Source organism: Moschus berezovskii, chromosome 20 (genome assembly GCF_049115385.1).
Source record: "Moschus berezovskii isolate FMDL1 chromosome 20, NW_MosBer_1.0, whole genome shotgun sequence".
Taxonomy (NCBI): domain Eukaryota; kingdom Metazoa; phylum Chordata; class Mammalia; order Artiodactyla; family Moschidae; genus Moschus; species Moschus berezovskii.
In genome coordinates, this window is record NC_142479.1 from 4,858,692 (window position 1) to 5,093,605 (window position 234,914).

At 45.2% G+C, this 234,914-nt stretch overlaps 3 protein-coding genes and 2 pseudogenes across 13 annotated transcripts; 2 read left to right on the top strand and 3 right to left on the bottom strand.

Moving 5' to 3' along the window:
- Window positions 1-95,147: 95,147 nt before the first annotated feature.
- Window positions 95,148-115,690, bottom strand: LOC148774603 (liprin-alpha-1-like). Of its 2 annotated transcripts, XM_088828579.1 has the most exons (7): window positions 115,411-115,690; window positions 106,139-106,303; window positions 104,776-104,997; window positions 99,788-99,850; window positions 98,061-98,284; window positions 96,185-96,236; window positions 95,148-95,933 (listed from the first exon to the last, which is right to left on the bottom strand). In XM_088828579.1, exons 2-7 carry the CDS (start codon window positions 106,247-106,249, stop codon window positions 95,700-95,702), a joined length of 906 nt encoding a protein of 301 aa, XP_088684705.1. In that variant the 5' UTR covers window positions 106,250-106,303; window positions 115,411-115,690; the 3' UTR covers window positions 95,148-95,699. The 2 variants fall into 2 exon arrangements, with proteins under 2 accessions (XP_088684705.1, XP_088684706.1); XM_088828580.1 differs by lacking the exon at window positions 106,139-106,303.
- Window positions 115,691-115,779: 89 nt separating this feature from the next.
- Window positions 115,780-211,310, top strand: LOC129553126 (ninein-like protein). Of its 10 annotated transcripts, XR_016035426.1 has the most exons (10): window positions 115,780-115,912; window positions 125,790-126,302; window positions 127,876-128,079; window positions 175,772-176,005; window positions 196,675-196,708; window positions 198,700-198,769; window positions 201,746-201,898; window positions 205,345-205,470; window positions 207,246-208,497; window positions 210,641-211,310. XR_016035426.1 is itself a non-coding variant. In XM_088828588.1 (9 exons), the coding sequence occupies exons 4-8, from the start codon at window positions 175,975-175,977 to the stop codon at window positions 205,441-205,443; spliced, it is 387 nt and encodes a 128-aa protein (XP_088684714.1). In that variant the 5' UTR covers window positions 115,780-115,912; window positions 125,790-126,302; window positions 127,876-128,079; window positions 175,772-175,974; the 3' UTR covers window positions 205,444-205,470; window positions 207,246-211,310. The 10 variants fall into 10 exon arrangements, 9 of the variants coding, with proteins under 9 accessions (XP_088684714.1, XP_088684715.1, XP_088684707.1 ...); XM_088828588.1 differs by having other exon boundaries at window positions 207,246-211,310; XM_088828589.1 differs by lacking the exons at window positions 207,246-208,497; window positions 210,641-211,310 and adding an exon at window positions 206,064-207,222.
- On the bottom strand, window positions 124,179-124,950 carry LOC148774604 (acidic leucine-rich nuclear phosphoprotein 32 family member D-like; annotated as a pseudogene).
- Window positions 194,904-195,953, bottom strand: LOC148774605 (frizzled-3 pseudogene; annotated as a pseudogene).
- Window positions 211,311-211,501: 191 nt separating the features above from the next.
- On the top strand, window positions 211,502-215,911 carry LOC148774606 (ankyrin repeat domain-containing protein 26-like). Its single transcript, XM_088828591.1, has 3 exons — window positions 211,502-213,027; window positions 215,446-215,560; window positions 215,723-215,911. Exons 1-3 carry the CDS (start codon window positions 212,795-212,797, stop codon window positions 215,909-215,911), a joined length of 537 nt encoding a protein of 178 aa, XP_088684717.1. The 5' UTR covers window positions 211,502-212,794.
- The last annotated feature ends 19,003 nt before the right edge of the window (window positions 215,912-234,914 follow it).

The following is a 234,914-nucleotide window of genomic DNA, read 5'->3' on the forward strand; positions in this document are numbered from 1 at the left end:
CGCTAGTGTTGCCTCAGGGAAGTCAGGTCTCCTTTCATGTTGAAAGTAGTACTTCAGAATGCGTTTCGTGGGGTTGGGCATGAGGTCCGCATTTAGACTTGAGTCAGTAAATTCAGTGTTCCTCTCCAGTGGCCACAGGGATCTTGGAGTTGCTATGGAGGTTTCACTGGGAAGTCAGGCCTAGACTTTTTTGAAGATGGAATTCTGCTTTCCACCTGAGTTGTAAAACGGATGTCAGGCCTGCTGACTGCTCAAGCAGGAAATTTCAGCTTTTTCGAGAGGATCAGTGGGGGATTCATGCCTATGATCATGTTGGGAGGTGATACTCTGTATTCCACTGGAGCTGGATTAAGCGCAACATGACTCATCTATCAGATCAGGTCAGTTCAGTCGCTCAGTCGTGTCTGAATCTCCGTGACCCCATGAATCATAGCACCCCATGCTTCCCTGTCCACCACCAACATGCGGACTTCACTCAAACTCATGTCCACAGAGACGGTGATGCCATCCAGCCATCTCATTCTCTGTCTTCCCCTTCTCTTCCCGCCCCCAACCTTTCCCAGCATCAGAGTCTTTTCCAGGGAGTCAACTCGTCGCATGAGGTGGCCAAAGTATTGCAGTTTCAGCTTTAGCATCAGTCGTTCCAATGAACACCTAGGATTGATCTCCTTTAAAATGGACTGGTTGGATCTCCTTGCAGTCCAAGTGACTCTCAAGAGTCTTCTCCAGCACCACAGTTCAAAAGCATCTATTATTCTGCGATCAGCTTTCTTCACAGTCCAACTCTCACATCCATACATGGCCACGGGAAAAACCATAGCCTTGACTAGATGGACCCTTCATGGAAATGTAATGTCTCTGCTTTTTAATATACTATCATGGTTGGTCATAACTTTCCTTCCAAGGAGTAAGAGTCTTTTAATTTCATGGCTGCCATCAGCATCCACAGTGATTTTGAAGCCCAAAAAAATAAAGTCTGACACTGTTTCCACTGTTTTTCCATCTATTTCCCATGAAGTGATGGGACCAGATGCCATGATCTTTGATTTCTGAATGTTGAGCTTCAAGCCAACCTTTTCACTCTCCTCTTTCAATTTCATCAAGAAGCTTTTGAGTTCCTCTTCACTTTCTGCCATAAAGGTGGTGTCATCTGGATATCTGAGGTTATTGATATTTCTCCTGGCAATCTTGATTCCAGCTTGTTCTTCTTCCAGCCCAGCGTTCCTCATGATGTACTCTGCATAGAAGTTAAATAAGCAAGGTGACAATATACAGCCTTGACGTACTCCTTTTCCTATTTGGAACCAGTCTGTTGTTCCATGTCCAGTTCTAACTGTTGCTTCCTGACCTGCGTACAGGTTTCTCAAGAGGCAGGTCAGGTGGTCTGGGATTCCCATCTCTTTCAGAATGTTCCACAGTTTATTGGGATCCACACAGTCAAAGGCTTTGGCATAGTCAATGAAGCAGAAATAGATGCCCTTCTGGAACTCTCTTGCTTTCTCCATGATCCAGCGGATGTTGTCAATTTGATTTCTGGTGCCTCTGCCTTTTCTAAAACCTGCTTGAACATCTGGGAGTTCACGGTTCACATATTGCTGAAGCCTGGCTTGGAGAATTTTGAGCATGACTTTACTAGCGTGTGAGATGAGTGCAACTGTGTGGTAGTTTGAGCATTCTTTGGCATTCCCTTTCTTTGGGATTGGAATGAAGACTGACATTTTCCAGTCCTGTGGCCACTGCTGAGTTTTCCCAATTTGCTGGCATATTGAGTGCAGCACTTTCACAGCATCATCTTTCAAGATTTGAAATAGCTCAACTGGAATTCCATCACCTCCACCAGCTTTGTTCGTAGTGATGCTTTCTAAGGCCCACTTGACTTCACATTCCAAGATGTCTGGCTCTAGGTCAGTGATCACGTTATCGTGACTATCTTGGTCGTGAAGATCTTTTTTGTACAGTTCTTCTGTGTATTCTTGCCACCTCTTCTTAATATCTTCTGCTTCTGTTAGGTCCATACCATTTCTGTCCTTAATTGAGCCCCGAGCCCATCTTTGCATGAAATGTTCCCTTGGAATCTCTAATTTTCTTGAAGAGATCTCTTGTTTTTCCTATTCTGTTGTTTTCCTCTATTTCTTTGCATTGATCACTGAAGAAGTCTTTCTTATCTCTCCTTGCTATTCTTTGGAACTCTGCATTCAGATGCTTATATCTTTCCTTTTCTCCTTTGCTTTTCGCTTCTTTTCTTTTCACAGCTATTTGTAAGGCTTCCTCAGACAGCCATTTTGCTTTTTTGCATTTCTTTTCCATGGGGATGGTCTTGGTCCCTGTCTCCTGTACAATGTCAGGAACCTCCGTCCAGAGTTCATCAGGCAATCTATCTATCAGATCTAGTCCCTTAAATCTATTTCTCACTTCCACTGTATAATCACAAGGGATTTGAGGTGGCGCAGACGTGAGAGTCACTGGCCCTGGCACAACCTACCATGCAAAGAGGCGGGGCCGTGAGGAGCTACCCCTCTCCTGAGGCCAGGCCGGCGGCCGAGAGGATCTACCCTACCTCCAATAGGCGGTGGCTGCACGGGTGCAGGAGGGCCAAGAGGAGCTACTCCAAGTTCAAGGTCAAGTGGGGCGGCCTTGAGGAGATACCCCTCATCCAAGGTAAGGTGCAGTGGCTGCGCTTTCTTGTAGCAGCTGTGAAGAGATATCCCATGCCCAAGGTAAGAGAAACCCAAATACGACGGTAGGTATTGCGAGGGAGCGTCAGAGGGCAGACACATTAAAATCATATTCACAGGAAACTAGTCGATCTGATCACATGGACCACAGCCGAATGTGGTCCACTGGAGAAGGGAATTGCAAACCACTTCAGTATACTATCCTTGAGAACCCCATGAACAGTATCAAAGGGCAAAATGATAGGATACGGAATGAGGGATTCCCCAGGTCGGTAGGTGCCCAGTATGCTACTGGAGATCAGTGGAGAAATAACTGTAGAAGGAATGAAGGGATGGAGCAAAAGTAGATGTGACTGGTGATAGAAGCAAAGTCCTGTGCTGTAAAGAGCAATATTGCATAGGAACCTGGAATGTTAGGTCCATGAATCAAGGAAATTGGAAATGGTCAAACAGGAGATGGCAAGAGTGAACATAGACATTCTAGGAATCAGTGAACTAAAATGGACTGGAATGGGTGAATTTAACTCAGATGACCATTATATATACTACTGTGGGCAGGAATCCCTTAGAAGAAATGGAGTAGCCATCATGGTCAACAAAAGAGTCCGAAATGCAGTACTTGGATGCAATCTTGAAAACGACAGAATGATTTCTGTTCATTTCCAAGGCAAACCATTCCACATTACAGTAATCCAGGCCTATGCCCCTACCTCAAACGGTGAAGAATCTGAAGTGGGATGGTTCTATGAAGACCTACAAGAACTTTTAGAACTAACACCCAAAAAAGATGTCCTTTTCATTATAGGGGACTGGAATGCAAAAGTAGGAAGTCAAGAAACACCTGGAGTAACAGGCAAATTTGGCCTTGGAGAACGGAATGAAGAAGGGCAAAGGCTAATAGAGTTTTGTCAAGAGAATGCATTGGTCATGGCAAACACCCTCTTCCAACAACACAAAAGAAAACTGTACACGTGGACATCACAAAATGGTCAACACCGAAATCAGATTGATTATATTCTTTGCAGCCAAAGATGGAGAAGCTGTATACAGTTAGCAAAAAGAAGACCAGGATCTGACTGTGGCTCAGATCATGAACTCCTTATTGCCAAATTCAGACTTAAATTGAAGAAAGTAGGGAAAACCACTAGACCATTCAGATATGACTCATCTATAGTTAAGTGTGATTTCTGATTCCTTGGACCTTGTTGCAGAATCCACGTGGTTGCCCGCGAGTGTCAATATAAGTGACAGGACTCGTCTAGTGTTGCTAGGGGAAGTCGGGATTCCTCTTCAGTTGAATGTAGAATGGTCCATTATGATCAGGTGAGGTGTGATCATGGGGCTCCTCTTAAATTGTGGTGGGAAATTCAGAGTTCTTCTCTCATTGGGACAGGCATCTCTGGGCGACCATTGAGTTGCATCAAGGAATTAAAGCCGCATATCGAATTTTTATAAGGAACTCGGGACTTGGGTCTAGTCGCTGCTGGAAAAAAAGGGCCTCTTCTGGCTTTGAAGGAGGAATCTCGATGTTTTTCTCGAGTTGCTGCGTCCTCTCGAGTAACGTCGGTAATATCAATGAGCCTCCCGTGTTGTCTCTGGGAAGACAGAAAGCCTTTCCATTTGCAAGGGGAACCTCGGGATTCCTTTGGAGTCGCTGCAGAGAAACAGGTCTGCATCTAGATTCGAGTCCGTCAACTCATGATTCCTCTCCAGTGGAAACAGGGTTCTCGTGGTTGCTCTCAAAATTCACCTGGGGAGTCAGGCCTCGTCTCGGGTTCTGACATAAAACTCCGCATTATTCTCTAGTTGTAAAATGTTTGTTAGGCCACAGTCGAGTTGAATTTCTACCTGGAGATTGTATCGAGAATGCTCGGGAAGTCAGGTCTCCACTCACCTTGTGAGTTCATACCCGAGGATAGATTGGAATAGGGGCAGTGGAATCAGACAATATCATAAGTGGTGGGGTTCATCAGTACCTTTTTGAATTGTGTTTTGAAACCGCGGGGATCCTCCCGAGTTTCAGGGTGATACCGGCCTCCTCATAATGTGTGACCGGAAAGTCCGGATTCTGTTGCAGACAAAGCAGGGGAATCGACTCTCATCTGGGAAAGAGGACTGGAAAACGGGGCACTTTGACAGTTGTGGCAGGCAACTGGGTGTTCCTCTCGAGTGGGGCCGGGAAATATGGTGTAGTTTTGAGTCTCATAAAGGATGGTAAGTAGCATTTCAAGTTTCCAGAGGGAATGTGGGATTTCTCCTGAGAATCTGCAGTGGAAATGTTCCTCATTTCGCCTTGAGGTGAGAATCTTGTTTTTCTCGAATTGCAGCAGGAAGCTTGTGGACCCTCTCTAGTAGCGATTGGGACATGCGGAACTTGCTCCTGTTGTCCCAGGGAAGTCAGGTCTCCTCTCGTGTTGAAAGGGGAACGTCGGGATTCCTCTCGAGGCACGGCAGAGGAATAGGGCCTCATCTAGAATTGAGTCCTTATATTGAGTGCTCCTCTCCTGTGGGGACAGCTATATTGGGGAACTTTTTGAGTCGCATAAAGCATGCCAAGTACCCGTTCGAGTTTCAAGTGGGAATGTGGGATTTCTCTTGAGCCTCTGCAGTGGAAAATTTCTCATCTCGCATCGAGGGGAGAATCTTGAGTTTTTTCTCTCGTTTCGGTGGGAAGTTTGGGGTTTTTCTTGAGTTGCGACTTGGACCTCAGGAACTCGCTTGTGTTGCCCCAGGGATGTCAGGTCTCCTTTCCTGTCAGAAGGGGAACTTTGGGATTCCTCTCGAGGGGCAGCAGAGGAATAGGGACACATCTAGCCTTGAGTTGGTCAACTGTGTGTTCCTCTCCAGTGGCGAAAGGGATCTCGGGGTTACTATGTAGGTTCTACTGGGGAATCAGCCTCGTCTTGTTTTGGGGTATGGAATTCTGCTTTCTCATCGAGTTGTAAAAGAGGAGTCAGTCCTCAGTTCCTGCTCTGGCAGTTCAATAGGACATTTTCTATAGTCTCAGCATGGGTGTCAGATCTCCCTTCATGTTGTGAAGGGATCCTCGGTGTTCCATTGGAGCTGTGAAAGGACATCAGGAAATACTTCGTTTCGAGGAGGAACGCAGAGTCCTTTATCCTTTCATCAGGATCCTCTGGAGAGCACTCGAGTTTCAATAGGAGACAGAGGCCTCCTCTTGTGGTGGGAGAAGAAGGAAGGATTCCTCATGAGTTGAAGCAGGGATTGAACGCACAAATCGTGAGGAGGTGGGGAATATGGAACTCTTCTAGAGGTGTGCACAGAAACATGGACCTTCTCTCAGTTGAAGACGGGTATTCTGGGAGCCCCTTAAGTTGTAAATATGGATTCATGCCTCCTATCGAATCTTGAGAGAGAATACGGGATAGCTCTCCAGATGCTGCAGGAAAAAAATGGCCTCAAGTTTCGTTGCCTTGGGCATCTCGTGGCTTTTGTCGAGTTGATGAGAGAAGTGTGGCTCCATTCGAGTAAGGACTGGGAATTCAGGGAGACTCTTGTGTTGCATCAGGGAAGTAAGTTACGACGGGAAGGTCGAGATTGCTCGAGTCACTGCAGAAGAATTGGGCATCAATTTGCATTGAAAGAGTTAACGACAAAGTGTTTCTCGAGTTGAGGCAGAAATCTTTCAGATTCCTCGAGTTGCAACAGGTGCCTCATGGAGCCTCTCAAGTGGTCTCGGGGAAGTCCGGAATCCTTTTGAGGTGTGATTTGACTTTGGGATGCCTCTTAAGTGAGTGCAAAGGCCTAGGGTCTCATATGGAGTGGAAGCGCTAACTTCAGGGTGCCTCTCCACTTCTGACATGGATCTCAGTGTTACTATGAAGTTTCACCAGGGGAGTCATGCCAGATCACTTGTTGAGGCATGGAACTCTGATATCTTTTCGAGTTGTTAAAGGGGTGCGAGATTCCTGTCAAGTAGAATTTCTGTCCTGGAGTTCTTTCTCAATGATGCACCTGGGAAGTCAGGCCTCCCTTCGTGGTGTTAGTTGATCCCGGGGTTTCTATTTGAATCGGTACATTGGAATCAGGTCTTAAGTCGAGCGGAAGGGGAAATGGTGTCATTTTGAATTGTGGCACGACCCACCGGGGTCCTCTCGAGTCTAAAGGGGAGAACGTCCTCCCCTTCAGATTCGACTGGAACATCGGGATTCCATCCCAGACAAATCAAGGGAATCGATCCTTATCTCGAGATGACGAGTGGAAAACGGGGATCTTCTTGAGCTATGGCAGGAACCTCGCTTCTCCTCTCCAGTTTGGCCGAGTATCTCGGGGAACTTCTGGAGTTGCGTATAGGGTGCTGAGTATTCTTTCGAGTTTGAAGAGGGAATATGGGATTTCTTTTGAGCCGCTGCAGCAGAAAGGGGCATCCTGTAGCGTGGAGGGGAGAATTTCATAGTTTTTCACGAGTTCGGCTTGAAGTTTGGAGGTCTTCTCGAGTTACAACGTGGACCTCTGTGACTCGCTAGTGTTGCCTCACAGAATTCAGGTCTCATTTCGTGTTGAAAGTAGACCTTGGGATTCCTCTCCAGGCGCTGCATGGCATGAGGGCCACATTTAGACTTGAGATTGATAAACTCAGGTTTCATCTCCAGTGGCCACAGGGATCTTGGGGTTGCTATGGAGGTTCCACTGGGAAGTCAGGCCTAGTTTTGTTGAAGATTGAATTCTGCTTTCCCCCCTAGTTGTAAAATGGATGTCAGGCCTGCTGACTGCTCAAGCGGGAAATTTCAGCTTTTTCAAGAGCCTCAGTGGGGAATTCATGCCTACGATCATGTTGGGAGGTAATACTCTGTATTTCATTGGAGCTGGGTTAAGCCCAACACGACTCATCTATAGTTGAGTGTGAACTCGGAGTCCTTGGACATTGCTGCAGAATCCACTGGGCTGCCCACGAGTGTTAATAGAAGTGACAGGACTCTTCTAGTGTTGCTAGAGGAAGTTAGAATTGCTCTTCAGTTGAAAGTGGAATGGCCCATTATGATCAGGTGAAGTGTGATCACGGGGCTCCTCTTAAATTGTGTCAGGAAATTCGGAGTTCTTCTCTCATCCGGACGGGTATCTCTGGACAACCCTTGAGTTGCATCACAGAATTCAAGCCGCATATCGAATTTTAAGAAGGAACTCGGGACTTCTGTCTAGGCGATGCAGGTAAAAAAGGGCCTCTTCTGGCTTTGAAGGAGGAATCTTGATGTCTTTCTCGAGTTGCTGCGTCCTCTCTAGTAATGACGGGAATATCAGGGAGCCTCCCGTTTTGTCTCTGGGAAGAGAGAAAGCCTTTCCTTTTGCAAGGGGAACCTCGGGATTCCTTTCGAGTCGCTGCAGAGAAACAGGTCTGCATCAAGATTCGAGTCCGTCAACTCATGATTCCTCTCCAGTGGAAACAGGATTCTCGTGGTTGCTCTCAAAATTCACCTGGGGAGTCAGACTTTGCCTAGTGTTCAGACATGGAACTCCGCATTATTATCTTTTTGTAAAAGGGGTGTTAGGCCACAGTCGAGTTGAATTTCTACCTGGAGGTTGTATCGATAATGCTCGGGAAGTCAGGTCTCCACTTGCCTTGTGTGTTGATATTCGAGGATAGATTGGAATTGGTGCAGTGGAATCAGACAACATCACGAGTGGTTGGAGACATCGGTACGTTTTTGTATTCTGTTTTGAAACCCCGGGGCTCCTCCCGAGTTTCAAGGTGATAACAGCCTCCTCATAATGTGCGATGGGAAAGTCCGGATTCCATTGCAGACAAAGCAGGGGAATCGACGTTCATCTGGAAAAGAAGACTGGAAAACGGGTCACTTTGTCAGTTGTGGCAGGAAACTGGGTGTTCCTCTTGAGTGGGGCTGGGTATGGTGATGTAGTTTTGAGTCGCATAAAGAATGGTGAGTAACCTTTCGAGTTCCCAGAGGGAATGTGGTATTTCTCTTGAGAATCTGAAGCAGAAATGTTTCTCGTCTCACCTTGAGGGGAGAATCTTGTGGTTTTTCTCGAATTGCAGCAGGAAGCTTAGGGTCCCTCTCGACTAGCCACAGGGACCTAGGAACTCGCTCCTGTTGTCCCAGGGAAGTCAGGTGTCCTCTCGTGTTGGAAAGGTATTGTCAGGATTCCTTTCGAGGTGCGGCAGAGGAATAGGGCCACATCTAGAACTGAGTCCTTATATTGGGTGCTCCTCTCCAGTGGGGACGGCTATATTGGGGGACTTTTTGAGTCTCATAAAGGGTGTGAAGTACCCGTTCGAGTTTCAGGAGGGAGTGTGGGATTTCTCTTGAGACTCTGCAGCAGAAAAGTTCCTTATCTCGCGTTGAGGGGAGAATCTTTTGTTTTTTCTCACGTTTTGGCGGGAAGCTTGGGGTTTTTCTCGAGTTGGGACTTGGACCTCAGGAACTCGCTCCTGTTGCTCCAGGGATATCATGTCTCCTTTCCTGTTGGAAGGGGTACTTTGGGATTCCTCTCGAGGCACGGCAGAGGAATAGGGCAACATCTAGCCTTTAGTTGGTCAACCGTGTGTTCCTCTCAAGCGGCAACTGGGATCTCGTGGTTACTATGAAGGTTCTACTGGGGAATCAGCCACGTCTCGATTTGAGGTATGGAATTCTGCTTTCTCTTCGAGTTGTAAAAGAGGAATCAGTCCTCGGTTCCTGCTCTGGCTGTTCAATAGGGCATTTTCTATAGTCTCAGCATGGGTATCAGGTCTCCCATCATGTTGTGAAGGTATATTCGGTGTTCCATTGGAGCTGTGCAAGGACATCAGGACCTACCTCGGTTGGAGGAGGAACTCAGAGACCTTTATCCTTGCAGCAAGATCCTCGGGAGAGCACTCGAGTTTCAATAGGAGACAGAGGCCTCCTCTTGTGGTGGGAGAAGTAGGAAGGATTCCTCATGAGTTGAAGCAGGGATTGAACGCACATATCTTGAGGAGGTGGGGAATACGGAGCTCTTCTAGAAGTGTGCACAGAAACTAGGGCTTCTCTCTACTGATTACGGATATTCTGGTAGCCCCTTGAGTTGTAGATATGGAGTCAAGCCTTCTATCCAATCTTGAGAGAGAACTTCGGATTGCTGTCCAGGCGCTGCAGGAAGAAAATGACCTCATGTTTCGTTGCCTTGGGCATCTCGTGGCTTTTGGTGAGTTGCGGAGGGAAGTTTGGCTTTCCTTTCGAATTACAATGGGGAACTCAGGGAGACACTCGTGTTGCAACAGGGACGTAAGTCACAAGGGAAAGCTCGAGATTGCTCAAATCACTGCAGAGGAGTTGGGCTTCAATTGGCATTGAAAGGGGTAATCAAAAAGGGTTTCTTGAGTTTGGGGCAGGAAACTTTCGGATTCGTCGAGTTACTACAGGTGCCTCACGGAGCCTCTCAAGTTGTCTCTGGGAAGTCCGGAATCCTTTTGAGGTGTGAGTAGGCTTTGGTATGCCTCTCGAGTGAGTGCAAAGGCCTAGAGCCTCATCTGGATTTGATGCACTAACCTCAGGGTGCCTCTACAGTTCTGACATGGATCTCAGTGTTCCTATGAAGTTTCAACAGGGGAGTCATGCCAGGTCTCTTGTTGAGGCATGGAACTCAGCTATCTTTTCGAGGTGTTAAAGTGGTGCGAGATTCCTGTCGAGTTGACTTTCTGTCCTGGGGCTTTTTCTCAATGATGCACCTGGGAAGTCAGGCCTCCCTTCGTGGTATTAGTTGATCCCTGGGTTTCTATTTGAATCGTTAGAGTGGAATTAGGTCTTAAGTCGAGTGGAAGGGGAAATCGGTGTCATTTTGAATTGTGGCACGACCCACCGGGTTCCTCTCGAGTTTAAAGAGGAGAAGGTCCTCCCCTTCAGATTCGACGGCAACATGGGGATTCCATCCCAGACGAATCAACGGAATCGATCCTCATCTTGAGATGACGAGTGGAAAACGGGGCTCTTCCTGAGCTGTGGCAGGAAACTCGCAGCTCCTCTCGAGTTTGGCCGGGTATCTCCGGGAACTTCTGGAGTTGCGTATAGGGTGCTGAGTATTCTTTCTAGTTTGAAGAGGGAATGTGGGATTTCTTTTGAGCCGCTGCAGTGGAAAGGGTTGTCCTGTAGCTTTGTGGGGAGAATTTCATGGTTTTTCTAAAGTTGCAGCTTGAGGTTTAGACTTCTCTAGTTACGATGTGGATTTCTAGGACTCACTACTCTTGCCTCAGGGAAGTAAGGTCTCCTTTCCTGTTGAAAGTAGATTCTCAGGATTCCTTTCGAGGCGTTGCAGGGCATGAGGGCCGCATTTAGACTTGAGTCGGTTAATTTAGTGTTCCTCTCCTGTGGCCACAGGAATCCTCTGTTTGCTATGGAGGTTCCACTGGGAATTCAGGCCTAATCTTTGTTGAAGACGGAACCCTGCTTTTCCCCCGAGTTGTAAAAGGGATGTCAGGACTGCTGTCTCCTCAAACGGGATACTTCGGCTTTTTCAAGAAGCTCAGCGGGGGATTTTTGCCTATGATCATGTTGGGAGGTGATACTCCATATTCCACTGGAGCTGGGTTAAGTGCAACATGACTCATCTCTAGTTGAGTGTGAACTCGGAGTCCTTGGACCTTGCTGCAGAATCCACGTGGTTCCCCGCTAGTGTCAATAGAAGTTTCAGGACTTGTCTCATGTTGCTAGGGAAGTTGGAATTCCTCTTCAGTTGAAAGTGGAGTGGCCCATTATGATCAGGTGAGGTGTGATCAGGGGGATCCTCTTAAATTGTGGTGGGAAATTCGGAGTTCTTCTCTCATCGGTACGGGTATTCCTGGTTGACCCTTGAGTTGCATCAAGGAATTCAAGCTCCATATCGAAATTTGAGAAGAAACTCGGAACTTCTGTCTAGGTGATGCAGGAAAAAAAGGGCCTCTTCTTGCTTTCAAGGAGGAATCTCGATGTTTTTCTCGAGTTGCTGTGTCCTCTTGAGTAACGACAGGAATATTAGGGAACCTCCCGTGTTGTCTCTGGGAAGATATAAAGCCTTTCCTTTTGCAAGGGAAACCTCACGATTCCTTTGGAGTCACTGCAGAGAAACAGGTCTGCCTCTAGTTTCGAGTCTGTCAACTCTTAGTTCCTCTGCAGTGGAAACAGGGTTCTCGTGGTTGATCTCAAAATTCACCTGGGGAGTTAGGCCTCGTCTCGTGTTCAGACATGGAACTCCGCATTATTCTCTAGTTGTAAAAGAGCTCTGAGGCCACAGTCTAGTTGAATTTGTACCTGGAGATTGTGTCGAGAATGCTCGGGCAGTCAGGTCTCCACTCGCCTTGTGAGTTGATACTCGAGGATAGATTGGAATCAGTGCAGTGGAATCAGAAAATATCACGAGCGGTTGGGGACATCGGTACCTTTTGAATTGTGCTTTGAAACCCCGGGGATCCTCCCGAGTTTCAAGGTGATACTGGCCTCCTCATAATGTCCGAATTCCATTGCAGACAAAGCAAGGGAATCGACTCTCATCTGGAAAAGAGGATTGGAAAACGGGGCACTTTGTCAGTTGTGGCAGGAAACTAGGTGTTCCTCTCGAGTGGGGCCGGGTATGTCAGTGTAGTATTGAGTAGCATAAAGGATGGTAAGTAACCTTTCGAGTTTCCAGAGGGAAGGTGGGATTTCTCTTGAGAATCTGAAGCGGAAATATTCCTCATCTCCCCTTGAGGGGGGAATCTTGTGGTTTTTCTCAAATTGCAGCAGGAAGCTTGGGGTCCCGCTCGAGTAGCGATTGGGACCTCAGGAACTCGCTCGTGTTGTCCCAGGAACATCAGGTCTCCTCTCGTGTTGGAAGGGGAATGTCGGGATTCTACTCAAGGTGTGGCAGAATAATAGGGGCTTATCTAGAGTTGAGTCCTTATATTGGGTGCTCCTCTCCAGTGGGGACGACTATACCGCGTAACATTTTGAGTCGCATAAATGGAGTCAAATACCCATTTTAGTTCAAGCAGGAATGTGGGATTTCTCTTGGACTCTGCAGCAAAAAATTTCCTCATCTTACATCGAGGGGAGAATCTTGAGTTTTTTCTCTCGTTTCGGTGGGAAGTTTGGGGTTTTTCTTGAGTTGCGACTTGGACCTCAGGAATTCGCTCGTGTTGTCCAAGGGATGTCAGGTCTCCTTTCCTGTCAGAAGGGGAACTTTGGGATTCCTCTCGAGGGGCAGCAGAGGAATAGGGCCACATCTAGCCTTGAGTCGGTCAACTGTGTGTTCCTCTCCAGTGGCAACAGGGATCTAGGAGTTACTATGTAGGTTCTACTGGGGAATCAGCCTCGTCTTGTTTTGGGGTATGGAATTCTACTTTCTCATCGAATATTAGAAGAGTAGAGTGTCCTCGGTTCCTGCTCTGGCGGCTGAATAGGGCATTTTCTATACTCTCAGCATGGGTGTCAGGTCTCCCATGATGTCGTGAAGTGATACTTGGTCTTCCATTGGAGCTGTGCAAGGACATCAGGACCTACCTCGGTTGGAGGAGGAACTCAGAGTCCTTTATCCTTGCAGCAGGATCCACGGGAGAGCACTCAAATTTCAAAGGGATACAGAGGCCTCGTCCTGTTGTGCGAGAAGCAGGAAGGATTCCTCATGAGTTGAAGCAGAGATTGAACGCACATATTGTGAGAAGGTGGGGAATACAGAGCTCTTCTAGAGATTTGCACCTAAACTCGGGGCTTCTCTCGATTGAATACGGCTATTCTGAGAGCCCCTCGAGTTGTAAATATGGATTCAAGCCTCTTATCGTATCTTTAGATTGACCTCCGGATTGCTCTCCAGACGCTGCAGGAAAAAAAAATGTCCTCATGTTTCATTGCCTTGGGCATCTCTTGGCTTTTGGCGAGTTATAGAGGGAAGTTTGGCTTTCCTTTCGAGTAACAAGGGGACCTCAGGGAGACTCTCATGTTGTATCAGGGAAGTAAGTTACGAGGGAAAGCTCGAGATTTCTCAAGTGACTGCAGAGGAGTCGGGCTTCAATTGGCATTGAAAGGGGTAACCATAAAGTGTTTTTCGAGTTGGGGCAGGAACTTTTCGGATGCTTCGAGTTGCCTCAGGTGGCTCACGAAGCCTCTCAAGTGGTCTCTGGGAAGTCCGGAATGCTTTTGATGTATTGTAGCCTTTGGGATGCCTCTCGAGTGAGTACAAAGGTCTATGGTCTCATCTGGAGTTGAAGCGCCAAACTCAGGGTGCCTCTCCAGTTCTGACATGGATCTCAGTGTTCCTATGAAGTTTCAAAAAGGGAGTCATGCCAGGTCTCTTGTTGAGGCATGGAACTCCGCTATCTTTTTGAGTTGTTAAAGGGGTGCGTGATTCCTGTCCAGTTGAATTTCTGTCCTGGGGCATTTTCTCAATGATGCACCTGGGAAGTCAGGCCTCCCTTCGTGGTGTTAGTTGACCCGGGGGTTCTATTTGAATCGGGACAGTGGAATCAGGTCTTAAGTCGAGTGGAAGGGGAAAACGGTGTCATTTTGAATTGTGGCATGACCCACCAGGGTCCTCTCAAGTTTAAAGGGGATTCGAAGTGAACATCGGGATTCCATCAGAGACGAATCAAGGAATTGATCCTCATCTTGAGATGATGAGTGGAAAACGGGTCTCTTCTTGAGCTGTGGCAGGAACCTCACTGCTCCTCTCGAGTTTGGCCGGTATCTCTGGAAACTTCTTGAGTTGCGAAGAGGCTGCCTAGTGTACTTTCGAGTTTGAAAACGGAATTTGGAATTTCTTTTGAACCGCTGCAGTGGAAAGGGTCGCCTTGTAGCGTGTAAAGGAGAATTTTATGGTTTTTCTCGAGTTGCGGCTTGAAGCATGGAGGTCTTCTCGAATTACGACGTGGACATCTGGGACTCACTAGTGTTGCCTCAGGGAAGTCAGGTCTCCTTTCGTGTTGAAAGTAGAATCTCGGGATTCCTTTTGAGGCGCTGCAGGGCATGAGGGCCGCATTTAGACTTGAGTCAGTAAACTCAGTGTTCCTCTCCAGTGGCCACAGGATCTTGGGGTTGCTATAGAGGTTCCACTGGGAAGTCAGGCCTAGTCTTTGTTGAAGGTGGAACTCTGCTTTTCCCCCGAGTTCTAAAAAGGATGTCAGATCTGCTGTCTGCTCAAGCGGGAATTTTCGGCTTTTTCGAGATTCTCAGCGGGGGATTCATGCCTACGATCATGTTGGGAGGTGATACTCCGCATTCCAATGGAGCTGGCTTAAGCGTATCACGACTCATCTCTAGTTGAGTGTGAACTCGGAGTCCTTAGACCTGGCTGCAGAATCCACGGGGTTGCCCGTGAGTGTCAATAGAAGAGACAGGACTCGTCTAGTGTTGCTAGGTGAAATGGGGATTCCTCTTAAGTTGAAAGTGGAATGGTCCATTATGATCAGGTGAGGCTCCTATTAAATTGTGGCGAGAAATTCGGAATTCTTCTTTCATTGGGACAGGTATCTCTGGGCGACCCTTGAGTTGCACCAAGGAATTCAAGCTGCATATCGAATTTTGAGAAGGAACTCGGAACTTGGGTCTAGGCAGTGCAGGAGAAAAAGGACCTTTTCTTGCTTTGAAGGAGGAATCTTCAATGTTTTTCTCGAGTTCCTGCATCCTCTCAAGTAACAACGGGAATATCAGGGAGCCTCCCGTGTTGTCTCTGGGAAGAAAGAAAGCCTTTCCATTTGCAAGGGGAACCTCGGGATTCCTTTGGAGTCGCTGCAGAGAAACAGGTCTGCATCTAGATTCGAGACCGTCAACTCATGATTCCTCTCAACCAGGATTCTCGTGGTTGCTCTCAAAATTCTCCTTAGGAGTCAGGCCTCGACTCGTGTTCAGACAAGGAACTCTGCATTATTCTCTAGTTGTAAAAGGGGTGTTAGGCCACAGTAGAGTTGAATTTCTACCTGGAGATTGTATCGAGAATGCTCGGGAAGTCAGGTCTCCACTAGCCTTGTGAATTGATACTCGAGGATAGATTTGAATCGGTGCAGTATAATTAGACAATATCACGAGTGGTTGGGGACATCGGTACCTTTTAGAATTGTGTTTTGAAACTCCAGGGATCCTCCTGAGTTTCAAGGTGAGTACAGCCTCCTCATAATTTGCGACGGGAAATTCCGGATGCCATTGCAGACAAAGCAGGGGAATCGACTCTCATCTGGAAAAGAGGACTGGAAAACGGGTCACTTTGACAGTTGTGGCAGGAAACTGGGTGTTCCTCTCGAGTGGGGCCGGGTGTGGTGGTGTAGTTTTGAGTCGCATAAAGAATGGTAAGTAACCTTTCAAGTTTCCAGGAGGAATGTGGGATTTCTCTTGAGAATCTACAGCGGAAATATTTCTCATATCGCCTTTAGGGGAGAATCTTGTGGTTTTTCTCGAATTGCAGCAGGAAGCTTGGGTTCCCTCTCAGGTAGTCATTCGGACCTCAGGAACTCGCTCGTGTTATCCCAGGGAAGTCAGGTCTCCTCTCGTGTTGGAAGGGGAACTTCGGGATTCCTCTTGAGGCACGGCAATGGAATAGGACCTCATCTAGCGTTGAGTCCTTATATTGTGTGCTCCTCTCCAGTGGGGATGGCTATATTGGGGAACTTTTTGAGTCACATAAAGAGTGTCAAGTACCCGTTCAAGTTTCAAGCAGGAATGTGGGATTTCACTTGATATGCTGCAGCAGAAATGTTCCTCATCTTGCATTGATGGGGGAATCTTGTGGTTTTTCTCGATTTGCGGCGGGAAGGTTGGGGTTCCTCTCAAGATGTGACGTGGACCTGAGGACTCCCTCATCTTGCCCCAGGGATGTCAGGTCTCCTTTCCTGTCGGAAGGGGAACTTTGGGATTCCTCTTGAGGCACGGCAAGAAATAGGCCACGTCTAGCTTTGAGTCAGTCAACTATGTGTTCCTCTCCAGTGGCGACAGGGATCTCTGGGTTATTATGTAGGTTCTACTAGGAAGTCAGCCTCACGATTTGAGGTTAGGAATTCTGCTTTCTCATCAAGTTGTAAAAGAGGAGTCAGTCCTTGCTTAGTGATCTGGTGGTTTAATAGGGCATTTTCTATAGTCTCAGCATGGGTGTCAGGTCTCCCATCATGTTGTGAAGGGATACTCGGTGTTCCATTGGAGCTGTGCAAGAACATCAGGACCTACCTCGGTTCGAGGAGGAACTCAGAGTCCTATATCCTTGCAGCAGGATCCACAGGAGAGCACTTGAGTTTCAATAGGAGACAGAGGCCTCCTCTTGTGGTGGAACAAGCAGGTAGAATTCCTCATGAGATGGAGCAGGGATTGAATGCACACATCATGAGGAGATGGGGAGTACGGAGCTCTCCTAGAGGTGTGCCTTCTCTCGATTGAAGACGGGTGTTCCGGTAGCCCCTTGAGTTGTAAATATGGATTCAAGCCTCCTATCGAATCTTGAGAGACAACTCGGATTGCTCTCTAAGTGTTGCAGGAAAAAAATGGCCTCATGTATCGTTGCTTTGGGCATCTCGTTGCTTTTGGCGAGTTGCGGAGTGAATTTTGGCTTTCCTTTCGAGTTACGATGGGGAATTCAGGGAGACTCTTGTGTTGCATCAGGGAAGTAAATTACGAGGGAAACTCAATATTGCTTGAGTCACTGCAGAGGAGTCGGGCTTCAATTTGCATTAAAAGGGGTAACCATAAAGTGTTTCTCGAGTTGGGGCAGGAATTTTTCGGAATCCTCGAGTTGGAACAGGTGCTTCACAGAGCATCTCACGTGGTCTCTGGGAAGTCTGGAATCCTTTTGAGGTGTGAGTAGCCTTTGGAATGCCTATCGAGTTAGTGCAAAGGCCTAGGGGTTCATCTGGATTTGAAGCTCTAACCTCAGGGTGCCTCTCCAGTTCTGACATCAATCTCAGTGTTCCTATGAAGTTTCAACAGGGGAGACATGCCAGGTCTCTTGTTGAGGCATGGAACTCTGCTCTCTTTTCGAGTTGTTAAAGGGGTGCGTGATTCCTGTCGAGTTGAATTTCTGTCCTTTCGCTTTTTCTCAATGATGGACCTAGGAAGTCAGGCCTCCCTTCGTGGTGTTAGTTGATCCCGGGGGTTCTATTTGAATCGGGACAGTGGAATCAGGTCTTAAGTCGAGCGGAAGGGGAAATGGTGTCATTTTGAATTTTGGCACAACCCACTGGGGTCCTCTCGAGTTTAAAGAGGAGAACGTCCTCCCCTTCAGATTCGACAGGAACATCGGGATTCCATCCCAGACGAATCAAGGGAATCGATCCTCATCTTGAGATGACGAGTGGAAAGCGGGACTCTTCTTGACCTGTGGCAGGAACCTCGCTGCTCCTCTCGGGTTTGGCCGGGTATCTCAGGGAAGTTCTTAAGTTGTGTAGAGGGTGCCGAGTATTCTTTCGAATTTGTAGATGGAATGTAGGATTTCTTTTAAGCTGCTTCAGTGGAAAGGGGCGTCCTATAGCATGTAAGGCAGAATTTCATGGTTTTTCTCAAGTTACGGCTAGAAGCTTGGAGGTCTTCTCCAGTTACGACGTGGACCCCTGGGACTCCCTAGTTTTGCCTCAGGGAAGTCAGGTCTCCTTTCGTGTTGAAAGTAGAATCTCTGCATTCCTTTTGAGGCACTGCAGGGCATAAGGGCGGCATTTAGACTTGAGTCAGTAAACTCAGTGTTCCTCTCCAGTGGCCACAGGGATCTTGGGGTTGCTATGGAGGTTCCACTGGGAAGTCAGGCCTAGTCTTTGTTGAAGGTGGAACTCTGCTTTTCCCCGAGTTCTAAAAGGGATGTCAGATCTGCTGTCTGCTCAAGCGGGAATTTACGTTTTTTCGAGAGCCAAAGCGGGGGATTCATGTCTACTATCATGTTGGGAGGTGATACTCCGTATTTCACTGGAGCTGGGTTAAGCAAAGCATGACTCATCTCTAGTTGAGTGTGAACTCGGAGTCCTTAGACCTTGCTGCAGAATCCACGGGGTTGCCCTTGAGTGTCAATAGAAGTGACAGGACTCGTCTAGTGTTGCTAGGGGAAGTTGGGATTCCTCGTCATTTGAAAGTGGAATGGCCCTTTATCTTCAGCTGAGTTGTGATCACGGGGTTCCTCTTAAATTGTGGCGGGAAATTCGGAGTTCTTCTCTCATCAGGACGGGTATCTCTGTGATGCCCTTGAGTTGCATCAAGGAATTCAAGCCACATATCGAATTTTTATAAGGAACTCGGGACTTCTCTCTAGGCGTTGCAGGAAAAAAGGGCCTCTTCTTGCTTTGAAGGAGGAATCTCGATGTTTTTCTCGAGTTTCTGTGTCCTGTCGAGTAACGACAGGAATATCAGGGAGCCTCCCATGTTGTCTCTGGGAAGACAGAAAGCTTTTCCATTTGCAAGGGGACCTCGGGATTCCTTTGGAGTCGCTGCAGAGAAACAAGTGTGCATCTAGATTCAAGTCCGTCAACTCATGATTGCTCTCCAATGGAAACAGGGTTCTAGTGGTTGCTCTCAAAATTCACCTGGGGAGTCAGGCCTCGTCCCGTGTTCAGACATGAAACTCCCTTATTCTCTAGTTGCAAAAGGGGTGTTAGGCCACAGTCAAGTTGGATTTGTACCTGAAGATTGTATCGAGAATGCTCGGGAAGTCAAGTCTCCACTCGCTTTGTGAGTTGATACTTGACGTTAGATTGGAATCGGTGCAATGGAATCAGACAATATCACGAGTGGTTGGGGACATCGGTATCTTTTTGAATTGTGTTTTGAAACCGCGGGGATCCTCTCGAGTTTCAAGGTCATACTGGCCTCCTCATAATGTGCAACGGGAAATTCCGGATTCCACTGAGACAAAGCAGGGGAATAGACTGTCACCTGGAAAGGAGGACTGGAAAACGGGGCACTTTGTTAGTTGTGGCAGGAAACTGGGTGTTCCTCTCGAGTGGGGCAGGGTATGATGGTGTAGTTTTGAGTCGCATAAAGGATGGTAAGTAACCTTTCGAGTTTCCAGAGGGAATGTGGGATTTCTCTTGAGAATCTGCAGCGGAAATGTTCCTCATCTCGCCTTCAGGGGAGAATCTTATGGTTTTTCTCGAATTGCAGCAGGAAGCTTGGGGTCCCTCTCGAGTAGCGATTTGGACCTCAGGAACTCGCTCGTCTTGTCCCAGGAAAATCAGATCTCCTCTCGTGTTGGAAGGGGAATGTCTGGATTCCTCTCGAGGCATGACAGAGGAATAGGGCCTCATCTAGAGTTGAGTCCTTATATTGGGTGCTCCTCTCCTGTGGGGACGGCTATATCGGGGAAAATTTTGAGTCACATAAGCGGTGTCAAGTACCCGTTTGAGTTTCAGGCGGGAATGTGGGATTTCTCTTTGACACTGCAGCGGAAAAGTTCCTCATCTCGCATCTAGGGGAGAATCTTGGGGTTTTTCTCGCGTTGCAGCGGGAAGCTTGGGGTTTCCCTCGAGTTGCGACTTGGACCTCAGGAACTCGCTCGTGTTGCCCCAGGGATGTCAGGTCTCCTTTCCTGTCGGAAGGGGAACTTTGAGATTCCTCTCAAGGGGCGGCAGAGGAATACTGCCACATCTAACCTTGAGTCGGTTAACTGTGTGTTCCTCTCCAGTGGCGACAGGGATAGCGGGGTTACTATGTAGGTTCTACTGGGGAGTCAGCCTCGTCTCGATTTGACCTACAGAATTCTGTTTTCTCATCGAGGTGTAAAACATGAGTCAGTCTTCGGTTCCTGCTCTGGTGGTTCAATAGGGCATTTTCTATAGTCTCAGCATGGGTGTCAGTTCACCCATCATGTTGTGAAGGGATACTCGGTGTTTCATTAGAGCTGTGCAAGGACATCAGGACCTACCTAGGATGGAGGAACAACTCAGAGCCCTTTATCCTTGCAGCAGGATCCAAGGGAGAGCACATGAGTTTCAATAAGAGACAGAGGCCTCCTCTTGTGGTGGGAAAATAAGGAAGGATTCCTCATGAGATGAAGCAGGGATTGGACGCACATATCGTGAGGAGGTGGGAAAAACGGTGCTCTTCTAGAGGTGTGAACAGAAACTCGGGGCTTCTCTCTATTGAATACGGGTATTTTGGGAGCCCTTTGAGTTGTAAATATGGATTCAAGCCTCCTATGGATTCTTAAGAGAGAATTCGGGACTGCACTCCAGATGCTGCAGGAAAAAATGGCCTAATGTTTCGTTGCCTTGGGCATATCGTGGCTTTTGGGGAGCCTGGGAGAGAAGTTTGGCTTTCCTTTCGAGTGACGATGGGGAAGTCAGGGAGACTTGTGTTGCATCAGGGAAGTAAGTTACGAGGGAAAGCTCGAGATTGCTCAAGTCACTGCAGAGGAGTAGGGCTTCAATTCGCATTGAAATGGGGTAACCACAAAGTGTTTCTCGAGTTGGGGCAGGAAACTTTCGGATTTCTGGAGTTGCAACAGGTGCCTCACGGAGCCTCTCAAGTTGTCTCTGGGAATTCCGGAATACTTTTGAGGTGTGAGTAGATTTTGGGATGCCTCTCGAGGGAGAGCAAAGGCCTAGGGTCTCATGTGGAGTTGAAGCAATAACCTCAGGGTGCCTCTCAATTTCTGACATGGAGCTCACTGTTCCTATGAAGTTTCAACAGGGGAGTCATGCCAGCTCCCCGAAAACTCGGTTTCTCTGAGGAACTGTCTTCTCCTTAGAGAAGTCTGAGTATTCCATAGTAGGAAAACTGACTTCAGGTCTGCCTCAAGAGTTTTCAGTTCCAAGATTGCCCTTGATTCTAGAGCTCAGTCAGCCAGGGCGTTCTGTCCACAGTGTGGTGTAAGCACTCTGGGGAGGGGGGCGTTGTGGGATGTGCCCCCCTCAGCTCTGAGCCCCAAGGTGGGTGAGGTGCTGAGGAGGTGTCCCCTGCCACCCGTGCACCCTCCATCACTGAGGGCGTGCCCTCCTGTGTCACTCAGAGCCTCCCAAGTTCTGGTGAAAAGCCGCCTGGATCAGAAAAGCTGGGGGTTTGTGGTTTGCAAATTCCCACTCAGATCTGCATTTTCCTTTTTAACTTAATACAGTGTGAAGATTGGCATGTTGGAAGACAGTGGTCCAAGGACATGTGTTTGAGTTTTTGTCATCTCATCAGTAGATTTAAGAAGTTTTCCTTAGACATCGTCTTGACAGTTATAGCAATTTACAAAAGGGGATAGAATCCAAAGGCCCGCCTAGTGGTGAGCAGAGGCCTTGGGTCTGGGTACAGCCGGGTGGCTGGGGGCCCTGAGGCCTGCCTGGTGCCACACCCTCACAGCGGTTCCCCTGTCCCTAGTCCACATTCAGAGTGGCTGCAGGCCAGTGACCCTGCACAGGACCTGGCAGAGCTGCTGCTCAGATTGTTCTCGTCACGTCAGCTGAGGCCGAGGTGCCCACCGCTGTCGGCTGAGTGTGGGGGGCCACGGGGGAAAGTCAGGGGATGAACGGCAAAACCAGCAAATGCAGGTGGTGCCGCCTCACTTTTGACGCCATAGACAGACTGCTTTGTAGGCCGTGTTTGAGCACAGACGAGCTCAGAAAGATTGTCTTTCCCCATCCCCGCAGGAAATATGGAATGGTTATATATTAATATTCTTATTTTTATAGCAAGTTGTCAGGTAAAAGTGATTTTTCCTTATGCAACAAGTTGACTTGATGTAAATGGTAAATTCTGTCCATCAACTTATCAACAGTGAAAAACTTTCAAGATGTATAAGTAGAAGTGAAACTGGAGAGTTTAGTTCCTGTAAGAATCTTATATTTTAATTTGAAAATCATTTTATTTGCATAATCGAGTATTTAAACTGCTGTATAACATCCTCCATGACACACTAGGGGAGAGGAGCAGTAACCGTGAATTCTAGGTTAATACGGCACATTGACATGAATCCAGAAACTCACACAAAGCTGGGGAAGAACTTCATCAAGTGATGCGTTTGTACATATACAACCTCAAAAAAAAAAAAGAAAGAAAAAAAAGATAAACTCAACACTTCATCTGGTCTGGGGACTTGTGTTTAGAAACTCCAGCTTGTTCGTGAATCACCGTTTTGACTGTACAGAGTTCCCGATTCCCAGTGGAAAAGACTTGAGGCACTGACGTGCATCTCTGCCCTGAAAGCAGGGAAAAGGTAAAGGTTGTCAACTTCAGGTATCTCCTCACAGGGAGAGAGTCGCCACCCAGGCCCCATCAGAATGTTAGAGTAAATAAGTGCAATCAAACGTGAATGATCAGGGGCCACTTTGTAAGACTCAGTGCTAAGTTACTCTAAGTTTGAGAATATTCAAAAGAGGGAAAGTTGAACCTTTTTGCTGAGATGTTAATTGAGCAACTGTTTCTGGAATTTGCTAATCGTGACACAGAACGCCAGCCCAAATGTGTTGTCGAGACACACTCCTCTGCTGACAAAGGCAGGTGACGGGTTTTATTCTATTTTAGGTTGATCGAAGAGAAGAACACGGAGCAGTCGGCCGAGGAGACTGAGAGCAGTGTGGGCAGCGGGAGCTTAGGCAACCTCCGTCATTTTATTTATTTTTTATTTATTTATTTATTTTTTCAGCTTGTCAAATTTATATTTTATTAAAGGGATGTCTATGTGCCCTGTCAATGGGTTTATGTCTTCTTTCAGTGTATTTATTTATTATTTTTTTTCTTTTGGAGGCTGATTACTTTACAATATTATATTGGTTGGTTTTGCCATACATGCTCCCTCAACCTGTATCCCGCCTCCTTGCTTGCCAGCTCCTGCTCGCACAGCAGTGGGCGCTCCAAGCCCTAAAGGAGGTGGCACAGCCCGCCGCAGGAAGTAGACAAGCTGGGCATCACGACTGTGGTATGTGTCTGCCTCCTCCCTGCCACGTCCCTCTCCCAGCACACTGGTTTTCTTTTGTTTGTTTGTTTTTTCTCTTTTTACCCAGAAGAAAATCAGGTACATTTGCTACGCTCAGAGGTCTAAGATTTTTTAAAACTGCCTAGTCTTTAATCATTCCATAATGGCACAGTGACAAATTCAGTTCAGTTCAGTTCTGGACCACTGGCTTAGCACGTCATCGTGAACTCAGCCAGAGCCTGCCTCTGTAACATTGGGCCTGGCCTGTGCTGGGCACAGCAGCTGCAGGGAAGTTTCTGTTCTCAGGGAGCAAACAGCTTCATGAAAGTAACCATAGGCAGCTCTCATGGCGTGTGAAAACCGTGCCGCACATTTTCCACTGGGGATGCCTGGCTGCAGGGTGCAGAGTATGCGGTGGGAAAAAAAACCAAGAATCTCAACTGGTCTGCTTGCTGATGGGCCTGGCCGCGTGCTCAGGCCAGCTCTACGTGTGAAACCAGGTTAAAAGCTGGGGGCCCCAGGGAAGAAGTCGGGCTTCCTCACTCTTCCGAGTCTAGAAACAGGATGACTACCTAGGGCTTTTGGTGACAAAGTGTGTGGCTGTAAAGCACATGTCTCAGCATGCTTTCATGTTTAGCTTAGGTTGCGTGAGTGCATTGCTGTTTACCCCATGAAATCACGTGTACAACACTCTGCTTTGTAACTGCACTTGGATTATCACTGTTTCCGTTACCACCCATTTCATGTTAGCTATATTGTTAGTCAGCATATAATTAAATTCACTGTGAATCATTTTAGTGGCATGTGAAGTGGTAACTAGTCCATGGTCTTTTGACACGCTGTTTTTATAATTTGCATCATTGGCTAAGTAGTTGAAGTTTAAAATTCTTTGACGATTTCTCTGTGGTTTCATGCTTGATTTCTTTCCGAGTATTTGTAAAAGAACAGTTCTGTATATGTTTTCCTTGCTGTTGGAGTTCTCTGACGGTGGGTCTGCTTTCGTCATTGGTTTTGATTTCCTGTCTCATCCTGCTGTCTGCTTAGTCGTTGTCAATCAGACAAAGGTCAATCAGTCGTTGTCAATCAGCTGTAGTTTGCCCATCTGTCTCCCCTCCCCCGTCCTCCCACTTGCTCTGGTCATAGCAGTGCTGTGGTCCACAGCGTGCGTCCCCTTAATCGGGTTTGTGCTTTGTCTTCATGTCTCATTAAATGGTGTGTTTCCCCCATAGCAGTAAGTTTGAATTAGCGTATCACTAAGCAGTTACAGGAGAAGGCAATGGCACCCCCACTCCAGTACTCTCGCCTGGAAAATCCCGTGGACGGAGGAGCCTGGTAGGCTTCAGTCCATGGGGTCGCGAAGAGTCGGACACGACTGAGCGACTTCACTTTCCGTTTTCACTTCCATGCATTGGAGAAGGAAATGGCAACCCACTCCAGTATTCTTGCCTGGAGAATCCCAGGGACGGGGGAGCCTGGTGGGCTGCCATCTGTGGGGTCGCACAGAGGGGACACGACTGAAGCGATTTAGCAGCAGCAGCAGCATGCAGTTATAAGCATAATGTAGATGTGTCCTAAACTACATAACGTGTGTAATTCATATATGAGATGATCCTTACATAAAGAAATGACCCTCTTAAGTGTAGATGTAATGGACTTTTGACACAATATCCTTTCTGTGTTGGTGCTTGTATTTAAGACTCTCAATGTCATCAGCTTTTGCACAGTTAATGTCTCTCTTAGACTTTAAAAAAATTATCTTCTATGGTTAATGAAATGTAAAGACTGCACCTGCTATTATGCTAGTTTTCATTCTTACATATTTTCACAGGGAACCTGCTTTAATGAATTTATTTTGAGAAGTTTTAAATCAAATTATTTGTAAGGATTTTACATTAATATCCAATAAGTGGTCAGATTTGTTCAATGTTGAAATAGGTATTATGGTAACTTCCTCATCAGTTAAATTACTAATTTAATGTTTAACAGGTTTTTTTGTTTTTTTTTTTTTTTGAGAGAAACTAATTTATAGAGAAATTTGGCTGAGAATAGACAACTGTTAAGGCCCTTTATTGTACAGAATGCTGTGCTTTATTAAATCACGATGTTGTAATGGAATTGTATCTTCTGAGTAATAATGATAGTGTTTCTCTAGTAAATCTTCAATAGCTTATTTAATTTCTGTGGTCAAAAATATGTTCTGTTTCCAGTTACGTGTTCTCTAAATCTTCATCTCGCTTATATGTTTGCAGTCTTTTTGCTTTACTGTCTTTGCCTATACTGATTCTTGAATTTTTAGCTTCAGAGTCACAATAGATCTGGTTTCTTTTCATTTCTTTGCATGCATCTATCAACCTAGTGATTTAAGGAAGCATCGTTGAAAGGTAAACTACTTAGTACTTTAGCATGCCTTTGTTTCTCTGTGAAGTATTAAACAGTCCTTATCGTTTAACATGAATGAACACTATGCGGTTATGTACTGGTGAATAATTGACGTTTTAATGGAAGTAACGAAGCTCACCTACCACTTAAAATATGATGATGGTTCTGTTGGAAATAGGTCATTTGCTGGGACAATTGTAACAGTTTGCCTTTCTCGCACTTGTTTGCCTTCTAATCATCTCATGCTTATTTATAATAGACATAATATCATTGGTTATTTTTAAATTTTTCTTTACTTATTTTTTTGGCCATGCTGCACAGCTTATGGGATCTTAGTTCCGCAACCAGGGATCAGACCAGTGTCCCGGCAGTGAAAGTGCCAAGTCCTAAACTCTGACCACCATGGAATTTACACTCAGTGTTTTCTTAAAAGTCACGACTGTTATATTTTCTTAAAAGACATAGATGTTAGATTTGTGGGAAGCCAATTTACTGACGGTGGGCAGCAGTGTGCAGGAGACTCTGTGCACCGGGCACCGTGTCAAGTGCTTTCCAAGTCTGTCATCTCATCCCACAGACACCCAGGTGAGGTCTAGGCTGCTGTTATCCCCATTCAGCAGACATGGACACTGAGGCTGAGAGAGCCTGGGCACCGTGCCCAGGCTCACATACACAGCAGAGTGGTGCGGACTGGTCTGATCAGAGCCTGGACGCGTACCCGTGGTGCCGTGCAGCTCTCTTTCCTCCTGAGGCTCTCGTGTCCATCACGGCGTCCCTGATGGAGGGAGCATCAGGAGGGAGCTCGGTGCCGCTCCCCTCGGGTCACTTGGATGAGCCCCTGTTGTTGGGACCCAGTGCCCCAAGGGTTGGCCTTCCTTGTCCCTCTCCTGCTCTCAGCCCTCTAACCGAGCACTCCTGGGGCCTTCCTGCAGGACTCGGGCAGCCGCGCTCTGGTTCAGGCAGCTCAGTGCCCGGGAGCCCTCCTGCTGGGCACAGCAGGGCAGCGCCGTCACCCTGGGGTTGGTGGCCGGGGTGTGCCGCTCTGTCAAACCTCAACATGGATCAGCCGTAGGCACCCATATGTCCCCTCCCTTTTGAACCTAACTCAAATCTCCCTCCCTATTCCACTGCTCTAGGTTGATACAAGATCATCTGTTAGTGAGACCTAGGGGTGCTTTATGGCAACCACAGTGAGCAAATTACACTCGAACTGTGTGTAAGCACTTCAAGGTGTAGCCCCCAGTCTGTGTGTTCCCGAGAAATACAAGGCAGACCCGTGGTGTTCGCATGGAGGGGTTAGGTACCTTTTCTGTGTTTCTCTGGTCGTGATGGGTTCCAGTAACCTGCATCATCACTACAAATGCTCTTGGGTGGTGGCACAAGCGGTGTCCTTTCCTCCCTCAAACAGAAAGGTCTGGACGGCTTTGCTGAGAGGTTTCTTACTCTTGAAACTGGTGCTTCTGAGCAGCGTCTGGCGATGAGCACAGTCCTTTCATCAGGGCAGTTCATGCCATGCAGAGTTCACGGTGCTGGCATTGCTCTGCCCTCCTACCCGGCAGGGCCATCTGGTTGTTAGATTCCAGGGAGGGCAGAGCCCGGCTGCAGGGAGGCTCTGGTCTGGGGTCTCTGCACTCAGTCGGGTGCTCCCGCTGCCCCACAGTCCTGCCTCTCTTGAACAAGACAGTCCTTTAAGACGGCATTAAGCTATAACAAGGGTTTATTTTGTACTTGGCGGAAAGCATAGCTAATAGATTTTCAAATAAGTTTCTGGTTATAATGTAAAGCCTGTGAGATTGCCTTTTACGACAGTCTTTTGTTACCCAATTTTACACTTACCTCATTCCCTCAGCCGCCAGCTATCCGGGAAGAGGTAGGAGGCATCAAAGGCAAAACCTCAACCCCTGCCTCGCCGCGGGCCCTTCGGCTGGACCGGCTGCACACGGGGTCGCTGCGCACAGCCAGCCACGAGGCCATCAGGGACGCCTGCAAGTAAGGGGCCTGCGCGCCTCGGCATCAGTTTCAGGAGCCCTGCGCCTCTTGTCTTGAAAGAGTTGCAAGGATGATTTTACATGAATCCCACTGGGTTTGGTGCCTCTGTTTAGTGGTGGACTTCAGGTGCTGGGGGAGGAGAACTCAGTGACCTCAGTGATTTTAGGAAACGTCTGTCTCGATGGATTGACTCCTGTAGGAGCTTTCCTCCTGCTCTTGCTAGAGGTCTGCCCGGTCCGGGGTGTGTTCCTGCCGGTGGCGGCCCCTTGCCTCTCAGGTTCACTCTTGAGGGTCCCTCCCTTTTCCTCAAGCGTCTCCTCTCAGGAGACTCTGTCCACTCCCGTGACTGACACTGTCCTCATTCAGACCACCACCTGCTGATCTCCTGTCCTGAGCCAGGCAGCACTCGATGGAGGGCACGTGTGGTCACCTGACCAGCAGTCCTGCACGGTGACCATCGCTCTCCTGCCACTGCCAGGGGCAGTCACCGTGCGGGAGGCAGGGCTACTGCCCAGAGCCGGGGAGCTCGCCTTCTCTGGGAGTGTCGTCACCTGCCGAGCAGCGACCCTGAGGGAAGGTTGGAGCGCCCTCTGCACCAGCTGGCCTGGGGTCAAGCCCTCCTTGGGGGAGAGCTAGAGGCAGGGAATCGCAGCTTCCCGGGGTGGTTGTCTGTGGCCAGGAGCCTACTGTGCTCGTGTGGAGTGTGCTTGGTGAAGGAGACTCCACGGTCTGCTGTGAGGTTGAGGCGTGGGTGTTGCTGGGTGCCCGGTTCTATCAGTAGGTCCTGTGGACGGGTGTGTGTTTGCACAAGGGTGCCAGATAATGGTCGTTTTCTCTCCCCAAAGCTCGACAGGCTCCCAGGACAGCCCCGGGAGCAACCCCAGCAGCAGCAGCCAGGACTTGCCGCACAAAGCAGCAAAAAACAAAAGCATCAGGTACTCCATCAGCCGCATATTTCAAAAGAAGTAAAAGGGCCGGCCTGGACACCCCGGCAAGGAGGCATTAGGACCAGGTGGGTGCTTCACCGTTCAGAGTTAGGGGGCCTGCGGGCATGTCCCTTCTGTGTCTCCCCCGTCATCCCCACGAGGCACCTGTCACTGACGCTGGGAGTCCTCCTGGGAGCAGGAACAGAGGAGGCGTCTGTCTTCTCGGTGGGTCTGAGATGATCTGATGAGTTAATGAGTGGTTGGGTGGATGGATGGATGAATTCGTCAGTGGATGGGTGGATGGATTAATGAGTGGATGAACAGATGGCTGGCTGGATGGGTGGATGAAGGGAGCATGGAATGAATAAAGCAGATGTTTATACCCCAATGCTAGAAACATATTCTCCGAAATTGCTTGAGTAGGAGCTGGGCAATGGTTGTTTCCTCCAGAACAGTGACAGGTGTTTGGAAACGGCTAAGTGCTCATCAGTGGGGGGTGAGGTACAATCTGTGGACAGCCCACAAGGAACAGCCCCCTCCTTCCTGCCAACGTCCCCACCCCCAGGAGCCCGTCAGGGGCTCTGCACACGGCCCCCGTCCCACCCCACAGCCGCGCAGGTCCCCCTGGGGGCTCCTCAGCACACAGTGTCATCACCAGGCCCCCACCTCTCTCGGAGCCATCTCCTGGAGGACAGGTGTGTTCCTGCCTCTCCAGCCAGATATATGCTGAGTGTCTTGTTTGTGCTGGGTGTGGGATGTACAGGGGTAAGTAATTCAGATGTGGTCTGGAGCACAGTTTAGGGACAAGAGGGGAAAAGGAGCAGGTTATTACATCTCTCCCTGTTATTCAGAAATACAGCGCTGCGAGGGATGCTGCATTGACTGTGTACCAGATACTGCGCATGCCCCTCACCAAGCAGGGACTGCCACCTCCCGATTTACAGAGGAGACATGGCCCCGCGGTTAGGGAGTGGTGAGGCAGGTTCACACCCACGCAGCGGGACCGGGCACTTTGCCGAACCCCAGCCACCTCTCTGGTGGATGCAGCAGGAATGAGATGGTTCTGTGGCATCACTGATTCAATGGAGGAGAGTTTAAGGAAACTCCAGGAAATAGTGAAAAGGACAGGAAAGCCTGGAGTGCTGCCATCCATGGAGTGGAAAAGAGTCGGGCACAACTGAGCGACTGAAGTAAAACCTGAGTGTGTGCTAAACTGCTTCAGTCGTGTCCGACACTCTGCAAGCCCAGGAACTGTAGCCCAGTAGCTCCTCTGTCCAGGGGATTCTCCATGCAAGAATACTGGAGTGGGTTGTCATGCCCTCCTCCAGAGCATCTTCTTGACCCAGCGATTGAACCCACGTCTCTCGTTATCTCTTGCATTGGCAGGCAGGATCTTTACCACGAGCGCCACCTGGAAAGCCCCAGTGAATGCTGACAACTAGGAAATGCAGAAAATAAGGGCTGCTCCTAAGTTAAACCAAAAGAGCAGCAAGCACAGGTTGTAAAGTGGGAAACACAGGTTGAGCGACAGCAGTGCTGATGGAAACAAGCTATGATGCGCTCACCCACATAAAGAAAATACCCATGCCATTCGGAAGAGGAGCCCGTCAGCCCTCGAGGTACAGTAGAACCGGAATGGAAACCGAGGCCGTGGTCAGCAGTGCCCACCCACACGGCCCAAGTGAAGTAGTGTCACTCACCGGGCTTCCTGTGTCCCCAGAGCTGCCGGCGGTAACATCTCTGAGTGCTAGACTGGGCAGCGTCCCCGAGTGAGCTAAGACATCACTGCTCTCCTTCCAGTGCTGCTGCGGGGCCCTCTGTGGGCAGCCACGCTCATCCTCTGCCCTGCCACCCTCTGGGGCCCTGCTGTCCCCCGGGATCTTTTCAGCCCTTGATCTTGGGTGTTCCCAGCCCTCTGCCACGCAGGACTGGGACGCAACTCAGGACTTGGGCTTGAGACATCAAGGAGACCGTGAATCTGGAAGGACACCGCCCTGGGGCCCGTGAGAGAGCAGGAAAGCAAAGCCCCCACGGGGAGGAAGCAGAGCTGGGGAACGTGCCTTCAGCCACCACTGCCTTCTGTAAAAGTGCCTCTTCTTTGCCTCTCCTTGACCTGAAAGAAACCCCAGCTGCTGCTGCTCCGCAGGTGATTCTTAAAAATGCACCTCCTGCAAGAGCTGTTGTCCTGCTGCACTGGGGCTGCCTGAGTGTGCTAAGGAGTGTCAGAAAACTGGGGATGCCACACCTCATACTGCAGGTGGAGGGCCTGATACTGGGAAGGATCTAATGCCTGGGGAGGGTCTGAGGGTGAGGGGGGCCAGATGCTGGACTAGGGTCTCATGCTGGGGGAGGGCATGATGCTGGACTAGGATCTGATGCTCAGGGAGGGCATGATGCTGGACTGAGGGCTCATGCTGGACTAGGGCCTGATGCTGGGGAATGGCCTGATGCTGGACTAGGGTCTGATGCTGGGAGAGGACCTGATACTGGATTAGGGTCTGACCCTGGGGGAGGGTCTGATGCTTGGGAAAGGTCTGATCCCGGGGGAGGGCTAAATGGTGGGGGGAGAGCCTGATAGTGGACTAGGGACTGATGCGGGGGGAACCTCTAATGCTGGCCTAGGGTCTGATGCTGAAGTAGGGCCTGATGCTGGGGGAGGTTCTGATGCTGGGTCGTGTCTGAAGCAGGACTAGGCCCTGATGTTGAGGGAGGGTCTGATGCTGGAGTGGGCCTGATGCTAGGGGCAAATGTCTGATGCTGGGGGGACCCTCTGATGCTGGATTAGGGTCTGATGCGTGGGGATGGCCTGATGCTGGGGGAAGGCCTGATGCTGGACTAGGGCCTGACGCTGGGGGCGGGCCTGATGGTAGGGGGCAGGTCTGATGATGGGGTGCAGCCTGCTCCCAGATGTTCACAGAGTTGAGTATAAACCTCTGTGAGAAATCTTTTTCTCATACATTCCTAGCCGCCCTTCTATTTTCTCTTTTTCTGAAGCATAGTTGCTGTGCACTATCGGTTTGATTTCTGCCGTACATCAGCATGAGTTAGCCATAGGTGTACGTGTGTCCCCTCCCTCTTGAATCTCCCCCCACCTCCCCTTGCTGCATTCTTGTTTCTATGGATATATGAATAGTAAAGACTGTTGACTAAGATAACATAAAAAGCTCCCACACACAAGCGTGCGCACACACACTCCCTAGTGCATCATTCGGGTCCGCGTCAGGGTTGCCCTCGGCCAATCCCCTGGGACCCACAGTGCGCCTTGACACCTGCACTTTGTTCCCACCCTTGGCCCGCTGTCCACGCCTCAGCAGCAGCAGCAGGGCCCTGTCCCCGCAGATGCTGAAGTGATGAAACCCCTTGGCTCCGGAGCCAAGGGCACAAACACCCCGTCGGTCGTCCTTTGTGGACACCTATGTCTTCGCCTTCTGGCCTTTCCATTGTATCCATCGGCTTCTCCTAACAGAATGTCCGTGTGATGACATGGGCTCCCTTTACCAGCTCTGGTCTGTTCTCAGGGAGAGGACAGCTTACCCTCGGCACTCTTGATTTGCAGTGGGAAATTTTGCTTCAATACTTCATTGAAAGAAAGCAATAAATAATACTGCAATAAAAAAAGTTCAGAAGTAGACTGTGCGTATTTTGTCACATATTCAGGAAGTTCACAAAAGATTAATAGGAAAACAACGGTAAGAATGAATTGTACAAGTAAATTAAAGGCGGAACCTACATGTAAAGAGACATGCTGTCTCTGTCTACCGAGATCCAGCTGCATAATAAATATCGCACCATGATCTGAACGCATCTCTTGCTGGCTTTTTTAATGTGCCACTGAAAAAAGTAAAAGTTACATTTGTACTTATACAATCCAGAATGGCTATGTCATTGCAATCTAAAAATGTACGCCTAGGTCCATTCTTTAAACATGTTTAGAAACAGATGTAAAAAGACGATTTACATACAAATAAGGCCTTTGTCAGAGCTGCACTATGCTGTCTGTCTGGGAAGTGGCACCTTCGTTGTCCAGCTGGATGGCTCCGCAGTGGGCGCAGGGCACCGCAATTGGTCCCCGATGAGTCTCACCGGAGAGGAGGGATCCGAGTCCAGAGACTAGGTTACCGGAGAGATTTTCATAGCCGTCTTCTAGTCATCCTCTCAGCCCAAATTTCATCAGAAGCTCACATTTAACACCCAGTACTTTTAAATCGCTTCACGCTGCAGACAAAAAGCATTTCTTGCCAGAAAAAGTACGGTTTAGGTCAGTCGTTAAAATCCAACAACCATTGGTTGGAATTAAGTTTGCTGATTTCAGAGTGATTGTTCGAGAGCTCGGTTACATTCTGGAAGGGTAATGCACACTGTGTCGTGATTTTACAATTTCAGGAAAAGCCCTTCTCTCATGGTTTAACATGTAAAAGTTAAACAAGAATAATTACAATAAATGCATCATTTACAAAAGCCCTATATTTGTTCATAGGATTGACACAGACAAGCACTACAGTACATTCATTTGAAAGACTAAAATCAGGTATCATAACACGAATTGCTCTGAAAGGATATTTATAGCCGAATATACAATAAAAAGTAAGTAATTATATAAATGAAGTCATAAGTTTACATAAACATAAGAAACATGAAATTCTAAATATTTTCTCTATGGTATCCATGAGCTTTTCACTAATTAAAAACCCTGTCATAAAATATCTTTGGGTCCATATAACAAGTGTCAACAGATTAAAGATTGCATCGAGTTGAAAATGTAGTCTCTGTTGTATCCTGGACGCTGTCTAATCACCTGTAGAAGTAGTGTGGGTAAACTGGAAACACACAGACGAGTCAGTCCTGGGACGGCGGCTGGTGCCCGAGCCCCTGCCCCTCCACACACACCCCCCCCCCACCCCATTCTGGGCTTCAGGGGCTTTGAGAATTCAGAGAAACACGGAGGACCAAGCAGATGAAGGAGAGAACTCTGTGGCGGACTTTATTCTGACATATAGCTAAAAGCTGCTGGTAACAATCCCCAAAACCCAATCCAGCTTTCTAGCTGAGAGGGGAACAGGACAGAGCAGACAGCCTCCTGCCCTCAGAGCGGCTGGAGCAGGGCTGGGCCCCAGGGCCGGACACACCAGAGGACCGCCCAGAGCAGCACCTGCAAGGGAGGGTGGCCCCTCAGCGGTGGCCGAGCCCCAGATGCTGGTGCACCTCCGTGAGAAACGCTGGCCTCTGCACAGAGAGGCCCAGGGCAGGGCAGCCTCGAGAACCCTGACGCCCTGGGCCCTGCTCCCTCCAAGACTGTGCACGCAGGGCATGGCCGGCAGCACTGCCTCTGTGGGAGGGACACCCGTGCACACGGACGCGTGGGAGGCTTGGGCCGTGCTCTGACCAGTCCGGCGCCAGCCGGGCGCCAAGGTCACATTCTCTGCTGCTGAGGGCTCTCCCAGGCCGACCTCCAGAGACCCGCTGACCCTCCACTCCCAGGGTGTGGCCTCCGTGCCCCCGCGGGACCAGGCTTGCCAGTACTCACCCCGAAGCTCAGCAGGAGCAAGTCCTGACTGCAGCGGAATCCAGCCTCTGCATTCCCGCCATGCTGCCTGATCCCACGAGCGCGGGAGGAAGCGTGCAAACACAGTGCGGCTAACCGTGCAACGTCACAGGAGGCACGAGGACACACACACTCACACCCGCAGCAGAGCCCACTCCTACTGAGGGTCTGGGGAACCTTCTAGAAGGAGGATGAGCCAGGGACAGCGAGCCTGGTGGCTGCCATCTGTGAGTCCTACCCACCCGGGGGCGGGCAGTCACACTAGAGCAGCAACGGCACAGTCGATGACAAAAACACCGACATGGGGACAGCTACTCCACGTGAGCAGCTGCCACTGTTTCTCCCTGGTCTCTCATCCCCTCCTTTCCTTAATTAACAACTGCCTGAATCTGCCCAATGGAACTCAGGGAAGCTCATGGAGGCTGAATGAAGGCCGTTAATCAAAGAAACGGGGGACACAGAATGCCTTGTGCTCAGGAGCCCCAGGGGGCCCTGCATGGTATCGCCTGTTGGCCCAGCTGCGGTTTGCTCATCCTGTCTTCCTATTCTGGGCCACCCTTCCCTTTTCCATCCCCTGCTACATTTCACTGTCAGGGCACCGACCATGACACCCTTTCTCCGGGTTCAACCACAGCAGGGTCGAAGGGTTGCAGCCTTTCAGCTTCCCCTCTGCTGGCACCTTCACCACGCAGGACAGGGGCTGTGTGCACCCTGCTTGTTTACTGCAGCTGGAGACCACAGGCGGTGTGTTTGCTCGTGTGCTCACCCCTTTCGCTTTGGGGCAGGTTTGGGGGGTACTGGAGGAGCCCACCACAAGGTGCCCTGGAGGTGGGGCATCAAGGCCCGGACAGAAGGATCGGTTCTTCCGAAATTGCTGGGGATGGGGGATGGGGCAATTTCAGGGCCTCCTCCTCCTGACACTTGAGAGTCTGTTCTTTGTTTTACTTTGCGTGTTTGTCGGAGGCTTCCCCTTTCTCTGTGAGCACTTTCTGAGCCCCCTTCCGCTGTCCCTAGACTCTAGGAGAAAGCCTGGCGAAGGCGGGGACAAACTTGGGGCTGAAATCAAACAGATCATTTACTCTCTGTATATCTTTGGTCGAATTATTAACTCGTCCACACTTCGGTTTCCTTTCTAGGAACAGGCCAGAAACTCCTAGCTCCTGGGACACCCCAGAGGATGAAAGAAGGCGACCAGTTGACCACCCATTCCCAATCCTGGCACCAGCACACAGAGAAAGCAATGCCTTCTCTCTGTTCTCCCAAATGTCAGGCCCCAGAGTTTCCTCCCTTACGATACCCGGCCCCCCACCCTACCCCCGCCCAGGAGAGGTATTCAGCTCAACTCAGTGTGAGGAGATATGGGGGCAGGCGAGGGAAATTGACAGTGATTTTCCACTAGCTGTTCAGCACTGTGCTGGATATTTTAGGCATTGCTAGATCTTTCAGGCGTTATTTCGTTATTAGGCAGAAAGCACACAAAAATCGGTAATGACTCAGGCCTGCCTTGAACATTCCTGCCTTCTGTGTGGCAGATTTCAGAGACTCAGGCCCTGGATTTCTCGTCCTCTGAGCCCGGCCACTGGGTGAGACCTGGTCCCCACTTTCCCTTTGCTGGCTGGCCCTGCAGGCCAGCACACAGACCCCTTTTTCAAAGTTTCACAGACAGACTGACAAAGGAAGTAACACAAGTTTCAGAATCTCACAGGGCTCTGTGACTGCAGTCTGGATTCTGCCCCCTTTTAAGAGCTGGTTCTGAGACACCCCTTGACCTCTTGCCTGTTGCAGCCATGCCTGGGGCTGGGGGTCTGCATTCTCCTGTTTCTTTTCCATCCTGCCCCCAACTCACCCCTGGCCGCAGAGTGTTCAGGCCACAGAGAGAGGGACCTTAGGACCTCCTGAGGCATTTGTGAGGAAATCCCCTTGGGGAATTTTCTCAAAATGGGATTTGGAAATTCTGCACCTTAGTCACTCTGGACAGAGGCAGCTCTCGGCAGTGACAAGAGAGGGGGGACAGGGATTTAGACCTGGGCTCTGGGCTCCAGTTCAGCTCCAGTCCTCTTTGTGAGATGGTGGCAGACCTCTGCCCTTTGAGGCCCTCCATTTCCTCATCTAGGAAGTGGAGGTTTGACAGTATTGTTCCTGGGGCTGTTCTCGGTTGAAAGGTACAAAACTAGAGGATTTGTGGTACTCCGGAGGAGAGTTGGGGGTACGTGTGCTATTGCCCCTAAAATCGATTCACATCACTTCTCCTGCAGCTAAGGCTGAGGGGTTATCTTATCATCTCTCCTTCCTTCCCGTCCAAGGGAAGGGACTCACCAAGGCCCGGGACTCACCTTACTCCCTAGCTCATGAAGTCCTTGTGTGGGGGCAGTACTGGTCGGTCCTTTCACCTCACTCCCTCCTTCACTCCTTCCCTTTCTCCACCCCCCGCATCCCCACCCACCTCCCCACCCCCCCCCCACCACCTTTCCATTCATTTCTACGTCTGTGACATGTAAAATTCTTCGGGGCTTCCCTAGTGGCTCAGTGGTTAAGAATCCACCTGCCAATGTAGGAAACACGGGTTCGATCCCTGGTCCAGGAAGATCCCACATGCTGTGTGACTACTAAGCCTTTGCGCCACAACTACTGAGCCTGTGCCCTACAGCTCAGGAGCCACAACTACTGAGCCCATGTGCCACAACTATTGAAGCCCGCACGCCCTAGAGCCTGTGCTCCACAACAAGGGAAGCCACTGAAATGAGAAGCCTGTGCACTGCACCTTGAGGGCATCTCCCGCCTGTGCAACTAGAGAAAAAAAGCCCTCACGGCAATGAAAATCCAGCACAGCCAAATATAAATAAAATAATAAAAAATAGATTTCTTTGTTTATTAATGTAGAAAACAACTTATTGTACTGGGGGCGATGCTGAGTAGTTCACAGAGTGGACAGAGCATTGGAGAACCTGACTTGGAAAAAGGGCAAGTGAGAAACCAGGGCATCTGGGCGGCAGTGCTACTGGACAGTCTCATCAGGGTACCACTGTTGAAACAAATATACCCCAGCCATGTTTCCTATCCACGTCTCAATCTATTAAAAATTAATAGTCTTAGGGGAGGGAGGGTAAACAGCCAAGCTGGTGTCATTTGCCTGCTTCTTCTCTGGGAGAGGATAGAACTCTGGGATTTGCAGTACCACTGAGACTGTACAGCCTGGAGGAGAAATAAGTCCACAAAAGGATATCAAGGTGATATTTGGAAGGGAGAATGGATACTGTGTAAGGAAGTTAAAAAACAAACACAGAAACATATTAAACCAATACTCCGCCCAACCATCCACCCATTAATCTCTCCATCTGTCCGTTTATCTATCTATACTTTCGGCCAACCCCGAAACACGCTTAAAAAAAAAAAAAAAGCCAAAACCTTTTATTTTGTATTGGGGTATGGTGCTGGAGAAGACTCTTGAGAGTCCCTTGGACTGCAAGGAGATCCAACTAGTCCATCTGAAAGGAGATCAGTTCTTGGTGTTCATTGGAAGGACTGAAGCTAAAGCTGAAACTCCAATACTTTGGCCACCTCTTGCGACGAGTTGACTCACTGGAAAAGACTCTGATGTGGGGAGTGATTAGGGGCAGGAGGAGACGGGGACGACAGAGAGTGAGATGGCTGGATGGCATCACCGACTCGATGGACATGAGTTTGAGTGAACTCTGGGAGTTGGTGGACAGGGAGGCCTGGCATGCTGTGATACATGGGTTCGCAAAGAGTCGGACACGACTGAGCGACTGAACTGAACTGAACTGAACTGATAGCTGATTAACAATGTTGTAACAGTTTCTGGTGAATGGTGAAGGGACTAGGCATACATATACATGTATCCCTTCTCCCTCAAACTCCCCTCCCATCCAGGCTGCCGCAAAACAGTGAGCAGAGTTCCCTGTGCTAGAGCAGTAGGTCCTTGTTGGTTATCTATTTTAAATATAGCAGAAGAAACACACTGAAAAAGCCTTTTTTTTTTTTTTTTGGTCTGTGTGGCATGTAGGATCCTAGTTCCCTGACCAGGGATGGAACCTGTGCCCTCTTCATTGGAAGAGTGGAGTCTTAAACACCGGATCACCAGGGAAGTGCCTGAAGAAACACATTTTTTATTCAGCACCCCTGGCTCAGACGGTAAAGCGTCTGCCTGGAATGCAGGAGACCCATGTTCGATCCCTGGGTTGGGAAGATCCCCTGGAAAAGGAAATGGCAACCCGCTCCAGTACTCTTGCCTGGAAAATTCCACGGACTGAGGAGCCTGGTAGGCTACAGTCCATGGGGTCGCAAAGAGTAAGACACGACTGAGAGACTTCACTTTCCCTTTCGTGTTCCAGAGGCCATACCAGGCACTTGATAGAGTGCAAACGTATCCCTCAGAAATATCCCAAGAGTCTTCTTGGATTTACATACAAACGATGTATTTATGGAGCTGAAACAAAGATGAGGACCCAGAGAAAGGAATTCATGTCTAGCCACGCACTGGAGGGCCTCTAACAACATTTCTAGGGATAGAGTGACTCGCTTTGCATGCGGGCAGACAAGGGATGGTTTTTGTGGACGTGTAATGCAGGAGATTGCTCACCACAAGTGCACAACAGGATGTGGCCAGGATTTAACCTCTGAATGCTAGGCTCTGCCTCTAGTCTCTTTACCTCTCTAGCAGTAAGAAAGTCATAGTTCCTTTTTAACAGCTCTCAAACGGGGACTGTGAATATAAGAATCCCTGCCCGGTATAACTCAGAGAAGTTCTGTGAAGTGGGGTGAGTTGGTGGGTGTGAGGTACTTTCCAAGTACAAAGACAGAGAACTATTTTTGCCGTGCTTATTTCTGTCTCCAGAATGGCTAATGAGAACACTCCTGGCTCACGTGTCCCTCTCACTTCTTTCCAGTCCTCACTACCCTCCACCTAGCGGTCACCACGGAGAGGGTCTGTTGAGATTTTTGGTTCTTTAGGCTGGTGGATGAATGTCCAGGATAATCTTCTGCTACTCACCTTGGATCTGTGAATGGTCAGGGCTCTGTGGGCCCCATGCTGGTGGGAAACAGTCCCTGGGTGAGTGTGTGTGTGTGTGTGTGTGTGTGTGTGAGCAGATCCCGGTTTCTTGTAGAAGTGAATACAGTGACTCAGAAAGCCCTGAAATACGTGGGTGGCTCAGCTTTCAGTTCACAGTAGAAAGGAGCTGGTTCTCCAAGTTTTTGCTAAGTCAGCACAAGAGATCAGAGCGGAGATCAGAGGGTGAAACAGATATTGTCTGGAAATTGCCCCATGCTTACAGGACCCAGGCCATGACCCTGGGTGAAGCTTGTCAATTCCCAGTGCCTGTTTTGTCATCTGTAAAATGAGTGGCTTGCCTGTTGTTGGTGTTGCTTAATCTTTTAATCTTTGTCACTTGTCCTAGGATGAATGTCTGTCCACGCACAGGCCCCCAGCTCATCTCTTGCAGCTAACAGTCATTCCTCTTATGGAAAGCACTCTCTGAGCTGCCTTTCATTGCTGGTGGTCTACACACACTGCCACCTCTCTGGAGGGTTGCTTGGCAAAATTCATTCAAATTTTCAAAGCGCATATTGTATTTAATAAGCACTAGCAATTCTACTTCTAGGAATTGATCTTACATTCATACGCACACGTGCACAAACTAATATCTACAAAATAGTCATGGTCTGTAACAATGAACGCTGCAGACAGCCTCATTGTCCATCAGGAAGGGGCTGACTGGGGCTTCCCCCATGACTCAGTGGTAAAGAATCTGCCTATTGACATGCAGGAGCTGCAGGAGATGCTTGTTCGATTCCTGGGTCAACAAGAACCCCTGGAAGAGGGCATGACAATCCACTCCGGTATTCTTGCCTGGAGAATTCCATGGACAGAAGAGCCTGGTGGGCTACAGTCCAAAGGGTTGCAAAGAGTTGAAAACAACTGAAGGGCCTGAGCATGCAAGGGGCTGATTAATCTGGTGCTTCCATATAATGGAATTTTAGGCAGCTACTAAAAAGAATGATGTCGTTCTTTATGTGCGGTTATGAAATGATCTCCAAGATACAAGAGGCAAGAAACAGAGTAGCTTTTGAAGTGTGCTTCATGTGTGTGACAAAAGAAAACTCATCCATGCTTGTATATGTACAGATTCTCTTCTGGAGGCTCGTGGGAAACTAGTAATAATTACCTTCCCTTCCTATCAGAAAGGGCAATGCAAAGGAGGCCTGGGGGCATGGGTAAGAGGGGCAGTGCTTTTTTTCTTTTAAGCTTTCAGACACTTAAAACATGAGTTTAGGGACTTCCCTGGCAGTCCAGTGGTAAAGACTCCAAGCTCTTAATGCAAGGGGTACGGGGTTCAATCCATGGTAGGGGAACTAAGACCCTACATACTGCATGGCAGAGCCCAAAAGAAAAAGGGGAGTTTATTTAGGACAAAAGTACACTTTGAAACATTGACATGAGTCTTTCTTTTTTAATTTGTTTTTTTTTTTTTTTTTTTTTTACTTTTTGGCCACACTGCACAGCATGTGGGCTCTTAACTCCCTGACCAGGGGTTGAACCCAAGCTCCTGTCAATGGAAACACGGAGTATTAACCACTGGAACACCAGGGAAGCCCCAACATGTATCATTTTAAACAGTATAACCATTCAAAATTATTATAGTATTTATTTTCAGTTTCTGGTAAAAAAAAAAAAAAAATTACCTTTTTTACATGACTCTTTCACCAAACCTGCTTGATTTTTTTTTCTAAAATTTTATTTTATATTGGGGTACCACTTTGCTGACAAACGTCTGTATAGTCAAAGCGATGGTTTCTCCAGTAGTTATTTGTGGATTTGAGAGTTCTACCATAAAGAAGGCTGAATGCCTAAGAATTGATGCTTTTGAACTGTGGTGTTGGAGAAGACTCTTGAGAGTCCCTTGGATTGCAAGGAAATCAAACTAGTCCATCCTAACGAAAAGCAGCCCTGAATATTCACCGGAAGGACTGACGCTGAAGCTGAAGCTCCAATACTTTGGCCACCTGATGCGAAGAACTGACTCATTGGAAAAGACCCTGATGCTGGGAAAGATTGAAGGCAGGAGGAGAAGGGGACGACAGAGGATAAGATGGTTGGATGGCATCAATGGACATGAGTTTGAGCAAGCTCCAGGAGAGAGTGAAGGACAGGGAAGCCACTGTGCTGCAGTCGCAAAGAGAAGGACATGACTTAGCGACTGAACGACAACAGTTGATTAACGATGTTGTGTTTCATGTGTTCAAGAAAGTGATTCAGTTAAACATATACATGTATCTGTTCTTTTCAAAATCTTTTCCCATTTAGGTTATTACAGAATATAGAGCAGAGTTCCCTGTCCTTGTTGATTATCTATTTTAAATGTAATAGTGTGTATATGTCAATCCTAAACTCCCAACTTATTCCTCCCCACCAGAGGGATGCTATTTTTGTATCTTCAGAATTTAGTATCATGTGGAGGGTCCCATGGATGGAGGAGCCTGGTAGGCTGCAGTCCATGGGGTCGCTAAGGGTCGGACACGACTGAGCGACTTCACTTTCGCTTTTCACTTTCACACATTGGAGAAGGAAATGGCAACCCACTCCAGTGTTCTTGCCTGGAGAATCCCAGGGACGGGGGAGCCTAGTGGGCTTCCGTCTATTGGATCACACAGAGTCGGACACGACTGAAGTGACTTAGCAGCAGCAGCAGCATTTTCTGTCAGTTTATAAACAGTCATCTGGCAGGAAGTGCCCAGGAGTCCCTTGGCATTTCAGGCTCGGTCTTAGAGTCTCTTTGATCTCTAAGTCCAATGAGGGACCCAGGTCTCACGGGGGTGGGACAACTCACCCAGAGGCTCATCCTTGCTGCAGTCTTTCACCCAATCCCTCGTCCCACCAGTTGCGTTGGCTTTTGGAATCGTGCTTTGGCCCCCAAAACACAGTCTTCTGTGCCTTCCCCTAGAAGAAGAATTATGTCTGAACCCTGGGAAAGGAGGGACGGATTACTATCTCCTCCGATAGAGGGTGTTGTGTAGTGGAAACTGCACCGGCTTTGCAATTGCACAAGCTTAGTTTCCAATTCCAGCTTCTGCTGCCGAAGCTGTGAAAGTTCAAGAAACTGCCGTGATCTTGCTAGATGGTCTGCTCATCTGTAAAACGGGCTGACTGCTACTGAGTCCTGGGACTGGAAAGACGAGAGGAGGTCATTGTGTACAGTGCCTGGCACACAGCAGCTGCTCCGCGAATAGCTGCAGCTGTGCCCATGGTCACTGAAGTCAGGGTGGCCTCTTCTCACGAGGGAGGGAAGAAACAGTGGTGGGTGGAACTGAGGGGCCCCTGAGCTTGGCCCCTTGCTGGGTAGAGGTGAAAGGGCATGGTGCCTGCCTGCCAGGAATGCTCAGTGATTAAGTAGTCTGAGAGAACCTCAAGTCTGCAGGCGCCTCTCTGTAGCTCTGACGTCTGGAGATGGTGTGGTCGGCCCCAAGGTGACTGTTTGCAGGACGAGACTTGCCCTGGTGTTCATGGTGGTGACTCTGGTCAAGGAAGAGCCTGACTCAGGAAGAAGCAGGAGTGCTGGAAGCTGCTCTGGGAGGCTGGCATGACCCCGGCATCAGGGGTTCTTATTTCCTGGCTCCACACGTGACTCTGCAGCACACTGGCCTTTCCTGCCACTTGGAAATTGTTTTAAAAATGGGGTTTTCCTCCCAGCGACAGAAACATCCACGCCTTCAAGACGGGGGCAGTGGTGGAGGGCACAGAGTTTCGAGTAAGGCCCGCCTGGTTTGGAGTTCCTGCCTGGATGTTGATTCACTCATTGGCTGTGTTCTTTAACTTTTCAGAGCCTCAGTTTCCTTGTCTGTGAAATGGGGATAATAATGCTGCCTACTTTTCACTGTGAGGATTCACAGAAATGTGTGAGGCAGTACAAAAATGTTGTCTCAGGAGAGCTGGTTAAAGCTGAGCTGATTGGTCTAAAATGAGGGCAAAAATCTTTTTAGGGAGGGAATTACTTTTGGGTTTGGGGAAAAGGTGCATAATGGGCATGTCTGATTAAAAAGGGGAGACTCCCTGCCTTACCCCACCCTTCCTCTGTTGTCTAGAGAGGGCTCATTTTTCTGCAAAAGAAAGAAACAGGTTTGAGAGTTTTTCATGGTCAGTGTGAGAGCTGGTGTGGAGTCGTGAGGGAGAAGAAGGGAGATGCCCAAGGGTCCCAGGTCTCGGGAAGAAAGTCAGGCCAGGAAGAGATTAATTTTTTTCTGTCAGGAAATGGCCAGTGGATTTTAAAAATAAATTTTTCTATCTAGCTAGCTATTTGTTTATTTTTGGCTGTGTTGGGTCTTTCTTGCTGTACCCGGGCTTTCTCTAGCTGAGGTGAGCAGGGGCCACTCTTCATTGAGGTGCGGGGCTTCAGTAGTTGGAGCTTAGTTGCCCCATGGTGTTTAGTTGCCCGTGGCACGTGATGTCTTCTGGAACCAGGGATCAAACACGTGTTCCCTACATTGACAGGCAGATTCTTAGACAGGTGGACTACCAGAGAAGTCTCTGGCCAGTGGATTTTTAAAGCAGGGATTTTTACAGCTAATATCTCATTTTATTATTTATTTATTTTTAAATTTATTTATTTGGCTGTGCTGAGTCTTAGTTACAGCACGCAGGCTCTTCAATCTTTATTGCAGCATATGGGATCTGTAGTTGCTGCAACGAAACTCTTAGTTGCAGCATATGAACTCTTAGTTGTGGCATGTGGAATCTAGTCCCCTGACCAGGGATTGAACCAGGATCAGACACCCTGTATTGGGAGCACAGAGTCCTAGCCACTGGACTACCAGGGAAGACACTAATACCTACTTTTAAGTTCTCACCCAAATTATTCTGTGCTACATTCAGAACCTATCTTATGCCCAAATTTCCAGTAAACATCTGTTAACACCCAATAACACCCTAACATCTATTAGGGGTTACTTTGGGGAGATGAGGGCCCTGCGTGTGAAGGAAGAGAGAATTCAGTGGAAGCTGCGAACTGGAGAGGAGAGGTGGCAGGACCCAGCCCCAGCCTTCGGTTCTCACGAGGGCATGTGGATGGGCTGAGCTTCCTGACAGCTTGAAGATGCTGAGATGCTGGAGAGAACCAGTTTTGGGGATATTTTGGTGAGGCTCCAGATGACCCCAGAGCAGGACCTGCCAGGTGGGTGGCTTAAAAAGGAGGGAGGACACGCTGAGACTCAGGTTGAGGAGAACGGGGTGGGGCAGAGGCTGCAAGTGAGGGACCAGGGGCTCTGGCCACCACGCCCAGTGAGCGGACCGCGAGTCCCCGGAGCTCAGAGCAAGGTGAGGTGACACGTCCTCAGGCAGAAATCGGAACCCGCAGGGTGAGAGTCACACCCCTCACCCACAGCTAGTGCCTCCAGGCCACTTCAGTGCCCCTTGCATCCCCAGGCCCTCTTGGAGAGGGTTTCCCATCGTCCATCCTTGAGGATGGGATCCAGTGTGGGATCAGTTCCCAAGAACAAAGAGAACATCCGTCTTTGGGGGTGTAGCTAAGTGGTGACATGTCCGTTTTTGACACTGCCGCATGATGCACGGTAAAGGATCACCCCGCTGTCGCAGACGAGCGACACTCTCCAGCCACAAAACCACCCTCTTGGGTTGCAGACACACAGGCTGCTCTCCGGCCTCAGTGCTGCAGATACTCAGAGCATCTGTCTCTACAAAGCCCTGCTGGTGCGGCTGAGAGCACAAGGGACCCTCCTTTTTCTGTCATGTAGCTGTCCTGTGACTTGTAGCTTCAGTCTCTTAAAAAAAAAAGAAAACAACAAAACTTTTTATTTATGTGACTGGGCCAAGTCTTATTTGGGGCACATGGAATCTTCGATCTTTGCTGTGGCGTGTGGGGTCTAGTTCCCTGACTTGGGATTAAATCCGGGCCCCCTGCATTGGGAGTGTGGAGTCTCAGCCATTGGACTACCAGGGAAGTCGCCTTCAGTCCTCTTTATGAGGCTTAATTTCCCTCCCAGGGACCAGGTAGGAAAGGCTCAGAGAGTAGGATGTGGAATGGCTTTGTTAAAAAATTAGAAAGAAAGAAAGAAAAGAAATGGAAAGTATGGAGGTTGAGTCACAGGGCAGTGGGGCTAGACCCAGGCCACCAGGACATCAGGTGGGTAGATTTTCTCTTTACTGTTCTGTTGAACTTGTCCTTTCCCCCTTTCTGTTAAATAGGGAATAATTTTGAACAATTCTTCCCCTATGGCTTTGGCAAGATTCTCTGAGATAGCATAAAGGATTGAATAGGATTTAGCACAGATGGACATGAGTTTGTGTGAACTCTGGGAGTTGGTGATGGACAGGGAGGCCTGGCGTGCTGTGATTCATGGGGTCGCAGAGTTGGACACGACTGAGCGACTGAACTGAACTGAACTGAACTGAAGCACTCAGTACAGACCAGCCGATATGGTCTTGCTTATTCTCGCCTCCCCTTTGTACTTTTGGTCTCTCTCTCTCTCTCTTTTCGTTCTCTCTTGCCTCCATTTTTCCACCAGTGATAAGGTGAGTGGAAGCATCATTCAGAATCCCAATAGTAGAACAGACATGTGGACACAGCGGGACGGGAAGGATGAGACGAATTGAGAGATTCGGATTGGCATATGCACACTCCCATGTGTACAATAGATAGCGAGTGGGAAGCTGCTGTATTGCACAGGGAGCTCACCTCAGTGCTGATGAGCTGGAGGGGTGAGACAGGGATGCTGGGAGGCAGGTTTACGAGGAAAGGGATATGTGTGTCCAGCTGATGCACTTTGCTGTATAGCAGAAAATGACTCAACATTGTAAAGCATCTATACTCCAATAAAAGAATTTAAAATGAGAAGAGAAAAAAAATGCCTAAAGCACACCTAGAATAAACATCAAATGCTTATCATAAAAAAAGAAAAAAGAATCTCTATTGTGAGGAAAGGGGAACTTTCCTGTTAGGAGTGAGGATCTGGCTCCTGGTAATTAGGGATCGTCAAGATCCCAGGTTTTGGGCCCAGGCCAAAGCAGTGTGAACTTGCTACTTCCCTCAGCTCCTTGAAAGCCAGTTCCACCACTTACTAGCTGTTTGATGCTGGGCAAAGGGGTGAACTTAATCAAGCCTGTTTCCTTATTGGTAACATGGGGCTGATCCTGTGCAGGACACGCTGGGGCTGGGGTAGTTGATTGGCATGTTCCATGTCATGGGCCCAGCTGAATGTGTAAGGCAGGTGCTCCAGATAAGTAGCTGCTTAAGCTAAGATGATGAAACTCTACTGCTCAGGCCAACAACCTGGGAGTCGTCGTCCTTGACTTTTCATTCTCTCACACTTCTTTGAGCCTGGCGTGCTGCAGTCCATGAGGTTTGGAAGAGTTGGATGTGACTTGGCTACTGAGCAACAACAACTTCCCTGGGAGGTGATTCCAGGAATTTCCAGGAGGCACACAAAGAAATGGAGCATAAAAAGTAAGAATGCCCCTGCAGGTTTCTTTACTGAGCAGATTGCTATTGTAAATGGGCTTCCCTGGTAGCTCAACGGTAAAGAATCTGCCTGCCAAGGCAAGAGACTGTAGGTTCGATCCCTGAGTTGGGAAGATCCCCTGGAGAAGGAAATGGCAACCCAATCCAGTGTTCTTGCCTGGAGAATCCCATGGACAGAGGAGCCTGGCGGGCTACCATCCACGGGGTCACACAGAGTTGGGCATGACTGAGCAACTAAACAACAGCAAACCATCATAATGGGGCACTTTGGACTCAAAGTCCTCTCTGAGGACTCTGGCACATGGTGTGGAGGGAGAAGCTGAATGATTTGCCCACCAGCGTGGGTCTATCATTGATCAAGGGCTCTTCAGGATGACTTCCCCGGCATTCCCATCTTGCTGGGGGTGGGCCCTGGGGCAGGGAGGCAGCGGCTTGCTGTAGAGGGCCAGCCAGTGGTCATGGGGCCTGGATTAAAAGGATGAGCTGGACCAGAAAGATTTCTCTGCGGTGGCCTTGGAGATGGAGAAACAGTGGGGGCACAGGACCTTCCTCAGCTAGTAGGCGTGGACATTGAGGTGGGCGTGTAGATGCTACGACTATGGCCCATAGAGACAGGCATTGATCGGTCCCTCTGGGAGCCTTGGCATCAGACAGACATAGATTTGAATTTTGGCTTGGTCACTGACTAGCTGGGTGTGTTGGAGCAAGTTGCTTGAATTCTGAATTCTCCATGGTTTTCTCGTATGCCCTATGGCTAAAATCCCTGCCTTGCAGGGTAGATGTTAGGATTAAGAGACATAAAGGATGCTGGGCGTCAGAAGAATTGATGCTTTTGAACTGTGGTGTTGGAGAAGACTCTTGAGAGTCTCTTGGGCTGCAAGGAAATCAAAGCAGTCAATCGTAAAGGAAATCAGTCCTGAATATTCATTGGAGGAACTGATGCTGAAGCTGAAACTCCAATACTTTGGCCACCTGATGCAAAGAACTGACTCATTGGAAAAGACCTTGATGCTGGGAAAGATTGAAGGTGGGAGGAGAAGGCGACGACAGAGGATGAGATGGTTAGATGACCTCACCAACTCGATGGACATGAGTTTGAGTAAACTTCGGGAGTTGCTGATGGACAGGGAGGCCTGGTGTGTTGCAGTCCATGAGGTCGCAAAGAGTCGGACATGACTGAGCAACTGAACTGAACTGTAAGGTACCTGACACAGAACAAGATGGTCACTGAGTGTGATTTTCCTTTTCATTTCCAACTGCCCCAGCCCTTGCTTCTTGGAGCTGCGCTGTGACAGGGTTGTGGGTCACAAGTGGGTTTGAGAATGGAGGCTTCTTAGGAAGAGCTGAGGAGGACTCCAGCTAGAAAAGGGGAAGTGGAGGCATGCTCATGACTCAGAATTTCTATTTCAGGCTCCCAGGCAGGATTGGGAGGACAGTTCCCCAGCCATTGTGAGATATAAGCAGACAAGAACGAGCGAGGCCAGGGCTGGCTAGGCAGTGGGGGGTTTTCTGAGCTTGGGCCCTTCCCTTCCCTCTCCTCTCCCCTGGGGGGTGAGGGTGGGATGGTGGTCCTGGCAGGGACTCTGCTTTGTAGTAAGGCAAGAAAGGAGGTGGGGGAAGCACCCCGTCAGTTATGCAGCCAGGAGCCTCAGGCTGCTCTGTGAGCCCAGGAGGGAGACAGCTAGCTATCCAACTGTGGTCCACCCTCAGGATGAAGGGGCAAGGGCATCTGTGGGCAGACAAAAGTCTCAGGGAAGCCAGGGTGGGAGCACCTCCAGTGGACTCCTCCCTTGTAGGTCTCCATGCTGGAGACACAGGGTAACAAGAATGAGGGGAAATGATGCAAGTAAAACGCAAACACAGAAAACATTCAGATCATTAAAATGGATCCAAGTAATGCAGAAGCACCTAGAGCTGTGGCTGGAATCTAAGTTATAGACTCAGGTTTATAGGAAAGAGAACTTTACCACTATAACCTGGTCTGAAATGTATTTTTATCCTGCCCTGTTGCTGGCCTGGTGAGAAGCTTTGATGTCACATTTCTGGAGGGTGTTCCAGGCATTGGGGCCCCCATTTGGTGACCTGTCACCACCAGTTACTGCTGAGCCTTCCTCCCTGGGGTTAGTGTGGACTGGGGGGTGTGGTGGTGTTCCGATAGTCTGGGATTCGCTTGAGGACACAGAGACCTTCCCCAGGACTTGGGCCTTCTGTCTGAATGTTCTTCACAGCCCTTCTTCTTTGGGGTCTCCCCTGTGTCGGCCTAAAGAAAATGACACAGTGTGTGAGCTGTGGCTTCATGTTTCCTTCAGGGACTGGCTGAGGACTGCAGCCCGGGAGCCAGCCTCTCAGTCGCTCTGCAGAGTTGCTCTAAGGAAGTGTGTGGGGGGAGCCAGGGTGTGTGCGACTATCGGCTGAGGGTTATGAGCAGTCAAGCAAACACCTTGGTGAAAGGGCACCACTAGTCACGGAGCACAGCTGTCTCAGGTGAAAGGTGTCAGTGACGTTCAGTGCATGGGAAGAGGTGAGAATCCGGGTCATTCAAGTTCTTCCTGAGATAAGCAACTGAGGGGTCTGCTTCTCTGAGGCCCAGAGTGTCTCATCTTGTTGTGGTCTTCTCTTTTTTCCTTTATAAATTATGAAAGTATGATAACACGTTTACAGGAGGCTTGGAAAACACAGAGCAAGGTTACATATAATTCCACTATACATTACAGTTTCTGTATTTATTTTTAAGTTTAAATTATGAAACTTTTTTTTTTTTTAGAGAATACTTTATTAGTGTCTGTAATCAAACCCATGTAGATAAGACCTTACATATTTAATACAGCGCGTTACCCCTGTACAAATGGAAAAAATTATGTTTAACGTTTCTAGACCAATATGGCTGTTAATTTCTGTACAATGCCAACCCAACACGGTACAACTGGGATACTTTTTCCAAAGTTGACAGCACAGCTAAAGTTTCCAAAAATTCAAATTATATATATATATATATATATATATATATATATATATATATTTATATAAAAAGACCAATAGCAGTATGTTATGCATCAATAGCAGCAACAGCTTTTCCAAGTTCTGCAGTCATCTGAACAAAATTATAGAGACATCCAGCACACTCCATTAAAAAAAAAAAAAAGGTAAAAAAACAAAACCTCAGAAAACAGCAAAGTTCTGTTACTGTTGTGGTACCTGGCACCATTTTTTTAATTACGTTTCTCAATCATCATCTGGAAAGAAAACATTCTAGAATAACGTCATTAAAAACAGATCTGATAAAACACGGTCACTACTACATATCATAAAGCAGGTACAAGATATTTTACATTCACAGAGGTATGATACAGTACTGTCCTACATCTATAATACTAGAGGATATAATTAAAAAGGCCCTCTGTTGGAAAAGTAGAATCAAGTCTCCTAAATTATGAAACTTTGATAACGCATTTACAGCAGTCTTGGAAAATACAGAACAAGGTTACATATACTTCCACTATATATCACAATTATTTTTTAAGTAGATAAATTAAGATTTCTTTTTAAGTTGGAGTTTCAATGTCAAACTCTCAAAAATTAATAGGATGAAAAGATAGAAAAGTAGAAGGATATGGTAGACCTGAGAAGCACTATGAACCAATTCACATAGTTAAGATTTATACAATTTTCACACAATATCAGAATACAAATTCTAGTCAAGTCCCCGTAGTCTATAAGCCAGGAGACACTGGAACATATACAGGGACATAAAACAAGGTGCAAAAATTTCATGGTCTGCAGGTACAGAAACCATGGAGTCTGTCCTCTTATCACTGAAGAATTATGTTAGAAATCAATATCAAAAGATATTTGAAAATAACCCACATGTTTTCAAGTACAGTGTGATGTTTACCAAGAGAGATCTTTGACTTAGCCTTTGAAAGCCTCAATAAAGTTGAAAGACTGAAGAAACACAGAGGCTGATTGCAGAGAAGAAAGTGCTTAAATGAGAAATTAATGTCAAAATGGAAAATTAATATCAACGATACTTAAAAAAACCCATGTATTTTGAAATTAAATGTCCACTTTTAAATGACGGGTGTGTCTAAGAAGACATGACAGGGAAAATTAGAAAATGTCTGTACATCCTGTTGTGGGCTTCATTTCCCCTCAGAGCGTGCCGTCGGGCAGCTTCTGCAGCAGGTTCTTTACCTAACCTTCGTAAAGCCGGTTCGTAAAGCCGTAACCTTCTTTACCTAACCTTCGTAAAGCCGGGTGCTGAGCAATGCTCTTGTTTATCTGTCTTGACACCTGCTTCCCAGCAGTGGTGCTGGGATGCGAGGTTGCACCTGCCTCCCTGCAGCCCAAACCAAGACTCCCTCTCTTTCTTTTCTTGGCCATGCCGAAGTGCAGGATCTTAGTTCCCTGATCAGGTCAAACCCGGGGCCCTAGCAATGAAAGTCCAGAATCCTAACCACCGGGTCAACAGGGAATTCCACCCCCACTTTTTTTTTTTTTCCTTCTAAATGAGTGTTTCATTATCTTTCTTTCTTTTTTTTTTTTTTTTAATTGAGGTGCAGTTGATTTACAATATTGTGTTAATTTCTGCTGAACAGCAAAGTGACTCTGTTATACACATGCATACATTTTAAAAATACCTTTTTCCTTTAAGGTTTATTCCAGGAGATTGGATACAGTTCCCTGTGCTATCCAGTAGGACCTTGTTGTTTATCCATTCTATTCTTTTTGGCTGTGCCACAGGGCATGTGGGATCTTAGTTCCCTGACTGGGGACAGAACACTCGCTCCCTGCAGTGGAAATCTTAACCACTGGACCACCAGGGAAGTCCCTGTTCATCTATTCTAAAGGTAATAGTTTGCACCTACTAACCCTGGACTCTCAGCAGAACTCTCTTTTTTTTTGTCCTGGAAGAAATCCTCCCTCTTTAATAATTCTGGTGAAGACATGAAGGAAATGCACTTTGAATCTTCTTTTATTCTTCGTGCAGAGGGCGTCGGCTTTTAGAACACAAGCCAGAGACCTCCAGCTTTGCTCTCTGCCCTGCATCAACTCTCCCCTGCAAGGGCTGCAGGAGCCCTCAGGGAAGGGAAGAGGGGACAGAAATAGGAAAATATCCCTAAATATCCTGACAGGGAGTAAAATGTGGCAGTCTGTTTTCCAACAGTGCTCCCTTCCCCTGTTCACTCCTAGAGCAATGTGTCCTGCATTTGCATGTGTGTGGATTTGGTAGCCTGGGTTAGTCCTTAAGAGGGTCATGCCCCTCTACAGCCAGGAGCATTTCCCCATCTCCTCCCCATTCCCTGTTTCCCATTTAAAAATGCCATGTAGATTACAGTTTAGAATATGCTACGGAAGCCTTAGAGTAGAGCCAGACAGTTTGGTGACGTCAGCTCCCTCTGCAATACCAGCTGCCCTTCGCCTGGTAGGTACGCAGTTCCCAAGAGCATAGTACAGAACTGCTATCTCTGCTTTACCGTTCCCCCAGCTCCCTATTAAAAAAATTATTGAGGGGCTTCCCTGGTGGCTCAGTGGTGGGGAATCTGCCTGCCAATACCGGAGACACAGCTTCGGTCCCTGGTTCGGGAAGATCGCACATGCTGCAGAGCCGCTAAGCCTGTGCACCCTAACTCCTGAGCCTGTGCTCCAGGGCCTGGGAACCACAACCACTGAAGTCCATGCGTTCTGTAGCCTGTGCTCCAAAACAAGAGAGGCCACTGAAATGAGAAGCCCATGCTCTGCAACGAGAGAGTGGCCCCTGCTCATCACAGCTAGAGAAAAGTCCAAGCAGTGACAAAGAACCGGCACAGCCAAAAAACGAAATAAAAAACTTAAAAGGAATTATTGAGGTGTGACTTGCATAGAGCTAAGTGTGTGCCTCTTACAGCTTGATGAATTTTGGCACATGGATATGTGTGTGTGGTCATCACCCAGACCCAGATAAAGAACATTGTCAGCTCCTCAGAAGTTTCTCTCTTGTTCGCTCTCTTTTTTCGCCATGCCAAAAGGCTTGTGGAATCTTAATTCCTTGAACAGGGATCGAACGCTGGCCACTGGGAGTGGAAGTGCAGAGTCCTAACCACTGGACCACCAGGGACTTCCCTCCCTCACATTTCTTGTTTTTTTGCAGTGAATCCCCTAAAAGTAACCACTATTTGATATCTATGACTGTTTTTTTTTTTTTTTAAGACTTTTTGGAAGTGGATCATTTTTAAAAAGTCTTTGTTGAATTTGTTACAACATTGTCTCTGTTTTGGTTTTCTAGCCTCAAGACATGTGGGATCTTAGGTCCCCCTACCAGGGATCAGACCTGCACCCCCTGCCTTGGAAGGTGAAGTCTTAACCACTGAATCATCAGGGAAGTTCTTCTATGATTGTTTTGACTGTTCTTGATTTCACATAAATGGGAAAAAGTATTTACCCTCATGAGTCTGACTGTTTTGCTCCAAACCATGTCTGTGAAATCCATTCTTACTGCATCTATCAGTGGTTTGCTGGGTGGTGTGTCCCATTGCATGGATGCACCACAATGACTAAGGCTGCACACAAGCTTCTCTGAATTCAAGTTTCCCCCCAACCTCTGGTCTGAAGGGAGAATTGTATGACAAACTGCTCTCCACTTGTTCACCCAGTTCAGTTCAGTCGCTCAATCTTGTCCGACTCTTTGTGACCCCGTGAACTGCAGCACACCAGGCCTCCCTGTCCATCACCAACTCCTGGAGTTCACTCAAACTCATGCCCATCGAGTCGGTGATGCCATCCAGCCATCTCATCCTCTGTCATCCCCTTCTCCTCCTGCCCCCAATCCCTCCCAACATCAGGGTCTTTTCCAATGAGTCAACTCTTTGCATGAGGTGGCCAAAGTATTGGAGTTTCAGTTTCAGCATCAATCCTTCCAATGAACACCCAGGATTGGTCTTTAGGATGGACTGGTTGGATCTCCTTGCAGTCCAAGCGACTCTCAAGAATCTTCTCCAACACCACAGTTCAAAAGCATCAATTCTTCGGCGATCAGCTTTCTTCACAGCCCAACTCTCACATCCATACATGACCACTGGAAAAACCATAGCCTTGACTAGACAGACCTTGGTTGGCAAAGTAACGTCTCTGCTTTTTAATATGCTGTCTAGGTTTTTCATAACTTTCCTTCCAAGGAGTAAGCATCTTTTAGTTTCATGGCTGCAATCAGCATCTGCAGTGATTTTGGAGCCCAAAATAATAAAGTCTGACACTGTTTCCACTGTTTTCTCATCTATTTCGCATGAAATGATGGGACCAGATGCCATGATCTTAGTTTTCTGAATGTTGAGCTTCAAGTCAACTTTTTCACTCTCCTCTTTCACTTTCATCAAGAGGCTTTTTAGTGCCTCTTCACTTTCTGCCATAAAGGTGGTGTCATCTGCATATCTGAGGTTATTGATATTTCTCCCGGCAATCTTGATTCCAGCTTGTGCTTCCTCCAGCCCAGCGTTTCTCATGATATACTCTGCATAGAAGTTAAATAAGCAGGGTGACAATATACAGCCTTGACGTACTCCTTTTCCTATTTGGAACCAGTCTGTTGTTCCATGTCCAGTTCTAACTGTTGCTTCCTGACCTGCATACAGGTTTCTCAAGAGGCAGGTCAGGTGGTCTGGTATTCCCATCTCTTTCAGAATGTTCCACAGTTTTTTTGGATCCACACAGTCAAAGGCTTTGGCATAGTCAATACAACAGAAATAGATGTTCACCCTGAGGTCCCGCCTTCTACTCTTCTGCAACTCTTGGAGTAGAAGGGGCAGCGTTTCCAGGTTCTCCAGCTGTCTCTTACTTTATGCCTTCCTCCTTCCAAGGAGGCACTGGCCCTGCCTTCTTTCTTGAGCTGGGAGAGCAACTGGTTTGCCAAGGAGGACATTCAGTACGACAGGACCTGCTGCTGGACCTGTGTGGGACTCCCGATTGGGGAGGGCAGTTGGAGAAGGAGAAAACGGGCCAAAGGAATAGAGGGAAATCTCGGGTGTGGAGTCTGGACTTCCGCAAGGCTGTGGCATTCAGGTTGCACCAAGTTTAATCAGGTATCCCAGGGGCAGAGCACCTCGAACTGGAGTCTTGGTTTCATACAAGGATGCCCAAGGTCAGAGGTCATCTTGGTTCCTAGCCTAGTGCAAAGCAGGGCAAGCTGGATTGACTCAGATAGGACTTGGGAAAGGCTGGCTGGACTGAGCTGGGGAAGCTGGCTGTGGCTGCTGGGAGGACAGACCTCCACCTGGGAGGTCCCTGTCCCCAGGAGGCCTTAGCCAAAGGCTAGGATGGCTTTCTGGGGGCATCAGATGGCTTCTGAGCAGATGAATATTTCTGGACCCCACTGAGGAGTAGGGCACATCACACCGACACCCCACAGGCAACACTGTAGAGGGAGAAGTTTGTCTGCAGAGGTCAGGATGAGAGCTGGACTGTGGCAGATACGGTCCAGAAGGCCCCTTGAAGACTTTCTGTTTCCAGGAACCCTCATTTAAGTGTCCACTTCAACCCTGACCTCTCCAGGGAATTCCCCATAATCCATAATACTCTCACTTCCTCTTTTCCAAAACTTTCCATCTCTCAGGATGGTGGGAATGGACAGCACCAGCCTGTGTGATAGTTTCCTAAAGGTACTAGCATGTAAAAGCAGTGTTTCTGGCTCCTAAATTGAGGGGCCAATTAGGAGGATGACAGGCACATGACCCTGGTGAAGGACAAGGCTCCTCATCATGACTGCAAGTTCTTTGCCGTCATCTCCTCTTCTCCCAGGCAATCCCACTGCATCTCAGATTATACCATTACAGTGTAATCTGGCTCACTACTTGCCCGAGCAATGTCTCAGCGCTGCCAATTCCCAGACAACCTTTTCCCTTTCTAAGTTAACCCTCCAGTATTAGTTTTGGAGAAAGTGGCTTTTCCCACACCTGTTTGTGTGTCACCTCCAAGTGCAGCCACATCTCCATCCTGTCGGTAATATGAGGGACCACTTCCACTCTGCAGTTTGTCTGGTCTGATTTTTGGAGGTACTAATTTTTGGCTTAAGTGGCAGAAATCTAGCTTAAATGAACTTGCTCAAAAAGGGAACATAATGGTTCATGGAACTGGAAAGTGCAAGCAGCTCCCGGCTTCAGATCCAGCTTGATCCAGAGACTCAAACAATGTCATCAGGAGTTTCTTGCCCTCCACTTTTCACTTCTGCTTTTCCTGCAGATACAGAATCGTCGGGATACTCAGAAATTATCCAGAAATGCCTGGACACAGCTCTCTCTCTTTGAGAGAGCCAAGACTCAACTTCAGTCATTAGCTGTGGACATGTTGTGACAGATTAAAGCAAGGGACACAGCACACAAACTCAAATGCCCATCGAGTCCAGGCAGTAATCTAAAAGAGTGAAATAGGCCAGCTGGAGAATGCACGCCTCATGCAAAGAGGGGCAATCACTATGTGGGATGTTGACCCATGGCTACCAGATCTGTTCATTTTTTTGAGTAGACATAGTGTTAACCTTTATTTCAGCATTATACTGTCTTGGATCAAACAAAATAATATTTTCAAAGTACATAAATCAGCAGGAAAAAGTGTATAACCAGTTTTCTCTGTAATAATATATTTTGAATATAAAGGTCAAAAATCATCCTAATACTGATTTTATCCAAGAGATAGATCTATTTTCTGTATCAGCCTGACAATTAGGGACAAAAGAGGAAAAAATAAAAACAGTAAAAGAAAATTTAAAATGGAAGCATTTAAAAATTATTTAAAACATTTTTATTTATTTATTTGGAGGCTAATTACTTTACACTATTGTATTGATTTTCCCATACATTAACATGACTCTGCCCCGGGTGTACATATGTTCCCCACCTTGAACCCCCTTCCCACCTCCCTCCTCATCCCGTCCCTCTCGTTCATCCCAGTACACCAGCCCCGAGCATCTTGTATCATGCATCGAACTTGGACTGGCGATTCGTTTCACATATGATAATATACATGTTTCAATGCCATCCTCCCAAACCATCCCACCCTCACCCTCTCCCACAGAGTCCAAAAGACTGTTCTATACATCTGTGTCTCTTTTGCTATCTCGTATATAGAGTTATCGTCATCATCTTTCTAAATTCCATTCAGTTCAGTTCAGTTCACTTCAGTCGCTCAGTCGTGTCCGACTCTCCGCGACCCCATGAATCACAGCACGCCAGGCCTCCCTGTCCATCACCAACTCCCGGAGTTCACTCAAACTCATGTCCACAGAGTCGGTGACGCCATCCAGCCATCTCATTCTCCGTCGTCCCCTTCTCCTCCCGCCCCCAACCTTTCCATATATATGCGTTAATATACTGTATTGGTGTTTTTCTTTCTGGCTTACTTCATTCTGTATAATAGGCTCCAGTTTCATCCACCTCATTAGAACTGATTCAAATGTATTCTTTTTAATTGCTGAGTAATACTCCATTGTGTAAATGTACCACAGCTTTCTTATCCATTCGTCTGTAGATGGACATCTAGGTTGCTTCCATGTCCTGGCTATTATAAACAGTGCTGCGATGAACATTGGAGTACATGTGTCTCTTTCAATTCTGGTTTCCTTGGTGTGTATACCCAGGAGTGCGATTGCTGGGTCGTATGGCAGTTCTATTTCCAGTTTTTTAAGGAATCTCCACACTGTTCTCCATAGTGGTTGTACTAGTTTGCATTCCCACCAACAGTGTAAGAGGGTTCCCTTTTCTCCACACCCTCTCCAGCATTTATTGCTTGTAGACGTTTGGATAGCAGCCATTCTGACTGGACTGAAATGGTACCTCATTGTGGTTTTGATTTGCATTTCTCCGATTATGAGTGATGTTGAGCATCTTTTCATGTGTTTGTTAGCCATCTGTATGTCTTCTTTGGAGAAATGTCTGCTTAGTTCTTTGGCCCATTTTTTGATTGGGTCATTTATTTTTCTGGAATTGAGCTGCAGGAGTTGCTTGTATATTTTTGAGATTAATCCTTTGTCAGTTGCTTCATTTGCTATTATTTTCTCCCATTCTGAAGGCTGTCTTTTCACCTTGCTTATAGTTTCCTTTGCTGTGCAGAAGCTTTTAATTTTAATTAGGTCCCATTTGTTTATTTTTGCTTTTATTTCCAATATTCTGGGAGGTGGGTCATGGAGGATCCTGCTGTGATTTATGTCAGAGAGTGTTTTGCCTATGTTTTCCTCTAGGAGTTTTATAGTTTCTGGTGTTACATTTAGATCTTTAATCCATTTTGAGTTTATTTTTGTGTATGGTGTCGAGGAGTGTTCTAGTTTCATTCTTTTACAAGTGGTTGACCAGTTTTCCCAGCAGCACTTGTTAAAGAGATTGTCTTTTCTCCATTTTATATTCTTGCCTCCCTTGTCAAAGGTAAGGTGTCCCTAGGTGCATGGATTTACCTCTGGGCTTTCTATTTTGTTCCATTGATCTATATTTCTGTCTTTATGCCAGTACCATACAGTCTTGATGACTGTGGCTTTGTAGTAGAGCCTGAGGTCCGGCAGGTTGATTCCCCCAGTTCCATTCTTCTTTCTCAAGATTGATTTAGCTATTCTAGGTTTTTTGTATTTCCATACAAATTGTGAAATTATTTGTTCTATCTCTGTGAAAAACACTTTTGATATCTTGATAGGAATTGTATTGAACTTATAAATTACTTTAGGTAATATGTTCTTTTTCACAATATTTATTCTTCCAATCCATGAACACGGTATATTTCTCTATCAGTGTCCTCTCTGATTTCTTTCACCAGTGTTTTATAGTTTTCTATATATAGGTCTTTTGTTTCTTTAGGTAGATATATTCCTACGTATTTTATTCTTTTCGTTGCAACAGTGAATGGAATTGTTTCCTTAATTTCTCTTTCTGCTGCTGCTGCTGCTAAGTCGCTTCAGTCATGTCCGACTCTGTGTGACCCCATAGACGAAAGCCCACCAGGGACCCCCATCCCTGGGATTCTCCAGGCAAGAACACTGGAGTGGGTTGCCATTTCCTTCTCCAATGTGTGAAAATGAAAATTGAAAGCGAAGTCTGTCAGTCGTGTCCGACCCTCAGTGACACCACGGACTGCAGCCTACCAGGCTCTTCCATCCATGGGATTTTCTAGGCAAAAGAGCTGGAGTGGCTTGCCACTGCCTTCTCCAGATTTCTCTTTCTAGTTTCTCATTATTAGTGTTTAGGAATGCAAGGCATTTCTGTGTGTTGATTTTATATCCTGCAACTTTACTATAGTCATTGATTAGCTCTAGGAATTTTCTGGTAGAGTCTTTAGTGTTTTCTGTGTAGAGTATCATGTCATCTGCAAACAGTGAGAGTTTTACTTCTTCTTTTCCAATTTTGATTCCTTTTATGTTTTTTTCTGCTCTGATTGATGTAGCCAAAACTTCCAGAACTATGTTAAATAGTAGTGGTGAGAGTGGGCACCCTTGTCTTGTTCCTGACTTTAGGGGAAACGCTTTCAGCTTTTCACCATTGAGGATAATGTTTGCTGTGGGTTTGTCATATATAGCTTTTATTATGTTGAGATATGTCCCTTCTATTCCCACTTTCTGGAGGGTTTTTATCATAAGTGGATGTTGAGTTTTGTTGAAGGCTTTCTCTGCATCTATTGAGATAATCATATGATTTTTATTTTTCATTTTGCTAATGCGGTGTATTACATTGATTGATTTGCGGATATGGAAGAATCCTTGCATTCCTGGGATAAAGCCCACTTGGTCATGATGTATGATCTTCTTAATGTGTTGTTGGATTCTGATTGCTAGAATTTTGTTAAGGATTTTTGCATCTATGTTCATCAGTGATATTGGCCTGTAGTTCTCTTTTTTCCTGGCATCTTTGTCAGGTTTTGGTATTAGGGTGATGGTGGCCTCATAGAATGAGTTTGGAAGTTTACCTTCCTCTGATATTTTCTGGAAGACTTTGAGTAGAATAGGTGTTACCTCTTCTCTAAATTTTTGGTCAAATTCAGCTGTGAAGCCGTTGGACCTGGGCTTTTGTTTGCTGGAAGATTTCTCATTACAGTTTCAATTTCCGTGCTTGTGATGGGTCTGTAAAGATTTTCTATTTCTTGCTGGTTCAGTTTGGGAAAGTTGTACTTTTCTAAGAATTTGTCCATTTCTTCCAAGTTGTCCGTTTTATTTGCATATAATTGCTGACAGTAGTCTCTTATGATCTGATAGTAGTCTCTTGTATTTCTGTGTTGTCAGTTGTGATCTCTCCCTTTTCATTTCTAATTTCATTGATTTGGCTTTTCTCCCTTTGTTTCTTGATGAGTCTTGCTAGTAGCTTGTCAATTTTATTTACCTTCTCAAAGGACAAGCTTTTGGCTTTGTTGATTTTTGCTACGGTCTCTTTTGTTTCTTTTGCATTTATTTCTGCCCTAATTTTTAAGATTTCTTTCCTTCTACTAACCCTGGGGTTCTTCATTTCTTCCTTTTCTAGTTGCTTTAGGTGTAGAGTTAGGTTATTTAGTTGGCTTTTCTCTTGTTTCTTGAGATATGCCTGTATGTCTATGAACCTTCCCATTAGCACTGCTTTTACAGTGTCCCACAGGTTTTGGGTTGCTGTATTTTCAGTTTCATTCGTTTCTATGCATATTTTGATTTCTTTTTTGATTTCTTCTATGATTTGTTCGTTATTCAGCAGCGTGCTGTTCAGCCTCCATATGTTGGAATTTTTAATAGTTTTTCTCCTGTAACTGAGATCTAGTATTACTGCATTGAGGTCAGAAAAGATGCTTGGAATGATTTCAATTTTTTTGAATTTATCAAGGCAAGATTTATGGCCCAGGATGTGATCTATCCTGGAGAAGGTTCCGTGTGCACTTGAGAAGAAGGTGAAATTCATTGTTTTGGGGTGAAATGTCCTACAGATAACTATTAGGTCTAACTGGTCTATTGTATCATTTAACGTTTGTGTTTCCTTGTTAATTTTCTGTTTAGTTGATCTATCCATAGGTGTGAGTGGGGTATTAAAGTCTCCCACTATTATTGTGCTCTTGCTAATTTCCCCTTTCATACTTGTTAGCATCTGTCTTACATATTGCAGTGCTCCTATGTTGGGTGCATATATAATTATAATTGTTATATCTTCTTCTTGGATTGATCCTTTGATCATTATATAGTATCCTTCTTTGTCTCTTTTCACAGCCTTTGTCTTAAAGTCTATATTACCTGAAATGAGTATTACTACTCCTGCTTTCTTTTGGTCTTTATTTGTGAAATCAATCTTGAGAAAGAAGAATGGAACTGGGGGAATCAACCTGCCGGACCTCAGGCTCTACTACAAAGCCACAGTCATCAAGACTGTATGGTACTGGCATAAAGACAGAAATATAGATCAATGGAACAAAATAGAAAGCCCAGAGGTAAATCCATGCACCTAGGGACACCTTATCTTTGACAAGGGAGGCAAGAATATAAAATGGAGAAAAGACAATCTCTTTAACAAGTGCTGCTGGGAAAACTGGTCAACCACTTGTAAAAGAATGAAACTAGAACACTCCTCGACACCATACACAAAAATAAACTCAAAATGGATTAAAGATCTAAATGTAACACCAGAAACTATAAAACTCCTAGAGGAAAACATAGGCAAAACACTCTCTGACATAAATCACAGCAGGATCCTCCATGACCCACCTCCCAGAATATTGGAAATAAAAGCAAAAATAAACAAATGGGACCTAATTAAAATTAAAAGCTTCTGCACAGCAAAGGAAACTATAAGCAAGGTGAAAAGACAGCCTTCAGAATGGGAGAAAATAATAGCAAATGAAGCAACTGACAAAGGATTAATCTCAAAAATATACAAGCAACTCCTGCAGCTCAATTCCAGAAAAATAAATGACCCAATCAAAAAATGGGCCAAAGAACTAAGCAGACATTTCTCCAAAGAAGACATACAGATGGCTAACAAACACATGAAAAGATGCTCAACATCACTCATAATCGGAGAAATGCAAATCAAAACCACAATGAGGTACCATTTCAGTCCAGTCAGAATGGCTGCTATCCAAACGTCTACAAGCAATAAATGCTGGAGAGGGTGTGGAGAAAAGGGAACCCTCTTACACTGTTGGTGGGAATGCAAACTAGTACAACCACTATGGAGAACAGTGTGGAGATTCCTTAAAAAACTGGAAATAGAACTGCCATACGACCCAGCAATCGCACTCCTGGGTATACACACCAAGGAAACCAGAATTGAAAGAGACACATGTACTCCAATGTTCATCGCAGCACTGTTTATAATAGCCAGGACATGGAAGCAACCTAGATGTCCATCTACAGACGAATGGATAAGAAAGCTGTGGTACATTTACACAATGGAGTATTACTCAGCAATTAAAAAGAATACATTTGAATCAGTTCTAATGAGGTGGATGAAACTGGAGCCTATTATACAGAATGAAGTAAGCCAGAAAGAAAAACACCAATACAGTATATTAACGCATATATATGGAAAGGTTGGGGGCGGGAGGAGAAGGGGACGACGGAGAATGAGATGGCTGGATGGCGTCACCGACTCTGTGGACATGAGTTTGAGTGAACTCCGGGAGTTGGTGATGGACAGGGAGGCCTGGCGTGCTGTGATTCATGGGGTCGCGGAGAGTCGGACACGACTGAGCGACTGAAGTGAACTGAACTGAACTGAATGGAATTTAGAAAGATGATGACGATAACTCTATATACGAGATAGCAAAAGAGACACAGATGTATAGAACAGTCTTTTGGACTCTGTGGGAGAGGGTGAGGGTGGGATGGTTTGGGAGGATGGCATTGAAACATGTATATTATCATATGTGAAACGAATCGCCAGTCCAAGTTCGATGCATGATACAAGATGCTCGGGGCTGGTGTACTGGGATGAACGAGAGGGACGGGATGAGGAGGGAGGTGGGAAGGGGGTTCAAGGTGGGGAACATATGTACACCCGGGGCAGAGTCATGTTAATGTATGGGAAAATCAATACAATAGTGTAAAGTAATTAGCCTCCAAATAAATAAATAAAAATGTTTTAAATAATTTTTAAATGCTTCCATTTTAAATTTTCTTTTACTGTTTTTATTTTTTCCTCTTTTGTCCCTAATTGTCAGGCTGATACAGAAAATAGATCTATCTCTTGGATAAAATCAGTATTAGGATGATTTTTGACCTTTATATTCAAAATATATTATTACAGAGAAAACTGGTTATACACTTTTTCCTGCTGATTTATGTACTTTGAAAATATTATTTTGTTTGATCCAAGACAGTATAATGCTGAAATAAAGGTTAACACTATGTCTACTCAAAAAAATGAACAGATCTGGTAGCCATGGGTCAACATCCCACATAGTGATTGCCCCTCTTTGCATGAGGCGTGCATTCTCCAGCTGGCCTATTTCACTCTTTTAGATTACTGCCTGGACTCGATGGGCATTTGAGTTTGTGTGCTGTGTCCCTTGCTTTAATCTGTCACAACATGTCCACAGCTAATGACTGAAGTTGAGTCTTGGCTCTCTCAAAGAGAGAGAGCTGTGTCCAGGCATTTCTGGATAATTTCTGAGTATCCCGACGATTCTGTATCTGCAGGAAAAGCAGAAGTGAAAAGTGGAGGGCAAGAAACTCCTGATGACATTGTTTGAGTCTCTGGATCAAGCTGGATCTGAAGCCGGGAGCTGCTTGCACTTTCCAGTTCCATGAACCATTATGTTCCCTTTTTGAGCAAGTTCATTTAAGCTAGATTTCTGCCACTTAAGCCAAAAATTAGTACCTCCAAAAATCAGACCAGACAAACTGCAGAGTGGAAGTGGTCCCTCATATTACCGACAGGATGGAGATGTGGCTGCACTTGGAGGTGACACACAAACAGGTGTGGGAAAAGCCACTTTCTCCAAAACTAATACTGGAGGGTTAACTTAGAAAGGGAAAAGGTTGTCTGGGAATTGGCAGCGCTGAGACATTGCTCGGGCAAGTAGTGAGCCAGATTACACTGTAATGGTATAATCTGAGATGCAGTGGGATTGCCTGGGAGAAGAGGAGATGACGGCAAAGAACTTGCAGTCATGATGAGGAGCCTTGTCCTTCACCAGGGTCATGTGCCTGTCATCCTCCTAATTGGCCCCTCAATTTAGGAGCCAGAAACACTGCTTTTACATGCTAGTACCTTTAGGAAACTATCACACAGGCTGGTGCTGTCCATTCCCACCATCCTGAGAGATGGAAAGTTTTGGAAAAGAGGAAGTGAGAGTATTATGGATTATGGGGAATTCCCTGGAGAGGTCAGGGTTGAAGTGGACACTTAAATGAGGGTTCCTGGAAACAGAAAGTCTTCAAGGGGCCTTCTGGACCGTATCTGCCACAGTCCAGCTCTCATCCTGACCTCTGCAGACAAACTTCTCCCTCTACAGTGTTGCCTGTGGGGTGTCGGTGTGATGTGCCCTACTCCTCAGTGGGGTCCAGAAATATTCATCTGCTCAGAAGCCATCTGATGCCCCCAGAAAGCCATCCTAGCCTTTGGCTAAGGCCTCCTGGGGACAGGGACCTCCCAGGTGGAGGTCTGTCCTCCCAGCAGCCACAGCCAGCTTCCCCAGCTCAGTCCAGCCAGCCTTTCCCAAGTCCTATCTGAGTCAATCCAGCTTGCCCTGCTTTGCACTAGGCTAGGAACCAAGATGACCTCTGACCTTGGGCATCCTTGTATGAAACCAAGACTCCAGTTCGAGGTGCTCTGCCCCTGGGATACCTGATTAAACTTGGTGCAACCTGAATGCCACAGCCTTGCGGAAGTCCAGACTCCACACCCGAGATTTCCCTCTATTCCTTTGGCCCGTTTTCTCCTTCTCCAACTGCCCTCCCCAATCGGGAGTCCCACACAGGTCCAGCAGCAGGTCCTGTCGTACTGAATGTCCTCCTTGGCAAACCAGTTGCTCTCCCAGCTCAAGAAAGAAGGCAGGGCCAGTGCCTCCTTGGAAGGAGGAAGGCATAAAGTAAGAGACAGCTGGAGAACCTGGAAACGCTGCCCCTTCTACTCCAAGAGTTGCAGAAGAGTAGAAGGCGGGACCTCAGGGTGAACATCTATTTCTGTTGTATTGACTATGCCAAAGCCTTTGACTGTGTGGATCCAAAAAAACTGTGGAACATTCTGAAAGAGATGGGAATACCAGACCACCTGACCTGCCTCTTGAGAAACCTGTATGCAGGTCAGGAAGCAACAGTTAGAACTGGACATGGAACAACAGACTGGTTCCAAATAGGAAAAGGAGTACGTCAAGGCTGTATATTGTCACCCTGCTTATTTAACTTCTATGCAGAGTATATCATGAGAAACGCTGGGCTGGAGGAAGCACAAGCTGGAATCAAGATTGCCGGGAGAAATATCAATAACCTCAGATATGCAGATGACACCACCTTTATGGCAGAAAGTGAAGAGGCACTAAAAAGCCTCTTGATGAAAGTGAAAGAGGAGAGTGAAAAAGTTGACTTGAAGCTCAACATTCAGAAAACTAAGATCATGGCATCTGGTCCCATCATTTCATGCGAAATAGATGAGAAAACAGTGGAAACAGTGTCAGACTTTATTATTTTGGGCTCCAAAATCACTGCAGATGCTGATTGCAGCCATGAAACTAAAAGATGCTTACTCCTTGGAAGGAAAGTTATGAAAAACCTAGACAGCATATTAAAAAGCAGAGACGTTACTTTGCCAACCAAGGTCTGTCTAGTCAAGGCTATGGTTTTTCCAGTGGTCATGTATGGATGTGAGAGTTGGGCTGTGAAGAAAGCTGATCGCCGAAGAATTGATGCTTTTGAACTGTGGTGTTGGAGAAGATTCTTGAGAGTCGCTTGGACTGCAAGGAGATCCAACCAGTCCATCCTAAAGACCAATCCTGGGTGTTCATTGGAAGGATTGATGCTGAAACTGAAACTCCAATACTTTGGCCACCTCATGCAAAGAGTTGACTCATTGGAAAAGACCCTGATGTTGGGAGGGATTGGGGGCAGGAGGAGAAGGGGATGACAGAGGATGAGATGGCTGGATGGCATCACCGACTCGATGGGCATGAGTTTGAGTGAACTCCAGGAGTTGGTGATGGACAGGGAGGCCTGGTGTGCTGCAGTTCACGGGGTCACAAAGAGTCGGACAAGATTGAGCGACTGAACTGAACTGGGTGAACAAGTGGAGAGCAGTTTGTCATACAATTCTCCCTTCAGACCAGAGGTTGGGGGGAAACTTGAATTCAGAGAAGCTTGTGTGCAGCCTTAGTCATTGTGGTGCATCCATGCAATGGGACACACCACCCAGCAAACCACTGATAGATGCAGTAAGAATGGATTTCACAGACATGGTTTGGAGCAAAACAGTCAGACTCATGAGGGTAAATACTTTTTCCCATTTATGTGAAATCAAGAACAGTCAAAACAATCATAGAAGAACTTCCCTGATGATTCAGTGGTTAAGACTTCACCTTCCAAGGCAGGGGGTGCAGGTCTGATCCCTGGTAGGGGGACCTAAGATCCCACATGTCTTGAGGCTAGAAAACCAAAACAGAGACAATGTTGTAACAAATTCAACAAAGACTTTTTAAAAATGATCCACTTCCAAAAAGTCTTAAAAAAAAAAAAAAACAGTCATAGATATCAAATAGTGGTTACTTTTAGGGGATTCACTGCAAAAAAACAAGAAATGTGAGGGAGGGAAGTCCCTGGTGGTCCAGTGGTTAGGACTCTGCACTTCCACTCCCAGTGGCCAGCGTTCGATCCCTGTTCAAGGAATTAAGATTCCACAAGCCTTTTGGCATGGCGAAAAAAGAGAGCGAACAAGAGAGAAACTTCTGAGGAGCTGACAATGTTCTTTATCTGGGTCTGGGTGATGACCACACACACATATCCATGTGCCAAAATTCATCAAGCTGTAAGAGGCACACACTTAGCTCTATGCAAGTCACACCTCAATAATTCCTTTTAAGTTTTTTATTTCGTTTTTTGGCTGTGCCGGTTCTTTGTCACTGCTTGGACTTTTCTCTAGCTGTGATGAGCAGGGGCCACTCTCTCGTTGCAGAGCATGGGCTTCTCATTTCAGTGGCCTCTCTTGTTTTGGAGCACAGGCTACAGAACGCATGGACTTCAGTGGTTGTGGTTCCCAGGCCCTGGAGCACAGGCTCAGGAGTTAGGGTGCACAGGCTTAGCGGCTCTGCAGCATGTGCGATCTTCCCGAACCAGGGACCGAAGCTGTGTCTCCGGTATTGGCAGGCAGATTCCCCACCACTGAGCCACCAGGGAAGCCCCTCAATAATTTTTTTAATAGGGAGCTGGGGGAACGGTAAAGCAGAGATAGCAGTTCTGTACTATGCTCTTGGGAACTGCGTACCTACCAGGCGAAGGGCAGCTGGTATTGCAGAGGGAGCTGACGTCACCAAACTGTCTGGCTCTACTCTAAGGCTTCCGTAGCATATTCTAAACTGTAATCTACATGGCATTTTTAAATGGGAAACAGGGAATGGGGAGGAGATGGGGAAATGCTCCTGGCTGTAGAGGGGCATGACCCTCTTAAGGACTAACCCAGGCTACCAAATCCACACACATGCAAATGCAGGACACATTGCTCTAGGAGTGAACAGGGGAAGGGAGCACTGTTGGAAAACAGACTGCCACATTTTACTCCCTGTCAGGATATTTAGGGATATTTTCCTATTTCTGTCCCCTCTTCCCTTCCCTGAGGGCTCCTGCAGCCCTTGCAGGGGAGAGTTGATGCAGGGCAGAGAGCAAAGCTGGAGGTCTCTGGCTTGTGTTCTAAAAGCCGACGCCCTCTGCACGAAGAATAAAAGAAGATTCAAAGTGCATTTCCTTCATGTCTTCACCAGAATTATTAAAGAGGGAGGATTTCTTCCAGGACAAAAAAAAAGAGAGTTCTGCTGAGAGTCCAGGGTTAGTAGGTGCAAACTATTACCTTTAGAATAGATGAACAGGGACTTCCCTGGTGGTCCAGTGGTTAAGATTTCCACTGCAGGGAGCGAGTGTTCTGTCCCCAGTCAGGGAACTAAGATCCCACATGCCCTGTGGCACAGCCAAAAAGAATAGAATGGATAAACAACAAGGTCCTACTGGATAGCACAGGGAACTGTATCCAATCTCCTGGAATAAACCTTAAAGGAAAAAGGTATTTTTAAAATGTATGCATGTGTATAACAGAGTCACTTTGCTGTTCAGCAGAAATTAACACAATATTGTAAATCAACTGCACCTCAATTAAAAAAAAAAAAAAAGAAAGAAAGATAATGAAACACTCATTTAGAAGGAAAAAAAAAAAAAAAGTGGGGGTGGAATTCCCTGTTGACCCGGTGGTTAGGATTCTGGACTTTCATTGCTAGGGCCCCGGGTTTGACCTGATCAGGGAACTAAGATCCTGCACTTCGGCATGGCCAAGAAAAGAAAGAGAGGGAGTCTTGGTTTGGGCTGCAGGGAGGCAGGTGCAACCTCGCATCCCAGCACCACTGCTGGGAAGCAGGTGTCAAGACAGATAAACAAGAGCATTGCTCAGCACCCGGCTTTACGAAGGTTAGGTAAAGAAGGTTACGGCTTTACGAACCGGCTTTACGAAGGTTAGGTAAAGAACCTGCTGCAGAAGCTGCCCGACGGCACGCTCTGAGGGGAAATGAAGCCCACAACAGGATGTACAGACATTTTCTAATTTTCCCTGTCATGTCTTCTTAGACACACCCGTCATTTAAAAGTGGACATTTAATTTCAAAATACATGGGTTTTTTTAAGTATCGTTGATATTAATTTTCCATTTTGACATTAATTTCTCATTTAAGCACTTTCTTCTCTGCAATCAGCCTCTGTGTTTCTTCAGTCTTTCAACTTTATTGAGGCTTTCAAAGGCTAAGTCAAAGATCTCTCTTGGTAAACATCACACTGTACTTGAAAACATGTGGGTTATTTTCAAATATCTTTTGATATTGATTTCTAACATAATTCTTCAGTGATAAGAGGACAGACTCCATGGTTTCTGTACCTGCAGACCATGAAATTTTTGCACCTTGTTTTATGTCCCTGTATATGTTCCAGTGTCTCCTGGCTTATAGACTACGGGGACTTGACTAGAATTTGTATTCTGATATTGTGTGAAAATTGTATAAATCTTAACTATGTGAATTGGTTCATAGTGCTTCTCAGGTCTACCATATCCTTCTACTTTTCTATCTTTTCATCCTATTAATTTTTGAGAGTTTGACATTGAAACTCCAACTTAAAAAGAAATCTTAATTTATCTACTTAAAAAATAATTGTGATATATAGTGGAAGTATATGTAACCTTGTTCTGTATTTTCCAAGACTGCTGTAAATGCGTTATCAAAGTTTCATAATTTAGGAGACTTGATTCTACTTTTCCAACAGAGGGCCTTTTTAATTATATCCTCTAGTATTATAGATGTAGGACAGTACTGTATCATACCTCTGTGAATGTAAAATATCTTGTACCTGCTTTATGATATGTAGTAGTGACCGTGTTTTATCAGATCTGTTTTTAATGACGTTATTCTAGAATGTTTTCTTTCCAGATGATGATTGAGAAACGTAATTAAAAAAATGGTGCCAGGTACCACAACAGTAACAGAACTTTGCTGTTTTCTGAGGTTTTGTTTTTTTACCTTTTTTTTTTTTTTAATGGAGTGTGCTGGATGTCTCTATAATTTTGTTCAGATGACTGCAGAACTTGGAAAAGCTGTTGCTGCTATTGATGCATAACATACTGCTATTGGTCTTTTTATATAAATATATATATATATATATATATATATATATATATATATATAATTTGAATTTTTGGAAACTTTAGCTGTGCTGTCAACTTTGGAAAAAGTATCCCAGTTGTACCGTGTTGGGTTGGCATTGTACAGAAATTAACAGCCATATTGGTCTAGAAACGTTAAACATAATTTTTTCCATTTGTACAGGGGTAACGCGCTGTATTAAATATGTAAGGTCTTATCTACATGGGTTTGATTACAGACACTAATAAAGTATTCTCTAAAAAAAAAAAAAGTTTCATAATTTAAACTTAAAAATAAATACAGAAACTGTAATGTATAGTGGAATTATATGTAACCTTGCTCTGTGTTTTCCAAGCCTCCTGTAAACGTGTTATCATACTTTCATAATTTATAAAGGAAAAAAGAGAAGACCACAACAAGATGAGACACTCTGGGCCTCAGAGAAGCAGACCCCTCAGTTGCTTATCTCAGGAAGAACTTGAATGACCCGGATTCTCACCTCTTCCCATGCACTGAACGTCACTGACACCTTTCACCTGAGACAGCTGTGCTCCGTGACTAGTGGTGCCCTTTCACCAAGGTGTTTGCTTGACTGCTCATAACCCTCAGCCGATAGTCGCACACACCCTGGCTCCCCCCACACACTTCCTTAGAGCAACTCTGCAGAGCGACTGAGAGGCTGGCTCCCGGGCTGCAGTCCTCAGCCAGTCCCTGAAGGAAACATGAAGCCACAGCTCACACACTGTGTCATTTTCTTTAGGCCGACACAGGGGAGACCCCAAAGAAGAAGGGCTGTGAAGAACATTCAGACAGAAGGCCCAAGTCCTGGGGAAGGTCTCTGTGTCCTCAAGCGAATCCCAGACTATCGGAACACCACCACACCCCCCAGTCCACACTAACCCCAGGGAGGAAGGCTCAGCAGTAACTGGTGGTGACAGGTCACCAAATGGGGGCCCCAATGCCTGGAACACCCTCCAGAAATGTGACATCAAAGCTTCTCACCAGGCCAGCAACAGGGCAGGATAAAAATACATTTCAGACCAGGTTATAGTGGTAAAGTTCTCTTTCCTATAAACCTGAGTCTATAACTTAGATTCCAGCCACAGCTCTAGGTGCTTCTGCATTACTTGGATCCATTTTAATGATCTGAATGTTTTCTGTGTTTGCGTTTTACTTGCATCATTTCCCCTCATTCTTGTTACCCTGTGTCTCCAGCATGGAGACCTACAAGGGAGGAGTCCACTGGAGGTGCTCCCACCCTGGCTTCCCTGAGACTTTTGTCTGCCCACAGATGCCCTTGCCCCTTCATCCTGAGGGTGGACCACAGTTGGATAGCTAGCTGTCTCCCTCCTGGGCTCACAGAGCAGCCTGAGGCTCCTGGCTGCATAACTGACGGGGTGCTTCCCCCACCTCCTTTCTTGCCTTACTACAAAGCAGAGTCCCTGCCAGGACCACCATCCCACCCTCACCCCCCAGGGGAGAGGAGAGGGAAGGGAAGGGCCCAAGCTCAGAAAACCCCCCACTGCCTAGCCAGCCCTGGCCTCGCTCGTTCTTGTCTGCTTATATCTCACAATGGCTGGGGAACTGTCCTCCCAATCCTGCCTGGGAGCCTGAAATAGAAATTCTGAGTCATGAGCATGCCTCCACTTCCCCTTTTCTAGCTGGAGTCCTCCTCAGCTCTTCCTAAGAAGCCTCCATTCTCAAACCCACTTGTGACCCACAACCCTGTCACAGCGCAGCTCCAAGAAGCAAGGGCTGGGGCAGTTGGAAATGAAAAGGAAAATCACACTCAGTGACCATCTTGTTCTGTGTCAGGTACCTTACAGTTCAGTTCAGTTGCTCAGTCATGTCCGACTCTTTGCGACCTCATGGACTGCAACACACCAGGCCTCCCTGTCCATCAGCAACTCCCGAAGTTTACTCAAACTCATGTCCATCGAGTTGGTGAGGTCATCTAACCATCTCATCCTCTGTCGTCGCCTTCTCCTCCCACCTTCAATCTTTCCCAGCATCAAGGTCTTTTCCAATGAGTCAGTTCTTTGCATCAGGTGGCCAAAGTATTGGAGTTTCAGCTTCAGCATCAGTTCCTCCAATGAATATTCAGGACTGATTTCCTTTACGATTGACTGCTTTGATTTCCTTGCAGCCCAAGAGACTCTCAAGAGTCTTCTCCAACACCACAGTTCAAAAGCATCAATTCTTCTGACGCCCAGCATCCTTTATGTCTCTTAATCCTAACATCTACCCTGCAAGGCAGGGATTTTAGCCATAGGGCATACGAGAAAACCATGGAGAATTCAGAATTCAAGCAACTTGCTCCAACACACCCAGCTAGTCAGTGACCAAGCCAAAATTCAAATCTATGTCTGTCTGATGCCAAGGCTCCCAGAGGGACCGATCAATGCCTGTCTCTATGGGCCATAGTCGTAGCATCTACACGCCCACCTCAATGTCCACGCCTACTAGCTGAGGAAGGTCCTGTGCCCCCACTGTTTCTCCATCTCCAAGGCCACCGCAGAGAAATCTTTCTGGTCCAGCTCATCCTTTTAATCCAGGCCCCATGACCACTGGCTGGCCCTCTACAGCAAGCCGCTGCCTCCCTGCCCCAGGGCCCACCCCCAGCAAGATGGGAATGCCGGGGAAGTCATCCTGAAGAGCCCTTGATCAATGATAGACCCACGCTGGTGGGCAAATCATTCAGCTTCTCCCTCCACACCATGTGCCAGAGTCCTCAGAGAGGACTTTGAGTCCAAAGTGCCCCATTATGATGGTTTGCTGTTGTTTAGTTGCTCAGTCATGCCCAACTCTGTGTGACCCCGTGGATGGTAGCCCGCCAGGCTCCTCTGTCCATGGGATTCTCCAGGCAAGAACACTGGATTGGGTTGCCATTTCCTTCTCCAGGGGATCTTCCCAACTCAGGGATCGAACCTACAGTCTCTTGCCTTGGCAGGCAGATTCTTTACCGTTGAGCTACCAGGGAAGCCCATTTACAATAGCAATCTGCTCAGTAAAGAAACCTGCAGGGGCATTCTTACTTTTTATGCTCCATTTCTTTGTGTGCCTCCTGGAAATTCCTGGAATCACCTCCCAGGGAAGTTGTTGTTGCTCAGTAGCCAAGTCACATCCAACTCTTCCAAACCTCATGGACTGCAGCACGCCAGGCTCAAAGAAGTGTGAGAGAATGAAAAGTCAAGGACGACGACTCCCAGGTTGTTGGCCTGAGCAGTAGAGTTTCATCATCTTAGCTTAAGCAGCTACTTATCTGGAGCACCTGCCTTACACATTCAGCTGGGCCCATGACATGGAACATGCCAATCAACTACCCCAGCCCCAGCGTGTCCTGCACAGGATCAGCCCCATGTTACCAATAAGGAAACAGGCTTGATTAAGTTCACCCCTTTGCCCAGCATCAAACAGCTAGTAAGTGGTGGAACTGGCTTTCAAGGAGCTGAGGGAAGTAGCAAGTTCACACTGCTTTGGCCTGGGCCCAAAACCTGGGATCTTGACGATCCCTAATTACCAGGAGCCAGATCCTCACTCCTAACAGGAAAGTTCCCCTTTCCTCACAATAGAGATTCTTTTTTCTTTTTTTATGATAAGCATTTGATGTTTATTCTAGGTGTGCTTTAGGCATTTTTTTTCTCTTCTCATTTTAAATTCTTTTATTGGAGTATAGATGCTTTACAATGTTGAGTCATTTTCTGCTATACAGCAAAGTGCATCAGCTGGACACACATATCCCTTTCCTCGTAAACCTGCCTCCCAGCATCCCTGTCTCACCCCTCCAGCTCATCAGCACTGAGGTGAGCTCCCTGTGCAATACAGCAGCTTCCCACTCGCTATCTATTGTACACATGGGAGTGTGCATATGCCAATCCGAATCTCTCAATTCGTCTCATCCTTCCCGTCCCGCTGTGTCCACATGTCTGTTCTACTATTGGGATTCTGAATGATGCTTCCACTCACCTTATCACTGGTGGAAAAATGGAGGCAAGAGAGAACGAAAAGAGAGAGAGAGAGAGACCAAAAGTACAAAGGGGAGGCGAGAATAAGCAAGACCATATCGGCTGGTCTGTACTGAGTGCTTCAGTTCAGTTCAGTTCAGTTCAGTCGCTCAGTCGTGTCCAACTCTGCGACCCCATGAATCACAGCACGCCAGGCCTCCCTGTCCATCACCAACTCCCAGAGTTCACACAAACTCATGTCCATCTGTGCTAAATCCTATTCAATCCTTTATGCTATCTCAGAGAATCTTGCCAAAGCCATAGGGGAAGAATTGTTCAAAATTATTCCCTATTTAACAGAAAGGGGGAAAGGACAAGTTCAACAGAACAGTAAAGAGAAAATCTACCCACCTGATGTCCTGGTGGCCTGGGTCTAGCCCCACTGCCCTGTGACTCAACCTCCATACTTTCCATTTCTTTTCTTTCTTTCTTTCTAATTTTTTAACAAAGCCATTCCACATCCTACTCTCTGAGCCTTTCCTACCTGGTCCCTGGGAGGGAAATTAAGCCTCATAAAGAGGACTGAAGGCGACTTCCCTGGTAGTCCAATGGCTGAGACTCCACACTCCCAATGCAGGGGGCCCGGATTTAATCCCAAGTCAGGGAACTAGACCCCACACGCCACAGCAAAGATCGAAGATTCCATGTGCCCCAAATAAGACTTGGCCCAGTCACATAAATAAAAAGTTTTGTTGTTTTCTTTTTTTTTTAAGAGACTGAAGCTACAAGTCACAGGACAGCTACATGACAGAAAAAGGAGGGTCCCTTGTGCTCTCAGCCGCACCAGCAGGGCTTTGTAGAGACAGATGCTCTGAGTATCTGCAGCACTGAGGCCGGAGAGCAGCCTGTGTGTCTGCAACCCAAGAGGGTGGTTTTGTGGCTGGAGAGTGTCGCTCGTCTGCGACAGCGGGGTGATCCTTTACCGTGCATCATGCGGCAGTGTCAAAAACGGACATGTCACCACTTAGCTACACCCCCAAAGACGGATGTTCTCTTTGTTCTTGGGAACTGATCCCACACTGGATCCCATCCTCAAGGATGGACGATGGGAAACCCTCTCCAAGAGGGCCTGGGGATGCAAGGGGCACTGAAGTGGCCTGGAGGCACTAGCTGTGGGTGAGGGGTGTGACTCTCACCCTGCGGGTTCCGATTTCTGCCTGAGGACGTGTCACCTCACCTTGCTCTGAGCTCCGGGGACTCGCGGTCCGCTCACTGGGCGTGGTGGCCAGAGCCCCTGGTCCCTCACTTGCAGCCTCTGCCCCACCCCGTTCTCCTCAACCTGAGTCTCAGCGTGTCCTCCCTCCTTTTTAAGCCACCCACCTGGCAGGTCCTGCTCTGGGGTCATCTGGAGCCTCACCAAAATATCCCCAAAACTGGTTCTCTCCAGCATCTCAGCATCTTCAAGCTGTCAGGAAGCTCAGCCCATCCACATGCCCTCGTGAGAACCGAAGGCTGGGGCTGGGTCCTGCCACCTCTCCTCTCCAGTTCGCAGCTTCCACTGAATTCTCTCTTCCTTCACACGCAGGGCCCTCATCTCCCCAAAGTAACCCCTAATAGATGTTAGGGTGTTATTGGGTGTTAACAGATGTTTACTGGAAATTTGGGCATAAGATAGGTTCTGAATGTAGCACAGAATAATTTGGGTGAGAACTTAAAAGTAGGTATTAGTGTCTTCCCTGGTAGTCCAGTGGCTAGGACTCTGTGCTCCCAATACAGGGTGTCTGATCCTGGTTCAATCCCTGGTCAGGGGACTAGATTCCACATGCCACAACTAAGAGTTCATATGCTGCAACTAAGAGTTTCGTTGCAGCAACTACAGATCCCATATGCTGCAATAAAGATTGAAGAGCCTGCGTGCTGTAACTAAGACTCAGCACAGCCAAATAAATAAATTTAAAAATAAATAAATAATAAAATGAGATATTAGCTGTAAAAATCCCTGCTTTAAAAATCCACTGGCCAGAGACTTCTCTGGTAGTCCACCTGTCTAAGAATCTGCCTGTCAATGTAGGGAACACGTGTTTGATCCCTGGTTCCAGAAGACATCACGTGCCACGGGCAACTAAACACCATGGGGCAACTAAGCTCCAACTACTGAAGCCCCGCACCTCAATGAAGAGTGGCCCCTGCTCACCTCAGCTAGAGAAAGCCCGGGTACAGCAAGAAAGACCCAACACAGCCAAAAATAAACAAATAGCTAGCTAGATAGAAAAATTTATTTTTAAAATCCACTGGCCATTTCCTGACAGAAAAAAATTAATCTCTTCCTGGCCTGACTTTCTTCCCGAGACCTGGGACCCTTGGGCATCTCCCTTCTTCTCCCTCACGACTCCACACCAGCTCTCACACTGACCATGAAAAACTCTCAAACCTGTTTCTTTCTTTTGCAGAAAAATGAGCCCTCTCTAGACAACAGAGGAAGGGTGGGGTAAGGCAGGGAGTCTCCCCTTTTTAATCAGACATGCCCATTATGCACCTTTTCCCCAAACCCAAAAGTAATTCCCTCCCTAAAAAGATTTTTGCCCTCATTTTAGACCAATCAGCTCAGCTTTAACCAGCTCTCCTGAGACAACATTTTTGTACTGCCTCACACATTTCTGTGAATCCTCACAGTGAAAAGTAGGCAGCATTATTATCCCCATTTCACAGACAAGGAAACTGAGGCTCTGAAAAGTTAAAGAACACAGCCAATGAGTGAATCAACATCCAGGCAGGAACTCCAAACCAGGCGGGCCTTACTCGAAACTCTGTGCCCTCCACCACTGCCCCCGTCTTGAAGGCGTGGATGTTTCTGTCGCTGGGAGGAAAACCCCATTTTTAAAACAATTTCCAAGTGGCAGGAAAGGCCAGTGTGCTGCAGAGTCACGTGTGGAGCCAGGAAATAAGAACCCCTGATGCCGGGGTCATGCCAGCCTCCCAGAGCAGCTTCCAGCACTCCTGCTTCTTCCTGAGTCAGGCTCTTCCTTGACCAGAGTCACCACCATGAACACCAGGGCAAGTCTCGTCCTGCAAACAGTCACCTTGGGGCCGACCACACCATCTCCAGACGTCAGAGCTACAGAGAGGCGCCTGCAGACTTGAGGTTCTCTCAGACTACTTAATCACTGAGCATTCCTGGCAGGCAGGCACCATGCCCTTTCACCTCTACCCAGCAAGGGGCCAAGCTCAGGGGCCCCTCAGTTCCACCCACCACTGTTTCTTCCCTCCCTCGTGAGAAGAGGCCACCCTGACTTCAGTGACCATGGGCACAGCTGCAGCTATTCGCGGAGCAGCTGCTGTGTGCCAGGCACTGTACACAATGACCTCCTCTCGTCTTTCCAGTCCCAGGACTCAGTAGCAGTCAGCCCGTTTTACAGATGAGCAGACCATCTAGCAAGATCACGGCAGTTTCTTGAACTTTCACAGCTTCGGCAGCAGAAGCTGGAATTGGAAACTAAGCTTGTGCAATTGCAAAGCCGGTGCAGTTTCCACTACACAACACCCTCTATCGGAGGAGATAGTAATCCGTCCCTCCTTTCCCAGGGTTCAGACATAATTCTTCTTCTAGGGGAAGGCACAGAAGACTGTGTTTTGGGGGCCAAAGCACGATTCCAAAAGCCAACGCAACTGGTGGGACGAGGGATTGGGTGAAAGACTGCAGCAAGGATGAGCCTCTGGGTGAGTTGTCCCACCCCCGTGAGACCTGGGTCCCTCATTGGACTTAGAGATCAAAGAGACTCTAAGACCGAGCCTGAAATGCCAAGGGACTCCTGGGCACTTCCTGCCAGATGACTGTTTATAAACTGACAGAAAATGCTGCTGCTGCTGCTAAGTCACTTCAGTCGTGTCCGACTCTGTGTGATCCAATAGACGGAAGCCCACTAGGCTCCCCCGTCCCTGGGATTCTCCAGGCAAGAACACTGGAGTGGGTTGCCATTTCCTTCTCCAATGTGTGAAAGTGAAAAGCGAAAGTGAAGTCGCTCAGTCGTGTCCGACCCTTAGCGACCCCATGGACTGCAGCCTACCAGGCTCCTCCATCCATGGGACCCTCCACATGATACTAAATTCTGAAGATACAAAAATAGCATCCCTCTGGTGGGGAGGAATAAGTTGGGAGTTTAGGATTGACATATACACACTATTACATTTAAAATAGATAATCAACAAGGACAGGGAACTCTGCTCTATATTCTGTAATAACCTAAATGGGAAAAGATTTTGAAAAGAACAGATACATGTATATGTTTAACTGAATCACTTTCTTGAACACATGAAACACAACATCGTTAATCAACTGTTGTCGTTCAGTCGCTAAGTCATGTCCTTCTCTTTGCGACTGCAGCACAGTGGCTTCCCTGTCCTTCACTCTCTCCTGGAGCTTGCTCAAACTCATGTCCATTGATGCCATCCAACCATCTTATCCTCTGTCGTCCCCTTCTCCTCCTGCCTTCAATCTTTCCCAGCATCAGGGTCTTTTCCAATGAGTCAGTTCTTCGCATCAGGTGGCCAAAGTATTGGAGCTTCAGCTTCAGCGTCAGTCCTTCCGGTGAATATTCAGGGCTGCTTTTCGTTAGGATGGACTAGTTTGATTTCCTTGCAATCCAAGGGACTCTCAAGAGTCTTCTCCAACACCACAGTTCAAAAGCATCAATTCTTAGGCATTCAGCCTTCTTTATGGTAGAACTCTCAAATCCACAAATAACTACTGGAGAAACCATCGCTTTGACTATACAGACGTTTGTCAGCAAAGTGGTACCCCAATATAAAATAAAATTTTAGAAAAAAAAATCAAGCAGGTTTGGTGAAAGAGTCATGTAAAAAAGGTAATTTTTTTTTTTTTTTACCAGAAACTGAAAATAAATACTATAATAATTTTGAATGGTTATACTGTTTAAAATGATACATGTTGGGGCTTCCCTGGTGTTCCAGTGGTTAATACTCCGTGTTTCCATTGACAGGAGCTTGGGTTCAACCCCTGGTCAGGGAGTTAAGAGCCCACATGCTGTGCAGTGTGGCCAAAAAGTAAAAAAAAAAAAAAAAAAAAAAACAAATTAAAAAAGAAAGACTCATGTCAATGTTTCAAAGTGTACTTTTGTCCTAAATAAACTCCCCTTTTTCTTTTGGGCTCTGCCATGCAGTATGTAGGGTCTTAGTTCCCCTACCATGGATTGAACCCCGTACCCCTTGCATTAAGAGCTTGGAGTCTTTACCACTGGACTGCCAGGGAAGTCCCTAAACTCATGTTTTAAGTGTCTGAAAGCTTAAAAGAAAAAAAGCACTGCCCCTCTTACCCATGCCCCCAGGCCTCCTTTGCATTGCCCTTTCTGATAGGAAGGGAAGGTAATTATTACTAGTTTCCCACGAGCCTCCAGAAGAGAATCTGTACATATACAAGCATGGATGAGTTTTCTTTTGTCACACACATGAAGCACACTTCAAAAGCTACTCTGTTTCTTGCCTCTTGTATCTTGGAGATCATTTCATAACCGCACATAAAGAACGACATCATTCTTTTTAGTAGCTGCCTAAAATTCCATTATATGGAAGCACCAGATTAATCAGCCCCTTGCATGCTCAGGCCCTTCAGTTGTTTTCAACTCTTTGCAACCCTTTGGACTGTAGCCCACCAGGCTCTTCTGTCCATGGAATTCTCCAGGCAAGAATACCGGAGTGGATTGTCATGCCCTCTTCCAGGGGTTCTTGTTGACCCAGGAATCGAACAAGCATCTCCTGCAGCTCCTGCATGTCAATAGGCAGATTCTTTACCACTGAGTCATGGGGGAAGCCCCAGTCAGCCCCTTCCTGATGGACAATGAGGCTGTCTGCAGCGTTCATTGTTACAGACCATGACTATTTTGTAGATATTAGTTTGTGCACGTGTGCGTATGAATGTAAGATCAATTCCTAGAAGTAGAATTGCTAGTGCTTATTAAATACAATATGCGCTTTGAAAATTTGAATGAATTTTGCCAAGCAACCCTCCAGAGAGGTGGCAGTGTGTGTAGACCACCAGCAATGAAAGGCAGCTCAGAGAGTGCTTTCCATAAGAGGAATGACTGTTAGCTGCAAGAGATGAGCTGGGGGCCTGTGCGTGGACAGACATTCATCCTAGGACAAGTGACAAAGATTAAAAGATTAAGCAACACCAACAACAGGCAAGCCACTCATTTTACAGATGACAAAACAGGCACTGGGAATTGACAAGCTTCACCCAGGGTCATGGCCTGGGTCCTGTAAGCATGGGGCAATTTCCAGACAATATCTGTTTCACCCTCTGATCTCCGCTCTGATCTCTTGTGCTGACTTAGCAAAAACTTGGAGAACCAGCTCCTTTCTACTGTGAACTGAAAGCTGAGCCACCCACGTATTTCAGGGCTTTCTGAGTCACTGTATTCACTTCTACAAGAAACCGGGATCTGCTCACACACACACACACACACACACACACACTCACCCAGGGACTGTTTCCCACCAGCATGGGGCCCACAGAGCCCTGACCATTCACAGATCCAAGGTGAGTAGCAGAAGATTATCCTGGACATTCATCCACCAGCCTAAAGAACCAAAAATCTCAACAGACCCTCTCCGTGGTGACCGCTAGGTGGAGGGTAGTGAGGACTGGAAAGAAGTGAGAGGGACACGTGAGCCAGGAGTGTTCTCATTAGCCATTCTGGAGACAGAAATAAGCACGGCAAAAATAGTTCTCTGTCTTTGTACTTGGAAAGTACCTCACACCCACCAACTCACCCCACTTCACAGAACTTCTCTGAGTTATACCGGGCAGGGATTCTTATATTCACAGTCCCCGTTTGAGAGCTGTTAAAAAGGAACTATGACTTTCTTACTGCTAGAGAGGTAAAGAGACTAGAGGCAGAGCCTAGCATTCAGAGGTTAAATCCTGGCCACATCCTGTTGTGCACTTGTGGTGAGCAATCTCCTGCATTACACGTCCACAAAAACCATCCCTTGTCTGCCCGCATGCAAAGCGAGTCACTCTATCCCTAGAAATGTTGTTAGAGGCCCTCCAGTGCGTGGCTAGACATGAATTCCTTTCTCTGGGTCCTCATCTTTGTTTCAGCTCCATAAATACATCGTTTGTATGTAAATCCAAGAAGACTCTTGGGATATTTCTGAGGGATACGTTTGCACTCTATCAAGTGCCTGGTATGGCCTCTGGAACACGAAAGGGAAAGTGAAGTCTCTCAGTCGTGTCTTACTCTTTGCGACCCCATGGACTGTAGCCTACCAGGCTCCTCAGTCCGTGGAATTTTCCAGGCAAGAGTACTGGAGCGGGTTGCCATTTCCTTTTCCAGGGGATCTTCCCAACCCAGGGATCGAACATGGGTCTCCTGCATTCCAGGCAGACGCTTTACCGTCTGAGCCAGGGGTGCTGAATAAAAAATGTGTTTCTTCAGGCACTTCCCTGGTGATCCGGTGTTTAAGACTCCACTCTTCCAATGAAGAGGGCACAGGTTCCATCCCTGGTCAGGGAACTAGGATCCTACATGCCACACAGACCAAAAAAAAAAAAAAAAGGCTTTTTCAGTGTGTTTCTTCTGCTATATTTAAAATAGATAACCAACAAGGACCTACTGCTCTAGCACAGGGAACTCTGCTCACTGTTTTGCGGCAGCCTGGATGGGAGGGGAGTTTGAGGGAGAAGGGATACATGTATATGTATGCCTAGTCCCTTCACCATTCACCAGAAACTGTTACAACATTGTTAATCAGCTATCAGTTCAGTTCAGTTCAGTTCAGTCGCTCAGTCGTGTCCGACTCTTTGCGAACCCATGTATCACAGCATGCCAGGCCTCCCTGTCCACCAACTCCCAGAGTTCACTCAAACTCATGTCCATCGAGTCGGTGATGCCATCCAGCCATCTCACTCTCTGTCGTCCCCGTCTCCTCCTGCCCCTAATCACTCCCCACATCAGAGTCTTTTCCAGTGAGTCAACTCGTCGCAAGAGGTGGCCAAAGTATTGGAGTTTCAGCTTTAGCTTCAGTCCTTCCAATGAACACCAAGAACTGATCTCCTTTCAGATGGACTAGTTGGATCTCCTTGCAGTCCAAGGGACTCTCAAGAGTCTTCTCCAGCACCATACCCCAATACAAAATAAAAGGTTTTGGCTTTTTTTTTTTTTTTTAAGCGTGTTTCGGGGTTGGCCGAAAGTATAGATAGATAAACGGACAGATGGAGAGATTAATGGGTGGATGGTTGGGCGGAGTATTGGTTTAATATGTTTCTGTGTTTGTTTTTTAACTTCCTTACACAGTATCCATTCTCCCTTCCAAATATCACCTTGATATCCTTTTGTGGACTTATTTCTCCTCCAGGCTGTACAGTCTCAGTGGTACTGCAAATCCCAGAGTTCTATCCTCTCCCAGAGAAGAAGCAGGCAAATGACACCAGCTTGGCTGTTTACCCTCCCTCCCCTAAGACTATTAATTTTTAATAGATTGAGACGTGGATAGGAAACATGGCTGGGGTATATTTGTTTCAACAGTGGTACCCTGATGAGACTGTCCAGTAGCACTGCCGCCCAGATGCCCTGGTTTCTCACTTGCCCTTTTTCCAAGTCAGGTTCTCCAATGCTCTGTCCACTCTGTGAACTACTCAGCATCGCCCCCAGTACAATAAGTTGTTTTCTACATTAATAAACAAAGAAATCTATTTTTTATTATTTTATTTATATTTGGCTGTGCTGGATTTTCATTGCCGTGAGGGCTTTTTTTCTCTAGTTGCACAGGCGGGAGATGCCCTCAAGGTGCAGTGCACAGGCTTCTCATTTCAGTGGCTTCCCTTGTTGTGGAGCACAGGCTCTAGGGCGTGCGGGCTTCAATAGTTGTGGCACATGGGCTCAGTAGTTGTGGCTCCTGAGCTGTAGGGCACAGGCTCAGTAGTTGTGGCGCAAAGGCTTAGTAGTCACACAGCATGTGGGATCTTCCTGGACCAGGGATCGAACCCGTGTTTCCTACATTGGCAGGTGGATTCTTAACCACTGAGCCACTAGGGAAGCCCCGAAGAATTTTACATGTCACAGACGTAGAAATGAATGGAAAGGTGGTGGGGGGGGGGGTGGGGAGGTGGGTGGGGATGCGGGGGGTGGAGAAAGGGAAGGAGTGAAGGAGGGAGTGAGGTGAAAGGACCGACCAGTACTGCCCCCACACAAGGACTTCATGAGCTAGGGAGTAAGGTGAGTCCCGGGCCTTGGTGAGTCCCTTCCCTTGGACGGGAAGGAAGGAGAGATGATAAGATAACCCCTCAGCCTTAGCTGCAGGAGAAGTGATGTGAATCGATTTTAGGGGCAATAGCACACGTACCCCCAACTCTCCTCCGGAGTACCACAAATCCTCTAGTTTTGTACCTTTCAACCGAGAACAGCCCCAGGAACAATACTGTCAAACCTCCACTTCCTAGATGAGGAAATGGAGGGCCTCAAAGGGCAGAGGTCTGCCACCATCTCACAAAGAGGACTGGAGCTGAACTGGAGCCCAGAGCCCAGGTCTAAATCCCTGTCCCCCCTCTCTTGTCACTGCCGAGAGCTGCCTCTGTCCAGAGTGACTAAGGTGCAGAATTTCCAAATCCCATTTTGAGAAAATTCCCCAAGGGGATTTCCTCACAAATGCCTCAGGAGGTCCTAAGGTCCCTCTCTCTGTGGCCTGAACACTCTGCGGCCAGGGGTGAGTTGGGGGCAGGATGGAAAAGAAACAGGAGAATGCAGACCCCCAGCCCCAGGCATGGCTGCAACAGGCAAGAGGTCAAGGGGTGTCTCAGAACCAGCTCTTAAAAGGGGGCAGAATCCAGACTGCAGTCACAGAGCCCTGTGAGATTCTGAAACTTGTGTTACTTCCTTTGTCAGTCTGTCTGTGAAACTTTGAAAAAGGGGTCTGTGTGCTGGCCTGCAGGGCCAGCCAGCAAAGGGAAAGTGGGGACCAGGTCTCACCCAGTGGCCGGGCTCAGAGGACGAGAAATCCAGGGCCTGAGTCTCTGAAATCTGCCACACAGAAGGCAGGAATGTTCAAGGCAGGCCTGAGTCATTACCGATTTTTGTGTGCTTTCTGCCTAATAACGAAATAACGCCTGAAAGATCTAGCAATGCCTAAAATATCCAGCACAGTGCTGAACAGCTAGTGGAAAATCACTGTCAATTTCCCTCGCCTGCCCCCATATCTCCTCACACTGAGTTGAGCTGAATACCTCTCCTGGGCGGGGGTAGGGTGGGGGGCCGGGTATCGTAAGGGAGGAAACTCTGGGGCCTGACATTTGGGAGAACAGAGAGAAGGCATTGCTTTCTCTGTGTGCTGGTGCCAGGATTGGGAATGGGTGGTCAACTGGTCGCCTTCTTTCATCCTCTGGGGTGTCCCAGGAGCTAGGAGTTTCTGGCCTGTTCCTAGAAAGGAAACCGAAGTGTGGACGAGTTAATAATTCGACCAAAGATATACAGAGAGTAAATGATCTGTTTGATTTCAGCCCCAAGTTTGTCCCCGCCTTCGCCAGGCTTTCTCCTAGAGTCTAGGGACAGCGGAAGGGGGCTCAGAAAGTGCTCACAGAGAAAGGGGAAGCCTCCGACAAACACGCAAAGTAAAACAAAGAACAGACTCTCAAGTGTCAGGAGGAGGAGGCCCTGAAATTGCCCCATCCCCCATCCCCAGCAATTTCGGAAGAACCGATCCTTCTGTCCGGGCCTTGATGCCCCACCTCCAGGGCGCCTTGTGGTGGGCTCCTCCAGTACCCCCCAAACCTGCCCCAAAGCGAAAGGGGTGAGCACACGAGCAAACACACCGCCTGTGGTCTCCAGCTGCAGTAAACAAGCAGGGTGCACACAGCCCCTGTCCTGTGTGGTGAAGGTGCCAGCAGAGGGGAAGCTGAAAGGCTGCAACCCTTCGACCCTGCTGTGGTTGAACCCGGAGAAAGGGTGTCATGGTCGGTGCCCTGACAGTGAAATGTAGCAGGGGATGGAAAAGGGAAGGGTGGCCCAGAATAGGAAGACAGGATGAGCAAACCGCAGCTGGGCCAACAGGCGATACCATGCAGGGCCCCCTGGGGCTCCTGAGCACAAGGCATTCTGTGTCCCCCGTTTCTTTGATTAACGGCCTTCATTCAGCCTCCATGAGCTTCCCTGAGTTCCATTGGGCAGATTCAGGCAGTTGTTAATTAAGGAAAGGAGGGGATGAGAGACCAGGGAGAAACAGTGGCAGCTGCTCACGTGGAGTAGCTGTCCCCATGTCGGTGTTTTTGTCATCGACTGTGCCGTTGCTGCTCTAGTGTGACTGCCCGCCCCCGGGTGGGTAGGACTCACAGATGGCAGCCACCAGGCTCGCTGTCCCTGGCTCATCCTCCTTCTAGAAGGTTCCCCAGACCCTCAGTAGGAGTGGGCTCTGCTGCGGGTGTGAGTGTGTGTGTCCTCGTGCCTCCTGTGACGTTGCACGGTTAGCCGCACTGTGTTTGCACGCTTCCTCCCGCGCTCGTGGGATCAGGCAGCATGGCGGGAATGCAGAGGCTGGATTCCGCTGCAGTCAGGACTTGCTCCTGCTGAGCTTCGGGGTGAGTACTGGCAAGCCTGGTCCCGCGGGGGCACGGAGGCCACACCCTGGGAGTGGAGGGTCAGCGGGTCTCTGGAGGTCGGCCTGGGAGAGCCCTCAGCAGCAGAGAATGTGACCTTGGCGCCCGGCTGGCGCCGGACTGGTCAGAGCACGGCCCAAGCCTCCCACGCGTCCGTGTGCACGGGTGTCCCTCCCACAGAGGCAGTGCTGCCGGCCATGCCCTGCGTGCACAGTCTTGGAGGGAGCAGGGCCCAGGGCGTCAGGGTTCTCGAGGCTGCCCTGCCCTGGGCCTCTCTGTGCAGAGGCCAGCGTTTCTCACGGAGGTGCACCAGCATCTGGGGCTCGGCCACCGCTGAGGGGCCACCCTCCCTTGCAGGTGCTGCTCTGGGCGGTCCTCTGGTGTGTCCGGCCCTGGGGCCCAGCCCTGCTCCAGCCGCTCTGAGGGCAGGAGGCTGTCTGCTCTGTCCTGTTCCCCTCTCAGCTAGAAAGCTGGATTGGGTTTTGGGGATTGTTACCAGCAGCTTTTAGCTATATGTCAGAATAAAGTCCGCCACAGAGTTCTCTCCTTCATCTGCTTGGTCCTCCGTGTTTCTCTGAATTCTCAAAGCCCCTGAAGCCCAGAATGGGGTGGGGGGGGTGTGTGTGTGGAGGGGCAGGGGCTCGGGCACCAGCCGCCGTCCCAGGACTGACTCGTCTGTGTGTTTCCAGTTTACCCACACTACTTCTACAGGTGATTAGACAGCGTCCAGGATACAACAGAGACTACATTTTCAACTCGATGCAATCTTTAATCTGTTGACACTTGTTATATGGACCCAAAGATATTTTATGACAGGGTTTTTAATTAGTGAAAAGCTCATGGATACCATAGAGAAAATATTTAGAATTTCATGTTTCTTATGTTTATGTAAACTTATGACTTCATTTATATAATTACTTACTTTTTATTGTATATTCGGCTATAAATATCCTTTCAGAGCAATTCGTGTTATGATACCTGATTTTAGTCTTTCAAATGAATGTACTGTAGTGCTTGTCTGTGTCAATCCTATGAACAAATATAGGGCTTTTGTAAATGATGCATTTATTGTAATTATTCTTGTTTAACTTTTACATGTTAAACCATGAGAGAAGGGCTTTTCCTGAAATTGTAAAATCACGACACAGTGTGCATTACCCTTCCAGAATGTAACCGAGCTCTCGAACAATCACTCTGAAATCAGCAAACTTAATTCCAACCAATGGTTGTTGGATTTTAACGACTGACCTAAACCGTACTTTTTCTGGCAAGAAATGCTTTTTGTCTGCAGCGTGAAGCGATTTAAAAGTACTGGGTGTTAAATGTGAGCTTCTGATGAAATTTGGGCTGAGAGGATGACTAGAAGACGGCTATGAAAATCTCTCCGGTAACCTAGTCTCTGGACTCGGATCCCTCCTCTCCGGTGAGACTCATCGGGGACCAATTGCGGTGCCCTGCGCCCACTGCGGAGCCATCCAGCTGGACAACGAAGGTGCCACTTCCCAGACAGACAGCATAGTGCAGCTCTGACAAAGGCCTTATTTGTATGTAAATCGTCTTTTTACATCTGTTTCTAAACATGTTTAAAGAATGGACCTAGGCGTACATTTTTAGATTGCAATGACATAGCCATTCTGGATTGTATAAGTACAAATGTAACTTTTACTTTTTTCAGTGGCACATTAAAAAAGCCAGCAAGAGATGCGTTCAGATCATGGTGCGATATTTATTATGCAGCTGGATCTCGGTAGACAGAGACAGCATGTCTCTTTACATGTAGGTTCCGCCTTTAATTTACTTGTACAATTCATTCTTACCGTTGTTTTCCTATTAATCTTTTGTGAACTTCCTGAATATGTGACAAAATACGCACAGTCTACTTCTGAACTTTTTTTATTGCAGTATTATTTATTGCTTTCTTTCAATGAAGTATTGAAGCAAAATTTCCCACTGCAAATCAAGAGTGCCGAGGGTAAGCTGTCCTCTCCCTGAGAACAGACCAGAGCTGGTAAAGGGAGCCCATGTCATCACACGGACATTCTGTTAGGAGAAGCCGATGGATACAATGGAAAGGCCAGAAGGCGAAGACATAGGTGTCCACAAAGGACGACCGACGGGGTGTTTGTGCCCTTGGCTCCGGAGCCAAGGGGTTTCATCACTTCAGCATCTGCGGGGACAGGGCCCTGCTGCTGCTGCTGAGGCGTGGACAGCGGGCCAAGGGTGGGAACAAAGTGCAGGTGTCAAGGCGCACTGTGGGTCCCAGGGGATTGGCCGAGGGCAACCCTGACGCGGACCCGAATGATGCACTAGGGAGTGTGTGTGCGCACGCTTGTGTGTGGGAGCTTTTTATGTTATCTTAGTCAACAGTCTTTACTATTCATATATCCATAGAAACAAGAATGCAGCAAGGGGAGGTGGGGGGAGATTCAAGAGGGAGGGGACACACGTACACCTATGGCTAACTCATGCTGATGTACGGCAGAAATCAAACCGATAGTGCACAGCAACTATGCTTCAGAAAAAGAGAAAATAGAAGGGCGGCTAGGAATGTATGAGAAAAAGATTTCTCACAGAGGTTTATACTCAACTCTGTGAACATCTGGGAGCAGGCTGCACCCCATCATCAGACCTGCCCCCTACCATCAGGCCCGCCCCCAGCGTCAGGCCCTAGTCCAGCATCAGGCCTTCCCCCAGCATCAGGCCCTCCCCACGCATCAGACCCTAATCCAGCATCAGAGGGTCCCCCCAGCATCAGACATTTGCCCCTAGCATCAGGCCCACTCCAGCATCAGACCCTCCCTCAACATCAGGGCCTAGTCCTGCTTCAGACACGACCCAGCATCAGAACCTCCCCCAGCATCAGGCCCTACTTCAGCATCAGACCCTAGGCCAGCATTAGAGGTTCCCCCCGCATCAGTCCCTAGTCCACTATCAGGCTCTCCCCCCACCATTTAGCCCTCCCCCGGGATCAGACCTTTCCCAAGCATCAGACCCTCCCCCAGGGTCAGACCCTAATCCAGTATCAGGTCCTCTCCCAGCATCAGACCCTAGTCCAGCATCAGGCCATTCCCCAGCATCAGGCCCTAGTCCAGCATGAGCCCTCAGTCCAGCATCATGCCCTCCCTGAGCATCAGATCCTAGTCCAGCATCATGCCCTCCCCCAGCATGAGACCCTAGTCCAGCATCTGGCCCCCCTCACCCTCAGACCCTCCCCAGGCATTAGATCCTTCCCAGTATCAGGCCCTCCACCTGCAGTATGAGGTGTGGCATCCCCAGTTTTCTGACACTCCTTAGCACACTCAGGCAGCCCCAGTGCAGCAGGACAACAGCTCTTGCAGGAGGTGCATTTTTAAGAATCACCTGCGGAGCAGCAGCAGCTGGGGTTTCTTTCAGGTCAAGGAGAGGCAAAGAAGAGGCACTTTTACAGAAGGCAGTGGTGGCTGAAGGCACGTTCCCCAGCTCTGCTTCCTCCCCGTGGGGGCTTTGCTTTCCTGCTCTCTCACGGGCCCCAGGGCGGTGTCCTTCCAGATTCACGGTCTCCTTGATGTCTCAAGCCCAAGTCCTGAGTTGCGTCCCAGTCCTGCGTGGCAGAGGGCTGGGAACACCCAAGATCAAGGGCTGAAAAGATCCCGGGGGACAGCAGGGCCCCAGAGGGTGGCAGGGCAGAGGATGAGCGTGGCTGCCCACAGAGGGCCCCGCAGCAGCACTGGAAGGAGAGCAGTGATGTCTTAGCTCACTCGGGGACGCTGCCCAGTCTAGCACTCAGAGATGTTACCGCCGGCAGCTCTGGGGACACAGGAAGCCCGGTGAGTGACACTACTTCACTTGGGCCGTGTGGGTGGGCACTGCTGACCACGGCCTCGGTTTCCATTCCGGTTCTACTGTACCTCGAGGGCTGACGGGCTCCTCTTCCGAATGGCATGGGTATTTTCTTTATGTGGGTGAGCGCATCATAGCTTGTTTCCATCAGCACTGCTGTCGCTCAACCTGTGTTTCCCACTTTACAACCTGTGCTTGCTGCTCTTTTGGTTTAACTTAGGAGCAGCCCTTATTTTCTGCATTTCCTAGTTGTCAGCATTCACTGGGGCTTTCCAGGTGGCGCTCGTGGTAAAGATCCTGCCTGCCAATGCAAGAGATAACGAGAGACGTGGGTTCAATCGCTGGGTCAAGAAGATGCTCTGGAGGAGGGCATGACAACCCACTCCAGTATTCTTGCATGGAGAATCCCCTGGACAGAGGAGCTACTGGGCTACAGTTCCTGGGCTTGCAGAGTGTCGGACACGACTGAAGCAGTTTAGCACACACTCAGGTTTTACTTCAGTCGCTCAGTTGTGCCCGACTCTTTTCCACTCCATGGATGGCAGCACTCCAGGCTTTCCTGTCCTTTTCACTATTTCCTGGAGTTTCCTTAAACTCTCCTCCATTGAATCAGTGATGCCACAGAACCATCTCATTCCTGCTGCATCCACCAGAGAGGTGGCTGGGGTTCGGCAAAGTGCCCGGTCCCGCTGCGTGGGTGTGAACCTGCCTCACCACTCCCTAACCGCGGGGCCATGTCTCCTCTGTAAATCGGGAGGTGGCAGTCCCTGCTTGGTGAGGGGCATGCGCAGTATCTGGTACACAGTCAATGCAGCATCCCTCGCAGCGCTGTATTTCTGAATAACAGGGAGAGATGTAATAACCTGCTCCTTTTCCCCTCTTGTCCCTAAACTGTGCTCCAGACCACATCTGAATTACTTACCCCTGTACATCCCACACCCAGCACAAACAAGACACTCAGCATATATCTGGCTGGAGAGGCAGGAACACACCTGTCCTCCAGGAGATGGCTCCGAGAGAGGTGGGGGCCTGGTGATGACACTGTGTGCTGAGGAGCCCCCAGGGGGACCTGCGCGGCTGTGGGGTGGGACGGGGGCCGTGTGCAGAGCCCCTGACGGGCTCCTGGGGGTGGGGACGTTGGCAGGAAGGAGGGGGCTGTTCCTTGTGGGCTGTCCACAGATTGTACCTCACCCCCCACTGATGAGCACTTAGCCGTTTCCAAACACCTGTCACTGTTCTGGAGGAAACAACCATTGCCCAGCTCCTACTCAAGCAATTTCGGAGAATATGTTTCTAGCATTGGGGTATAAACATCTGCTTTATTCATTCCATGCTCCCTTCATCCACCCATCCAGCCAGCCATCTGTTCATCCACTCATTAATCCATCCACCCATCCACTGACGAATTCATCCATCCATCCACCCAACCACTCATTAACTCATCAGATCATCTCAGACCCACCGAGAAGACAGACGCCTCCTCTGTTCCTGCTCCCAGGAGGACTCCCAGCGTCAGTGACAGGTGCCTCGTGGGGATGACGGGGGAGACACAGAAGGGACATGCCCGCAGGCCCCCTAACTCTGAACGGTGAAGCACCCACCTGGTCCTAATGCCTCCTTGCCGGGGTGTCCAGGCCGGCCCTTTTACTTCTTTTGAAATATGCGGCTGATGGAGTACCTGATGCTTTTGTTTTTTGCTGCTTTGTGCGGCAAGTCCTGGCTGCTGCTGCTGGGGTTGCTCCCGGGGCTGTCCTGGGAGCCTGTCGAGCTTTGGGGAGAGAAAACGACCATTATCTGGCACCCTTGTGCAAACACACACCCGTCCACAGGACCTACTGATAGAACCGGGCACCCAGCAACACCCACGCCTCAACCTCACAGCAGACCGTGGAGTCTCCTTCACCAAGCACACTCCACACGAGCACAGTAGGCTCCTGGCCACAGACAACCACCCCGGGAAGCTGCGATTCCCTGCCTCTAGCTCTCCCCCAAGGAGGGCTTGACCCCAGGCCAGCTGGTGCAGAGGGCGCTCCAACCTTCCCTCAGGGTCGCTGCTCGGCAGGTGACGACACTCCCAGAGAAGGCGAGCTCCCCGGCTCTGGGCAGTAGCCCTGCCTCCCGCACGGTGACTGCCCCTGGCAGTGGCAGGAGAGCGATGGTCACCGTGCAGGACTGCTGGTCAGGTGACCACACGTGCCCTCCATCGAGTGCTGCCTGGCTCAGGACAGGAGATCAGCAGGTGGTGGTCTGAATGAGGACAGTGTCAGTCACGGGAGTGGACAGAGTCTCCTGAGAGGAGACGCTTGAGGAAAAGGGAGGGACCCTCAAGAGTGAACCTGAGAGGCAAGGGGCCGCCACCGGCAGGAACACACCCCGGACCGGGCAGACCTCTAGCAAGAGCAGGAGGAAAGCTCCTACAGGAGTCAATCCATCGAGACAGACGTTTCCTAAAATCACTGAGGTCACTGAGTTCTCCTCCCCCAGCACCTGAAGTCCACCACTAAACAGAGGCACCAAACCCAGTGGGATTCATGTAAAATCATCCTTGCAACTCTTTCAAGACAAGAGGCGCAGGGCTCCTGAAACTGATGCCGAGGCGCGCAGGCCCCTTACTTGCAGGCGTCCCTGATGGCCTCGTGGCTGGCTGTGCGCAGCGACCCCGTGTGCAGCCGGTCCAGCCGAAGGGCCCGCGGCGAGGCAGGGGTTGAGGTTTTGCCTTTGATGCCTCCTACCTCTTCCCGGATAGCTGGCGGCTGAGGGAATGAGGTAAGTGTAAAATTGGGTAACAAAAGACTGTCGTAAAAGGCAATCTCACAGGCTTTACATTATAACCAGAAACTTATTTGAAAATCTATTAGCTATGCTTTCCGCCAAGTACAAAATAAACCCTTGTTATAGCTTAATGCCGTCTTAAAGGACTGTCTTGTTCAAGAGAGGCAGGACTGTGGGGCAGCGGGAGCACCCGACTGAGTGCAGAGACCCCAGACCAGAGCCTCCCTGCAGCCGGGCTCTGCCCTCCCTGGAATCTAACAACCAGATGGCCCTGCCGGGTAGGAGGGCAGAGCAATGCCAGCACCGTGAACTCTGCATGGCATGAACTGCCCTGATGAAAGGACTGTGCTCATCGCCAGACGCTGCTCAGAAGCACCAGTTTCAAGAGTAAGAAACCTCTCAGCAAAGCCGTCCAGACCTTTCTGTTTGAGGGAGGAAAGGACACCGCTTGTGCCACCACCCAAGAGCATTTGTAGTGATGATGCAGGTTACTGGAACCCATCACGACCAGAGAAACACAGAAAAGGTACCTAACCCCTCCATGCGAACACCACGGGTCTGCCTTGTATTTCTCGGGAACACACAGACTGGGGGCTACACCTTGAAGTGCTTACACACAGTTCGAGTGTAATTTGCTCACTGTGGTTGCCATAAAGCACCCCTAGGTCTCACTAACAGATGATCTTGTATCAACCTAGAGCAGTGGAATAGGGAGGGAGATTTGAGTTAGGTTCAAAAGGGAGGGGACATATGGGTGCCTACGGCTGATCCATGTTGAGGTTTGACAGAGCGGCACACCCCGGCCACCAACCCCAGGGTGACGGCGCTGCCCTGCTGTGCCCAGCAGGAGGGCTCCCGGGCACTGAGCTGCCTGAACCAGAGCGCGGCTGCCCGAGTCCTGCAGGAAGGCCCCAGGAGTGCTCGGTTAGAGGGCTGAGAGCAGGAGAGGGACAAGGAAGGCCAACCCTTGGGGCACTGGGTCCCAACAACAGGGGCTCATCCAAGTGACCCGAGGGGAGTGGCACCGAGCTCCCTCCTGATGCTCCCTCCATCAGGGATGCCGTGATGGACACGAGAGCCTCAGGAGGAAAGAGAGCTGCACGGCACCACGGGTACGCGTCCAGGCTCTGATCAGACCAGTCCGCACCACTCTGCTGTGTATGTGAGCCTGGGCACGGTGCCCAGGCTCTCTCAGCCTCAGTGTCCATGTCTGCTGAATGGGGATAACAGCAGCCTAGACCTCACCTGGGTGTCTGTGGGATGAGATGACAGACTTGGAAAGCACTTGACACGGTGCCCGGTGCACAGAGTCTCCTGCACACTGCTGCCCACCGTCAGTAAATTGGCTTCCCACAAATCTAACATCTATGTCTTTTAAGAAAATATAACAGTCGTGACTTTTAAGAAAACACTGAGTGTAAATTCCATGGTGGTCAGAGTTTAGGACTTGGCACTTTCACTGCCGGGACACTGGTCTGATCCCTGGTTGCGGAACTAAGATCCCATAAGCTGTGCAGCATGGCCAAAAAAATAAGTAAAGAAAAATTTAAAAATAACCAATGATATTATGTCTATTATAAATAAGCATGAGATGATTAGAAGGCAAACAAGTGCGAGAAAGGCAAACTGTTACAATTGTCCCAGCAAATGACCTATTTCCAACAGAACCATCATCATATTTTAAGTGGTAGGTGAGCTTCGTTACTTCCATTAAAACGTCAATTATTCACCAGTACATAACCGCATAGTGTTCATTCATGTTAAACGATAAGGACTGTTTAATACTTCACAGAGAAACAAAGGCATGCTAAAGTACTAAGTAGTTTACCTTTCAACGATGCTTCCTTAAATCACTAGGTTGATAGATGCATGCAAAGAAATGAAAAGAAACCAGATCTATTGTGACTCTGAAGCTAAAAATTCAAGAATCAGTATAGGCAAAGACAGTAAAGCAAAAAGACTGCAAACATATAAGCGAGATGAAGATTTAGAGAACACGTAACTGGAAACAGAACATATTTTTGACCACAGAAATTAAATAAGCTATTGAAGATTTACTAGAGAAACACTATCATTATTACTCAGAAGATACAATTCCATTACAACATCGTGATTTAATAAAGCACAGCATTCTGTACAATAAAGGGCCTTAACAGTTGTCTATTCTCAGCCAAATTTCTCTATAAATTAGTTTCTCTCAAAAAAAAAAAAAAACAAAAAAACCTGTTAAACATTAAATTAGTAATTTAACTGATGAGGAAGTTACCATAATACCTATTTCAACATTGAACAAATCTGACCACTTATTGGATATTAATGTAAAATCCTTACAAATAATTTGATTTAAAACTTCTCAAAATAAATTCATTAAAGCAGGTTCCCTGTGAAAATATGTAAGAATGAAAACTAGCATAATAGCAGGTGCAGTCTTTACATTTCATTAACCATAGAAGATAATTTTTTTAAAGTCTAAGAGAGACATTAACTGTGCAAAAGCTGATGACATTGAGAGTCTTAAATACAAGCACCAACACAGAAAGGATATTGTGTCAAAAGTCCATTACATCTACACTTAAGAGGGTCATTTCTTTATGTAAGGATCATCTCATATATGAATTACACACGTTATGTAGTTTAGGACACATCTACATTATGCTTATAACTGCATGCTGCTGCTGCTGCTAAATCGCTTCAGTCGTGTCCCCTCTGTGCGACCCCACAGATGGCAGCCCACCAGGCTCCCCCGTCCCTGGGATTCTCCAGGCAAGAATACTGGAGTGGGTTGCCATTTCCTTCTCCAATGCATGGAAGTGAAAACGGAAAGTGAAGTCGCTCAGTCGTGTCCGACTCTTCGCGACCCCATGGACTGAAGCCTACCAGGCTCCTCCGTCCACGGGATTTTCCAGGCGAGAGTACTGGAGTGGGGGTGCCATTGCCTTCTCCTGTAACTGCTTAGTGATACGCTAATTCAAACTTACTGCTATGGGGGAAACACACCATTTAATGAGACATGAAGACAAAGCACAAACCCGATTAAGGGGACGCACGCTGTGGACCACAGCACTGCTATGACCAGAGCAAGTGGGAGGACGGGGGAGGGGAGACAGATGGGCAAACTACAGCTGATTGACAACGACTGATTGACCTTTGTCTGATTGACAACGACTAAGCAGACAGCAGGATGAGACAGGAAATCAAAACCAATGACGAAAGCAGACCCACCGTCAGAGAACTCCAACAGCAAGGAAAACATATACAGAACTGTTCTTTTACAAATACTCGGAAAGAAATCAAGCATGAAACCACAGAGAAATCGTCAAAGAATTTTAAACTTCAACTACTTAGCCAATGATGCAAATTATAAAAACAGCGTGTCAAAAGACCATGGACTATTTACCACTTCACATGCCACTAAAATGATTCACAGTGAATTTAATTATATGCTGACTAACAATATAGCTAACATGAAATGGGTGGTAACGGAAACAGTGATAATCCAAGTGCAGTTACAAAGCAGAGTGTTGTACACGTGATTTCATGGGGTAAACAGCAATGCACTCACGCAACCTAAGCTAAACATGAAAGCAAGCTGAGACATGTGCTTTAGAGCCACACACTTTGTCACCAAAAGCCCTAGGTAGTCATCCTGTTTCTAGACTCAGAAGAGTGAGGAAGCCCGACTTCTTCCCTGGGGCCCCCAGCTTTTAACCTGGTTTCACACGTAGAGCTGGCCTGAGCACGCGGCCAGGCCCATCAGCAAGCAGACCAGTTGAGATTCTTGGTTTTTTTTCCCACCGCATACTCTGCACCCTGCAGCCAGGCATCCCCAGTGGAAAATGTGCGGCACGGTTTTCACACGCCATGAGAGCTGCCTATGGTTACTTTCATGAAGCTGTTTGCTCCCTGAGAACAGAAACTTCCCTGCAGCTGCTGTGCCCAGCACAGGCCAGGTCCAATGTTACAGAGGCAGGCTCTGGCTGAGTTCACGATGACGTGCTAAGCCAGTGGTCCAGAACTGAACTGAACTGAATTTGTCACTGTGCCATTATGGAATGATTAAAGACTAGGCAGTTTTAAAAAATCTTAGACCTCTGAGCGTAGCAAATGTACCTGATTTTCTTCTGGGTAAAAAGAGAAAAAACAAACAAACAAAAGAAAACCAGTGTGCTGGGAGAGGGACGTGGCAGGGAGGAGGCAGACACATACCACAGTCGTGATGCCCAGCTTGTCTACTTCCTGCGGCGGGCTGTGCCACCTCCTTTAGGGCTTGGAGCGCCCACTGCTGTGCGAGCAGGAGCTGGCAAGCAAGGAGGCGGGATACAGGTTGAGGGAGCATGTATGGCAAAACCAACCAATATAATATTGTAAAGTAATCAGCCTCCAAAAGAAAAAAAATAATAAATAAATACACTGAAAGAAGACATAAACCCATTGACAGGGCACATAGACATCCCTTTAATAAAATATAAATTTGACAAGCTGAAAAAATAAATAAATAAATAAATAAATAATAAAATGACGGAGGTTGCCTAAGCTCCCGCTGCCCACACTGCTCTCAGTCTCCTCGGCCGACTGCTCCGTGTTCTTCTCTTCGATCAACCTAAAATAGAATAAAACCCGTCACCTGCCTTTGTCAGCAGAGGAGTGTGTCTCGACAACACATTTGGGCTGGCGTTCTGTGTCACGATTAGCAAATTCCAGAAACAGTTGCTCAATTAACATCTCAGCAAAAAGGTTCAACTTTCCCTCTTTTGAATATTCTCAAACTTAGAGTAACTTAGCACTGAGTCTTACAAAGTGGCCCCTGATCATTCACGTTTGATTGCACTTATTTACTCTAACATTCTGATGGGGCCTGGGTGGCGACTCTCTCCCTGTGAGGAGATACCTGAAGTTGACAACCTTTACCTTTTCCCTGCTTTCAGAGCAGAGATGCACGTCAGTGCCTCAAGTCTTTTCCACTGGGAATCGGGAACTCTGTACAGTCAAAATGGTGATTCACGAACAAGCTGGAGTTTCTAAACACAAGTCCCCAGACCAGATGAAGTGTTGAGTTTATCTTTTTTTTCTTTTTTTTTTTTTTTTTTTGAGGTTGTATATGTACAAACGCATCACTTGATGAAGTTCTTCCCCAGCTTTGTGTGAGTTTCTGGATTCATGTCAATGTGCTGTATTAACCTAGAATTCACGGTTACTGCTCTTCTCCCCTAGTGTGTCATGGAGGATGTTATACAGCAGTTTAAATACTCGATTATGCAAATAAAATGATTTTCAAATTAAAATATAAGATTCTTACAGGAACTAAACTCTCCAGTTTCACTTCTACTTATACATCTTGAAAGTTTTTCACTGTTGATAAGTTGATGGACAGAATTTACCATTTACATCAAGTCAACTTGTTGCATAAGGAAAAATCACTTTTACCTGACAACTTGCTATAAAAATAAGAATATTAATATATAACCATTCCATATTTCCTGCGGGGATGGGGAAAGACAATCTTTCTGAGCTCGTCTGTGCTCAAACACGGCCTACAAAGCAGTCTGTCTATGGCGTCAAAAGTGAGGCGGCACCACCTGCATTTGCTGGTTGTGCCGTTCATCCCCTGCCTTTCCCCCGGGCCCCCCACACTCGGCTGACAGGGATGGGCACCTCGGCCTCAGCTGACGTGACGAGAACAATCTGAGCAGCAGCTCTGCCAGGTCCTGTGCAGGATCACCGGCCTGCAGGCACTCTGAACGTGGACTAGGGACAGGGGAACCGCTGTGAGGGTGTGGCACCAGGCAGGCCTCGGGGCCCCCAGCCACCCAGCTGTACCCAGACCCAAGGCCCCCTGCTCACCACAAGGCGGGCCTTTGGATTCTATCCCCTTTTGTAAATTGCTATAACTGCCAAGACGGTGTCTAAAGAAAACATCTTAAATATACTGATGAGATGAGAAAAACTCAAACACATGTCCTTGGACCACTGTCTTCCAACATGCCAATCTTCACACTGTATTAAGTTAAAAAGGAAAATGCAGATCTGAGTGGGAATTTGCCAACCACAAAACCCCAGCTTTTCTGATCCAGGCGGCTTTTCACCAGAACGTGGGAGGCTCTGAGCGACACAGGAGGACACGCCCTCAGTGCTGGAGGGTGCACGGGCCACAGGGGACACCGCCTCAGCACCTCACCCACCTTGGGGCTCAGAGCTGAGGGGGGGACACCCCACAATGCCCCCCCCTCCAGAGTGCTGACACCACACTGTGGACAGAACGCCCTGGCTGACTGTGCTCTAGAATCAAGGGCAATCTTGGAACTGAAAATTCTTGAGGCAGACCTGAAGTCAGTTTTCTTACTATGGAACACTCAGACTTCTCTAAGGAGAAGACAGTTCCTCAGAGAAACTGAGTTTCTGGGGAGCTGGCATCAGGCGCACCCACCGGATCTCTTCGGTGATGGCGTCCAGCTGCCCCTGAAGCATCACAGTCGGAGTCTCAGCATCGTTCTGCCCGCTGGGCGACAGCTGAGTGGCCGAGCTGAAGAGGGTGACCCCGTCGCCCTCGCCGTCAGACACGCCCTCGTCACTCTCGAATGCCTGTGCCACGTTGGCCAGCATGCTGGCTTGCTGCACGCGAGCCCAGCCCTGTTCCTTCAGGGTCTGCACCTGGGCACGAGAGGACCACGTCTCGTCAGCGACATTCAGGGAAGCTCAAGTCTATCAGGAACTGAACACAATTTTACATGGAAGCCCTGACTGAGGATAAATGGGTCATGCTTAGGAGACACTGCCATCTCTTAAGCGAGCAGTACTGAAGAAACGGGCAGGAGGAGAACTCAGTTCCCATATGGCCTGGTGACACTCAGGTCTTAGCGTGGACAGAAGGCAATACTATGAGGTTATTTACAAGGGAGGGCTGATGGAGTTAGAGATAAAAACCAAATATCAAAAAAATACATCCATGCCCCCATCAGCCAGGCTGAAGGAAAATAAGAAAAAGCAATCCTTCAGCTCCGCAGCCGCTGGGTCCACCTCAGCTGTCATCACTTGTACTGGTTCACTGAGGAGAGCCACCCTCGCAGGTTACCAGCCCTCCATTTTCCAGGCTGGTCTGAACACCCACAGACAGGAGCGATCAGGGGCAGCCAAGGGACAGGAGGGCCAGCCCCACCGCGGCTCTCCTCTCGGGGCCAGGCCCTCTGCTGTTCTGGGCGGCAGCCCCTCGCACTGCAAGGGCGGCTCTGTTATCAGAGATGCACGGGAGCGTGCCTGCAGGGCCCCGTGCTGCCTTCCCGCTCTCACACCTCACACCCTTCTCTCCGCAAATGTCCCCCCTGCCCAACTGTCACCCAGGTCCTGCCTTCTTTTCCCAGACATGACCTCAAAGCAACTGAGGGGCAGCCTCGAGATGCTGGCTTGCTGGATCCCTGTCCCCCGGGGCCAGTGCCCTCGCCCCCTGTCTTCGTCACGACCCCTCCCCAGGGCAGGGCCACCCCCTTCGCTGGCTCCAGGACCACCTGCCATCATTCCTGCTCCTCTCCAGCGAACCAGCTGCCTATGGGTTCACCCCCATCAGCCCAGTCAGCACATCCTCTCCCTTCCCGCGCCTTCAAATCGCACAATGGGAACCAGCAGATTCCTCCTCCAGGGCTCCCTGCAGCGCCTGCTGCGGGTCTCTGAAAGTTCCCTGGGAGCGGCCTCTACTGTCCCCCTCCCTGCCTGGTCTCCAGCTCTCTGCAAGCAAGCAGTGTGCCCCGCCCCGCAGGGCAGCTTTCCGGGGGCTCTCAACCCCTGGACTGCCAGCAAAGCCCCAGAAATAAACTTCTAAGAAAGAAATGAAGGGGTGAGGGTGGACCGAGAAGAAAGAGCACGGCGGCTGCTAACACTGGGGCCATCGGGGGATCCGGCTCACTGATGCTTTCTGTAAGGGTTGTGGGCACACATCTACGTCTGTTCCTTTACACACTGCCTGTGGATGCTGTCATGCTTATTGACTAGCATGAAATGCTGCTACTCAGTTATTCGTAACGAGTAAAGACATTCACTCTGGGGCCCTCTTGGGAACAGTTTTCCAACTCCTGTCCTGGAGCTTTTCCCCACACACAGACCAAGCCGGGACAGGCCACGCCAGATGTGCCTCTTTGTAAAGGGGTCATGGGGCTGGCTCACCTTATCCTCCAGATCAGCCATTCTCTTATTGTGTTCTTCCTTCACGTCACCTCCCTGCCTTGCCTACAATAGGAAAAACAAAAACTCATGAACTTCAAGAGCAAAGTACGGTCCTTCTTTTAAAAGCACCAGGGAGCCGTGACATGAGCAGCCTGTGCCCTGGTTCTCGAGGCGGTCCCCTCCCACGGCCACCTCTGGTGGGCTCTTGAGCATCCCCAGAGCAGACGGGCAGGTGCAGAGGGAGGCAGGGACTTCACTTGTCAAAGGTCACTCCCAACACTTCTCTTTGACTGAGCACCTGGGGGACCTTAGTGTCACCAGCCATTACCTGTTGGAGGAGCTCGGGGAGCAAGCAAATTTACACTCAGAAACAAGCAGACTTTAAAGGGGATCAGCTTACACACACGTTGGTAGAGGAAATTCCCAGTACATAAACAGAAGCTTGAGTCTGGTTTAAGGGGGTAAAATGAATTCAAGTTATAAAGCAAAAGGTGAGAAAATTCATTTTGGGAAAAAAGCCAGTGGAGATAGACATTCACATATTTGTCTTTACATGAAACATTACTTAAATTCTTTGTAATGATTGCTGTTGTTCAGTCATGTCTGACTCTTTGTGACACCATGGACTGTAGCATGCCAGGCTTCCCTGTCCTTCACTATCTCCCAGAAGTTGCTCAAACTCACGTCCATCGGGTCAGTGATGCCATCCAACTGTCTCGTCCTCTGTCGCACCTTCTCCTTCTGCCTTCGATCTTTCCTAGCATCAGGATCTTTTCCAATCTGTCAGTTCTTCGCATCAGGTGGCCAAAGTATTGAACCTTCAGCCTCAGCATCAGTCCTTCCAATGCATATTCAGGACTGATTTCCTTTAGGATTGATTGATCTCCATGCAGTCCAGGGGACTCTCAAGATTCTTCTCCAACACCTCAGTTCAGAAGCGTCGATTCTTTGGTGCTCAGCCTTCTTTACAGTCCAACTCTCACATCCATACATGACTACTGGAAAAACTATAGCTGTAACTAGGTGTTCCTTTGGTGGCAAAGTAATGTCTCTGCTTTTTAATATGCTGTCAAGCTTGGCCATAGCTTTTCTCCCAATGATAATTCATATCCAGTTCAGTTCACTTGCTCAGTCGTGTCTGACTGTGCGATCCCATGAATCACAGCATGCCAGGCTTCCCTGTCCATCACCAACTCCCAGAACTTGCTCAAACTCATGTCCATTGAGTTGGTGATGCCGTCCAACCATCTCATCCTCTGTCACCCACTCTCTTCCTGCCTTCAATCTTTCCCAGCATCAGGGTTTTTTCCAATATGAACATTCATATTAAAAAACTGGAAATAATTACCTCAAGCAATTTTTAAATGTAATAACAAAGTTGGCAAGTCTGTGTTTTATAAAATGAGCATCAACCTCCTGGTTTAAAAAGCTGTTTTAGGACCTACTGTATAAAAAAAAAAAAAAAAAATGGAGAGAAGACAAAAGAATGATCTATTTGAGACTGGCCCTGTGTTAGAAATTGCTGAGGCTAATTGCTGGGTCATGGGTATTTATTATACTATATTATAGAAGTGGTATATGATTATACCACTTTTGTGCATGTTTGAAATTTTCCACCTTAAAAAATTAAAAAACAGGTTTTTTTCTGTTAAAGTCTTCTCCAGCAACACAGTTCGAAAGCATCAATTCTTCAGTGCTCAGCCTTCTTTATGGTCCAATTCTCACACCCATATGTAACTACTGGAAAAACGATAGCTTTGACTATATGGACCTTTGTCGGCAAAGTGATGTCTCTGCTTCTCAATATGCTGTCTAGGTTTGTCATAGCTTTCGAAGGAGCAAGTATTTTTAAATCTCATGGCTGTAGTCACCGTCTGCCGTGATTTTTGAGCCCAAGGGAACAAAACCTCTCACAGCTTCCACAGTATGGCATCGGCATTCAAATATTTTTAAAGCAAAGCAAAAGTTTACTTTGAACTGGCTTAGTCATAAACAGCATCCCGAGCTCAACAGCCTCTGAGCAGCTGTTCTGAAAGTAAGGAAGTGCACCCCTGATCGGGAGACATTGAGCTCTCTGCCTAAGCGGGGAGGGCGCCTCACGGTGTGTCTCACCATTGCAGTCAGAACCACTGCCCCCTGGGAGCCCACGTCTGAGGCTCTGCAGTCCAGGCCCAAGAACACAGGCATGGTGGGGACAGTGCTGACACGTGAGGCTTTAAAACCCTCAGAAAACAATAGCATATGGTACGTAGCATTTTCTGATCTGCCTTTGGCAGCCACTATTTTGTATATCGTAATGCATTCCACCTCATACATTTCAATGACTTTCTAGTGTTTTATTTTTGTGGTGGGGCCAATGATACATGTTGGCACACACCAGCCCAACTCACTTTGTTTGAGAGAAGCCAGATTTGGTTTTCCTGGTTAAGTCCTGATTATCTGAGACCACACGGGAACAGGAGCGAGTAATGCTCACCAAACCATAGGAAGGACAAATCCTAATCAGACCGGAGCTCTAACCCTGCCTTTTGTCACAATGAACCAGTTCTCAACAGGCAGCCCGCTGACCTGAAGTTCCCTGCTGCTCTCTGCTCTTTCAGTAAAAACGCTAAAAAGCCAACAGATTCACGTTCAAATAAAACAAGGGAGTCAGGAGAGGAATTCCACAAAATGGTTAAACCAAGTCCCAAATAATTCAAACCTGGAAGTTGCAGTCACCCCCAATTTTTAAAAAATGTATTTCCTTCCAGTACGCTGATTTACCATGATGTACATCCACACTTTTGAACGCAATGTTTTAGGGCCATAAGAACTTTACACGGGGACTTGATTTCCAACGTGGGAGTCACATGAAAAGGTCTTTACCTTCCCTCCTCAGTAATTCAATACTATAAAAGTCAGACACAGTACAGTAAAGGCCATTACCTGTCGATGCATAGAATCCTCATTTGCGATTTCATTTTCAAGTTTATCATTGAAATCACGCACATAGGCAGCTTCACACTGTGTGGCGAGGGAGCGTTTCTCTAGGGTAATGATTCTCTTTTCCATGTCCTCCTTCTGGGCCATGGTCTACACCGGGCATTGCAAGGAGAAAAGGTAAGTCGTTATCATGGAACACTCCGATACACTTAAAAGTAACAAAGCTGGACTAAATCCTAAGTTTCAAATCAAACATAAAGTCAGCGTCCTCAAAATTAAACTCCTAGACGTGGCAGTTTTCTCGAACATGAGCAAAAACACGCCTACCTCAAAGGTCACATTTGCCATGATGGGCAGCCATCTGTCTGAATGTTCTGCCCAACTAATCAGTTTACCAAGCTTCTTTGCTATAAAATAAACTCAAACAGCAAACAAAAAGTATACTAATCTACCCTGTTATTGCAAGAATTCCAGGAGGGAAGGTATCTGGCATGAAGTCAGGACCTCTGTCTGCTACACCATACAGGCGGACTTGACCCAGAACAGGGAGGGACCTTCAACAGACCCAAGAGGGAGCTCTGAGGCTTGTTTCCTCAGGTAAAGTTGGAAAAATCTCATGCAATTTCCTCAAAATTAAAGTAAGAATATTAACGAGTGGGAACAGAAGTCAAAGTGTAACACAACTGGAAGCAGCCTTCTCAAGCAGAGTTAAACCACATGTATGAAATGCTCAAACCAGGACCAGAACTTGCTGCTGGTGCGACTCCTGTCTGCCAGCTCAAAATCCATTTTGGGTCCCTCCACGGTCACTAAGTAACCAATGTGGGCCAAGTCCTAATATTAAAAGTGAAAGGTCTTAAAAACACTTTTTCCAGAATTCTCAACGTATTAAACTCTGCCACCTAATCTCCTCCTGTTGCCAAAGAGTAGTGTGAAAAGGTTATACAAACATGTGCAAATATTTCTGTTTTGAGTTCTCACACAGAATTCCTCACACCAAGCTACTAAACAAGTACACCTGCTGGAACACATGCTTTAGCGGCTCTGTCTGAGACGGTGTCACCGGGGAGTGGTGGGGCAGGGTGGGCTCTGTCTGTCTGCGTACAGAGGAGAGGTGAGGCTCACAGGAGGATGCCTGAACCCCCAGCACACTTCTGTTTTCACAATGACCGTTAGGTAGTTTCTCATAAATCATGACACCCGCAGACACGACTGCCAGAAACATCAGGAGTCTACGCGGTTACACAGCTCGGGCCTGAGGACCTGAGAGTGAGCAAACGCCACTCGACTGGTCTGACTGCCGGGATCACCGTCACACATCCCTGTCAAGGAGCGGAACCTCAGCAAACCAGAGAAGACGGCCAGGCAAGCTGCCTCGGCAGAGCCCACACAGCATGCTCCCATCTCTCCGAGAGAACGGCCTCCACAGACGTCACCAGTCTCGTCTGAGCGAATCAGAAGGAAATCTCAGCATCGTCAGGAATACATTCGACAGGCAGGTGTGGGGGATGAACTGGGCGACTGGGACTGGCATATATACACTGCTGATACTACTCATCAAGTCAACAGCGAGTAAGGACCTAGTGTACAGCACAGGGAAGGCTCCTCAGTGCTCTGTGGTGAAGGAAATGGGTAGGAAATCTAAACAACAGGGATATATGTAGATATATATATATACACATATACATGACTGATTCAGTTTTCTGCACAGCAGAAATTGACCCAGCAGTGTAAAGCAACTACATGCCAAGAAATGAATGAATGGATAAATGAATGTTTTAAAAGGAACACACTGGGCCCCCTAGAACTTGTAGAAATGAGGAGTCCACACCCAGGGTGCAGCACAGCGCAAGGGCTACTACCCTCATGTTGGTCCACTGCCAACGGACCACCTGGATCAGGCCTCTTCTACCCCAGAGACCTCGACAGAAAGGCGGGGATGCAGCCTGTTGTGGTCTCACCAGAGCTTTGCTCTTACTCGTGCAGCCATCCTGAGGCTGAGATCACCGGGAGAACAAGGGACCCACAACCACCTCAGGGCAAGAGACACTGACGTGATCACTCACTTCACGGACATTCCGCTCCAGTTTCCTGTTCACCTCCTCAGACTTGAGGAGTTTCTTCCTGGCAGTGTCCAGGTCCTCCTCCAGCTCTCTCACGTGGGCAGAGAGGGCTGCCAGGCGCTCTTTCATCTGGCTCTGCTCCTGCGACTGCTTGTCTATGACTTCCTGGAGCTCACTCATCTTAGCCAGGTTTTGCTTGTGGCTTAGAGAGACGTCGGACGATCTCTGAGGGGGAAAGGAAGCCTTAGAGAGCCTTGTTTTGGGAGGGAGGGGAGACAGGACTTCCGGGAAATCGGCAAGGTCAAAACTGCCTTCTGCACTTCTGGGAACTCACAGGACCCTCACGTCCGCTCAGACCTACATGGTGCATTGGTAATGTTGTCCATCCCGATTAGAACCGTGTGATTAGAGTCAGACTTTGTCTTCTCCTGGACAAAGGGGTGCTTAAGAGATCCTGCAGCTCTGAGCCACAAGTCTAGTTTGCTAGTCATTAAAATACCCCAGGTGGGCGGGTCCTCAATCAGAAAGAAAAATAGCATGTGATGCCCACCACTACAGCCTTCATACTTTTTTAAAATGAAAGGATATGAATGACAAACCTTTAACTGAAATTACACGATGACTGATCAAACTTACCTCTTTATGTGTAGCACCTAATTCTTCTTCTAACAAACGACACCTTTCGAGTGCTATACCTAACCGCTCTCTTAACTCAAATACAAGGGGTCGAGTCACTGTGTGTTGATGTGTGTATACACGTTAGTGCACTCCTCATTCTATACTCACCCTAATACATGGCTACTGTAACAGAGTATCTTTAATGGCTCTCACTGATCTTAATATCAATAAAATCTGCTTGTTAACAGCTTTAAATTCTAAGTTTGAGAGAACAAAATGTTATCCTAAATTAATTATATTGCCCAGTTTTTAACTGCAAATTGATACACAGAATATAATAAACCTTGAGACATTTATGCCAACTAATACTTTTTAACTGGGGGCTTTCCAGGTGGCTCAGTGGTAAAGAATCCGCCTGCCAATGCAAGAGGGCAGGTTCAATCCCTGGGTTGGGAAGATCCCCTGGAGTAGAAGATGGCCACCCACTCCAGTATTCTTGCTTGGGAAGCCCATGAAGAGAGGAGCATCGTGGGCTATAGTCCACAGGGTCGCAAAGATATGGACATGACTGAGCATGTATGCAGGCAACGCTACGCTTTTTAACCATATAAAACTCTGACTTCTTACAGAAAAAAATGTATTTACAAGAATTCAAGAAGCTCAAAAGTCAACTAGTTACATAAATGCATGCATCATCCACCTAACAAGGCAGTAAATGTACAAATCCAGGAGGTTGGGTGGCTGGTACCTTCTCATCCAGGGACTTGTGGTGGTCAAAAAGAAATTTCAGCGCCCTGAGCACCTCCAACTCGCTGGTCATGCTGGCTGGGGGCTGCTCCTGCTGCTTGCCCGCCGTCATCCGGAGGGATGGCACGTTCCGGGAAACCAGGTACTCCAGGTGCTCCAGCAGCAGCTGCAGGATGGGGCCAAAGGAGCACCTTCAACCTCATACTTGCATTCAGGGCCGGTAACTCCTCAGCCTCACTCTAAAACTGAAACCATGCTAAGGCATGTCAGAATCCCGCCAGTTCAGTCTAAAGTTAGAGTGGACTTCCCAGGTGGCCCAGTAGTTAAGACTCCACACTTCTGCAGGGGTCATGGGTTTTAATCCCTGGTCGGGGAACTAAGATCCCACACAAAGTGTAGCATGGACAAAAATGTAAGTGAAGAGAACTCCCCCTCAAATGTAATAAAATTACATTAGCTCTCATCATAAATTTGAAGGTATGAGAACCCCGAACTGATCCACCCCAGTCTGCTCAGTGGGACGATGTGAAAAATGACTTGAAAATCAGACAGAGTTTAAAGTCAGCAGCACAGAGCCCAGAAGTAACTGCCGCGGGGCAAATGTCAACACGTCAGACTCCCTCTACTGACCCTGGTGTTGTTCCTTTCGGCTCTGAGCTCAGCGAGCTCTTCTTCTCTTTCCAGGAGCTGCTTCCTATATACATTTACCTCCTTGGTAGAAGTCGGAAACTTCTAGAAAACAATTAAATGAGTCACTAAATGCAAACACAAGTTAAAAAGAGAGCGAGACAATGAAGACTGACCCTGTCAAGTCTCTCCAGGCTCCATACAAAGGATCTCCCTGCCCCCCCACAGAAGAGGGGGTCTGCTGACCCCAAGACCACACAGACTACCACAACTCAGCCCGGCCGTCAGCCTCCACCACGACCTGGCCAGCACGAGGCCAGGGAGAACCCAGAATCCAAGCCTGCCTTCTCAAGACCCAAGGACATCAGAGAAACATTCCTAAACATAAACCTAACAACAAAGTGGATGAAGAGATTCTTAAACGACACACAGACAAGTGACCTGGAACCACTGGGGAGAGTGAAGAAGAAAGGTAAGGTCTACAAGGCCACCAGGCTTTGCAGTGTTCCTCTGGGAAAAAGGCTGATGGCATCACAAGGCCATCTGTTAGCTTGACTCCAGTGAAGTCACACAGTCATTCAATAAACTGGTTAAAACGTTAAATTCATGTTATATGTATTTTACCACAATTTGCGTGCACACGGAGAAGTCCAAGTGGTGAACTTGCTCAAATTGAACCACACAGCATCATTCATTCTTCTGTTTTTCTTGGCACAGATACGAAAATCCTGGGCTACGTATCCCCTATTACATACTGAGTATTCAGGATCCAGAACAGTGCCCTACACTTGTCAGAGGCATGTAGTAGACATGTGAAGCTATGAGGGTGTATGTTATACACATAAGCAGTAGGTTCAGTTCAGTTCAGTTCATACACTCAGTCGTGTCCGACTCTCTGTGACCCCATGAATCACAGCACGCCAGGCCTCCCTGTCCATCACCAACTCCCGGAGTTCACTCAAACTCATGTCCACAGAGTCAGTGATGCCATCCAGCCATCTCATTCTCTGTCGTCCCCTTCTCCTCCCGCCCCCAACCTTTCCCAGCATCAGAGTCTTTTCCAGTGAGTCAACTCATCGCATAAGGTGGCCAAAGTATTGGAGTTTCAGCTTTAGCATAAGTCCTTCCAATGAACACCCAGGATTGATCTCCTTTAGAATGGACTGGTTGGATCTCCTTGCAGTTCAAGGGACTCTCAAGAGTCTTCTCCAGCACCACAGTTCAAAAGCATCAATTCTTCGGCGATCAGCTTTCTTCACAGTCCAACTCTCACATCCATACATGACCACGGGAAAAACCATAGCCTTGACTAGACGGACCTTGGTTGGCAAAGTAATGTCTCTGCTTCTTAATCTACTATCTAGGTTGGTCATAAATTTCCTTCCAAGGAGTAAGCGTCTTTTAATTTCAAGCAGTAGGTACACATCATTAAAATCCTGGACACACTGGTCTGTGCTTTGTAAGGCAGGGGACGTTAAGGGGCCTAGCCTTTCTGCTTCAAGGACTGGCTCTCTAGCTCAGTCCACGTGGCCCAGAGACTCCTCCAGCCAGTATTTCCATTCTTGTGGGGCCCCCGCCAATCCTCCACGCAGCACCGCAGCACCGGCACAACCTCTTACAAGATCAAACTGCTGGGGTCGATCCTGCACACTAAGGTCAAACGCCCTGCCTGGCAGGGCCCACAACCAGGCTAACAAAAGGAAACACAACCCCAACGCTTCACCGGGTGAGGGCCAATCTGACTGGCCCAGCCCCTGGCTGCTCTCACCTCAGGGCACTCTGCTTCCAGGACTCGGTCCGAGGCCAAGTTCTTACTTGTCTTTGCCTTTCCTTTGGGGTTGAAGCACTGGAATAACGCCCACAGGATGGCCCTTCTGCGACCCATCCTCACAGATGGGGGCAGCCCCCAACTCGGGGCAACTGCTGTTTCACAGTAGGATACCTCAGCTCCTGAGCTATCACCACTGATTCCACACTATGACCACCGCTCTCACACACACCGCTCTCACACACACCGCTCTCACAAACACCGCTCTCACACACACCGCTCTCACAAACACTGCTCTCACACTATGACCAACAGCACCACTGTCTCAAGGAGAAATGGCACGAAATCTCTGCCCCCAGCAGGTCTCCCAGGAGCCCGGAACCAGAACCCACTCAGTCACAAGGGGCTCCATGGTAACAGGGGGGCTGGGCTCGGGCCCACCATCAATGGTGCAGAGCGGGGGAGGGGCTGCCAAAAAGACGGCAGGTGAGTGTGGGGTGCGGGAGAAGGAAGGCCGTGCCAACAGCTCAGGCCCACCGCCAAACATGACCCTGCAAGGTACTGGTCACAGTTGGACCGAACAGTTTAAACTGCTTCAGAAACCACCACCACTAGGAATGAGCATGTCTTCTAAGTGGCTTTCTGCCCCCTCCACCCCCCAAACAAGCCTTCTGTGAGGCTAGTGAAAGGGTACCCCTGAACTCAAGGGCATCCCCAGAACCCACCCACCTGACTGACTCCCTCACTCGAGCTCAGCAAGGGCTTGACCAAACTCGCTCCAGGCACTTAAAATGAACCCACAGTGGGTACAGGGGTTCATTCAACCTGCTGCGAACTCGCCCTCTTCACTTCGATCCTGGGCTACCAGACGAATCTGCCCCGTGGGGGCTGCACGGTGCAGGTCTGGGGTGTCCCTGACTCGAGCCGCGGCAGCCAGCGTCTCCCAGACCCCGCCAGGTGCTGCCCCTCCCTCCGCCCCAGAGTCTCCCACCCTCTCTCCTGGCCCCACTCCCACCCTCGCAGCACTCCACTCGCCAGGGCACAGGCCACACTGCTCCTGGCTCAGCCCAGACCTCTGCTGTCACTTGAGGACCTCAGCCCCCTATATCCACCCATCTCAGCAATTACACACTCTGGGAGAGACAGAGGACAGTTTGGGGTCCCGCCCGCAGTTCACCCTGAACACGTTTTCTTTTTTTGCCTTCATCTACTGGAGTTCTCTGAGATGTCTTTTTGATACCTCAACTGCTGCTTTCAAAAAGACTGTAAAATCACTGTGCTCAACTTTAAGAATAAAATCTTCACTTTCAACCTTAAAATGAAACTGGAGGGAAGACTAAATGCAGTCAGTTTTTCAAACTGAGAAAGAAAACGCACATGTGACCACGTCACAGAATACAGGTCACGTAACCCCTCCCTCCTCAGCCTTCTCCACCCCCAGCAGCCCGTCATCACAAGGCCTGTCCTGGGCCGGCAGGGGCAGGGGAAGAGATCAGACCAGCTCCTCTGTCTTCAGGCCACGTGGGCCGCTTGCTCCACCTTCTTCACAAGGTCACGTGGCACTGAAACAGCCCGGGAAAGCTGGGGATTCTGATCAGAAACACAACCGTGGGTACTAGGCAAGGACCCCTGGTTCTTGTTTACCCCGGTAGCAAATAAAGATGATCAATACAATTACTGTGACTGTTACATGTGGCTTCAGATAAGAGAAGACACCCAGGGCCTCCCCATTTCCAGTTACAGACGCAAGCAGCTTGTAGGGCAGCCCACCGAGTCCTAGAAAAGCTAAACACAGTTTAAAGGAGGTCCTTGAAAGTGAGAGTGAAGTCGCTCAGTCGTGTCCGACTCTTTGTGACCCTTTAGACTGTAGCCTACCAGGCTCCTCTGTCCATGGGATTTTCCAGGCAACAGTACTGGAGTGGATTGCCATTTCCTTCTCCAGGGGATCTTCCCAACCCAGGGCTCAAACCCGGGTCTCCCGCATTGCAGACAGAAGCTTTATGGTCTGAGCCAGAGGTCCTTAGGCGACCACAATCCAAGATTTCAAACAGAAGGGAAGCCCAGTGAGGGAGCTGGAGACTGAGAGGGCCGCTCCTTTCCTCAGGGCATCTGAACAAAGCTGACTCTGCGAAGAAAAGGCAGGGAAAAAGTCAAGCAGAGGGGACTGGCTAACACAGCTCTGGACGGTTCCTTGGGCTGGGAAGACAAAAATTCGGGCGGAGGCCTCACAAGTCAGTCCGGATGACAGAGACCAAGCTCCCCAAGAAAAGGGAGGCACAGAAAATGTACCAAACACAGCCTAAGCCAGCTGAGTGCTGAGTATCAGTCACCTCGTGATGCTCAGGAGACAGAAGGTGGGCTTCAGGACCTGCCGAGAAGGGGGGGCCCTGGGAGGCACCCCAGGCTTCCAGACGGAGACGCTGGAGGGCTCCTCCCTGGGGTCAGGGGGGACGGTGGGGGAAGGCTGCTGAGACTGAGCGTACAAGGACCCCCCAGCCTCAAGTCACTCAAACCCTGAGTGAACAGAGAGTTCTGTGTCCACTAGAGGTCTGCATCAGAGGAAACTCTGGAGAAGACAGCATCACCAGAACCTCTAGGGTTTTCCATACAGAATGTCCAACATGCAACCAAAAAAGCAAAACAGGGCGTAACAACAAATACGAGCAAGGGAAAAAGAACCAAAACAGATCCAGAGGTATCAGTGTATATCAGCATATCAGAGGTGTGCTAGAGGGATCAGTTGCAAACGTCACCAGTTCAAAAATACACTTGAAAAAAGGAAAAATTTCTGAGAATCAAAAGCAATTCTAGAACTTTACAATAACAGTGAACTGAAGTTAAGAACTCAGTCTCTGGGCTTAACATCAAATTGGACGTATCTGAATAGAGGATCTGTGAACTGAAGGATGGATCGATTAAAAAACATATATATGTGGGGAAAAAAGCATAGAATTTATCGAAGGAGCCCGTCGTTAAACTACGTTGTTAAAAACTATAAATGGGGATCCTCATGGTCCAGAAAAGACAGAAAGGGGAATAAGACACGCCTACAGGGGTTGAAACTTAAGAGTCTCTTAATGAAAGCGAAAGAGGAGAGTGCAAAAGCTGGCATAAAACTCAACATTCAAAAAATGAAGATCATGGCATACGGCCCCATCACTTCATGGCAAATAAATGGGGAAACAATGGAAACAGTGACAGACTTTATTTTCTTGGGCTCCAAAATTACTGCAGATGGTGAAATTAAAAGATGCTTGCTCCTTGGAAGGAAAGCTATGACAAACCTAGACAGCATATTAAAAAGCAGAGACATTACTTTGCCAACAAAGGTTCATTTAGCCAAAGCTATGCAGGAGCTCATTTAGTACTAGTTCATTTAGTCAAAGCCAGCAGCCATGTATGGATGTGAGAGTTGGCCCATGAAGAAGGCTGAATGTCAAAGAAACAATGCTTCTGAACGATGGTGTTGGAGAAGACTCTTGAGAGCCCCATGGACTGCAAGGAGATCCTACCTGTCAATCCTAATGCAAATCAGTCCTGAATATTCATTGGAAAGACTGGTGCTGAAGCTCCAATACTTTGACTTCCTGATGCAAAGAACTGACTCATTGGAAAAGAACCTGATGCTGGGGAAGACTGAAGGCAGGAGGAGAAGGGGATGATAGAAGATGAGATGGTTGGATGGTATCACCAACTCGATGGGCATGAGCTTGAGCAGGCTCCGGGAGTTGGTGATGGACAAAGAAGCCTGGCATGCTGCAGTCCATGGGGTCGAAACGGGTCAGACACTGTGCGACTGAACTGAATGACAGGGACAGTGGCAAGAGTTGGTTCAAGAATCAGACCATTGACTCAAAAATGAAAACCACACATTGGTTTCAGCAGCTCTGCGGGTGCCTAAGGCAAGAAGAAAATGTTCAAGCGCTCAGAGGAAAAAAGGTGTGGCTTTGAATGGCACAGCAACACTGAGAGCTGACTTTTCAAGAACAAGGAAGTCAGAAGATAATGGACTGGCATCTGTAAAATGCTGAAAAACAACCACCCACCCACCTGGAATTCTATACCCCACAGAAACACTCTTCCAAAGTGAAAGCAAAATAAAGACTTTTAGGGCAACTGGAAATGAGACAACTCATCACCCACAGACATGAACTAAAAAAATATTAAGTCAGTGCTTTGGGAAAAAGAAAAGTCGTCTCTGACAGAAATATAAAAAACAAGTAAAGACCAACAATGAGGTAACTGTGAGGGTAAATATTAACTCTACACAACAATAATGTTAACGCCAAAAATATATCTAACAATTTAAAGTATAACAGTGACAAGGAGGAAACAGTCATGTCAGGGAGGCAGTGAAAGTACTAAGTTAGACTTGAATGTAAAACACACGCTCTATCTGTGAATGGACACCCAACAACCTGAAAGAGGAGTACAGAACTAGAAAGAGACTTCACACTTCTACAAGAAGCAAGAGAAAAGAACACAGCATAGGTGAGACAGACAGAAAACAAACAGTAACACGGTATCTACGCACTGAAATATCAACATTATAAATAGAGCAAATACTCTCATTAAAAGATAAAAAGTGTCAAACTGATGACAATGAAGACTATACACTATTCACAGAGGTTCCTGTTAAGATGGAAGATCTTTTAGACAGGTGAAAGTAAAAGATACCCAGGCAAACAAGGACAGAAAACTGATGTGGCAATATCACTGTCAAATAGTGTCTAAAGTAAGAAGCATCACCAGCCTTAAAAAGGAGCTTCTCATACTGATACAAGTTCAGTCCAGCAAGAAGACGAGGATTCTACATTTGAATGTACCGAATAACATAACCTCAATATATCAATACATAAAACTGACAGAAATAGAAAAGGAGTAACAGCCAAGTTCATAATCACAGTGGGAGACGTTAAAGACACATCTCTCAGGGAACTGGGCTCCCTGGTACGTAGTCACCTGCAGCCATGAAGTACCTGAATTGCAGCTGGTCTACGATGAGATGTGCTGCAAGCGTGAAACACACACTGGATTTTAAAGACTTACGAACGAAAGAACGTGAAATATTTCAGTAGGTTTAATCATGTTGATTACACACTGAATTGATAATATTTTGGGTGTGTTAAAATAAAATACATTGCAAGTAATTTCACCTACTTCTGCTTTACAAAACGTGGCTACCGGAATCTGAACTACATGAGTCACAAACCTGATCTAACTGATACACACGGAACATTGCATTCTCACTGATACATATTATTTTCAAGAGCCCAAGGAACATATAACAAAATGAATATATATCGGGCCATTAGGAAAGCTCAAACTATTTCAAAGGACTGAACTAATGCGGGGTACACTTAGGGACTGCAGTGGGCTGGCGGTCTAAGTGCCTCAAACTGCACCCCGCACGCAGTGACGAGCCCAGGAGGCAGGCACTCTGGGAGGGCTCAGGGAAGGAGGGAACGGGCGCCCTGTGCTGTGAGGACAGGGAGAAGCTGCAGGCAGTCTAGGAACCAGGAGACAGGCCTCACCAGATGTGGCACCTGCTGGTGATCTTGGGACTTCCCAGCCTCCAGTACTATAAGAAACAACTTTCTGTTGTTTTTCAGCTAGTCTATGGTATTTATAACAGTAGTCCCAAAAGACTAAGACGGAGCTCTTCATGGAATTAAGCTAGAAATCAAAAACGGGTCACTAGAAAAACATCCCCAAACATTAAGTTAAATGACATACTGCTTGAAGAATTTCATGAATAATCATCTTAAAAAACACAATGAAAATTAGAAAATACTTTTCCATAAAAAATCTGGCTTACTCAAACTTGTGGGACGCAGCAAACTGTGTTTAGAGGGTAACTTAAGGCTAAACATCAATTAAGCCTCTATCCCTGCTGCTGCTGCTGCGAAGTCGCTTCAGTCGTGTCCGACTCTGTGCGACCCCATAGACGGCAGCCCGCCAGGCTCCCCCGTCCTCGGGATTCTCCAGGCAAGAACATTGGAGTGGGTTGCCATTTCCTTCTCCAATGCATGAAAGTGAAAAGGGAAAGTGAAGTCGCTCAGTCGTGTCCGACTCTTAGCAACCCCATGGACTGCGGCCCGCCAGGCTCCTCCATCCTTGGGATTTTCCAGGCAAGAGTACTGGAGTGGGGTGCCGTTCGTTGCCTTCTCCGTTGTATAAAATAGTTGCCTATAATTAAAGATGCCACAGAGATGTGTCCCAAGGGTTTGGACAAACCACAGATTATATAGCTGTTTTTGGTCAGTCGCCTAACATGGGTTGGCAAAGATTCAGATAGAAGATTATATTAAAACACACCATCTTAACCAAGTGTACAGCTGAATAACGTTTCGTACAGGCATACTATGCTACGAGATCAAAGAATTTCCTTAAGTCCTATGTGCTACCATAGAACAAAATGATGCCTGTGAAGTCTAGGTTGAAAAGGGAGGAAAAGGAAGGTAGGTAAAATGATGGAGGCAAACATAACAGCTTTGGCTTGGAATGAATGAATCCAGACTCAGCCCTTAAAAGGCTGCCTGGCTTTGGCTAAGTCTTTTAAACCTTTCTGGACCGTTCTCTTCCGCGTCTGAATGACGAGAGGTCAGGTTTAGATGATTTCTAAGGAATCTTTAAGTTCTGAAATAGCTTATGTAGAAAAAAATAAGATAAAATCACTTATGAAGAAAAAGAGAGAAGAAATATTTCCCAACGAACAGAAGATGTGGAATGCCACCAACAACCTCAAGCCCCACCTGCTCACTAAAGTGGGTGCTGGTAAAGAGGCTATCTACTCTGCTGCTTCAGCCTGGATCTGCAGTATGAAAGCTGACTACCTCCATCTGTACCCAGTACAGCACCCACCTCTTAGCACTCACCTCTTAGCCATCTCCAACCCCCGGGTCTCCAGGGGGCACACTGGTTCTCCAAACAGGTTTTGGTGGTCTCGCAATAATAGCATTCCAGGCTTGAGTGATGAGAGTCGCTGCACTGTCTCCGCAGGGAAGGGAGGGAGAGCTTTGCAAAGGCAACTGAGGGCATTTAAGAAAAGCTTCCAGAGCTTGGAATGACTCTGCCAGAGCAGGACAGGGCCAGGCATCAGCCTCCGCGCGAGGTAAAGAACAACGAAACCTGCAGACGGCTATCCGGGAGCTGGGCTCAAAATGCGAGCGCGCAGCCGAGCGTGCGCAGCGTGCCTGCCCCGCACATGCGCGCGCATGCTCCCCGCCTCCGCGCGGCCGCGCGCCCCGGCGGTCGCTATAGGTCGCCGGCGCTCCAAGGCCCGCGCCGGCGCTCCTCGCTGATGCCGCTTACCTGAGGGACCCGCGGCCGCCGCCGGCCAGCGCCGCAGCCTCCCGGGAGCCCGCCCCGAGGTGTGAGGTGAGCCCCGGGTCGTGCAGGCCCCTTCCCGTCCGGCGCAGCGGGAAAAGGAGTGGGGAGTGGGGACTGAGGAGGTGCCACCGCGGCTGCCCGCTCCTCGGTCTGACCCTGTGCCCAGGAGGCACCAGCAGCCGCGGCCCCTCCTCCTCAGGGAGCGTTATTCGCGTCGCCACCGAAACAAAAGCCGTGGGCGCCGCGCTGTGGAGGGGTGTGTCGGGGCTTTCTCGGGGTGGGCGGCGGGCCGGCGCGGCGCGGGGGAGCCCGAGTTTGGGGCTGGGCGGCTCGGCGGGCCGATGCCCGCGGACGGGGTTGACCCTCTGGGTCCCGAGCCCACGCCGAGCAGCCTGTTGGAGGGCGGCCCGCGCTCCCAACGCGCCGCGCTCCCTGCGCCAGCCCTGGGGCTCGAGCGGTCGGCGCCGCGGGGGCGTGGGGGGAGGCCGCGGTCGCTGGCGGGAGGACAGTGCGCCGAGGGCTGGGCGCGGGCCCGCGGGGGGCGTCGGGGCTTCCGGGGGCCCGGGCGGCGTCGCACCATCTGGACTGCCTCCTGTTTCTAGTCCTGAAAGTTGTCCCCTCTCCTCCCTCCCGTCAGTTTTGCAAAGTCTGCATATTCCTCCTCGAGCCTTCCCCCTCTGCCCCCTTGGACGCTCCGTGTGTTTGCCCTGGGGTAGGGCGGAGAGATTCATCCATAGCCTCTGAGACTTAGCAGCAGCAGCAGCAGCAGCAAACATGTCAAGGCATTGTAGCATCTTCCTAGAGGCCTTTATCAGAGTTAGGTGCCTTCCTCAATAAGAGAAAAAGGGGTGTTTTTTCTTTCTTTCTTAAAAGAACAAAAGCATATGCCACTAATTTAGGCAGAGGAGTCAACTTGAAGTTGCAGCATATCTAGCAAGGAGGACAAAAGTTCTGGGTTTTGGCCCAGAATAAATGAAATTTTGAATTTTGGTTCCCTTCTGAATGTATGCAGACAGAACAGCAGAGCAGCTCAGCAGCTATAGAAATAAATGACTGCTCTATAAGGTTGGTCAAACAAGATCTTATTTTATAGAAGTAGTTTGGAGAGACCTGTAATGTTTGTTTACGGGAACTGGGTTACTTGGCAAAGCCAATATCGCAGGAGCAAGGAAACAGAGACTTGACAAGGGGGATGTTACCTCCCTCTTGAGCCTTCTTTTAGCCTTTAGTGGTGTGCTGACAGTCCAAGGGATAGAGAAATCCGTAGTTCTGTTATTAAGAACCATTTACTCCTCAAGAAAATGCTTTCCATCCGTACTTTTTTTTTTCCCCATCCGTACTTTTAAGCAAATCAATGCCATCTTTTCCCTCCAGAAGAAGAAGGAAAAGAACAAAAAAGTGTTTGTTTGAAGTATCAAACCCCAACATAGAGGTAATAAGATAGGAAAGTGAGGTAAAAGCTTAAGTGGGCTGGCTTGCAAGGATAGAGCTGAAAATAAAAGATAATTGAGATGCAGTTCTTCTTACAGTGTTACTTTTTCTTTAGTGAAATAACAGGTTCTTCCTCTCCCCTCCTCCCCCCAAATGCTTTGAAACTGTCAGGAAAGTAAGGTAATTAGTAAAGCCTACCATCCTACCTTCTCTTTCCTCCTCCTCCGTTATTTATTTATTTATTTTCTCATCCACTAATATTCCCTGCCTCTACGTCTCTCCCGAATCTACCAGTGCCCTATTAATAGAAGAAGAAAGGACTGTAGGTTCTTTCATCCCTTTTTCATCTTAGGTACTGTATTCCTCTGAGCTTTGTTTTGTGCTTTGAACATTGAGGTGGATTTTTGTAGAGAGATCGCCAGCCATGATTGAGATATTTGAAGTAGGGAGCCTTGCGGGGAAGATAAACAGTAAAGTGCACGTTCTTTCTTTGTATAGCACAATGCTGTGAGAGCGTCATCATTGTGCAGAGAGAGGGGCTTTTAAATGTCTTGTAAGTCCTCTGTTGCCCACTCCACAGGCAAAGAACCTCTCTCTCCAACTTAAGTTTCGTATGTGTTAGTAAAACTAGGAGATTTCATACTGAAAACGTACTCTGAGCATGTTAGTTTGTTGATGTTAGACTGCTGTTGACTTTATTTTCTTCAGGAGACTTGTGATAGGAAGCAGTTCTTAACTGCATCTTTCCCTTCTTTCACAGGGAAGAGCAGTGTTGGCCTGAAGTGTGTTTTAACCCCTAAATCTCGAGAATTAGAGACGTTTAAAGCTGCAGTTGGCCACAAAAAGAGCAGTAGTGCGAATGAAAAGCAAGACTTTGAAATATGTATGAGAGGAATTGTTCAGTATAGATTTGTGAGAAGAAGGGTCACAGCGTCTTGAGGAAAGAAGTGAAGGTTTTTAATAGTGGCATTTCCAGAAGGTTAGGAACGAATGTTTGAAGAGTAACAAGTCCTCTTTGACTGGAAAGCACTTTTAACTGACTGTTGCATCAGAAATGATGAATCTATCTTTGAGTTACAATCTTTGAGTTATGCTGAGAACTCGCAACAGTTTTGGTGGATCCAAGGAATGCACTGTGAATGAAGTTTAAGAAAAAACAACTAGGCTAGTAGGCCTAAAAAAATCTTGGTCCCCAAAGTTTATCTCATTAAACTAATTTTATAGTCAAAACATGCAACCATGCTAAAGCGGGGGGAAAATCAGGAGCTTGATATTAGAGCATTTTCTGAACACATTTTAATGAAAAAGGGAAACCAGGCTGGAATTTCAACCTGATTTTTTTTTTTTTTTTTTTTAAAGTCCAGATTCTGGCCATCTTTCAACTTTCCAGTTTTGCTTTTAGTTTTAAAAATCTTCTGCTTCTGCTTTCTCTAGTCTTAAAAGTAATGTGTAATTTGTAAGATGGACTGGATTTTGATGCCTACTGTTCATTTTAATCTTGAACTTGAATGTTTTCCCTGTATTTTTTTAAGCCCCATCACTCAGCACACTGGAAGATTAGATTATCTTTTGTAATCAGTAGATGACTAGATGGACTTTAAAAATTAGATAAAGTAGCAGAGTGATACCTTGAGATTAGTAAGAATATAGGCCCTAAGAATTAAATATGGAGCTATATAAACTTTAGCAACCAGAAAACAGTATCCTGAGAGTGAATTTATTTAAAAGAATTAAGATATGGAAAACAAAAGGCCAAAACCCACATGAGTTTTAGGAAAAGGAATCGAACACTTTGAGCAGTGATATGCTTTCAGTGTGTACTTTGCTGTTTGTGTTCCTTGAGAGAAGAAGCTTCAGAGGTAGTGATTGCTAATCCTTATAATGCAGTCTTGGAAAACTCTCAAAGAAGACAAAAGAATATCCTCCTGTTCCCATTGTAGCCAGTGTGTTTGAGGCAACCTTTAATTTCTGAATTGGAAACGCAAAATGTTATGTACGTTTATAGTGTGTCAAGATAAGTAAATCTAAGCTGAGAAAGATGAAAGGAATCACTTTCTGTACAGGAAGTGTGAACTGGAATAGAATTGCTAACATCTTTTGTTGCAGGGCCTTGCTGACAAGCCCCCAGGGCCCACTTTTGTCATTGTCTCTTCTGGGATTCAGCCTGCTTTCTTTCCTCTTCAAAGTTGCGATCTCCTACTTAAAGCTGATCGCCGAAGAATCGATGCTTTTGAACTGTGGTGTTGGAGAAAACTCTTGAGAGTCCCTTATACTGCAAGGAGATCCAACCAGTCCATTCTAAAGGAGATCAATCCTGGATGTTCATTGGAGGGACTGATGTTAAAGCTGAAACTCCAATACTTTGGCCACCTCATGCGACGAGTTGACTCACTGGAAAAGACTCTGATGCTGGGAAAGGTTGGGGGCGGGAGGAGAAGGGGACGACAGAGAATGAGATGGCTGGATGGCATCACTGACTCTGTGGACATGAGTTTGAGTGTACTCCGGGAGTTGGTGATGGACAGGGAGGCCTGGCGTGCTGTGATTCATGGGGTCGCGGAGAGTCGGACACGACTGAGCGACTGAACTGACTGACTGACTGACTGACTGACTTTTCCCAGCTGAGTTCTTTGGGTCTGGCTTTGTAGCCAGCCTCTGAAGATAGTCTTCCAAGATTGCATCCCCTTTATTGCTGTTCTTCAGGACAAGTACTCACCTTATTTTAGGGGCTTTTACTTTTTATCTCCACAAGAGAACTGGTAAATTGGGGAATATCAGATTGCTGATGTTACACATTGATAAAAATTATTAAAGTGTAGGGTTAAGTGTATCTAGTCCTTTTTGTTTTCTGATGAAATAATCATCAGGTCACTTAATCTGAAGTTAGTTTTCCCACATATCTTATATTGCTCTGTAAAGAAGTGAATGTCTCTTTTCTCAGGGTTAGGGCATGGAAAACTCTTTCCAGACCCCTCATTTTCTACTGGTCCTTGGTGCCTGAGACTGTTCCCTCCAGTTAATCCAGCAATTCCCTTTCTTCAGCTGAGATTCTGCAGATTTCTGTAGTCAAAGATATAATATCAAAAAGAATGCAAAAAATCTTTTAACCTTTATGTAATCAGTTGCTGTATTCTGTCAGTGTTTCTTGGTTTCCTCAATCTTCTGTGTCCTGCTGTCTGAAACATACAGCTTCTTCAAGGATGGTTCTCTTAGGAAAAAGGATTGTTGCTCTCCATACTCACGTGATCCTGCTTAGAACCATTTATTTCATTACATTATTGAAAAACAATTTAGAATATATATCAACTTTTTTTTTTTTAAACTGTGCATAATATTTGGTTCAGCTGAGAGGTGATCTGATTTTTTTTCAGTATTGAAAATCAATTTTTGACCCATTCTGAGTTTATCATCTTTTTTTTTTTTTTGCTTTTCTTGCTGCCTGTAGTAGGGCATTTTTGTGTCCCTTGGCATGTTACTTAATCAACAGTCAGTAAACATTGATTCAAGTAGTAGTATTGTCAGCACACATTTACAGATTTAGCAGACTTCATTTTCCCGTACACAAATAACATGTGACAGATTTTAAAATAACATTTCAGCATTTATAATACTTTACTCCTTTTTTGTTTTGTTTTTGTGTTTTGACCACGCTGTGCAGCCTGTGGCACCTTAATTCTCTGACCAGGGATCAAACTCGAGCCCCCTGAAGTAGAAGTGTGGAGTCCTGGAAAGTCCCTATAATATTGTATTTTTAAACAATTCAGGTAGTTTTATTCTGTTTCATGTATGTATATTTTTGACAAAAGTGGGAGACTATATGCTGTTTTGTAAACCATTTAAAATTTTATTTTTCACTTACTGTATTGTTACTGTCTTTTCAAGTCAGCATATACAGATCCTGCTCATCATTTTTAGTGAGTGTGTTATGTGTTGGTTGTGCTGTAGTTTAACCAATTCCTTATTGGTATACTTTCAGATTGTCTCTGGGTTTTTATTTTAAAAACAGTGTGGTACTAACATTTCAGCTATACATCATGTGTACTTGTGTTTACTTGCTTAGAATAAATTGTAGAATAGGTCTGCTGAATCAAAGTATATACATTTTAAGAGCTTTTGATGTCCATAGCTGTTTTTTTGAAATACCAACTAGTTTACTTTTCCTCCAGTAGTATTTGAAAATGGAGAATTTCCTGGCGGTCTAGTGGTTAGACACTTCACTGCCTTGGTCTGGGTTCAGTCCTTGTTTGGGTAACTAAGACTCTGCAAGCCGTGAAGGACAGCCAAAAAAAAAAAAAAAGAAAAATGTATCTCCAAGTGTGGGAATGTTGAAGATATTCTTTTTTCTGCACCCTCTCCTGTGCTGTGTTCTGTTATTCTTTTTGCTCATCTGATTGGCAAAGATGTTATATATCATGTTTGTATGTTTTTATTAGTAAAGTTGAATATCTTTTCATATGTTTGTTGGCCATTTGTATTTCTTTTGTAAATATATGTCCTTTTTCCATTTTTCTGTTAAAGTAGTATTCTTTATCTGTTTTTTAAAAAAATTCATTTTATATATTACTTTTGCTCAGCACATAATTCGGAGAAGGCAATGGCAAGCCGCTCCAGTACTCTTGCCTAGAAAATCCCATGGATGGAGGAGCCTGGTAGGCTGCAGTCCGTGGGGTCGCTAAGGGTCGGACACGACTGAGCGACTTCACTTTCACTTTTCACTTTCACACATTGGAGAAGGAAATGGCAACCCACTCCAGTGTTCTTGCCTGGAGAATCCCAGGGACAGGGGAGCCTGGTGCGCTTCCGTCTCTGGGGTCGCACAGAGTCGGACACGACTGAAGTGACAGCAGCAGCAGCAGTGTTCCCTTTAGTTTTTTATTTTTAAGTTGCAAGCAGATGAACATGCTGCATAAGCAGCAAACTACAAACATGGAACTTATATGGATGTTTTGATACTGTAGCGAAATAAAGCTTTCAGGGCTTATTTGACATATTTAATGATATGCATAATTGTTACTGTGCTGCATGATAAGCTTCCATATACATGACTGTGTCTAATATCACTTTTCCATAGCCAGACATCACATTTCTGGGCCCAACTTGAAGGAGGAAACAATACAATGGCAGGCCAAGAAGCTTTAACAAATATTTCTGACTTAGAGATTTCAGTATTAGAAAGATTAGACGTTTGGGGCAGAGATCGCTTGTAACTTTGGTGTTCCTAATTCCTAAGGTTGTAGACTTTCCTTTTCCCTTCTACTCAAGACCATATGCTCGAGGGAAAAATTGGGAAGATTCAGCCATGGCTTTACTTTCTCCAAATAGTTTTTTTCTGCCCAGTAGTTAAAGCTTGGGATGCAGAGGTCCCTGTCATTGGTAGTGCACAAAGGACAGTTTCTTTCTCTGCTTTAGCCAAGCTAGTTCAAGTTTTCAAGGTCTAAGCTGTCACGGGCCCTAATATCTATTTGAATTGTCCTGTTAACCTGGGTCTCTGAGAATTTCTGAACCTGACTTTCCCGTGTTTTCCCAACTGAGGTTGTGTACTTCAAACAGAAATATTTGCCATCTGTGAAACGCGAATAAAGTAAAAGCAGACTTAACATCATTACAAACCAAATGGAAGTATGATAGTTTTAGAATATGCTTTTTTCCTACCAGTCCTGTCTTCCACTCTACCTACCCTTTCAGCCTCCAGTTCAGTTCAGTTCAGTCGCTCAGTCGTGTCGGACTCTCCGCGACCCCATGAGATGCATATTTTTGTCACTAGAAAAAAAGTGAAAGTGAAAGTTGGATCCAACTCTCTGCGACCCCTTGGACTGTAGCCTGCCGGGCTCCTCTGTCCATGGAGTTCTCCAGGCAAGAATACTAGTGTGGGTTGCCATTTCCTCCTCCAGGGAATCTTCCCAACCCAGGGATCAAACGCATGTCTCCAGCATTGCAGGCGGATTCTTTACCGTCTGAGCCACCAGGGAAGCCCCCAGCAAAGGCAGTGTCAAATCAGACTCTGAAACTTGGTAGAAACTCTTAACTGGAAATCATTAATATCCCACGTTGTAACTTTCTAGGGTTGACTCTTCTCTGCAGCCTGACTGTGTGTAATGAAGCATTTGTTGGTCAAACGTTTTCTGTGTACTGAATTTTTGTACTATCTAAAAGGATGAAGCATTGTTGGGAAAATGTCCTGATACTACTCTTAGAATCTTGTTTGCCAGTTCAGTATTGTTTGATAGAAGTAAGTCTTTGTATCCGCTGTAATTCAGTAATGAAACTACCTAAAGTTTGATGTTGCTTTACCTTTTATAGAGTGCATTATTTTATAATTCACTTATGTACCATCTTTGATAGGGAGGTGCAATGTTTAGAAAGGAAAATTCTGAGCTCAGAGAAGTTAAGTGATTCACATAGTTGGGAAGAGGCTTAAATCCATATCTATTGATTTCTTTATATTTTACACCTTTCACAGATACCATCTGCTGAATTTATTTATTTTTAAATGTTAAGATTTTATTTACAAAACTTCTTTGTTGTATAGAAAGTAAAAATGCTGTTACAATCTTGGTGTGACTGGTAGCCACAGACAGTTGACTCACCAATCACAGCTATCCACACTACAGCAAATCTTACACAAAAACCTAACAACTCTTACAGTTTTGTTGGGGTGAAGTCCCCAAGCTTGGTGGTGGATTTCCAAGAGGGACTAAATGGAGGAAGGTGGAATGTCACAGGAACTATTCTTTGGCTCTTTGGGTGGGTGGGTGTCCTGGGGTGTGTATCACAGCTATCTTTTTTTTTTTTTAAAAGAAAAAAAAAAACCCAGCTACCAGATCCATGTCAGCAGTCCAGCCAATACTGAACAGTTCTTTTTTTGCAGGTTATTGGGGTCTTATTAATCATCTTCTCCTTCGTCATCTGTTTCTCTCTTCCTCTTTTCACCTTTCCCGCTTTCTTCCTCTTCTTCATCCTCATCTTTGTCTTCATCCTCATCTTCATCATCTTCATCAACTGCTCCATCATGTCCAAATTCTTCTTCCTCCGCACTGACTTCATCTTCATCCTCCTCCCCTTCTACATCTTCATCGTCATCCTCTTCATTATCAAACTCTTCTTCCTCACCATCTTCATCCTCCTCCTTATCCTCATCTTCATCATCCTCTTCTTCATCCACACCATCCACCTCGGCATCTGAATCTGGGGCTTCACGATCCTCTCGGTTATAGCCATCCAGATAGGTCAGCTGGGGCAGGAGCTTGAAGACACTCTCTCGGTAGTCGTTCAGGTAAGTAACCTCACCGTTAAACAGATCCAGGCTCTTCAGACATTCTAACTTTTTCAAAGGTTCCAGGGTGCTGATATCTTTCAGTTTATTTCCACTTAAGTTGAGATGTGTAAGATTTGGAAGTTTTTCTGCTAACATATCCAGGCCTCCACAGATTCTATTGTCACCGAGCTCAAGCTTTTTCAATTTAGGTAGTTTGGGAAGATTTGAAACTGAAATCAAGCCTACGTTTATTAAACTGAGGAACTCTTAAGTTCACAGATTCAGCTGTTAAGCCCTCAGTTTTCCTATCATTTGATTTGCAATTGTCCAGGACAAGTTCTCGAACAGCTTCCGGGGTCCGGTTCCTCAGCTCCAGGTAGATCCTTCTCTTCATGCCCATGTTTCTCTCTCTTCCCCCCTCTTCAAACTTAACTTTCCGCGGAGAGGGGAGAGGCGTCTCAGCCTGCGCAGCGAGGGCCGTCGGGAGGGGTCTGCTTGAGGCAGAGGCCGACGGCACGGTCCTGGGTGCCGGCAGGCGAGCGGAGGCCCTGGAGCCAAGTTACTCGCGGGAGCAGAGAGAAACCATGGAGGGAAAAGCTGAATCATTTAATGATTAAAACATTTATAATAAAATGTAAATAACTTGTTATTAAGTGTGGCAGATATTTAAATAAAATTTAGGACAACAGCATGCAAGTTTTTCCCAATGGATCAATTTTGTCTTGTGACAAATGAAAAACTACCATTATAGATGGGAAATTAAACTGTATGGTATATAAACAACTGAGGGAGGAAACAGTGCCTTTATTTATGGATTCTCTGGTATATCTAGAGCAAGAATGCTAAGGTAGAAAAACTATAAGATTTGTTTATGAAATACCCATGTGTTTTATCTGTAAGGCAGTATTGTGTCTCTCGGTCAAAGTCTGTGATTGTTGTTGTTGTTAGCCACACGCCCGGCATTTGGAATTTTAGTTCTCCACCAGGGAGTGCACTGGTGCCCCAGTAGTGGATGTGTGCAGCTTTAATCACTGGACCACCGGAAGGTCCCAAAGGCAGTATTTTAAAATTTCTCTTCCTAGAACTGATTGTTAATGTGTAGAAACGCAACTGATATTTGTATACTGATTGTGTATCCTGCAACTGTACTGAGCTAGTCAAAGTTTTAATATCAAGCCTGTAATATTTCAAGAGGAAATTGCTAATTTCTCCCATTTTTTAAAAACAATTATTTTTCAGATATTTCAGCCAAAGGCAGAAAGAGCTCTTCTCCTAAGATGGGAATGTGGTTGATCCACTTGACACGTTGGCCAGATGGTGCCCGATGTAATAAAATGAAAAGAAGAGGCAAGATGATGTCATTTTCCCATATTGTGAAACCAAAAACAAAGGCCTTTTGTGAGACCAAGCTAACAAACCTCTGACGGTGCAAAGAGTAACTCTGTGTGAATAACTTAACAGCAAGATAGAAGAAGTACTTTCAAGCTGAGACCTACAGGTGTACAAAGATCTAAAATACATATTGAGTAGGCCTGATCATCTAAATCTCATTCAGTCGAGAAAGCATGACTATGAGTTGGATCGTCTTCTATCTGTGGCCCTTGACTATGTTTGTGGGCCGTATAGATGGGCACAGTTTGTTTCTTTGAGCCTGTTACCTTGAGGATGTGCCAAGATTTGCCTTGTAACACTGCCCTCATGCCCAATCTTCTGAATCATTATGACCAACAGACGGCAGCTTTAGCAATGGAGGTAAGACTTCATCTGTTATTTAGCATGTCGTAGAAAATTGTTCGTGTATTGCCCTTTTAATCAGTCTAATGAATGTGTTTGATAAACAACAGGAAAAACTAATATGTTATTTTGAACTGCATCTTGTACATTAAAAAGTTATGTATTTAGGTTCAGACTCTGATCGATTGAAGATTTCAGGTTTGGGGAATGTTACTCATCTTAGTTTTCAGGTATTATTGTTTTATGAAGAAATTTAAAAGTTTGGAACTGGGGAAGTAATAGCCTTTCAGAAGTTTAAATTGTCCAGGTTATGGTTACATCTTTTCTGCTATTTGATAATAAGACTTTAAAGAGCAGACTATACTAATAATAATACTCATGATTCACTTAGTAAATATTGAAGGTAACGTGATTTTGAAAATGGGTTCTTTGGTTCAGCCTTCAGGCTGGTGAGTTTACAGTATTTACATTGTCTTAAATAATTAAGATGGTATCCTGGTCTTACTATCTTCACATTGATTTAAGAACAGCAACTCCCAAGCAGTGATAAAGGTTTTGTTGTATGAATTATCTGTTCTTGACCTCTCAGGACTTCATGAAAATCTGTTGCCTTACTTGAAGTTTTCTAATGGTCATTCTTTAGGCACTTTTTAATTCTTTTACTTTAGAAGCTATGACCAGTTAATGGATATAGTTAATAATAGGTTTAAATAATTTCGTATGTGTTTCAATAATGGTTTTAGAATTGTGGACAAAGATATGTTGACCAGATAGGAATTAGGGGGCAGTAAACTGTGACAGTAAGAGGTAAAAGCTTTGGAGTTGTATAAACTGCAGCAGCAGCTACCACTTTCTATCTGTATTACTTTGGGCAAGTTACTTGAGTTTTCTTACCATTATCACTTGGCTTGTAAACTAGAGTTAACACTTTGGAAGATACAAAATGAAGTGTTTCTAAAGTACTTGGCACAGTACTTTTGGAGTAAGTTCTCTGAAAGTGATAGCTTTTCCCATTTTCCCATATTCTAATATTAATGTAGCTACATAGTACATAGAATTTAAAGTTTTATTTTTTTAAATTTTAGTCTTTAATCCTTTGTTACAGTGCTTTCAGCAAATTGAATACTACGTGTTTTAGAATCTTCATTTTATAGTAAAATTCAAAGGTTTAGTACTTCCAAGTAAACGAACATAAATCTGGGAAAGATTATTATTCATAGATTTTGAAATGTAGAGGGCAACTTGTATAGTCCAAATACTTGAAAATATTGTAGAGGTTGAATGAAATATTTCTGCTCTTCCACTGACTACACACAGTCTAACTGGTAAGGAGAGATTTGGTATAGACTGTGAGATTGAGTATATGAAAATGGGTATTGGTTTCATATAGGAATTTGGTTCGGGCATGGTAGTCCCTGCCGGGTATTAAAACTACCCAGTTCTCTCACCAAGAAAATGAAGGAGGAATATCTTTGGTTCTGGTGTCATTTTAAGTCAGTATAACTCCTTTGGACAGCAAATAGGGTTGTAAGAAATAAGTCATAAAGATTTATGTACTGATTTGGGTTTAACTTTTGCCTCTTTCATGTAGTAGCTTTCAGACTTTGAAATTAAGTCACCTAACATCTCTGTGATCTGGAGAAGGAAACGGCAACCCACTTCCAGTACTCTTGCCTGGAAAATCCCATGGACGGAGGAGCCCGGTAGGCTACAGTGTATGGGGTTGCAAAGAGTGGGACACGACTGAGTCACTTGACTTCACTTCAGCATCTTTGTGAAAATCTTTTGTGAAAAGGTACTGATAACAAAAATACTTTGAACGGCTATTAGGATTAAATGAGAGATTTAAGTAGTTAGCACAGTGCATGACGCAGAATTTCGTTTGTAAGTGACACTAGAGCGAAAGTCCGAGAAAGACAATGTGTTTGTTTCAGATGAGTTTGCATCTCTCACTGTAGGCTCCGGGGGCTTTCATGATGGTGGCATGGTGAGCTGTCTGTCCTCTCTTCAAACATGCCCATATAGGCTAGACATTTTGCTGGCAGTGAGACTGCATCTTTTTGAATTTCACTCATTCTAGGGAGAGCACCTAGATGAGAAAGAGAAAGCTTTGGTGATGTGAAGTGATGTCGGGGATAGTTGGCTTGGTTGTCATATCAGGATAGTGATGCCACTGACAGTCTCCTGACAGTCTGAGAGTGTAAAGTTTCTATAATAGCGAAAGATATGGAATTTCAGCAATCAACACAGCACACTTGCAAATAGAAGTAAGGATTCTTAGATCCTTACAAGGACCTGTCTGCTGATGACACCCTCCTTTCTCTGACCCAGCACCTTTGGATCAACTTGCCAGCTTTTAGTGGGAGCAAATAATTGGAGCAGGTAACCCCAGCACATTCTTGAGTGTTCTTTGTGGGACTGGATGAGTTGAAAGACATTTCCTAGGTAATAGCATCGTTCGGCAGACCCAGGCTTCAAGCCTACCTCAGGTTCATTCCTGTACTGATGTTTGGTGAAATCAAAATGAGTGCTTCGAATGAAATAATATATGGTATTGAGCTAAGGGTGCCAGGAGAGAAATTGCAGAATGTGGGTTATTTCAACGTTGCTTATTATTGTTCACAGTCAACAAGTTGGGTGTTCTTTCATTGTGTATTGAGAATTCCTCCTCAATACTTCGATTGAAATTGGAACATGTTCAAATAAATGGGGTGAATGTCCACTTATTAAATTGGAGAAAAGATCCTTGTTAGAATGTTAGTATGTATGTTTTTCTTACTTTACAAAAAGTGCGTTTCTTCATAAACACATACATTAAATGTTTCTTCAGTTCTTAACTTGATGTCTGTCTTTTCCCCGAGTATTTTGGCTTTTGATAGAAACAAGATTGCTCATTCCTGAGTTTCCCACAGCATTTTGAACTGTCTAAATTGCCAAGTACAGGATGCAGTACAGTTGTCTCCAATGAACAACTGACATTGTGCAGGAGACAGGAATCAAGACCATCCCCAAGAAAAGAAATGCAAAAAAGTAAAATGGCTGTCTGAGGAGGCCTTACAAATAGCTGTGAAAAGACGGGAAACGAAAAGCAAAGGAGAAAAGGAAAGATATACCCATTTGAATACAGAGTTCCAACCAATAGCAAGGAGAGATAAGAAAGCCTTCCTCAGCGATCAGTGCAAAGAAATAGAGGAAAACAATAGAATGGAAAGACTAGAGATCTCTTTGGAGAAGGGAATGGCGGCCCACTGCAGTACGCTTGCCTGGAGAATCCCATGGGAAGAGCCTGGTAGGTTGCAGTCCATGGGGTCGCTTGGAGTCGGACACGACTGAACGGCTTCACTTTCACTTTTCACTTTCTTGCATCGGAGAAGGAAATGGCAACTCACTCCAGTGTTCTTGCCTGGAGAATCCCAGGGATGGGGGAGCCTGGTGGGCTGCCGTCTATGGGGTCGCACAGAGTCGGACACGACTGAAGTGACTTAGCAGCAGCAGCAGAGATCTCTTCAAGAAAATTAGAGATACCAAGGGAACATTTCTTGCAAAGATGGGCTCAATAAAGGACAGAAATGGTAGGGACCTAACAGAAGCAGAGGATGTTATGAAGAGGTGGCAAGAATACACAGAAGAACTGTACAAAAAAGATCTTCACGACCCAGATAATCACGATGGTATGATCACTCACCTAGAGCCAGACATCCTGGAATGTGAAGTCAAGTGGGCCTTGGGAAGCATCACTACGAACAAAGCTAGTGGAGGTGATGGAATTCCAGTTGAGCTATTTCAAATCCTGAAAGAAGACACTGTGAAAGTGCTGCACTCAGTAGGCCAGCAAATATGGAAAACTCAGCAGTGGCCACAGGACCTGAAAAGGTCAGTTTTCATTCCAATCCCAAAGAAAGGCAATGCCAAAGAATGCTCAGACTACCGCACAATTGCACTCATCTCACACGCTAGTAACGTAATGCTTAAAATTCTCCAAGCCAGGCTTCAGCAATGCTTGAACTGTGAGCTTCCAGATGTTCAAGCTGGTTTTAGACAAGGCAGAGGAACCAGAGATCAAATAGCCAACATCTGCTGGATCATGGAAAAAGCAAGAGAGTTCCAGAAAAACTTCTATTTCTGCTTTATTGACTATGCCAAAGCCTTTGACTGTGGGGACCACAGTAAACTGTGGAAAATTCTGAAATAGACAGGAATACCAGACCTCCGACCTGCCTCTTGAGAAACCTATATGCAGGTCAGGAAGCAACAGTTAGAACTGGACATGGAACAACAGACTGCTTCCAAATAGGAAAAGGAGTACGTCAAGGCTGTATATTGTCACCCTGCTTATTTAACTTCTATGCAGAGGACATCATGAGAAACGCTGGGCTGGAGGAAGCACAAGCTGGAATCAAGACTGCCGGGAGAAATATCAATAACCTCAGATATGCAGATGATACCACCCTTATGGCAGAAAATGAAGAGGAACTCTAGAGCCTCTTGATGAAAGTGAAAGAGGAGAGTGAAAAAGTTGGCTTGAAGCTGAGCATTCAGAAACCTAAGATCATGGCATCCCGTCCCATCACGTCATGGCAAAAAGATGGAGAAACAGTGGAAACAGTGGCTGACTTTATTTTTCTCGGCTTCAAAATCACTGCAGATGGTGACTGCAGCCTTGAAAGTAAACGACGTTTAGTCCTTGGAAGGAAAGTTATGACCAACCTCGACAGCATATTAAAAAGCAAGAGACATTACTTTGCCAACAAAGGTCCGTCTAGTCAAGGTTGTGGCTTTTCCAGGGGTCATGTATGGATGTGAGAGTTGGACTGTGAAGAAAGCTGAGCGCAGAAGAATTGATGCTTTTGACCTGTGGTGTTGGAGAAGGCTCTTGAGAGTCCCTTGGACTGCAAGGAGATGGAACCAGTCCGTCCTAAAGGAGATCAGTCGTGGGTGTTCACTGGACGGACTGATGTTGTAGCTGGAACTCCAGTACTTTGGCCAGCTGATGCGAAGAGATGACTCATTGGAAAAGACCCTGAGGCTGGGAAAGACTGAGGGCAGGAGGAGAAGGGGAAGACAGAGGATGAGACATGGATTTGGGTGGACTCCGGGAGTTGGTGATGGACAGGGAGTCCTGACCTGCTGCGGTTCATGGGGTCGCACAGAATTGCACATGACTGACGTGACTTAGCAGCAGCAGCAAAATGGTGATATGCTGTCATTCTTCATTTCTCAGCTAGAATACTTTAAACAGAAACTTGCTCATTTTGATTATTGGACTGTTGAATTACTGTTATGTTCAGTCTATATAAAAAAAGACAGTAAATATGCAACTGTTCTCCTTTGTTACTTTTTAGTTTAATAAATTGATTCACAAGAATCTTTCAAAAGTGACTAATGAGATCTTTCTTCTTTCAAATATCATTGTTCTCCTTTCAAGTATCATTGTGAACTCATGGATTTTTTACCATATTTTATGCGTTTGAGTCCACTGCAGTTGTTATTTTGTTGTGGCTGAGTCTGTTCTGTTTTTGGTAGTGAGCACCTCTTCAGGATAGCTCCTAAGTGTTTGTGATACTACCCTAGTGGTTTCTGATAGCTTCCTTGCTTTCTGGTATGATCCAACCTTATTTCATAAAATTCTGCCTCAGAACTTGAATTATCACTTTCTTTAGGGAGTGCTGGTTCCTTTTGGTTGGAGAGAATTTTCACGGATTTTTGCAGACTGCTATCTGGGTGCTATGCTTATTGATACTACGTTAGTAATTTATAGGTCTCGTCAAAGATGGAGCTGGGAAATAACTTTTTTTAAAAAAAGACAGTGCAGCATGAGTTTATACTGATAACTTGTAATTAAATAATATTGGAGAGTTTTTATTTAATATTTTGGAATTTTTGTTTCTTCTCGTGCTGAAAGCTTATGATATAGAGACAGTACTTAATTTCAGAATCATATCAGTATCGTTACTGAGAGCCCTGTAAGGTTTCTTTGTATTTCTTATGTCCTTAGGATGTATTTCACCAAGGATGTGCAGTCAGATTACTGTGTTTTAGAGTTAAGTACTCCTCTGTTTGGTTTAACTCAATACACAGTTTAGGTGTGTGTTTCATTTTGATTTTGAGGAACGACTTAAACTTTTTTTTGTTTACATTTAGTTTATAATCGTGTTTAAAAACTTGATATATACGACAAGGTACATTCAGAGGAGTCTAGTTTCTGGGCTGTGTTTGTGCTCAGTCACTCATCGTGTCTGGCTCTTTGAGACCCAATGGACTATAGCTTGTTAGGCTCCTCTGTCCATGGGGATTCTCCAGACAAGAATACTGGAGTGGGTAGTCATGCCCTCCTTCAAGGGAGCTTCCCAACCTAGGGATTGAACTCAAGTCTCCCAAATTTCAGGCAAATTATTTACCATCCGAGCCACCAGGGAAGCCCACGAATACTGGAGTGGATAGCCTATCCTTTCTCCAAGGGATCTTCCCGACCCAGGAACTGAACCGGAGTCTGCAGGTGGATTCTTTACCAGCTGAATCCTAACCTTCTTCTTTCCTTCCCTTGGGGGTAGTTGTTTTTTTTTTTTAAAGCTTTTTGTTTATCCTTCCATCAAAAATTATAGTAATTATAGAAAATGTCTGTATAATATCTCTATATAGCTATATATTGTTTCACGCTCTTTTGATATAGTGTCATACTGTTTGTTTTCTCTACCTTGTTTTTTTACTTAACAATATACCCTGGCTATTTCATAGCAGCACTTATAGATAATGTTCCTCAGCATTTTTTTTAATTGTGGCAAAATATACATGTTGCACTAGTGGTAAAGAAACCGCCTGCCAATGCAAGAGGTGTGGGTTCAATCCTAGGGTGGGGGAGATCCCCTGGAGGAGGACATGGCTTCCCAATCAAGTATTCTTGCCTGGAGAATCCAATGGACAGAGGAGTGTGACAGGCTACAATCCATAGTGTTGCAAAGAGTTGGAGATGACCGAAGTGACTTAGCATGCATGTACGCAAAATATATATAACATAAAATTTACCACTGGAATCTTTTCTTGTTTGTTTTTTGGCATACTGTGCAGCTTGTGGTATCTTAATTCCTCAACCAGAGATTGAACCCAGTTCCCGGCACTGGAAGTTCGGAGTCCTAACCATGAGACCACCAAGGAATTCCCCCATTCCAATCATTTTTAAGTGTGCAGTACAGTGGCGTTAAGTACAGTCACCTTGGTATGTCATTACCACTATCCTTCTTGAGCACTTTTTCAGCCTCTGCAACTGAAACACTATACCTGCTAAACAATAATTCCCTGTTCTCCCCTCCCCTCAACCTTTGGCGGCCACCGTTCTACTTTTTTTCTTTCTCTCTGAATTTGATGACTCCAGTACTTCATTTAAGTGAAATCATAAAATATTTGTCCATTTGTGATTGGCTTATTTCACTTAGCACACTGTCTTAGTTTAATCATTCATTCATCAGACTCTTGAGTTCCTTGCACCTTTTGGCTATTATGAATATAGCTGCTCTGAGTACAGATATATAAATATTTGTTCCAGTCTTTGATTTAAGGTTTTTTTTGGGTATTCCCAGAAGTGAAATTTTAGGCTAGCATGATAATCCTGTTTAATTTTTTGAGGAACCGCTGAACTGTTTTGTATAGCAGCTGCTCCATTTTACATTTTCGCTAGCGATGCACAAGGGTTCCAGTATCTCTCCATCCTCACCGACACTAGTTATTTTCTGGGTTTTTGTTTTGGAGTGATAGCCGCTGTATTGAGTACCAACTTGTCCTCATTTTTTAGTTCAGGTCCTGCTGAAGGACATTTGCTTTTGAAAGCAGAACTTGCTGTTGAGGTCCTTATTCATGTTTGTAGGGCCAGAAGCTACCATGGTACCTCACGCATAATAGCTGCTGAATAAATGTCTGAGTGAGTTAATGAACTTCATAAACTGAATTCCGGAAGGGGCGGTAGTCAGTCGTGGTTGTGTTACAGAGGTGTACTCAGCACATGATCTCCTGGAATTGTCAGTAGTTGTGGGTTTGTTGGGGTTAGTAATGGTAGTCCTGACAGGAGTACCAAAGATACCACTTTCCTGTGAACACCAGTGTTTGCCTTTGCCCTTTTTTTTTTGGAGCGGGAAAAGGTCAAAGCGACTTGAAGCTTTCAACATTATGTATTTACACTTGTAAGTAGTATAGTAAAGTAGACCTCTCATTCTCTTTCTGCCTAAATAATCTCATCTCCGTCTTTGCCTGTCAAATTCTAATGGTTGTACTTGATGTATCCCTCCAGGCTTCTCTGTCCATGGGATTTCCCAGGCAAGAATACTGGAGTGGGTTTGCCATTTCCTCCTCGAGGGAACCTCCCCGACCCAGGGATTGAACCAGCGTCTCCTACTTGGCAGGTGGATTCTTTACTGCTGAGCCACCAGGGAAACCAAATTTGATACATTAATTAATAGGAAAAAAATAGGAATAGATAATAATGTATGTGGTATCATCCTGTTTTTGTTGAAGAAAAGAAGTGTATTCATGTTCATGTAGAGTAAGTGATCTGGAAAGATTTTTGTCAAGACCAGCAGTGATTGTTCTTGAATTAACACGATTTATTTGTGTTTTCTGTGTTTTTCATTTAATGTTTGTGTTTTCTGATTTTTTTTTTGTAAGAAACAAAATAGTAAAATTAGTACGGAAACTTTATTTTTAAAAATCCCAGCTGTCCTTTTTTGTCTAGCTCCCAGTTTCAGTGTCTCAGTATTTATTAAATATGTTTTTATCCGAATGACTGAAACTTAAGGAAGAACTTGGTAAATGCCATAAATAGGCATATAATGCTCAGAGGATTCAAAAGAGAAAGGATCATGTGTGGAAAGGATCAGTTGCAGATTATGTTTGAATTGACCTTGAAAGGCAGGGATTTGTTTTGTTTTTGTTTTTGTTTTTTTTTAAGAGGCTACTATAATTTAATACCCCTTTGTACCAGTGATTAACATTTTGTGGATAGGCATTTGAGGAAACGAAATTTCTTTGATTGTATTTATTCTTTAAATTCATGGCTTACATTTTTAGGATACATGCATTATCAGTCAGACTGACTTATTATTTTCTATTTAGGTTAGTATTAATAAGGTGGTTTTCCCTAAGCAAACAACAGCCTGGTGAAGTGGATTGAAGAGCCTATATTGTGACAGGGAAATGAGCCAGGAACTAGGAAACTTCTAAATTGAAAAAGGTGAAAAATACACACGTAGTGGAGAATTAATTGCATTTAGTTATTTCTGACTTTAGGAAAAAAAATAAACTTTTTAACAGTTTGATTTTCTTGCATTTTAGATCACTACACCCGGGGCAGATACATGTCAATGTATGGCAAAACCAATACAATAATGTAAAGTAATTAGCTTCCAATTGAAATAAATAAAAGAAAAAAAAGAATGCCTTAAAATGCTTATTTTAAATTAAAGTATTAATTCTGATGAGTTTGGTTTGTAAAGTTTTATCTTTTGAGACAGACTATAATTCATAACCACTCATGATACTTGAAATGCTAAAAGTTTACTTCCTGAAGAAAAGTCAAATTTTATGGGCTGCTTTAGGAGCTCCCCTTTGACCTAAGATAAATATACTCCTGTGATAAAGTCATATATCTGCAAACTAGCTCACTGAACTAATATTGGGAAATATTTAATATGCTGTCATAAGACATTAACAAAATAAATTTGTAAAAGAAAAGCAAATCTATGGACTAAAGGTATTTTACAAACGTAGAATTATATATATATATATATATATATATATATAAAATAAAGTAATTCTTAAAGTTTTAGACTTTTTCTCTTTAGAATTTTATTCTTAGAAAAAAGTTTTTAAAGATCTTCTTTTACATCACTTAAAATTATTCTATTTAAAAATAATTTCTTACTCTAATTTGGATCTAAAATGGAATGAATACCATTTTTGAATTTTCAAGGCCTTTCCACATTTGGGTTCACATTTAGTGAATTTAGTCATAATATTCCCAAACCCAGTAGGATACAGTTTCCATGGTTATCAGACCCTTTGTAGAGTGACAGAGATTGGCATTCTGATTCTCATGAATCAAATTTTGGCCTTTGACTCTGTTCCCCTTTCACACTCCTTGCTAAGCTTGGGCTGTTGCTGTGCTTGAAGGCTTGTCAGTAGGAATGGAAATTTCAAAGAAGAAAGAGAATAGATGCACAAAGGCTTGGTTGATTTGAATTTGAACAAAGAATAGAAGGTTCCCTGTCTTGCACCTTTGTTGAAGAAGCCAGAAGTTTAATTTTAGAAAGTTATTTTTCAGTTTGTAAACGTCGTATACCCTGGTCTTAATTTAGTGAATAAAAGGACTGCAGCGTAAGGGAGTACTCAGTAAGAATCTTTTAAAAATTTTATCAGCTGAAGATTCTTTTTTCCTCCTTTATACAGCTTTGATAGTCTGTGTTCCTGATATATATTCTCAAATTGGCAGTATGCTGGCTAACTCATTTAATTTTTACTTTGCTGAAGTTAAAAATTGTTAGAGTTATAATCAGGGCAGTTTGCTTCTCTGAAAAAGATGAGTGCTTTTTGTTTTTGCATAACTCTGTTGAGGTATGATTTGTATACAGTTAACTGTACCCATTTAACAGTGTTCAGCTTGAGTTTTGACAGAAGTATATATCTGTGAAACCATCATCACTATCAAGATATCATACATGTCCATCACCTCAAAAGCTTCCTGGGGATCATCCCTGTGGCTCAGACAGAATCGAACCCAGGTTCCATCCCTGAATCGGGACGTTCCTCTGGAGAAGGGAATGGCAATCCACTCCAGTATTGTTGCGTGGAGAATCCCGTGGACAGAGCCTGGTGGGCACAGTCCGTGGGGTCGCAAAGAGTCTGACACGACTGAGCGACTAACAGTATTACACTACAGAAGCTTCCCTGTGCCCATTGTAGTCCACCCCTCTGAGTTGCCTCCCTGCTGTAAACAACCACTGATCTGCTTTCTGTCACTGTGGGTTAGTGTTCATTTTCTAGAGTTTTATATGAATGTGCATGTAGTATCTACTTTATTATGTCTGGTTTCTTTCACCCAGAGTCGTGATGTAGAGATTATTGCATGTTTTCTTTTGCTTTTTAAAAAACACCATTCCAGTTGAGAGTTGACTTTTTCACTTGGTAGTTGAGCACAGGGAATCGAGCAGGGTTCCTCGTGCCCATCCAATAGGCCTTCTGCAGCTTTCTTAATTTGTAACTCTTTCCTAATCTCTTTTTAAGCTGTCATTTACTAGGTGTTGTATCCTATTTTGTATATCCTTATTTGTATATATTGTTGTTGTTCGGTCGCTAAGTTGTGTCCGACTCTTTGCAACCCCACGGACTGAAGCATGCCAGGCTTCCCTGTCCTTGGCCATCTCCTGGAATTTGCTCAAACTCATCTCCATTGAGTCTGTGATGCCATCCAATCGTCTCATCCTCTGTCATCTTCTCCTCCTCCCCTCAGTCTTTCCCAGTATCAGGGTCTTTTCCAGTGAGTCGGCTCTTCACATCAGGTGGCCAGAGTGTTGGAGCTTCAGCTTCAGCATCAGTCCTTGCAGTGAATATTCAGGGTTGATTCCCTTTAGGATGGACTGTACTGGTTTGATCTCCTTAATGTATCTATATATATTAACACCATTTTATAGAGGAAAAGCTGAAATTTAGAGAGGTTACAGAGGACAAACTGGTTAATAAGCTCAAGGGCTCTGGATAAGAATGCCACGGTTTAACTCTTGGGACTGTCTTTGTAGCTATGTGATCTTGGGCGAGGTACTTAACTTTCTATGTCTTCTTTTCTTAACATTTATTATAAAATGGTGTGACTGATTATAGTACCTCCCTTATGGGATTTTTGAGAACATTAAGTTAGGTGTGTGAAGCACTTACAACACTGCCCAGCCTGTAGTAAGTGTCCATAAATGCTAGCTGAGACACAGCACAAGATACTTCTAGCTAGTGAGTGACAGAAGCATAAACTTAAAGCCTTATACTCAGTGCTGGCAGCACAAAATAGTGATTCAAGTCAATTTTAGAATTCATGATGGTGCTGACAAATGGAGGTTTTACTACCATGGTGACATGTCAGTATCAGCTTAGTTGGTGTTGTATGGTTGGGGACTGAGCGGGTCTGAGGCTGCCTTAGGGCATGCACATGCTTGCATGCATGATGTCTACACACGTATCAGATGTGAATATAATGCAGTTTTCAGCTTTGAAGTTGTTTTTTTTTTTTTTTTTTGGTGGCACTGGCTCTTCGTTGCTGTGTACAGTCTTTCTCTAGTTGTGGATTAAGAGCTTCTCCGATGCAGTGGCTTCTCTTGTTTCAGGGCACAGGCTCTAAAGTGCATAGGCTTCAGTAGTTGTGGAGCATGGGCTTAATAGTTGCAACTTGCAGTCTCCAGAGCTCGGGCTTATTAGTTGTGGCCCACTGGCTCAGTAGCCCTGTGTCATGTGGGATCTTCCCAGACCAGGGATTGAACTGGTGTCCCTTGCATTTCAAGGTGGATTCTTAACCACTGGACCACCAGGGAATCCCTAAACTTTAAAATAGTTGTAGACTCACAGGGCGAAGGCAATGGCAACCTACTCCAGTACTCTTGCCTGGAAAATCCCATGGACGGAGGAGCCTGGTAGGCTGCAGGCCATGGGGTGGCCAAGAGTCAGACACGGCTGGGTGACTTCACTTTCCCTTTTCACTTTCATGCATTGGAGAAGGAAATGGCAACCCACTCCAGTGTTCTTGCCTGGAGAATCCCAGCGACGGGGGAGTCTGGTGGGCTGCCATCTTTGGGGGTCGCACACGGTCGGACACGACTGAAGCAACTTAGCAGCAGCTCAGGAAGTTAAAGTAGTGTAGCAGCTCAGGAAGTTAAAGTAGTGTAGAGATTCTATATACTGCAGCTGGTTTCACCAGGGGCCTGGAGGGGGCAGTGTCTTGCTATCTTTTGTAACTGTTAGTATCAAAACTGGGACGTTGGACTTCCCTAGTGGTGAAGTGGTTAAGAATCCTCTTGGCAGTACAGGGGACACCAGTTTGATCCCCGATCCAGGATGATCCCACGTGCCTCGGGACAGCTAAGCCCATGTACCACAACTACTGAAGCCTCTATGCCCAAGAGCCTGTCTTCTGCAACAAGAGAAGCCACTGCAATGAGAAGCCTGCACAATGCAACTAGAGAGTAGCTCCCACTCACTGCAGCTAGAGAAAGCCTGCACTCAGCAGTGAAGACCCAGCACAGCCAAATAAATAAATAAAAAATTTAAAGGCACAGGTGATCTAAAAAAGAAAAAGGAAAGTTATTATTGGTATACTCTTTAGCCCTTCATCATATTTCACCAGTTTTTACATGTACTCATTTTTGTGTCTGTATATGCACATGTACATGTATTTTTATTGTCTGTGCATTTTTATCACATGTATATGTTCATGTAGCCATCACTTTGGTTAAGATACTGTGGAAATTCCCTGGCAGTCCAGTGGTTAGGATACTGTGCTTCCACTGCAGGGGGCAGGAGTTCGGATCCCTCATCGGGGAAGTGAGATCCCACAAGACCCGCAGCGTGGCAAAAAGAAAACAAAACACCAAAACCATACAGAACTGTTTTTATCACCACATCTTTCTTGTGCTTCCTTTCTCCCTACCACCCTTTCCTATTCCCAGGCAACGACTAATTTGTTCTCTGTCCCTATGCTTTTTGTCATTTCAAGAATGTTATATAAGTAGAATCATACAATATATAATCTTTTGAGATTGACTGTTTTCATTTAGCATAATACCCTAGAGATCCATCCAGGTTGTTTCATGTACCAGTCGTGACTGTTTTTAATTGCTGAGTACTATTCCGGTATAGAGATATTCTGCGGTTTGTTTAATCATCCACTGAAGGATACTGAGTTGTTTCCAGCTTTTTGCTATTACAAATAAAGCTGTTGTGAACAATCATTTATAGGTTTTTGTGCAGAGAGAAATTTTCCTTTTGGGTAAATAAATGCCCAGGAGTGTGGTTGCTGGGTTATATGATAAGCATGTGTTTGAGTTTTTAAGAAACTACTCAATTATTTTCCATAGAGGTTCTACCGTTTTGCATTCTACCAGCAGTGTATGAGAGACATACGGTCTCAGCATTCTTACCACCATTTGGTATTTGCACTTTTTTATTCAGCTTTTCTCAGATGATGTGGTATTGTATGTGATTTCAATTTGCATTTCCCTTATGGCTAATAATATTGGACATCTTTTCATGTGCCATTGATATATCTTCTTTGATCAAATGTCTGTTCATGTCTATTGTTCATTTTCAGTTGAATTGTTTTTGACTTGTGAGCTTTGAGAGTTCTTATATATTCTAGATACAAATCCTTTGTTGGAAATGTAGTTTGTAAATAGCTTATTCTCGTTTATAGCTTGCTTTTTCATCCTTTAAACAAAGTCTAGGAGAATAGAAGTCTTAAATTTTAACAAAGTCCAGTTTACCAAGTTTTTTTTTCTTTTCAGAGAGTGCATGTTTGGTGTCGTTTTTGTTTGGAACTCTTCAGTTGGTCTGCAAATTCTCTGAAGTTTTATACCTTTACATCTCACATCTAAATCTATGATCAATTTTGAGTTAATTTGTATAAAGTAAGTTTCATTTTTTTGCCACTAGCTTCAGCGCTATTTGTTGGAGAGGCTGTCTGTCCTTACACTATTGAACTGCTTTTGCTTCTTCCTCAAAAATCCGTTCTCTGTCCTTGTATAGATTTTTATTTGGGTTCTCTATTCTGTCCTGTTGATCTTTGCATCTGTTTCACCACCAATACCACAGTGTCTTGATTTTTGTTAGCTATACAGTAAATCTTAAAATTGGATAGTAAGATTTTTCCCACTTTTTTTTTTTCAAAATTGTTTCATTTATTCTACTTTTTTTTTTCATATAAAATCTCGAATAAGCTTGTCTTTAACTACTAAAAGTATTACTGGATTGTGAACAAAAATGTTACTAAATCTAGAGGTCAGACGTTGAATCGCCAATCCATAAACAGTGTTGTTGTGGATTAACTTGAGTCCCCCTGAAAAGTGAAAGTGTTAGCCGCTTGGTCGTGTCTGACTCTCTGTGACCCCATGGACTGTAGCCCGTCAGGCTCCTCTCTCCATGGAATTCTCTCCAGGGAAGAATACTGGAGTGGGTTACCATTCCCTTGTCCACGGGATCTTCCCGATCCAGGGATTGCACCTGGGTCTCCCGCATTGCAGGCAGATCCTTTGCTGTCTGAGCCATCAGGGGAGTCCCTTGAGTGCCCCTAATAAGCCCTCACCTCCAGTACCTCAGAATGTGACCTTATCTGAAAATAGGGTCATTCTAAGTGTTATTAGTTAAGACAGATGTATACTGAAGTAGTGAGGGACTCCTGTTCCAATATGACAGGTGTCCTTAGAAAAGGCCATTTTAGACAGAGGTGCGCATAGAGAGAGGTCGATGCGTGTAGAAGCTTGGAGAGAATGCTGTATGAAGCTTAGGCGTGTGCTGCCATGAGCCAAGGAGCAGCTAGAAGCTGAGAAAGATACCTGGAACATATCTTTCCCTATCACCTTTAGAGGGAGTATGGCTCTGCCAGCACCTTGGTCTCAGACTTTTAGCTTCCAGAAATGTGACACAATCAATTTCTGTTGTTTAAGCCACTCAGTTTGAGGGGCTTTGTTACAGCAGCCCTAGCAGACTAATAAAACATGTATCTGTTCATTTATTTATATCTTCCTTTCAGCACACAAGCCGTATGTGTTTTGTTAAGTATATACCCAGGTGTTTCTTTTTTAAAAAATAAATGGGATTATAAACGTATTGTTTTAATTTTGTTTCTGCATGTTCAATAGATATAAAAGCACAGTTGTATACAGACATTCATTTTTTAGGTGTGTTTTTCTTGTATTCTGCAACCTTGTTGAACTTACTCATTCAAGGACTAATAAATTTTATTTGTTTTTTTGTTGTTGCGGCTAATTTAAGCATGTTTTTTTTTTGAGATTCCTTGGGATGTTCTACGTAGGCAGTAATGACACATGCAAATCGGGACAGTTTTCTTTTTCCAGTCTCTACACTTTTTGTTTTCTTTCCTTGTTTTGTGCTGATGGGACTTCTAGGACTCTGCGGAATATGAGTGGTGGGACACGGCATTCTTCCCTTGTTTCCAGTGTTGAAGATAGAAATCCAGTCTTTCACCACAACGTATGATGTTTACTGTAGGGTTTTTGTATATATACTTTGTCAAGTTGAAGAAGTTACTTTCTATATCTTCTTCTGCTGCTGCTGCTAAGTCACTTCAGTCGTGTCCGACTCTGTGTGACCTCCTAGACGGAAGCCCACCAGGCTCCCCCGTCCCTGGGATTCTCCAGGCAAGAACACTGGAGTGGGTTGCCATTTCCTTCTCCAGTGTGTGAAAGTGAAAAGTAAAAGTGAAGTCACTCAGTCGTTTCTGACCCTTAGCGACCCCATGGACTGCAGCCTACCAGGCTCCTCCATCCATGGGATTTTCTAGGCAATAGTACTGGAGTGGCTTGCCATTGCCTTCTCCGTTCTATATCTAGTCTGCTGAAAACTTTTAAAATCATGAATGCATTTTCGGCATCATTTGGTATGATCGTGTGATTTTTCTCTTTGTTATGTTAGCCTGTTGATTTGGTGGATTACATTGATGTTGGAATATTGAACCAGCTTTGGATTTCTGGAACAAATCCTACTAAGTTGTGGTGTTGTATAATGCTTTTAATATATTTTTGGACTTGATTTCCTACTATTTTATGAAGGATTTTTGCATTTTTAAAGGGGGTGGTATTAGTCTACAGTTTTCATCTTTTGTATTATCTTTGTTGGGCTTCCTTGGTGACTCAGAATAATATTGAAGAATTCTTCTGTGTATTCTTGCCACCTCTTCTTCATATCTTCTGCTTCTGTTAGGTCCGTACCATTTCTGTGCTTTATTGAGCCCATCTTTGGATGAAATGTTCCCTTGGTATCTCCAGTTTTCTTGAAGAGATCTCTAGTCTTTCCCATTCTAACGTGTTCCTCTATTTCTTTGCACTGATCACTGAGGAAGGCTTTCTTATCTCTCCTTGCTGTTCTTTGGAATAGCAAAGATTGTTTGGCTCCATAGCAAGATTGTTTGGCCACCTGATGGGAAGAACTGACTCATTGGGAAAGACCCTAATACTGGGAAAGATTGAAGGTGGGAGGAGAAGGGGACTACAGAGGATGAGATGGTTGGATGGCATCACCAACTCAGTGGACATGAGTTTAAGTAAACTCTGGGAGTTGGTGATGGACAGGGATACCTGGCTTGCTGCAATCTACGGGGTCTCAAAGAGTTGGAGACAACTGAGCAACTGAACTGAACTGAATATTAAGTAATCCGAAGTTCACAGAATTTGTTCGCATTAGTTCTCTGCTGTTTTCTGGAAGAGATTGTGTAGAATTGGTATTCTTTTAAAATTGTTAGATTTTTACCAATGAAAGCATCAGGCCTGAATATCTTTTTTCAGGAGATTTTAAACTACACATTCAATTTATCGAATAGTTATAGGACTAGTTCAGATTATCAGTTTCATCTTCGGTGAGTTTTGGTAGTCTGACTTATGAAGAATTGGTCTACTTCATCTAACTTGTCTGGTTTATATGCATAGAGTTGTTTGTAATATTACTTATATATTTTTATCATTTTTATTGGAAGGTGAAAGTTAGTTTTGGCTGTGCTGGGTTGTCATTGCTGCATGCAGTCTTTCCCTAGTTGCAGAGTGTTGGGGCTACTCTTTGTTTTAGGCTTTTCATTGTGCTGGCTTCTCTTGTTGGAGAGCCTGGGCTTTAGAGTGTGGGCTTCAGTAGTTGTGGCACACGGGCATGTCACTCTGAAACATGAGGGATCTTCCTGGACCAGGGATCGAACCTGTGTCCCCTGCATTGGCAGGCGGATTTTTAACCACTGGACACTAGGGAAGTCCTTCCTTATTCTGTTTTTAATGTCGGTACAGTCTCTAGTGATACCCTCTTTTTCATTCTTGATATTGGTTAAGTTGTGTTTCTGTGTCTTTTTAAGTCATTTGTCCTATCAGTTGTACTGAAGTTTTCAAAGAATCATCTCTTGGGTTGAGTAATATTTTTAAAAAAATTGATTTTCTGATTTCAGTGTCGTTGACTTCTCTTCTTTATTATTTCCTTTCCTTTGCTTGCTTTTGCTTTATTTTGCTCTTTTTGGTTATTATGAGTAACACTACTCTGTTATGAACATTCATACGTACATTTTTGCTTCAGTTCAGGTCAGTCGCTCAGTCGTGTCCGACTCTTTGCAGCCCCATGGATTGTAGCTTGCCAGGCCTCCCTGTCCATCACCAACTCCCAGAGCTTGCTCAAACTCCTGTGCATTTAGTCGGTGATGCCATCCAACCATCTCATCCTCTGTCGTCCCCTTCTCCTCCTGCCTTCAGTCTTTCCCAGCATCAGGGTCTTTCCCAATGAGTCAGTTCTTCCCATCAGGTGGCCAAAGTATTGGAGTTTCAGCTTCAGCATCAGTCCTTCCAATGAGTATTCAGGATGGATTTCCTTTGTGATAAGAGTGGTTTGATCTCCTTTCTGTCCAAGGGACTCTCAAGAGTCTTCTCCAACACCACGGTTCAAAAGCATCAATTCTTCGGCACTGGGCTTTCTTTATAGTTCAACTCTCGCATCCATACATGACTACCAGAAAACCCATAGCTTTGACTAGATGGACCTTTGTTGGCAAGTGATGTCTCTGCTTTTTAATGTGCCATCTGGGATGGTCATAACTTTCCTTCCAAGGAGCAAGTGTCTTTTAATTTCATGGCTGCAGTCACCATCTGCAGTGATTTGGGAGCCCCCCAAAATAGTCTCTCACGTTTTCCAATGTTTCCCTGTCTATTTGCCATGAAGTGATGGGACTGGATGTCGTGGTCTTAGTTTTCTGAATGTTGTGTTTTAAGCCAAGTTTTTGTTTTGTTTTGTTTTGCTTTTTTACAGTCCAGGTCTTTATTTTTACACCCAACAGGCCATGAATTCATAGGGAATGGGCTCCAACAGTTTGGGTTCCTTTCCATTGGTCCTCACAAAGTGTGCTTCTCTGGGTGGAGCAGGCTGGCGCTTCAGCTGAACCCAAGTCCCTTTCTCTTTGGCTTCCTTCTTTTTCTGATTGTTTTCCTTCACACGTTTCAGAAAGCTATCTCGGCTCTTAGAGTGCTTAATATGCTCGATACGCAGATTAATTCCCTTGGCAAGAATCTTGCCCTTAACTTGTTTGTTTACAGTGATGCCAACAGCATGCTGGGTGACATTGTTGACTCTCCCAGTTTTGCCATGGTAACATTTGTGGGGCATTCGTTGTTGAACAGTACCTATTCACTTGATATCTACAATATGCCCCTCCTTGTAGATTCACATGTATGTGGCCAAAGGAACAACTCCGTGTTTTCTAAACGGCCTAGAGAACATGTAGCGGGTGCCCCTCCTCTTTCCTTTTGTGTTGGTCTTTTTTTTGGCGAATTAGCCTGAGGGGCGGGGGGAGAGATAGATAGAAGGCGGAGGGACAAGCCGGACTTTTTCACTCTCTTCTTTCACTGTCATCCAGAGGCTCTTTGGTTCTTTGCTTTCTGCCATAAGGGTCGTGTCATCTGCGCATCCAAGGTTATTGATATTTCTCCCGGCAGTCTTGAGTCCGGCTTGTGCTTTGTGCAGTCTGGCATTTCGCATGATGTACTCTGCATATAAGTTAAATAGGCAGGATTATTTTTGCTTAGTTAAAGTTATTTGCGGTAATTCCTAGGAGTGGAATTGCAGGGTCATGTGATGGTTTTATGTTTAACTGCTTGAATAGTGACCAAACTGTTTTCCATAGTGGTTGCCTCATTTTGCATTCCTGTCAGCAAATTTTTTTTGTACCTAGTCCAGCAATCTTCCTCTCTTATGTAGTCGGTAGTTCATTTATATATAATGCAATTGGTGAGGTACTTGGGTTAAATCTGCCATCTTATTATTCGATTTCAGTGTTTCCAAACTCTTTTTCTTTTTCTCTCTCCTGTCTTCTTTTGTATTACTATATTTCTCTCTGATTACCTAGTTAGTTGTGCATTCTTTTATTGCTTACCCCAGAAATTATGATATGTACTCTTGACTTACAATAGTCTAATAAAAATAATAATTTTCGTCACTCTCCCATTAGTGTCCCTCTGACCCCTGTCTTTATCATTTTATTATTACACATAATTATTTTGTATTTTATACGTCTTTAAGGAATTATGTTTTGTGTTTACAGAGAATATTCATTTCTATTTTCCCACACATTCACCTCTTTTGTGGCTTTTAATTCCTTTTGAATTTTCATCTTAGATTACTTTTATCTTTTAGTGTAGGTTTGGGCCAGTAGTTTTTCTGTTTTTGCCTATCTGAAAATGTCTTTACTTTGCCTTCACTTATTAAAGGGTATTTCTGCTGACCATAGTATTATGGTGAGCAGTTGTTTTCTCTTAGTTTTCGGAATAGGTCATTCTGTTGTTTTCCAGCATTCCAAAGTCCAACAGTAGTTGTTCTGTTGAAGGTAAGGTATCTTTTTCCCTCCACTGGTTGTTTTTCCGATATTTTTCGTTGGTTTTCCAGAGTTTAAATGTGATATGCTTAGGTGTATTTTTTTGTATGCATTCTTCTGGGGCTCTGCATACCTGTTTGAATCTATAGAAAAGTGAAAGTGAAGTCGCTCAGTCGTGTCCGACTCATTGTAACCCCATGGACTGTAGCCTACCAGGCTCCTCTGTCCATGCGATTTTGCAGGCAAGAGTACTGGAGCGGGTTGCCAGATCTATGGGTTGTCTTTAATCAGTTTTGACAAATTCTTGACCATCATCTTGTTATGTATTGCCTCTGTCCCTTCTTTCTTCCCTCTTTTGAGGTTCCAGTTATGTATATCCTAAAGATTTTCATGTGTTTTACACATCTACTATGTTTTTTTCTGTATTTTTCAGTAGGTTTTGGTCTGTGTGCTTCTGGTTTGGATATTTTCTATTGCCTTGTTTTCCATTTTGCCAGTTCTTTCTTCTGGTATATCTGATGAACTCTTTACGTCATCATTTATGCATTTCACTTACAGAAGTTCCATTTGGTCCTCCTTATGATCGATTCCAATTTTCTGGAATCCTTCATCTTTTATTTTCTCACACATATTTCTCATGTACCGTCTTGGGACTGAGCTGAGTTGAGGCTGGGTTTCAGTTTTGACCGGCCTCTGCCTCCCTGTCATTTGCCCCCACTGCTGACGTGTGGTCACTCAAGGGAGGGGCTTCCAGCTGCGAGCGAGTTATGCCCATTTCCCCTAGCTGGACTTGAGCCTCTAATTTATATTTCCTCATACTGATAACACTGGCAAAATCTCCACTCTGCTTTTCAGAGGCTTTGTGCTTAGCTTCCTAACCTCCTGCCCTATGCATCTCCAGAATTGTTAGATATCTTGAAGGGAAAATTAGCTGTGTGTCAGGCCCAAACCTCGGAACTTCCCTGTTCACCCATCTGTCCCTTTTGTTTTGAATTTTGTCTGTAGTCTTTTTTTTTTTTCCTTCTAATTTTTATTTTATATTGGAGCATCATCGAGTCACAGTGTTGTGTTAGTTTCAGGGGGTACAGCAAGGTGATTCAGTTAAATATACACATGTACTGTCTATGGTCTTGCACGCCTACCAGAGCCCTCTGGTTTCTTGGTTCTCTAGCATCAGCCTGGGCAAAACTTGCGTCTCAGTCTCTTGCCTTACACCCAGGTTCAGCAGATACCTCCTTGGAGAAGTGGCTGCGCTTATCGGGCCACCTCTGCTTGCTTCTCTGCACTCTTATTCCTGGTCTGTCTAGTTGTTTTCCTTCAGTAGTTCTCTAGTAGCCTTCAAGAGATACTTTAAAACTTTTCCTATATTTTGAAGTTGTTCTTGATGGGAACATTGATTTAATTTAAAGTTATTCATTTAAAATGATTTCTTCATGCTTGGAAGTGCTGGGTGCATATAGTTTGTTATATGTTATTATATATAAATATGTTATATTTATTATATGTAGTATATATATATATATATATATATACTGTTATATGTAGTGTTGTTTTATATATTACTATATACTGTATAGTAATAGTGATAAGAAGCGGTAAAATGATCATCCCATATAGTTATGTATCAGTTATCACACCTCTTACACAGTTAACTTCTTTGAACACCAGTTTCTCTAAGTGACGCTTGGTTTTGTGACTGCGTTGTGTACAGAAGGCTTCTGGAAAATGTTTTATATCAATGTAGAAATAAATTGATTGAGTCTTAGTGGAAAGGCCTTGTGGTGAGATATATGTTACGAGGTAAAAGTCAGCAATGACTCTGAAACTGATTGTATAAACATGTGAAAAAACTATTTGGTAGTCAAAAGCCCAGATGTACATTTCTTGGGATAATTGATCCCTTCCTGTGGTTATGATGATAATTTTAGTATGGTTTTATGTTTGGGGCCACTGTTTTATCTTTGTGTTTCCTTAATATCAGCTTACAGTGTTAGCTCTGTTTACATCATGTGCTTTCAGAGTTCAAAGAACTCTAGTGTGTGTTTTTAAATTTTGCTTTTAATGTAAAAAGAACAGGAAAATATGAGACCAAAGTGATATCTCTTCCTTTACCTCCCACCTCAAAATGTGTACTACTGTGTATAACGACTGCTCTTCCTCTCCTACCCTCTCCTTTCATTTTTTGTCCTCATCTCCTATTGATATATGTTAGTTGACAAAAATATAGAAATTGAAGTACATAAGAAAAACCACTTTGAAATCTCTTGTAATCCCATTACCAAGCAGTGATCAGGTTTCTGAGCATTTGACACGTATCTTTTGTGGGTTTTTCTATGTAAAACGGACTGTATGTATTGTTATTTGTCGTTTTCAGCCAGGCCTTTTCATTAATATCACCTGGAATAATTAAAATATGCGTATAGATTCTGCAGTACACCTCCTACTTAACCAAATCAGAATCTCTAGGGGTAGGGTGAAGAGGATTTTGTTGAAAAACACAAAAAGTTCCCTTCAGAAGATTTTAATTGCCTTCAGAAATCTTCTAAAACAGAAAAAATAGGAATTTTGCCATATTATATGTGAAGAAAACTTTGACTTGTATACAACTCTCCATCTAATGATTTGGTTTGGACTTTTTCTGGCCATTCCGCCCTGGGGTGAATTTGGACTGCTCTTGGGATTTCCGGCCATCTCTCTGTGCGCTCTGTGCTCCTATCTGTGTGGAGTACGGACGTGTCACATTTCCCTGCTGCAGGCTGTCAGCGGGCTCACAGTGAGTGCTCGAAGCTCAGGGAGCTGTTTGGTGTTCCTTGGCTTGAAGATATGGAATGCAGTAGGTGCGAAAATCATAGATTTTTCATGGACCATTGCTTCTTTTGCAGCATATTTAAAATTACTTGTCTTCTAGTTCATCAGTTTTTAAGAACTTTTCGAAGTGTGTATATTACTTATAATTTTGAACAGACGTTTCATGCTTCAGAGCTGTTCATTTCCTTAGAAATTTGGAATGAAATGAAAAAGGTAGAAAAAGAAAAACATTTCTGTGAAGAAAATTTTAAAGTAATCAAGAAAAACATAATCAAGATATTGATTGTTTGATATCTTTCCCTTACAGTTTTTTTGTTTGTTTGTTTTTCGGGTTTTAAAAGTAATACCATTTATAAAAGATTAGAAGATATAGAGAACATAATCATTTGTTGCCTCATTATTAAATATCTTTAATGATTTAATGGGACTCGAATATCTTTATGATTTCGGTGTTATTGACTACAGTAGTTCTGTCATTTCTGTTTTTCTTCCTTTTTTTCAATTTTGTTTTTTTGACCATGCAACATGTGGGATCTTAGTTCCCTGATCAGAGATAAAATCTGTGGCCTCTGCACTGGAAGCACGGAGTCAACCACTGGACTGCCAGGGAAGTCCCTTGGTTCTGTTTTACTGTCATGTATTAACATACCCAGACCCAGAAAATGTCAGATACTTTTCAAATCACTTCCAATATATAGATTGTAAGCATTTCCTAAAGGTTTGAGGACATTTACCTGACAGTCTTACAGATTTGTTTAAGAGAACATAATTGTTAGTAATGACGTGTATGGTAGTAATATTGCATTTTTTTATACTATAATGTTGTGCTTTTTCGTGTTCTTAAATGTTTCAAGGATAAAGCATAGATGAATACCTATAAAACTCTTACTGTCTAGCTTTGTCCAATAATATTTTGCAGTTTTTGCTTCAGACTTTTTTTTTTTTTTTTTTGTCCACACCCAAGATCCCACATGGCTTGCAGGATCTTTGTTCCCCCAACTAAGGATGGAACCTGGGGCCCAGACAGTGAGAATACCAAGTCCTAACCATTGGACAACCAGGGAATGCCCCAGATTTCTTTTTTAAAGAAATAAAACAGTACAGGTAGAGTTGAAGATTCCTTCGTTAGTATCCATCTTGATTTTATTTCCTTCTTTTCTACCCAGAGATGAGATCATCATTGTGTTGAATTTGTTGTTAATTCTTCTTGTGATTGTGTTTATACTCTTACTGTACATCACAAGCATATCCATAAGCAACATTCTATACTTTTTTACGTTTCATATATATATATATATATATAAAATGTTGTACATGTATCTGTGTTTATATCTGTATCTGTTGTTTATATTTGTTAGCCTGGTTCTTTCCTCTTAAGTGCTGTGTAATGGCCAATTGTGTTAATACTACTATATGGAGTTACTTAGCCATCTTCTACTGATGGTCATTTAAGTTATTTCCAAGGGTTTGCTATTATGGGCAGTGCTGCACAGAACACTTTTTTTTCTCCTTCATGTTTAAAATTAATTTTCTTTATCATCTGTCAATAGCCCTTGGAGATAGGTCAAAAACCCACGTTGTTACTGTCATTTGATAGATGGAGAAACTTAAAACATGTATTAGTTACTTGTAGTCAGTTCACTGACAGTTGGCTTTCTTTTATGTGTCTACTCTGTTTTTCACCTATTTGACATACTCTCTTGTCTAGACCCACCCATCAAACCAGTCATGCACTGTCTCCCCAAAACCTTATAGTATTTATCGTCCCTCTTTTAGAAATCTAAATTTATTGGTATTTATAACAACAGTTATGAATTACCTCGGCAGGAATCCTATTTTATATTCTGTGTCTGACTCCTATTGTTTAATGGTCTCTTTATTTTAATAGATTTAGTACAGTTATAGAAGTGTCTTTATGATCTCTGTTTTGATAGTATTCAGTCTGTTTTATGTCCTCAGTATTTTGCCTGGAATTGCCCAACTCTGAATTCTTCCTTAAATTCTGACAAACTGATCTTTCACAATAACCTTTCATTCTTCCACGTCTCTCATATCCTTGTTCATCCTGTAGCTGTTCTTCAGTTTTAGGGATACCCCAGAGTTCTGCAGTTTGCTCCCTTCCTGATCGCATTTCTTTTCTTACTTAGGTTAAGCTTTGTTGTCTGTCACATAAAATAGTACTTTTGCTAACAATATCAACTTATTGTTCTACTGCGCTTGTTCAGATTTCTAGCTGGACCAATTCAACTAATTTCTTACAAATTAATTATGCTGCATATTTAATTATTTAAACCATAGCAACTCCTTTTTTTTTTTTATTGCAGTCCAGATTCCATCATTGTTTTATTACATTTGCTTTATCACATCTGTCCATCCCTCTACTGATCTACTAATCTACATTATTCTTTGAGTGTATTTAAAAATAAAATAGAGACAACAGTTATTGTCCTCACAAATATTTTATCAGGTCCTTCACGAAACATTTGTCTATAATTTTTTTTTCCTTCTGTTTAAAACTTTACAAGGAAATGCACAGATCTAAAGATAGCACCTGAGTTTTGATAAAAGCCTGCAGCTTAGAAAGCCAAATCATTAGAAGGGTGTAGCACTGGATCATTACCGTTGCCTCACGCTCTCATGCTCCTTGCTAGTCAGCCCATGTCTGTGCCATCCTCTGGAGGCAACTGCTGTTTAGCATCCTTCCTAGATGCATCACTGTGTGTATTCTAGAGCTTCATACAAATGAAGCCATTCGGTTATAAATGTCATTGTGCTTGAGTTAAGAGTGCTCTTCTTTGCTCTGTTTCCAAGACTCATTAATGGTTTTGTGTTCATTAATAGTTCTTTCCTTTTTCTTGTCTTCCATTGTATTTTGCTGATCCATTCTCCTATTGCTAGACAGTTTAAACCATAGCCGCTCTGTTTGCTCTTTGTCTTCAGTCAGTTTCCAGTGTGGTCGACGGGAAAGTTTCTGTTCATTCTCCTCAGCACTTATGCCAAATCTCTGTCACTCACTTCAAACCTGTATTTCATTTCACCGTCATTCCGTATGTGACCCTTACTCCCCTCAACCTCAGTCTGTCCTCCTCTCCTGAAAATCACTTCAGCATTTTGTGCAAGCTATTGTGGTCTGCTACATCTCAGTCCAGTCCTTCTCAGTTTCCTTTCTTGCATCTTCTTCTTCTTCTTAGCAATCTGTTGCTGTTCTTTTTGATTCTACATGCTTCCTCTGGATAATTTCATCTCACTGATTTTAACTGTTCCTCACACGCTGATGCCTCCTAAATCCAAATCTATAGCCTTGTCATCTTTCTGGTAAGTTCCAAATCCTCCTAACAAGCAGCCATTGGATATCCTAACCTGAATTTGTCTCAAGTACCTCAACTTCAACATGTCTAAAATTGATTTTATTCCTTGCTCATTTTTTTTTTTTTTAATTCCTAGAAGGCATATTCCTCCTTCATTGACCCAAGCTCCCACATCCAGTCAGTTGTAGATTCTGTTGCTTTTATTTAACTAATTTCACAGCTGTCTCATTCTCACTGCCTGATCTGGTTTTAGCTATGGCTCATCAGATATCTCTGCTCTCAATTTTGTACAGCTCAAATGTCTTCCATACTCCTGGTCATCTTTCTAATTAACTTGTATGTGGGGTGAGCGCTCAGTCATGTAGAACTGTTTGAGACCCCATGGACTATATATATAGCCCACCAGACTCCTCTGTCCACACATGAAATTTTCCAGGCAAGAATATTGGAGTGGGTTGCCATTTCCTTCTCCAGGGGATCTTTCTGACCCCAGGATCGAACCCACGTCTCTTGTGTCTCCTGCAGTAGCAGGCAGGTTCTTTACCAGTTGAGCCACCAGGGAAGCTGTTAAGTTGGGTAAGGGCTATGTGAAGATATTTAGTCAACAGTCATCACTCAGCAAATATCAATTGGATGTCTTCCATGTGCTCGACCAGAGAAGGCAGTGGCAACCCACTCCAGTATTCTTGCCTGGAAAATCCCATGGATGGAGGAGCCTGGTAGGCTGCAGTCCATGGCGTCAGTAAGAGTCGGACACAGTTGAGCGACTTCATTTTCACTTTTGACTTTCATGCTTTGAGAAGGAAATGGCAACCCACTCCAGTGTTCTTGCCTGGAGAATCCCAGGGATGGGGGTGACCCTAGTGGGCTGCCGTCTGTGGGGTCGCACAGAGTCGGACATGACTGAAGTGACTTAGCAGCAGCATGTGCTAGACACTATTCCAGATAGTGGAGATGAATAGTGAACAAAACGTGGTCTGATCTTATGGAGCTACAGTTCTAGTGATGGCTGTAATGGTAGGATACAGATAAGCAGATAATGTCAGATAGCAGTGACTGCCAATAAGAAAGAATAGTTAGGTGACAGTGAAACAGTGTGGAGACATTAGGGAAGTCCTTTCTAATAAGGAGACAGTGTGACAGGGACGTGAATGAAATGAGAGAACAAACGATACAGATATCTCGGGAAGATCAGTCCAGGCAGAGGAAGCAGAGCAACAAGTGCAGAGGCTCTGAAGTGGAGGCATGCTGGTTATATTCACAGAACAACGGGGACACCACAGAGACTCGAGCCGTGTGAGTAAGGGAGAAGGGAAGGAAATTCGATCAGAAAGCACTGGGGTTGGGAGGTGTCTTTAGAGGTCCTTTATGGAATTTGGATTTGATTCTGAGTGAGTCAGAAGCTGTTGAGCGGAAGAGACATGATCATGACCACAGGGGTGGCGTGTCTTTAAAGGATCACCCTGGTTCTTGTGTACAAATGGAGATGAACTGGAAGCCACTCCAGAAATCCAAGGATGAGGTACTAATCGCTCAAACTGGGTGGACGCTGTGGAGAACGTGGAAAGTGTTCAGATTCTAGATACGTTGCAAAGTCGAATGACAAGAAGTGCTGGTAGGTTGTGAGGTGGATACACAGAAGCAGTTTCAAGGAGGGCCCCAAGGGTTTCGGCTTGAGCAGCTAGAAGAGTGGGATTACCATTTTTGAAAATGGAGAAACAAGGAGTGGAAATGAAGAGTTTGGTTTTGGAAGGATTGGAAAGGAAGGAGTGGGTCTGTGGTGAGTTGGCAGTTGGATGTACAGATATGTCCATTGATAAGTTTATGTCAGTGTTTACACACACACGCATACACATGTTTCTGAAAGTGCTTCCCTCTTGTGCTTACAGTTCATGCGCTCTTCGTGCCCCAGCAACACTACACACACCCTGATCGAACCTCTGTGCCTTTGCTCGCATTTTTTGTTAGAATACTGATGGCCGTACTGCCAGTACAGGCAAATACTGATTCAAAAATCCTGTGTTGAGGGACTGACATGAAGTCTTTGATAATTTTAATTGCTTCATACGTCATGCTGCTGTATCTTATATTGGGTTTACAAGTTTGTGCCTTCTTTTGAACTCAAGGATAGAGTGTTTTTCAGGTGTTTTTCTCTTAAAGCCCTGGCTTACTGCAGAATTCTAATAAATGTCTCTGTGCAGTAAGTTTCTGTCATTTGTCTTTATAATCCAAGGCTTGTGAAGAAAATGGTTTGGAATAGTCAGCTTCAGTATAAGCTTATACATGTATTTGGCAAACTTAATATCAGTGACAGTTTCTTGGAAGCGATTTGATCCATGTAACTACTGAATATCTAGTTGATGGGAGTCTGAAGGCCTAGGAACTGATGCTGCCAAGAAAACTGAAAATGAAGGAAGTTCATGAGAACAGTACTTGCGATCGTGTGAGAATGTCTGCAGCACGTCCCTGATTTTTTCTGTACTGTGAGTGTGATGCTTTCTCAAGTCTGGAAAACTGTCAAAATGCAGATTTCTTGGGCCCTAACATAGGCATAATGAAATAGAATTTGAGGTGGTGAAGAAGTCTCATCCTCTCCTACCCTCTCCCCATGTCCATAAGTGTCTTCTCCACGTCTGTTTCTCCGTTGTTGCCCTATAAATAGATGTTTCAGTGCTGCTTTTCTAGATTCCATATATATGCATTCGAATACAATATTTATCTTTGTCTTTCTTACTCACTTCACTCTGTGTAATAGCTTCTAGGTTCGTCCACCTCATCAGAACTGACTCAGATGCCTTCCTTTTGATGGCTGAGTCATATTCCATTGTGCATATGTATCACAACTTCTTTATCCATTCAACTGTCAATGGACAACTAGGTTGCTTCCATAGTCTAGCTATTGTAAATAGTGCTGCAGTGAACAATGGGATACATGGGTCTTTTTCAACTTTGGTTTCCTCAGGGTATACGCCTGGGCGGAGAAGGCAATGGCAAGCCACTCCAGTACTCTTGCCTAGAAAAATCCCATGGATGGAGGAGCCTGGTGGGCTGCAGTCCGTGGGGTCGCTAAGGGTCGGACACGGCTGAGCGACTTTACTTTCACTTTTCACTTTCACACATTGGAGAAGGAAATGGCAACCCACTCCAGTGTTCTTGCCTGGAGAATCCCAGGGAAGGGGGAGCCTGGTGCGCTTCCGTCTATGGGGTCACACAGAGTCGGACACGACTGAAGTGACTTAGCAGCAGCAGCATACGCCTGGGAGTGGGATTGCTGGGCCATATGGCGGTTTTATTCCTAGTTTTTTTTAAGGAATCTCCATACCATCTTCCATAGTGGCTGTATCAATTTACATTCCCATCAACAGTGCAAGAGTGTTCCCTTTCCTCCACACACTCTCCGGCATTCATTGTTTGTAGATTTTTTTGATGACATCTCATTGTAATTTTGATTTGCATTTCTCTAATAATGAGCAGTGTTGAGCATCTTTTCATGTGTTTGTTATCCATCTGTATGTCTTCTTTGGAGAAATGTCTGCTTAGGTCTTTTCCCCGCGTTTTGGTTGGGTTGTTTGTTTTTCTGGCATTGAGTTGTAGGAGCTGGTTGTATATTTTGGAAATTAATCCTTTGTCAGTTGTTTCATTTGCTGTTATTTTCTCCCATTCTGAAGGCTGTCTTTTCACCTTGCGTATCGTTTCCTTTGCTGTGCAAAAGCTTTCAAGTTTAATCAGGTCCCACTTGTTCACTTTTGTTTCTATTTCCATTACTCTAGGAGGTGGGTCATAGAGTATCTTGCTTTGATTTACGTCATTGAGTGTTCTGCCTATGTTTTCCTCTAAGAGTTTTATAGTTTCTGATCTTACATTTAGGTCTTTAATCCATTTTGAGTTTATCTTTGTGTAGGTGTTAGGAAGTGTTCTAATTTCATTCTTTTACATGTAGCTGTCCAGTTTTCCCATCACCGTTTATTGAAGAGCCTGTCTTTGCCCCATTGTAAATTCTTGCCTCCTTTGTCAAAAATAAGGCACCCATAGGTGCATGGGTTTATTTCCGGGCTTTCTCTCTTGTTCCATCAGTCTATATTTCTATTTTTGTGCCAGTACCAGACTATCTTGATGACTGTAGCTTTGCAGTATAATCTGAAGTCAGGAAGGCTGATTCCTCCAACTCCATTCTTTCTTAAGTGTGCTTTGGCTATTTGGGATCTTTTGTGTTTCCATATGAATTGTGCAATTTTTTGTTCTAGTTCTGTGAAAAATGCTGTTGGTAATTTGATAGGGATCGCGTTGAATCTGTAGATTGTGTTTGGTAGTATAGTCATTTTCACAGTATGGATTCTTCCTACCCAGAAACATGGAACATCTCTCCATCTGTTTGTGTCATCTTTGATTTCTTTCATCAGTGTCTCACACTTTTCTGTGTACAGTTCTTTTGTCTGCTTAGGTAAGTTTATTCCTAGATATTTAATTGTTTTTGTTGCAGTGGTGAATGGGATTGATTCCTAAGTTTCTCTTTCTGATTATTCATTGTCGGTCTATAGAAATGCAAGTGATTTCTGTGTATTGATTTTGTGTCCTGCAACTTTGCTAAATTCACTGATTAGTTCTAGTCATTTTCTGATACGGTCTTTAGGGCTTTCTGCCACCTCATGCGACGAGTTGACTCACTGGAAAAGACTCTGATGCTGGGAAAGGTTGGGGGCGGGAGGAGAAGGGGACGACAGAGAATGAGATGGCTGGATGGCATCACCGACTCTGTGGACATGAGTTTGAGTGAACTCCGGGAGTTGGTGATGGACAGGGAGGCCTGGCGTGCTGTGATTCATGGGGTCGCGGAGAGTCGGACACGACTGAGCGACTGAACCGAACTCATGTACAGTATCATGTCATCTGTAAACAGTGAGAGCTGTACTTCTTCTTTTGTGATCTGAATTCCATTTATTTCCTTTTCTTCTCTGATTGCTGTAGCTAGGACTTCCAGAACTATGTTGAATCATAGTGGTGAAAGTGGACACCCTTATCTTGTTCCTGATCTTAGGGGGAATGCTTTCAGTTTTTCACCATTGAGAATAATGTTTGCTGTAGACTTATCATATATGCCCTTTACTAGGTTGAGGAAGGTTCCTTCTGTGCCCATTTTTTGAAGAGTTTTAATCATAAATGGGTGCTGCTGCTGCTACTGCTGCTAAGTCCCTTCAGTCGTGTCCGACTCTGTGTGACCCCACAGACGGAAGCCCACCAGGCTCCCCCGTCCCTGGGATTCTCCAGGCAAGAACACTGGAGTGGGTTGCCATTTCCTTCTCCAGTGTGTGAAAGTGAAAAGTGAAAGTGAAGTCGCTCAGTCGTGTCCGACCCTTAGCGACCCCACAGGCTGCAGCCCACCAGGCTGCTCCATCCATGGGATTTTCTAGGCAAGAGTACTGGAATGGCTTGCCATTGCCTTCTCCGAAATGGGTGCTAAATTGTGTCAAAGGCTTTTTCTGCATCCGTTGGATTTCATAGCGCCAGTAAAATCGACAGCTCCAACAGAGGGGGGGCAATAGGCGAAAAAAAGAAGAAAAAATCCGAAAGAATCTACAGAAGAAATAAAAAAATAAGAATAATAAATGTTTTTCTTGAGTCATTGCTGTCAGTGTCCTTTCCCTCGCTGGGAGTCATAGATGCCCTCCAACACTGTGCTGATCTCTGGACCTGCTGTGGGGGCAGCTTAGATTCTAATCTGGTCCAACTCCTGTGTGTTCTTGCCTCCAGTGTGCAGTGCCATCAGAACAAGTGAGTTTTCTTTTGTGGGGACTCTCATTGACCTTTTACATATTGCATAGACACAGAGTCTGCCTAGTTGATCGTGTGGATTTAATCTGCAGCTTGTACAGCTGGTGGGAAGGTTTTAGGTCTTCTTCTTTAGCCACACTGCCCCTGGGTTTCAGTTGTGGTTTTATTTCCACCTATACATGTGGGTCCTCCACTGGGGTTTGCTCCTGCGGCTGCCCTGGAGGACTTGGGTTTGTCCCTGTGAAGGCCAGGTGTGGAGGTGGTTCAGCTGCTTGGGTTGCAGGGGTTCTGGCAGCACCAGGTACTCGGGGAGTTGGCGACGAGGGCAGCAGGAGATACAGTGCTCTGGAAGGGTATGGCAAGCAGTATTGGCCAATACGCTCCAGTATTCTTGTCTGGAGAACGCCCCTCCTCCCTGACAGAGATGCCTGGCAGGTCACAGTTTACAGGGCAGCAAAGAGTTGGACAGGACTGAAGCGACCCTCTGGGCGTAGACGCAAGACAGCGGACAGCTGCCTATGGCAGCTCTGCCCCAGTGAGAGTTGAGCGTGAAGCTGGCGCAGCTGCTTGGCTTGCAGGGACCCTGACAGCGCCTAGTGTGCAAGGACACGGACTGCCTCCGCTGCCAGAGTTACTTCCCTATCAGAGCCTCTGGAAGCTGGCGATCGAAAGGCCTCTTTGGCCATTCTACCTTAGCTCCGCCTGCTCGGGCAGGTAGAGGGCTACCTTGCCTGGGGTCCTTCTGTTGTTCGGTGTGTCAGGCACATAGAGGGCCCCCCCTGGCTAGGATCCTAGTCTGTAGGTTGGCGCTTCTGGCACTTAAAGTGGCACCCTGGGGGGGTTCTGTGCGTCAGGCGTTTGATCTGCCAGCCTCTCTATTGTCCAGCTGCCGATGCTGGCGTGTGGGGAGAGAGAGCCTATGGTGATGGCTCCATCCCGTACCCGTGTCTCCACTTGAATGGATTCCACTTGATCGGGTAAGAAGCCAAAGACTCTGCCTACCTGATTCAAAGCCAAAGTCTCGGAAACAATAATTGGACTTAGGCCACCACAATAACGATACATATGTCCTTGGTGTTTCTCTTCTTCTGTGAGGCTTTTTTCCCACTTTAGCGTGAATAATTTTTTCTATTTAATTAAAAAGAATTTAAGCCTCAGGGTCTTTGGTAGATGATGGATCTAAATTGGGAAGATATTTTCCATATTGTGTTCAAATAAAGTCAAGTTGCAAAATTCTGTTGATTGAAATTGGAGTGGTGTTAGTGGAGACTGGTTGTTGAAAAGATAGGAAAAGTGGGCTCTTCACAGCGAGGCAGGAAGTTGTAGAAAAAGGACGGTGACCAAGATACAGGGATAGTGGTGGAGGCGGATTGTCTGCCCTTTCTGCTGGGGATTCTCCGTCAGTTCCCAGTAAAGAGACGAAAGAAATACATCAGATGAAGCTTTTCCACTGTTAAGGTGGTATTTTTTTAATTTAACTTTATTTTATATTGGAGTAATGTTGATTTCTGATACTGTGTTAGTTTCAGGTGTACCGCAAGGCGATTCAGTTATGCATGTACAGATATCATTTCTTTTTGTATTCTTTTCCCATACAGGTTATTACAGAATATTGAGTACAGTTCTCTATACAGTGGGTCCTTGTTGATTCTCTGTTTTATATACAGTAATGTGTATCTGTTAATCCCAAACCCAATTTATCCCTCCTTTCCACTTTTCCCCTTTTGTAACTGTAAGTTTATTTTCAAAGTCTATGAGTCTCTTTCTGTTTAGCTTGAGTTGCTTTCTCACTGTATCGTTATCATGGCATGTACTGACTTGTCTTCCCTGGGGATTTGGCTTTAACCAGACCGTGTAATACAAAATGTCCCACGTTACAACCCTCTGTCCTCCAATTCTCCTCTTTACTGTCTTGCCTAATTGAAGGTTTTGGTTGTTGCTGTTATTACTGATTTTGTTTTTCAGCACTCCTTTAATTCAAGCATTTGTGATATATGGACAGTGTCTCTAATTTATGAAAGGTAATACAATGCAGTTAAAAAGTATTGAAGGAGTCATCAGATGCGGTTTCTCCCCCAAGTTCCCTTTTTCTCCTCTCTTCCTTTTCTGGGTAAACGTATTCAGTCCCATACTTTGGATTATATAGGTCAACTTTTCTTCTGAACTGCAGATGTGTATCTGTTTATATGACATCTCCAACTTAACATGTCTGAAATACAATTCTTAATTTTTCTTCTTAAACCCTGTTCCTGCATTCCATCCCCAGTTCTTTCCATTCAGTAAGTGGTATTGTCATCTGTGAGTAGTTGTTCATTTGCTAAGTCGTGTCTGACTCTTTGCAGCCCCATGGGCTGCAGCCCACCAGGCTCCCCGTCTCATCGCGAGTTTGCTCACCTTCATATCCATGAAGTCAGTGATGCTGTCTAACCATCTCATCCTCTGCTACCTGCTTCTCCTTTTCTCTTCAGTCTTTGTCAGCATCAGGGTCTTTTCCGGTGAGTCGGTTCTTGACATCAAGTGTCCAATTTCAGCTTCAGCATCAGTCCTTCCAGTGAATGCTCAGGATTGATTTCGTTTAGGATTGACTGGTTTGATGTCCTTGCAGCCCAGGGGCCTCTCAAGAGTCTTCTTCAACACTGCAATGAGCTAAAGCATCCGTTCTTCGGCACTGAGACTTCTGTATGGTCCAACCCTCACAGCTGTCCATGCGTACTGGAAAGATCATATCTTTGACTGTATGGACCAGTCCAGCTATAATCCTGTGCCAGTTAGAGCTAAAGTGTAATAAGGGAATTTTTAAACAGAGTCAGCCTAAAAGACAAAATGAGCTAACTTGTAGAATAGAAGTGCAAAATGATGACTGGAGATAAAAGCGTGGGCTACTAGAATCCAGGTCTGAAGTGGCTGGGGTGGCTAGGCATTCAGTTTCTATGAGTATACAGAAGGAAAAGTGTTACCTGGGAGTTAAGAGAGTCCTCTGACTAGGCTTACCAGTTAAAAGTAGGAGTCAGAAATGGGACTCTCCTGCTCCTAGAAGAAAGTTTACATAAAAGGTGGAACCAGCTCTTTCCTGAAGCTGCATTTAGCATAAAAATACTTAAAATATTTATCGAGAGATGTGAGAGGGCCAAACTTGAATGACTCGGTAGCTGAGTCTCTGGTAGCTGATAATGTCTGGAGTGTGCAGTCATCAATATTAGACCTGGATTTTAACTAGGGCCGCATAAAGTAAAGTGAAGTCGCTCAGTCATGTCCGACTCTGCAACCCATGGACTGTAGCCTCCCAGGCGCCTCCGTCCATGGGATTTTCCCGGCAGGAGTACTGGAGTGGATTGCCATTTCCTTCTCCAGAGGATCTTCCCGACCCAGGGATCAAACCTGGGTCGACCGCCTGAGCCCCCAGGAAAGTCCAGGGCCCCACGGGTGCTGGGAAAGACAAAAATGAATGAAGCATGGTGGGTGTAGAGAGGGAGTGAGGACGAGAGAAGGAGCGGGATCGGAGAGCTCTCTCACTCAGGGTCTGTGAGCAGGAATTCCAGAGCGCAATTAAAGAAAGAAGCGAAACCTAGAGAGTCACTCAGTAAAAGCAAGTCAGGAGACGGATTCACTCCCAAATGTAACAAAAGTAATAATTCTCTAAAGACTTACTTTAAAAATATGTATGTTTAAGTTTCTTCAATAGATAAATAATAAAAAGCACTTTAAAGAATAAGAACTTATGATAAATTAGCAAACATAATAATAGACAAACATAAAAGCCAATTTGCCTAGAAATGTAGTTATAGGAATTAAGTCAGTAGATGGAATGAATTCTAAAGTCCACATGAAGAGAGAGAGCTAGTGAAGTGGAAAAGTGTTCTAACTGTCGATCACCCAGAATGCATAATAGAGACATACAATCCTCAAAATTTTCTAATTATGCCATTAAGAGATACTAAAAATAGGTTGAGAATCTTCAGCATACATCTAGTGGGAGTCCTAGAACAAGGGGCTGTAAGAATGACTAAGAAATGATAACTAAGGAACTACATCCTGAATTTTTCAGAACTGATAACTTGTTAAACCTCACATTAAAAGTACGCTCTGCATACTAAGCAGCACAAGTAAAAACCAATCGCAATGAGAAACATTCTTTGCGACTAGAAGGCTAGAGACATTTAAAAGCTACCAGAGAGCAGAAATCTCCAAAAGATGATCAACTGTGCAGGCTTCTCAACAGCAACAATAGCAGCTAGAAGATAATGGACTAATATCTATAAAGTGCTGAGTGATGATAACTTTATCCATCTAAAGCACCACTGCAGACTGAGGACAAGAGAAAGACATTTTGGGGCAAGGACTAAAATAATTTATCTCTGGCATACCCTATCTATAAGAATTTCTAAAGAGCCTCCTTTATCAGAAAGAAAAGAGAACCCCAAGATAGGATGTGGGTGCAGTTTTTGGCAAAGTCACTTAACAATGATAATAACAGGACCAGTTATTTTTGTAAAGGTTCTTCTGGGTCTCTGGAAAATAATAACAAGGAGTATTAGGTAGCTCAAGTGTGCTAGGAGCATAGTCTTGTTCAAGAAGATGGAAGTGCTGAATACGTTTAACTACAACTTTTTCTCATAAAGCCAAGTATAAGTACATATTGTAAATGTATGTATGTATTTAATGAGCACCTGTTATGTGCCAGACACTGATCTAGGCTCTGGGAATAAGACCACTGGGGGGGAAAAAACTCCTCGTTGAGTTTATACTTTAGTAGGAGGAAACTATATATTGTTTAAAATCAGTATTATAGCACAGACAGGCTTGAAAGAAATACATTGGTAAATAGGAAAAAATAGGCTTGACAAATGTGATGTTCTGATGAGGAAACACACTGGTGTGGCAACAGTGACATCAGATAGAATACTGTTGACAGTGAGCACTGAAGCGCTTTGGGCAGCTGGAGCATTGATATAACACCTAACACAGCCTTAAAAGTGAAAAGTGACAGGATCAGAAGGAAGACGGAGGAGCCCACAGATTAGCATATCTCTGTTAAAACAGATAGGTGGGGACTTACCTGGTGGTCCAGCGGTTAGGAATCGCCTCGCAGTGCAGGAGACATGGGTTTGATCCTTGGTCAGGGAACTAAGATCCCACGTGCTGCAGGGCAGCCAAGCCCACACACCACAGCTAAGACTCGATGGAGCCAAAGAAATACATATCCTTAAAAACAAAAATGAATAGGTAAATAGAAAATTAGTCAAGAAAACACATATACCTTGTTTTATTGCACTTCCCTTTATTGTGTTTTGCAGACACTTCACTTCAGTCACTTCAGTCGCTCAGTCATGTCCAGCTCTCTGTGACCCCATGGACTACAGCCTGCCAGGCCTCCCTGTCCATTTCCAACTCCCAGAGTTTACTCCAACTCATGTCCATTGAGTTGGTGATGCCATCCAACCATCTTCTCCTCTGTCGTCCCCTTCTCCTCCCACCTTCAATGTTTCCCAGCATCAGGGTCTTTTCCAGTGAGTCAGTTCTTTGCATCAGGTAGCCAGAATATTAGAGTTTCAGCTTCAGCATCAGTCCTTCCAATGAGTATTCAGGACTGATTTCCTTTAGGGTGGATTGGTTGGATCTCCTTGCTGTCCAAAGGACTCTCAAGAGTCTTCTCCAACACCACAGTTCAAAAGCATCGATACTTCAAGGCTTAGCTCTCTGTATAGTCGAACTCTGACATCCATGCATGACTACTGGAAAAACCATAGCTTTGACTAGATGGACCTTTGTTGGCAAAGTAATGTCGCTGGTTTTTAATATGCTATCTAGATTGGTCATAACTTTTCTTCAAGGAGCAAGTGTTTTTAATTTCATGGCTGTTGTCACCATCTGCAGTGATTTTTGGAGCCCCCCAAAATAAGGTCTGTCACTGTTTCCACTGTTTCCCCATCTACTTGCAATGAAGTGATAGGACCAGATGCCGTGATCTTAATTTGGTGAATGTTGAGTTTTCAGCCAACTTTTTCACTCTCCTCTTTCACTTTCATCAAGAGGCTCTTTAGTTCTTCGCTTTCTGCCATAAAGTTGGTGTCATCTGCCTATCTGAGGCTATTGATATTTCTCCCGGCAATCTTGATTCCAGCTTTTGCTTCCTCTAGGCCAGCGTTACTCATGATGTCCTCTGCATAGAAGTTAAATAGGCAGGGTGACAATATACAGCCTTGACGTACTCCTTTTCCTATTTGGAACCTGTCTCTTGTTCCATGTCCAGTTCTAACTGTTGCTTCCTGACCTTCATACGGATTTCTCAAGAGGGAGGTCAGGTGATCTGGTATTCCCATCACTTTCAGAATTTTCCAGAGTTTGTTATGATCCACACAAGGGCTTTGGCATAGTCAGTAAGGCAGAAGTAGATGTTTTTCTGGAACTCTCTTGCTTTTTCCATGATCCAACGAATGTTGGCAATTTGGTCTCTGGTTCCTCTCCCTTTTCTAAATCCAGCTTGAGGATCTGGGAGTTCTCACTCAGTTCATGTACTGTTGAAGCCTGGCTTGGAGAATTTTGAGCATTACTTTACTGGCTTGTGAGATGAGTGCAATTGTGCGATAGTTTGAGCATTCTTTGGCATTGCCTTTCTTTGGGATTGGAAAGAAAAGTGACCTTTTCCAGTCCTATGGCCACAGCTGAATTTTCCAAATTTGCTGACATGCTGAGTGCAGCACTTTCACAGCATCACTCTTTTAGAATTTGAAGTAGCTCAACTGGAATTCCATCACCTCCACTAGTTTTCTTCGTAGTGATGGTTCCCAAGGCCCACTTGACTTCACGTTTCAGGATGTCTGGCTCTAGGTGAGTGATCATCCCATCGTGATTCTCTGGGTCTTGAAGATCTTTTTTGTATACTTCTTCTGTGTATTCTTGTCACCTCTTCTTAATATCTTCTGCTTCTCTTAGGTCCCTACCATTTCTGTCCTTTATTGAGCCCATCTTTGCATGACATGTTCCCTTATTATCTCTAATTTTCTTGAAGAGATCTCTAGTCTTTTCTAGTTTGCTTTTTTCCTCTATTTCTTTGCACTGATCACTGAGGAAGGCTTTCTTATCTCCTCTTGCTATTCTTTGGACCTCTGCATTCAAAGGAGTGTGTCTTTCCTTTTCGCTTCTCTTCTTTTCACAGGTGTTTGTAAGGCCTCCTCAGACACCCATTTTGCTTTTTTGCGTTTCTTTTTCTTGGGGATGGTCTTGATTCTTGTCTCCCGTATAGAGTCACGAACCTCCATCCACAGTTCATCAGGCACTCTGTCTGTCAGATCTAATCCCTTGAATCTCTTCGTCACTTCCACTGTATAATCGTAAGGGATTTGATTTAGGTCATACCTGAATGGTCTAGTGGTTTTTCCTACTTTCTTCAATTTAAGTCTGAATTTGGCAATAAGGAGTTCATGATCTGAGCCGCTGTCAACTCCCAGTCTTGTTTTTCCTGACTTGTGTAGAGCTTCTCCATCTTTGGCTGCAAAGAATATAATCAATCCGATTTCAGTATTGTACATCTGGTGATGTCCATGTGTGGAGTCTTCTGTTGTGTCGTTGGACGAGGGTGTTTGCTATGACCAGTGCATTCTCTTGCAAAACTCTATGAGCCTTTGCCCTGCTTCATTCTGTACTCCACGGCCAAATTTACCTGTTACTCCAGGTGTTTCTTGACTTCCTCCTTTTGGATTCCAGTCCCCTATAATGAAAAGGACATTTTTTTTGGGTGTGAGTTCTAGAAGGTCTTGTAAGTCTTCCTAGAACCGTTCAACCTCAGCTTCTTCAGCATTACTGGTCAAGGCATAGACTTGGGTTACTGTGATATTGAAGGGTTTGCCTTGGAAACGAATAGATCGTTCTGTCATTTTTGACGTTGCATCCAGGTACTGCATTTCGGACTCTTGTTTTGCAGGCACCACAGTTTTTACAAATTGAAGGTTCGTGGCAACCCTGTGTTGAGCAAATCTGTTGGTGCCTTTTTATCCAACATCTTTGCTCACTTCATATCCCTGTGTCACATTTTGGTAACACTTGCATAGCAGGCATATCTCTGAGATATTGCAGGTTTGGTTCCAGACCACCGCAATAAAGCAAATATCCCAGTAAAGCAAGTCACACAAGTTTTTGGGGTGGGTTTACGTAGAAAAGGTTCTCCGTGGGCCTCCCTATTGACTTCAACGATATTGAAATCAGGCCAACTAACCTTACAGTGGCCGCTAAGGGTTCAAGTGAAAGGAGTTGCATACCTCTCACTTTAAATCAAAAGCTGGACATGATTAAGGTTAGTGAGAAAGTCATGCTGAAAGTTGAAACAGGCCAAAAGTTAGGCCTTTTGAGCCCAGCAGCCAAGTTGTGAATCCAAAGGGAAGGTTTTTAAAGAAAATCGAAAATGATAACTCTAGTGAATTCATGAATGATAAGAAATCAAAACAGCCTTATTGCTGATATGGAGAAGGTTTGGGGGTCTGCCTAGGTCAGCCAGCCATGGGATTCCCTGAAGCCCAAGCCTAATCTGAGACAAGGCCCTAACTCTAATTCTGTGAGGGCTTAGAGAGATGAGGAAGCTGCAGAAGAAAGGTTTGAAGCTAGCAGGGGTCGATTTCATGAAGTTTAAGAAAAGACGTCATCTCTGTAGCATCAAGAGTTCATGGCAGAGCAGCAAGTGCTGATGTAGAAGCTGTCGCAAGTTATCCAGAAGATCTAGCTAAGGTCATTTGTGAAGGTGGCTGTTGTGAACAACAGATTTTCAGTGTAGACAGGACAGTCTTCTGTTGGAAGAAGATATCACCAGGACTTTCATAGCTAGAGAGGAGAGGTCAGTGCCTGGCTTGAGAGCTTCACAGGGCAGGATGACTCTCTTGTTAGGGGCTAATGCAGCTGGTCTGGTGGCTCAGTGGTAAAGAATCTACCTGGAGATGTGGGTTTGATCCCTGAGTCGGGAAAATCCCCTGGAGAAGGAAATGGCAAGCCACTCCAGTATTCTTGCCTGGGAAATCTCATGGACAGATGAGCCTGGTGAGCTACAGTCCATGGGGTTTCAGGAGAGTAGGATATGACGTGGCAAGTGAATGGTAACAAAATGCTCATTTGCCATTCTGAATTATGCTAAATCTTCTCTTCCTGTGCTCCATAAATGGAACAACAACGCATGGGTGACAGCACATCTGTTTACAGCATGGTTTACTAAATATTTGAAGCCCACTGTGGAGAGCTACGGCTCAGAAAAAAGAGATTCCTTTGAAAATATTACTGCTTATGGACAATGCGTTTGGTCACCCAAGCACTCTGATGGAGACGTACAAGACTAATGTTGTTTAATGCCTACCTTCTCAACATCCATTCTGCAGCCCACAGATCAAGGAGTAATTTGAACTTTCAAGGTTTTATTAGTTAAGAAATATATTTTGGGAGTGGCACACCTCACAGCTTGCAGGATCTTAGTTTCCTGACCAGTGATTGAACCTGGGCCACCACAGTGAAAGTGCCAAATTCTAACCACTGGACTGCCAGAGAAGCCCCATAAGAAATACATTTTTAGGCTATAGCTACCATAGTGATTCCTCTGATGGATTTGGGTGGTTAAATGAAAACCTGGAAAGGATTCACCACTCTAGATGCCATTGAGAACATTCACGATTCAAGGGACGAGGTCAAAATATAAATATTAGCAGGAGTTTGAAAGCAGTTGATTCCAACCCTCATGGTGCCTTGCGGGGCTTTAAGACTTTGGTGGAGGAAATAGTACCCAGTGTGGTAGACACATAGCAAGAGAACTAGAATTAGAAGTGGAACTTGAAGATGTGACTAAATTGCCTCAATCCCATGATAAAACTTTAACGGATGAGGAGTTGCTTCTCATGGGTGAGCATTAAGAAAATGATTTCTTGACATGGAAGATGCTGGGAGGATTGATGAAATGACAACAGAGGATTTGGAATATTACATAAACTTAGTTGATAAAGCAGAAGCAGGGTTTGAGAGGGTTGACTTCAGTTTTGAAAGACATTCTACTTTGGGTAAAATGTTACCAAACAGTAATTCATGCTGCAGAGAAATTTTTCATGAAAGGAAGAGTCAAAGGAGGATGCGGCAAACCTAATTATTATCTTAAGAAGTTGCCACAGTCATCCTAGCCTACAGAAACCACCCCGATCAGTCAGCAGCCTTCAGCATCGAGGCAAGACCCTCCACAACGAAAACAGTATGAGTCACTTGAAGGCTCCGGTGATGGGTAGCATTTTTTAGCAATAAACTATTTTTTAACTTAGATATGAGGATTGTTATTTAGACTCTTAGGAGTAGATACTACTGGGAAACAAAATAATCCCCATGACTCACATTATTGTGGTGTTTGTTTATTGTGGTGGTATGGAACCAGACTACAACATCTTTGAGAATGCCTGTATAGAAGATTCTCCAAGCTAGGCTTCAGCAATACGTGAACCGTGAACTTCCAGATGTTCAAGCTGGTTTTAGAAAAGGCAGAGGAACCAGAGACCAAATTGCCAATATCTGCTGGATCATGGAAAAAGCAAGAGAGTTCCAGAAAAAACATCGATTTCTGCTTTCTTGACTATGCCAAAGCCTTTGACTGCATGAATCACAATAAACTGTGGAAAATTCTGAAAAGATGGGAATACCAGACCACCTGACCTGCCTCTTGAGAAACCTGTGTGCAGGTCAGGAAGCAACAGTTAGAGCTGGACATGGAACAAGAGACAGGTTCCAAATAGGAAAAGGAGTACGTCAAGGCTGTGTATTCTCACCCTGCTTATTTAACTTCTCTGCAGAGGCCATCATGAGGAACGCTGGGCTGGAAGAAGCACAAGCTGGAATCAAGATTGCCGGGAGAAATATCAGTAACCTCAGATATGCAGATGACACCACCCTAATGGCAGAAAGTGAAGAGGAACTCTAGAGCCTCTTGATGAAAGTGAAAGAGGAGAGTGAAAAAGTTGGCTTGAAGCTCAGCATTCAGAAAACTAAGATCATGGCATCTGGTCCCATCACTTCATGGGAAATAGATGGAGAAACAGTGGAAACAGTGTCAGACTTTATTTTTTGGGGCTCCAAAATCACTGCAGATGGTGACTGCAGCCAGGAAATTAAAAACCGCTTACTCCTTGGAAGGAAAGTTACGACCAACCTACTTAGAATATTAAAAAGCAGAGACATTACTTTGCCAACAAAAGTCCGTCTGTTCAAGGCTATGGTTTTTCCAGGGGTCATGTATGGATGTGAGAGTTGGACTGTGAAGAAAGCTGATCGCCGAAGAATTGATGCTTTTGAACTGTGGTGTTGGAGAAGACTTTTGAGAGTCCCTTGGACTGCAAGGAGATCCAACCAGTCCATCCTAAAGGAGATCAGTTCTGGGTGTTCATTGGGAGGACTGATGTTGAAGCTGAAACTCCAATACTTGGGCCACCTCATGCAAAGTGTTGACTCAGTGGGAAAGACTGATGCTGGGAGGGGTCGGGGGCAGGAGGAGAAGGGGACGACAGAGAATGAGATGGCTGGATGGCATCACCGACTCGAAGAACATGAGTTTGAGTGAACTCCGGGGGTTGGTGATGGACAGGGAGGCCTGGCGTGCTGTGATTCATGGGGTGGCAAAGAGTCGGACTCGACTGAGCCACTGAACTGAACTGAACGGACCAAGGGCTAGCAAGAAAAGTATAGAGCTCAGGCTATAGAATATGGAATATGTAGTCATTGTCAGATTTTCAGCAGTATATCCTTTCCATATAACGAGAAAATGATAGGACTGTGCAAGTGCAGACACCAGACTTGTATAATTATTTTACTATTTATTTAAAGACTTTACAGTGGTCTTGAAGAGAAGTTTCTATGTATATATTTAAGGTATTCTTCTTTCCCTTCTTGTAGGTTACTCAAATGAGTCGTTCAGATCTAATTCCCTTTCTGATGAAATTACCTGATGGCTCTCATCGTTGGTATTCCTTCCATTTTTTGCGTTGGAAGCCAAAAGACTTGCTTTGAATAGGCCAGTTTTTCTTCACGGTTGTAGGAAAAACGAGTAAGTTGAAGTAAATTATCGTGGTGTTCGCAGGCTTCACACTTACATAATCGTGTGTGTGTGTGTTTCCTATGTGGAAACAATTTGGACTTGGAGGAAATATTCCAACAAGATTATAACCTCAGCTGCCACCAGGTATGATTAAATCTTAAACCTGAAAACGTACTCAGAAAAGATAGCCAAGTAGAACCAGGCTTAAGGCCTGTTCCTTACTAATTCAGAATATTTGAGGGAAAGCCAATCTTTTTTTAAAAAAACTCGAAATTATAATCTTAAAATTAAAAACAAACGAGTGCTTATATATATGTGTGTATATATATATATATATATATATACACATACATATATATATATATATATATATATATATATATTCTTCTTTGATCTTTTTGACATTTCTGTGATGACTAGTGTCATCATCTCTGTGTTAAAGATGTGGAAACATGCACAGAGAGGCTCGGTGCCTTGGCTAAAGTCACCCAGTATTAGATTTCCGTTTCCAGTTGTCCATTGTTCTTCCAAGATACACCATAAATTATTTAAAGGGATAGCATGTAATTTTATTCTAAGTCATACACATTAAAACCAAAATAGTGAAATGAAATGAGCAGATAGAATGAAATATGTTAAAGATGTTATTTTAATTCATAGTTGGCCAAATTGCATATTAGAGAGTCATGGTAAAATATAAGATTTGGCCATATTTGAGGAATCTTTCATTTTTTGACCGCTTACTTAATAGAATAAAATAAGACCCTGCAGTATTCACAAAGGAACAGATGACTTCAGACTTTTTATTAAGTATAAAGCTAATATTTGAATTGTCACAAATTCTAAGTGAGTGGAATCCATATTCTTATTTTATTTAACCTAAGTTACATGGAAAATAAATCTTGGGAAAATGAATTTCTATAAAAGTCTTAAGATTATATGTAAAATGTTATTGTGTCTTGTATGGGTTAATGTACTTTTAAAATAGATCTTAAATTACCACATTATCAGAATCTTGTGTTTTCTCAGTTATCACTAATTAGCAGCTTCTGTTACACAGATTAGACTGAAATCTATAAAAATCACAATTTAAAAATATACATTCCTTATTACCATATCTGAGACTACTGCTAGTGTTATAGGACAATGCATTTCTCCTTTAAATACAATTTCATTGGGCCGAGAAGGAAAGAAGGGGAAAGGTTAATTCAACTATGACAAAAATGTCTTTTCTGGGAATTCATCCTTTGAGAAAGACGTTAACGAGTGGCTACTCTGTGCCATCAACTATTCGGTGATGCCACAGGGTCAATAGCAAACAAAACAAACCAAGTCCTTGATTTCTGTGGAACAGCCTTGGGAGATTTATCTGTGTTTTCTTTGAAATTGTAAAATGTATTTCAATCACAGTGAAACATAATTCTAAGGAGAGGGTTTGAATTAGCATTCCTGGTCACCTCTGGGCCACACACAAGCCATTCTGTCACACAGCAATTCTGTTGTGTTAGAAACTCGAGATGGGGCTAAACTAAACCAACACTGCCCTTTTGGGGACTCATCCCAGGTATTTGGGGGATCCTGACTGGCCAGAATCCTCTTGAAACTGGTTAGACCTCCCCAAAACCCTGCCATTTGGTTTTCTGGAACCATGGACCACCCACTTCCCTGACTCAGCAAAGTCTTTGTGACCCTCCCTGCTGGGACTGTGCTCTGGGCTAGAGAGTCACTCCTGCAGAGTGTGAGCAGCCTACAGTCATTGGTAGCGTTTGTCTGGTTGAGCCTTTGAGAAATGACTAGAGAGTAACCATAATAATGGTTTCCAATCAATTGAGTCCACTTAATACTCCAAGCACTGTTCTAAGCACGAAATCATTTAATCCTCTAGACAACCTTGTGAGGAAGATTGTCGTTTTACAGATCAGAACACAGAACGAAGGTTCAGTAGCTGGTGAGTGGTAGAACTGAGATTCAAACCCAAGCAGTCTGATTCTAGCGTCTAGTCTTTACTGTTAACCCCTCTGTTATACTGTGCTGTTGAAAGACTGGCTTCTAAAATTATGACAGTCAAATTAGTGGTCCTTCTCTCAGTGAACCACATATGCAAGGAGATCCAACCAGTCCATTCTAAAGGAGATCAGTCCTGGGTGTTCATTGGAAGGACTGATGCCAAAACCGAAACTCCAGTACTTTGGCCACCTCATGCGAAGAGTTGACTCACTGGAAAAGACTCTGATGCTGGGAGGGATTGGGGGCAGGAGGAGAAGGGGACGGCAGAGAATGAGATGGCTGGATGGCATCACCGACGCGAGGGACATGAGTTTGAGTGAACTCCGGGAGTTGGTGATGGACAGGGAGGCCTGGCGTGCTGTGATTCATGGGGCCGCAAAGAGTCGGACTCGACTGAGCGACTGAACTGAACTGATGCTAATAATTCTGACACTGGTTGAAATATTTTTAGAAATCTTGTTTTGGAGTTATCTGGGTCACATCACTTAATTTTTCTGGACCCCTGTTTTCTTATCTGTCAAATGAGGAGTCAGACCCTTCACCACTTGAAGGTAGATTAAACGTTTGGAATGACCAGAAATCAGTTTGAACCAATTAAAAAAAATAAGTTTAGAAAATAAATTCAGCAGTCCAGAGCAACTTTGGATGTGTGTATATGTGCAGAGGGCCATTGATGACAGAAGAATAAATGTGGTAATAACTTTGTTTGAGTTGTTCTTTCTTCCATCTAGTTTTTGATACTTTCAGGACATATGTAAACATTATGTTGTATCATTACTTTATGATTCACTTTGAAACATTTAAACGTCAGTTTGATCCCCAGCTGTTGTTCTGCTGTATGACTTTTGAAAAGTTCTTTAATCCCTTGTGACCTCAGTTTCTTCATCTATGAAATGGGGATCACAGTATTTACTCTTGATGGATCTCCACCCCCATAGAAGTGTCTGTTCAGGAGTTAATCTCCATAATAAAACCATTATTAAGAAAGATTAACAGAGAATATATGTAAAACGCTTGGCATTATGCAGGTACTCAACAACTACTAGTCTCTGAGTTCTTCTACCCCAGCTCGAAAAATAACAATGGCAGTAACAGCAGTGATTCTTTTCTAATTTGAAAACTTAGAATGTATGCACTTTGTCAATTGATGATCTAATCTTCACGTGTCGGAGCTTTTTTTTAAAATAATATTGTCCCATTTTAACTTTATGATTCTTATGGCCACTTATTTACCCAAACTGATACACTGACCTTTGCACCTGTTTAACTGGCTCTTTAATTACCATTTTGTTCATCAACATAAACACCTATCTGCTTTTAGTCGTTTCGTAGCAGTTAAAAACTTTAGCTCTGGACATAATTCGTCCCCTTAATTCTTTTTCTCCTAAGCCTTTATTATGTCTGGGACTTCGTTGTATGTTTGCTTAAATTAATTTTTCATATGTTTTGTTCTAGTTACGGTCAGGTTTATTCAAGCACTAGACAACAGATTCTGTCATAAAATCAACTTGTAACCTAAAAAGAACTGCTCTTACAAATTAAAAAATGAGTCTATGCCATGATGAGACCTCCACTGCTTCTATAAACCATGCAAGAAAATCCTATTTTTACTTTATAGTAGTACCTTTGCAGTATTTCAGTGTCTTCAAGAATGATAAGTTTCTTTAGCCGAAAGGGGCTTTTGAAAAATGATGAAATTGCATGCGTTCATTTTATAGATGAGCAAAATTAAGTAAAGGGGATAATGACTTGCCTAAGATGTACATGGAACAACAGACTGGTTCCAAATAGGAAAAGGAGTACGTCAAGGCTGTATATTGTCACCTTGCTTATTTAACTTATATGCAGAGTACATCATGAGGAACGCTGGGCTGGAAGAAGCACAAGCTGGAATCAAGATTGCCGGGAGAAATATCAGTAACCTCAGATATGCAGATGACACTACCCTTATGGCAGAAAGTGAAGAGGAACTCAAAAGCCTCTTGATGAAAGTGAAAGAGGAGAGTGAAAAGGTTGGCTTGAAGCTCAACATTCAGAAAACAAAGATCATGGCATCTGGTCCCATCACTTCATGGGAAATAGATGGAGAAACAGTGGAGACAGTGTCAGACTTTATTTTTTGGGGCTCCAAAATTACTGTCGATGCTGATTGCAGCCATGAAACTAAAAGACGCTTACTTCTTGGAAGGAAAGTTATGACCAACCTTGATAGTATATTGAAAAGCAGAGACATTACTTTGCCAACCAAGGTCCGTCTAGTCAAGGCTATGGTTTTTCCCGTGGTCATGTATGGATGTGAGAGTTGGACTGTGAAGAAAGCTGATCGCCGAAGAATTGATGCTTTTGAACTGTGGTGTTGGAGAAGACTCTTGAGAGTCCCTTGGACTGCAAGGAGATCCAACCAGTCCATTCTAAAGGAGATCGATCCTGGGTGTTCATCGGAAGGACTGATGCTGAAGCTGAAACTCCAATACTTTGGCCACCTCATGCGACGAGTTGACTCACTGGAAAAGACTCTGATGCTGGGAAAGGTTGGGGGCGGGAGGAGAAGGGGACGACAGAGGATGAGATGGCTGGACGGCATCACCGACTCTATGGCCATGAGTTTGAGTGAACTCCGGGAGTTGGTGATGGACAGGGAGGGCTGGCATGCTATGATTCATGGGGTCGCGGAGAGTTGGACACGACTGAGCAACTGAACTGAACTGAACTGAAAATCACATATTTATTCATAGAATTGGAACTAACATCCTGTTCCATATTCTAATACAAACTTCCTTCCATCATACCAGTTTAGGGGACAGATTGACACAGATTTTTGTGTTAGTCTCTCTTCTGTCCACAGTGTTACCTTATATCTGTCCTAAAGACATTGTTTGGAGAGCTTTCTTTTTTGAAGAATAACATCAGTCTGTCAAAGTATTGTTTTTGGTCTGTAGGGTTGCTATCTTACACTTAGTATTTTGTTATCTAGGATAGTGAATGACAGCCGACAGGTCCTCCAGGAACCTGACTTTGCTCAGTCCCTCCTGAGGGATCCAGATACTCCTACCATAAGCAAATCCAGAGGAACTTCCACTCAAGGGATATCCACACATGCTCCTTCAACTCAGCTGGCCGTGGCGGATGACCAGAGAAGCACAGCAGGGAGTGTCCACAGCAAAGTGAGCAGCTACCATGGCAGCCTGCACAGGTCCCGTGATGGCAGGTGAGTTTTATCGGCAGCTTAGTTTATCTCATGTGCTAAGTTCGAGTCATACGGTGTCCAAAGGAAAAGCAGCCAATTCTGAAACAGGAGTTGATCTTGATTGACCTTTCTGAACTTTGCTAGGTTCAGTTGTCCCACCCAGATTATGGTCAGACTTAATGCCAGCCAGAGTTTAGACGCGATACAGCGAGCAACGTGGAGTCATTGCTCATGAGAGAGAAGGCAGAGTAAAAGCGGTTATTTTAGTGAGATTACCTTAGCAAACAATTATGGAATACCTATTATGTCAGACACTGTGTGAGTCTCTGGGGATACAAAACTGATTTAGACATGATCTTTGTTCTTAATAAGCTCAAGAAAAATAGGGTAGTCATTATTTGTGTTGTAGTTGAAAGCATGGGGTCTAGAATAATAAGCCTCAGTTTCCTCATCTGTAAAATGGAAATAGTAATAATATCTGTCCCTTAGCAATGTTGTAAAAAATAAATGAGCTAATATACCTAATGGCTCAGAACAGTGCCTATCTCAGTAAGTGCCTGTTATCAACTTTTATGATCAATAGGATAAGGTAATAAAGTAAAATGCAAATATCATGGTATAGTCCAGAGGTTGTCAAATTTTTCTATAAAGAGAAAAATAACTAATATAATAAATATTGTAAGTGAAATAACATAACAAATAACTTTAGGCTTTGTGGGTCACATGGTCTTTGTTGCCACCATTCATTTCTGCTGTTAATACCGTGAAAGCAGCCATAGACCGTATGCAGTCAAAATAGGAGTGGCTGTGTTCCAGTAAAACTGTTTACAGAAACAGGAAGGGGCCCGATTTGACCAGCTGGCCACAGTTGGCCAACCCCTGTTTGGTAGCATGGACGAGGAGGGGGTGATTAAATCTGGTGGGCAGGAGGAGGGAGAAAGCTTCACAGAGACTGTCTGAGCGTGGGCAGGATGTGCCTTCTTGTTATATTTGATGGTAGAGACAACATCTTAGGAGCTCTGCAGTAATTCAGTTAAGAGATGATGGAGGTTTATGAAAGAACAGTGACAGTGCCAAGAGAGTAATAGCTGATCTGAAAGATATTCAAAAAGAAGAAATGAAAAGATAGGAGTTGGTGATGGATTCAAAGCAGTGGGAGAGAAGAAATGTGCCAAAAGAAATTTTTCTTAACATTTCTAAGCCTGGGATACTGAAAGAATGAAAATTATGTTGCCCGAAATTCTCTCTTCTGTGTTTCCGTGGCTGTGCTGTATCCTTCCAGGCTCATTCCAGCCTTTCTTTCCGTCTTCCCTGTCCTTGTCATGTAGGATACGATTCCTCGACGTACTCTCTTTTTAGACCTTCTTGTTTGTCCTCTCAACTTGCTTGCTTTTGCCTTGTAACTTGGTCAGCGACTCTAGGTTTTGAAAAGGAGCCGCCTTTGACCTGTTTTCTATCTTGTATCTGTTACCTTTACACGTTTGCTAACTTTGATGTGTTTTCTCTCTTGTATCCATCCATTTCTTTTTATTTTCCTTGCGAGATTTTTGAAATATTTTGAATATTTCCTTTCTACCAGTTCCATCCTTCATTCTTTGTATTTCTGGTCTTTTTCACCTTCTTCCCCAACTGCTAACATAACCAATGACCTGTCTTAAAACCACCATCAAAGATCCTTTCTCTTTCCTGCCTTTTCCTTTCATTCAGCACTCCTAAGTGAAAAGCGTTCTTCTAGGTGCTAGGAACGCAGAGATGGAAGACAAAAGAGTAGTAGGTATGGTAAAATCATACACAGTGTGCTTTGGGTTTCCAAAGAAGAAAGCCTTTTAAGTCACTCTGGAAAGTCTCGTTCACAAACAAGGTAGTACTTTGATTTGACTAGGGTACAGAGGCGGCAGTTGGAAATCTCAGACAAGGAAAGAGCACGTGCAGAGGCAAGGAGGACGAAAAGGCATTTAGGTACCAGGGCCACCGAAGGAGATGAAACATGCTGAGGAGTTTGGGGTTTTTTTCCCCTAGAGCGATGAGAAACTATTAAAAGACTTTGAGCATTGGGGTGATAAAATCACATCTGCATTTTAGGAAGATCACTTTGACAACAGCACAGGAGAGGAGGTTGTAAGGAAGCCCAGTTGGGAAGTTTCTAGAGTAAAACTAGAGCTCTCAAGTTAAAACACTCATAGAGAGAGAGGAAACCAGAGAATGTTTCAGAATACCTGCCTCCATGAACTGCTAGCTCCAGCTGGCACGAGTGGTAAAGAAGCCACCTGCCAGTGCAGGAGATGTAAGAGACATGAGTTCGATCCCTGGGTTGAGAAGATTCCCCGGAGGATGAAATGGCAACCCATTCTTGCCTGGAGAACCCCATGGACAGAGGAGCCTGCCATGGGGTCACAAAGAATTGGACATGACTGACGTGACAGCATAGCATGGCTCCATGAACTGACTTTCAGCAGTATTTGATATTTGACATTATTAGCCTCATCCTTTTCAATAAGGAATGAACAGTTATACGACAGCTCTTATGCCTGTGGCATTCTGTGTGTTTAGAGATACACAGAAGAAAGCTCAAGTATAATTTCTGCTTTCCAGGAGAATAGAACCTTACGGGAAAGGTAGGACATAGACATGATAACCAATTAAAAATAGTTCAAGCTAGCATATAATTAAAACTGTGCGTGTTCGAGACGGTCAGTGTTATAGAACTTCAAATGATCAGATTGGCTCCCCTGAAAATATCTCAGGAGATAAATAGAGTGAGCAAATGGTAGTACAAATTATGAGTTCATACTGAGCAGAGTTTCTGAAGGGAGTTAAATGTAGGAGAATTTTAGCTTCTGTAATCTAAATGAAATTCCAGTTTAGGTAAGAAAACTTTTAATCTTTAATGTAAAAGTAGTGGTAATTAAAAAGCTGCGGGATGGAATTCCTTGAAGCTGAATCAGAAAGGGCATACCAAGAACAAGATCATCAGTCATCATCAGTTCAGTTGCTCCGTCATATCCAGCTCTTTGTGACCTCCATGGACCGCAGCATGCCAGGCCTCCCTGTCCATCACCAACTCTCGGAGCTTGCTCAAACTCATGTCCATCGAGTCAGGGATGCCATCCAACCATCTCATCCTCTGTCGTCCCCTGCTAGGAGAAGAACAAGATAGAGTAATGAAAACAATCCAGTAAGAATAGCCTAGCATGTGATTCAGAGAAAATGCTTATAAACACATGAGGGTCTCTTTGAAAGTTTAGTGTCATGGAAACTAGGGGATCGCGTATGACCTCCTGTGATGGCCTTTCTTATCTCTCTGCTTAATTAAAATCACACTCATCCTTGAAGTCCTGCTTAATTCCCATACCATGGCAGCTAATTAATTGCTTTTTAAACATTCTTTGAGTGGGACCTATTTTCAGTACAGTTTGTTTTTCCCTCAGCTAAGTTTACCGTTTCTGGAGAATGTGAACTTGCTGACAGATATCTGTATATCCCCTGACAGTATCTAGCCCTCTGTTGTTCTTTAGTTGCTACGTCGTGTGGGGTCTTTGCGACCCCATGGACTGTAGCCTGCCAGGCTCCTGTCTGTGGGATTTCCCAGGCAAGAATACTCGCGTGGGTTGCCATGTCCTTCTCCAGAGGATCTTCCCAACCCGGGGATCGAACCCACGTCTTCTGCATTGGCAGGCAGTCAGATTTTTTATCACTGAGCCACGAGGGAGGAAGCAAATAAATCTGTCAAGCAACTTTAGAAATAATTTGGGCATGCCATCTCATGGATATTTCTGTCTGCGTCAGTCAGTGTTTAAGTGTACACGTTAGCACTATATTTGACCGTGGTTTTCTCATCATCTCATGTTATCTTGGCTGTAAGATTACACATATGCACACATATCTGCTTCTCAGTACTCACTCTGGTCCAGATTGCTTGATGGATAGTTACTGATCTCAGTGCTATGCAAAATAAAATAGACTTAGGTAAATATACCTACACATATATATCGACTTCAGAGAATAAGGAGTTGGTAGTTAGATGAGACGGAGAAGGCAATGGCAAGCCACTCCAGTACTCTTGCCTGGAAAATCCCATGGATGGAGGAGCCTGGTGGGCTGCAGTCCATGGGGTCGCTAGGGGTCAGACATGACTGAGCGACTTCACTTTCACTTTTCACTTTCGCACATTGGAGAAGGAAATGGCAACCCACTCCAGTGTTCTTTCCTGGAGAATCCCAGGGACAGGGGAGCCTGGTGGACTTCCATCTTTGGGGTCACACAGAGTCGGACACGACTGAAGTGACTTAGCAGCAGCAGCAGCAGTTAGATGAGAGGATATGGAAAAGGAAATGGATGAGTAACTGGGTGGAATTTGAGAATGAGTGGTCAGTTTGGTACGTGGGTGACATTTTCCTGTGTAGTCAAGTCCTAATTATCCACCTCAGATAAGGCAGCTCTCCACCTGAGGGGTGTCTACTGACCCCGCTCCCTGCAGCTGAGAGGCTCGTCCTTCTGTGAAGGGGATCTGGTTGTGCATCCCCACAAGAGTTTTACATGGTACAGAATTCTGGTTGAAAGGCTTTTTTTCTCTCAACATTTAAAATATATCGTTTTCTGGCTTTTGGTATTGTTAAGGACTCTGCTGTCATTCTAACCGTTGGTCTCTTTTAGATCTGTCCCCTTTTCTGAGACTGTTTTTCATGACTCCTGTCTTTGGAGTTCTGCAGTTTCATTGAAGTGTGTATTTCTTTGTACTTCTCCTGCTAGTGGTATACAGTGCCTCCTTGGTCTGTGAATTCACGTGTTTAGCAGCTGTGGAAAACTTGTAGTCATTCTCTCTTGAAATATTGAGATTCTCTCAATTCCCTCCCTCCTGGGAATCTAATTATTGGGTTGGCTACAAAGTTCATTCAGGTGCAGAAAAGCCATACCGTCTTTCGGCCAACCCAGTATACTCCTATTCGACCTTCTCATTCTGCCCTCCATTTCTCTTGACATCACTTTCACATTTTCCTTGTCTCTCTTATGGCATTCTGGATAGTTTTATTTTCACCTACTACCAGTTCATGAAATTTCTCTTCAAACAGCAGCCTGAATTGCTGTTTCGTATTAAATATTTCAGGAGTTCTATCGAATGAGTTTCCATTTCAAAAATTATGTTTGTAGATTTTTTTAATCTGTTATTTCAAGTAATTTCTTGTAGATTGGTAACCTGTGACTGTATTTCCTATTTCTGTAATCATTACATACTTACCTATTCTGTCATTCAGTATTTGACCATTTCAGTATCTGCAGTTGTAAGTTTGATGCTGTGACTCTGTCATAGTGGCTTGTTTTCTCATGTGTTTGGTGGCTTTATATTTTGAGCTCTTTGGTGAATCAGTTAGTGGGAATCCTGGAGAAAGTATTGTTCTAGCTGATTGATAGGAGGCACAGCTAACCTGCAAACACGTCAGCCTATGGGCCTGGTGATTTAGGCTAGCGAGGGAGTTCCTGGCTCCCTGTCTCAACTTCCCAACTGGCCCAAGGCTCACCTTTCCCAAATAAATAGCAACCACACTTGTGTGACCTTTCCCATCTCATCCACCTAATAGCCCCTGCTTGATGAGCCCTAGCTCCTTATTGGGCTGGTCCCAATTCATAATAATTTTTGAAGTGGGGGACTCTTTGGAGATCTCCCCTCAGTCATGCAAGACCTGTGATATCTCAAATAGTGAGTTCTTTCCAGATTTAACTGGTTCGGACTTTGCTGTCGCTCCTACTCAGACGTATTGTCGGAAGTCATACTGTCGGAAGAAACCTGAGCATATTTATTTTCCTAATGCTCTACTTTAAGACAAACTGCTTAGCTCTTTAACAGCCTGAACAGTATGAATGAACTCAATGACCTTAACCAGTTACAGTGCGTGCAGTCACGTCAACCTCTTTGCCACCCCATGGACTGTAGCCTGTCAGGCACCTCTGTCCATGGAATTTCTCAGGAAAGAATCCTGGAGTGAGTTGCCATTTCCTCCTCCAGGGAATCTTCCCGACCCAGGGACTGAACCCATATCTCTTGCGTCTCCTGCACTGCAGGTGGATTCTTTACCACTAGTGCCATCTGGGAAGCCAAATTACCTTAACACATTTTATAAAATCACTGATAAAATATTTGTGATTCACTAGAGGGGTTTCTGGAGAAGGGAATGGCAACCCACTCCAGTGTTCTTGCCTGGAGAATCCCAGGGACGGGGGAGCCTGCTGGGCTGCCATCTCTGGGGTCGCACAGAGTCGGACACGACTGAAGTGACTTAGCAGCAGCAGCAGCAGAGGGGTTTCCCCAGTGGCTCAGCAGTAAAGAATCTGCCTGCAATGCAGAGGATGCAAGAGACCCAGGTTCAATCCCTGGTTTGGGAAGATCCCCAACCCAGTCCAGCATTCTTACCTGAAGACTCCCATGGATACAGCAGCCTGGCGGGCTGCGGTCCATGGGGTCACAGAGAGTCAGACACAACTGAAGCGACTGAACAGCCAGGCAGGCAGAGGAAATAAAATGGAAGGTTTCATATTCGACATGATCAGGTAGGTGGTTAGTAGTCTTTGGAATCATAAATACAATTCACACCTTAGCTTTATCACTTACTGTAAGAATCTAGATAAGTTGTATTTAATTATAAGACTCAGTTCCTCCTTTGTAAAGCAGAATACAACTTATTGTGTTATTTTGAGAAATAAAGGAGATGATGTGTGTACATTCACTGAGGACAGTACCTGAGGCACAGTACATACTTAGTAACTAGAAGCTTCTATGACTGTTACATTATGTTGTTTCTATTTTACTATTCCCATAAACTACTCAAATTTTTCCTTGAACTGGTGTGGTGTGACTTCAGAGACAACTAGAAATAAGATTTGTTGGCATATCTTTACTATAGTGATGCGCTAGAATTTACTTTATTGAGTATTTTTAATACCATTATTTGATAGAGTAAAATGATGATCCTCGAAAGCAGTAACGAGAATGAAACAGTGACAGTTTCCATGGGACCGAAAAGTGCCATAGGTCACCAACCACTGTAATGAAAGAATTATCAAAGGCGATAGAGACTAATGCTTGCTATAGTTCAGAAGCTGGCAGACTACAACCTACAGAGCAAATCTGCCCCAATTATGTCCCTGCACACAAAGTCATACTGAAACACTTCCAAGTTGTTCATGTATTGTCTGTGGCTGCTTTTCTGTGATTGTGGTTTCCATTGCGCCCAGCCTCTGACAGATAAGGATAAGAGGCTTATGGAAGCTTCCTGATGGGAGGGACTGACTGTGGGGGACACTGGGTCTTGTTCCCATTGGTGGGGCCATACTCAGCAAATCTTTAACCCACTTTTCTGTTGATGGGTGGGGCTGTGTTCCCTCCCTGTTGTTTCACCTGAGACCAAACAGTGGTGGAGGTAATGAAGACAGTGTCGACCTCCTTCCAAAGGTCTCGTGCATGCACTGGCACACTCAGCGCCTCCCCGTCCTGCAGCAGGCCACTGCTGACTCACCCCTCCACCAGAGACTCGTGGACACTCACAGGCACGTCTGGGTCAACTGTCTTGTGGGGTCACTGCTCAAAGCTATGGTTTTTCTGAGAGTCATGTATGGGTGTGCAAGTTGGACTATAAAGAAAGCTTAGGAATTGATGCTTTTGAACTGTGGTGTTGGAGAAGACTCTTGAGAGTCCCTTGGACTGCAAGGAGATCAAAGCAGTTAATCCTAAAGGAAATCAGTCCTGAATACTCAACTGGAAGAACTGATGCTGAAGCTGAAGCTCCAATACTTCGGTCACCTGAAGCAAAGAACAGACTCACTAGAAAAGACCGTGATGCCAGGAAAGATTGAAGGCGGGAGGAGAAGGGAACGACAGAGGATGAGATGGCTGGATGGCATCACCGACGCGATGGACATGAGTTTGAGCAAGCTCCGGGAGTTGGTGAAGGACAGGGAAGCCTGGGGTGCTGCAGTCCACGGGGTTGCAAAGAATTGGACCTGACTGATCACACGGACCACAGCCTTGTCTAACTCAGTGAAACTAAGCCATGCCGTGTGGGGCCACCCAAGACGGGTGGATCATGGTGTAGAGGTATGACAGAATGTGGTCCACGGGAGAAGGGAATGGCAAACCACTTCACTATACTTGCCTTGAGAACCCCATGATCAGTATGAGAAGGCAAAATGATAGGATACTGAATGAGGAATTCCCCAGGTCGGTAGGTGTCCAGTATGCTACTGGAGATCAGTGGAGAAATAACTCCAGAAAGAATGAGGGGATGGAGCCAAAGCCAAAACAATACCCAGTTGTGGAGGTGACTGGTGATAGAAGCAAGGTCCGATGCTGTAAAGAGCAATATTGCATAGGAACCTGGAATTTTAGGTCCATGAATCAAGGCAAATTGAAAGTAGTCAAACAGGAAATGGCAAGAGTGAACGTCGACATTTTAGGAATCAGTGAACTGAGATGAACTGGAATGGGTGAATTTATCTCAGATGACCATTGTATCTACTACTGTGGGCAGGAATGCCTTAGAAGAAATGGAGTAGCCATCATGGTCAACCAAAGAGTCCGAAATGCAGTACTTGAATGCAATCTCAAAAACAACAGAATGATCTCTGTTCGTTTCCAAGGCAAACCATTCAGTATACAGTAATCCAAGCCTATGCTCCAACTAGTAACAGTGAAGAAGCCGAAGTTGAATGGTTCTGTGATGACCTACAAGACCTTTCAGAACTAACACCCCAAAAAGATGTCCTTTTGATTATAGGGGACTGGAATGCAAAAGTAGGAAGTCAAGAAACACCTGAAGTAACAGGCAAATTTGGCCTTGGAGCACAGAATGAAGCAGGGCAAAGGGTAATAGAGTTTTGCCAAGAGAATGCACTGGCTGTAGCACACACCCTCTTTCAACAACACAAGAGAAGACGCTACACATGGACATCCTCAGAGGGTCAACACCAAAGTCAGACTGATTATATTCTTTGCAGCCAAAGATGGAGAAGCTCTATACACTTAGCAAAAACAAGACCAGGAGCTGACTGTGGCTCTGATCATGAAGTCCTAATAGCCAAATTCAGACTTATATTGAAGAAAGTAGGGAAAACCACTAGATATAACCTAAATCAAATCCCTTATGTTTATACAGTGGAAGTGAAAAATAGATTGACGGGACTAGATCTGATAGAGTGCCAGACGGAGGTTTGTGACATTGTACAGGAGACAGGGATCAAGTCCATCCCCATGAAAAAGAAATGCAAATAGCTTACAAATAGCTGTGAAAAGAAGAGAAGCAAAAAGCAAAGGAGAAAAGGAAAAATACAAGCATCTGAATGCAGAGTTCCAAAGAATAGCAAGGAGAGCTCAGAAAGCCTTCCTCAGCAATCAGTGCAAAGAAATAGAGGAAAAACAACAGAATAGGAAAGACAAGAGATCTCTTCAAGAAAATTAGAGATACCGAGGGAATATTTCATGCCAAGATGGGCTTGATAAAGGACAGAAATGGTATGGACCTAACAGAAGCAGAAGATATTCAGAAGAGGTGGCAAGAATACACAGAAGAACTGTACAAAAAAGATCTTCAAGACCCAGATAGCCACGATTTCCTGTGATCATTCACCTAGAGCCAGACATCCTGAAATGTGAAGTCAAGTGGGCCTTAGAAAGTATCACTACGAACAAAGCTAGTGGAGGTGATGAAATTCCAGTAGAGCTCTTTCAAATCCTGCAAGATGATACTGTGAAAGTGCTGCAGTCAATATGCCAGGAAATTTGGAAAACTCAGCAGTGGCCACAGGACTGGAAATGGACAGTTTTCATTCCAATCCCAAAGAAAGGCAATAGCAAAGAATGCTCAAACTACCACACAGTTGCAGTCATCTCACACGGACGGGGAGCCTGATGGGCTTCCGTCTATGGGGTCACACAGAGTTGGACACGACTGAAGTGACTTAGCAGCAGCAGCAGCACACGCTAGTGAATTCATGCTCAAAATTCTCCAAGCCAGGCTTAAGCAAAACGTGAACTGTGAACTTCCGGATGTTCAAGCTGGTTTTAGAAAAGGCAGAGGAACCAGGGACCAAATTGCCAACATCTGCTGGATTATGGAAAAAGCAAGAGAGTTACAGAAAAACATCTATTTCTCCTTTCTTGACTATGCCAAAGCCTTTGACTGTGTGGAACACAATAAACTGTGGGAAATTCTGAAAGAGATGGGAATACCAGATCACCTGACCTCCCTCTTGAGAAATCTGTATGCAGGTCAGGAAGCAACAGTTAGAACTGGACATGGAACAAGAGACAGGTTCCAAATAGGAAAAGGAGTACATCAAGGCTGTATATTGTCACCCTGCTTACTTAACTTCTATGCAGAGGACATCATGAGGAACGCTGGGCTGCATGAAGCACAAGCTGGAATCAAGATTGCCGTGAGAAATATCAATAACCTCAGATATGCAGATGGCACCACCCTTGTGGCAGACAGTGAAGAGGAAATAAAAACCCTCTTGATGAAAGTGAAAGACGAGAGTGAAAAAGTTGGCTTAAAGCTCAACATTCAGAAAACTAAAATCATGGCATCTGGTCCCATCACTTCATGGGAAATAGATGGAGAAACAGAGGAAAAGTGTCAGACTGTATTTTGGGGGGCTCCAAAAGTACCGCAGATGCTGATTGCAGCCATGAAATTAAAAGCCGCTTACTACTTGGAACGAAAGCTATGACCAACCAAGTTAGCATATTAAAAAGCGGAGACATTACTATGCCAACCAAGGTCCACCTAGTCAAGGCTATGGGTTTTCCAGTGGTCATGTATGGATGTGAGAGTTGGACTGTGAAGCAAGCTGATCACCAAAGATTTGAAGCTTTTGAACTGTGGTGTTGGAGAAGACTCTTGAAAAGAGTCCTGTGGATTGCAGGGAGATCCAACCAGTCCATCCTAAAGGAGATCAGTCCTGGGTGTTCATTGGAAGGACTGGTGCTAATGCCGAAACTCTGATACTTTGACCACCTCATGTGAAGAATTGACTCACTGGAAAAGACTCTGATGCTGGGAGGGATTGGGGGCAGGAAGCAAGGGGACGACAGAGAATGAGATGGTTGGATGGCATCACCGACGCGACGGACATGAGTTTGAGTGAACTCCAGGAGTTGGTGATGGACAGGGAGGCCTGATGTGCTGTGATTCATGGGGTCGGAAAGAGTCGGACACGACTGAGCGACTGAACTGAACTGAACTGAGCGAATGAACTGACTGATATCTGCTTTTACACTACACCCGCAGAGCTGAGTTGTTGCAACAAAAACCACGTGGCTGACAAAGCCTAAAATATCTACTGTATGACCTTACAGAGAAAGTTTGCTGTGCCCTGCTGTAGCCTGTGGCAAGAACACTGAATTTTTTCCTAAATATGTATAAACCATTTGTACATTAAATAGTGTATGTCGGAAGATAGTGAAGGACAGGGAAGCCTGGCGAGCTGCAGTTCACGGGGTCACAAAGGGTCGGAAACAACTTAGCGAATGAACGCCACCACCACCACCACCAGATACATCTGCAGTTAAGCCTAAAACGGAACTCATGGCTTAGGGTATTTAGTCTCTTTCGCAGCGGCCAAAATGTCTTGTATATTTTAAAGTATTTATCCAGAAATGCCCCTTGATAGCATTTTACCGCCTGTACATAATAGTATGAATACTTTAAAAATAAATTTAATATTCTACACTTCTAAAATATAATATTTCAAAATGTTTTCCTATAAGAGACTTAGAATATATTTCCATTAAGTCTCCCTCTTTCCCTCTATTCCAGGCACTGAACAGTTTTGAGGAAAAATCAGTTTGGTGGTAGGAAGTCACAGGCAGGAGACTTACCACTTTAAAGATTAGTTCAGTCAGTTCAGTTCAATTCAGTCGCTCAGTCGTGTCCGATTCTTTGTGACCTCATGAATCACAGCACGCCAGGCCTCCCTGTCCATCACCAACTCCCGGAGTTCACTCAAACTCTTGTCCACCGAGTCGGTGATGCCATCCAGCCATGTCATTCTCTGTTGTCCCTGTCTTGTCCCACCCCCAATCCCTCCCAGCATCAGAGTCTTTTCCAGTGAGTCAGCTCGTCGCATGAGGTGGCCAAAGTATTGGAGTTTCAGCTTTAGCATCAGTCCTTCCAATGAACACCCAGGATTGATCTCCTTTTGAATGGACTGGTTGGATCTCCTTGCAGTCCAAGGGATTCTCAAGAGTCTTCTCCAGCACCACAGTTCAAAAGCATCAATTCTTTGGCGATCAGCTTTCTTCACAGTCCAACTCTCACATCCATACATGACCACGGGAAAAACCATAGCCTTGACTAGATGGACCTTGGTTGGCAAAGTAATGTCTCTGCTTTTTAATATGCTAAGTAGGTTGGTCATAACTTTCCTTCCAAGGAGTAAGCATCTTTTAATTTCCTGGCTGCAATCAGCATCTGCAGTGATTTTGGAGCCCCCCAAAAAAGTCTGACACTGTTTCCACTGTTTCCCCTTCTATTTCCCAAGAAGTGATGGGACTAGATGCCATGATCTTTGTTTTCTGAATGTTGAGCTTCAAGCCAACATTTGCATTCTCCTCTTTCACTTTCATCAAGAGGCTTTTTAATTCCTCTTCACTTCCTACCATAAGGGTGGTGTCATCTGCATATCTGAGGTTATTGATATTTCTCCCGGCAATCTTGATTCCAGCTTGTGTTTCATCCAGCCCACCATTCCCCATGATGTAGTCTGCATATAAAGATTAGTAGCAGGAAAGAAGAAAAGATTAGTAGTACATCCTATATAGAGAATTATTTGCTGTCATTAATGTTGGAAGAGCAAAACATACTTGTTTCCTTATGATCCTTTCATAAACAATGCTGATTCCTTTTGGTAATGTCTGGTAGTGGGGAAACACTCTTATCAGAAAATGAAGCTAAAATCATAAGTTAATATGATGTTGTTATTCTATTTTTGTATGTTTCTGAATCAAGATTAGATAAACAACAGATGAGCTGCCTTCTGTGGGTGCAAATAGGAATAATGGGTTTTTTGTTTGTTTTCTACACAAACAATTTTTTTAAAATTCTAGAAATGGCTCTAATGTGAACTTGACAGTCTTATCTAAGCTCCTTCTATCACGGTAACACATTTCTATTATTGAAACACAGGTTCTAGTATCAAAATTCCTTGGGACATAGATCTTTGGATTAGATGGATGAAAGAGAAAAAAATGAAGGGGGAAACTTTAGAACGGGAAACATGTTCTTTGGATAATCAGTGTGTTGAAAAGACAAAATGATGTTGCTAATACAGAATACAAGAACAATTCTTTTTTAAACCTCAGCAATTATGTACTTGCAACAACAGATAATGAAATTTTTCTTTGTGCATGGCCTTCTAGGAAGAGGCTTAACTTTATTTTCTCATTTAATCTTCACAGCCACCTGTGAGGTAGATATTACTGTATTTAACATATTATTCCCTGTATTTCACCTGAGGAAACTGAGACTCAAAGTGTTACACACAGGACTTTAAACCCCATGTTTTTAATAAATACGTTACATGTGCATAGCTTTCTAGAAATATCAACAAAGTTTGAAATATGTAACTCTTTCATAAAATGCTTTGAGCCTCTTGCTGCTGCTGCTAAGTCGCTTCAGTCGTGTCCGACTCTGTGAGACCCCATAGTCGGCAGCCTACCAGGCTCCCCCGTCCCTGGGATTCTCCAGGCCAGAACACTGGAGTGGGTTGCCATTTCCTTCTCCCATGCATGAAAGGTGAAAGTGAAGTCGCTCAGTCGTGTCCGACTCTTCACGACCCCATGGACTGCAGCTTACCAGGCTCCTCTGTCCATGGGATTTTCCAGGCAAGAGTACTGGAGTGGGTTGCCATGGCCTTCTCCATTTGAGCCTCTTAGAAGCCCCTAAATAAAGAGAAGGAACTACTTTAAAAGAAAAAAAAAAAGCCTAAGTACTTGGAAAATTACTGTTACTCAAATAACACATAAGGTGAAACATATTCTATGAATAAACTTTACTGATTTTAAACTGTAAAATATACATTATTCTGAAAACTCAAGCTATATTTCACGACCTACTCTTTTCAGGCATTAAATAGTACTTTCTCTAGAATTATTTAAGAGACATTGTTTAAAAAGTGTTCTTGCAAAAAACAGTTGGTGTCAAGTGTTTTAAAATCCAAGCTGTGAATTCCTGTTTTCAGCAAGGACATTCATTTAAATATTTTAAAATACTTTACACAAGCCCACTTTTCTTCAAATCAGGGACTTAAATATATGCAATTTACTTTAAACCCAACTGGGTATTTTGAAACGGAAAGAGTCTTTTGGGCCTAGAAAAGAAAACAGCAGTCTCAAAGACCCTTGCTGAATCACCTAACTTCAGAGAAAACAAAACAGAACTTTAGGTCCCACCCTGATGGCTCCAGGCCGGTTGCATTGCTCTGGAACTTATCACCCCCTGTCTAGAAACCTTCCACCCCCTACACCTGCCCTGAAGACTTATCACCCCCTGCCCGAAAACTTTCCACTCCCTATACCTGCCCAAAAGACTTATCATCCCCTGCCCAACTACAAATGCCATCTCAACTGAAGAATACCCAAACCATCCCGCCTGATTATCGTTTTCCTTATCGCTTCCACAAACCTCCCTATAAATATAGAGCCTCCCTGATACCTCTCGGCGCTCAGCCTGGTCGTTAGGCCAACTGTAGCCCCCTCCTTGCCTGAATAAAGGTAACCTACTTCTGTTGAGGTCGTCTTTCCTTTTTCTGCTTCGCCTGAACTATACCTCACAGAAAGAATGTGATCAACTACCTGAAACATTTTCAAATATTGGAAAGTTTCATTAAAATGAGAAATGACTACAAAGAAACTGCACTGATATTCACGGGAACATATATTCAAATGTTATGTTCTGCAGGATACCTAAGGAGGCTACCTCAAGGATAACATCATTGCTAAATACATTTTAAAAACCTCTCACTAGGAATTATCATCAAAATGTGACAAGCATTCTTTTAGGCACACTCAGTAATAGTAAATCTTATTCAATTATGTATGGCTATTACTTCAAATAGGAATTCAATAGCTCTAGTGCACAGTTTACAAGTCTGTATAAAATTCCTCTGAAGTTAAATCCTGAATGAAAACTCATATTAAAATTCTAGTGTTTGAATTTCATTAATATGAGGTACCGAGAGCAGTCAAATTCATAGAGAAATAAAGTAGAACAATGGTTGCCAAAGTCCAGGAGACAGGGAGGAATGGAGAATTGCAGAATTTCAGTTTGGAAGGATGAAATTTCTCCGTCTTTACTTCAAAGATACCATGACAGAGGATTTTTACAGGATGATATTCCGACTCTTTCAAAGAGCAAATAGTCCTTATTCATTGTAAAAACTGTTTCAAACAACAGGAGGAAAAGACCTTACTTTACGAAGCTATTATATCCTTGACACCAAAAAGGAAAAATACATGGCAAGAAAAGAAAAACTATTAATATCACAGTCTGTATCTCTCATGAGTATAGACACAACAATCTGACCTAAAACATAAGAACTGGAATGTGAGATATGAACTTGGCCCCGCCTGCAGCAACAGGATTTCTACAGAGAATACATGAGAGAATGTACACACAATTAGAGCTAACAGAAGAGTTCAGCAGGGACACTCTTTATAAGGTCAATATATAAAAATCAGTGGCATTCTTGTAGACCAGCAATAACCAACTGAAAAATGTAACAGAGAAAAGATCTCATTCACAATTGAAACAAAAACTGTAAGGAACAAATTAATGAATACATACATAAAGAAACAAAAAGATACTAAAACTCAGTATCACAAAGACACAGATTTTCCCTGGATTCATTTAAAACCTAAAACCATTTCAACAAAATACAAACTGTTTCTCACGAAGAAATTATTCTAAAATTCAAACAGAAGAGTGCCAGAACAGTTGAAATGATTTTGAAGAAGCATAAGGTAGAGGAAATGTGGGATTGAAACAAGGTTGTTCAAACAGAGCAGTAAATCAGAGAGCCTGAAAATGGAACTTGTATATTACAGCAATGCATTACTATTCAGATGGGCTATTTGATACATGGTGCAAAAAGCACCGTTCGTATGAAAAACTAAAATTGTTCCTCATAACATAGATAAAAATGAATTTCAAGAGATTAGAGCCATGAATTAAAAAATCAAATTTAAAAAACTGCTGGAAAAAAACGGCAGACCATTTTTATGATTTTCAGAGGTAGGGAGGGATTTCTTGAAACACAAAAGGCAAAGAAAACACAAAGTGAAAAGAGAAGCTACAGAGCAGGATAAGATATCTGCGAGGCAAGTAACTGACAAAGAATTAAAACAAGAATAACAACCAAAGGCAAGTAACCTGACAGAGCAGTGGACAAAAGGCAACAAATTGGCAAATCACAGAAGAGAAACCCCAAACAGCCAAGAAACATATGAAAACACTGAGGCGTAAGGGAAATAAACATCAAAATCAAGACAGGCTTGAGGTATTGTTTCAGAGGTTGACAAAAACCTAAAAGCCTGAGAACACCAAGACGGGGCGAAATGGGGAATTCCGACTCTATCCTGCGAGTGTGAATTGAAGTAACCACTTGAGTTGCAGATGCCTGTATGTTAAAGTGCCATGAGTACACTTTTGGGTATCCACCCCATGAACATCCTTGGTCATGTACAAGGAAGATAGGTATCACAAGAGTGAAACATTTGGAAACTCGATGTCCATCAGGAAAATAATGAGTCAATGAATTAAAGTATATGTGTATATTAAATCTCTCTACTGCAGTTAAAATAAACAAGTTAGTGGTACACATAGTGCCATGTATATTCTCAATAACTTAAACATGGCATTTTGAAGTTTGGTGCTGAATGGTTTAAAACAAAGTGTATGTATGTGTGTGTGTGTGTAAATAACAGTAACAGCAGCAACAATAAATGAAAAAATGAGTCTGAATACTAACATTTGAGCACTTACTATACAGAAGGCACACTTCTAACTGCATGTAGATGCCTAAAGACGGTCCTAGGAGACAGATTCTACTACTATTTCTATCTAACATGATTACTCTTTTATGACTATGAGATTCCATTACTCATTCTACAGATGAGGAATTGAAGTGGAAAGAGGTGAAGTTGATCTAAAGCTATAAAACTAGGAAATAATAAGAGTCAGATATGAAGCCAGGATTCCTGACCCAAACTTTATAGCTTAATAACTATGTTATAGTTATTATACCATTTTCGATTCTTTTTAGGATGTTGGAAATCCAACATTATTTCTGTAAGTTGGAAATAAAAAATACTTACAGAACGTATGACTGTAAAGAAATGAATACACACACAGATTTTTGTATAGCTCAAGCTGGTTTCAAAGATGCTAAAAGAGTCTTAGGAATGTCCTGAAAATAGTGGCGTCCTGACTACTCTAATTTACTAATTGACATGTTTGAGGTCTGGTATTTTTGAGATCATTATTTCAGAGCCACACATTATTTCTTTTATAGTCCTAAGATAATATCTATTTGGAATCCTAGAAACCTTACATGGAGAAGCATATGCTGTAATTCAGTCATCTCTTTCTCTCTCATCAGAGGCAAAATTTGATTACTTAGCTTCAGGCCTGAAAACTCATATTCAGTGTTTTTAATAAGCAATTCTATCAAGAAATGAAATAAAATTTCGATTATTCATTTTTTCTGGTCTCTCAATTATAGGTTGGTTTTTTAAAAACCAGTAGCTAATATTTATAATATTATTTGTGTAATAATAGTATAATAAAAATGTAATTTTGTGTAGAATTATTTATGCCAGAAAATAAAAAAGGAAATGGCATTTTCAGTCATCAAGTATTTACGAGAATTGACTTTGTGCTAATCACACACTCCTTGTTTCCAGTAAAACTGGAACATTTCTTAAAAATGTCTTTTCTTCTCAATCTACACATTCCCATTCTCAATGCCATCATCTACTAACCTATAGAACATGCTTTGAAAAAATATGAAAAAGCTGTTCTAGCGTTTAAAGAGTTCACTGTTTGTTAGGGGAAAGAGACAAGTGAACGGAAGTTATCTATAACGCATAAGTACTTTAATAAAGTGTGCAAGTCACTTAACATTTCTAAGCGTCAAATGAGATGGATGTTTAAGAACTCTAAATTATAGAGGGAAGTTGACTAAACCATCTCTAAGGTACTCTCTGGGAGGGATTGGGGGCAGGAGGAGAAGGGGACGACAGAGGATGAGATGGCTGGATGGCATCACCGACACGATGGACATGAGTTTGAGTGAACTCAGGGAGTTGGTGATGGACAGGGAGGCCTGGCTTGCTGTGATTCATGGGGTCGCAAGGAGTCGGACACGACTGAACTGAACTGAACTGAAGGTCCTCTCTAGATCTTAAATTCTATGATTATCCGATCTCTTTAAATTAAAAGGTAAATCACAACATATTCAGTATGCAAAAAAGAAAAACTAAGACCAACTAAAAGATGAAACTGTACAAATGCACTCTAATTTTTTTTCAAAACTGTTAAAACTCCCGTTCTAAATATCAAGTAAAATTCCCACAGACACTCTCTTTTAATCAACATCTTTCCCTCAGACCTGCAGACTTCTAAGTAATCAACAAGCAACTACTTTGTGATAACAGAAGTAAAGTGCTTAAAAGCCCATGGCTTGGACTCACGAAAGTGATCTTTTAAAAGGAAGATGTTAACAGAAACATGTATATGACATTCTTACTACGATACATTTGTTCATTCACTTGACCTCAAAATTTTAATGTTCAGGTTTTTCATGAAGAGTTAAAAAAACAACAACAGAACAAACAGCTAAGATTAGCTCTTTTCACTGCTAAACATTCTGAAATTTAGAACAAGTTTTCTCTTCCCAGATATGGACATGGAACGTGATACTCTCTGCAGCTTTTTGGTATCCACGTTGTTTCCCAGATGCCACGGTAAGCTTGCTCATAAACGTAGCATCCAATTACAACCAAGAGTGGTACGAGACACAGAGTGCTGACAACATCAATCCGGATTATAAACTTCACCGGTTTATCCTGGTTCTCCTTTTCTAATGGAATCTCAACTTGCACTCTGGTTAGGGATATAATGCCGACCGCAAGGAGTGAAACCCCAACTACCACATATAGGCAGAGGGGTGCAAGAACAAAATACCTCAAGGCATCAACATCGTAGAGGCCAGCAAAACACACGCCACTGATACTGTCACCTTCCATGTTATTCACTGCTAAAAGGATGATGGTCAGCGTTCCAGGGATGCCTCACACACTGGCGTGAAACAGCAAGGCTTTCTTCTCTATAGCTTCACTACCCCACTTTGGCACAGCTGCCAAGAACCACGTGATGGTAAGAATCACCCACCAAATGCTGCCAACCATAGTATAAAAAGATAGAGTATCATAAAAAGCATGATCCAGGCTTTATTATGAGATCCTTGGGTCACTGTGGAAGCCTTATACGGTGCAGGGCTGGGTGCAGGGCTGGATGCATTGCAGGTGACTCGGTCCTCAAGCAAAAACCCAATAAAGAAGATTAATGACACCATCATGTAGCAGACAGCATAAAACATAATGAGTCTTTCAGGATAACGGAATCTTATCACATCAGTCAAAAAAGTTAAAAAAGTAAACAACGTGGCAGAGAGGCAGATGATTAAAAACAGTCCTGTGACAATCCCAAGCAAATGAAAGCTCTTCTCTCCTAAAGTACATATTTGGACAAGGAGGTGAACAGTCACGCACGTGCAAAAAGGAAAAGCCAAGATCAGGATCAATTTTCAACTCTCGAGAACACCAAAAGCCATAGTCCCTTCTGATCTGCCCCTGAGGCTCCTCAGTAGGATTGCCAGCTAAATTCAGGTCCACCAGCTGAGGATACAGCTCATCACAATCTGGGAACCTAAAAACACAAGAGAAGAATCACTTACTTATTGGGAACCTAATGATTTGGATTTCCACATTTAGCACTTCCACCCAGTTGACCCCCCCCTTTAACCGTTTGCCCTCATCCACCTCCCTTTCAAGAGATTATTCTTTCTAAACCTAGACTCAGTCCATCTTTCATACTTCTATTGCATCTGGAAATACGGCCAGGAAGACTTTGTTTCCTATGTTTCACCATGCTCTGAAGTTCCGTGCCTGTAGACCAAGCTTCCCTGAGATAGGGCATTTTCATCCTGAACTGAATTAGGGCGTTTTCATCCTGAACTGAAGAGCCAGAGACGTAAGACACTTGCATTCTCTGTTCAGTGCTCCAGGCGATGGGGGCCAGAAACACTGTGCTGTTTCAGTGTGCTATTGTCAGCTTATAGTGCTGATTCTGTTAATGGTATGATGCCGTTTTCTATCAGTCTCCTAAAGTTTGGTTAGGATTATGGTCATTGTCAACAGCAGTTCTTTCTTCTTTTTTTGTTTTGCATTTGATGAGTATAAAGGAGAGGAGTGGTTCTTAGGCATTAGTGGCCTGCTAGTATAGTACAATCACTATTCCCTCTAGTGTGATCTCCAGGTATGGTCCGAAAGGAATACTTTTAAGCAGAGCATCAGTCTTGAGGTTTTAATAGTCTGCGTTTTTCTTTTGTTGATTTAAAACGTGTCTTACTTTTTTCTTTAATAGAGGATGAGAGTTCTGAAGAAGACTCTTTAAGCAGGTAGGATTTTATGGGTGTTTTAAAATTGTATGTTTAAGTAAGGGAACGCGGAGAAGAGAAACTCATGTTTGTTGAGCGTTCTGCTCTGGGTTAGATACTGCATTCCGTGCTTAACATTTGTGACCTCACAGAGTCATCACAGCAGCTTTGTAAAGTAGCTGTGTCCTACTGAAAGCTTGTTGTTGAAAGAAAAGACACGGGGTTCTTGGCCTCCCTCCGGAGGAGAAGAATTCAATCTGGAGCCAGAGACGAGGCTTGATTGCTCAGAGCTTTTGTGTAATAAATTTTATTAAAGTATAAAGGAGATAGATGGAGAAAGCTTCTGACAGAGGCATCAGATGGGGGCAGAAAGAGTACCCCGCTGCTAATTTTCAGCTGGGTGTTATATAGTCACTAGCAGTCTGTTAATGAAAGAAAAGAATGATTTAAAACTCAGAAAGGCACCAGGCCCCTCACCCATAAGATGCATTTTGGGATAATCTTGACACCAGACGATTCATCCCGGGCCATAAAATGATTAACTTGAATCTTGGAGAAGGGCAGATTACCATACACATAGTTGTTTCGTTTACATAGATTAGGGGAACGATATCTGAGTATAACATACTGGTTTGTCGAGTAGGTTCTGAGCTATTTGGCGAAACTTGAAGACAGAGCCTGGGGTAAATGCATAGTACATTGACATAGCTTAAGACCAACATTTCTATAAGAAAAATGCATTGGTTAACTCAAGGTTTGGGAATAGTTAACTTCAGGTGAAACCAGGGGTCATTATGGCAACACAGTATTTTAAGAGAAACCTCCTTTTAAATTTGTCTAGAAAAGAAAAAATATCGCTAGTTTGTTTCCTCCTGCCGCTTAAGAGAGAGAAAGATGTCTGACACTTGCAGGCTGTTTCCTCTGTTTGGAGACCCCTGGCCTTCCTACCTGTTACCCTCTCACTGCTGCTGCTGCTAAGTCACTTCAGTCGTGTCCGACTCTGTGCGACCCCATAGACGGCAACCCACCAGGCTGCACCGTCCCTGGGATTCTCCAGGCAAGAACACTGGAGTGGGTTGCCATTTCCTTCTCCAATTACCCTCTCACTACTGTTACTTAATTAGCCAACTGTGGTTCAGTTGGAGGTTGATGAATTGACCCATGATTCCATTGTTAAAATGAGTTGACCTGTGATTTGACTGTTGGCCTGCTTGTCTCCCAGGTCCACTCTCATGTCCCTCAGCAGAGACTGAGAAGTACTGTGTAGCATATAAGTTAAACGTATAAATTAGTTCTTTGATTTCTGTACATTTTAAGTTTCAGACATCGCCAAGAATCCTGTACTGTTCCAGAGTAAAGGGGAGGGGTGGGGCCATGAAGGACCAAGACTGCCATTTTTGACGGATGCCGTTTATTTCGTCTCTGAATTAGGGACAGAGAATGGATAAGGAACAGCATATCTTTCCACTTTAAGTCATCAGGTTTATTCCAGTTTGGGCAAACAAGAGTTATGTCAATTCACCAATTCGATTTTCAGTTCAGAACTAGATATTTCAATAGTTGGGAGAGATGGAAGCAGAAATAGGTAATTAAAAACCTTTTAGAGACTTCCCTGGGATTGCAGTGGTTAAGATGGGTAATAAGACTTCTCCTTCCAGTGTAGGCAGGGTGGGTTCGTTCTCTATTCCGGAAGCTAAGATCCCACATGCCTCAGGGTCTGAAAGCCAAAACATAAAATAGAATCAACATTGGAACAAATTCAAGAAAGACTTTAAAAGTGGTCCACATCAAAAAATCTAGAGACCAAGTTTTAATTATGTCAAGAAACTTCATTTAATACGCAGACAGCCAAACTTTGACTTGTGTTTTTCTTGTTTTTTTTTTTTTTTTTTTTTTTTTTTTTTTTAATTGGAGGCTAATTACTTTACAATATTGTATTGGTTATCACTTGTATTTTTTTGTTTAAAGAGATGAACTCACTCATTTTTGTTGTATATGTTTTTGCTCTAAAGGTTTTCTAGCAAACCTGATGTTGATTCATGGCCTACATCAGATGATGAAGACTTCGATTTGGAAACCAAGGTAAAGTGCTCTCTTCTGTAATTAGTTTCCCTGCTCTGATTTAAGTTTCATATAACATTTACTCTTCATATTCGGCAGTGGTGTCCCTCTTACTGTTGTATGTTTGTAATGGAAATTTGGTGAGAGCAAACCAGTTTATAAAACTATGACTAGTTGATTTTTTTCTTCTTTTTACTTTAGTAAATACTGAAAAGTGAAAGTGAAGTCTATCAGTCGTATCCGACTCTTTGCGACCCCATAGACTGCGGCCCGCCAGGCTTCCCTGTCCTTCACCAACTCTCAGAGCTTGCTGAAACTCATGTGCATTGCGTCGGTGATGCCATCTAACCATCTCATCCTCCGTCGTCCACTTCTCCTCCTGCCTTCAATCTTTCCCTGCATCAGGGTCTTTTCCAGTGAGTCAGTTCTTCACATCAGGTGGCCAAATTCCTGGAGCTTCAGCTTCAGCATCAGTCCTTCCAATGACTCTTCAGGACTGGTTTCCTTTAGGATGGACTGGTTGGATCTCCTTGCAGTCCAAGGGACTCTCAAGAATCTTCTCCAACACCACAGTTCAAAAGCATCTGTTCTTTGGCACTCAACTTTCTTTATGGTCCAACTCTCACATCCATAGCTGACTCCTGGAAAAACTGTAGCTTTGACTAGGTGGACCTTTGTCAGCTTTGTAACATGCTGTCTAGGTTGGTCATAACTTTTCTCCCAAGGAGCAAGCATCTTTTAATTTCATGGCTGTGGTCACCATCTGCAGTGATTTTGGAGCCCAAGAAAATGAAGTCTGTCACTGTTTCCATTGTTTCCCCACCTATTTGCCATGAAGTGATGGGACCAGATGCCGTGATCTTAGTTTTTTGAATGTTGATCTCTAAGCCAACTTTTTCACTCTCCTCTTTCACTTTCATCAAGAGGCTCTTTCTTCCCTCTTCTCTTTCTGCCGTAAGGGTGGTGTCATCTGCATATCTGAGGTTATTGATATTTCTCCTGGCAATCTTGATTCCAGCTTGTGCTTCATGCAGCCTGGCATTTCGTGTGACGTACTCTGCATATAAGTTAAATAAGCAGGGTGACAATATACAACCTTGACGTACTCCTTTCCCAATTTGGAACCATTTTGTCTGAATGCTCATCTTTTACAAGATGGCTGGGAGGATTCCAGTTTGGGGCTCCCAAAGGAGCTGCAAAGAACATTCCTAGGCAGGTCTTTGTGTGGATGTAGGTTTTCGTGTCATGGGATAAATGCCCAGGAGAGCAATTGGTCTGTACAGCAGTTGCATGTCTAGTTTTATCTGAAATTGCCCAGCTGTTTTCCAGAGCGGCTACTAACAGTTTATATTCCCACCAGCAGTGTATGCTAGGTCCAGTTGCCCCACATCCTTGTCCACACTTGGTGTTTTCACTCTTATTTTGGCCACTCCAGTAGGTGAGTGACACTGAGTCAGAACAGCTAGAGGGGGCTCCACTTGGCTAGTCCCTTCCCCTGGCTGATTCTGGTAAAGAAGGAGGTTTCCCTTGAAGGCAGAGAGCAGAATGCTCTGTGTACTTCAAACCAGTCGCAGTCCTAGTCTGCTCAGGCTCCATACAGAATGCCACAAGCAGGCGGCTTAAACTACAGGAGTTTGTTGTCCTAAGGTTCTCAAGGCGGGGCTGGCTTGGTTCTCGTGAGGCTCTTCCAGGCTTGTGGGGAGTCCCCTCTCACTGTGTCTCCTTATAAAGTCACTGTCCCATTGGATTAGGACCCCAACTTGTGAGCACATTTAACCTTAATTACTTGCTGCAAGCCTTGTCTCCAGACATGGGGACTTTGTGGACCCGGTTCTGCCCACAGCGGCCACTCTGTGTAGGCCTCCAGCCTTTGACTCCTGGTGAGCTGTGAAGCTCTTCACCTGTTTTTCTTTCTGGTTTTCAGAGCATTGGTTTGCCCTGTGACTTCAGTCCTCTGGTGGATCTCAGAAGAGCTGTTGACTCTCAGTTACTCAGCTTTTTGTCTTTCTTCTTCTTGGGAGGGTGGGAGTGACAAATTCCAAGCTCTTTCCAGGCCAGAGCGGAAATGGTGTTTTGTTTTTCACGTGGGTTTCTGCATGTTCACTGTCAGGACATAGAAGCATAGTAGATTTTCACCTGTGGACCTTGTGTCCTTGCTGAGTTCCCACTCGTTCTGGGAGTGCTTTTGTCGCCTCTGGCTTCTCAGACACCTGCTGTACCCTGGAGAGACCCGCAGTTCCCATCTGCCTCTTCCCACCGCTGCCTGCCTCCCCGAGCCTGGCTGATAAGATGCGACAGTGATGCATCGGCCTAGCTGTGCGTGAACCCTGCTCTGAGGCACAGAGGGCTTCAGACCCTCAGCCTCCGGAGCAATTCTAGGGAAAAGCAGAGGAGCAAAACATGGTTTGTGTGAAGGCGTGTGACGCACAGTTGGAGATAATGAACTTTGTTGTGTCTCCTGCTGGCTGCTATTTATCCCAGGCTGCACTGCTAGGGTCCAGCATCCACTGTCTGGCAAGTGGGTCATTTCATCAGTGTGCTGTGTTTAATGACAGTGATCAGATTTTTTGAAGAGAATCACGTGCCTCAGGTGTAGCCAGGGTTTTGTGGTTTCTTTTCCTTCCACTTGTGTAAGATAATGTCATAAATAACCGTGGGAGAAACGAGAAAATCATGCCAGTTCTCCCGAGCGATGATGGGATGTTGATGGGGTGCGAGCACTTCTGGTGCCCAGCATTTGTTTCTTGGGGGATGGATCGTAGTTCATCCTCCGCCCGGTGGCCTGAGAGCCCATCACTCTGGGGACACTGAGCAAGCGCCTCACCCACTAGTTGCTAATAGCAGCCCCACCCCCAGCTGTGATGACCAAAACGGTCTCCAAAGATTGCCAAGCATCCCCTGGGGAGAAGAGTGACCCTGGTTGAGGACCCCCGGAAGTCTGCTGGCTTAAAAGTAATTTATCTACCCATGTCTTCTCCCTTTTCATTCCGGAGTCAGAAGTGTAGGAGTGAACTGTCCCAGCTCCACCACAGGGTCCTACAGCTCGGAGAGGAGGCCTCTACCCACCAGGCCCAAAGCGAGAAGAATCAGCTCACCATCCAGCTGCTGACACACGGACTGGAAGAGGCCATGCTCCGGGAGGAGCTGCAGGTAAATGACGGGTCGGGCAGGGAGGGGTGGGCAGCCTGGCCCACAACAGACCAGGGACAGCCCTGACGTGCCTGGAGGTAAAGCGAGGGGCTTCACAAGCAAGCCCTGCAAAATGTGTGAACTTTAGCAGATTTTGCAAAGCCTCAGGCCCCCTGGAGGAATCAGACATGGGGTGTGCTTGGAGGGCCAGGGTCTGCAGGGGGAAGGGACTGTGAGAGAGGGTCTCTACGCGTCGTGTCTCTGCTCAGCCTGGTACCAGGTTCCCCACATGGCCCTGGTCTGACCCCTGGACTTAGCTTGTGCACACCTGGTGTGAGAGGTCACTTGTCAAATGTCCTGGGTTGCAGAAGGGTCTGTCTGCATGTGGGACTCTTCCCTGTCCAGGGTCTTAGGAGGGGCTGGCAGATCCCTGTGGGCCCAGCCCGCTACTGTCAGCAGGCACTTTCTCCAAGGTGTCTGTGTATTGGGGGCTCCCTTCCCTGTTTGTAGTGCAAACTTGAGAAATTGCCGGAGTGGTTCGAGCCTTTGAGGTGAAGAAGACAGATCCACCCGTGGGCAGAAGGGCTGGGCTGCCGGGGATGCCCAGCACTCAGCCACTGTCAAGGGCAGGAGCAGCTGCTGTGATGCAGCTGGCATCACCTTTGGTGAGTTAGATGAGGACCCCCCGAAACACGCCTGGATGAAAGTGTACAGAGGGAAGTAAGGCCGTCGTCTGAGGGCCTCACTGCCCTACCCCAGCACCCAGAACACAGAGTTCCTGGCTTCTTGGCTTCAGGGACCCCGCTTCTCTTCTGGGGACGTCCTGCCTTCTCACGTGGCGGTCGAGCAGGGCTCTCCGGAGCAGGCCCACCCTCCACCCACACCTTGCTTTACAAGGAAGGCCTCAGGGGCACTTAGCTGGGCCGTGCTGAGGAGAGTGGATGGCGAGGCCTGTGGTCAGGCTTCAGGGCTCAGCACAGCATTGGCTGCAGGAGGCGGCAAGGCGCCCAGGCAGGTGTGCGGGACTCAGACATGGGCTGGAGTGACTGCATAGTGATCATCCGAAGCTCTAAAGCCACGGGGAGGAGGCTGCGTCTGGTGGAGGGTGTGTGAAAACCTTCCTCCCCTCTCTTCATCCCAGGAGGGTGGCGGCTGCTCTGCTGAACCTGTGTGTGTGGAGAGCCTCTGGGGGTCTGTCCGGAGAAACTGCCCGGGTTGGCCCCTCAGACAGGCGGTGACACAGGGCAGTGAGGGAGTGGGGCTGTGGCTCACGGTTTCACCCATGCCCAGGGTGTCCAGCGCCCTCTTCTCCGGCCTGCCCTCAGCAGGGCCCTGGTGGAGCCACTGCCTCTCCCGTCCACAGTCTCAGAGGGCAGTTCTGTGTGCTCCAGACGAGGCCGCTGGAGCCCGTGGTGTAAACAAACGGTGTTTAGCTGGCCTCCCAGGGGCTCCATTCAAGGAAAGCGGCCAGGCTCTGGACAGCCTGGTGCCAGTGATCTCGTGGGTTCTGTGCCCAGGGAGCAGGTGGCCGAGTCTGTCCACATACACGCCCCGCCAGACACTGTGCAACCATCTCCAGGGCCCTGGCCACAGCCCGTCTCAGGAGCGTGAGCTCTACCTTTAGAGGGAGGCTGCCGTTTGCAGCTGGTGTGGGTACCATTATTGCAGGAATTAAACCCAGCAAAGAACCCAGGAGGTAAACAGAACAGAATAACTTGACCCTCCCAGGATCCGGCGCGAGGTCACAGGGAGGGCTGCAGGCAGGCCCTCCAGGCGCTTCCTCAGGGTGTAGAAGCGCCAGCTGAATGGACTTGTGTCAGTCCCTCATTCCTGTCTGATTCTTTGCGACCCCATTGACTTTAGCCCGTCAAGCTCTTTTGTCCGTGGGATTCTTTGGGAAGAATACTGGAGTGGGTTGCCATGCCCTTCTCTGGGGGATCTTCCCAACTCAGGGACCAAATCCACGTATCTGGTGTCTCGTGCATTGCAGGCGGATTCTTTAGTGTCTGAACTACCAGGAAATGGAGTGTGGGCATCAGAGAAATGGACTCTTTAGAGATTGGGGGCTTTGCTGAACACGCCCTTCTCTTGTGGGGTGGCCTACCAGGTAGAGATGCAGTTTTCTGTGTCTGGCGGTGACCCGGTAGCTCTGGGCAGTCACCCCACAACCGCTGTACCTTTTCCCCAGCAGCTGTATGGAGCCACCCAGAGGCTGCGGCTGGCCCAGTCCCAGAACGCCCAGCAGGTGCGGCAGCTGTGGGAGGAGGTGGCACAGCTCGTGCCTGCAGGCCACATGGCCGAGCTGCACCAGCTGCTGGAAGGGGAGCAACGGGCGGCACGGCGGCTCTAGGAGGAGGCCTGGGTGAGTGGGGACCGGGATCGGGGGCCAGCTGGGAGTGACGGGGAGGGCGAGTAGGCTCTCTGGTGCCAAGGGGAGGATGGCCTGACAGCCCTCTCCCCACGTGGGATGTTTATGGAAGCCACGGGACCCGGCTTCCGCTGGGAGCTGGTGGGCATTGAGCGGCCGACCCTGAAGTCCCCCAGCCTGTTTTCTGGGCTGCGTGTGAAGGGCCACAAGAGAGGCCTGGGCAGGGATAGCCCTTCAGGAGTGCAGGCAGGGGCAAAGGTCCTGAGGTGGGCTGTGCTTGGCATGTTTAAAAGCAGCAAGGGGTGGTGGTGGGGTGCTGGTTGCACAAGAGATCAGCACAGTGACAGCACGGACTTGGGGAGCCCTGCTGTGTGCCAGGCTCACATGTGGAAACAGAGTTGCTGCCTTAAAAGGGCAGCAGAACAGTGGCTTAGAGCGTGCACTAGGGGACTGGATCCTGGCTCCGCCACCTGAGCTGAGTGATTTAACTGAGTGAATGATTTAACTCTGTGCTTCCGTTTCTTTCAACCTCTGGAGGCAGTGGTTCCCACCTCAGAGCAGTCTCTCAGGCATCACTGAGTCAGCACCTCAAAGTGCGAGCCTGGGGAAGCACATTTGGGTCCTCAGAGTTCATGAGTCAGTGGGAGGGTGAGGAAGGGCAGAGGGCCAGGTGCCTTTGTGAGGAAGGAATTTGTGCAAGATTGGGAAGGTGGATAAAATCTAACATTTCTAAAACACATTCTAACGAAGAACAGCCTTATAGCAGTCACAAACACGTTGTGCTGGAGAGACATTTAAGCTCGGACAGATTATTGGCAAAGGAAGTTTAGTCAGAGATCCTCTAGAAAGACTAGCATGTTTGGGGAAAGTCCACTTTGAGTCATTTAGGATTAAAATCCTAGGACAAAGAGTCTCTTATCTGCTCACACTACAGTGAGAAATGCAGCTTTGTGGCTTGTGAGACATTTCTAACCATCCCTCCCTGTGGATGAAAGGTTAGCCAGATGCTCAGATTTTGTACACTTTGCTGATTTCCATTCTAAAGTAAATAAGCCTGAGATGATTCTTTTTAACATGTACCGGTGTTGATCTCTAACAGCCACTTGTTGAGGAAGCGCATGAAACACAGCTGAAAGCAACAGAAGAGCGGGTGGAGGAGGTGGAGACGCATGTGAAGAACAGGGAAGCACTCCTCTGAGAGCAGGCGGGAGAGCTGAAGGAACAGGTGAGTCAGGGACGCCGCCTGTGGGCGTCTGGGTAGCTGATGAGGGAGACAGGCCCCAAGAGAAGCCTGTGTCCTGGGGAAGTGCTGAGGAGGGGAGAGGAGGGCAGGGAGAGAGGGGAGAGCCGGGAGAGAGAGGCCTTGCTGTCCTCTGAGGTCTGCTTGGTGCTTCAGGAAGTGAAATGTGAGCATCTGTGGAAATGACTTCTCTTCCGCAGTGACCGAATGTGGTTTATCTGCAGCGCCCTGAGCCACGGGGCCCCAGTTCGAGTCCCTCCGTGCAGGCTGCCCGCTCCAGACCCCCACTCCCCACCTGTGTAGCCCCTGCCCTGCCGGCACTGCCGCCCTCCAACCTTTTCAGTCCCCAGGTCCTCACTTTCCTTCCCAGCCGTCAAACTCTTGGTGACCCCCCTACCTCCCAAGTCACTCTTGGCCAAATCTCAACCCCAAGTAAATCTTGAGGCTCCTACTTGTGGCGGGGGTGGGGGGTTGCGGGTAGGGGCGGACTGTCCCAATCGCCGCCTTTCCCCCACACCCCTTTCTGGGGGGCCCTTGCACTCTGCCTCTGACCCCCAGCCCTTCTCCCCTCCTCTCAGTTGTGACTTGGGCTTGTGTCCCCGTAAGACCAGAAGGTCCCAGAGAAATGGCTGTGTCCTCCGCTCCCGCCGCCCCGTCTCCGGTCTCCTCGGCAGCACCTTCCGGAGCCCTGGCCTTCCCAGTGAGTTCTCTGCTGCCTTGACGGGCGCCCCTTCTGACCTGTCTGCTCCCAGCCGCCCACCCACCCAGGGGCCCGTCTCACTCTTCAGCGCGGCCCTTGGTGTGGAGCAGAGCTCCCATCGCCCGCCCCGCGGCCCGCCTTTTGGGTCCTGGCAGCTGGGCACAGCAGTCATCCTTAGATACGTTGGAGCTGCCGGCCTTCCTCAGAGTAGACAGCGGCTTCTCCGGTGGCCTGGAGATTCTGCAGGACCTGGTCCCCTCCCCTCGGCCTCTTGCCCAGCCGGCATGGTGGCTCTGCCTTCCTCACGGGCCTCCTGGCCGTTCCTGCTACCTCCGCATGTGCCGGCCTCTGCCTGGGAGGTTTGCGCCAGGCAGCCTCCCCCACGTCCCCCATGCTTCTTTCAGGTCTCTCTGTTCACCTCAGGTTCAGCCGTGTGTCCCCCGCTTGAGTTCTTTGTTCACACGCCACCAGACACTGCGTGCTCTGCTGGCTCCTCCCGTTAGAACACGTGCCTGTGGGAGCAGGGCCGTGGCCGGGCAGCACTTGGCCCGCAGCGCTGCTCAGTAGCTACTTGTGTGAGTGAACTCAGCGCGGACTTTCAAAACCCAAAGCCGGGACCCTGTTTCTTTGCATCTTGACTGGTGTATCCCGTGTCCCCATCGCTGAAGCCCCTGTCGGTGTTGTGTGGGTGGCACCCAAGGTGCCTTGGTGCGTCCTGGCTGACATGGTGGGCCTGCAGAGCACACTGAGAGAAGCCAAACCTTTTGGGTACTCTTGGCAGTTTCCTCGTTGTCTTTTGGAGGCCTCCAGATTTGGGTCGTCTTGTCTTTATTTCGTGGTAAATCAGTGTGTACAAAGGTGGCTTGAATTTTCTCTACCACATAGTTCGTCAGTTTCCTCTCTCGTGCCAGGATAACAAAGCCTGTCATTACATCCAACATGTCTCTGATTTGTAAGGTTCCCCAAACTAGTCTGAACGCATGTGAGGGAATAGGAAGGGAGAGCTGGTGGCGTGGCTGCGTTAGACGTGCAGTACACTGTGGCTTTCTCCCCTCTCCAGTTTGAAAAGAACACATGATCTGATCTGTTGCTCAAGGAACCCTGTGTGGAAAATGCTCACCTGACAAAAGCACTTCAAGTCACTGAAGAGAAACAATGAGGTGCCAAGAAAAAAATCCCGATTCTTGGAAGAAAAAGTTAGAGCTGTCAACAAACTACTCAGCAAGATTGCTATAGCATCCCTCGCTGTGTAGACTGCTTTTCTTCCTGGAGTTTGTTTGGAAAGAACATCTTTTCAAGTAAACCATGGTGACGCTGTAACTTACTGTGGCTCACTGGCTGTACACTGCTGGATAGACGAGGATTGTGATTCTGTTTATTCCACAAGCGTTTAATGAAGGTCTGTGTGCCAGATGCTGGGGAAACAGGTTGGAAAGACTACTGTTTTTTCAGTGGTCCTTGGGTAACTTCCAGAGTTATATTCCTGATTTTGCTCCCGACGAGCAAAACAGATTGTGGGGTTCTCAGCAAGGTAAATGGTAAAATAAAGCAATTTTCATGTTGCACTTCTCAACTTGGCTACAGAGATTCATCTGCAAAGTCAGGGCTCTCTAGTTTTACCATTGCAATGTTAGTGCTGTGGGTTCAGTCACTGGCATTCTCGATGCTGGATCGATATAGACACTCCAGAAACGTTGCACTTTCTGTGACTTTCAGCTGGCGATAAGAGATAGAGGAAAGAAGCCTTTTTGTCAGGGCCTGTTCCCCACGAGGGAGTCTGAACAGTGCCGGTATTTTAGGACTGTGGACTCAGGGAGGATGGTATCCATTGTGAATGCAATATTTTCCTCATTGAAATGTCATCACACTGGAAAGTGTATTATATGTTTAAAAAAAAAGGAAAAAAGTATAGTTTTATATCCATGATATACAGAAATTATGGTCATTTGATTTATCAGAATAAACTACTGTAATATGAAGTCACTGTATTTGCAGTAAAATCCTTTTCTATTAAAACCGATTAACTTCTAAGTATTGTTTAAAATATTTTAAAGATATAGAAAAATAGTTCTATAGGAAGCATTCATATGTATTACATAAACACGCAGATGTGTGAAGGACATTGTTACAGCATCTTGGACAGAAGCCTAATCCCTGTTCTACTGCAGGAAACCTCTTCCCCTTCCTGGTGGCAACTGCTCTCCTGAAGCTGCTGTATGCTCCCTCCCCTCCATCTGTCTGCACACTTACTGGATGTGCTTGAAAGAGAAAAACCTTAAACTGCTGGATTCGATGGAAAGATCAGATCTGGGGTAAGAGGACTCAGCAACATAAAGTGGATTCTTCTCTCCATGCACCTATGGGTCGCTTAACCTATGACAAAGGAGGCAAGGATAGACAGTGGAGAAAACCCTCTTCAATAAATGGTGCTGGGAAATCTGGACAGCTACCGTCAAAGAATGAAATTAGAACATTCTCAGATACCATACCCAAAAATATACTCAAAATGCATCCAAGACCTCAATGGGAACTTTTAGAGGAAAACATAGGCCGAACACACTTTGAGGGAATTCCCTGGCAGTGAGACTTGGCACTTTCACTGCTGTGGGCCTGAGTTCGATCCCTGGTCAGGGAACTAGGATCCTACAAGTGGCATGGCACAGCCAGAAAAAAAAGCACTCTGACATAAATTGCAGAAATATCCTTTTTGATCCATGTCTTTGAGTACCAAAAATAAAAACAAAAATAGACAAATGGGACTTAATCATACGTAAAAGCTTTTGCACACCAAAGGAAACAATAAACAAAATAAAAAACTAACAGAGAGGGAAAAAATATTTGCAAAGGAAGCAGCTGACAAGGTATTAATCTCCGAAATATACAGATAGCTCATGTAGCTCTATGTCACAAAAATAAGACAGCCCGATTTAGCAAAGGGCAAAACAAATAAAAAGTAGAAATGTGCAGAAGACCTTAATAGACAGACCGATTGCCAGTAGGCGCACGAAATGATGGTCAACATCACTAATTATCAAAGAAATGCACGACAGAACTGCAATGAGGTATCACATCACTGGTCAGAATGGCCATCATCCAAAAGTCCACAGATAATAGAGGCTGGAGAGGGTGTAGCGAAAAGGAAACCCTCCTACATTATTGGTAAGACTGTCAATTGGTACAGCCACTATGGAGACCAGTATGGAAATTCCTTAAAAAGCTGAAAATATGATAGAACTACTGTATGATCCAGAAATCCCACTCTGGGGCATATACCTGGAGAAAACTATCATTCAAAAAGATACACATACACCAATGTTCATTCCAAACTCCCTTCCCATCCGAGGTTGCTACATGCCATTGAGCAGAGTGCCCCGTGCTGTACAGTGGGAAAGACAAACTGAGTTTTCAAACTTGGGGCCATCACTTACTGTCTGAGTGGCTTTGGTGAGGTTACTTAACCTTCCCCAGGGGAAGCATCTACTCAGATTCTGCTGGAGGAACCAGGGAGATGGGTTCCCCTCTGTCCCATTCCCAACAGCACATTCCTTGGTCCTGGTCCACTGGGACTTTGTCTTGTCCAGGCAGGAATGTTTAGGCCTGAGTTCTGCTCCTCTTCAGTCGTGAACCTTCCTCATTAGCCTTCCTCTACTCACCACCCTGGGGTCTGGGGCCTGGTGCCCACCCGTCCCAGGCCCACTGCCTCCTGACCTCCTGCCCACTCTCCAGAGCAGCTGGGCCCCTCCTTCCTCCCCAGCCTTGCCTTGATTATACCTGATGCCCACCCTTATGAGACTAGCGTTCCACCTGGTGACAGTGCATCCCTGATTCTGCAGAAACAGTGATAACGCACAAGTTAACAAGAGTAGTGACCGCTGCCACGTGTACACTTAACAAAATGCCCCTTCACTCTGCGTGATAACCTCCAGCACCCACAACTTCATAAAGCTGGATGAGACAATTGAGGCTGAGGGTTTAAAGTTACTATTTGAGCTGGGATTTGCACACGCACGGCCTGCCTGCCACCAAAATCTGACTCCTTCTCCTGCACCCCTTGGTTTTTCTGGATCACTGTGGAGGTTAGTTGATATTCGTGCCAAATCAGTACTGGAACGGCCTTGCTGGGTGAGAGCTATCCCTCTTCCTCCCCAGGCAAACAGTCTAATTTGCAGGCTGAGATCACAGTAGACAGGAGATAGCTACATGGATCCGTAGACAAATGGAGAAAATAAATTGGTTGAAATATCTGAGGCTCATTTAGGGGGGGAGCCAGAGTAATAATTCCAAAGGATTGCAGCATCCCGAGCTTTGTCTTTTCCAGGTACTACTACGAGCTCTCTTAAAGCTGAGGGCCCAGACATGGCCTTTGGGTTCTGCCCTCCTACAGATGTGGTTGATTTAAGCGTCTGAACGCCAGCATCCCACTTTCCTTTAAACAGATTTCTTGTGCTCTGACAGCTTCAGAAGCTAACCAGGGAGCAGATGTGGACACAGCAACCCAAAGACTGCTTGGAGCTGCCGGCTGCACTTGCCTGGATCCTGGAGAAATAATTCTCCAATCCCTCAGCCTGAAAACAGCCCCAGGGCCCATCCATGATAAAGAATCTTCTCTCTCCACCCCACACACACCCACGTTCAGACCTGGGCCAATTCCACCACCTTTCAGCTTGGCTGTTGCCTGTCCTGCGGTTTCAGGAATGATAGGTTGATGCTACACTGTGAGTTTGGATGAGAATGTGCTCTTGAGCAAATGTGTGTTTCCTGCTTCTTTGCAGCCTCAGCCACTACCTGGAAAGAGAAAAAAGCTCAATGCACTTTCCTGGGAGCCAGGCTGAGGCAGGTTGAACATCCGCTCCAGCTGTTCTCCACTCCTGGGATACGTTTAATCAGAGCACAGTGTGTCAGCCGCACAGACACAGGGCAGGAGTCCCCTCCCCACCAGGAAGTGATAACAGCCCCTTGACTGCATGCATGTCAACCCGGCCCCCCACCCATCGATGGGGACAGATCAGTGACTGAGGGTCTTGAGCTCTTTTTCCCTCCAGTGAGGATCCAGCGCGTGGCCTCACCATGTGATGTTTATACCCTGGTAACGTAACTGGCAGCTTTCTCTGAACCTTACCATCTAGCACCCATGAACTGAAGTGCTGCGAGCTCTCCCCCTTCACCTGCAGGCAAGCCATTTGCTTTCCGCTCCTCTCCACTCCGGTGGCAGAGAGAACAATTCCGCAGAGTGAGAGAGCAGAATCGAGGCTGTGGCGAGGAGGAGAGCGGGGGTGGGGGTGGGGTGGGGGGGTGGGCAGCTCCTTCAGGGTGTTTGGTTGTGGGTTGAGCACCGTTGAGACTGCAGGGGAAGGGGGCAGCATAGTTGAGGGAGAGGTGGTTTTGTTTTTTGTAATTTATTTGTAACTGAAGGATAATTGCTTTACAGTATTGTGTTAGTTTCTGCCAAACATCAGCATGAATCAGCCACAGGACAGAGGGCTTTTTTGTTTTGAAAGATGGTAGCCATCCTGGTCAAAGCTTCTCGGTCCCTGCTGTTCCTGATATCAGACGCTGTTTTCCCATGTAAACTAGCTTCCCTGTTAGCTCAGCTGGTAAAGAATCCGCCTGCAATGCAGGAGACCCCAGTTTGATTCCTGGGTCAGGAAGAACCACTGGAGAAGGGATCAACTGGCTAACCACTGCAGTACTCTTGGGATTCCTTGGTGCTCAGCTTGTAAAGAATCTGCCTGTGTTGCAAGAGATCTCGGTTCTATCTCTGTGTTGGGAAGATTCCCCTGGAGAAGGGCAAGGCTACCCACTCCAACATTCTGGCCTAGAGAATTCCATGGACTGTATAGTTCATGACATAGCAAAGAGTCAGACACGACTGAGCGGCTATCACTTTCACTTTTCATGCTTTTCATAAATGGCCTTTATTGTATTGAGGAAATTCCTATTTTATTGAATTTTTTTTAATCATGAAGGGATTTTGAATTTTGTCAAGTGTTTTTTATGCATAGTCTTACTTCTAATTCTTACTTGAATGTTGGTAGAATTGAGCTTTAAATCCATTTGGTCCTAAGCTTTTAACTTTGGGGAATTTTTTTTTTTTTTAATTAATATTTGAATCTCCTTATTTGTTACTGGAGTGGTGAGTTTTTCTTTTTTTTTCTTGTTTTAGTCTTGACAGGGTGTATGTTTCTCAGATTTTATCTGTTTCTTCTAGGTTCTCCAATTTGTAATTGTTCATCAATAATAATGGTCCCTTATGATTTTGCTGCTTTACTTTTAAGGTTGTAATGTTGCTTTCCTTTGTGTGTTTATTGCAGTTTCCTCTCTTTCCTTCTTACCTTAGGTAAAGGTTTATTGATACTGTTTCTTTCTTTCGAAAAATGCACTTCCAGTTCTTGCACATGCACACTGGACATTCTGGCACCCGGGCAATGTGTTTAGAGGTGTCGCTTAGCAATGATTATTCTGGGATGAAAGATTCCAAACCGTTGAGCTTCCCAGCTGGGAGGTTGTGGTGGGACGGCTCTGGCTTACCTGTAGTGCTCATGTTGGGTTTAGGAGACTGTGAAGAGCCGAGGGGGAGGTGAGGTGTGTTTGGAGCCCATAGGCTCTGCGATGAAGAAGATTTGGGGCTACAGGAGTAAGAAGGGCATGTCGCCCTTCGGCTCCTCCATCAGCCCGGGGAGAGACAGAGGTCATCATGGAACCAACTTCCAGCCCGGGTACCACATCCGAGACAAGGACCTCGGAAAGGTCCACAACGCTGCCAGCGTAGGCAATGTAGCCAAAGTGCAGCAGGTTTTGTTGCTTGGAAAGAATGGCCTAAACGACAGGGACAAGATGAACAGGTAAGCGGGGTGGAAGGGGCTGGCAGGGGTCCCTCCTGTGAGTTTCCCCCCCAAGGCTCGCAGACGGCTTTGTGGAATCCAGCGCCCCACAGACTTGATAGGCTGCAAAAGCCTTAACTGGTTTGGGACCCGCTTATAATTTTCCTTTGAGAGCACTTTACTGGTCGTTTGAAAAGTTATTTAACTGAATGTCAGTAATCACAGAACTGAAATAAAATATGAATAGCATCTTTGTTTCTTCTTCTTCCTCCTCCTTTTCATTTGTCATTATGCATGCGTTAACATGATGTACTCATGAGTAAGAACTCTCAAGTTCTATCGCCCTCAAGAAATCTTCTGGAACTCCCTGGCTCTCACATTGTTTTTCTCATTCGATTTGTGAAAACTCTTCTCTCCATGGATCGTCCATTGTGTATATTGGCAGTGGACAGATTTTTGATGTTGTCAGCATCTAATTTTTAATGTACACGTTTTTATATCATCATGTTTTATATTACAGAAAACTGCATAGTGAGAAAAATAATCCCCATGACAGGTCAACTTCTGGGTTAAAAATTCTTCGGATACAATTCAGTATCCGTTTTATATCAGTGTACACTTCTGTGTCTATGTTCCTTGCTGAAGGACCTTTTAGGAGGCAGCATTGAAGTAGGAAGCTGACTGTGTCCTTGAATAGGAAGACATTCTCTTAGGATATATGGTCTTCCCATATTTAAACCAAATAAACATATCGTGGTTTTAAAGATTTTGGGTTACACATGCTGTCTTTACTTGTGATGAAACGGAAAGTTTTGTATAGTAGACAAAGATTTGCCCTTTTAGATATCAAAATTTGCTTAATGACATTTTCTATTAGAGAAGATAAACTATGTGTAGATGGTGGAGAAATAACCTGGTAACTATTTAGAGAAAAGTAACTGGATTTTTATCTCACCAAAAAGTTTCAGATGGAGTATGGATCAAAACTTTTAAATACACAGGGTGAGAAAAGTACCAGAAGAAAACGGAAATTCCTATTTATATGTTTTTTGTGTGCTGACAAAGACCTCTCTTTTCTGCTTCTGCTGTTTATTAACCTTAATATTTTTTTAATTGGATGGTAATTGGTTTACCATGTTGTGTTGGTTTCTCCTATACAACATCATAAATCAGTTGTAAGTATACATATATCCCACCCCAGAGACCTTTCTAAGAATGATTTCAAAGGCAAGAATTCTGGAGTTTCGTGTGTTTTGGCACCAAAAAAATAAATAAATAAATAAAAAATCTGAAAGTTGATTTAGCAACCCTCCAAATTTAAAAATCTCTGTAGCTCAAGCTGTCTGTAGGGAAGTCGAACGAGCACAGGGCTTTTCTTTCTGGCACTAATAGGAATGTGGCACAGATAAAAATCATTAGTCACTTTCAACTTATTTTAGAATTTTTCATGAGGATTGGTATCCTGTGACAACTTTCAGCCTTTTCAGAAGTCAAGGGAATCTTGGGAATTTCCTGGCAGTCCAGTGGTTAAGACTCACTGCTTTGGGCCCAGGGTTTGCTCTCTGGTGAGGGAACTAAAATCCTGCAAGCTACAAAGATATATTGTACAACATGGGGAATATAGCTAATATTTTATACTCACTTTAAAGGCAGTCTAACCTTTCACAATTGTGGATCACTGTGTTGTACACCTGTGTTATATAATAGCATATAAGATACATCATCTCTAAAGCAAACTTAGGCGAAAACACCTCATGGTAATTGGACCAACAGGTAAAATGAGAAATGAACAAACAAAAATGATACAATTTATCGTTGTAAAGACTGTGAATTATAAATTATGTTCCAATGTCAGAGACGTTAAAATGTGAGAAAATGAGCATATTCGAATCATCGAAGTATAAGGTTGTCTCTAATCCTCAAAACATATCTGCAAAGGAGGTGTAACATCCTTTGACTTCATTCAGATGTTTTCCTTGTAAGAGAGTAGTAATAGTAGTAAGTCTGATAATATAATCTAACAATTACTAGCTGTTATCTGTGCCAGGAGTGGTTCTGAACCCTGTGCATGGATCTCACTGAAGCATCGCAGCGGTGCCCTGTGAGATAACTGCTACTCTCTCTCCATTTTGCTGATGAGGAAACTGAGGCACAGAGAGGCTGAGTGGCAGCTACTGAGTGACAGAGTGAAAGTCAAGGTCAAACCCAAGTTGAGCTGAGTCTCGAGGTCTTGCGCATTCTATTCAAGTAGACTGTTCTTTCATTGCTGTTTAAGAGGAGCTAAAGCTAATATATGCTGCTCTTTCTCTAGAAGAAAACAAAATATTTGCTTTAGAGCCATAGGAGTACCATGCTATTGAGTGTTTTCAGTCACGTGAACAGTTGTTTGTTTTGAAACAGTTACGATACAGTTTCCAAAACCTGTTCTTGCTTTCGTAGGACTGCCCTCCACCTGGCCTGTGCCAATGGCCATTCAGCGGTGGTCACTGTCCTCCTGGAAAGGAAATGCCGGCTTGAATTTGTTGATGATGAAAGCAGGACGGCGCTGATGAAGGTATGGGGCAGCGACCCGTGTCCCCACGAGATGGATGCGGTTTAACCACTGAGACTGAAAATGACTTTATCTCATTGAAATATAGGAGACTGGGGAAGCTTGTGGACTGTTTACTTTGCATTCCTAGAATTTACACTCTGTTTCTTGGCACAACACTGACAGACCGTAGAATGCCAAGAGGAGGAATGTGCGACTCTTCTGCTGGAGCGTGGTTCCGACCCGAATGTCGTGGACATCTGTGGCAACACCGCTCTCCACTACGCTGTCTTTTGCCACAATTTATCTCTCGCAGCAAAGCTGCTTTCCTACAATGCCTATATCGACGCCAGGAACAAGGTATCAGTCAGCTAACTTTATTTATCAAATGTTTGTGAAGCACTTTCTTAATCTACAAGTGTTTTATTTACAACAGTATGTAAATAGGTAAACTCAGTAGTGCCCATGAGGCGCTGTTACCATGGAAACAGTTGCAAACCCGAGTCGGGGGCAGGGGTGAAAAAAGTTGGTGCCCCCAGAAAGGGCAGAGCTCTGTCTGCCAGCCACCGTTCTACCCCAGAAGGAAGCTTTTCCCATTAGAACGTGCGTTGGAGTGAGTGGTAGGCTCCGAGTCCACAGGAAATGAAGGCTTGCGGGGAGTGAAGTGATGTGGGGACTGGCTGTCTACAGGGGCTCAGGGAACGTGCCCCATTGGGGGTGGGCAGAGGAGGAAGGAGACCCAGTGCCCAGCAGGGGGAGTTGGGTGAGTGCAAGTGGGCCTGGGAGGCAGCAGGCCTGGAGCCCTGAGCCCTCCAGAACCCCGGGTTCTGAGATCTGGCTAGGAGGGTCAGATCATGTTTGACACCCAGCAAGGGCGTTCACTTACACCTCGGGGTCTTCCACGCTCAGCCCCGGGGAGCTGCTCGGCGAGGTTGCAGCGGTGCCTGGGGAGCTGCCCCTCCTGCTCTTTCTTCACGAAGCACGTGAAGTCCAGCCTCTGCAGCCCCACCAGGGACTCACTCCATCTCACAGGTGGGCTCAGTTGTCCGTGTTTGAAAGCTCCAGTCTTCCCTGAGTGAAAGTATTTTGAAGGAACCAAACTGTCTAAGATTTCACTTTAAATCATGATATTTCTCAAGCATTAGAGAGGAAAGCATTCCTTTATGTGTTCATGGCCGGTATTCGTCATCACACCACGCTTGTTAAAGGTAAAGCATTTTCCAAATATTTTCTCCCTCTGAAGGTTTTTTTTTTTTCTTCTTTGTAATCAGTCTGAACTAACCCAGTGAAGCCAAATTTGCCTCAGTAGACTTTGTCTTAAAATTCAAACATAACGAAAGCATTTTACCACATAATGGACATCTTGGTTGGAAGAGGGTGTTTGCTATGACCAGTGCATTCTCTTGGCAAAACTCTATTAGCCTTTGCCCCGCTTCATTCCGTGGTCCAAGGCCAAATTTGCCTGTCACTACAGGTGTTTCTTGACTCCCTACTTTTGCATTCCAGTCCTCTATAATGAAAAGGACATCTTTTTTGGGTGTTAGTTCTAAAAGGTCTTGTAGGTCTTCATAGAACCGTTCAGCTTCGCTGGATCATGGAGAAAGCAAAAGAGTTCCAGAAAAACATCTATTTCTGCTTCATTAACTATGCCAAAGCCTTTGTGTGGATCACAATAAACTGGAAAATTCTGAAAGAGATGAGAATACCAGACCATCTGACCTGCCTCTTGAGAAACCTGTATGCAGGTCAGGAAGCAACAGTTAGAACTGGACATGGAACAACAGATTGGTTTCAAATAGGAATAGGAGTACGTCAAGGCTGTATATTGTCACCTTGCTTATTTAACTTATATGCAGAGTACATAATGAGGAACGCTGGGCTGGAAGAAGCATAAGCTGGGATCAAGATTGCTGGGAGAAATATCAATAACCTCAGATATGCAGATGACACCACCCTAATGGCAGAAAGTGAAGAGGAACTCAAAAGCCTCTTGATGAAAGTGAAAGAGGAGAGTGAAAAGGTTGGCTTGAAGCTCACCATTCAGAAAACAAAGATCATGGCATCTGGTCCCATCATTTCATGGGAAATAGATGGAGAAACAGTGGAAACAGTGTCAGACGTTATTTTTTTGGGCTCCGAAATCACTGCAGATGCAGATTGCAGCCATGAAACTGAAAGACGCTTACTCCTTGGAAGGAAAGTTATGACCAACCTTAATAGTATATTAAAAAGCAGAGATATTACTTTGCCAACCAAGGTCCGTCTAGTCAAGGCTATGGTTTTTCCCGTGGTCATGTATGGATGTGAGAGTTGGACTGTGAAGAAAATTGATCGCTGAAGAATTGATGCTTTTGAACTGTGGTGCTGGAGAAGATTCTTGAGAGTCCCTTGGACTGCAAGGAGATCCAACCAGTCCATTCTAAAGGAGATCAATCCTGGGTGTTCATTGGAAGGACTGATACTAAAGCTGAAAAACTCCAATACTTTGGCCACCTCATGCGACGAGTTGACTCAGTGGAAAAGACTCTGATGCTGGGAAGGATTGGGGGCGGGAGGAGAAGGGGACGACCGAGAATGAGATGGCTGGATGGCATCACCGACTCGATGGACATTTTAAGTGAACTCCGGGAGTTGATGATGGACAGGGAGGTCTGGCGTGCTGTGATTCATGGGGTCGCAAAGAGTCGGACACGACTGAGTAACTGAACTGAACTGAGACATCTTGGTGCTGTTGACAAATTCCCATTTTATGAAAAATTATTTATATAAGCACGGTTTCTCTCTCATTGCTCAAGTCTTAAGAGGGTAAAAGGAAAGGAAAAGGAGTGAGCAAGTGAAAAGTGCAAGTCAAGCTGGAATTTTGGCAGTTGGGAAATGCCAAGAAGAGGATTTATTTATTTTAATATTTATTTATTTAGCTGTGCTGGGCTTAGTTTCAGCATGTAGGATGTAGTTTCCTGACCGGGGGTCGAACCCAGGCCCCCTTTACTGGGGCCGCCACGGAAGTCGCAAGAGTTTAGCTTGAGCTTTTTTATTCCCTTCAGTTGATATATTTCTGTGAGGTGCTTTTCAGTTTTCAGGGATAATAGTTATTTTCAAAAAGAGTGTGAGTGACTTGTAAACTTGCCTAGGGGCCAGTTTTAAGAAGACTGTGAGCAAAACAGACTGGCAGTGAACAGGTGGCGATTAAGTGGGAATTGAGAGAGAAGAACAGATAATTAACTGATATATTATCCTATTCTGGCAGAACCATCCACTTAGATAAGCGTCTAGACTCTGCTCTCCCATCTAGAATGTCTTGATGGGAAGGAAGTAAGGGGTTTATGAATAATGAGATCAGGTTGCCTTTTGGGATTCCTAGTCCCTGTTCTTGGAGAAGGCAATGGCAAGCCACTCCAGTACTCTTGCCTAGAAAATCCCATGGATAGAGGAGCCTGGTAGGCTGCAGTCTGTGGGGTCGCTAAGGGTCGGACAGGACTGAGTGACCTCACTTTCACTTTTCACTTTCACACATTGGAGAAGGAAATGGCAACCCACTCCAGCGTTCTTGCCTGGAGAATCCCAAGGATCGGGGAGCCTGGTGGGCTTCCGTCTGTGGGGTCACACAGAGTCGGACACGACTGAAGTGACTTAGCAGCAGCAGCAGCAGTCCCTGTTCTACCACTGTGTACCCAGGAAAATTTTAAAAATTGCAGTTTTGATGACTCTTCCCTCTTGCACTTTTCTTTTTTATTCAAACCTTCTCGTAAGAGAAGGAATTGGCCGTGTAAGTAAGAGATCAGACTGGAGTGGTTGCTGCCCTAATTCTCAGCTATATTCTGCTGGTGAATCACAATTATTTGGGAAAACATTAAAAATTTATAAGCCTAGGCTGTTCCTTGAAGATTTTGACTGAGTAAATGGAGGAATGCTTGGACGTGTGTATTTAGAACTATTCCCTTGATTGGAAGGACTGATGCTAAAGCTGAAAACCTCCAATACTTTGGCCACCTTATGCGACGAGTTGACTCACTGGAAAAGAGTCTGATGCTAGGAGGGATTGGGGGTGGGAGGAGACGGGGACGACAGAGAATGAGATGGCTGGATGGCATCACCGACTCGATGGACGTGAGTTTGAGTGAACTCCGGGAGTTGGTGATGGACAGGGAGGCCTGGCGTTCTGTGATTCATGGGGTCGCAAAGAGTCAGACACGACTGAGCTACTGAACTGAACTGAACTGAACTGACTGAGGTTCTGATCCAGCCCTTGATGAATAACTATGGAGTGAATATATGTAATTTCTAAATGCACCTGTCACAAAAGAAAGTGGTCTCTAGAAGCATTGGAGTTTGGTCAATGGTAGCTTCTTCCATCAGCTCCCTCCTTTCCAACGATATTAGCCTTACTCTTTCTCTGCCCCTGTGTTTGAGACATTAAAAGGAGGATCTTTGGCTGTGTCTATGGGCTTGAACCAGAGCTCCTTTTCCTTCCAACCACTCATCATTCAGTGACGGTCCGAGTGTCTTTAGAGATTTGCTCATGTTGAAGTCACTTCGTCTGTAGAGTCTGACCCTTTAAGGCTTTTGTACCAAAGCGTCTGCCTGCAGTGCAGGAGACCTGGGTTCCATCCCTGGATCAGGAAGATCCCCTGAAGAAGGAAATGACAACCCACTCCAATACTCTTGCCTGGAAAATCCCATGGACAGAGAAGCTTGGTAGACTACAGTCCATGGGCTCGCAAAGAGTCGGACACGACAGAGTGACTTCACTTTCACTTTCACTTATCATCCAGGTAATTAGGTCAACAGATGTTTGGTACCAACAGGGTTTTCCTGACTGCAGTAATAGTAACTCAGGAGCCTTTTTTAGTGTCAGCTGCCGGACAGACTCTTGCAAGGATTGCTGATCCCTGGCATAGGCAGATGAGAGCTTTAAAACCCGTGAAGTTAGTAACAGTACAGAGGGGAATTGTTTTAAGCATTTATTTTCAGCAGGCTTGGAAAGTCATTATCCGTTCGATTAACAATCTAGAAGAATTCTAGAGTCAGATTGTAGTTTCAACAGGCAGTGGAAATATTCTTGACTGTGATTTCTGAGTCTTTTTAAAAGAATTTGTTTACTTGAATTATGAGTCTTAATAGCCGTATTTGTTACATATTGGGACCCACTATTTTGTGAAACATATGATACTAAACAAAGGAAAGGTTTCACTTATAAATATTTGCTTTAGACCCACCTGTTTGGAAACAGCAAACATAAACCAAAAGTGGGCCAGAGAGCAAACATGGCCATGGATCTGTTTCGTGACCTCCACACCGTGAGTCAACACTTCAAATTCAGGAGGCTCAGGCAGAAGTTCAGGCTTCTCCAAGGACCAAACCCGGACCCGCTTGCGCCCATCCTACTGTTTGGTCTGCGTGCAGAGGCCACCCCTTCTGTATGGGACATGTGTTTTCGGGGTTACTGGTCTCACCTGGCTTTTTTACTTCCTCGGCTCATCAGCTTTCCGTCCATAAACATTTGAGTTTCCAATTTTTGATGGATAGTTTATTTTGAGAAATATTTGAAGGTTTTGAAGACAGTAATTAATCTGTCATTGATTTCACATTTTAAAAGCTCTCTTAAGAACAGGATTGAATTTTTCAAATTAGAATTTTTAAGTTGGTTGTGGCGGTTTCACACTGAATAATTCTCACAAGCACACAAGATTGTAAGAGCACAGGGAGAGCTTGTGGAAGAGCAACTCCCCAAGAAAATGTTGAGTGTGTATTTATTGGAAATTTTATGTTGCAATCTTTAACTAAGAGCAGTAAAGCGAGACAGACACCAGAATTCTAGGATTTTGGAAACTTCCTCCTGGTGGTCTGGAGGTAATCACACGAGAGTCATCAGGAAGGGTCTTTGAAGATAAGGTGGGGAGGGCGCTCATTCTGCATGCAGTTCAGTTCAGTTCAGTTCAGTTCAGTCGCTCAGTCGTGTCCGACTCTCCGCGACCCCATGAATCACAGCACGCCAGGCCTCCCTGTCCATTACCAACTCCCGGAGTACACTCAAACTCATGTCCACAGAGTCGGTGATGCCATCCAGCCATCTCATTCGCCGTCGTCCCCTTCTCCTCCCGCCCCCAACCTTTCCCAGCATCAGAGTCTTTTCCAATGAGTCAACTCGTCGCATGAGGTGGCCAAAGTATTGGAGTTTAAGCTTTAGCATCAGTCCCTCCAATGAACATCCAGGATTGATCTCCTTTAGAATGGACTGGTTGGATCTCCTTGCAGTATAAGGGACTCTCAAGAGTCTTCTCCAACACCACAGTTCAAAAGCATCGATTCTTCGGCGATCAGCTTTCTTCACAGTCCAACTCTCACATCCATACATGACCACGGGAAAAACCATTGCCTTGACTAGACGGACCTTGGTCGGCAAAGTAATGTCTCTGCTTTTTAATATACTATCAAGGTTGGTCATAACTTTCCTTCCAAGGAGCAAGCGTCTTTTAATTTCATGGCTGCAATCAGCATCTGCAGTGATTTTGGAGCCCAAAAAAACAAAGTCTGACACTGTTTCCACTGTTTTTCCATCTATTTCCCATGAAGTGATGGGACCAGATGCCATGATCTTTGTTTTCTGAATGTTGAGCTTCAAGCCAACCTTTTCACTCTCCTCTTTCACTTTCATCAAGAGGCTTTTGAGTTCCTCTTCACTTTCTGCCATAAGGGTAGTGTCATCTGCATATCTGAGGTTATTGATATTTCTCCCAGCAATCTTGATCCCAGCTTGTGCTTCTTCCAGCCCAGCGTTCCTCATGATGTACTCTGCATATAAGTTAAATAAGCAAGGTGACAATATACAACCTTGACGTACACCTTTTCCTATTTGGAACCAGTCTGTTGTTCCATGACCGGTTCGAACTGTTGCTTCCTGACCTGCATACAGGTTTCTCAAGAGGCAGGTCAGGTGGTCTGGGATTCCCATCTCTTTCAGAATGTTCCACAGTTTATTGTGATCCACACAGTCAAAGGCTTTGGTATAGTCAATGAAGCAGAAATAGATGTTTTTCTGAAACTCTCTTGCTTTCTCCATGATCCAGCGGATGTTGGCAATTTGATCTCTGGTGCCTCTGCCTTTTCTAAAACCTGCTTGAACATCTGGGAGTTCACGGTTTACATACTGCTGAAGCCTGGCTTGGAGAATTTTGAGCATGACTTTACTAGCGTGTGAGATGAGTGCAATTGTGCGGTAGTTTGAGCATTCTTTGGCATTGCCTTTCTTTGGGATTGGAATGAATACTGACCTCTTCCAGTCCTGTGGCTACTGCTGAGTTTTCCAAATCTGCTGGCATATTGAGTGCAGCACTTTCACAGCATCATCTTTCAAGACTTGAAATAGCTCCACTGGAATTCCATCACCTCCACTAGCTTTGTTCGTAGTGATGCTTTCTAAGGCCCACTTGACTTCACATTCCAAGATGTCTGGCTCTAGGTCAGTGATCACATTATCGTGACTATCTTGGTCGTGAAGATCTTTTTTGTACAGTTCTTCTGTGTATTCCTGCCACCTCTTCTTAATATCTTCTGCTTCTGTTAGGTCCATACCATTTCTGTCCTTTATCGAGCCCATCTTTGCATGAAATGTTCCCTTGGAATCTCTAATTTTCTTGAAGAGGTCTCTTGTTTTTCCTAGTCTGTTGTTTTCCTCTATTTCTTTGCATTGATCACTGAGGAAGTCTTTCTTATCTCTCCTTGCTATTCTTTGGAACTCTGCATTCAGATGCTTATATCTTTCCTTTTCTCCTTTGATTTTCGCCTCTCTTCTTTTTACAGCTATTTGTAAGGCCTCCTCAGACAGCCATTTCGCTCTTTTGCATTTCTTTTCCATGGGGATGGTCTTGGTCTCTGTCTCCTGTACAATGTCACGAACCTCCGTCCAGAGTTCATCAGGCACTCTGTCAATCAGATCTAGTCCCTTAAATCTATTTCTCACTTCCACTGCATAATCATAAGGGATTTGATTGAGGTCATATCTGAATGGTCTAGTGGTTTTCCCGACTTTCTTCAATTTAAGTCTGAACTTCGCAATAAGGAGTTCATGATCTGAGCCACAGTCAGCTCCTGGTCTTGTTTTCGCTAACTGTATACAGCTTCTCCATCTTTGGTTGCAAAGAATATAATCAATCTGATTTCGGTGTTGACCATCTGGTGATGTCCATGTGTAGAGTCTTCTCTTGTGTTGTTGGAAGAGGGTGTTTGCTATGACCAGTGCATTCTCTTGACAAAACTCTATTAGCCTTTGCCCTGCTTCATTCCGTGCTCCAAGGCCAAATTTGCCAGTTACTCCAGGTGTTTCTTGACTTCCTACTTTTGCATTCCAGTCCCCTAGAATGAAAAGGACATCTTTTTTGGGTGTTAGTTCTAAAAGGTCTTGTAGGTCTTCATAGAACCGATTAACTTCGGCTTCTTCAGCATTACTGGTTGGGGCATAGGCCTGGATTACTGTAATATTGAATGGTTTGCCTTGGAAACGAACAGAAATCATCCTGTCATTTTTAAGATTGCATCCAAGTACTGCATTTCGGACTCTTTTGTTGACCATGATGGCTACTCCATTTCTTCTAAGGGATTCCTGCCCACAGTAGTAGATATAATGGTCATCCGAGTTAAATTCACCCATTCCAGTCCATTTTAATTCGCTGATTCCTAGAATGTCGACGTTCACTCTTGCCATCTCCTGTTTGACCACTTCCAATTTGCCTTGATTCATGGACCTAACATTCCAGGTTCCTATGCAATATTGCTCTTTACAGCACCGGACCTTGTTTCTATCATTGGTCACATCCACAACTGGGTATTGGTTTTGCTTTTGCTCCATCCCTTTATTCCTTCTATAGTTATGTCTCCACTGAGCTCCAGTAGCATACTGGGCACCTACCGACCTGGGGAATTCCTCATTCAGTATCCTATCATTTTGCCCTTTGTTACTGTTCATGGGGTTCTCAAGGCAAGTATACTGAAGTGGTTTGCCATTCCCTTCTCCAGGGGACCACATTTGGCTGTGGTCCATGTGATTAGATCAGCTAGTTTCCTGTGATTATGACTTCAGTTTGTCTGCCCTCTGGTGCCCCCTAGCAATAGCTACCATCTTATTTGGGTTTCTCTTACCTTGGTCGTGGAAAATCTCTTCACAGCCGCTCCAGCAAAGTGCAGCCGCTGTACCTTACCTTGGACGAGGGGTATCTCCTCAAGGCCGCCCCTCCTGACCTTGAACGTGGAGTAGCTCCTCTCGGCCCTCCTGCGCCCGCGCAGCCACCGCCTGTTGGACGTGGGGTAGCTCCTCTCGGCCGCCGGCCTTGGCCTCAGGCGTGGGGTAGCTCCTCAGGGCCGCACCTCTTTGCGTGGTTCGTTGCGCCCGGGCCGGCGTCTCTCGCGTCGCGTCTGCGCCGCCGGGGCCGGCGTCTCTCGCGTCGCGTCTGCGCCGCCGGGGCCGGCGTCTCTCGCGTCGCGTCTGCGCCGCCGGGGCCGGCGTCTCTCGCGTCGCGTCTGCGTGCAGTTAGCATCTAGCTAATGCCGACCTGTCAGCCAGAACGTCTGACTTAAGGAAGGGCGGTGGAAAGAGCAAGCAAGGAAGAGAGAATGAGTAGGATTAAATTCCAGGAGACATTTCTGAGAAAGCAGTAAAACAGGGTTCCCACAGTTGATTTTTTGAAAAAAAAAAAAGTTTCTCTCTTTGCATGTTCATGTACAGAACAATATTCGAACTGGAATGTCTGTAAACCTTTTGAGTTTACTCATGGTTCATCCTTGGATAGAGTATGCATGCTACAGATAGTATTAAATATTTCTACCTCAGCATTGTTCTTAAAATACGCCATTGATACAGTAGCTAAGGGATACCTGCACCCCCTGCATTGGGAGCTTGACTCTGAGCCACTGGCCCACCAGGGAAGGCCCAGGGGAGGAGCATATTAAAGAGAAAGAAGGTGCACAGGGCGATGAGGAGGGCAGGGCTCTCTTTCATTTACTGTCTGACTTTTATTTTTAAGTTCAGAGAATCTATTGCATGATTTTAATTTCAGTTTAGAAGTAGGTTAACTGTATACATTAGAAATGGTTTTCCCTGTTTTCCAGGATGACCTGACACCACTGTTAGTTGCGATCCATGAAAGGAGAGAGCAAATGGTGGAGCTTTTAGTAATGAGCAAAGCAAATATACATGCAGTTGATAAGAAGAAAAGGTACTGTTGTTCATTTTCTTTTTAAAACCCTTAGTGCTGTTCTTAGGATGGTAATATCAAGATTAAATGAATAAGAGGATTCATTTGTGATCAACACATCATCACTTAGGTAGATAATCAATTATTCTGACTGGGAATCATGAACAATATATAGCAGGAATATATAGCAGGAATCATATTCCTTTATAATATTGACTGATGTAATATGCAGCCTGTTTTTTGTGTATGTGTTTGATCTTGTAATAGCTGAGGGATTTCAAATTAGTTTTATTAGCGTTATGAAATATGGGTTCTGCTTTTTAGTTTACCTCATGACAGTATCGGGTTTCTTCATTCTAGTAAAAGGATTCTTTAACCTTTACTTGTATATATGTATTTTTAAAAGATGCAAAGTAAACCTACAAGACTTGATTTAGTCTTTTGGATAACTCTTTGCTTTAAATTACTTTCTTTGAAGCATGCTGATATTATTAGGTTGCAAAAGAGTCAGATACAACATAGCGACTAAATAACAGCAGCCACAAAACGAGATTATCACTCACTGTCAGCAGATCCTGTGGGCTCATCAGTTTTTATCCTTTCTCATTTGAGCCCATTTTGATATTTTCATTTTTTTTTTTTTATTTGAGGCAAATTACTTTCCATTAATATATTGGTTGGTTTTGCCACATATTGACACGAATCTGCCCCGGGTGTACATGCGTTCCCCTTCTTGAACCCCCCTCCCACCTCCCTCTTCCCCATATCCTCCCTCCAGGTCATCCCCGTGCACCAGCCCCAAGCATCCTGTATCATGTGTCGAACCTGGACTGGTGATTCATTTCACATATGACAATATACATGCTACAATGCCATTCTCCCAAATCGTCCCACTTTCACCCTCTTCCACAGAGTCCCAAAGACTGTACTATACACCTATGTCTCTTCTGCTGTCTCATATAGTTTTTAATACAGGTAGAAGGAAGAAAGATAGCTTTGATTGGATAAACAGTTCCCTTAACAAAGAAAAGTCAGAGGTGGACGATACAGAGGCAAATGATGGGCTTTAGATTCAAACTAGGTTCAATTCCTAATTGATTAGGGTTTTTTCTCATCAGGAAATAAGTTTCCTGATACGAAAGGCAAATAGTACTGCGTCTTTCAAAGGTGCCCGTGTGTGAGAAAGATTTTATATATAGTATTTCATTTAAGGTGCCTAGCACATGCTTGTCCACACCATTACCTGCCACCTTGGCTATTCTTATTCCAATTATTATCAGTATTTTTGGTTTAATCCTGCAAGTAGCCTTTCCTTAACCCAAGCTCTAGCTGACTTTGAAGCCGAATATGTCAGACTAAGGAGGAAATGGGGAATTCATCCCTTGAGTAGTCACCTGCCTCAGATGAGTGACCTCAGCATCGTTTCTTGTCCATTAAGGACTTTCTTATTATTTTTAAAAAACATTTATTTATTTGGCTGCGTGGGGTCCTAGTTGTGGGAACTCTTAGTGGCAGCATATGGGATCAAGTTCCCTGACCAGGGATGGAACCTAGGCCTCCTGCATTGGGAGCCTGGAGTCTTACCCACTGGCCCACCAGGGACTTTTGAAATAGTAAGTGCTACTACCTGGCATCCCAGTGGGACAGGAGGCTTCTTTTCCGTCCCTTCGTTTAAGCCTTGGAGGTAATTTACAAAGATGAACACTTGAGCCTGTAAATGGTCAGCTCTTCATGAAAGGGCAAGGCGTTCACTTGGTAAAGCAAAATTAACTGTTTAAGGAAGTTAACTCAACTTCCTAAGGCTGAAGTCATCTCTCTGATGTTTTAGAACAGCCCTCATGCTTGGTGTCAAGTATGAATCAGCAAATGTCATCAGATTGCTTCTTCAGCAAGGCGCTGACATCTTTTCCCAAGATGTTTTTGGTTGGACTGCAGACGGATATGCTGTTACTAGTGGTTTTAATACGTAAGTGTTCACATTAAAATGCCAGTTCTCACTAAACTGCAGCCAAAAGTAATTTTACCTATTACTTGCTACATGACCGGTGAGAGTCCAGTTTGGTGCAGGCAGTTTAGAGAATGGTGGAGAGATGTTCCCCCTCAAGAACTGAAAGCCAAGCAAAGGCCAATTAGTGACTCTTGGCTGTGGGCTTGGAGTGCTTTATCTCAGGACATGTAGACCTTGATCCTGAGAAAGCTTACCATGAGCCATTTCATTCCAAGTCTGACCTCTCGGTATGGCGTACGAACAGTGTCATGGTTGTGGTATTTCTAACTAGTTCTTTGGGTCTGGAAAGATTTAGTTCAGCAGCAAATCCTGTGTTTTCCCTTAAGGACTTGCCTCTCTCTAGGCTTTCCCTTGAATTTTCCAAGAACCCGGCGGATTCCCTAAGATCAAGGTCCTCTTCCGGAAGTCATTTGGAGGGGAGAAAATAGTTCTTTCTCCTCATTCTGCTGCTCGGATTGATTCTGCTGCTGCAGCGCTGCTGCTACAGCTGGTCTTGACAGGGTCTGCTTAGCAGCTGGATCTGGAGTCTGGATGTAGCTCTATAAAGACCTTTAATAAAATCAGTTTCAAAGGAAAGAAAAAAGAAACTCTTCTTGCAGTGGGTTCACGGCTGACCTTTGCTCTCAGGGCGCCCCTGCGGGTCCAGGTTCCCCAGCCTTTAAGGTGATGCACACGTCGACTCCAGAGTGAGAGCTCTTTGTTCTCACACGTGTGCTATGCTTGTCGCTCAGTCACTGTAGCAAACAAAGCACCAGCACACAGTTCGAGCAGCTGGGCCTCCTGGCTTCCCCCCTCACTCAGAGACCTTATGTGGAGCCCATGCGTAAGCCTAGATCTTCACGATGAGGTGCCCTTGAGGCTCTTATTTATCTTTTCTGCTAGTAGATGGCAGTGGGGACCATTTTCGGCTGTCAGAGAGGGTCAAGTGCTCCTGCAGGGATTGGGCAGACTTCCCTTTCTCCTTTGTATCTAGACTTGAACCTCAAGGCGGCTTTCTGTCATGTGGGGGTACCTTTTCTTAGGTCACAGGTTCCCTGTCATCCTTCCCAGAGTAGTGGGTGCCAGCTTGCCGGAGATTCCCTAATTATGCTTAGCCCTTCATGGGATCTGTTTCCTGTAATTATGAAAATCTTCCAACGGATTCCTATCTGCCTCCACCTTAAATGTTTTCAGAATCTGCCCCATAAGGAACCCATTCAGCAGAAATCCCTAAATCTCAAGTAAGATAGTTGGAATTCAGAGAGGTAAGCCCTGTCTAGAACTTGCCAGTATCCACTGTAAGAGTAGGGATATGTCTTCCAAGTGAATTGGAGAGGAACATGGAGATTAAACATCATTGTCAGAAAGATCTGATGGTTCAGAGTAGGTAGAGAAGGAGGAGTAGTGGTCCAGGCCAGGTCTTGATTGTGATTAGTTTTCTGCTTTTGGTGTCATTAGCTGCAATAATGGGGGATCATTCCGTTCTCTAATGTAGTGAATTCATATGTTATAAATAAATGTAGGTACACATTATATAAGAGCTGAGATTCCCTAAATTGCAAACCACAAAGAACAGCCAATCACCAGAATTAATAACAGTTTCATGCAACACTTGAATGTTAAACGTATGAAAAAGCACACATTGGGATTAGCTTGGAATTCGAAAGTCATTCCAGCAGTAACATTCAGGAACAAGTTATCCCATTCTTTGACTGTTCCTGCAAGCATTTTGGGGGTATATGATCTCGTTAAATCCTATTAATCCTCTTCTGAAATAAGGTGGTAATATCCCAGTTGTGTAGAGGAAGACTGAACTGCAGAGAAACAGCTCCTCCAGGAACAAAGAGCAGCTGGTTATAGAGCTGGGATGTGCAAGCTCGAGGGATGTTTCGTAGCCAAGCTGACTCTAGCTAATTATTGGAGCTGTCCTGATCTGAGTTCATGACTGCTTCAACTGCCTTTCAGTTCAGTTCAGTCGCTCAGTCGTGTTCGACTCTTTGCGACTCCATGAACTGCAGCACGCCGGACCTCCCTGTCCGTTACCAACTCCCAGAGTTTACCCAAAATCATGTCCACTGAGTTTTTGATGCCATCCAACCATCTCATCCTCTGTTGTCCCCTTCTCCTCCTGCCTTCACTCTTTCCAAACATCAGGCTCTTTTCAAATGAGTCCGCTCTTCGCATCAGGTGGCCAAACTATTGGAGTTTCAGCTTCAACTTCAGTCCTTCCAGTGAACACCCAGGACTGATTTCCTTTAGCATGGACTGGTTGGATCACCTTGCAGTCCAAGGGACACTCAGGAGTCTTCTCCAACACCACAGTTCAAAAGCATCAATTCTTCTGTGCTCAGCTTTCTTTATAGTCCAACTCTCACATCCATACATGTCTACTGGAAAAACCATAGCCTTGACTAGATGGACCTTTTTTGACAAAGCAATGTCTCAGCTTTTTAATATGCTAAGTTGTTCATAACTTTCCTTTCAAGGAGTAAGAGTCTTTTAATTTCTTGGCTGCAATCACCTTCTTCAGTGATTTTGGAGCCCAAAAAACAAAGTCAGTCACTATTTCCACTGTTTCCCCATCTATTTGTCATGAAGTGATGGGACCAGATACCATGATCTTAGTTTTCTGAATGTTGAGCTTTAAGCCAACTTTTTCATTCTCCTCTTTCCCTTTCATCATGAGGCTTTTTAGTTCTTCTTCACTTTCTGCCATAAGGGTGGTATCATCTGCATATCTGAGGTTATTGATATTTCTCCCGGCACTCTTGATTCCAGCTTGTGCTTCATCCAGCCCAGCGTTTCTCATAATGGCTTCTGCATGTAAGTGAAATAAGCAGGGTGACAATATACCTTTACTTTCTTCTTTACTACATGCTAAACAAAAGTTTATAGAACTTAGAAACTTGAAATGTATGGGACAATTGAAGTTTTGATATTGTCTCTGACATTGTCTGAAATGATCTAAGAATTTGGTAGTTGTTTTTCATATCAGTGTTAAAATATTATTTATCACATTTTTCATACAAAGCTTTCTCCAACTGATTTGTTATTATAAGGAAAAGAGACCTAAAACTTCTCCTGAAAATAGCGACCCAGGTACGTCATCTGATACCAAATTACTCTTGGTGATTCTCCCATAGATAAAGTAGGAATGAGGAAGTTTCAGTAATGAAAGAACTATGAAAATATTAGTGTAAATTGCATGCATATTTTATTTTTTCAAGTAATTTCCTTATACTCTAGTATTCAGAATTCTTTAAGAAGTTAATTGTAGGTGATTTAACATCAAGGACAGTATTGTCGGGAAAGAAATCCATCTATTTAATATGGCCCCTAAAGTCCTATATTAGATCTTTGTCTAAATCAGAAGAAAACAAATTAAGTGAGTATGATGTATATTTCATCTAGAGTCATAGTGTATATATAGCAGATTAGACTTCTTATGAAAGTGAATTTTCATTTTTAGAAATGGTTTGCGTTTAGTGAATGAATAGGTTGTAGTTACTGTATTAGTCTCACTAAAATAGTTACCATCATTAAAACTGGGAACCTGAATAACCCGTTCCTGGTAGGAGAAGAAATGATAAACCATAACTAACTGCAAAGCTGAGGCAGTGTGCAGCACAGTAGTGAGAGATTATTCCTGAAAGATACCTACCAATAGTACAGAAGGCAGAAAAGCAATGCCTGGTTGAGAACCAGTTATTTTGCCTAGTGTTGTACCAAGCAGGTCTAGATTACCAACTTCATTCCTTACAGATCCTGAGAGAGTGAGATTAGTTGACTTCATTAGAACCAGATATTTTCTTTTGTGTGTTGGACTATTGTCATGACAGTATAATTTTGTAAGAACAAGATGTTCTCTTGCCATCAGTTAAAAGATTATCATAATAGATATTCAAATAGGACAACTTAGGACTCTGGTGCTGCTGCTACTGCTACTAAGTCACTTCAGTAGTGTCCAACTCTGTGTGACCCCACCAGGCTCCCCTGTCCCTGGGATTCTCCAGGCAAGAACACTGGAGTGTGTTGCCATTTCCTTCTCCAATGTGTGAAAGTAGAAAGTGAAAAGTGAAAGTGAAGTCTCTCAGTCATGTCCAACCCTTAGTGACCCCACGGACTTCAGCCCACCAGGCTCCTCCATCCATGGGATTTTCTAGGCAAGAGTACTGGAGTGGCTTGCCATTGCCTTCTCCGTGGGACTCTGCAGGTTCTAACAAAAGCACAAAAGTACTTTGCATTCACAGAAACAGCATTAGGTCCACTGTGTGTGGCATCTAGCACATTGTACAGGGTATCCGAGGATACCTTTAACTGAGTAGACCTCTATCTAATCCAAGGGGGCTTCCCAGGTAGCTCAGTAGTAAAGAATCCCCCCGCCAGTGCAGGAGATACGGTTTGATCCCTGTGTCGGGAAGATACCCTGGAGAAAGAAACGGCAACCCACTCCAGTACTCTTGCCTGGGAAATCCCATGGACAGAAGGGCCTGGTGAACTGTAGTCCATGGGGTCACAGGAGTCAGACATGACTTGGTGACTGAACAACAGAAGCGTCGATCAGAGAACTGTAGGCTGGTTTAACACACTAGTCAGAGGAGACGCAGAGATGACAATGTCTTGGTCTTCAGTACGCTCAGAGTAGAATAGAGTTTTCTCTGGTTAATTTCTGTATTTTTCTAAACAAAATTGTCAAAGAAAGCAGGCTTATTTCACTTGTTCACTAAACAGATAACTTGCAGGTGTCTTTTATGTACTCAGCATTGTTCTGATGTCACAGGGTGCAAACATTTCAAAATCACTGCCCCTGCCCTCCAGGCTCAAGCTTGCAGTGCTCCTCTCCCCGTGGAGTAACTGCCTGTGAGTCATCCCTCCAGCATCAGGTCATGATGACCCCTGGGAAGCGTCCAACAGCACCGGCGTCCGTGGCTCCCTCCTTCCCTCTCTCCCCTTGTTCGTCAGCGTAGGATGTTATGATGTATGCCTTCCAAGGTGAAAAAGCATGATTTCTATCAACATTTGCCATATAATGGGGAGGATTGATATAATGATGTCCCTCACTAGCATACAGCACTCTGTGGCCCATCCTGCTCTGTGTGGCCCAGATACTCTTGAGCAATGGAAGGAGAGAGTCTCAAGAGTCTTTTTTAAACATATTAGTGTGTATGTGCATATATATATATGGAACTTCTTTAAAAAGTCCAGCTTCTGTGCACCCGCCTGCATGCTCACCACTACAGGTCTAGTCCCCATTCTCACCACTGAATTGACCCCTTCACCTCTTTGCCCTCCCCCACCTCCGTTTCAAAAGATTATCCTTTCTAAGCCTGGAATGACTACATCGTTCATACTTCTCTTGCCTTTGGAAAGAGGGCCAGGAAGAGAAGACTTTTGTTTCTCATGTTTTACCGCACTCTGAAGTTCAGTGCCTGTAGACCAAGCTTCCCTGTGATGGGGCGTTTTTATCCTGAACTGAAGAGCCAGAGACGTTGTCATGTCCCAGCAAGACACCTATAGTCTCTGTTCAGTGCTGCAGGTGATGGAAGTCCAGAAACACGGTGCTGTTGACGTGTGCTATTGTCAGCTTATAGCGTTGATTCTGTTAATGGCATAGAATCATTTTCTGTCAGTCTCCTGGAGTTTGGTTAGGATTATGGCCATTGTCAACAGCAGTTCTTTGTTTTTTTTTTTTTTTTTTTGCATTTGATGACTATAAAGGGGAGGAGTAGTTCTTAGGCATTAGTGGCCTCCGAGTATAGTACAACCAAGGTTCCCCTCCTCTAGTGTGTCCTCCAGGTGTGGTTTGAAAGGAATACTTTTAAACAAAGCCTCAGTCTTGAGGTTTTAATATCTGTATTTTTCTTCTGTTGATTTAAAACGTATCTTGCTTTTTTCTTTAATCGTGGATAAGAGTTTGGAAGAAGACTTTAAGGAGGTAGGATTTTATGGATGTTTTCAATTATATGTTTAAGTAAGGGAACATGGAGAACAGAAACTAATGTTTATTGAGTGTTCTACTGTGGATTAGACACTGCATTACGTGCTTAACATCTGTGACCTCATAGAGTCATCACCGGAGAAGGCGATGGCACCCCACTCCAGTACTCTTGCCTGGAAAATCCCATGGCCGGAGGAGCCCAGTAGGCTGTAGTCCATGGGGTCGCGAAGAGTCGGACACGACTGAGCGACTTCACTTTCCCTTTTCACTTTCATGCTTTGGAGAAGGCAATGGCAACCCACTCCAGTGTTCTTGCCTGGAGAATTCCAGGGACGGGGGAGCCTGGTGGGCTGCCATCTATGGGGTCGCACAGAGTCGGACACGACTGAAGAGGCTTAGCAGCAGCAGCAGACTCATCACAGCAGCTTTGTAAAGTAGCTGTATCCTACTTTTACTTAATTAGGTAACTGTAGTTTCAGGAGGTTAATGAATTGACCCTGGTTAAAATGAGTTGACCTGTGATTTGACAATTGGCCTTCCTGGCTCCCATGTCCACTCTCGTGGCCCTCAGCAGAGACTGAGAAGTACCCATGTAGCCTATAAGTTAAGGATATAAATTACTTCTTTGACTTGTATACATTTTAAGTTTCGACATTGTGGGGAAACTACCTGTACTCCCTCTTAGAGTAAAGGAGAGAAGTGGTGCCATCTCAGTAAGTGGTGCTGACGGACCAAGACTCCCATTTTGGACGGACTCAGATTCGTCTCTGAACCTTGAACAAACACTAGAGAAGGAAAAGCCTATTCTTCCACTTTAAGTCATCAGGTTTCTTCCAGTTAGGGCAAACAAGAATTATTTCAATCCATCAATTGGATTTTCAGTTCAGCTATTTTGGTGAAAACAAATGGGTTTTAGGCTCTGCTGATATGTTGGCTGTCACTCTGTTATGGAAACTAAGAATGAGTGTTAACTAGATATTTCATAGGTTGGGAAAGATGGAAGCAGAAATAGGTAACGACAAACTTTTTTGGCGACATCCCTGGGGGTGCAGTGGTTAAGATGGTTAGTAAGACATCTTCCAATGTAGGCACTGTGGTTTCAATACTCGGTCGGGGAAGCTAAGATCTCATATGCCTCGGGGTCAGACAGCCAAAATATAAACTAGAAGCACCATTGGAACTCATTCAGTAAAGACTTTCAAAGAGGTCTACATCAAAAAATCTTAAAAAAAATTTTTTTTTAAAGCTGTATAAAACAGGCCAAAT

Excerpts from the sequence above, each read along its gene's own strand:
- LOC148774603 (XM_088828579.1), bottom strand. The coding sequence starts at position 106,249 with ATGACGGCGGGCAAGCAGCAGGAGCAGCCCCCAGCCAGCATGACCAGC. Across the intron at positions 96,237-98,060 it reads GCCATCACCGAAGAGATCCG|GTTGATCGAAGAGAAGAACA; the intron begins GTGGGTGCGCCT and ends ATTCTATTTTAG. Across the intron at positions 95,934-96,184 it reads CCGAGGAGACTGAGAGCAGT|CTCCTGCTCGCACAGCAGTG; the intron begins GTGGGCAGCGGG and ends CTTGCTTGCCAG.
- LOC129553126 (XM_088828581.1), top strand. The coding sequence starts at position 175,975 with ATGGCAGCCTGCACAGGTCCCGTGATGGCAG. Across the intron at positions 176,006-196,674 it reads CACAGGTCCCGTGATGGCAG|AGGATGAGAGTTCTGAAGAA; the intron begins GTGAGTTTTATC and ends TTTCTTTAATAG. Across the intron at positions 196,709-198,699 it reads GAAGAAGACTCTTTAAGCAG|GTTTTCTAGCAAACCTGATG; the intron begins GTAGGATTTTAT and ends TTTGCTCTAAAG.
- LOC148774606 (XM_088828591.1), top strand. The coding sequence starts at position 212,795 with ATGAAGAAGATTTGGGGCTACAGGAGTAAGAAGGGCATGTCGCCCTTC. Across the intron at positions 213,028-215,445 it reads GACAGGGACAAGATGAACAG|GACTGCCCTCCACCTGGCCT; the intron begins GTAAGCGGGGTG and ends TTGCTTTCGTAG. Across the intron at positions 215,561-215,722 it reads GCAGGACGGCGCTGATGAAG|ACCGTAGAATGCCAAGAGGA; the intron begins GTATGGGGCAGC and ends CAACACTGACAG.